This window comes from Microchirus variegatus (genome assembly GCF_963457635.1).
Source record: "Microchirus variegatus genome assembly, chromosome: 4".
Lineage (NCBI taxonomy): Eukaryota > Metazoa > Chordata > Actinopteri > Pleuronectiformes > Soleidae > Microchirus > Microchirus variegatus.
Window position 1 is genome coordinate 6,152,281 of NC_139805.1, and position 237,595 is coordinate 6,389,875.

At 41.1% G+C, this 237,595-nt stretch overlaps 4 protein-coding genes across 4 annotated transcripts; 2 read left to right on the forward strand and 2 right to left on the reverse strand.

The window, feature by feature from the left end:
* Positions 1-898: 898 nt before the first annotated feature.
* On the reverse strand, positions 899-52,842 carry syde2 (synapse defective 1, Rho GTPase, homolog 2 (C. elegans)). Its single transcript, XM_083888723.1, has 8 exons — positions 50,643-52,842; positions 41,596-41,903; positions 40,360-40,735; positions 28,730-29,844; positions 23,448-23,574; positions 10,858-11,039; positions 9,446-9,677; positions 899-2,182 (listed from the first exon to the last, which is right to left on the reverse strand). The coding sequence occupies exons 1-8, from the start codon at positions 52,702-52,704 to the stop codon at positions 1,458-1,460; spliced, it is 5,127 nt and encodes a 1,708-aa protein (XP_083744849.1). The 5' UTR covers positions 52,705-52,842; the 3' UTR covers positions 899-1,457.
* Positions 52,843-66,376: 13,534 nt separating this feature from the next.
* On the reverse strand, positions 66,377-70,647 carry cUnh1orf52 (chromosome Un C1orf52 homolog). Its single transcript, XM_083888674.1, has 3 exons — positions 70,240-70,647; positions 69,587-69,797; positions 66,377-67,807 (listed from the first exon to the last, which is right to left on the reverse strand). Exons 1-3 carry the CDS (start codon positions 70,531-70,533, stop codon positions 67,653-67,655), a joined length of 660 nt encoding a protein of 219 aa, XP_083744800.1. The 5' UTR covers positions 70,534-70,647; the 3' UTR covers positions 66,377-67,652.
* Positions 70,648-102,233: 31,586 nt separating this feature from the next.
* col24a1 (collagen type XXIV alpha 1 chain) lies at positions 102,234-197,640 on the forward strand. The gene is made up of 60 exons (XM_083888137.1): positions 102,234-102,743; positions 112,759-112,829; positions 116,720-118,071; positions 124,398-124,451; positions 131,373-131,426; positions 133,730-133,783; positions 134,166-134,219; positions 135,266-135,310; positions 135,569-135,622; positions 136,178-136,222; positions 137,301-137,354; positions 137,931-137,975; positions 138,895-138,948; positions 140,068-140,112; positions 146,879-146,932; positions 147,340-147,384; positions 147,711-147,764; positions 148,153-148,206; positions 148,796-148,849; positions 151,924-151,977; positions 152,053-152,106; positions 154,263-154,307; positions 154,597-154,650; positions 156,047-156,091; positions 158,781-158,834; positions 160,920-160,973; positions 163,522-163,575; positions 163,964-164,017; positions 167,025-167,078; positions 167,316-167,360; positions 170,774-170,818; positions 174,056-174,109; positions 174,716-174,769; positions 174,894-174,947; positions 175,730-175,783; positions 177,972-178,025; positions 178,283-178,390; positions 179,106-179,159; positions 180,183-180,290; positions 180,705-180,758; positions 181,456-181,509; positions 181,639-181,695; positions 182,774-182,827; positions 184,028-184,081; positions 184,361-184,414; positions 185,898-185,951; positions 186,195-186,302; positions 189,274-189,381; positions 189,483-189,590; positions 191,581-191,634; positions 191,763-191,825; positions 192,051-192,104; positions 192,209-192,244; positions 193,062-193,097; positions 193,489-193,515; positions 194,524-194,589; positions 194,690-194,858; positions 195,013-195,122; positions 195,391-195,627; positions 196,277-197,640. Exons 1-60 carry the CDS (start codon positions 102,691-102,693, stop codon positions 196,421-196,423), a joined length of 5,151 nt encoding a protein of 1,716 aa, XP_083744263.1. The 5' UTR covers positions 102,234-102,690; the 3' UTR covers positions 196,424-197,640.
* A 2,066-nt stretch (positions 197,641-199,706) lies between these two features.
* Positions 199,707-228,346, forward strand: znhit6 (zinc finger HIT-type containing 6; the record flags this gene model as incomplete). The annotated part of the gene is made up of 10 exons (XM_083887751.1): positions 199,707-199,803; positions 201,671-201,736; positions 203,692-203,798; positions 203,966-204,051; positions 205,643-205,746; positions 214,342-214,410; positions 214,683-214,763; positions 219,075-219,155; positions 225,366-225,490; positions 227,853-228,346. The coding sequence occupies exons 1-10, from the start codon at positions 199,727-199,729 to the stop codon at positions 228,344-228,346; spliced, it is 1,290 nt and encodes a 429-aa protein (XP_083743877.1). The 5' UTR covers positions 199,707-199,726.
* Positions 228,347-237,595: the final 9,249 nt, after the last annotated feature.

The following is a 237,595-nucleotide window of genomic DNA, read 5'->3' on the forward strand; positions in this document are numbered from 1 at the left end:
GAGCTAAGCAAAATCCGCCATAGGTGTTGCACTATCCTTAGCTTAAAATGAATATGTTTCACTGATATAATGAATAAACATTGACTGTACATTGATATATCATATCCAGCTCTGACAGGTGAGTGTAGTTATGGAGTCTTAACATTGACCAATATGCACAAAGTAGATACCCAGATTAGATCATTTCAGCTGTTTGAAATTCAGTCCACAGCCACATTTTTTTTTTTTTTTTAAATGTCAATAACGACAGCTCGTACTACCACACATACCTCATAAGTGCATTATTGTTGTACAACATTTAGTGTTTCATACCTCAACAGAAAAGGCAGCTCTCTGCTGCCTTAACAAATAATAATAATAAAAAAAAGAAATGAAATCCACCCTGAAACAGGAGGAACACGAGTTCCTCCTCAGACCTTTTGTTTGCAGTGAGAGAACAACACTGATGTTACCACATGACTTTACTCACCAGAGGGCATTACTTTAGAGAACAGTTATAGGAGGGAGGTTAAAAGAAAGATAAAATAAAAAACCTCAAACATGCTTTTGAAAAAAGCAAAAAAAAAAAAAAAAAAACATTTCTGGGAAAAGCGAAATGAAATTCCTCCAGTATTTTTATTTAATAAATGGTACGAGCACAAGCCAAAGAGCGGATGAAACCAGAAGCTTGAAACAAATCCATTGTGTCCAAAAAACATCAGAGCAGTTCTCCTCTCTTTCCAATCATCACGCTGCCTTGACCAAAAGGATAGTTGGGGGTTTTCTTTGCACATTTCTTTTTTTATTAATTCAATTATTTAATCACATATTTTAGCTGGAAACCAATTCTTAATCAAGACACCTAATGGTTCCCAGACTTTTCTGTGTCTGCTTTGTCAGATTCTGCCAAGAACGTGGAAAAACTATTGAAATAGGATGTTTTGGTTTACAATTTAATACAATTTGTCTTCAATTTTCTGCAAGTGCTGCCATCAGCATCACTTATTACTCACTCAAGTCGTACCGTGCTAAAAGAATAATCTACTTTTTTTTTAAAAAGTCTTCACTCATTTTAGAGGTTATTCTGTAATTAGAGGAGGGGGATGCGTTTATATCCAGGGTGGATTTTCATCTCCGGCGTACCACCTTCGCACAATTAAGGCACCGTTTAAACCCCTGAGGGGTCAATGGGTTCTTCTAATAAGAAGAGAAGCAACAATAACAACAACAACACGGAACACGGAACTGCGGACTGTGACAGACCTGTAACGACATGAAGTCAAGAGAGTTGACAAAATAAAAAAAGGAAAACAAAACATTAGGAATGTCTATGGGTAAAGTACAAACAGACCAGAAGTGCCCTGTTTACATTTCCTCTCATCTCATCCTTTAAGGTTCTTAGAGCAGCGACGGCAGGTCACGCAGCCACGGTGACCTCACAGGATTCTCCGTGGAAACACTGCGACTGTGTATAGTAGTCAATATCCGATGTTGAGCTTGTTTTTGTTGAGCTCCCTCTCCAGGTTTCCTATCAGAGTGTCGATGCTCTCCTGCAGGTCTCTCAGGTTCACCCTGTTGCTCAACACTGGGCTGATGTCCTGGATCTTCATGTACGCCTGGTAAGCGTGCTCCTTGGGCAGCCGAGGCAGCAGGATGTGGCCGCACACCCTCTCCTCCTGCTCCTCGTCTTCTAATAATCCCCGCCTGCCGCTGCCCGAACTATCGCTTTCTCCTTGCTTGTCCTCTTCTTCTTCTTCTTCTTCCTTCCCTTCCTCTTCCTCCACGTTCACCGCGTCCTCTCTCGGAGGTTGCTCGTGCTCCGAGGGATCGCACGGAGCGGGAGGAGAAGACGCCACCTGCTCCTGCTCTGCTTTATCGTCCTCATCTTCAGACTTCTGCTGCTGCTGCTGCTGCTCCTCAGCTGCCTCCGTGTCCTCCGAGGCAACGTCATCATAGTCCGCCTCCTCTTTGCTGGGAGGCAGCAGCATCATCAACTCAGAGGGGAAGTAGCTCTCGCCGCAGCCGCTCCAGTCACCGGCGTAGCGGTTGCTGGGGCTGTCCAGGCGTCCGGGTCTGGGTCGCAGGACACCCGCAATCTCGGCTTCACTGAGGTTCAGCACCTGGGGGCGCTCTTTTCTCCGACGTAGAGGAGGAGCCGAGAGCTGACCCGAGGCTGCAGGAGGCTGCCTGTTTGGGTCCACGACTGCAGGCGCAGAGAGACGGAGACAAAAAGACAGACAGAGTTAATAACACTTACAATATACTGGGTATTTCAACAAAGTAGCCTTACAGGAATACTTCAACAATTTGGGAAATGTGAGACTTTTTATATCAAGAGTTGAACGAGAAAAATGTAAACCTCTCTCATGTCACTAAAATAAATTATGAATTTACTTGGCTTATCTTGGATATTAGCCCCAGACATGGCATGAGGGGGGGGGGGGGGGGGGGGTGTTGCCACGAAATAAGTATAACGTGAAGTAATTGACATTTATTACTAATAAACATTTTAAAAACAAATTTTTACCACAGAGTGGTGTAGTATCATGTACAGTACCACTGTGTCATTTACAGAATTATAGTGAAGTTATTGACATTTATTCCTACACAAAAATTATTTAAACGCATATTTTTTCACACTGAGCAGTGTATACAATCCTACGGAGCCCCAGACATGACATGGTCAAAAGAAATTTAATTGTGTCCACAAAATATTATTTCGTGGCCACGAAGTAGGTATAATGTTCGCACTAACTAATAATAATATGATTCCTGGACAGCTGGGTAAGCAAATTGAACGCACCACTCTTGATGCTCACAGCTGTGTGGACAGTGATCAAAATGCAGACATTTTTTGGTTTTGGCCAGATTGACAGTGAGTGATGCGTTGTCACTTTTCAGCACCTGTGTGGTGACCAGCGGCATTTGCGTCTTTACGCAGTTGGTTGCAGTTGGTCAACAATGAAATCTATCCCGGCGTCCAAGTCGTACCTCGGCTGGTAAATCAACCTGGCTCTGTTTAAATATCCCTCTTAAAAATTCTTCCTTGCAATGCCAGGCTGTTCAGAATATCTCTGAAGCTCATTCCCAGCCTAAAATAAAATTCAGTCATATTAACGTTTTCCCTTTCCATCGCGTAGATGTCGCCCCTCTGCCTCTACCTGAGACCTTCGAGAAGGTGCGCTCAATTTGCTTACCCAGCTCTCCAGGATTTATTATTACATTATACCTACTTCGTGGCCATGAAATATTATTAAGTGCGCACGTTGTACTTATTTCGTGGCCACAACGAAATTTCTTTTTGACCATGTCATGTCCGGGGCTCAGTACAATCCAAAGGAATATTGGATTCTTTTTTGAATTGATCAATTTATTGAATTTTTTTTTAAATATAATTTTTTAGGTGTTGCACTTTGTAGACGGTCCCTGCGCACGACTGCACAGTGAGATAAATGTAGTTCCTCTCTGTCTACATCAATATGATTCAAAACAATGTGTCAAGTTTCATGAAATAGTATTTTGTGGCAACAATTTAGTATTTTGTGGCCAAAAATTTATATTTTATGAACATTTATTTTGTGGCTTTTATCCTTCATGTCATGTCTGGGGCGCAGTAGAAGAGAAACTGCTTGCCTAACTAATTATTATTATTATTATTATTATTATTATTATTATTATTATTATTATTATTATCATTAGTATTTGGAGTGAATGTTTCCCATAATGACAAAATATTCCGATACTTTACCCAACAAATGAATCACAATTTCTCACTACAGTAACGTCTAGTCATGCAGATATTTTTAGGTATTACACGGCCACATTTGTAGACGTCTGTCAGTTTGAAGTCGGTAAACTGTGGAGGAGTGAGGATTGTCTGAATTAAATTTCTTTTCATGGACAAGTCAACAAGTTTTCCAGCAAGTGAGCACAAACGAAGCACTTTCTAAGTCCTTTCTTGACAACATAATACTGCGTATCATTTACAAAAGAATAAACATTTCATCTAACATTCCTCTCTAAGTACGCAGCAAACTCACTAACCCTGATTTACCGTTGTCACACACACACACACACACACTCTCTGTGAAAAACAATCCAAACGGGAACATGCCATGCCATGCCTCGCTGCGAGTCAAACACGTGCTGAAGTCACACCAACCAAACAACAACCTGTGACTGTGGTGCCGGCTGCTTTGACTGCTTTTAACTGCTGACTACATTCTAAATGAATGGAAACACAACTTTCTACTCCATCCTACTCCACTACAGACAGAAAACTCTCTTCAGAAACAGCACTCCAACACAACCAGCACAGTCTGGTTACCTTGTCTGTCTTTATCTCTGTGTACCTACTCTTGTTGACACCGCTAGCCCTGCCTCCCTCACTCCCTCGCTGGATTGGGAAGGAACAAAAAAAACAGGAAGTGTTAAAGGTTAGGGCTTTGAGTCACAGAGAGGAGAAACAAGATTAAACATAAATGAAAGAAACTGCACAATATCCACGTGTGCAGATATGACATATTTTTTACTCTTTATGTGATTTAAGGTTTTATACCACAGTCCAAAAACATGCAGAGGTTAATTGCACATCACCTAACACTCAGAATGCTTAATTTAACCATAAAACCAGAATATTTGTTCTGGTTTATTTGCTCCATGTCACAAAGAAATCATTCAATCATTTGTGGACAAAAACAAAACAATTGAGAACTTCATAATTTCCAGGTTTGACAAACACTGATCAAAAGGATTACTCGATCAATCGAGAGAAATAATCGACAGATAAACGGATTATGCAAATAATTGCTAGTTGCAGCCCCAGTAGCTACGGTAATGCAGAGTGCACTCAGTGTTAAAGGGTTAAATTGAAAGTAGGTGTGACGGTTGTTTGTCTTTGTATGTTGGCCCTGCATACAAACCCTGACTGCCTGTGCTCACGTGGAGGACAACGCGGTAGACAAAGAATTTCATTTATACACACTGTACTTTAAACTCATCACTTCCCTGAGTTGTCCTCAGATGTTTTCAAACTCGTCTACAAAAAACACGAGGGAATGTATTTTGTCTCCAGATTTCAAAGAGGACCTTGATACTTTTTTTTTTTTTTCCCCTTGAGGTGTTTTTTTTTTTAAACTAACAGCTATCACGTGTGATGTATATAATGTTGGATTATCAGACGTGTCGGCTACAGCTCACTCATCAGCAGTTGCGGTCGCTGATACGGTATTTACATGCAGCAGTAGCTCAGTATTTCTCCTGAGGGGCTAAAGACTCCAGCTATTACCAACTAGAACAAACACAAATTATCCTCCTTAAAGAGACACCATGTTATTTAAAAATTCAGACATGATTCACCGAGGACGGGATTAAACGATTAGCCGTCAGTCGAGAAAAGTCGAGGCTGAGAGAAAAGTACAAATACTGCACATTTTTGTTACGGTACAAAAACATGTACTTTATGTGCACACCTTCACCTCTGTCATTTCTACATTTTTGAAACACTCTGCCAAAATAGACTGAGGATTAATTCATGCTGAAGATTGTGCACATGGGGCAAGACGCTAAACATTAGACAAACACTAAAGCCTGACACTGAGAAAATGAACTAAAAATAGGTGACAATACAGTTCAGGTGAAGTGTAAATAGGTGATTAATCCTTGGCTCAGACACAATTACATTAACTAGACTTTCTAGCCAGTCTTGTATAAAGTACTTTACTTGAGGGATACTTGAGTAAAAGTAAGTGTAAGTGACTTTGGGAGAAGTTGAAGTCACCTTTTACAATATTATTTGAGTAAAAGTCTTAGAGTAGACATATTATACTCTATTTCTCCAAGTTAACCTAGTTCCCTGGTGTTCTAAAGAGCATGTCTGTGACATGTTTTGATCAAAATATCACAAGGATGAAGCACCACAGCAGTTCAATCACCCTGCCAAAACAGCGCTGTCCAGAACGCTCAGTTTAGTAGTTTCTCTTTAGGTTCCACCTTAAAGGTCCACAAAAAATAAAAACACTTAAGGAACAGGAAATGACATCAGCCACAGAGGCTACTGGGAGCTAACAGCAGTTAGCATTTGGAAAAGTGATCATTTGCATCACATCGGGCCGTCATATATAACAAGTATCCACTGGACAGATAAATCCTCTGAGGCTGGAAGTTTGTGTAGGACTCTGTGCTGCACTGTGGAGCCAAGAATAGAACGTTTCACGGATTTCCGGTTTTTCGGATACTATTGCCCTTGCGTTTTACGGACAAAGCAGAGAAACAATTCCAGGAATTCGGTGCATTGTGACGTCCCAATAAGTGAGACATCACGTCTTTTATCTCCTGTACTTAGACAGAGGAGGACCACAAAAACATGACTGATAGGACCTCCAGAGTCCCAAATATAAGGATTTAAAGCAGACCTAGATAGGAAGTTCCAATTAACGCTGTTTTTTAGTGTGTATCTGCGTCATTACCTCGTTTACGAAGGCCTGAAGGTTCAAAACAAACAGTTCAGCCACTGCTGAGAAAGCTGTGTTTTATTGTAATCTCGGGCTCAGCGAGATCTCCCTTCTGGTTACGTAAACAGCATTTCTCCTGAACAGCAGATCCTCCTGCTCCGGGCACTAGTCCGGGCACATCCGTTTACAGCAACTAGGAGGTTCTTGACCATAAAAACAATATCATGTATGCAAGTAGACCTCCATAGCTAACATATATGTGCAACAGGACCACTCTATGTGAGCTTTAAATGATTAAAAAATGGATTTTGCATAATTTTAAAGTATATGACATTTACTGTACCTAAGTATCAAAAACATTTTTTACTTCTATAAGATGTACTTACGTTGTGCTAGAAATATAAATAACAAAGTAAAGTACAAATATGTGAATGTTGTACAGGTGACAGACCTGACATAATTCACACTTAAAAACCCCTCAACACACATGGTCTCTCCCACTTCCTGTAAGTAGGGTTAGGTTTTGTTGTACCTACACTTCCCCAAAGGTATGCACACTTGAAGCATGAGTAACAACGCCTCGGAGGGTTAAGAGTGTGTGAGCGTACGTGCGTGTGTGTGTGAGGTGTGAAGAGGCGGCTGAAAATATCCCATAATGATTGTGAAATGTTAGGGTGAAGCTTCAGGGGCCGAGGGCTAAGGTTAAGCCTGGAATGTCTTTAATTATAGTCCAGGCGTCTCACGCTGAGGACAGAATGTAGATGTCACGCAGGCAGTAAACAAAGGCTTGAAGTTGAACCTGGACAGAGAGTTTTTTTTCTCCAAGGCTATTACAGGTCATTCAGGCTCGAGCTGGGTACATCAGGTGTGGACAGGACAGGTGGGAATCAAGTCTTTGCATAAAAGAAAACACCACACATTTCTCCACACATCTGCACACACATTTAACAGTTGACTGTTAAATGTAAAAATATCTTTTCTTCCCCAGTTACTCCCTGACAGTCAGAATGTCAACATGCCATTTGAATAAACAATTACTGTGTTAGTCCAACTAACAACTTAAAGACTTTTAAGATACATGAAAACGTGACTGAAATTGTGCTAAATTAAAACTTCTCATAGACGGTTTAAAGCACACAGATGATAATATTGAGAGCGTGGTCGCTTTATGCTTCAGATCAGATTTAGAAATTGTGCATTTTTAAGTTCATTGATGGCAGCAAACTGCCTTATAAAAACAAGCTGACAACAGGGTGTGATAGTAGATGTGGAACAGTTGATAGATTAATCGATCTAAACATTTTTTCACAAAAACACAACAGTTTTTCCCTGCGCCAAACTGCAGAGGTAATTTAGTCTCTTCTGCAGTGAAATTAACATAATATTTCACAAATAAGCGTATCACAGCAGATGTAGATATAAGTTTGTTTTTAAAGAGGAACATAATCATTAAAAAAAAGCATATAATTCAAGGTGATAAGTAGCCTATTTAGCCTAATGTTGTAGTCATTTGTCAGATCTTGGTGTGTTTGCCGATATCCGATAATACATTTTAAAGCCAGTGTGCCGATACCGATATAGTGTTGATATTATATAGTGTATCCCTACCGGAGGGATTCAACATGGCTTAATATGAAACTTAAGAGACTAGCGTCCCTGATGCTAAAACTAGATTTTTGCACTGCAGCCTCTGCTAAATTCTATGTTCTGCAGACATCTCTATGGCAGCAAGTGACCATGCACGTAGTATATTGAACAGCACGGCTCGACTACAGTACAGCTGTAGCCTCAACTTGACTGTGCAAGGCAACACGCCGACACTGTCACTTCCTGCTCAGCCATTAAAATAAACAGATCTGGTTAAATGTGCGGGTCACACACACCTTAATGATGTAAAGGAGGATTTTTTTAAAATCAAAATACAGCATGTGTGTGCAGTTTAAAACGTGTGAGTCTGAAACTATCATGATTCTAAAACATGTAAAACTGTCGTAACCCAACTCTTTGCCTTTACAGCAAGAAGAGCCTCAGTTTTCTGCAACGACTTTACATGTTCTCCCTGTGTGTGTGTGTGTGTGTGTGTGTGTGTGTGTGTGTGTGTGTGTGTGTGTGTGTGTGTGTGTGTGTGTGTGTGTGTGTGTGTGTGTGTGTATTTTCCTCCCACAGTCCAAAAACATGCAATATGGGGATTATGTTAGTTGTTTGTCTCTATGTGTGGCTCTGTGATAGACTGTCCAGGGTGTGACCCCCCTATCGCCCTATCAGCTGATATAGGCACAGCATCCCCTTCAACCCTCCTGCGGAGGATAAAGCAGTAGAAAATTGCTGGATGGATGTATTAACCCACCCACCAAAAGGCAAAAGTAAGAACTGCAGTGAGGTTTTTTTTCCAAATGGTAAGGGTGCAATTTGCTAAAAAATAAATTAGACTGAAGTGCACTAAGGCAGCTGCTTACACGCAGATTTTTAACCGACAAGTTCCAAACATTTCAAATTAGTCACTGTGACCAACAGTTATTCTACACCGCCCGCAGCTCGTTTCATCACTCTCAGCTCTCTCGCTCTTGAATAATCCTTGGATTCCTTCATGCCTCACGCTGAGCAGACAGCTGCAGCTGGTGCAGAGAGCGGCTGTGCAGGCAAACAGACAAGCTGTGCAGGGAGAAGCTGGTACTAGCCAACTGTCCTCGGTCTGTTGATTTATCTCGAGATGGGAGGCACACACCTCCAAAGTTTGGTTTACATTACTGGCTTGGTCGCGATTGGCTCGGCGCTCCACGATGAAGCACTCTAACAGAAGGTGGCCAATGGCTATCAGCTGCACTTGAGCCAGGAGTGAATAACCTCAACCATCAAAGCAGCTCAGTCCTTTGTAGAGCCTGAACCACAGAGCTGGTGCTCATCAGTAGAAGACGGTCAGGATAAAAGGCTGGTATATACAGTACAGACATGACACCTGATAGATGAGAGATACGTTCATTCATTTAAAAGACATCACACAAAGAGCTTATTACCTGGCCATAGCTGCAGGAGGTAATGCAGGACTTCAATATGCTTCTTGAAGTGCAGGGCACTGGCCAGCTCCTCGGAGTCGATGAAGACTCTGTTTGTGTGACTCGACGCCTCCTGGCGCTGGCTGAGCAGCACCGGGCCGAAACACACAGCCAGGTTCTGACACGTCATCTTGTTCACGTCCTGGTAGGAAGCCACCAGCTTCAGATGGTCCAGGAGCTTCCGCAGCGTCATCTGATTTGTGTACGCACACACAGAGACAAACACAAATATGATTGTGAGCTGGAGTAAAACATATAATGTGGTAGTGTACGATTCTAAACTAATGCGTCACTATTTCTAGTTGGCTCCATTATAGTAAGAACTGTGATATAGTAGTAGGGCTGGGCGATGAATCGGTTTTAAATCGAAATCGGAATTATTCGTTTGGACGATAAAACTGGGTTGTATGCCACTGTATGTGGTGTATGTGACTGTATCAGACTGAGTCTGTGCTCCAGAGTCGTCTGACACAAGGATCAACCCGTACAGTGCCAAACTGTGAATCAGCTCAAGACTTAACAATCCTAAAAATGTGGGTTAATCTCCGACAATTACCAGGGAAATGTCTAAAATGTTCAACATTTAACAGTTATCTGATTTACAAGTCACAAGACACTTGTGTGTGTGTGTGTAAAACGTCATTCATTGGCACATAGTACCCCATATGAATAGTTATTTTTTATTTAGTAGTTAAACATTTTTTTATAAATAATTTAAAAAAAATTGATTAAAATTGAAAATCGGATCGGATAAAAAAAATCGGGGATTTTATTTTTAGGCTATATTACCAGCCCCTACATAGTAGTATATCAAGATAATAGTGTTGATTAACCCATAGAACCCAGAGCATTTCGGCTGATTTTTTTTTTCATTACCATGTTCAAACGTTTTTGTATAGAGACCATCACACTATAAACACACCTGAGCAAAAATTACTCAAAACGTTTCAAATCGGATTAAACTTGTGTAAACAAATGTAAATTTGGAAATACGACACAGTTCAAAGTTCCCTCGGCCCAGGATGTCCATATAAGGAGTTGTGTATGATTTCCACGGCAAATGTACCATGGGTTCACCTGAGGCACTGATTTGTGCCACATGAGCACTTGGGTTAATATATCGGAAAGACGTGCAGACACACGGTGGTGCAGTGATGCAGGCGAGTGCACAACCACTAATATCCCCTGATGTAACAGCCTACGTAACAGAAATGTAACAGTAGTAATCTTTGTATCACCACCATTATTATCTACACCACAATTATCCCTTTCACCACCACTTCTGTTTTGTGACACTATTTAGGCTCGATAATAACTTAGATCCAATGGAGGGGGGGTGTGGGGTGGGGGTGTCGTCAGTTTATCTTCCTCACCCTCTCCACCTCCGGCAGGTTCTCCAGCAGGCTGACGGTGTGCTCCGAGTCGGCCTGATCGTTCTCGCAGCCCGCCGGTCCGATACGCAGAGGCCGCGTGGCCATGGACTCCAGCACGGCTTCATAGAGATGCTTTGTGATCAGAGGGTAGGGCAGCTCTCGTAGATAGTCCTTCAATACTCCTGCGGATAGGAAGACAGAGGGAGAGGGAGAAAACGTACAACATGAGAGAAGGAAGGCGTGGATGTTTCATTTTAGGACATCTGTTATTCAAAATCAAAAATAGAACCTTTTTTTTTCTTTCTTTCCTTGAACCGACACATAATCTTGATTTATACTCGCCACAGCATGCCTGGTGCGAGAGAGAGTGTGCGCCAGAAATGACATCATCTCTGCTGGCGTGCTGGGTGAGAGGACTCCAAAAAGATGTCATGATGCTACATGTACGTTGCGCACTGCTGAGTTTTTGCAACCGCACGCAACAAAAAAGTCACACGGAAGAGACGTGACCTGTGAGCTAGAAAAACAAAGACTTACTAAGGTGTGGACGCTGTGAATATGAAACTCAAACGAGGGCAACAATTTGCGACGGTTGCACTTGCTTTTAGACATTTTTTATTCAACATGTGGCTGTTTGGAATTGTTTAATATTGTTTGTTGTAGATGTTTTCTCTTCTCGTTGATGATGCGTTCCAACGCGCCGTGCCTTAACACGTTAACCGCTGTTAACGCGCCCATCACTAATATAAACATAGAGCTGTGCAATGAATCCAAACTTGTGTTTCAATTACAATAATGGCCCCAAAACTATTACAAAAAAAAATAATTGAAACACTACTATTTCTAGGGCTCCAGCGTAGGGGAGGAGGGCGTCCCATCCCTGTGCGTTGAGCCAATCATATGAGCCAGTTTTTTCCATAGCTGACGGCCTTGTGCCAGCTGGTCTGCATCCTCCACAGCAACTCCACATTGTTGGAGGTCATCTGTAATGATATCGAGCCATCAGGAGCGAGGTCTGCCTCATGGTCGTCTCCAGCCTACGGCCCTGTGTTCAAACTGGAGAATGGCTCTGGTTGGATGGTCGTGAGGAAGGCGGAGGACATGGCCAAAGCAGCGGGTGTGGCGTTCTTCAGCCAGGCAGGATGCTCGGGGCTAGTACTCGTAGCACTTGGTTGTCCTCTTCTCCCTCTCCTGCGCTGTTCGTCGCTCTGCGATTCTGCAAATCCAAACTGTCTCTTCATATCTAAAGCAGACTGGATAATTTCTGTACGTGTTTTATCCCCACATAAAAATAATTATCTTTTTGACGAGGATGGAGTACAGTTGCGATGAAGTGCAGGGGATCCGAGGAGATCTTAGTAAAACGTGGTGACAGACTATGAAGAGCAGAGCACACTTTTCATTTTTTTCACTCAGTGGTCTCAAATCTTTGTAGAATATGCTTTAGCGCTGTAATTAAGGGAATAACAGATGCATCACATGAGCTGATCTCTTTAGTTAGCTGCTCAAAGAGAGAGAGAATGTTCTCTGCTGTGAAGTGAATGTCGCGGAGAGTTTATAATATGCGCCGTATGCAGCCAAGTTTCCCTTTTGCGCAAAGAGACTTTCCAGCGTTTAATAGGTGCTGTTCCACGGTGTACTCACTGTGTTAACGGCCGCCGAATTATCGGTGCATCCCAAAATATAACATCTTTTTTGACAAAAACAATGTTACCGTAATAATGGTTGATAGTGTGACTTGGGTTCCAATCGGTACCTGGAGAAGCGTGCGTTGCGCCGAATACATGGGGGCGTATGTGCCCTTGATTATGTGGTGTATAAAAAAATCTGTTTAAAATAAATAAACAAGCAACACTAAGCCTGGCGCGGGGGCAAGTAAAGCCTGGCGGCCCGCCCTGTCATCCATATGATTTTCTATGATTTCCCACACATAAACGCCTCTGTGGCTGCTCGTCGGAAGTGAGCCGCCTTTGTGCTGCAGTGCCTCGCACGAGTGTAAACAGGAATTTATTACCACGCTGGTGGCTACTCCTGACAAATCACTGACAACACCTTTTTTTGAGGAGGAAACAAAAATCTTTAACTTGTGCCTCTCTGTCTTGAACCTGGTGCAGCACTGTCTCGCCTGCCAGCGGAGGTGCTCTTGTTTCCCTGCAGGCGACCCTGTGGCGTCTGCCGGGATGCCGGATCGGAGCCAGAAATGTTTGCGGGGCGTTGCGTCAGTGACGGCACATTCACACCTGTGACCCGTCACGCCCACAGGTCAGACAAAAGCGACGGGAAAACATGAAACCCACGCTGTCTGTCTCTGCTAAGCCCCTCAAATATCGCAGGCATGTCTTTTCATCAAAGGCAAAGAGGGTTAAAAAAAAAAAAAAAAAAAAAGATAAATAGGGGGAATAAAAAAGGCTCTTGGCAGTGTGACAGCTCTTTGTGGTGAGTGTCTGCTCTCTTTTCCTTCTGCGTGAAGACAGATCAGTTTTCAGTCAAGGCTGCAGGCAGTGTTATCAACAAAATTGGTTCTGCTCCAGCGTAACACACACTGCGCCTATGAGGAGTCACAAAGCCGGTGAGTTTGTCTCTTTGGAATTACTATTATCAAATGACCCTGAAATGAAAGATGTGGATTGTCTAAACCATTTAGAAAGTGCAAACATCACACTGTGGGATAATAAATAAAAATGTCTGCAATAAAGTATATTTCAAATTAGACTACTGTTATAGATTTTGCTGGGAAGTGTAATCACTCTTTAAATCCATTTCCTTTTCAGGAGGAAAAGAACATTCCAATTTGCGCAATCCACTTTACCAGTCTCCACTAGAATGAGTGAGGAAGGAAATATTCCGCACTACTTTTGCGTAAACACACAGTGGAACCAAACAACGCAACTCCCATGACCCTCTGCTGCTTACAAATCATCATTTGGTCATTTTCTTTGACTTATAACTATCCCCTAGTGGCAGAAATGACATACTGTGTATAAACCTGTTGCACTTTTATCATCCCAAATACATACACTTTAGGGTCAGTTTTATCAAACGGTAAGGTTTAACAGAAGAGTTATATGTACAGTATAATATACTTTTTACCATTATGCAAACATTAGAGCTGCAATATACGATTAATTTAACCATTGTCGATTATTTTCCAGTACAAGGTCAAAAAAAGTGGAAAAATGTTGATCAGTGTTTACCAAATCTGGAAATTGCTATGTTCTCCACCAAAATGATCCCTTTTTAATGATTTCTTTGTTACCTCGAGAAAAGAAACCAGAAAATAGTCACATTTAAAGGTCCCATATTATACCCTATTAACCCAAGTTAAACTAGGTCCTGGTGCCCTAATGAACATGTCTGTGTCATGCTTTAGTCAAAATATCATAAGGATGAAGCACAATAGCAGTTCAATAACTCTGCCAAAACAGCCTTTTTTAAGAACGCTCGGTTTTGTGCCTGGTCATTTACATGTGAATGGGACCCAGGTAAACACACATCCACTGCTTCCAGGGGGAGTGTCTCCACTTATCACCTATTGTCATGCACCGTCGTCACAACCCCCGCTCCATATACCCCATAGTAATGTCCGTTTACCCGTTGTTACCGAGTCTCACCGTATCGCATAGTGAGTGACCACGATTTTTGCTTCTCGCGATCATAAAAACATTCAAATCGAAGAAAAACGATTAATGCACCGCACGGCCTGTATGTAAATTCCCATGCTAGAAAAAGACCCTGAACGCACCAGTGTTACTGCGGCTGAAAGTGACGTGTGTGGATCAACAAAACGAGGAGAGAACGTGGAAACACGACAGAAAGGCAGCCTTTGGTTGAGAAGAAATGTAGGACAACATCTACATCTTTCTGCAGTGCTTTCAAATGCGTGCTCCTCATATCACCGATCCACACACGCCACTCGCTAACCGCAGGCACGTAACTGGTGCGTTCAAGGTGTCCCTCCAGCATAGGAATTTACACACACGATCAACAACAAAGGGCTTGTGAAGCTTGTGAACATTTTTTTCATAAATAAAAGATATCCACTGGACACACAAGTCCTCTGAGGCTAGAAGTTTGTGTAAAACACTGTGCTCCGCTGTGCAGCCACTCTTCCTCCTTGCCTGCACTCCGTATTTCACAGGGACAAGGGGGAGCTACGGTGGAGCTGTGAAGTACTCTGCCTGGCTGGGTGCCAACATTCACGGTGAAATGTACGCACTGTCGTCACTTGGTCGGGAGGTGTAAACATCACATGTTTTATCGCCTATACTTACACAAATTGGAACCACTAAAACATGACTGAGTCTTGTTTTTTCACATTTTGGGGACTGGTGTGGCCCCCTGAGTCCCAAATATAAGTACTAAAAGATTAAAAAGTTGATTTTGCACAATAGGGGACCTTTAAGAAGCCAAAAAGTCAGAGCCTGTCCTAATATTTGAAAAAAAAAAAAAAAAAACAGAACTGGATGAGACACTGGATCCCACACACGCACGCACGCACGCAATTTTCTCAATGAATCGATTGTGAAAGTAATCTTTAGTTGCAGCCCTAGTCTTTTGTTTTCCGTTTTATTCTACCCATACGATCTCCCTCTGTATGGTTATAAAATGTGAAACTAATAAAAAGATAATTGAAAAAACAAAACAAACCAATGTAATCGATTATCAAAATAGTTAATGTAATAATGGTATACATTGAGTTGACAGATTTGACCTATGCCAGTCTATGCCCATGAAAATTAGCTCCAGAGTGACACCTACGAGCCACTTCTGACAGATTATGTTGTTATTCAACGTATGTTGTGTCACTGAAATCAGATGCAACACAACACTCTAATGTCAGCGTACAGTCCAGTTACAGTAAAGCATGTGTTGTGCACTGCAGTGCAGCTGCTCCCCTGCTCAGTTTCAAATGCTTACAAACTGCTGATGCTTGAACAGCGGTCAAATCTCTCTGCCTCAGGACCGTCTTTGTTTGAGGAGTAATTGCGCGGCTACAGCTGCCGATGTTCCCCAACTTCATGTTTCACTGGCTTATCTTATCTGCGCTTATGTTCAAACAAACACCTGAAGCCAGAAAAAAAAAGAGATTTTCTTTCCACTGCCGACTCTGGGACGTGACGACCGCAGCTGAGATTTCGTGTTTCTTTTTTTCTTTCTTTTTTTTACATACGGTGGCTTGTGCGAGCACGCTTATCATGACATGACACACCACCCTGTTTCCCTGGAATTCCCAAAGTAGTCATAAAATCCCTAAAGCTTGTGTAGAAGATGCTGATTAGGATGCTGTAAATAAAGGCACCCACATCACCGCTCCTGCATTGCCAGATACTTGGTGGTGTGATTTTTTTTCCCTCTCTCCCTTTGCCTCTTGCCTGCTATTTACAGAAACGTACGGTAAAGAGTCGCCGTAAATCCACTTTGGCCCAGGGAGGAGAACAGAAAGCACAATTTAACACGCTAACATTATAATCCCTGTAAGTCCCCACTCTGCCCCTAAGTGAGACTGAGGCTTAACACTTTTTACACGAGTGGTGTCAATCCATCAATCATTGGCGTGTTTGAAAATTCAAGTGAAAAATCTCAGAAAGAAACTTTCACTTACTTCTTCTTTTCTTTTCCTTTTCTTCAACAACACAAGAGTAAAAAAAAAAAAAAGACTCTTTGAATGTGTGATTAGGATCTAAATTTAGTTCAGTGTGACACTACAAAGTCTTAGATGAGCATTAGGTTCAGTGTCTTCGCAGCGACAGTCGTCTCAAACAGGATGTCAGCGCTCATCAGGAGAAGGACGGGTTGTTCACATGATATTTTTAGGTGCAATAACTTGCAGATGTAGACAGCAGATTATTGTGCAGAATAATAGATGGGTTTTTTAACAACAATCTGCCGATGGTAAATCCTTATTATCTATCTATAAAGCAAGTTGTGTGTGTGTGTGTGTGTCTGCGACAGGCATATCTCGCTGACCGTTTGTCAGATCGCCCTAAAATGTTGGATCTGGGTTGAGCATGGCCCAATGGCGTGCCATCCTTGATTTTCAAGTTTTTTGGAGGAATTTAAATTTTTTGCCGATTTATCACGCTACACCAGACAGACAGCGGGCAATGCCCGGTAGTCCGAAGCATGTTTTTTGGGGCCCGTCCGGGGCTGTTCCATTCCATTAAAAAGTATATTATTCGTGCAGGGCACGTTAACGGCGTTATAACTCGTGACGAGTTTCCGTGACGACTGACCAGAAAAAGACGCGTGTAACGTCATGTTTATGTGCCCCCCCCGCTGTTAAAATGAGTTTTCCGTACCGCGGCACCGGAGTCCATTTTCAGCATTATCATTAGCATAGCTAGCCGATTGGCCGACAGTCACAACAGCCTTTTACGTTTCTTATCGTGCAGGTGTTCCAACCACGTCGCAATCCTGGGTCATCTTTCTGCAAAGGCAAGAGTGCTAACCACTACACCAACTGTGTGGCACCTAACGATGTCTTTTGACTTGATTGATCGTGTTGTTGTTTTGATTATTTTTCACACAACTGTGCAGCTTTAGCACAGCTAAAGAGAGGCACCTACTTTTGGCTCTGGAGAAAAACAACAGCATACCCAAAGGGACATTGCCATATAATGTCAGCCCACTCACCTCAGACAGACCAACGTAATGACAGCTCCGTGTGAGTGGGATCGGACTTTTAACACAGTTTCAGGCAAACATGCTCTTAAAAACACTGATAAAAATTTTCTCTGCAGTTACACACTTCCCCTTGTGCCGGTGCCATGTCAGCCAGCGAAGCTTCGTGGCAGCAGATCTCCTGTGTGTTCTGCTCAGATTCTCATTATCAAATGCTTCTGTTATCTTTTATCTCCACCAAGGTTTGGTATGAATTGTGCTCCCGTATTTGTGATTAAAAAACACACAAAGATACAGTCATTCTACACGAAGCCTTTCCTAGACGCTGATTCCCAAAACAGATTACGCAGGAATGCTTTGTGAACATCCTCCTGCTTCCTGTTGTCAATCTTTCCCCGAGATAATAGTAATCTGCTTGTTTCATCGCAGGAGAACAAACACAAATGAGCCACGAGTTTTGTTTTTTTTATCACAATCTTTTACAAAGTTGAGCCTTTTGTATAATAAAATGTACAGAGATAGCATTTATTTTTTTTCTCAAAATGGAAACTTATACACGGTGAACCCTCTGACCTCCTCTGTGCTGTGACGCGCGTCACCTAGACAAAACAACGCCACATCTGTTTCACGTAAGCATCGCCTCCTGAAACACACCCACCTGAATTTTTTTAACTCACACCCCAGTTTAGGAAAACACCACATCATCACATGTTAAGACTTTTTCTGTTGTGATTATTTATTTATATTTTTTTAAAACAACTCCCCACTCAGTCCCAGCTCACATACGCGCCTGTGCACATGTGCTCGTGTTTGTCTGTAGTGAGGATAATACAGCCATTCAGGTAAATCATTAGCCTGCTATGAGTCAGTGTTAGTGTTTACTTTTGTGTTTTAGGCCCTGATCAGCACGCACACATACACACAGGCTCACACAGCTATCCTTTTAAGGACTCTCATTGACCTCCATTCATTTGGAAAGTCTAAACCAGGCGTGTTAGACTCATTTTAGTTCAGTGGGCCAGAGCAGTAAAATAATAGCATAATAACCTATAAATAACAAGATCTCTTTTCTCGTTGTTTTACAGTTAATGAAGCATCTTTTTACAAAACACATGATGAACAACAAAAATAAGTTGCGTAAAACATTTAGTCACAGGTATCTGAAACTGAAAAGTAAAATTTATCACATTATGATTGGACTCCCAAATTCATCCTGCGGGCCGGATCGAAACCCTCCGGTGGGCTGGTTCTGTCCAACGGGCCGTACGTTTGACACCCCTGGTCTAAACAAAGCCTCATCCTTGGCGCAATTCAAATTTTAGAACCTAAACTTAACCAGTTTCTTTAGAAATGTGGCGCTGCCTCATTTGGACCAGGCTTTGGTTTCTATGAGGACAGCGTTTATGTCAGAAAATGTGACAAGAACACACACACACACACACACACACACACACACACACACACACACACACACACACACACACACACACACACACATGCACCAAGGTCATGGGAGGAGGGATGAACAGGTGTGCTTCCTCTTCAGGTGCCAAGCTGACAACAAGCTCCCGCTGAGCATCTGTCCTCTCACATTTAAAGTGCTGGGGAGTCTGGAGAACGACACACGTGTGTGACCACCGTGGTGCTGAAATCACAAGCAGCTTCAAGGACAAACAAACAAACAAACACTACAGCTACGGACAACAGGCGCTCTGTTTTCCTTAATCGATTCAGACTATTTGAACGTCTCAAATGTGCCACCAAAGACTACATGGCACACAATGCACCGGGGCACGGTTCTACCTTTGACCTGTTGTTCAAACAAAGCGGAAGGTCATTCCTCCTGTCAGTGCCGCGGTCGACGCTTCACCCCGGAGAACAAACGGGGGGTTTGTTCTCCGTCCTGCCCCCCTCCCTGCTGTCTTGCACGCCCCCACAGCACTGGGGGGGGGGGCCAGAGGAGAAGTGTGTGTACTGCTGCCTTGTCCGACCGGCACCATAAAGCTCTGCACTGTGTTAGCTTTTCACTTTGCACAGCCCTCGCTCACCCCCCAAAAAAAAATGTAAAATAAGAAAACTCAGTTTTAACTCAGACGCACGGACGCCCACGTGTGAACTCGGAAAATACATCCGCAAAACCTGTGAATCCTATTAAAGAAATATCCGGACACCCACACAGTTCCTGGAGGTCATTGTAAAGTGGTTCGCCGCTTCTCTGGACGGCCCAGGGTTCAGCTAATCCCCCATGCATGAGCCAAATACCATCTGTGTTTGTTCGGCAACAAAGGGGGCACTTGTTAATGACTTTCCTTGTCTTCACTCAAGTACTCCTGAGGGCCGGGGTTTGGGGGGGAGCAGGGAAGTAGTCTATGGAAAAGCCAAATTAAAATAACCACAAACTAGGATCAATAACTGCTCAGGGCTCTCCACCAGCAGAGCTCGGGACACATGGCTTTTCTTTTTCCATAACACATAACTGAACCAGTTTCCCATCACTGCTTCACTGTAGAAGCTTTGATTCCACACTAAGGCCAAACAGGATGAGCTTGAGGGCTTAATCATTATTCAGTTACTAAACTGTCCCCCTACAAACAAACCCTTCCCAAAGTGATTACATGTTTATTTGTCTTATCAACTCGTGGGTTATTTGCAATAAATTGCATTTTACAGCAACAAAGAATGCTCTCATTGCTGTGGTTGAAGAAAATGCCGACGAGACAAAGCCTCAAAACATAAACACGGTATTATGGGATTTTTAAATGACATGTCAGTTAAAAATCTCTCTCAGTGTCCAAGGCAAAGCTACAAGCTGGACAACATCCCGCCAAAGCCATGTCCAAAAATAACCACCACCTCTCCCAGCACCTTTAGAGCTAACTAATATTTAACACATTGAGTCTTGTTTATTTCACTCTGTGTAAAGATGTCAAGCTGTGGTTCAATGGGGTGTTTGTTACGTGACTCACGACCATGACTTAAAGACTGTTGTATTTCATCCACTCTGACAGACGTCCTTTTCAAATCCAAATACTTAACGTTTTTTGCCGTAATTTCCTTTACTTCAGATTCCGATTCCGATTCAGAAAACTTCATTTAGAGGAGGAGCAATTCATGGGCAAGGCCACTGACCCATGAAGAAGTCACAGTGTTCAGTTTTGGGTACATTTAGTGCCAAGTGCAGTTGTTGAAACAATAAACATAGTTTCAAATGAGTCTATACCAATACCTATGGCAATAAGTGAGGAAAATTCTATTGCAATGTATATTTATATTATATTATATATATTATTATATTTATTATACTATGATATTATATATATTTTACTTTTGCCTTAGTTTTACAACAATTTCCAGTGACTCTGTAGATTCTATAAAGAATACCTTATGTCTACATCATGCAAAACATTGCAGATGATCACTGCCGTCTATCACAAAATGTCGAAAGTTAACATGAAAAAAAAAAAAAGGAAGAAAAAAAAAAAGAAGTAATAAAATTGTATGGGTAATGGGGGCGGAACTAGATAAGCTTTGCTTCTCCCGCTGTCCCTTTCGGTCATGTGTATGAATATAAATGATGATGTATGCAGATGTTGATTACTTGTCATGCCCGAAATAAACGATTCATTCATTCATTCATTCATTCATTCATTCATTCATTCATTAAGTGTCCACAGAGTGTGATACACAGATCAACTCAGGAGGAGAACGCCGAGCACTGCCAAGCGCAAACTGCCGAAGATAATGTTGTTTGCCTTGATTTTTCACAGCTTGTTGCTCGTGTTGATGACACATTTTCTGGTTCCTTTGACTGGATTGTGATTTGAAACAATGGAAGGCTGCACACTGGGCATGTTTTGCAAGCTTTGGATTGAACTCTGACCTCCGGATAATCCCTTTCACTACCTCTGCTTTTAAATTAGCCACGTGACACACCCACTCTTCATTGCTCATCCTTTTTTGCTTTTCGCTTATTAGTGACTCAAAAATGCAGAGGTTCCTCTTTAATTAGATTTTTTTCATTATTTGATACAACAAAAAATAATATACAAACTATGGATTTAAAACAAAAGTAATTTCTTGAAACACACGGAATACATGCCAATGCAATGTTTCAATCACTTTGAATGTTTCAGCTTTTAATCATCTTACATTTATCATGATAATTATTGATATCGACTGATTTGAAAATGTTTCTCATGATTAACGTTTTTTTTTTTTGTCCATGTCATCCAGCAGCCCCACCCCCAACTTCACTACCGTCCTCTTCCCTCGCTCGGTGGACAATCTGCGACAGCAACTCGCTTGGCAGAGCAAATTTAGGCAACGAGCAAAAACCAACAATCCACGCTGGTGCTGGCCCTTTTTTCCTAACCCACTCATCTGTTAACTGTGTTCTTTGCCCTGCCATGCAAATGCAAGTGGATCAAAGCAGGCATGATAGGACAACGCCTATACGGGGCCTCTTCCCAAAACCAACAGCAGTTCCTACAATGTGTAGGGGTTTCCACCGCCGTCCTCTTTTTTTGTGAGAGAAAAAAAAAAAATCATGACTACATCATTTTCTACAACCTCTCCCACACACCCTAAAATCTGCTGTTCGTTACTTGATCAAATCATGTGGCTAATTTAGGTGACCCAGAGACTGCAACTCAAACGTTTCCATTTTTTAATTTCACAAAATTCGATCGAAAACAACGTGAAATTTGATAGTTGAGTGGCACTGAAACAAATGACTAAACGGGAAACAAGATGTGAAACAATCAAACAGGTGTGACACTGTGTGTTTTCTGTGACCGGATATCGATCAGACACATCAGAGAAGTGAAACTTCATGCTGAATGTGGTCACAACGAGTCTTGGACCACCTCCTGAAGTGGTTTGGCGGATCAGATAACAATCCGTCCTCAATGCGTCTTGGGTGCATTTACACCTGTACTTACAAGAGGTCAAGTGCTCTCCAATCACAAAAACACATTTTAATGCCAGGGGTAAAGGGGGCCTTTGTCCATGATATATTCCTTTGTGAAGATCAAATACATGGACACTAATAACCTTGTCCTTTGTGCATCAACAAGGAGAAGAAATCAAACGGTGCACTGCACGCTATTCCTGTGTGTGTTCCAGGCAAACAAAATCAACCAAATGTTTGACACTGCCATACATAATACTGTATATTTCAAAAGAGGTTTTTGACATTTTTTGGACAAAGCCGTACGCGTAATTAATTTGCACGGCTTGTTTGCATGTACAACTTCTATAGCACAGAGGTCGTCTGTAAGAGCCTGTGTCTTCAGCTTGGCCCAGGACAAGTTTCACGGACACGCTGCTCAACCCGTCATTGCATCCTGTGTGTGGGTGTGTGGGTACATATTAGTCATGTCCACTTCATCACATCGGCCAAGATGCATCTAAATAGCCTTTGTGATCATAAAGCAAAACATGAGCTAACCTGTTTGGTTCAAGAATGACCAAAACTGTGCATGCGCACGTGCGTGCGCGCGTGCGCGCGTGCGCGCGTGCGCGCGTGCGTGCGTTGGCCCTTCCCTCAGACATCAGTCCACAACAGCTATGTTGACGACTGGAATGCTTCACAGATTCTGAGACATGCATATATGCCTATATATAAACAGCCAAGACACCCGTTCAGACACAAGACTGGATCAATACTAAGCCCAGACTCCAAATTAATATCCATGTTATGCCTCAAGCTCTCAATTTTTTTATTGTACTGCAGGCTGCATATCCAGAGTGTAGATCATGGTATTCCCCCGTTTTTACCCAGTCCTTACTATTACTATAGTTTTAAGCATTTTAAGATTTATTGTAAAACAAGTGTTATTCCTAAGAATAGGTTTTATATAATTGTTCAGTTGTATTGATTTATGGAAAAACAATGATAATGGTATTTTGGAAACATATCTATCCCCTTTGTGCGAGTGCGTGTGGCGATCTTGTGCGTGTTTTTTTACCTGTGATCACGTTGATGTCGGGATATGTATTTTCACACAGCTCCACGCCGTGGCTGTCCCTCTCGAATGCCTCACGTAGCTCCTTCTTCACAGCCGCGGATCCGCACAGACGGTAGAGACCGACCACCTGGCAAACGCACGCAAACACACAAGTAGGTCAAATAAATATGCATGGCTTTAGGAGGCAAAGAGTCGACAGAGAAGCAAGTAATGAACAGAAGCAAGAGGGGATTTCACAGAAAAATAAAAACTCGCCTCAGAACGCTAGTCTGTTTTCTCTCTACAAAATGTATTCTTCAAAAACAATAGCCAGTGAGACACAGAACTGGGCTTCTACAAGTAGCCGACTGAAAAACGAAAAGATTCAGACTCGATGTTGTACTTTTTGTCCTGCAGTAAACCATCCATGTTTCTTTGCCTAAGCCTCCAGCATGTGACCTGAAGGAACTCCTAACTATTTCCTCAGGACATTTGACATTTGATAGTTGAAACTTGGCACCAGTAGACTCTTTGTTATGTTAGGATTAAGCCCAGTTACAGACATACCATAATTTCTCCTACATGTGTCTGTCTGGTATGTGGCATAGCAGACCAACTGGTGTGGTTGCCCCAGTAACGTGTTAAATCAGTGGGCTGTGAATGGCGGGTCGGGTCCAGAACACACACACACACACACACACACACACACACATACACACACACACACTAGTGGCCTTTCCGGGCTCCAGTGTAGGAGCACTATAATGTCTCCCCATCCCACCAGGGCCGAGTATTCGCGAGCTCTGCTCTGCTCTTCCAGTTGAGCAGTGCTTTCTAAACCTCACATGAGAGGGAGAGAGCAGGACAGATTAGGCAGGGATTTGGCTTTGTGTGAGAGTAAACACAAGTCATTGGGTACAATGAACAACAAGTCCATTCAGAAAAAAAAAAAAAAAAAAAGAGTCTCTCTCTCTTTAGGGGGAGAGCCCAAGTGCAGGCGGGGAACAGCTGTTAGCGGAAAGAGGGCTCGCACTTATGCACTTTGGCTGCCGGGCAACACAACAAGCAGCACCAGCTAAGAGCCAAATGTAGAACGAGAGCGGACACAATGACCAAAGCACCAAATGAGACCCATCGACCGCAGAGCGGCTGCATGCCGACTGAAGGACCAATTATTTACTTTGACAATATCTTATCTTTAACTTCCAAATTAAACTAAACAAAACACGTACAGGCATAATGTAAAGATTCTCCATAAGGGCTGAACAATTGATCAAAATGTTATCAAAAGTGTAAAAGCCTACTGCAATTTTGAAATTAAAAAATTTGGATCTCAAAATTAAAGCCAAAAAGTATATCAAAATATCCATCCATCCATCATCTACCGTTTTTATACTCCACCGGAGGGTCGCGGGGGTGTCAAAATATCATTTTAGATTCATTATTTTCTTGATCTTTACACATCTTATTCTACCGATGGAAGAGAACGTCTTTGTTTCTCACAGAACTGCACAAAATATCACACAGTAATGAATTCAAACGAAAATGAGGATAGTGAGGTAAAAATGACCATTCCCTGTGATATCGTGATTGACATCGCAACCGCAATTCCTGTCAAAATAATTGCAATTAGATATTAATTCAAAACCATTCAGCCCTATTCCCCGTATATACATTTCACAGGAGAACAGACATTTATGAATGCAATCAGAAAGGCATGATTTTAAATACTTAAAAGATATATGCAAACAAAACAAAGATTCTTCTCTAGATGAATCTGTTAGTTTTTTGTTCAGTAAACTGTTGGAAAATGCCAAACACAATCTTCATATTCATGTTTTGTATAATAATCCCCACAAGATAAAGACAACACCACAGTCTGCAGCTAAATATTAGTCAACCTGTGACAATATTGTCATAATTTAACAAAGACTTTTGACCTTTACACAACTTAAAAGCCCAACGGTTATTTCTGAAGCCGACGAACTAAACTAAACTAATTCCATATAAGAAAACAAAACGATGTCGCCTATTTGACCATATTATCAATTTCCAACTCATTTCTTATGGGGATTTTTTCTGTTTTACTCTGTTTTATATCGCAGAGTACTGAATATCTAGTTTAGATATTCTGATTGATTATGGCAGGTCAGACAATAATCACATTTGCTATAGCTGCAGTTCCTCGACAACATAACACATTTGCGACAACATGTCACAACATGTGTTCCCTCTTTCTCTGTCATGTTTGACAGAATGTATGAAGGTAACTGGGACAGCTCCCTTTATAAAATATATCTTTTTAATGGGCTCACTAACGTAACTCCCGCATCTGACACAGACATTATCTGCAGTCTTTTCAAAACACCCACAATCATCCAGCGTCATAAAAGCTCAGAGAAGCCCCCGAGGACACGCAATTCCTTCTGAAAAAGAGACTCCATCAGAGATCCACATAATCATTTGTAAAGGCGCACAGCTACACGTCTGACTGAGCGTGCTTCAGTGACACAACCTGAACAAAATTCCTCCGGGATCTGGTGTCAACCCCCGTCCTAACCTCTGTCTGCCTCCAACCTGGAGGAGCACTTACACTTGATCTCTGACTGATACCCTGATACCCTCCCTGTAATTAAAGAAGGGGGAGAGTGATTAAGAGAAAAAACACTGTGAGGGACAGGAGTCAAGACTGAGTGGAAAAACAGGGGGAGACAGAGGGAGAAACAGACATAACACAGGCGAGACAGAAACAGATGGGACTCACGGTGTGGCGGGATGAAGCAGAGTGAGCAAGACAAACAGAGGGAACCTGAGTGAACCGACTAAAATGGATAACTTGTGAAAAGCTACAGCCCATGAAGAGGTCAAATAGGTGAACTTGTGCCACAGTGCATCTTGGACAGCTTCCCTGAGGCGACAGTTCCAGCCCCCCAAATTATGGAAAGTGCACAATCAAGGTCATGTAATTGCCTAATGTGTTGAAGCACTAATATGACAAGCATCAGAGAGATCAATCAACTATGTTAACTTAAGTAAGCAAAAAGTTGAACTGTTAAAATTGGTTTTGGAAAACTGTGATGAATGATACACTAAGATAAACTAAACAATTCTTTTTAGATTTGTAATGGCTTCAACACTATGATGCCTTTTTAGGGTTAGGGTTTTCTTGGTAGATCTTTAAAATTGGGGAACCTAAGCAAAACCCCAACAATCCCGGGTATACCCACTAATTTCAGTGTGAAAGAGACTTCTGTGAGCAGACTGCACATGAGGGCGGGCTCTAATTTGACAGACAGGCTTGCTTGGAGAGGTCTAATGTTTGAATGTTGGCTCCAATTGGTTGTTGTGAGGACATCATTGACAGATTTATGATAATCTAAGTGATTTTGGGTTCTTGTTCACGAGTGAGGGAACAATGGAGCATGAGATTGTCCTGGAGAATCGGAGCAGTTCACTCTTCTGCACTGTTCTTGATCTTCGTTCCTACCCTCACCACCTTCGTATGGTCATGAGCGATGGGTCATGACAGAAAGGACAAGATCGCATGTACAAGAGGCCTAAATTATTTTTCTCAAAAGTGTGGCAGGGGTAGAGATAGGGTGAAAAGCTCAGCTCACCCCAGGAGGGTTGCTTGGAAAGTAGACAGTTCAGGTGGTTCAGGCACCTTGTAAGGATGCCACTGGGGCGCCTCCCGAGGGAGGTGTTCCTGGCACGTCTAAGTGAGAGGAGACCTCAGGGCAGACCAGGAACTAGTCGGAGAGATTATATCTCCTCACTGATCTGAGAGCACCAGGGGATTCCCCAGTCAGAGTTGGATGATTTGGCCAGGGAAAAGGGAAGTCTGGGGACCCCTACTAGAGCTGCTACCCCCATGACCCCATCTCGATCGAACAGATGGATGGATGTTCATTCCAATGAATGATGAAGCAGCAAAGTGGAAAACCTTTTTGTTCCCACTTCAAGTGCCAAGCGTTGTACCACATTCCCACTGGTCAAAAAACATTTTAATCCTTGGTTTAAATGGGTTTAATGATAATTCACTCTCTGGTGAAATGCATGCAATCCACTTTTTAGATTTGTAATGGCTTCAACACTATGATGCCTTTTTAGGGTTAGGGTTTTCTTGGTAGATCTTTAAAATTGGGGAACCTAAGCAAAACCCCAACAATCCCGGGGTATACCCACTAATTTCAGTGTGAAAGAGACTTCTGTGAGCAGGCTGCACATGAGGGCGGGCTCTAATTTGACAGACAGGCTTGCTTGGAGAGGTCTAATGTTTGAATGTTGGCTCCAGGCATCCACTGCCCCTGGCATGCACCCCCTGCCCAGAGTGATCAGTCAGGAACAGTGGCCAGACACTTTTACTGCCCCTGTCTCAGCTCTAATTAGGAGGAACACCACCACCTCTTTCTGGGCTTCAAAGGACACAAAATATATGGATGGGGGGGAGAGGACAATCACATGATCTACTCCAACATCGTCACCACCACACCAGTCTCTTAAAAGTCGGTCTTTCTTCTCTCTGCATAAAAGAGCCAGTCGCCTCAGGAAAGCTCAATGCCATCATGAAGTGTAGCACATAGCGCACGTCCCTTGTATCTTTTCTGCTCATGCCAGTCGTGCGGCATTATTACTGGCTGCAGGGTGAACACATGGAACACAAAGCTAAAAGGATGCTCTGAATGTAAGATTACGTCTCCCCATGTTCTTTCAATCCACACGAAACATGCATTGTATAATTGTATCTCGCTCCTTTTCAAATGAATTCCCTTCTATTTTTAATTTACAGAACAGGCTGAAAGTAGTTCTAACACTTGCCTTTAGAAATGCATAGAATATATCATTTCAATATATTAAAGTTATTGGCTGACTGATTCACAAACACTATAAATAATTATTGTTACAAACAAACTATCAAAAATGTATTACTTCTGGTTTGGCAAAAGTGTGGATTTGCTCTCGACTTTCTCAAGTTTCACTCCATGAAACTTCATGTCCTTGAGACTTCAAGGGAGCTCACTTTGATCTCTGGGAAATTACTATAAATGAATATTGTGATGAAAATAAAGTATTTGCAGTGATCACTCATTTAAGTCTAAATAGTTCAAAAAATGTTCAAATGTGTTGCTGTTCCATTTAAGGTATTTGTTAACTGACCACAAATGGACAAACCAAGATATGTCAAAATTGTAATGGACATGGACACAAGAGGATAGATGGTTATGCTTTAAGACAAACCAGGGCCAGGACCTTTGACCTGGTCCGTCTCCTTGTCAAACACACTGAATCATACGCAGACTCACCTGACAGCCTCTCTTCTCTATCTCATTGATGCACTTGCTTATGAGCAGTGGCACCATCAGTCCCGTGTTCTCCTTCTCCACCACCCGCCACGCCTCCACACCAAACACCTGGGGTTCCCTGTTTCCACCTGGCCCGCCATCCAGTGAGTTCTGCCACTGCTCCATCAGGCTCAGCTTGACGTAGATCAGCCCCCGCGGCTCCAGCTTCACCGCCAGCTGGTGTGAGCGCGTCACCCGGAAGAGTGCAGGCAGGACCACCGTGCCGTGGCAGCAGACGCGGTTGCGTCTCGGCGTGGGCTCCCAACTGAACACCACCAGCTTTAGATGCTGGGCATTCTCCAGTTCAATGTTAAATGTGTGGTCCATGTCTAGGAAGGCGGTACGACATGTGAGGAGTGCAGTTCGTGCTTTGTTCACAGAGTCCACTTGAATGGCGCAGTATACATCTCGAGAGTCAACGCGTGGAGGTTTGAGGTCCTCGGCACCATAAAAATGCAGGCTCATCAGTCCAGAGATGTACTGGCTGCACTTGGGCTGCTCTGTGAAGCTGTAATGGCGGAAAGCATCAATGTCCAGATCTGTGCCGTTAACTTTGGAGCATCCACCTCCTTCCAACTCCTTGCCTTTCCCTCCTTTCCCTTCTGAAGAGCCGTGCTTCCCAGATTTGGCCACCAGCTCTGGAGAGTCACCATCACTGAGGTAGCCACCTTTACTGGCGGACTTTGAGGTGCCATTACTTTTCTTCTTGCTGAAGCTGTGCTGTGTGGACACACTGCTGTCCAGATGGTATCGTGAGATTACGTTGCGGCTTGCCTGCCCACTCCCGGGTGCTGCCAATCTAGTAGGGCCTGAAGTTTGGGGGACAAACTCTGATCCACTAGCATTATTTCGAGGGGAGTGGGCCCTTGGCTCCAGCTCGTTACTACTGGGGGTCCCCTTGATGCTGAGTTTACGGCTAAGCTCTGGGAGCTTCTTCATCTTCATGGAGATCTTTCTGACGGTACGTGGTGACTTGATCTTGTCTGGGAATGACCAGTTGATGGAGCTGCTCTTCTTGGCTGGGTTGGGGCTGGAAGGAGGGGAGAAGCCAACAGCGTTGGGCAGGTCAGCAACATCTACAGAGGAAATAACAGAGCAGGAACTGTTAGTTAAGCTGGTGTGACACATTGTGAATACCAATTTTTCTTTGAATGCTGGAAGAGTTGAAACATTTTGTAGAAATATTCTTTATTCCAAAGCAGTTTTTTGTTGGATTACTTCCAGGAATAAATGGCTACTGCCAGCCACAAGTTCTTTAAGTCACTTCAATCACTGGCTTCACTAGAAAATCCATGTTATTGTTGTGATTACAAGTAACTGTTCAGATGTCCATTGAAGACACACAGGAAAGAAAAGACAGAAAACCCACAGGCAAAGTGTGCATGAGCCATAATTTACAGTCTCCAGGAAAGAACTACACCTCCGCAGCCCATCATCAAGACATTAGGTTTACATGCAACCCAGTAATCCACTGACAGAGATACATTGAACAGGCAACACTTCATATAAACATTTCAGCACTATATAATAGATGTACAGTCTATAGATGTAAACCTAGACAGTAATTAGGCTAATTGACGGTTTTTAAATAAACAGATAAATTGTTCACCAAGAAGTTTCCATGAGGCGTTTTAAAAGTGAGTTTCATTCGTTCAAACATTAGGGAAACTGAAGTGGAATGTCATTAGTTGCTCCAGGAAAAACAGCAGCCTATAAGCAGGGAAATGTCTGAACAGAGACACCAACTAGAGCTAGAGTTACTCTGTGATTATTCACGTTGAAAAATAACCATTTGGACCGGACCTTGAGGGGCAGCTCTTGCCTAACTAGATGTCTACTCCATGAAATTTCAGGGTCTAGATGTCTATGCCGGAGTGTCAGCCGTTGTTTAGTCTACAGTGGAGAACTGGCAGTCACACTGACATGACATGTAATCACTTTTGAAGATGTTAAGGTAAATCTGTTAGCAAGTATTTGGAGACACAACCATGGAGCACCACCGACATTGCACTTGAATTTGTGTTGATGGACACTTATAGCTCACTTTTGGTCTCCATCATGGACTGGTCTGATAATGGCTAAAACCTCCACTGATATGTTCACCATCTACTCACAAAAGCCATGTTCCCACTAAGGGATACATTTCAGTTAAATTGTTGCATGTTGACAATTTATATTTGCATTTCCACTGTCAAAAGAAGTCAGGGGTACCAAGTTGTCGGATTACTACCATCCCACTTTTTGGCACCTTTGTTTTGGAATGCCTAAAGGGTGGAGAGAGACACTGCAGTCCAAATATATATGGTGCATTTGGACAAAGTGGGGATTCAAAGTTGTTGCGATTTGGTTTTAACGAATAATTTGTATTCAATGAATTCAGAGGGTTTGACTGATATGACGTCACACTATTTACAAAAGACAGCGAGTGCCATCTGGCCCACAAATCACATGGTGGAAACCATCAGGGTTGTCCAGATGGTGGCGTGCACAGACGCAGTGGCTCCAGATCTCTAGCATGAGATATGTCTCATAATTATGGTATGTCTTATGTTTGACTCCTTTTTATTGTAGTAGTTGGACTTGGGAATTTGAGGCCAAGCCCAACACCAGGCCATCAAAGCCCTCTCAAATGCAGCTGAACAGGAAAGCTGATGGCTCTGGAAGAAGGAGAGATGTCAACTGGGCTCCAAAATAGCCTCCGTGGCACAGAACGGCTAAGAGCTGATGGGGCACACATTTGGGATGCCAGGTGTTGCCGATGAGTCCTCTAGAGGTGTCGTGGGCCTGTCATCGAAATATCAGAGAAGGACGGTGCACACCCGATGACTACAATGGGGACCTGAAACCTTCTGTCCCATAAACAGTACCATGACTCCTACCCGGAAACCCCTCGGATGCCTGCTCCAACCCACCTCACACCTCAGGAGTGCAAAACACTAAGGGATTGTACAACCTCGTCCTAATACAGACCTATTAACAGCACTAGTGATGGTAGATAGTATACAGAGGGTGTTTAAAGTTCAATCCACTAACAAATTTAAAGTGTAACTATCATAATAGATAATAAAGTAACAATGCATTTTGATTTGCTTGTAGCCAAGTAAATACACAGAATACCTGATTGAATCACATTTGTGTCTAGAGTCTAGACAACTAACACGTTCCTATTCTACACAGTTAAAACACGTCTAAAGATTCCCATCACTGACCTGAATTCAATGCTTTCACTCTTATTCTCGGATGAAAAAAATCTGCCAGCCTCGATGTGAATGATCAAAGTGGAATTCTTTAAATAAGAGGCATCTCTGCTATTTTCCCACAAGGAGGTGTGGGCCTTTTCTCAAACTGGAAAACAGCCTTTTCTGCATTCAGCGCTCCTTTTATAAGATTTCCTCTGTGGCTAACCTGTGTCTTAGACTCCTGAATGGTAATACCTCACTGAATGAGTTAATGGTAGATTAAGGCTGGACTACATGACTCAATAGGAAGAATTCACTTTTTGAAGATGTTTTGTATAGCGTTTTAAGACCAAGATTTTACATAAGACACAATGTCCAGAGGTTGATGAGCCATTTAGACATCAAATAATTTAATGATGGGAGCTTTAACCTTGTAGGGAAAATTTGTCTGTGAAACTTGAAACTATGAAAATGCACTTGTTGTTTTGACGGGCTAATTACTTTGAATACATCTCTGAAACAAAAGAGGGATTTTGTAAAAGGGGAGAAAAACACACGGAGAGATACAAAGTGGAAAGAAGAGTGAGGGAGAGCTTGACCCTGCCAACATCACCAGCTCTATTTTCAGAAGGGACCTGCTGTGCTATTCTGGGAGCAGGGTCCGCAAGTGAAAAGGGAGGGAGGTAGAGGATGGAGAGAAGGGAAGGATGGGGGGCAGGAGAAGGGCAGGGTGTAGCCTGTAGATGGGGGACAAAGGCACCCCTTGTCCAGGCTCTCAGAGGTCTGGATGGGCGACTGGAAGGCTGGCAAGCTGGCTGGTGAATGTACAAATGAACACGGCTGTTCTCTCACATTCCTAACCAAGCCATGTTTAGCCTCCCTTTCCCTCTTAGCTGAATAACTTTCCCTGTGACAGCTTCCTGCCAATAATACACACAGAGGTACTCTGAGAAAATGGGTGGAGGGCACTAGAGGTGCAAATTCACCAAACAACATCTGGACAGGGTACACAGAGAGCGCCAGTCAAGGTCTGAAACAAGGTTTCCATGAGCAAAACACTGACTGCAGGGCTTGGAAATACTGTAGTTACTCTTGCTCTAGAATTGCATCATATTGACATGGTTTTATATTAGTTTTCATCTAAATGAAAGTATTTAATTAAAGTTAATTTAAGTCCAACTGTGATTATAGGAGTTTGGGAAGTTAAGCACATTGAATATTGCACAGTGAAGCGTTAATTTGAGAAAATAATTGACAGAAGACAGAAAATGACTTGACTGGAGCCCACTACAGAAGCTGCCTGCAATTACGTTACCACACAAAACAGTAACCGTCTCGTTTGAATCTATATTAATAGCAAAGGGAATGGATGACACTTCGTCAGAGATAATTAGAATAACCTAATTCAGTCAATATGTTTCCATGCACAGTAATGGCAAGCTATGGTTGTAGTTTTTAATTGGACTACTGTCCTTGTCCCAAAATATGAACACTAGTAGGGAATCAATTGATGAAATGAAGTGTGTCTTTCTCTGCTACAGTGGGTGGCAACATGCCCCCTTTCAGATGGTCAGTATTAGGTGGTTTCTGGTTGACCTACTGCATAACACCAAGACAACCTCAGCTCGCCCTGTAGGCTTTGGGACCATGTAGAGCACCATTCCAAGTTGAAAATGTTCAATTCTTAAAGATGACAGAGCATCAGTTTAAAGCTGTAATGGCCTGGATTTCTCCATGACTTTCTTGCCGCTGTGTTCTGATTATCAGCTTCTGAGATTCAGCATGCATCGTGGGTGACGTCCACCAGTTTCTGACAAAGTTAACGACTGTTGCATTGTTAATGACTGTGGTTTTACACACACACAGCTGTGTCTTCTGTAGCCTTTGGCCTTGTGGCAGCAGCCAAATAGAGTAACGCGACACCTCACTAGCTGAGGTTCAGGGGCGATGGTTTGACACCCAACCCTCCAGGGCCATGTTCCAGGGTCAAAGGGGAAAAGGGTCCGCATTCCTCTGGGTGACACCTGAGCCAGGACAACAGTGTCCACCCCCCAACACTTAAACATGCACTTGCACTCACCATATTACTGTAACACAAAGAGAGAGTGCATGTAAATATGCATTCATAAAGAAAAACACACACAGACTTGCCCTCCATGACCCTGTGGCCCTCCCATGACACCTCTTAACAAAGCCTAGGAATTCATGACAAGGGCTTTTCACAACACTGGCACCAGTCAGGTGCAGGGCAAGGGTGTGTGTGTGTGTGTGTGTGTGTGTGTGTGTGTGTGTGTGTGTGTGTGTGTGTGTGTGTGTGTGTGTGTGTGTGTGTGTGTGTGTGTGTGTGTGTGTGTGTGTGTGTGTGTGTGTGTGTGTGTGTGTGTGTGTGTGTGTGTGTGTGTGTGTCTGTCTAATACAAACTCCTTATCAGATATGCCGGACATATTTCGCACCCACCAAATTGTCACTCTCTCAAATGTCAAAACACTAATAACAGTCAGATAATGTTAGATGTTTTCTGAATGTTACACACCTGACTGAGAAGAATGTAAACGTGTGTGTGTGTGTGTGTGTTTGAGGGAGAGAGAGAGAGAGAGAGAACCTTTACTCTGATAAGCCTGGACGGTAGACAATAATCTGCTGTTCCTGATTACCCATGTAAAACCACTTGTATTCACTTGAGTATGTGTGTGAATCTGGGTGCATGTGTGTGTAAAAGCATGTGCGTGTGTGTTACATGTAAAAACAGAAAGGACCGGGGGTGTGCTGACAAACAAGAGGAGTGTAAATAAATGACTGAATGGCATTCTTGTCCAGTAGTTTCTTCACTCTGCAACCGAGGCCCCACACTGCACTGCACTGCACTGCTGCTTCCTCTCCTTACAGCTGTATTTCAGAAGTGTTGGAAAGCCCTTTCAGGGGCCACGGGAGCCTGGCCACTGCATTACAATGGTTACAAAACCCCTGCTAATATATCCAAGCATGCAGGCCTTCTCACTAGCACAACATGGCCCCCTGCCAAAGAAGCCCTCGTGTCGTCTTAACTCGCCTACTGCTAGAGGCATTCCTGCTCTGCTCTAACTCAACCGACAGAGTGGCTGCTATTTCTAGGCAGCAGCCACGGCCTCACTGCGCCGCCAGAGTCAAAGTGACATAACACTGATAGGGAAGTAATAATGTGTTGACAAATGACTTGCTTCTATCTGAAGACCAAGAAAAATCATTGGAAGAAGGTAATGATTAATGGAAATATGATGCTAATTTATTGAGTTTACATCAGTCGGTAGCGGTGCCAACCGTGAATTGATTGACCAGAAAAAATGTGATAACATTAAAGGTGAAGTAAGTAGTTTATAGTGCCATCTAGAGGAGAGGCTGAAATTTACAACAAAGAACTGCTCCTCTGCTCACCCCCTCCCTTCCCTGAGCGCTACGGTATCCGCAGCCGGTCAAATGTCGTCCTCGTCGTCTTTCTCCGTGTCAGCAGATGAGGTTCGTGAGGCGAGGGAGAGGGCGAGCTACCGCGGCCGTAGCAGACGAAGCGGAGAGAGAGGAGGCGGGACTTCCGCTACAAGTAAAGAGACGCTTGATTTGTTCTCTCGCGTTTGTCCTTACAGGCTCCGGTAGAAACATGGCGTCTCGCTGCTAACAGTGGCTATGCAACCGCGGCCCGCGACCATGTTATTTTACATGACTTTTTGAAACACTACGAAAATGAAACAAAAACTATTATACAGCGACTAGACAATGCAGTAGCACATAATATGTATAAAAAAGTGGATTTTGGGTTATATAAACCCATAAATACTACACAGTGTCCCTTTAAGTCAACACTTACTGTTACAGATTTCACCAATATAGAACTACTACAGACTTTATATTTATGACTGTTTTTATAATTATCATGAAATTATTTCATGAGCAGTAGTTAGGTAATGTTCTCAGCAAATTCACAATACATAGCCAATAATGTTCAAAATGTAAAACACCAGTTTTTCAAGTTTCCAATGGCTGACTGCAGCAATGTTGCATTATAAGTCTGAACTGTCAAAAACTGACCGCAGCTAATCGGAAGAATCAGGATGTGCTTGATCATATTTAGTATTATCAATTACATGACTGATCAGTCACAGTTTGTATGGTTTTACGGCTCGATAATGACCACTTGGACAAAATCAAACCGAGTTTGCTTCAAGTTGAAGTTTCCAACATCACACATGATCAAATGCCAGGATCAAATGCACTACCCAATAAACCACTAATGACTGGGAGTCATGACCTCCTGTTTATGATTTTTGTGTTTATTGTGTCATAGTAAGACCCTGCATTAGAGAAAATAGACAAAATTACCCTTAGATTTAAGACCCAGAGAAGTTTTTTATCATTTCTGGAGCTGCTCTATTGATGACACGAGGAACAGACCAGTGTGAAAGAGCTGTGAGAAAACTGTGTGACCTGAGAATGAAGTGCTATGTTCTCACAATGTTGCTGTCCGCAGTTGTTGACTCCGTCCAGACCTAACCGTGCAATCTTCACTCAAGATTAAATTCCAGGTTTGAACTCGGAGGCTTGAACTCGCATGTAACTTTAGCAACCCCGGGCCAACTCTCAAATGCAGCAGCCAGCATGACCAAAACAACCCCCCAGAAATAGCTCTGATCCCATTCTGAGTGCCGGCCAAGTCAGATTCCCCACACAGGCGCTAAAGGGAACAAGAGATTGGGAAGACATCATGCTCACTACCCCCAAAGTCCATCAATCATTATTCTCCATACAAATGGAGCATTCAGATGGACAAAAAGTCAGTCAATAGGCAGCGCATGAGGAGTCTGGAGTGTATCCGGTGAGGGCAAAAGAACCAGCCAGTCGAACAGAGGGATACTAAAGCCACAGAGAGTCATCTACATCTGCACTGCTTCATTAATTCAGCAGACGCTCTAAACTCAATGCTCAATCAACGAAAGGCCTGTCAAATTTCTAGCCCCGCAGATAAAGTGGAGCCTGTATGAGCTCGCATTCACGGAGCATCAGACAGAAATCAGAGACGATGGGATGAAAATAATGGGAGTTCAGCACTGTGGCTGCACATTAAAGACTTTGTCAAGGCTGAGATCAAAGTCCATTATTTGCCTCAGAGGCGTGGCACCTTTACAAAAATAGCAAAATGTTATATCCTGACATATGCGCGGTGGATGTATACGGTCTCTGGAGAAGTTTCATGTCGTGCAAAATTCAGACTATTCTGCTGTTTCTGTGTTAAACACGAAGACAACTCACTTTAACTGATTTAATTTACATTAAAGGTGAAGTAAGTAGTTTATAGTGCCATCTAGAGGAGAGGCTGAAATTTACAACAAAGAACTGCTGCTCTGCTCACCCCCTCCCTTCCCTGAGCGATACGGTATCCGCAGCCGGTCAAATGTCGTCCTCGTTGTCTTTCTCCGTGTCAGCAGATGAGGTTCGTGAGGCGAGGGAGAGGGCGAGCTACCGCGGCCGTAGCAGACGAAGCGGAGACAGTGGAGTCGGGACTTCCGCTACAAGTAAAGAGACGCTTGTTTTGTTCTCTCGCGTTTGTCCTTACAGGCTCCGGTAGAAACATGGCGTCTCGCTGCTAACAGTGGCTATGCAACCGCAGCCAGCGACCATGTTATTTTACATGACTTTTTGAAACACTACGAAAATATAAAAAACAACTATTATACAGCGACTAGACAATGCAGGAGCACATAATATGTATAAAAAAGTGAATTTTGGGTTATATAAACCCATAAATACTACACATTGTCCCTTTAAACAAAATCAACAGAATGATGATGAGTCTGTATTGGTTTATCAAGTTATATTATAAAGTAAACCTGTGAATTTATTATGTATTTATTTATTTTATGAATTTATGAATTTTAAACTAAAAATAAACTGCGATGGACAATCTGCTAAACAATTTCAAATCTGGAGGGAAGTTGGACTAACCTAAATTATTCGATTCAAAGTCCGATTGCTCCCAACAGAAAGGAGAGAGTCGGAAGTAGTAGGAGACGACGTATAAACTCCAGTACTGAAAATAACAAACAACACCATGGCATCAATCAGCTAGAGCAAAAGCTGTGGAGAACACACACTTTTGGACTGACAAATAGACAACCTTCATGCTTGGGCAGCTAAAGTAGCCAAATATTCCATCTCACCGTTCGCGGTTTGTCTGTGGCGTAAAAAGGTCAACAGGAAACTGATTAAACTGCACCAGTTTATATACAGCGCCACCTACGGAGGTGGAGCCGGACACGGTGAATACATCTAATTGTCCGATTTGCCTGACTCAGTCGAGCTACGGCCGCAGCTCAACTAAAGCTGTGCGTGTAAACGTAGTGATTGACTGCAGAGCGAAGTGACAGCAGTCTGTTGTCCTTTTCACTCATGTCCACCATCCCCCAACACTCCCAACCAGTTAAGAGAGGAGGAAGGAGTTTGGTGTCATTATGCAGCCAATACAAACAAGCAGCAATAGTTTGAGCAGGTTTCTGACTAAAGACAAAGAAAAAAAAAAAGCAGTCATGGTTGTTTTGTTTTTTTTCTCCTTGCCTATCATTTCCTTTTGATTTAAAACCAAAGTGCCCACAGCTTCCACAACACAGACATACACAAACACACAGCCAATAATGATTGTTTCCTCTTTGATGACACGTAGCTGGACCATTTTTTTGGTCGTTGCTGTTGATGTGTAGTGTGTGGGATGGCGCAGCCGAACCCACAGGAATCAATTGCAAAGTCAACAGACAGGAGAGAGAGAGAGAGAGAGAGAGAGGGAGGTAGTTCCGGACCAAGAGGGAAAGAAAAAACATCACTGCTACTCCTACTTTCACAGCTTCCAGTCAGAGCAGCAAAGCAAACGATCACAATCACAGAGCAGAAGCTAAACATTCCTGTTCGAAAAAGAACTGTAGTACAAGATGTAAATGAGGCACATGTCTGTGATGGACGCCTCCGATTTTGTCCACTCATCTTCTTACCAAGCACAAAAAAGCTTTAACTGCACAACAGAACAGAAATAGGCTCAATTGAATTAGCTCTGCGTCTTGATTGGGCAAGTGCATTTGGGACTAGTTTAATCCTAATCCTACAAGAAAAGTTCCCCAGGATGGAGAGTCTTGATGATGAGCCACACGTGATGTCAGCAAAAGCCAGGAGTTCCAAGCCGGTCAATGAGGATCTGGGAGTTTATTGGCCCGTCAACCAAATCCTTGTCAAGGGCAGATTAGTTCAGTGAGATAATGCAACACCTCCCGCTGTTAAGACATTCCTGAAACTTTTTGTTCTTTCGGCGTAGTGACTACTGTTTCAAAACATGGACTGCTTCATGCTCTTTTACACCCCTGCAGTGATTTAAGTGTGGAACTTATTTCTGAGGCTTCATCCCTGCAGTAAATCTGTAGCTGCCGTGAACAGTGAACAGCGAACATATTAGATTTCACAAAGCAAACCCCAAACCATTCAGCCCTTGCTTTGTGCTCCTAAAACTACAAATGGCTGTTGCGTGCCACAGAAGTGTTGTCAAAAGTCGTAATTATAGGCTCAGCTCAAAGATGTGCCACTTGATTCAAACTACCGTGTTGCCACATCAGAGAGAACAAAAAGTCGGAAGTTAGGAAAGACAGGCCGAGCTTATTAAGAGACAGGGAGCCGTGTGCTGGCTGTCATCATTATGTCGTCGCTGTAGACCAGAGTTGTCAACCATTTGCATGCACACAACTATTTTAAACTCCAAATCTGTTTTTTTCAAGGTGAGAGGATTTATGTTCGACTGAGAACTAACAATCTCGAACCAGCGGTTTACAGGGTTTGCGGCATGCAACCGTGCGGTCACATGTAAACGGATATTCCTTCAGCTGAGGAATGCCTGGCCCTGAATTCCTCCTGCCTAATGTCTGTATGAGTTTAACTAATGAGGGACACTGATATGGCGCGATATGATGACAAAACTACTGCTCCTGTTTGCACTAATCAAACATGACAGAATAAGAAAGCCCTCAGCTGGTACAACCTCAGTATATGTTGTGAGGAACATTTTAAACCCAGTGGATTTAAATTGTGCCCCTATATCATCTTAAAACGTCTCTCCTAAATACTTAACCTGCTGTATTTAATGATTTACAGGTAAATAAATTTGTTTATCCTTTAACTGGTAACAATTTCAACACAAGCTGTAATTAGTGCTTAAGGAGTGCACAACCACAAAAATCTGCCCAGAGTGTCGGGCTGAGGGAGAAAACATCAGATAGTAATTGGCCCTCAAGCATCAGCCAGAAAGAGTAAAGGAAAGAAGTGAATGAAGGAGTCGACGCAGAGCAGGAAGGGAGGGGACGTAAGAATGAGAGAAGGTGTGGGTGGCTTTCTTTTTCTTTTTTTTTGCTTCACCTGTGGCTCTGCTGGTGTAAGGGCCCCCCTCCTCTTGAGGTTTGCACGCGAGCATCTGTCTGTGCAGATGTAGTGCCTCTGTGGAATGTACAGCATTCCCCTGACTCCCGTCTCCCGAACCGCCGTCGCCTAGTGCCTCCGGCGTGCCGATGCCCTCCAGGGTCCTGTGAGCCACGTCCCCTCCCCTGCTAGGCCTCCTCTCCAGCTCCGTTCGAGGGGGCACCGGCAACCGCGCGGCGGGTCGGCGCGACGTCTCGAGTTCGTCGTCCTCGGGGATCGGGTTGTACCAGATCTCTCCTTCATCGTCCGCGTCGTTCTCCTCGGCCGGGTCTACGCTCCGAGGGTACGGAGACACCTTAGTTTGACCAACGCTGACCTGAATAAATAAAGGGCCAAAGTTAAACTTTTGAGGGGATTGTAAAGGCCACATTATACTTCTCCGATTGCGTAATGCGTTATCCGTCTGCGTTACCACGTAGACCACTCGAGCCTTTATACTTCTGCGTCGTGGTGACGGATAGGCGCTGCAATTTCCCGCCCGATCAGTAGGGGTCGCTGCGCAAGGTTGTTGTGCTTTTGGCTACAGTGAGCAATGGCGTCCGAGGGAGAAAGACTGTTGTTGTTGAAACAGCGGCCGTTTGTCACTTTTCTGTGTCCCGGAACGCAGTTGTAAGATAATTTGAGGCGAGAAATTGGCCATTTAGAGTCTAAACATGTGCTGTGTGTGTTTAAGATATGCCATATTTATAGTTCGGCAGCGACGAAGTCGGCGGTGTTCAGCTCCGCCCTCTGTGGACGCTCGGTGCTCACTGTGAGCCGGCACAGAGCAGCTTAGCTCGGCCTGTCCTGAGGACCAATCACAGCTCTTGCCGTCTCCGTTGTCCCTTGACAGTGTGACGGACACTTAAAAAATATTTTGTGTAGTCGGAGACGACGTAGAGGCTCTTCGACAGACTCTGCGTTGACGCAGAGGACTCTGCGTAACCTACGCAGAGCACTTTACGCAGAAGTATAAATTGGGCTTAAGACAAAGACCATTGTTAGAGCTTATTTTCCTCAACTGAAAAGCAAGATATTAAGGCCAGTGAATTGAAATTTCATTATAACGATGCTGCGTCACATATTAATGGAACAGTTGCACTGTCTTTCAATGTAGATACTGTTCTTGGTGTGTGGCCCTAAACAAAACAGAACATAAAACTCATTCTTGTAAAAACAGAAAATTCTGACGCTGACCTGCGGCAGCTGAAGGCGAACTGGCCGTAGTGGGGCTGGGGCACCCCCTGAGGGTCTCAGGTGATCTGGGGAGGGACTGGGAGGAGGAGGAGGCTGATGGAAGCATTGGCCGCCCTCCTCGTCGGCTCCCAACATTCCTTGCGGTTCGTCCTTGGGGCCGTGATTCTTCCCAAGGGAACTCTGCTGCAGCCAGTTGCGCTTTTTGGAGACAGTGATGGTGGTGAGCGGCTGCCTCCGCGACAGAGGCTCGGTGGACCTGGCCACCTCACGGCCGTTAGCACACGGGGTTTGGACATTCTCAATGAAAGCTGAGGGAGGGACAGAGATGATAAGCATGTGAGTGCAACTTCATGGTAGGAGAGACAAAAAAAAATCATCTAAATATTAAATTGTTCTCATGATCAAGATTATTTGAACAGTCCAGTGTGTAAGAATTAGCAATCTAATGGTGAGACTGCAGATAAACAAATGATGGACTCCTCTGCTCAGGGAACTACAGTCTTTCTTCCTTATTTGCGTTTTTAAAGTCCCACTTAAAAACACAACTCGCACTCTTTCTGGTTTGTCTGTTTGTAGAGACAAGGTCTTTGTCTAAATTACATATAAAAGGCTTTTTCAAATGCTACAAAAAAACGATTATTATTACACACTGGACCTTTTATTAGTTGCACTAAATAAAACACTGTTCAATCTCAGACTATTTGTGTCATATACCATTGGAGAAAACATCTGTATCAAGAAACCAGGAGGAATGCTCTCAGTTTTCCTCTTTTTCCTCAAAAAGAATCCCATTTCTGCTCAGCCACACGTGTCTGTGGCATGTTTCCGGATGGAAAATTGTAAAACAGTTTTTTAAGGCAAACGTCAAAGTATCCCTCCACCGCACAGCCCCCAGAGCACCTCCCCTATTTTTCTTCTCAGCAAGAGCTGTGATTTCAAGAGAGATCACAAGAAGATGGAAGGGACTGGGGATGCATATCTTCCATCAGAGCAACTTGGAAAAAGATGAGAAACCGCTGGCATTACAGCTGTGAAAATAAAACAGAGGCGGGAGCCGTGTGTGTAGAAAGGACTGACAATAAGTAGAGCTGGTGGCGACATGTACACAGTGACAAAAGGATAAATAATAGAGATGGGGAAGTGGTCCATTAATGTCCCAAATAAACGCCACACAAACCTGCCTGCATAGTTTCAAAGGTGAAAGTAAGAATGTTGTTTTTGTTCTCGAAAATAAAAAAAAATTAAAACTCAGCTGCAAATCACTTGACGTGCTTTTGGAGAAACATGCTTAAAGAAAAACAACCTTGGTGCATGTGTGTGTGTGTGCATGACAGAGAGAGGTGCTGAGGGCAGGGTCTTGCTGTAACATGTACAGCCGACTCGTGTTAAAGACTGTTTTGATCCTCGGCAGCTCCCAGACGAGCCCCTCCGCATGCTATAATGACAACTTCTCCTTTTTTCCTGGAGGAAACGCAGTTTGTGCTTGTCAACCTGCGACTAAATCAACCAAATTAGAGAGCTGGGAATATTTTCACTTTACAGAAGTACAAATGTAGCACAGGGCATCAAGTACACGGGAGATTGTGCCTTGAATAAGTCCGAATAAACAGGCACAACAGTGTTTTTCTTGTATTATTAATTCGTGGCATCGCAAGAGAAGAAAACAGGAGCTCCACTAAAAAAAAAAAAATCACATGGTCTCATATTACATAACGTCTGCTCAATAGATTGAGAATAATGTACTTTTTTGCTTGGCTGCTTTTATTGACAAAAGCCTGAAAGTGGCACGTAGAGAGCAGAGTGCTTCACTTGGGATTTACTTTCCTCTGGAATTCAAACAGCTTTCAGTTTTCCTGCGATCTACAGGGGCAACATTATAACGCAACTGTTGACTCACAATAATTGCCGACACAAAATCCCTCAAATACCAACTCTACAGTTCCTCGACATGGAATCACCACCGCTCGACCTAATCTCCATGAGGGAAATATAACGAGCACGACGTAAAGTAAAGAGGACTCGAAACTGATTCTGTTGTTATTCCTCTGCCTTCCAGCTAATAATATACACTGCCACTGTGTATAGAATGGCTCTCTGAGGCAAGATCAGAGACCACTTTTGAGGCACCAACTAATCCACACGGTGAATGAAACAACAAACAAACTGAATGACGACAACACGACTAATCACAGCTTCTCTGTCCAGTCCGGCACATTGGCTTCCATTAGCCTGGATTAGAGGTCGACGTTATGTTTGCAGAACCTCGAGCTCAGCAGCTTTAGCATGTGCACAATCCTGAGTGAAGTAGAGAAGAGCATGTTTCTGACTCTGTACTCTGTACTCCCATGAGATAATGTGTAGGCCCAAGCTGGCAGGCTATAATAACCGAGCATGGTTTGTTCTCAGCTGTTTTGGCCTAACTGGTCCTTGTAACCCTCTAAAGCCTGAAAACATGAGGAGGTTTTACTTACTGTGTGGGGAGAAACAAACACAAGTCATGGGCGTTTGTGAACTAGCCTTGAAGAGATGTTAAACTGGGATAGGATAAAAGTTTTTGAATACAAAACCTCACCAACAACGGCAGGCTCTTTGGCAAAAAATATTAGATAGTGAAGGGAACTTTCTTTTCAGCAGATGAGCTTGTAATCGCTCGGCTGTATCTGCTGCATTACTTTAAGTGACAGTGCATAATTGGATATCCATAAAATTGATATAACAAAGTCTGAAAAGATGCTACATGTAAAGGCACATGGGCTATAGACCAAAACGTTTGTACATATCCAGTCTATATAATCTAAGTGGAATGAATTTGGCAGAAAATGAAGACAAAATGACTATACTTGATTTTTTTATAAAGTATACAGTCACCTGATAGTATGAATTGAATTAAGTAGTGAAGGATTAGTTTGACATGTAAACAGGCGTGACATCAAGCCAAAGAGAACTTTTAACGCGGTGGGGGGGGGGGGCGTGGGGGGTAGTTTATGCCCCACTGCAAACTGCTGCCACCAACATTCAGCCTGGTACGGCGAGATTAACAGAGGTGAGAGAGAGCTATGCGTGGAGTTGTTGTGAGCATGCCATCTTTTTCAAGGGGTCTTTCATAACTGGAAGAGGAAGCGTGTGCCGACATGAGCAGCATTCCAGGCCACAGCTCCAGATTTACTGCCTCGTCGGTGTCACACTCCTCCCCACGGGAGAAACACCTTCCACCGGGAGCAACAGCACGCGGCTGCTTTGAATTAACCAGTGAGATTTCAGCCATTTTTTTCACTCCTGTTACGAATCAAACCATCGCAAACCCATCTGCTTGCGACCTGTCAATATTTCATCCCTTACATACTTTAGACGTGAAATATGGGTAATGGGAGTCTTTTTGTGTAGCAGAATGTTCAACCTGATGGAAAAAACAAATATTAAAGTAGGCATATCTGCTTTGGTTTTTCCCTAGAGATTATCATTAAAAAGTTTTATTTGAAACGCACAAAGAAGACAAAAAAGTACTAGATTGACATGTGAGGTTAAGTGGTTTTCCAGCCAGTAAAAATAAGAATAGCAGTGTTCTCTTGTGGCGAGACAGACTGATGACCATCAGGTGCCTCTTAGCACAATAAAGAGCACAAGAAGAGCTTGGTCTATTAACATTTCATAACACAAAGCCCATGCTGCCCGCCATGGTATGAAAATGATCTGTTCTGTCAGAGCACGGAAAAAAAATCACACCCCTGACCTGGAGGTAGCAGATGGCCAGAGCTCTTGATAGGGTGCACGTCTGTGGGAGGAATAGAGAAGAGGATATGGTGGAGAGATAGAGGTTCTTGTCAAGAGGTTCTGAGAGGAATGCAAACCTATAAAGACAGATGCTGAGTTCCTGGATGGGCTGCTAGAAACACTGCGCCATGAGTTTGACCGCAAATCCAATTATATTTGTGTGTCTGATCTCCCGAGTGACTGAATCTTTTCCTCCTCTAAGACGGCGACAACACTTTATCCACTTTCCCATCGGCTTTTCATTTATTTCTGAATTCCTTTTTCCTTCGTAGAGGCTCCTCTTTACAAGTGCAAAACACACACACACACACCAGCTAGTTTTCTCCTCAATACAGACAACACTTTGTTGTGTATACAGAGTGTCAAGCTCCCCCCCCCTCACCCAAGGGAGTCTTTTGCAGTGTGCCATACATTCCTGCTGACGCTCATTCATATGGTAATCAGGATTCTCAGAGTGGATTTTTCTTTTTTCACTTCCGACAGAGCGGAGATCGTGCAGGGTTGCATCACATGTCAACACTTGCATCGTGCCGAGGCGTCACGACAGCATGGTCTGATAATGCTAATGCTAATAACACCTAATGGTTTTAAGACCAAATTCTTCAAAATCAAGTCTCTTCTCTGTCCTGCCCTGTTGTACAGCTAAAAAAAAATGCTTTGAGGGCGGGATGAACCCAATAAAAAGGACACAAAAAAAAACAAAATGACCCAAATTATGTCCAAATGCCTGATAAAGTCATTCAACACACCTCTATAATACAATCCAGTTGGTTTCACTGATGATTTAAATTAATGTGAGTCATGCATGTATGCATATAAACCACCCTGGTATGAACCCTGACGCCTAAGGTTTCTGCAACATCACCTGATCCATCTTTAGAGCTGCCATCCTCCATAAATCTGTCCGACTACAGACACCCCAGACAAGACAAATAATTGTACTTCCACCGTGTGTGTTTATGTGAAAAAAAAAATCATAACAAAAACAGCAGCTTGGTAACCAGGGTTTTGGCACAATGCAGAGACCAAACACCATGTCGCCCTGACATGACTCGACGGCAGTTCAGGAGGGTAGTGTTACACTCTCTGCTCGAAGCTATTGTGAATCCAGTGAGCAAGCAGGAATTAATGTAATCATAATGTTGAGCAATACTCTTGTAAACATACACCAGAGCATGCATGTGTTTTCATGACTTTTACAGGAATTGTTGGGACTTTTTCTTTTTGGAAATAAGGTATTTCGTATGTCTGCCTCTGCAAATGTAGGTAGCGTTATAACATTTTTGTTAGGCATTTCTCAGTTGATTTATTACATCATACACAACAAAAACTTTAGCTTGGTGCTAGTTGGTAGCCTTTTGAGTGCTATTCTGTATCCATCTACTTCAAAATACGTAATTTTTTAGGCTGAGAAAACAATCAGGATTTCATCATCCATTCCTCACTACTGTCATCTCCTTCCGTGTATCCAATTCTTCCCCTATTTACAAGTCAAATCCCAGGGGTGGGATCTGTGGAGCACGGGCAGAGTGCATAGGCCTATTTGAGTCCAACTGAACACATGCAATAATCAGTTGACTCCCAAATATATTGTGATAGTCCCACTTTGAGAAATATGAGTCATAATTAGTTTTGGTTTTTTTTCTCTAATATAATGCAAATGACTGGTATTGTTAATTTTAAACAGGAACATAAGAAACTGCTAAGAAACAGCAATTAAATCTACCTATCAACACCTACATTCACCATTTTAAGAGGCATTCGTACAAAAATGCAAGCATGAAAATGAAAAAAAGCAGTTTCTGGTTCAAGACCAGGTGCCAGCCAACAAGCACACACTCCTGGCTGTAGCTTGATATTTACATGCCAGATATGAGACAGGTATCACGTAACTCTGCCAGAAAGCAAATAGATCGAATGGTCTTACCAAAAGTTGAACTGTTCTTTCAGAAGTTCGTTCTCCTGAGATGCATTCAACAATTTCACTGCTGTCTCTTCCTCCCTCAAGTACTGATTATACAGTGGATGGTCGACTGCTCTCTCAGTGAAGACCAAAGGATTTTAATAAAGAAATACAAAAAATGATCTGCCTCCAGGGACTGAGGAGATCTGTTTGTGGTGTATATGACTCAAGTCTCAACTTCAGTTTCAGCTTCAAGTTTGACTGACACGCCACTCCTGAGTTCAGCTCTGGCCAAAAACCTGACTCGTACATACTGCCTGCCTGTTGGCACGCCATTGTTCTGCCGCAACACAACAAAACTATAAATCCTCCAGATGCAACGACAAACATGCATGTACAACATGGAGCCGTGCGTATGCATGCACATGTGCACAACATCCCTCTCCGGTGCATTCACTTATATCTATATCAGAAGTCAGCTGATTAGACACCATTTTTAACAATGAGGAGAGGACAAGTCAGAACAAAAAATAAATAAGCTCCTGTCTAATTAAACCTGTATTTTGTCTTGTGACTTAATAGTGAGGTTTCATTTCCAACAAACACCCCAAGGGAGAACCAGGTCTATTTCAGTACGTTTTTCAAACATTCAAATATTGTGCATCAATTAGTGCCAGACCATGAACCCAATGATGACTAGTAATTCACTGGGATGTTTGAAAGCTTCTGGTATTTCTTTTTTTAAATGGCTTCTTTTTGTGAAGCACTGAGGGGCCCGCAGGGGCGATAATATAAGCCCAGGACTGACCTTAATAAATACTTAATCACTCCTTCATTTTGTTCCTTCACAGCGAGGAGTTAAGTGACACAACGCCAACAAGTTAAACAACAGGAATGGCATCCTAAATATTCAATCCAAATCCTCTTTAAATGCAAGTTACCATGGAGCTGTGCAGAGCAAACGACTGGGGAGGACGGCGACATGACAGCCACCCCCCAACACACACCCACCCACACACACACACACACACACACACACACACACACACACCACTACCACAAAGCATAACTGCAGTGGCTTCTCTCCTGCTTTGGATTCCTCTGGCCACAGCTGTGGAAAAGTTCACTAAGGGACAGAGAGTGGGGGGAAAGCTGAGCAAAATGGGGAAAAAATGCGAATCAAGCGGGCAAGAAACCTTGGAAAGTACTATGAAAAAAGAGCCCTGTCTTTTACTTTAACCAGAGTAGAGGAAAGAGCTGCAGATGTATGCTGAGCCAGCGGCGGCTGGAAGTCAATCAGAGGCCTTCTGCTCAGCAGTCTTACACAGATCGCACTCTTTTTCTAGCAGCAGGGCAAACTGACAGTCAACAACCTGCGCACATGGCAAGTCATTGATTTATTACGACACACACACTCACGGGCGCGCACGCTGCCACTCATAAACATCCAAAAACTATTACAGACGGCAGGGGAAAGAGTGGTAGAGAACAAAAAAAGAGATGATGCTGTTTTTGGTACATACAAAGGCAGCTCATTTCCACATCCACTCGAAAACAAACGTCAATAGAAAGTTTTCCACACAGGCAGGTTTCCGAATCCTATGATTAAACTGGCTAACTGCCTCATTCGCAGTCAGTTCAGGTCACCACGGACTTAAATGAAATTCATTCCATAAAGGAAATGAAATGGTAACCGAACATGCAAAGTGCGGTTCATCATTGCAAGGTTGGTGGCCATACGTTCTAGCTGATCGCAAAAAGAGGACCTTTGTGCTCCTGCAGAGCAAAACAAAGTGGAAACGAAGAGATTATTTGAGGGACAGTGGGGAAAATGGGAGCCAGAGATGGTAAATGGCACATCCTGACTGTGGGGGTTCTGAATGGATCTGATTAGGGCAGTAAATGAGAGACCGGTAGAAATGTTGGCCAAATGGCCAGTGCATGGAAGTAACATGTACCAGTGGCAGCATTATGGTGATGTATTCTTAACAACATAATTACATTGTCAGGAAGAAGAGTTGGCCAGAGCAGCCAAATAGGAGAAAGTCAGAAGACCAAAGATGTTTTTTAAAGGTTCTACAATCAGTTGCTGCAGTAACACAATGACAGAAAACCACTGAGATTCGGTGCGGCGTGTTTGTTTAGGTCGCTCGGTTTCATTCTGACAGGTTCTGACACAATTTCCCAAAGGGACAACAACTTTTGCTTTGTCCATTTAGCTATTGATTTTAATGCTGTTTCCATTATGGTCTGGTTCAACCACGACACAGCAGACAACAATGGAGGACAACGGCGGCTCTTTTTTTTTTTTGTGTGGCTGTTTTTCTCAACAAGACATCAAGCTTTGTATGAGAATAGACTGCAGGCGTTGAAGAACCCTGGTCACAAGTATGTTACGTTTTTTTTGTCTCACAATCAGTCGACTGTTGTACCGTAAAAAGTGAACAGTTGGGGCTGGTTATTTTGGTACCTGGTCCTAATGGAAACGCAAAAAGTGCATACTGTACCAAAACAAACTATTCCACTTGCCGTGTGAGCTCTGGGAAACGTGTCCAGTTTACAGTCCCCGTCTATATTATATTTGTCTGTACATTGTGGCCACAGAGATCAAAAGTTTGCTATCAAAGTGGATTAAACATATGCAGTGTGTGTGTATCTGCATGTGGTGTGATTATGTTAAATATTGAGGTTTGTTTTGCTTCAGCAGTTACTTTGACACTTCATTTTATCATTGTTTTGTTGCTGTGGAACAAAGCGTCCATTTAACTGCAATTTAAAGTCAGCCTGGAGGTACAGGGGAAAAAATGCTAGATAATATGACTGAAATCCCCAGAAAAGCTACAAAAAGAATTCTGCACATTATAACACTTGGTTTCATGACACAGATGTTTCCATAATTTCAAAACCTAATCACAGAATATTAAAACATACAAAGCATATAGAAAAAACATTTTGAACATATTCCAGTCATCATATACACATATAAACTTAAACCCACCACCACCAATATGAAAAACACCACCGCAACAAGTAGAGAGGAGAGTTAGTGGTTACTGATCTAAACTGTGAGTGACTAAAAACCAACAACCTGATGTGCCATTAATTCAGTGTTAAAAATGCACCTAAATTAGTGTGAAGGACAGAACCCGCCACCGGTTAAAAAGGAAAGCAAAGAGATCTGAGGTGTGTCCCGTCCCTTTGCTTTGCATCCACAGAAGGAGAAGGAGAAGGAGTGCAGGGTGGACCACCACCAGACGTGGTTTACTATGAGTGGAGGAGGATGAGAGTAATCAGACGTGAGAAAAGGAGGATGACAGGCCTCTGATTTTAGAGGATCCACGAGAGTTGAGGCCACTCCGTGTAGCCTTCCTACCTGGCTGCTGCTGTTGTTGTTGTTGTTGCTGTGGAGACTTGACCGTGGGTGATTTTGCCTTGCCAGGTTTAAGCCCTCGGCTGGATGACTGGACCCCAGGTTTACACCCACTGAGGTTAACCTGAGAACCGGACCCCGTCTGGTTTTGGCCTCCGCCACGGGCTAGAGAGGAGCCCTCGATACGCTGCTTCATCTCTGAAGACAGCAAGCGGCCCTTGTGCATCCACTCTTGCATCTTGTTGACGGTGACGCCCGGCCCCTTGTTGGCCGAGTTGGCCGCCTGCGCTTGGAATCCAGTCATCAGCTCCTGCTTGTTGTCGTGACCCTGATGTGCCGATGCCTCAGTGTTGCTGTCTGAGGATCCCGTAAGGCTGTTGACCGAGCCGCTGCTCTCATTGAGCTGCCCGCCGTGTTCCTCGTCACCACCAGCATCATCATCATTCAGCAGCTCATCGCTGCTGTTAACGTTGCGGTCAGACAGGTCGCCCACTCCATTGATCTCACCTCCTTCAGCCTCTGTAGCCTCTTTATCATGGCAGATTTCTGGACACTGTATATCAGGAACCTGAATAAAGCCTGAGGGTCCAGCTGCATACCTAATGGCTCCATCGCTAGCAGAGCGTGGTAAAGTGGGTCTCGTCTTGGCTACGGACAGGTTCACCATACTCTTAGTGTTCAACCTGCTTTTAAGTCCCGACTCAGTTTTACCGCCGAGGCAGAGCAGGAGCGAGTCGGTGTCAGATACCTGCTGTGGGCTGTGGTCTCCTCCCGAGGACCAGGAGTCGCTGTCGATGTTTTTGGCAGACAACCTGGAGCACAGACTGTCTCTGGAGTGGCTGCTGCAGGAGGAGGTGGCCTGCTGCTCAGTTAAACCACCGTCCAGGTTGATATCATTCATAGCATTAATGAGAAGATAATAAGCCTCTTTGAGCTGGTTCCTAAGCCTGTCTGTTTCCTGAGCACTGTTGCAGTCATCGAGCTCTCCTCTGTCCTGACCCGACCGTGGCAGCTCTGCAGCCGCTGGTCTATCCCCATCACTTTTTACTCTAATTGTTTCATAAAAGGGCAGAATTTCATTGTCATAATAATCATCATCCTCGCTGTCTAAATATCGGAGTGGGCCCTGTGTGGCGCACAGGGATGCCATGTTGATGTCGCATATTTCTAACTCTGTAGGGAAGAACGTCGGGCTCTGCAGACCGCCTACGCCGCCTTTAATATCCGCTGTATACTCTGGCTCGTAGCTCTCAATGTTTCTGATTAAAATGTGTTCTTCCGTGTTTGCTGGCGGGGAGTCTGGACACACGAGCGTCGCGCAGTTCGTCTCCAAAGTTGGGTTGTTGTCAAAACTCCGGTTGACGCCGCGTTCGCGCAGGGACAGCGAAGCCGCCGCTTCCATGTGCCGGGACTGTCCCCTGTCCTCTGTCCCCTCACTATCAGTACCACTGACCGGGGCTTCTGATGCTTTACTTCCCCCGGTGTGGGTCTCTACTCTTACTCGGTACAAAACGCGGTTCGAATTGTCCCCAAACCCGATTGAATCCCCGACGCTGTACTGCCGCGGCACGGAGACGAAGTGTCTTCTCTGGGCATGCGGTCCTTCGAGCGGGACCTCGACCGGCACCCGGACTTTATCCGCGGACGCGGGCCCTCGGTGGCTCCCTTCTCCCCGCGTGAACACACGTCCACTAAACTGGCCGTGTGTTTGAAGCGAGACCCCCAGGAGCTGCTCATTAACCCGAACCCTGCCCCCGCCGCCGCTGTGCTCCAGCTCCAGCTCCGCTGCGCGACTCTGCCGCACCACCACGACCCCGGCGACTGTGCGCACCGTGGCCGCGTCAACAACACAATTCTCGTACGTGCTCATTCTCTCCGTCGTACACTCCGACTCTACCGGGCGAGCCTCACCGGAGTCTCGCCGCGTCTGCAAAACTTTCTCTTTACCTTCTCGTCCCCCATTCACCGCAGCAGCAGCAGCAGCGCAGCCGTATCCAGTCGCTCCTTTCCTGGCTTTCTTCCCCCGGAGTTTCGCTAGTAAAGTCCTCCGCAGAGGATCAGCCATTCCTTTCCTTTGCCCCCCAGTTAATTCCTCCCGTGATTCTTTCAGCACGCCGCTTCCAGGAGGAAAAGTGGACCGAGTGGGTTCTTCTCCGCGCTCGCCGCCGTCAAAGCTCGCAGGGCGGACGAACTCCTCTCCATTCTCCGCTGTCACCTCCGCTCTGTCGCCTCACTTCACTCGCTCTCTTTTTCTCTCTCTCTCTCTCTCTCTCTCTCTCTCTCTCTCTCTCTCTCTCTCTCTCGCTCTCTCTCTTTCTCTCCACTCACTGCCGGATCACTGCTCTCTCTCTCCCTCTCCCCCCCTCTCTCTCTCTCCCTCTCTCTCTCTCTCTCTCTCTCTCTCTCTCGCGCCTCACCTCCACCTCGTGTTTGCAGCTCAGATGTTTGGAATAGTTTCTTGGCTCAAAGTTCAGGGACTTTGTCCATCATTTATTGGGCATGCACGAATGTTCAGCTTGGATTTTAAACTGAGCCCATTTCACTTGCTCAGCCACTGGAAATAATACAATTATCTTTTTTTTATATATATATTTGGTAATAGTAAAAAACCAAAACAATGGTAATTTATTGGTTCATTCGCTTTTATTATTTATTTACATGGCACTTTTCTTATCAAATATTACAAGGCCACTCAAAGATGTGCAGCCATCTGCCTAGGCTGGTTGGGGTGAAAGAAACCAGCCTAGGCAGGTTATATAATAACATATATATATATATATAAACCTAAACTGGTACAAATGAGAAGCTGTAACTTCATAAGTGTGTGTGTGGGTTGCCAATAGGAGTTCCTCATACTGTTGGATTAAGGGCGTTGGGATCAATAATGTGTTCTAGATTCATCATGAGACTGTGTGTGAGAGAGTGAGGTGGAAAATAATGATTAAGGTAACATTGTAGCCAACATGTTGTTGTTGAAGCCAATAATAAGATATTATTATCTCTTTTAAAGGTGCATTATGTAATAAATCTAAAGCAACTGGCCATAAAATCCTCCTAAGGAATAATGTTCATATAACAAACCAATAACAACAGTACAGACAAAATGTTTGCATTAAAAAAATCTTTTGCAGACTGCAAATCATGTTTACGTTTTGAAATCATGTTTTGGCATGTGGCGCCACCTACGGCCTTCTACCAATCATTGCAGTCAGTAGAGTCTCAGCCGCCGAGCAACCACGGGTTGCCAGTTAAGTCAGAAAACAAAACCTAAACGACCTCTGTGTTTTGAATTTGAATGTAATAACCGTTTTTGGCCACATTCTTACATATGGCTTTATTGCATTATATAAACGTTATATACACAAATATTAAGTCACCTAATATAAGGTCATTATGAATCTAACACTGAAGGAAATTTTGCCATTATTTGCCAACATTATCATGTTTTTTTTTAAAAAAAGGATAAATCGAAAAACATTCTTTTTTTGTTAGTTTGTGATACGATGAAATAAAATGTGTTACAATCAAAGCTCTGAAAGTACAAAATATTTTTTTAAACAAAAGTAAGACAACCATAAGACAGATGCATTGATAGGTAGTTTTATGTGTAATAATACTTTACCATTTAGAGGTTGGACATGTGTTTTTGGATAAAGCATTTTACCTGAAAAAGTAACTTTCATTGGCAACTAAATAGTGGAGACAATGGTATGATGAAACATAGCATGAAAGAAGGAGTAGGATATTTACAAATGTCATGCACATTTGTAAAAATCCTCATATTTGTCCCTGAAATTTGAATTAAAGGGAGTTGGAGAGCAGCGAGAGCCGGGACTTCAAATCCCCACCTTCAATGGTAGATGTGAAGGCATTTCAGCAAACAGTGGAGAAAACAATTCTCATCTCAGGGGAAAAATGTGCTTGACCCTTTAGTCTGAAGGAAAAAATGAGAAATGATGGTCCCAGCAGGAACCAGCGATGGAGACAGTGATAACCTCACTGCACGGAATGGCCTGTTACCACTTTACAAATGAGCAGGACAGTGTGTGTGTGTGTGTGTGTGTGTCATGAGAAATTTGTCTTTTTCCTCAGTTCATCTTCATTATTACACACACGAAGGGCATTTTTTATCCTCCAACATAAAAAAGCACAGCCTCTTCCTCATGATGGATCATTGTCAATTACTGGACTGACACTTTTATCTAAAGTGTATCTTGAGTAATCCTCTCCTCTTTGACCTTGCGTCTAACCCTTGTCCCCACTCGCAGCACAACCCCGTGGCTTTAAGAGCGGCCCGAGACGGCGGAGAAAAGGAATGAAACATACTTCACTTGAACCTTAAGCCATTTGTTTGCTGTTGCCTCTGCAAGGAATGTGGAAGAGGATGAGCCGCTGAAAAGCCGCGGTGGGTTCGCGAGAGCACATGCGCTCTCTTGAAAGCACGCAAAAACGCACACAATCTGACTCCATTATAACACTTCTTGCATAGCTGTGGCTGCGTTTTTCTAAAGCTGTCCATGATTGAGGGCATATATTGTGTCAGAGCCTTTCTATGACAGGGCCCCAACGCGCCACACTCACCACCACCACCACCACCACCACCTCCACTCCAGTAAAACATGATAAGCATCTGTTATTGCTCTGCAGGAGCCGTGTAGGCCCTGACGCCTCAGCCTGCCTACGCGACTGACTGACTAGACCCTGTCTGGGCACTTATTTACAGGTCAAAACCTGCAGGCACAATAGTGTTTGAGAGTGAGAGAGAAATGAAGGAGGAGGAGGAGGAGGAGGAGGAGGAGGGGTGGTGTTAGGGCAAAGATGTATGGTACATCAGGATGGACACGAACCTTTGGGTTGTGAAGAATTTGTTCAGCGCAGTCACTGCCAGACGTGAAAAATAATTAGTAAATGAGTGCAATTTTCATACCGAAAAATGTTCTGCATGCCTGACAATGAGGTCATGTCTGGTATTCTATAGTATCTGCGGTTCACGCGTACGATAGATGTGTGGATGTGTCGAAAACTTGGTCACATAAGCAGCAGTGGAGTGGATTGCATGATAACAACTTAACATAAAATTGAATGCTGCACTTACAATTTATTGATCACTGACTCCTCTTTAGTACTATAATGTCCCATTCCACTCAGGATGGTTGACAGCAGCAGTTACTTATATGCTTCACTTTTATACATAATGATGATGATGATGATGATGATGATGAGCAAATCAGATATGATGGAAACCTTCCCCCAGGCCTGTCCGAGAGACGTGACAGCTTTATGTGCACACATGACCCCACTCATGAATTTTTTTAATCTACTTTCAGTGGCAGAAGCTGGAAGTTTCAAACATTGATCCATCACTTTTATCTACTGGTTTGTATTAAGTAAATATAATATGATTGTCACATAAATCTTTCTTAATATTGCTTGGATCAGTACAGTACAGTATGTTTTATTGTATATTATCTGAGCTACCCCACAGTCTTTCTAAGTTGGTGTTTATTAAAGGTGCCATATGTAAGAATGTGGCCAAAAACGAACTAACTGGCAACCCGTGGTTGTTGGGCAGCTGAGACTCTACTAACCTCAATGATTGGTAGACGGCAGTAGGTGGCGCCACATGCCAAAACATGATTTCAAAACATAAACATGATTTGCAGTCTGCAAAATATTTTTTTTAATAAAAATATTTTGGCTGCACTGTTGTTGTTGGTGAGTTCAGTTTGTTATATGAACATTATTCCTGAGTCTCTGTGACATATTAGGAGGATTTTATGTCCAGTTGCTTTCGATTTATTACATAATGCACCTTTAAATATTCAACAATGTTAAAAATATAAAATAATATATAATGTAATTTAGAATAGTTAATTAATGTACATATCAGGATGTTACATAAGTTACAAGATGCTGTCACTTGGACGTCAAAGTGCACCAAATATGTACGAGTGAAACGAAAACACAAGGATTTAAATGAATACAGAAAAAGCAGTGGTCAGGAGTTGCCCTGCGTGCTGACTCAAGGAAAATAAAAAAAAAAGGAAGCTTGTCTCCCTTTTCTATTTTTTTCTTTCTTTTTCCTCTACCAGTCACTTGCACCCTTTGTGAAGGCAGTGGCAGAACATCTGCTTAGCTGGCCCGCTTTCAGAAGGCCTGACCAGAGAGTCTCTGTGAAAGAAAACTGATTGTGTGCTTGTGTGTGTGTGTGTGTGTGTGTGTGTGTGTGTGTGTGTGTGTGTGTGTGTGTGTGTGTGTGTGTGTGTGTGTGTGTGTGTGTGTGTGTGTGTGTGTGTGTGTGGGTGGGTGTTCTTGTACTTGCGACATACTGAGGACCAGTGAGGGTTATTAACCAACAAAGTGAGGTCATTTTTACAGAGTGAAGACATTTTGGTCGGTCCTCACTTTGTTTTCATTCAAATCACTTTCTTAGGTTGCTATAACATGCTATACTCAATTTGTCAAAAAAAATATTAAATTTTGGACGACATAGTATAGTACGACTTTTTTTAAAATTTTGGACCAAAAACATTTTGTCAAAGATTTTCTCAAATTTTGGACGACATGGTATAGTATGACTTTGTTGTCAAATTTTGGGTCAATTTTTTTTTGTCAAATTTTGGACCAAATTTTTTTTTTCAATTTTTTTTTCAACTTTTGGACAACATAGTATAGTATGACGTTTTTGTCAAATTTTGGACCAAACATTTTGGGTAAAAAAATGTTTTGTCAAATTTTGGACCACATTTTTTTTGTCAGATTTTTTCAAATTTTGGACCAAAAATTAGGGTCAATTTTTTTTTTCTAATTTTGGATGACAGTAAAATATGACGTCTTGTCAAATTTATGGCCAAAAATTATTTGTCAAAGATTTTCTCAAATTTTGGACGACATGGTATAGTATGACGTTTTTGTCAAATTTTGGGTAAAAGAAATGTTCTCAAATTTTGGACCACATTTTTTTTTTCAAAATTTTGGATGACATATGGTATGACGTTTTTGTCAAATTTTGGACCAAAATTTTTTGGGTCAAATTTTTTTGGGTCAAGAATTGGACCACATTTTTTTTGTCAGACTTTTTCAAATTTTGGACCAAAAATTGGGGTCAAATTTTTTTTTTAATTTTGGACGACATAGTATAGTATGACATTTTTGTCAAAATTTGGACCAAAAAAATAAAATAAAATAAATAAATAATCAGAAAAGTTTTCCAGCCCTTTTTGCTCTGGGGCTCCACCTGCAGACATGTTATTGTACTGCAACCAGTAGTTCTTTGTAGATGTCATTCATGAAGTAGATATTTGTAATTGTGGTGATTTATAAAGTGGAAATGCTGGTCCTCAGTATGCAGGAATACAAGAATGTGTGTGTGTGTGTGTGTGTGTGTGTGACTGAGAGAGAAAGTGAAGTAGATGGAGAGCGTATGTGTGTGTGTGTGTGCACGTGTGTGAGTGCATGAGAGTGTGTGTTGTGATATGGGGCTGTGCAGCTGTTGGGGCTCTCCTCCTGATGGCCGCCCATTGTTCCCTCTCTCTGTGTCTCTGACTCTCTCTCTCTCGGTCACAGCCGGTTTATGGGCCTTCCCTCTTTTTTTTTTCAGTGCACACCGCAACTAAATTTATGTCCTTGGACATAAGCCTTTCTCAGGGTATAAATTATACTGGATGATCTCTGTCAGCGTAGCGTTGCCAAGAGCCTGCTGCTTTACGTTCCAGAGTCACATTATTGTCGTAGCCATTCACTCATATTTTACTACTGGAGGAGGAAAAATCCAAGAGAAACTCTTTTTGTGCACCACTGCACTCACATTCATCCGTGTGTTGTAAAATACAAATGTGGGTTTTTGTATGGTATCAAACAATATATAATGTTATTTAACAGCAGTATTTGTACAGGGATTAATAATCTATTATTATTTTTAAAACAAATTTTAATAGTAGTTTTCAACCGCACAAGTTAAGTGTCATTTTTGAGTTGGTGCAACCAAACACAAGTTATTCGTTATTTCCTTTGGACGGAGTTATTTTAAAGCTTATTTCAAATTCTCTGTGCTATGAAGCTCGGCTAGGTAGCTGTACTGGCTTTGGTTTATTAAACAAAGTGCACAATGCCTTTAAATGATTGACATGAAAAAAAAACCAATGTTTTATGCATTTGTGTTTGAGTCGGTGCAAGCAAACAAATTATTAGTTATTTATTTCCTTTGGACGGAGTTGTTTTAGCAGCTATATTGTTTCAAATCTCTGTGCTAAGCTAAGCCAACTAGCTGTGTTGGCCGTAGTATATTAAACAAAGTGAACAATGCAATTCAAAACATAAAACATGATTTGCAGTCTGCAAAATATATTTTTTTAATGCAAATATTTTGGCTGTACTGTTGTTGTTGGTGAGTTCAGTTTGTTATACGAACATTATTCCTGAGTCTCTGTGACATATTAGGAGGATTTTATGGCCAGTTGCTTTAGATTTATTACATAATGCACCTTTAAGTGGTAAATGCACATGATAAAACAAGATCCTGGGTGAAGTTTGCGTAAAAAAAAAAACAGATTTTTGATTCATCAGAAACATTTTGACACACATTTTCTTCTGTGGCAGAGACCCAGATCTTCACTGGAGAAGAGGAGGAGGAGGAGAAATGTGTGCGTACACACTGACTTACACAACTCACTGTAAACACTTGTCTGTGGCTGGGTAACGCACAGAACATAACAAGATCCACAAAGATAACATCTCCTTCATTACTGACCCGCAGCCATGGTTCGGTGACACACACACACACACACACACACACACACACACACACACACACACACACACACACACACACACACACACACACACGCACACACCAGCATTTCCACTTTATAAATCAACACAATTACAAATATCTACTTCATGAATGACATCTATAAAGAACAACTGGGTGCAGTACCATAAAATGTCTGCAGGTGGAGCCCCAGAGCAAAAAGGGCTGGAAAACTTTTTCGATTTTTTTTTATTTTTGGTCCAAAATTTTACAAAAACATCATACTTATACTATGTCGACCAAAATAAAATAAAAATTTGACCAAAAATTTTTGGTCCAAAATTTTACAAAAAAATCATACTTATACCATGTCGACCAAATTTTGAAGAAAAAAAATTTACCCAAAATTTTTGGACCAAAAATTTTACAAAAACGTCATACTATACTGTCGTCCAAAATTTAAAAAAATCTTTTTGGTCCAAGATTTGACAAAAAAGTCACACTACACTTATGTCGTGTCGACAAATTGACTATAGCATGTTATAGCAACCTAAGGAAGTGATTTCAATGAAAACAAAGTGAGGACCGGTCAAAATGTCCTCACTTTGTTGGTTAAAAACCCTCACTGGTCCTCAGTATGCAGCAAGTACAAGAACACACACACACACACAGTGTCTTTTTTTGTGTCTCCTGCATACTCTTATCAACAGACAACCTCTGATGTGTTTATCAAGACAAGAGGTCAGACTGCTTGTCTCATGCTACTGTTCTGTATCATCTCTGAACAGTGTCTCTTCCTCTGAGGGCGTTCATCATGTAGCCAGCCTGAAATGTTCAGTCTGAAGAGTTTATCTTAACGTCTCTGTGATAACTGAACCTCTGAGTCGATGACCATGTTTATGAGTGGTCAAAATTACTTTATTATAATATGTAGGGTTGACTTATTTGACTTCATTACATACTGTATTCAAAGACAATTACTCACATATGCTTAAGTTGTGCGGTCTGTGAAATCCATTAATCTTGTAGAGCTCGTAGTTTGAGAGGGACTATTTTCTCAACCCATTGAGGATTATTAATGTTATGTAAGTTATGTAACACGTCTATGTGAGCTACTTTCCACTCATGTAGGCAGGTCTTCAATCATGGCAATCAGAACTATCTTTTTGCCAAAGGAAATAAATGCTTGTGCACATATTCTGCCAGACTACTTTTTATAAAACAAAACAAATGAATCTGATGTTGAATCCATTCTTCATAGTGCAAGAAATGTAACAATGAACTTAAATCTTAAATTTAAATGCTTTAAAGCTTTGTGTTTTGTAAATTTTCACTCCCGATACTGTCATCATAGACTTGTAATCTTCTTTTCTGAAGAGCTGATGTCACTTTTCAAATGTTCTTGTGTGGTGTGGAGGAATGGAGGAGATGTGTCAGCTTCAAACAAGGGAGAACTTTTTTTTAGAAATATGCACCCGCAATCAGTGGCCTCCACCACATTGTTAGTGTAAATTGTAATATTAGATTTCTGTCTGACCATCATTTGGAAAATTCCTCTCCATGCTCAACATGAAACCAAGAGAGAAGAACCTGTGGTTTATATTATGGCTCGAGCTGTAACTTTGATCCTCTTTCTATTCTCCCCTCAAAAAAAAAGGTATGATTTTGATACAACCACATACTATACGCAGATAAAAAAAAAAATCCCTGTCAACATGCTTCTAATCTGAGGTTACAGTGGTGTGTTTGTCTCCAGCTCCTCTGCTGAACATCTGTTTCACACGACCGGCAGGATCTCTGGTGTGAAAAGCAACTGTTTGCCTCGAGAAAATTTCCAAGCGTGAGTGAAGACTGTAGAGAAGTCAGTGAATGTGTTGACATATGAACTAAACGGATGAAGAGAACCAAGTAAAACCAGATGAATTCATTAAAGGTTCACTATGCAACATTAAGGATTTTTTTTTGTTGCAGAAAATACTTTACCTTAAAGGTACAATATGTAGTATTTATGGGTTTATATAACCCAAAATCCACTTTTTTATACATATTATGTGCTCCTGCATTGTCTAGTCGCTGTATAATAGTTTTTGTTTCATTTTCGTAGTGTTTCAAAAAGTCATGTTAAATAACATGGTCGCGGGCCGCGGTCGCATAGCCACTGTTAGCAGCGAGACGCCATGTTTCTACCGGAGCCTGTAAGGACAAACGCGAGAGAACAAAATTAGCGTCTCTTTACTTGTAGTGGAAGTCCCGCCTCCTCTCTCTCCGCTTCGTCTGCTACGGCCGCGGTAGCTCGCCCTCTCCCTCACCTCACGAACCTCATCTGCTGACACGGAGAAAGACGACGAGGACGACATTTGACCAGCTGCGGATACCGTAGCGCTCAGGGAAGGGAGGGGGTGAGCAGAGCAGCAGGTCTTTGTTGTAAATGTCAGCCTCTCCTCTAGATGGCACTATAAACTACTTATTTCCCCTTTAAGAATGTTGGCGAAAGAGTATAATCAATTTTAAAATGAAAAATTGTTTGGCTTCTGCAGCCTTAGGGTTAGGTTTAAGCCTTGTGTTTCAAGTTCTGAAATGGAAGCTTACTACACAAACAAAGAAGAACAGCATCATTTCTGGTATGTGAAGGCCATCGTAGTTCTCTGACACACTTCCAATCTCGCCTTATTGATATAGCACTTTAAAAAAACAACAGTTTAACAAAGCACACAGAATTAAAGGCACTGAAAAACAAATAATATGAAGAACAGAAATGATTAAAATAAGTTACACTATAAAAAGAATAAAGTAGTAGGAGTATAGAGACCGTCCTAACACATTCTATAATTCAGGAGCGATTACCGAGAAAGCTCCGTCACCCCAGGTTTTCATGTGTGTACTGGGGACGACTATAGAGCTGCTAATCTTTGGACCTCAGCGACCTTGAGGGAACTTCTGGTTTTAAAAGCACAGCAATGCACTGGCGTGCTAACCCATTAAAAGATTTCAAAACAAATTTATTCCAAAAACGTACAGGGAGCCAGTGAAGGAACAGTGCTTTCGTTTATGTGCACCTGTTAAAAGATGAGCAGCAAGTCGAGTCATGAGAAAAGCACGAATAAGACGTAAAAAAAGATAAAAAGATAAAACGGATTTGATCTCAGGTAAAAGTCACCAAGGGTAAAAACTAGATTTGACAACAGAATTTATTTACAGACAGACAGAATCCAGTTTAAATCTAAGGTTTACTAACTGTGCACTTTTTCCACGGCTGCACTGAGGGAGTCTTTGTTTGTTGCAATTATAGTTTTGTTTCTGTTTCTGATAAAGTGCACATCACTTTCATATGAAGGTGACAAAGTGTTTTGACCTTTTCCTAAATAAACTTTTTGTGGCATGAAGAAAGCGTCCTGGCTTTTCCTACTTTTGCACTATTTGCAGTCCCACCATTAAAGCGGAACTAGACCGGAAGTTCCTATTATCGCTGTTTTTTTGGGTTTGTATCTGCGTCATTACCTTGTTTATGAAGCCCTGACGGTTCGAAACAAACAGTTCAGCCATTGCTGAGAACGTTGTGTTTTATTGTAATCTCGGGGCTCAACGAGATCACTGAAAATCCCGTAATAGTTACGTAAGCAGCGGTTCTCCTGAACAACCGATCGTCCTCCTCCGGGCGGTAGTCCGGGCACATCCGGTTACGTACATTGAACCGCAGAAGAAGAATAACGTCCGTTGTGGAGGTGTTTCACGAGCAACAGTGTCTTCTGACTCTGGGTCTGACTCCGGTTTAAAGTCATAAAAGGGACTGCGGCGGGGAGTCGTGACGAAGCTATTTTTAAACACTGTTAAAACAATGTTTTGATAATGAGGAGCAGTGCATCCGCCGTTCCAGAGGGGGGCGCTGCGCTTCTGAGAACGGATGTGCTGGATAGTACTGGCCAATCACAAGACTCTGTCTTCTGGGGGTGAAAGTTCACTCTGAAACATCGCGGCTGAAAAACACTGTCAGAAAAGAGGACTTCTATCGGCTAGTTTACAGCAACTAGGAGGTTTTTGACCATAAAAACAAGTTAATATATGTAAGTAGACCTCCATAACTAACATATATGTGCAACAGGACCACTCTATGTGACCTTTAAACAACACTAAATCTTATACACTGGAAGCACATTTTAGCTTTTTAATATGTATTAATAACAGGCATTTCTGGCCCCCATTGATTTATTAAAGAGTTGTATTGTACCTGTAGGTAAGATATTTATATATATATATATACTGCATATATTAGATATTTGTCTATTAATAATCAACGAGTGAAATAAAATAAAATAAAAACTAATATTATTGATACTTTTTGTGGAAACACCCTTCAAAATGAATGATTTGAACTTCAGCCTATAAGCTGTACATAAACGACTTGGGTTACCTTCTGTAACTCCTCTGCTGTGCAGACTGTGTCTGTGGAACACAAGTCGACTCCTCGAGTCTCACCAGACAACAGCCTGATTAGCATTTACATAAAAGCAGCAACATTTTGTTTTCCGACTGTGTGAAAATGTCATATAAGTCAGATGGAAGCAGCTGTGGTCACCATCATTTATACAGGTCCTGACCTTTTACCAAGTAAAATGTGTCGCAGTGATTAACGGCTGCTGTGACTGACGCATCCTGCGTTAACTCCTTCAATTAGATGAAGTCACCGTTGTTCAGATGAACACACGACAATTTATACCAGAGCTGGTTGTACTGAGGGTCTGCCATGTAGTGTTGTAATGTCACAGAAATTCACATATCTGTACTTTACTTTGATTTTTATATTTCTATCAACTTTTAATTTTACTCCTCTACATTTCCTCTAACTGTCTTTGTTACTCGTTCATACCAAATAAAACCAGAAGAAGAAGATTTGGGATGAGCTTCTTTACACTATAGTTTTCACACATTCACATGCTGCAACAAGGGGTTAAGTGTCTTGCTCAAGGACACACATAGACTAGCAGAGCTAGGAATTGAACCCACAACCTTTGACAGATGACTCACCCTACCACTGATCTACCACAGCTCAACCCTAACTCTTTTCATACTTTTACTTCTAAAGTTGAAGTACATTTTACATCAAGAAAATAACTTGATATACTATAATACTTTTACTTAAGTAATTTTTTTTTTTTTTTTTTTAAAGTGTCTTCAACTTCTACCAAAGTCATTTTCTGCCCTTTTAGGGAAGACTGTCGCAGCTTTCCTCTCATTAACATCATTTCAATAACACAAATAGCCAATGGCAACATAAACGATGGCAATTCTACTATCACAAGATTATATCTATTGTGGTATTTGAGCTTTTACACATGTACAGTTTAGGTTACTGTGCAAAAGGTTAGAATTGACTATAATAGTTTCTATGACACTTTATTGAGAAAATGTGGGAAACGCATTGTACGCAGTTTAAAAATAAACAATTTTTCAGAAAAAAAATGCTTCTGCAGGTATTTAGTGTGACCTACATTTACACTTATATAACAATAGAACGACCCTGGTTCTATGCAAACTGAAAAGAACCTCTAATTAAATAGTAGGGCGAACACAGGTTGTACCAGTATAATATTATACTGGTACAACCTGTGTTCGTCCGACCATTTCGTGTTGACAAATATCTGCTGTGAAAAAGTCTGTTACTGCAGGTTTATTCAAGGTATCGCTTGATTATTACATTCACATGTTGTATGAGTTGAACTCATTGACAGCTGGTTCATATACAGTGTAAGACTCAGTAAGCTGATGGTGTCCTGAGACTTTTGTACTGCACTGTATTTAAAAAAAAAAAAAAAGCACTGAGCAAAACACACATCTTTTGGGAAATGTGCTCCCGCATTGATGGGAGTGACCTCGCTGGTCAGTGATCATGCACTCAGCACAGAAAGGGGAGTCTATTTGTTCATAAACATGGCTGATAAAATCACTCTGCTGCTGCTGCTGTTGTTGTGCAGGACCAGTTACGCATTTCAGACAAGGCCAGACACATACCTGGGGGCTGGAATTTTATCACAGGCATTTTTACCACTATTTCATGTCAACCCGTGATGACAGATAGTCCGGGAGGTCCTCTTATCACTAAACGGCTGCAAAGTACAAACTTTTCACACCTTCCAAGCCTTGGAAAAAAGCATTACATTTGCTCCAGTGAAAGGACAAATATTTTTCAGGAATTTAACGAGATCAAGACGTCAAAAGCTACAGTGCGTTACTTTGGGTACTTTACGAGTCATCTTTTTTTTTTTTTAATTTTGGTCGACATAGTATAGTATGACGTTTTTGTAAAATGTTGGACCAAAAATTTAAAAAATAAAATAAAATCGAAAAAGTTTTCCAGCCCTTTCTGCTCTGGGGCTCCACCTGCAGACATTTTATGGTACTGCAACCAGTGGTTCTTTGTAGATGCCATTCATGAAGTAGATATTTGTAATTGTGTTGATTTATAAAGTGGAAATGCTGGTCCTCAGTATGCAGCAAGTACAAGAATGTGTGTGTGTGTGTGTGTGTGTGGATACAGCAGCAGGTCAGGGGCAAGGGTGATAAGCATTTTCCCAATCCAACTGCTGAATGATTATGTTTTTGGAGAAGCAGAATTCACCTTTGAATCTTTTCCATTTTCACGTTTTTGAGTCACACCAACCAGTTTGGAGTCGTCTCGCACAACCGGCGCAATATTGCCGTTGCCTCTGTTGGGCTTGATATAAAACTAATCACTTCCTGTGTGCAGTCGCCAAGACTAAACGCCGCTATGCTGAGAAACAAAGACTAGAAAAGCTGAAATGAAGAAAATGTGTGAACTCGTTTGAATAATGTAATAAACTTGATTATTTGCAAAACATGGTATATTTGTGAAATGCTTACAGATCTTCCTCCATTAAAATATTTATTCTTGCTTTTATTTGTCTCTTTCTTTTAATACCTCACTGAAAACAAAGCTATAAAATGCTCCATTCAACAAGAAGACTGACGGAAACTCAAAAACTGTATAATGCTTCAATACTCCATTGTAATGACAGAAAACATAGAGGGAAGCCGATTTCACAGATAATACATATTACAAGAAACGGTACAGAATCTCAAGAGAAGTGAGATAAGACACGTGTACAAATCAAAGACCATCTCTTACTCCCTTACTGACTCTACACAGACCCTGAATGTTATTTAGCTGCCCCACAGTGTGCAGCAGAATCCACCATTCATAGCATGCAGGGAGGGAATTCTAGTGTAGTTTAAGGGCACCATCTAGTGCCCATGAGCTGGAAGTACAAGCCTTTTTTTTATTATTAAAGTAATGGCTGAAAAAAAGGGTAAAATAAATAATGAGTTACATTAATAATGGACGAATTCCATTTAGCTGCTTTGGTTTCAGGGTCTTGAGAATGTTATTGGTAACAAATGCAATTTCCTACTGTGACAAGTTTATTTTTTTCCACTTTTAGTTATTTCAACGTATTTCATGTCATTTAAAACATATTCATTGTAAAAACAAAAACGTATTTTTCAAAAGAAAAACTGTCAAAGTTCAGCGTAAATAGAGGTTTAGCAAAATACAAGACAAATTACACAAAACACAAATCAAACCAACACAGCATTTTGTCGTTTTTTTTGATCGTAGAAAGAGACCAAAGCAACAGATCACACCTAATGTTTAATATATCACAGCAGAAAGTTTTGCGTTTTACTTTAGACTTTCCTTTTTTTTTTATTATTATTGGTTATATGCTAATCCACATGGAGGGATAATGGGGCAAGAGAAATCAGACAGAATAATATAACAGGTCTCATTTTACCCAGTTGTCTAAACTACATATTCTAAATGTAAAGCAAATGTGATGCCAATCTAGGCACAATATGAACCTGTAACCCTCATCTCAGTGTCTGTGGAAGAGAGCTGGTGAGTCCACAATAACAAAATTATAAAATGACAACCCAGACTGTAAAACACTATCTTTCTCTTTATCCTTTGGAAAATCATTGTCAAGGAGTTGCCAGAATACAAGATCTTAGGTTGAAATCTCATCAGTAAGACTGAACTTTGCCTGAAAACCTGCTGATGTAAAGCTTTTCATTCACATGTGCCGACAGTCGTTTGAAAACACTAGGATTTTGCAAATTACAGTACATCAACACTAAAGTGTAAGGTGAAATGGTCACTGCCTTCCTAACCACTGCAGATGTTGGTGAATGATCACTGCAAAGCTTAAATGTTTAAATTAGAAGCCGTGCCCTGTTGGCAGACAGTTCGGGTCTCACTCTATCTTTTGCCTGAGGATCCTTTTCTCCTCCTCAACAAAGTTCTTGTCAGAAGTGGCTTGTCCCATTTCTCTCTTCCTCTTCTCCTTCTGCCTGAAGGTCTCCACTCGACGCTTCTTGGAGGTGGGAGAGAGCTGCTCTGATTCCCCATCTAAATCACCAGAGATTAGTGGTTGGAGGATTGGGCGTGAGGGAGAATAGAAAATAATTAGCTCCGAATTACTAGACATCCCAGCATTTAAACACATAAACACAAGAGATAATAGCGACAGAGCCAATGCAAGTCTTGTTTTTTGTATTTCTCTTATTATAATTGTAAGCCCACACATAACAATTTTCATAATCAATCAAGTTTGGTCCATAACATGTCAGAAAATGTTGATCAGTGTTTACCAAACCTGGAAATCGTGATTATTATTATTAATATAAGTGTTCATTACAGTTCTAGAGCGCTTTTCTAGACACCCAAAGCGTGTACAAATGACCCATCATTCATTAACACATTCTCACTGGTGGTGGTAAGCTATGTCTGTAGCCACAGCTGCTCTGGAGCAGACGGACGAAGCGTGGCTGCCAATGTGTGCCAAACGGCCCCTCTGACCACCACCATCATTCTTACACACATACAGTGCTGTGCAAAAACTACATTACTACACTACAAAGTTTCAGGCACCACCAGCTCTGTTGTTTTTTTGTGTCTGTCAAATTCTGTGATCATGTGAATTTGGAATGCAGAGATGCGACTTAAATCTACTCTTATATATTAGCGAGCTGTCAATGAGTTTAACTTGTGCAACATGTGTATGTAATGCTCAGTCATGTCATGAATAAACCTGCCATAATAGAGGTTTTTACAGCAGATATTTCTTGAAATTAAATAGTAGGTCAAACAGGATTTACCAGTAATATTAATTAAGGTTCCACTCCAGTACTAACAGAGCTGTGTTACTGTTCACGTGTAAGGGTAGATCACACTAAATACTTGACACCTGTAGAGGATGAGTTATTTTTACAAACTGCATACATATTTCATGGATGTGTTCCAGTAAAGTGAAATAGAAATAATTATCCTTTATTGTCGTTATAGCATTGCTAAAACAACAAATCTAGGTGGCCTAAGACTACTGCACTGTAATGTACTGTATGTAGAGACAAACAACCATTCATTGCATGTTTATTCAAACGGATGTTCTCAAATGTCTTGATTTGACCAAAAAAATTAGTGGTCAAATCAGTTTTAATAATCAGGGGAGATGGTGGCTCAGTGGGAGAGAGCGACGTCTTTCAACTTGAAGGTGGTGGATTCAATTCCAGGCTGACGTGTCCTTGGGTAAGACACTTAGGGCTAGGGCTGGGCGACATGGCCTCAAATCAATATCACGATATATTGAGCAGCTCACCTCAATAATGATAAATGAAGGAAGTTCGAAGTTGCTAAATGGCGTCATCGCCTAATTTGTATAATTGACCAAGTGTCCGAGTGTCTTAAAGGGACATGATAGCCTGCCTACCTACACACACAGCCAAAAATAACTTTTATTTTGTTTTCTTTTTTTAAATTATTGAATGTATCGATAATGGCAAAATGACGTCGATTATCGTCGTGAATTTCTGTAGCGATAAATATTCGATATATCACCCAACCCCACATTGCTCCTGATGTAGCGTGTGAGTGGGTATGAAAGATGAGTGATAGATGCGCTGCACATGCATGCGCTGTATGAAACTGTAGTGTGTACAGCAGCTTTGAGTGGTCATTGCAATATTATGTGTTCAAGTTATTGCAGATTTGCAATGTTTAATATTGAATTTGCCTGCAATTTTTTCTTTTAAAAGTATTAGTTAACACCTGGTGAAGCCAATGGCAGAGATTAATGATACGAGCATGAGATCGTAAAGCTCCACGCTGTCATTTCCCTGCAGGACTGACCTGAGTCTACGGGTTGCTCCTCTTCAGGTAGGAACATGGCTTTGCCCGTGAAAGGTTGTGGCGCATCTTGTCCGTTGTCCTCATACACGTTGGACCATTTAATAGCCATGTCCATTCCTGGAGGAGGTCCCTTCTTCCTCTCTGGCTCTGCAGCGTAGCTCTCAGGAGGGGGCACTGCATTTGTCTTCCATGGCTTGAACTCTTTGACAGGCTTAATGTAATGGGGGAAAAAAACACAATGGTTAGAGACTATTTCTTACTGACAGAACAACAATCCTGACAGGATCCACTTTCCAATACATAAACGTTGTGCAGTTTGTTCCCCTTGTTGTGAATAAATAGATAACTCTTTTACTTTTAAATACTCACAGATGTTTTGCTGTCTTAAGTTACACAGATATCGAGATCCATTGCTATACGATTGTCTTGCAAAACACTGATTATCACAGAATCAGTGTACCGTGATATTATTGGCATCGTTGGTATCGTGGACCATGTCTCGTGATGTAAACTGTGATTCGCACCCCTAAAACCTAGTAATTCAAACCGCCCTACTGTGTCACACCGGAAACCCTATTGTTGTGTATAGACATGACGAAAGAGTCAACTACGGAGGTGAATTACAGCAATAAATACAGTGTATTTTGATGTACCTCTTCGGGAGCTTTTACAGCCAGACTGTCCCAGTCTATCTGCTTATTCAGCGGGTTGTAGAGGAAAGTGGGCTTGGAAACGGACCTGAAGAGGTCGTCGGGTTTGGGTAACGGAGCCCCGCCGGCCCCTCGTTTGCTCCCGTGTTGAGAAGACTCGCCTTCGCCTCCCGCAGTTGCTGTTCCCGGGTTCTTCTTCCGAGCGTCTCCCTCGTCGTCGTCCGAGTCGCTGCTGTCGCTTAAATCGTCATAGCTGGAGAAAAAACCCATAGAACTCGGCTTCTTTTCTTCGGACATTGTGCCTGCGGTCACTGCGTTAAGACGGAGGCAGCTCCAGTGGAAGTAAAGCCGGTATAGAGATTAAAGGCGAGCTGCTGAATCTGGGTCACTTTAGATGGTGTTGCTACTCGAGACGCTACTCCATTTTGAATGAGCCCCCAAAACAGTCGTAAAGCCGGTAGAAAGTGTCGTTAATTCACTGCGTCGTCTTCTTATTCTTGGGAGTTTGACGGCAGACTACATCCGTGTAGTAGCATCACTGCCATCTTTCGGCGTCAGCTAGTTACTACACTGTCTTGAGAGTTTCTTCCCCTCGGTCTGGTTTCATTGGTGGTTTATCGGCAGAAATTGAATATTCTACTTTTAATTATGTTTGTGTACGTGTATAAAATATTTTTATTTATTTATTATTATTTTTTAAATAAAAGTTGTAGTTTAGAAAAAGCCTTTATTATGTAATTAAGGCAAGCGTTTTTTTGTTGTTTTTTTAAAACCATTTTGTCATGATTCTACACCATCCAAATTGGACAAACCAGCTAGAGCTATGATTTGCAAACTGTTTGTGTACCAATAGTGGTACGCAAGCTTCCTCTGGTGGTACTCAGAAACATTGTTCGACTGTACATACCAGGGTATGACACAAGCCTAGCAAATTAAACAAATAACAAAGAAATTGGCAGATTGTGACTGAGATTTTTTTTTTACTTTGACATCATTATTATGTCAAATAATATGTATGAACTACTGTCGGTCAATGTCGGAGAGGATTTGAATGTAAAATACTTAAAATATACAGCAAGTGCCAAGAATGAGTGTGGTTCACAGTGTGAAAAACATTCATTGACACACACACACACACACACACACACACGCACACACACACACACACACACACACACACACACACACACACACACACACACACACACACACACACACACACACACACACACAACCCCTGCAGTAAAACCAGTCATGTCAGAACTCGCTGCTGATCCTGTGGGCTTCATGTGAGCAAAACAAGCTGTCCACATGAACATGATAATAATAAAAACAAAAATTAAGGAACAAAATAGTGACTGTTACTGGGAACTCTGTCACCACTTTCATTCCTTCTCACGTAAGTGTAGACTGGAATGGCAATAAAACTAATTTGAATCATTTTAACTAGTGAATAAAAAAAAAAGTATCTAAAATAAACAAATCCTGGGGAAACAGGATATGCAAAGTCACATGGTGTGGCTGGCTCCCCCAAACACCTCCATCCTCTGTTTGCCCTTCTCAGTGTCTCAATGCTCAGTGTATGCAGTCAGACTAAAACCATTTTGTGCACATGAAGCACATGTCAACACACATGTCAACCAATACACAATTTCACCTCTAGAGTGCAGTGTAGTCACACTAGTGAAGCAAAGATGCACATGAGCATCTGTGGGGGAGTTGTTGCAGATTAAAGTATTAAAGTAACCAGTATTTCTGAAATCCTGGTCCTGGGGATCCACTGCCCTGCCTGCTCTAACTCACCTGAATGCAAATGGTCAGCTCGTCAGCAAGCACTGCAGAAGTCTGATCTCGAATCAGGTGTGTTGGAGCAGGGCAGTGGGTCTCCAGGACCAGGATTGAGAAACCCTGGTTTAAAGGGGAAATAAGTAGTTTATAGTGCCATCTAGAGGAGAGGCTGAAATTTACAACAAAGACCTGCTGCTCTGCTCACCCCCTCCCTTCCCTGAGCGCTACGGTATCCGCAGCTGGTCAAATGTCGTCCTCTTTGTCTTTCTCCGTGTCAGCAGATGAGGTTCGTGAGGTGAGGGAGAGGGCGAGCTACCGCGGCCGTAGCAGACGAAGCGGAGAGAGAGGAGGCGGGACTTCCGCTACAAGTAAAGAGACGTTTGTTTTGTTCTCTCGCGTTTGTCCTTACAGGCTCCGGTAGAAACATGGCGTCTCGCTGCTAACAGTGGCTATGCAACCACGGTCCGCGGTCATGTTATTTAACATGACTTTTTGAAACACTACGAAAATGAAACAAAAACTATTATACAGCGACTAGACAATGCAGGAGCACATAATATGTATAAAAAAGTGGATTTTGGGTTATATAAACCCATAAATACTACATATTGTACCTTTAATTACACCAGAATAAGGTTCATTCACCCCCTGAAACATGTCATTTCAGACATTTGCTTCCTCTGATGATTAGGAAAACTGTAGCATTAAAGGTCCAGTTTGTACAATTTTAATCTATTGGTGAAGTTGCATGTTGCAGCTGAATGTCCTTCACATCACGCTTCCCTTCCAAGTGTGTTGGAGAACCTATGTCGCTTTCAGTTATCATAAAGATAAAAGATTTGAAGTTTGTCCATTGTGGGCTATTGGAAAAATCAACAAAATGGCAGACTCCACACCAGCTCCAGCTGACCCAGCTCCTGATATAAAAGGCGAATGAAATAAATAACGAGTCGTCGTATGATATTTTATCACCAATATCTACCAAGTGAAAATAATTCCACTAAAATGTACAGTGACCTGAACTGCGTTTGCCCTCACACACCAACTAAATAACACCACATTTACAAGCACACATACATTTATCAAATTTACTACTGGGGATTTTAACCTAACCCCACCCTCCTAACCCTGAGTGGAGATTTACAGGTTGTCCAGTCTGAACACATCCTATAGGTATTCATGTACAGTTGTTTATGTGGCACCAAGAAACACCCTTTTTTTTGTGGTTGTTGTGGTTGATCGTTTAGTTCTAATTTAAAAGTGTTGATATGTTGATATGCACTAACAGCTATATCAATTCAAGCAATACAATACATAGTTCCATTGTAATATTTGCAGTATCAATAGCAGGCAGTAATGTAAACTAGAACAAGCAGGGCAGGGTTAGGTCGCTCTAGATGAGAAAGATTTGATAGATCGCTGACTGGCTGATTATACCTTCCTAGCCACACAAACCATTTAGAAAACATCTGTGAACATAAATTTGTCGAAAATGTAGCCGCTGGCGCATATTTCATGCTATTACAACCCCTATTTATGTCCAAATGGAGTTTTTGCACTGGTCCCCTTGTCAAGCCAAAGACTGGCAGGTGATTTTTAGAAGATATTCTCATTTTGACAGCAGGGAGAACTCCACCTCTTGAGCAAACTGTACAGAGAAGAATGTTGAACTTGTGTCATTTACACAGTAAATATCTTATTGATATACAGCACCCTTACCACTACAGTTTTGGGGACTTGCAGTATACACACATACACGTATATGTACTGTATATGTGGATACATCCCACATAGAGTGGATTTACAGTTGCATATTCAAAAAAAATACAAAGATAGATGCTTTTACTGCTACTACGAGGAATACCCAGTGTTATGTAATGTAACAAAGTTCAAATACTTAGTTACTGTACTTAAGTACAAAATTCACATATCTGTATTTTACGTTGTTATTTGTATTTCTGGCAACTTTTACTTTTACTCGAATACATTTCCTCTAACTATATTTGTTACTTGTTACTACCAAATAAAATTATTATATTATTATATAGTTATGGTCTGTATTTATATAGAGCTTTTCTAGTCTCAATGAGGTGCTTTACACCACGTCTTTCATGTGGCCACATTATACTTAGACAACGGAGACGGCAAGAGCTGCGATTGGTCCTCAGGACAGGCCGAGCTAACGCTGCTCTGTGCCGGCTCACAGTGCGCACCCGAGCGTCCACAGAGGCGGAGCTCATACCCGCGAAACTATAAATACGTCATATCTTAATACGCACAGCACATGTTTAGACTCTAAATGGCCGATTTCTCGCCTCAAATGATCTTAAAACTGCGTAACCTACGCAGAGCACTTTACGCAGAAGTATAGACTAGCAGAGTGAGGAATTGAATCCACAGCCTTCGAGTTGAAAGACAACACGCCCTAGCATTCAATCCTACCACCTCACTTTTTTGACACTTTTACCTCTAAAATTTAAGTACTCTTATATCAGTAAATTATATTTGATACGTATAGTAAATGTTGTATAATTTAAGACTTTTGCTTATATAATATATAAAAATAATAATAATAATAATAATAATAATAATAATAATAATAAAACCCCTCACTTACGTAATACTGTTTGCATGCATGTTCGAAGATGCAGAATTTATGAGATCAATCCTGAATTTATAGTGTGTGAGACTGTGCTGTGACTAGTATTGAGCTATGCATGTTTTACGTAATGAACAAAAACCCCAAGTCAAAAAAGTAAATAAGTCAGCACAATTTCCCTAAACATCTGCTTGAGTGATAAATTAATTATTTCCCCTCTAAACAAGACAGGATATGAGGGAAATGATGTTTGAGTCTTTGAACAGGTGATCTTTTTGTATTTCTTTGCTTGGAGTTAGGGATGTTTTTCCACTTACATGTTTTCCTTTAGGTACATATGTTATAGTGACAGAGAAATATACTGCAAGGATAGCACAATGCACCATTTCCTCGTGGTGAAGGATTTCTGCTGGATGCTTGTTTCTTTCTTTTTTGGACGGAGTTTGGTTTTCAAATCATGTTTGAAGGAACTTCCCAAAACATGTGTTCTCAAAGAAGAAAAAGAAGAAATGGACTCTTCCTTAAGCCCAATTTATACTTCTGCGAAAAGTGCTCTGCGTAGGTTACGCAGAGACTCTGCGTCGACGCAGAGCCTGTCTCAGAGCCTCTGCGTCGTCTCTGACTGCACAAAATATTTTTTAAGTGTCCGTCACTCTGTCAAGGGACAACGGAGACGGCAAGAGCTGCGATTGGTCCTCAGGACAGGCCGAGCTAAGCTGCTCTGTGCCGGCTCACAGTGAGCACCGAGCGTCCACAGGGGCGGAGCTGATCACCGCCGACAACGCCGCTGCCAAACTATAAATACGTCATATCTTAACACACACAGCACATGTTTAGACTCTAAATGACCAATTTCTCGCCTCAAATTATCTTAAAACTGCGTTCCGTCACACAGAAAAGTGAGAAACGGCCACTGTTTCAACAACAACAGTCTTTCTCTCTCTTTCTTTCTCGGACGCCATTGCTCACTGTAGCCAGAAGCAGAACAACCTTGCGCAGCGACCCCTACTGATCGGGCGGGAAATTGCAGCGCGTGTCCGTCACCACGACGCAAAAGTATAAAGGCTCGAGGGGTCTCCGTGGTTACGCAGTCGGATAACGCATACGCAGTCGGAGAAGTATAATGTGGCCTTTAGACTTGTTTCTTCCATCTCCACAGAGGCAAACAGCGACGTGAGAAATTCCCCAGGGTGATGAAAAGCCACACCTCTCTCTCCACGTCTGTGTTTAATCTACTGTAGCTGTTCATGATATCAAGAGTGTCTTTATTTTATCTACTGGATCAGAACACATCTGTGGCTGTAAAAAAGCAGGTGGTTTACTCTGGTTTTAATGATGATGATGATGTACAACGGGTAGGCCAGAAGTCAAGCCTCTGTTTTTGTTCCTATATGTTTACCTAACTCTTGGAAGCAAACTGGGTGATTTTGAGGGTTTTTTGGATTGAGGGTTTTCTAATTGTGCAAATCCTGTTTACAATTAACATCATTAAAGCCGTGGTCACTATGTTGAAGTTGCCAAAGAACACCTGCAGAATGGGAAAAAAAAAGGTTTAAATATGTAATGTTAAACCCAGATGGAAGTGTTTTCTCTCTTTTTTTGACTAATAGATAACAACACGGGCAAGGCATCTTTGTAAAGTTATTGTCTTATGTTCTTCTTTTGATACAATGCTGATAGTCTTAATCTATCGTCTCTGCCTCTGTTTAATGACAGATTATATGTGATGCAGGCGTACTGGTACAATAATATGTTTTATATATGATAGATGCAGTTATGGCCAAGTCAAATTCTGGCTAACTCCTGCACTTAGGTGACCTTTGACCCTCAAAAGAGTTCATTAAATCATTCATAAAAGCATAGTGACAACATGTTTACTTTAAGTAATATATACTATACTGGTTTATTATATCATACTAAAATTAAATGACCTTCTCATCAGCCTGGCTGGTAAGATGGTGAAAAAAAAATGATATCTGTCAGTGTGAGATGCTTAAAGCTGTAGTAGACAACTTTCTGTCTTACTTGTAATTATGAGGCTAAAACTCAGAGCTGGTCATATAGGCGCCATCTACTGGAGGGGCACCGCGCTACCACAAAGGGAAAACAAAATAAAATAAAATTATATATATATATATAATATGAATGAAAATCTACCCGTGGGTGCCAAATGAACATACATAATAATAATATAATAACAGAAAAAAAGAAAAAGAGAGAGTTAAACTATGGAAGTTCAGATGTGATTTTACCCGTCACTATTACCAGTTACTATTATCTATTACTGTGCGGAATATTATCCTTTTTTTTGTGTGGTAAATTTTACATACTTTTACTCATACTTCTATTTAGAGGGTCACTGGATCCCAATCTCGCCTTGGGCACCTTGCAAAATGCATCCCCCTCAAATTATTTGTACAGTGTAATAGCGATGGAAAAAAATAACACCATCCATGTTTACATTGACCTATAAGCCACTTTCACTGTTATTCTTTTGGCTACCAGAACCTTAGATTTGTATATAAAAAATAAACACATTCTCTGGAATCTACAGAAAGAGAAGTCACTGAGAATGAAGCCTGTACTACTCTGTAATGGGACAATGCCTTTCCTGAGGCTTCAATCTCTAGTTTTGACTTGGTAAATTATAGTCCAGCATGTATTCATGTTTCTGAAAAAGGTGCATCGTTGCAGGTAAAGGATGGTCGTGCAGGAGATGTTTCTCCTTCAATGATAGTTCATGCTCTGCTTATCTATCCTTGGTGATGGAAATGGCAGACGGTGGAACACGGAGCAAAAAAAAATAATAATTCTGTAGACGGAGTGATAAAAGCTGGAGAAGAAAGAGGGTGATAGAAAAAGAAATGAAACACAAGTGAACCTTGCATATTGCATAGAACATAATGTTTCCTTTTTTCTCAGCGAGTTAAACAACCAGTCTACTTAAAGGGACAATATGTAGTATTTATGGGTTTATATAACCCAAAATCCACTTTTTTATACATATTATGTGCTCCTGCATTGTCTAGTCGCTGTATAATATTCTTTGTTTCATTTTCGTAGTGTTTCAAAAAGTCATGTAAAATAACATGACCGCGGGCCGCGGTTGCATAGCCACTGTTAGCAGCGAGACGCCATGTTTCTACCGGAGCCTGTAAGGACAAACGCGAGAGAACAAAACAAGCGTCTCTTTACTTGTAGCGGAAGTCCCGCCTCCTCTCTCTCCGCTTCGTCTGCTACGGCCGCGGTAGCTCGCCCTCTCCCTCGCCTCACGAACCTCATCTGCTGACACGGAGAAAGACGACGAGGACGACATTTGACCGGCTGCGGATACCGTAGCGCTCAGGGAAGGGAGGGGGTGAGCAGAGCAACAGGTCTTTGTTGTAAATTTCAGCCTCTCCTCTAGATGGCACTATAAACTACTTACTTCCCCTTTAATTAATAACGTCCTACTGGATCTTTACCGTAAAGATATTTGTTCAACTTGGGTTTTTTTATAGTTGTTTTTCTGCTTCGGGCAGTAACCAGACTAAGAAATCTAAGTAGGAACTGAATGGTGTTGGAAAGATGTTTAAAATATTACAAAAATAGTTTTAGTGGCGTGGTGGAGGAAAAATGTCCTTCTTCCCAACCACTAATGCCTCTTTAAAATGACAAAATAATCCATTTAAATCAGCACCTGTGGACGTCAAATTTTCATGCTCTCCCAGCATTTCTCGTCTCTCTTTGATCTTTTTCCATCCGTCTTTCCATCTAAATTCAGCACCAACATGATTAACAGTGAAAAAAAAAAGCAGAGGTGGAAATAACATGTGGGGTCATGACTGGTGTCTTTTTTCCCCCCTTTTTTCCTAACAGAGAAAAAAAATGAGACACAGCTGTTATAAGTTGGGAGTGCTGAGGCAACATTCGTGTTAAAACATGAATTTTTATATTTATACACGCTGAGTGTACTTGCACAAGTAAAATTTACATTTTTGCTTCCTCTCTGTGCCTCTGCCCTTTCAACCTTTTTTTTTTCTTTTTTGCCCTCCCTTTTCTTCTCCTCCGCCCTGTTTTTAGTGTTTATACCACACAGACACGTGCAGTCTTCTCCACCACTGTGTTTTCTCTGGTCATTTAACACTCTTTTTTAAGCCATTATTTGGCTCATTACATTAACTTGAGGCTCTGCCTGCACCCAGCCTGTCAGGGCACGTGGCCCAGAGAGGGATCTGACTGATGGTTCAGATGGAGAGAACACCAAAGAGAGAAAGAGGGCAAACGGAGAAGAAGATACAAGCTGCGAGAAGTTCAAATGGACACTTAAAGTAACGACCAAGTAGGGTGAAGTGTGGTGTGGAGCAGAGTTGTAAAGTAACAAAGTACAAATACTTGGTTACAGAGGCGATTCTAGAGTCTGTAGGGGCCCTAAGCAAACATTCCCAGGGGGCCCTTCCAACCAGTGTTCATTACCATTATGTTATAAATAATCTGACACCAATGAAAAATGTATGAGTTCAAAAAAACAACATGAAATAACATGGAAAAACCTCGTAATTAAAACGTATGTGAAAATATAAATGCAAAGAACAATAAAATACTGTAAATAGCTTTTAAAAAAACTATATACACTTAGTAAAAAAAATACATTACAGTGCAAATAACCCACCTTATAAAACAATATAAATATATAGAACAATAAAATACTGTAAATAACTGAAAAAAACATATATAAACTGAGTAAAAAAGATATGCATTACACATATGTAATGCAAATAATATGATAGATATGCAAATAATCATCTTAATTTTCCAACTTGCAGAACCCAAGTTAGGTTAGGGAGGTTTCCTACTGAGATGTCATTGCAAATCGCCCATTGTTGTTTAAGGGGGACTGGGATGCGGCTGGTGGTCACTGCACATTTCAGCAAAAACAGCCCTCAGGCTCCAAGTGTTGGGGGCCCCCTATCAGCTCAGGGCCCCAAGAAGTTGCCTGTTCACAAGCTGTGCCTCTGCTTGGTTAAGCCCTTGGTATAATTCTGCGTACAGCCCGTGTGGACCCATCACGCACTGTGCGCATGATGCAAATGATGATGTTACCAACGCGCAGGCTTCCAGATTTTGGAACCGTGCACAAAGAGCGCGTTGGGTGCATGTGTAGCGCGCATGCCCGAACTTAACTTCCGCCCCACCAGTAGGAGGAGTATTAGTATTAGTATTAAAGCGGAACTAGTCCGGAAGTTTCTATTATCGCTGTTTTTTTGGTGTGTATCTGCGTCATTACCTTGTTTATGAAGCCCTGACGGTTCGAAACAAACAGTTCAGCCATTGCTGAGAACGTTGTGTTTTATTGTAATCTCGGGGCTCAACGAGATCACTGAAAATCCCGTAATAGTTACGTAAGCAGCGGTTCTCCTGAACAACCGATCGTCCTGCTCCGGGCGGTAGTCCGGGCACATCCGGTTGCGTACATTGAACCGCAGAAGAAGAATAACGTCCGTTGTGGAGGTGTTTCACGAGCAACAGTGTCTTCTGACTCTGGGTCTGACTCCGGTTTAAAGTCATAAAAGGGACTGCGGCGGGGAGTCGTGACAAAGCTATTTTTAAACACTGTTAAAACAATGTTTTGATAATGAGGAGCAGTGCATCCACCGTTCCAGAGGGGGGCGCTGCGCTTCTGAGAACGGATGTGCTGGATAGTACTGGCCAATCACAAGATTCTGTCTTCTGGGGGTGAAAGTTCACTCTGAAATCTCGCAGCAGAAAAACACTGTCAGAAAAGAGGATTTCTATCGGCTAGTTTGCAGCAACTAGGAGGTTTTTGACCATAAAAACAAGTTAATATATGTAAGTAGACCTCCATAACTAACTTTTATGTGCAACAGGACCACTCTATGTGACCTTTAAGCCCTGCTCACCAAGCAGAAAAAACATTTGGACAACAGAAGAAGTAGTCGCCAAGGATAGTCCCCCCAAGCCTCAACCTGGCGACCCTGGAACCGGCTGACACCCCTGACTCACCTGCCCGACGGGCCTTTAAGCCGTGAGCCACTTGAACCAGATGTAGTATTGCGTCCTATTCCCTACTTCAAGACTTGTACTGTCACCCTTGTGGGGGAGTAATGCAACACACACTGCAGTGCGCTTGGCATGTGCGCAGTAGTATACCAGGACCTTTACTCTACTTAAGTACAAAAGTCTGTATTTACTTACATATATATTGATATTTATAGCAACGTATACTTGTACTCTATCACATTTCCTAAATAAATAGTATACTTTTACTATTTATATCACACTTTTCTCGTCTTGAGCTGCTTGACATGACAGTTTTGCCATTCATTCATTCATTCACATTCTTCAACATAGCCTTAAGTGTCTTGCCGCATATAGACTAGCAGAGGCAGGAATTGAACCCACAGCCCTTCCAGTTGAAAGATAACTCGTCCTACCACTGAACTACTATGGCTCAGTCCTGAACTCCTTTTTACCTCTAAAACTTCATTATATTTCATATCAGAAAAGTGCAGTAAATGTAACACACTTTAAGACTTTTACTTTTAATATTATAAAAAGTAACTTCAGCTTCTACGAAAGTCATTTGTACTTTTACTCAAGTATCCCTTTTTCGGTACTTTATACAAGACTGGTATGGACACAGTTGTAGGTGATCATCCCCATCACATGCTAAGTGTTATCCCTAACCTTAACTAGAACCAGTTAATGTCTAACCCTAACCCTAACCCTTACCCTTACCCTAACCCTAACCCTAACCCTTACCCTTACTACATTGGGTGTTTATTTATGTTATTTTTTGATTCTAGCCCTTTAATTAGTTTAGTTTTGATGCCTAATCCTACCCAGGAACCTACCCTAACCCTACCCTCAGTCTAGTTTTAATACCTAAACCTACCCTGGTGTGGATAGTGCCTGTAACGGCTAACCCTACCCAGCGCATAGTAATTATATAGCCTATCCATGTCACTTAGACACTAACCCTACCCTCAGTGTTTAAAACATCTAAACCTACCCAGGGTGTTGGGAGTTCAGGATTGATGGAGATTTAGAATACAATTATGGTTGGGAGGGTCATTTAGTTATTTATACCTCTGAATATTTTCTCTCTTCCTCCCACCCTCCCCTCCCCTTTTCGGTCTTAGGTCACGATCAGTGGCTTCCTATTGCAGGCTAGGACCCTTTTGTTTCCTCTTTCTGGTTTTGTCCTTCTGTTCTACTCTAGCGCTAAACCGTGCAAGAATTCTGTTTTTCGCCAAGCCGGTGAGCGACCTTCAGTGACATGCGCCGGCCTGTGCCTGCCTGCGTTACTCCATGCCAAACTCTGCTGACGACGGTCGGTGGGGGGAGTAATGTTGTTTAACTCTCAAACCTAACCCTAACCAGTTCCTCAGAAATGAAGTTATATGCCTGAATAGGGCCAGGTTTTGGTTTCCACGAATACTACAGGTCCTGAGAAGGTCACACACAGAGGTTCATTCACTCTGAAGTACGACTTTGATAGGGTTAGTGTGAGTGTGTAAGGCAGGTCCGCTGTGTTTTCACTGCCGCGCTGCTCAGGATGGATGTCAGAATGAGAGATGATTGTTGCATGAGGTAACCGCACTGTCAGCTTTTGATTAAGGGGTTTTAATTGTTTGCATGTTTAACTATATTAAAACATGCACTGAAAAAAAACAGATGCAGGCCAACTCAACCTCCCTGTTGCAGATATTCAATTGGTTTTTTTCCCCCTGCTTTCAAAGCTTTGTAACATAAAAATTTGTCAAATAAATGTCTGCATTTTGTAGAAAAAAAATATCTTTCCGGTTTTCGTCTTTCATGTTTAGTGGTGCCATCCTCGCAGATTTTCAATTGGACAGATGATCTGCTGGGAGGTTGTGGCCTAATTCACATTTGCATCTTACAGCTCTTGGCTATAACCTCCCCCGTTAAAGCACTTAGTGGTTGTCCAGTTGTGTGGTCTCAAAACATGCAACAGTAATGTGTCTTTTACCAGATGTTGATATTTGTTAAAGTACAGTTAAATGTTTTGTTCAGAATTAAACTGAAGGAGGGAGTAGTCTTTAAACCTGGTAGTGCTGCTCTTTAACAAAATGAAAGTCAAACACCGTCATGTCTGTTCTTTCTTTGCATCCAAAACATAGATTTGCAGGAGATCTGAAGGGGCACGAAAACACAAACAGAAACAGGCACGAGCATTTCAAGGCTATCTGCAAAACAGATTGGTCACTGCGGAGAAAAAGGCCTCACTGTCTGTATGTTCTGCACATGTCAAAGAAGAATGCTTTGAGCTGAGGCCAGAAACATCTACTTTTTGATGGCATAATTCAAATGGCCCCCTTCACTTCTTCCTGACAATCATGTCTACAAAGCAGAAGAGGAGGAAGGGGGAATCAAGCTGATTTCGATCACTTTGTTTTTATAGCAGAGATTCCTGAGGACAGATGAAATCCCAAATTCAAACCCTACATTTGCGGCCTCCCCGCTGTCCAGCTTCACTGCATGTGAGGAAAATGTGGGGGTTGGTAATAGGTCAATACCTGCATTAGCCCTATAAGACAATAGCTGAAGTGCTTGTCATCGTGACTGCAGCCAATAATAATCAGAAGGGAAAACTATAAAGAAGGATTTGTGGGATTTATTGCAGAGAACATCAAATATCTGTCCAGTAAATATGAAGCCATGGTGTGTGGGCATGTTTCCCCCCAAAGTGTCAGACTATTCCTTCAGACTTTATCTACAAAATTCTTCTGCTTGTGTGATGGCCAGTGTTACTGGAATTATAATAAAGGGGTGAAGGGTTTGGTCTGTTCTTGGCTTTGTCGTCTGTTCCCGTGCCAGCTCTTCTCCCGCTGTAGGTCTGATGTGTGATGGGCTGTGCATGAAAGGGATTGGGGGCACATTTCACACCTTGGGGGCAACCTCGGTGGGGGGGTTGGCAACAGACTGATGAACAGAGTGCACCTGGCTACACGGAGAGAGGTCCCCCAGCTCTCTGGGTACAGTCATGGTTTACAGATCAAAAGGGTTAATCCCTGCTCCATCTAGTTACACGCTCACTGTCCTCCTCCTCTTACGCCCTTTCCTCCTTGGAGTCCACGGATCTTTGTGTCAAGAGTGTTTGTTCTGCTTCTTTGATAATTTGCAAAGTAAACTCCATCAAACACACCTCATCACCCCCCCCCCCCCCATATGTGTGTGTTTGAAGTACCTATTTCCTCTGATGCTCATGGTGAACCCTGGAGCCCTGGCTGTGGGATTTTCTGACTCATTAGCTTTGCTCAGTCAAGTGAAGCAGCCTGCAGATTCCTTCCAGACAAGTTCATCAACCCAGCCAGCGGCTCTCCGACTGTGAGGTGATAATAAGAGAGAGGGGGTCCGGCCATCAGACCCTGCTGCGACTTTGTTGAGTGTGAAATGAGATGAGGAGGAGGAGGAGGAGGAGGAGGAGGAGGAGGAGGAGGAGGAGGAGGAAGGGGGACAGGGAGGAGCAGGAGGAGGAAAGGATGGGAGCGCTAATCAAGGCCTGCAGATGGGATTTTCATTCAGTCGGATTTGAGCAGCAGGGCAGCGCTGCAACCCTTAACGCAGTGCAGCGTATTTAACACAGCTTAGCAGTGTAGTTACACGAGTGTTAACGCCTGTCAGTTATATGGCTGCTTGTCTTGGTTGCAGGTGCCTGTTTGACCCTGGGTCTAATTTGCAGACCTGTTGACCTGGACTGTTTGTGAGCACAGGGACACAACACAGTGGAGAAGGGGCATTACCTTTTCACACCCACATTCTCCACAGGTTTAGTGTTAACCTGACCTGTTAGAAAGATGTCGGTCGCTCGGTCGTCACGTGCTCTCTGACATTTGACTAATGTGGATTTTTTGTGGCTGTATCTAAATAAAACCAAGTTTCAAAGGCTTAAAAGGTTATAGCAGTTCCTAACAAATATGTGTGAATCATTATAAGCCCTTTCAAATTCCCTTCGAGGCTGGGTCTAAATGAGCACATGTGCTGAAAAGGTGATGTTTTCTTCAATAAAGCCAGCTTTGCGAGACAGTGTTGTGCAAAGCGCAAATCATACAGATTATTTAAACGTTACAGGAGGAAGTGACTGTGCCTTGTGGCCAAAAAAACCCGAACCAACAGTAGTGCCACGTCGTACGAGGAAAATCACTAGCGTAATACTGTCAACATCATGAGTGTCAGGTTAGGTGAGTTATAGTTTTGGAAAGTTTGATCACAGGAAAACATCAGCTGGCAGGAAAATTGGAAATCGAAATCATGTTTTGTGTAACTTACTTACCAGCATTGGCACAGAACTTGCACCTTTTCCAAAGCCAACCGTTGTAAATCACAACAACAGGTCCCTGCCAGCTCAGTCCAAACATGCCTACATTTTTATTGGCATCTCAGCAATCGACCAGTGTTGTTTGTAATTTCCGTGTGGACAGGAGACGGTTTAGAGAAGGAGTGTCAAACGCAAATGACCTGGGGGCCAATCAGTGTCTAGTCTGGTCGAGAGAGTGCAGTTTTACAGAAAAAGAAGTCGGGACAAAAGAACAGTTCAGTAGTGAGTGCAAAATATGAGCTTATAATTAAAAATAACACAATTTCCCATCATGATACCGCAATTACTGTTAGATATTCATGGTGATGTTTGGCTTGCTGGTGTTTTCTTACTAGCTGGCGTTTTGTTATTTGCTGTTTTTTTGTTACTTGCTGGTGTTTTGTTACTTGCTGGTGTTTTGTTAATTGCTGGTGTTTTCTTATTTGCTGGTGTTTTGTTATTTGCTGGCGTTTTCTTATTTGCTGGTGTTTTCTTATTTGCTGGCGTTTTGTTAATTGCTGGTGTTTTCTTATTTGCTGGTGTTTTCTTACTTGCTGGTGTTTTCTTATTTGCTGGCGTTTTGTTAATTGCTGGTGTTTTCTTATTTGCTGGTGTTTTGTTACTTGCTGGTGTTTTCTTATTTGCTGGTGTTTTGTTACTTGCTGGTGTTTTCTTATTTGCTGGCGTTTTGTTAATTGCTGGTGTTTTCTTATTTGCTGGTGTTTTCTTACTTGCTGGTGTTTTCTTACTTGCTGGTGTTTTGTTAATTGCTGGTGTTTTCTTATTTGCTGGTGTTTTCATATTTGCTGGTGTTTTCTTATTTGCTGGCGTTTTGTTACTTGCTGGTGTTTTCTTATTTGCTGGCGTTTTCTTACTTGCTGGTGTTTTTTTATTTGCTGGTGTTTTCTTACTTGCTGGTGTTTTGTTATTTGCTGCTGTTTTGTTATTTGCTGGTGTTTTGTTATTTGCTGGTGTTTTGTTATTTGCTGGTGTTTTGTTACTTGCTGGTGTTTTGTTACTTGCTGGTGTTTTGTTACTTGCTGGTGTTTTGTTAATTGCTGGTGTTTTCTTATTTGCTGGTGTTTTGTTATTTGCTGGCGTTTTCTTATTTGCTGGTGTTTTCTTATTTGCTGGTGTTTTCTTATTTGCTGGTGTTTTCTTATTTGCTGGCGTTTTGTTAATTGCTGGTGTTTTCTTATTTGCTGGCGTTTTCTTACTTGCTGGTGTTTTGTTAATTGCTGGTGTTTTCTTACTTGCTGGTGTTTTCTTATTTGCTGGTGTTTTCTTATTTGCTGGTGTTTTCTTATTTGCTGGTGTTTTCTTATTTGCTGGTGTTTTCTTATTTGCTGGTGTTTTCTTACTTGCTGGTGTTTTCTTATTTGCTGGTGTTTTCTTATTTGCTGGTGTTTTCTTATTTGCTGGTGTTTTCTTATTTGCTGGTGTTTTCTTATTTGCTGGCGTTTTCTTATTTGCTGGTGTTTTCTTATTTGCTGGCGTTTTGTTACTTACTGGTGTTTTCTTATTTGCTGGTGTTTTGTTACTTGCTGGTGTTTTCTTATTTGCTGGCGTTTTGTTACTTGCTGGTGTTTTCTTATTTGCTGGTGTTATGTTAATTGCTGGTGTTTTCTTATTTGCTGGCGTTTTGTTACTTGCTGGTGTTTTGTTAATTGCTGGTGTTTTCTTACTTGCTGGTGTTTTGTTAATTGCTGGTGTTTTCTTATTTGCTGGTGTTTTCTAATTTGCTGGCGTTTTCTTATTTGCTGGCGTTTTGTTACTTGCTGGTGTTTTGTTAATTGCTGGTGTTTTCTTACTTGCTGGTGTTTTCTTACTTGCTGGTGTTTTGTTAATTGCTGGTGTTTTCTTATTTGCTGGTGTTTTCTTATTTGCTGGCGTTTTCTTATTTGCTGGCGTTTTGTTACTTACTGGTGTTTTCTTATTTGCAGGCGTTTTGTTACTTGCTGGTGTTTTCTTATTTGCTGGCGTTTTCTTATTTGCAGGCGTTTTGTTACTTGCTGGTGTTTTCTTATTTGCTGGCGTTTTGTTACTTGCTGGTGTTTTCTTATTTGCAGGCGTTTTGTTACTTGCTGGTGTTTTCTTACTTGCTGGTGTTTTCTTATTAGCTGGTGTTTTGTTATTTGCTGGTGTTTTGTTATTTGCTGGTGTTTTGGGGTTTGCAGTGCGTTTGTCCCTGTCGGCCAACGTATAGAGGAAGTCATGGGCCATGTTTTCATTATAAAATAATATTAACAGTGGTGGGCCGCATATAATCGATTGTGCAGCCAAATGTGGCCCACGGGCCACCAGTTTGACACCTGCTGTTGTTAATCTGAACTAAGTCTTAAGCCCAGATGCAAGAACAGGGAAAATCTTATGAATCTTATCTAATAAACTGAACTCTTTAATGTTTTATTTTCAATTAATAATTGAGTTCTTACGCTGAGACTTTTAAAATGAAGGACAGAGGTCACTCTAAAGATTCACAAGGTCCTTCTGTTGGACAAACCTGTGCCAGACCCCCATGTTACAGCACAGGACAAACCTCACAGGTCGGTGAAGTTACTAAACTGCAGGTTCAACAAACTTATAACAGTAGATATTTATTTTATTTCTCCTGAGTCATTTATTTTCATTAGACCTAAAATCAAAAGTACTAAATATCTCTCCTCACTAATGAGAACATTACCCCTGTATGTCCTGATATTTTAAGTCATTTGTTGGCTCTTTCTTCCAGTGTTTGTTGATCACAAATATGGGCTTTATTTATCTTGGCACTGGAGCCACTTCTGTTTGAGAGGATAAAAGTGGGTGAATAATTGGGCTTATACAAATATACGGTGACTCCTGTGACATGGAAGATCAAGTGTCCTTGTCTCTGTGCTGTAAATAAATGTGGAGGAATTAGAGCGAAGCAGGCAGCTGGAGTCTCTGGAATGACAGTGTCGTTATTTAGCACTGAAACAATCGAATGGTAACTAACAATGCCCACGGAAAAAAAAAAATGAAAAAGGAAAATGAATGTGAGAATGTGGTATTGTTTTTTTCTTTCCAAGCCTTGCAGCTTGCATCACATAACGACCTTTCAGACAGTCATCTTGTTTCATTTAGGTGCATAATTGAGCATTATTTGCTTTGTGTTTCTCCAAGAGAGAATGCAGTCAGTGTGTAAATCCACCAGCAGGCACTTCACAGAACACGAGAGGCACAGATAATGGCTGGATTGTTTAACTCATGCCACAGGCTACTCATTTGGAGGAAATTGCTCACAGATCTTCACTCGATCATTGGCTTGATCAACAAAGAGAATTTATTTTTCCCCTTAATTCACTGCTGGACTTTGGGACACAGATTTCAAGCTGCTTTTCTTTCTTTTAGTGTGGACAACTGTGTGTCTTCAGTCTTCTCTGTGTCGGGAGTTTTTTACCTCAGCTTGTTTTTAATTTACTTAGAAGGAATGTACATGGATTTGTCCTTACTGGTAATTTTGAGTGATTCTTCAGTTGTGGTGACTTTCATGGTTTGAATATTAAATGTTATCAGCACGACCATCTTGGCCACACACCAGACTGTAGCTTCTTATTAGCACAAATGTGGCGTCCATCTTTGTGTAAGAGAGAAAGTAAATACTTTCCAAAAATGTGAAAATACTACTACTACTGCTGCTACTACTACTGCTCATACTACTGATTTCTGAAACCAGCCAGTGAACCTAAACATCATTTAAAGGGACAATATGTAGTATTTATGGGTTTATATTACCCAAAATCCACTTTTGTATACATAGTATGTGCTCCTGCATTGTCTAGTCGCTGTATAATATTATTTGTTTCATTTTCGTAGTGTTTCAAAAAGTCATTTAAAATAACATGGTCGCGGGCCGCGGTTGCATAGCCACTGTTAGCAGCGAGACGCCATGTTTCTGCCGGAGCCTGTAAGGACAAACGCGAGAGAACAAATCAAGCGTCTCTTTACTTGTAGCGGAAGTCCCGCCTCCACTCTCTCCGCTTCGTCTGCTACGGCCGCGGTAGCTCGCCCTCTCCCTCACCTCACGAACCTCATCTGCTGACACGGAGAAAGACGACGAGGACGACATTTGACCAGCTGCGGATACCGTAGCGCTCAGGGAAGGGAGGGGGTGAGCAGAGGAGCAGTTCTTTGTTGTAAATTTCAGCCTCTCCCTTTAACAAGCAAAATTAGCTATTTTTCAATTTTTAAAATTATTATTATAATTGTAAAATTCACATACACAACAATAGTAGATAAGAATAGTCCAATTTCAAAAGTTGTTAATAAAGATTTTACAGTAAAAGCCCTTGGCTTCAGCCTCTTTGTAGCGCCTATTATACTGTATACAGTAAACGCAGACTGTTTGGGTTTCCATTCTGTCCTGTGTCCAGCAGAGCCAGCCATCTCAAAACAGTCTGGAAGTTGTGATTGATGACGATTCCAAGGGTAAAGTCAGTCTAGACTGCCCTGGGTACAGCTATCATGTATTTTTAGGGTGGCAACAGGACTTGGTACCTGATACATATCAACGCTGTTGTGTCCAGCAACTCCAGCAGGATCAAATGATCTCGTCATATTCCTATGAAATGGATAAAGACGTGTACTGAGATGAGGTGTCCCACTGGGGGCCACAAGAGCTGAGCAGTATATCATCTACTGAACATTGGGAGGACGTCAGCTTAGGAGGCACGTCTTGAATCCATCCTGAGGACAGATTGCATTCATGCAGCTCAGGAATGTGGACGCATGTCATCATTCAGATCTAAAGGATTCAGGGTAGACTGGGGGGCATTAAGTCGGAATGTGGTCTTAATATTGGTCGATAATTAATGATCAGGCCTCTTTTTTTTAATTAACTTATTTTAAACAAACAGTATATAATTCTGCTGCTTAGGGTCTCTCCGTTCAAAAAGATAAAAACAGATCTAGTTTGATGATGTCGGGAAGCAGTGTAGGGTCATGGGAATTGTTGTCTTCGCCACAATTGCTGATAAAAATCTTTCAATGTGACCCCAAGGCGGGTTGGTTCCAGAAGTTATAGCCGAGACTGTAAAACAGATGACAGCCTGAAAAGGCGGGCCAACATGAAACCTTATACCAATACCTTGAATACAATTATGTATTTTAAGGCAGAAATCTTACATATTACATCTTTAAGTCTCTTATCTCACAAAAAAAACCGTCCAGGCTCATTCAGCCACAAGGTCTGATTTGAATGTAGTCCTTAAGAAAATTCTTAATCTTGTATTTTTTTTTATTTTATCCAAGCAATGACCCAAGACTTTACACTCCTGGAACATTTGGCAGCACACACACATTATGCCACAATGAAGATGATGATGAAGACTTTTGCTGGCAGCCAGACACAGCAAAACTGGCTGCAGCACCGATAGCATATATATATATATGACGTAGCGTTGACTGTCCATTTGTGTCTGGAGCCTGGCTTTTTAACCTGCGCTCAGGCCGACAGGTGGCCGTCGCTCTTCCCCAGTGGACAGAGAGACTTCCAGGCAGGAAGCCTGGGCTATTTTCTGCCTCGGTGACAGTGGATGGTGACACGGGGGCAGCTGAAGGATGGAGAAGTGTCTGGGCTTAAAGTAGGCATGACATGTAGGGAGTAAAAGGTCCTTGACCTCCATGAGTTGCTTGTCAGAGGCACGAAATGGAAATTCACTGAGAATTCCTGTGAACTCTTGGTTATTTGTTGCTTTGTAGAGATGCTCTTGTAGGAAGTCATTGACTATGATTCACAAGGTTCTGCAGATTCTTCACAGTTGTTTTTGTTTTATGTTTTTCAACCTCAACTCTACTGCTTTAGTTAGTTTCATCACACAGAGGGCAGCTTTTAATTCAGTGACAAAAACAGACATTTAAAGGTACAATATGTAGTATTTATGGGTTTATATAACCCAAAATCCACTTTTTTATACATATTATGTGCTCCTGCATTGTCTAGTCGCTGTATAATAGTTTTTGTTTCATTTTCGTAGTGTTTCAAAAAGTCATGTTAAATAACATGACCGCGGACCGCGGTTGCATAGCCACTGTTAGCAGCGAGACGCCATGTTTCTACCGGAGCCTGTAAGGACAAACGCGAGAGAACAAAACAAGCGTCTCTTCGCCTGCTACGGCCGCGGTAGCTCGCCCTCTCCCTCGCCTCACGAACCTCATCTGCTGACACGGAGAAAGACGACGAGGACGACATTTGACCAGCTGCGGATACCGTAGCGCTCAGGGAAGGGAGGGGGTGAGCAGAGCAGCAGGTCTTTGTTGTAAATTTCAGCCTCTCCTCTAGATGGCACTATAAACTACTTATTTCCCCTTTAATAACTAACAGGAGAGCATTTAGCAGCTAAAGAGACAGAGCACAGACACCATATAAATAGTAAATAGTAAACATATAAGTGGCCAGAAATCAGGGACATTTTCAAAGCGATATCACTTCTTCATTTGTATTCAGGGTTTGAGTCATCTTTCACTGAGATTGAGGCAGATGTTGTCTGCCTCTTGTTTATATCTCCCCAAGAGATCACAACAGGTCCTCTCCCCCTGCAGCAATACATGGATTCTGTCTCCCCAACCCTCCCCAGCTGAAACTGGGAATGGTAAACTTTTCTAATCTTGACGACAGCTCAAAGCTGATTTACATGACAGTTTTGACAATCATCCGTACAGCTCATCTTTTCTTCCTATCACACATCATTCACACGCATTCGCACAGAGCAATTATCTGTGCAGTTGTTTCTAATCTCCCTCAGAACACATTGTTTTCTTGTATGTTTGCTCTCCCCCGAAAATAAATAGTCTGTTTCTCATTGTTTTTGTTTGATGGTTTGAGCGGATGCACTTGGGCTCTAAACTGAGGGTCGGCACATCTGCAGTTTTATGCACAGGTAAGAAATTGCATGAAAGATGTCTTCAGAGAGGAAGAAGAGCTGACTTTCCACCCTAGGTGGCCTTGGAGGGTCCATCCACATGTATAGAAGGAGAGATATTAATTGCCAAGACATGTGCAAAAGCCATAAACTAAAACAATAATAAAAAAAAAAAGGATGTTTCAGTATACTTATATAATCTCTCTCTCTCCCTGTTTTCTCTATAATCCATCTCCGAAAACCTGTGCCAGGCAGAGTTTCAAACATTCAAAGTGTTTGTTGAAATCCAATTGAAGTAGCAGATGTGGACTGCATAGATTTGGTTTAAAAATAGGTTTATATTATCGGAAATCTTTGGCACTCACACTGGACCTCATTGCTAAGCAGCCTGAATCAGAATCAAACGCTTGTAGAGAAAAACAAACGATTGTATTTGAAATACATGTAAATATGTGAGTCCAACTGAAATTGTATTGAAATTGAAATTGAATTTATCAGACAAACACATTGAGATGGTGGTGAATTTCAAAGAGCCACCTTGCTCCAGTCGGTTGTTGCGAAACCTGTGGAAAAAATGATTCCTGTGACAGGTTTCTCTGGCCTTCTCTGCACTGAAAAATATGCTGAGATTTTTACACAAGCTGTGTTTTCATTTATCTCCCCCCCCCCCGGTACAACCCTGAAAAAACTGTCACGAGGTGATGAATGATGATCGACAGATGAGCAGAGAGGTCTGGGTGGAGGTTGACCTGAAAGGTAAAGCAGGCCTGCGGTCAGAGTAGTCATGTGAAATATTTCTGTCCCTCTTAAAGTGCAGGAGCTAAGGCGACAGCAAACTGGTGTGAAGTCTTTCCTCGGATTGGACGCTTCTGCTCGTGAAAAAGGGAGCACGTTCTCCTGAACCCTAATGGCCGCCGGTACCACAAAGGTCGCTGTCTCCGACGTTGTCGCTCCAGCACCTGTGTGATCTCTTTTGACAGCTTCTCTCTGTCTGAAACAGGAGCCAGCTACTTCTCCCCACATATCTGCGAGGAAACTGAGTTGAGTGTAGTGTTTGTAAATTGCACCTCGGAAACTCTTGGTTGGAGGAGATTTCTGAGGTTTCATAAAGTCCATGCTGATTAAGACTTTCCCTTTTGCACGTGATCTTGTCATCAGCCTTGAAGGAGAAGAGCAGCTGTTTAGGGAAATAAGTGTATTTTCTGTCCAAGTGACAACATTCTCAACTCAAACTAAAGTAAATGTATTTTTTTTTTTTTTTTTTTTTAACAGGAAACACTTTGGACTTTTCTAATCTAATGAGGATATGCTGTTAATTTAAGTATTAGGCAAGTTCCCAATACATTGATACTGAACATATGCACATGTTTTCCATCACAACGCTCAATATGGTCGTACATTAGTGACTCCAGTATCATTAAACATTTTTATGGTTACATTTAGAGACTCATAGCATATGGTTACATTTGAAAAAGATTGAGGTCTGGTTTGGTACGTAAAAAAAACAATCACAGTGACTTACAGACAATAAGTGTATCATTAATGACAATTAACATCATATTTAACTAATATTATCAAAAGCACTTATGTTGTTTAAACCTATAACCACAGATGGTTATGCAGATTCTGGTCTGGTGTGAGTCACACATTTGCATGAACCCCATTAACCAAAACAACTGCTGCTATAAATAAAAGTTCAAAAATGCATCTTGAAACTATTCCAGTTAGTGATTGCATTTCCTACAATATTTAAAGTCGAAACATGTTTTTTTTAGGGTTGATTTATGAGATCATGTCAATATCTCATGCTTGTCTTGAAGAAGAAGCTACATAAAGACACTAGGAAGTGACCTCTCCTCCACTGTGACAGACGGTAAACTTCTGTCTATAAAATGGCCAGGTGTCATTTTATACACTTTGACTTCCAAGCAAATTATAAACATAACACATAATTACTTAAAGCGGACCTAGACCGGAAATTCCAATTAACGCTGTTTTTTAGTGTGTATCTGCGTCCTTACCTTGTTTAAGAAGCCCTGAAGGTTCTAAACAAACAGTTCAGCCACTGCTGAGAACGCTGTGTTTTATTGTAATCTCGTGCTCAGCGAGATCTCTGAAAAAACCCGGTCCGGTTACATAAACACCGGGCATGCTCCGGGCACTAGTCCGGGCACATCCGGTTGCGTACATTGAACCGCAGAAGAAGAATAACGTCCATTGTGGAGGTGTTTCACGAGCGACAGTGTCTTCTGACTCTGGGTCTGACTCCGGGTCAAAGTCATAAAAGGGACTGCGGAGTTGTGACAAAACTATTTTTAAACATTGTTAAAACAATGTTTTGATAATGAGTAGCAGTGCATCCCCCGTTCTAGAGGGGGGAGCTGCGCTTCTGAGAGCGGGTGTGCTGAATATGTCACTTCCGGGTACTGGCCAATCACAAGACTCTGTCTTTCTATCGGCTCGTTTACAGCAACTAGGAGGTTTTTGACCATAAAAACAAGTTAATGTACGTTAGTAGACCTCCATAACTAACATTATGTGCAACAGGACCACTCTATGTGAGCTTTAAACCATATGCCAATTGAATTACTTGCTGAATTTTATGCTAAGTTGTGTTAGCCAACTAACATTAGCTTACCTATCAAGCAGAAAGTGGTACTCTCATTTGAGCAAATAAGAATATATTTCAACATACATACAAACAACACTTCTTTTACACCACTATCTAAAATAAAACCACTGAATAGTAGTATTTTAGGTCTTTATTTTAATCATGTGTCCAGTTTTGTTTTTACTTCAAATACAATTTAAATCATTGAATATGATCCAAAGGATTTCCTGAATTAACTTCATAAAGTAGCAAAACACAAATCCCAAATATAGGGAAGAGGATTACAGGGCCACATGTGAATTTCTTTTTTGGAAACACATTTCTCAGAATAAAAAAATCCAGAATCCTGACTTTAATTTCAGAAGTCATACTGATTTATTTACTGTTTCCAACAATTTATTTTGCATGTGGCCCTAATCCTCTTCCACACAAATATGTTAATAAAAAGAATAATAACAATGTCAAATTCAAAAAGGCTTCAGTTTCTCAAACACATCCATCTCACCTACCAAAAATAAAATAACGCATGTCATTATCAACAACTCCTACACAGTTCCAAAATATACGTCATAATAATATCAAAACTATTTTATTTCAATGGCTTCAACACACGGCTAAAATTTGTGAAACCAGAGAGGATTCACCAGACCGATGTATATCCTGATTTTGTTCGTGGATAATTCATCAATCTCTAACACAATTGTTCGACTCTTTTTCCTGGAGGAAAGATTATCATCAGCCGCGCTGGCTTCACTTCACACAGAAAATATAAAGGATTAAAAGCCTAAATGACTTGCAGCCTATAATGGTATCACTGGAGATAACAGAGAACATGCCTTTCAAGCCATTCCCTCCAGCCTCCCGAGAAATGAAATGGGGACATTGTATAAGGAACGTTGTGGTAAGCAAGAATAAAGCCACCCTCTGTTCTACAGCCCAGCTCCTTGGAGAATTCACGCCAGACAGTGGATAGGCTCCAGGGATGAAAGAGAGGTCAAGGTGATTTTTTTCTTTCTCCTCCTCCCAAAATCAAGCATCTCCTTCTCAGCCTCTTCTACCGTAGAGGAAGTGAGCTCGCTGAGTTAGGCCACGTTGGCTGACTCAAGACTCAAAACCACTTTTGGTGTAACAGATGGATTTGATGCAGTAATTATTCTGCATAACAGCTGTTTCACTCTGAGTAATATACTTTATCTAATATTCTGGCTTGCGTTGCGTAACTCGTGTGTTATATCGTACAGTGATGCACTTATGACCCATTTGGCCGTTGATTGAGTGTGCAGACAGACACAAGACATATTTTTCTTTTTATCAAAACAATGGAGACCAAAATGGAACAATACGTTTCAATGCTGGTTTTATTGTAGTTAATTGTTATCGTTGTCATATTGTTGCTTGATTGAGTGCACGACCCCAGAGAAATGGATTGAAACTTTTACGACAGATGAAATAATGAAGTCTATTTAGCTGGCAGTCCCGACTCTGTGAAGAGTTTTCTGGCTGAAAACACCCTGTTATTGATAGATTTGACAGGGCCTTTTCTGCATCCAGTTTGTATGTCCCCCCCTGGTGTGTGTGTGTGCATGTGTGCGTGTGTGTGTGTGTGTGTGTGTGTGTGTGTGTGTGTGTGTGTGTTCCAGGTATTACTCATGTTGTGGGGACCTAAATCTGATCACAGTCACATTATGGGGACTTGTCTTCCATATGGGGACAAAAATCAAAGTACCCATATGGAAAAGTTAATCATTTTAAGGTGAAGATGTATGGTTAGGATGAGGTGAGGGTTGGGGTCATTGCCAATAGTAGTTATGGTCTCAGGAAATAAATCTAAGTCAATGTAATGTCCTCCGCAGTCTCTCTATGTGTGTGTACCTGGTATTCCTTATGATGTGGGGAACTAAATCTCTTTACATAGCCACATATGGGTACAAAAACCAAGTCCCTATAACTTCTATTACTACATTTTAAAGTGGACCTAGAGTGGTCCTGTTGCACATATATGTTAGTTAGAGGTCTACTTACATACATTAACTTGTTTTTATGGTCAAAAACCTCCTAGTTGCTGTAAACGAGTTTCTGGCGCTGTTCCTGAGTCGCGATATAGGCCAATACTATTCAGCACATCCGCTCTCAGAAGCACAGCTCCCCCCTCTGGAACTGCTACTCATTATCAAAACATTGTTTTAAAAATAGCTTCTTCGCGATTCCCCGCCGCAGTCCCTTTTATGACTTTGACCCGGAGTCAGACCCAGAGTCAGAAGACACTGTCGCTCGTGAAACACCTCCACAACGGACGTTATTCTTCTTCTGCGGTTCAATGTACGCAACCGGATGTGCCCGGACTAGTGCCCGGAGCAGGAGGATCTGCTGTTCAGGAGAACCGTTGTTTACGTAACCGGACCAGGTTTTTTCAGAGATCTCGTTGAGCCCCGAGATGACAATAAAACACAGCGTTCTCAGCAGTGGCTGAACTGTTTGTTTTGAACCTTCAGGGCTTCTTAAACAAGGTAATGACGCAGATACACAGTAAAAAACAGCGTTAATTTGAACTTTCCGGTCTTGGTCCGCTTTAAGGTGAAGACATGTTTAAAGGTTAGGCTGAGGCTAGAGTAAGGTTAGGGTCAGGGTCAGGATTAGGCCAGTACTACATATGGTTAAGGTTAGAGTAAGTCTCAAGGAAATGAATAAGTCTGGAAACCAGTGTGTATTTGTTTTCTGCAGGTTCTCCAGCATCCTCAGAGTCCAAAGCCGTGCAGACTGGGGTTAAATTTGAATGAAGATTGATTAAAACTGGTTGTAGGTGTGAACAGGAGCACAAACTCATGATGGTTTGTCTCTGTATGTTGAATCTGTGATAGACTAACACCCTGGACTCACTGTCTGGGTCTGTGTTAGCAACAAACCCAAAATCAGAAAGACATCAACACCATTCAGACTTTCTTTGTTTATCGTCACATTGTCATTGTGACAACAGTCACAACAAAGTTATTGCATGTGGCATGTTTTTTTAATATCGTGCAGCCATGCATGATGCACACCCACTGTAAAATTAACACACGATCAGTTTTAATAGACGCAGCTGTGCTGTACTGGGTGCAGCAGGGATTGTTACCAGCTAATACAAGGAATGTCACAGCTCCAGTCTGTAACTTGTATCACTAAAACATTGTGACATCTCTCTCTCACTCTCTCTCTCTTGCTGTGCTTCCTCACCCTCACACATGCATACACAGCGCTAACCTTCTTAACCATTAGATTTTTCTTTCTATGGTGCTTTGGTAGGTTATGTTTTGTATATCTGTCTTTTAACGTCGCATGACTCATCCACACTTCCTCCAGGAAAAACGTGGAGCTGCACAGTGCAGTGAACAGCAGGAGCTTGTGTTGTGTCTAGCACATGCAGGCAGATGTTTGCCTCCCCGTGCAAGTGACTGTGTGTGCGTTTGTGCGTTCCACCTTTGTGCCCCCCCCCCCCTCCACCACACATGACCCCACCAAAGGGACTTTCACTTTTCTTACACACGGCCAACTTCCTCTTAGCCCAAACACCCCCTTCACCCTGGGCTCCCCTGGCTCCTCTCTTGCTGTTTTCCCATGGTCCCTTAAGCTCTGCAAACTACCTCACTACACACACACACACACACACACACACACACACACACACACACACACACACACACACACACACACGCTCATACATTGTCTCAGCTATCGACTGCTCTGTGTTCCACCATCTGTTAAGCACTCTCCCAGCTGTTGCCCACACTCTCACTGCTCGGCGAAATAACAGCCCTATGAGCCGGTGACACGCACACACAAGGCAGAAATTACACAGCGCGGCGTCTTCTAATTAGAGACAGGTTTGGTTGTCAAGTCAGACTGCAGGTAGAGTCAGCTGTCAACCCATTAGCACAGAAGCACACCAACCCACTCCGTGCTCCCTTATCCCGCGCGTCACGGCACACCCTGACGGACAAGCTGTTTACCTAATGAGGCGCACTTAACCAAGCGTGTCAACAGCATTATGTTACAGCAGCGCTCAGAAAAAAATAAAATGCTATTGAGTCTACTGTCTGCTCGTAGAACAACAGATTGTTTTGTGCATCTACCGACTGCAGAACTTTCCATATTCACCAACATCTTTTTTACCAGCCTGGCTGACTTTGGCCTGAGTCTGGTCCTGTAAGGCTTAAAGTTTCGAGACACCTCATTTACAAGCTGTTACTGCACAATGAAGCATTAACTTAAAAAGACAATAATGCTCTCCATTCAGGGCCTTTCCCGTGTAAAACTCTGGGGATCAAATCACTGAAGGGATAGTGCAATTTAAAATACATGCAAGGTCCTGGGACTTGGCCCAACAACAGTGTCCAAATGAAAGCACAACGGAGTCCAAACGGTAAACGAACAATCACTTTCAAACACAAAAGTTGTTTCACCGGTGCAGCCAAATGCAAACAAGTTCTTACTTCTTGACTTTTTTTTTTCACTCTATTTTAGTACAGCTACAAGCCAGACTACAAGGGACATGTGCATTATGCAATATTTGGTCATATGGAAGGACTTGGACCGTGAACACACGCTGCTCTAATCACAATCCAGTCTGGCCAGTGCGCACTTCAAAAACTCTGCAGTCATTGTCCGCAAACATTGCTCCATTGACTGCCATTGTTATTCTGCCATGAACACATTTATTAGCCTTTTTTTTTTTTTTTTGCGAGATAACTTATGAAACTGCAGGAGGGGAACACCACATGTTTCAGAAAAAGTGAGGGGGAGGGGGGGCAGGGGGGGGGGACAGTGTAGACTCATCTGGATCTGCCCAGTCCTCAAGAGAGAAAAGGGGAGAGGTGATTTTTTTTTTTAGGCCCAACATTCTGGTGTTCAGTGTGCACAATGGACTGATTAGTACACATCTGGACATGTGGGGGGAAAAAAGAAAAAAGAAAATCATCATGAAAACTTTGCTGTAAATCTGTGTGCATACTTGGCTGATGTAATTTTATGTGATAATACAGTACAAAAAAACAGCTTCGTACGACCTCATTCCAGCAAGAGAGTCTCGTATCGGCGATCTCACCGTGGTTTTATCAACGTGACACTTTTCTGGATTCCAAATGTCAGCGGATGGCAAATGTTCCTCTTCTGTCACAGAGACACACACACACACACACACAATTGGACCCTCCTGAGGTCGTGTCGGTGTTTTTTGCTACAAACTGATCATGTCATTCACTTGTTCTCTTGATTCACAGTCTTGTCAGAGAGCCAGCATCTTTCAGGGTTGTTTTTTTTTTTCCTTGGAAGCTGAAGAAAACATATGGTGGAAGCACTGCTTTTTCCTTAAAGCAGGCTGATGGCAAAGCCAGAAACAGAAGAAAGGGAGAGTGAGAGAGAGAGAGAGAGAGAGAGAGAGAGAGAGAGAGAGAGAGAGAGAGAGAGCATCTCGTGCATATGCTTCCTCCACAAAAGGGAACTGTCTTTGATAGAAGCGAGGAGAGGTCGAACCATTACTACAGACACCCACAAACCCTGTGGCGTATACATGTCGTTCACCATGACATGAGTGCTCCTTATTAACCTCAGTGTTTATAGTGGCTGGCAGGCCCACTTGAAGTTTCCATGTCACTTTGATCGCGCTTATAATACTCCATGTTTGGGCATTGTAACTCTTCACTGGAGCTGCCCCTTGTGCTTTTTCTTTTTGAGGTTAAGCTGGGACCTGGGATTAAAAACAGGAACTGCTCCGTCTCCTGCTCGAGCCTCACCAGTTTCCCTAAACTGCAAAACATATGGACTCCGTCCGAAGCTGCTGCGATGGAGCGAGCGGATATCTGGGGGAGGATGCTGGGGTTGCGTGGGGCAGAAAGCCCAGGGAGCTACCGAGCTAAGTTAATGGTTTAACCTGGATGGAAAGTATGTGGGTCAAAGAGATTTAAGAAAAAAGAAAAGTAATTAAGAAAAGTAGTTGGAAGTGATAAGGAGCATTTTTCAAGCGGGAGATAATGGCGGTGCTGCATTTTCTGACATACATGCAGATGATTATTTTCAAAGGCAATTAGTGCCAGAGAAGAGATGTTTCATAAGAGTTCCATAACAACTCAAAGCTCCAGTGCATAACTGCTAGTGATTTTTATTGTTGGTGATATCATTCTGCCTCTGTTTGGTCTTAATGGGCAAAAACAACATGCCATTATTTGTGTCTCTGAGTCCTTCATTTGATAACTGACTATGAAGCAGTTCTGTCAAACTTGACTGAGCGTTTCTTCTAGTAACAATCAAGCATGTTTGCAGCCATTTCACTTCACTAAATACTGAGAAATGGTTATGTGGAGCTGGTTTGAACATTGATTTGAAAGTAACAGACATCCGCTTTGTCCCAAAATCTGTCTTTGTTAATCTCTTCAGATGGAGCTGATGCAAAATCCAAAAGTTCTGACCTGGTACTCAACATGTTAAACCACCACAGATCTGGAGTCTGACTGTCAGTTTTTATAAGAATACAACTTCAGTTAACAAGATGCCCACGCATAAAACTGGATGCACTTGTCTTATATACAGACAGTGCTGTATGATTACAGATATCATGTTCTAACATCTAGAAACATGAGGGATTACAGGTTCACAATTAGCCAATCTCCTAAAGGGTTGAAGGCCAAGTGTGTTACATTTAGAATGGTTTATTGGCAGAAACTGAATATACTTGTTTCATGTTTCTACAACAGTCTGAACAGGCAAACATGTGCGTTTAACCCTTTGAAGCAGTTTACTAAGCAAAACAGAGACAGATCTGGTGTGTGAAGGCCACATTAGTTCAGTGACTTGGGGAAATAAAGGGGTGCGTGGAGGATTCCTTTCTGTTTGTGACAATCTGCACTCTCGCCATTTGCGTTTCCATTACAGTTTTTTCTAACTAAGTAAAAACGGTAGTTCTAAAATTTCGATAAAGTACGATTGCTACTTGCAGGAGTGTTCCCATTAAAGAGCATTTTGCGTATGAGCCGGCATTCTAAACTCGCACGATCACATTTTTCTTGCAAGAGTCCATTTTGAGGAAGCTTTTTGCGTTTCCATGGTTTTGAAACAGTGATCTATGATCGTTTTCTACAGAAGACGAAGGCGGTGGCGGACCCTCATACTGCACCACCTTGTCTGAAGTAAACTTTAGAGATATTGACACATATTTTTTTTAATTTAGGTGTTTTTTCCATTATGTTTTTCATACCATATTTAGTTCTTGTGCATTTCTAAGTGTAATGGAAACACAACCATAACCAGTTGTTATGCACTGGACCTTTAAGTGCGTGTCGCTGTCTGATCACTCAAGCCCATGCTTCTTGGATGGCAAAACTTTCATTATGGGAATGTATTTGCACTGCAAAAAACTGTGTCACTGAGTTTTTGTTCTGTACCTAAAAAAAAAATCTGGTACAGAACAACAGCTGCAGCACCAGGCAGAGTTGCTTGTCAGCAAACAACATGAGGCTGCAGCAGCTGATCTCCTCTTCTCTCTTACATTATAGTATCAGTCAGTGCAAAAGTGAGAACATTGTTGTGTAAATAAAGACATAATGTTGCAACCAAATTCTGACTGATACAGTAGTCAAAGCAGATGGACACGAGCCATAACTCTATCTGTGATGTCACGAGTAAGCTGGTGAAATCCAACACTAGCAGCTGGAGTGGTGTGTGTGTGTGTGTGTGTGTGTGTGTGTGTTGGGGTGAATACGGTTCCCCTTGCATCAGTGCAAGTCAAGGCACATAGCAGAAACCATCGCCTGGAGGTAAAGACGCGCAGAGAAAGAAAGAGAGAGAGAGAGAGCGAGAGAACGAGAGGGGGGGCAGAGTTGGATCTGCTGCTGTGTGAGAGATCAGACTGAGACATCTCTGATTCTGTCTCACTGAACAGTCTCTGCTAACTCTGCTAACAGCTCTGAAAGCCAATTTCGCTCTGTGCAAACTGTTGCGCGCCACTTTGGATAGAGATAAGTGCGATCACTGCGCCTCGCAGAGCGCGAATCTGATCTGATTCTTCTTTCTTTTTTCTTTTTTTTTGGCTCTGGTTTGAACGAGTGAGAGAGATCTCTCCTCCTGGACTGCAGTACGATGAGGAAATTCTGAGGTGGCACTACTCTCCTTTTTACGCGTCCTTTGGCTGCTGATACCGAAAAAGGTTTAGCCCATGAACAGGTATCCCTCTTGAGCGTGATTCTGTTTTCACCCAGATCTCTGCTGCCTGGACAAATGCATACAAATGCATTTAGGAGCTCAACGGACAAGGAGTGGACACGTTTCCGCGGCAGCAACGTAAGTATGCAGATTTTCGAGCAATTGTGTGTGTGTGTGTGTGTGTGTGTGTGTGCGCGCATCTGCGCCGTCGACACTGTCTCTCCAGAACATGTTAACATGGCAGCTGCAGGACTTATTTCTGCTCTGGCTCTTTGGCGTCTTTCCCTGACAGGGGCGCCAGTTGACTAAACATAGTTCCTGCAAATACAAGTTCTTGTCATCAAAACCCTGACTGATACTCCACAGTGTTTAATAATACACTCTTTTCATTCTGCCAATAACAACACATTGACACTTTAATATAGTACTTATTTTCCCCCCAAATGTATTAACTTCTTGTTAATCTTGTTTACTTTTTTAGTCTTTACATGTGCACCATAGTCAGTCCAGCTTGAACATACAATGGATACATGTTATTGAATGTGTTTTGTCATGGTAAATGTAGCCAGTCTTGGCATTGACCTCTCCATGAGAACATGCACTTTGGAATCTTCCACATGATAATGTGAACACCTTATGTCCCACTGCTGAACCCTCCTCCTCCTCCTCCTCCTCCTCTTCTTCTTCCCTTCATTTGTCCTTCACTCACATAGCTATGTTAAGCCGGGATATAAACACTGATGTTTGCAGAAAGAGGATGGATGAATGATGGTTGTCCTGGGAGCAGTTTATTTACAGTGTGTTTTTTTTTTTCTGTTGTGATATATGACGACACAAAGTGAGACCGGTGGTCAGTGGCTCGGGATTTAAACGGATAAATCTGTCAGTGTGTTTGCACTTTTAAACGGAGAATCTACGGAGAGTGCCTTTAAACCTAAACATTCCTCATGGAAGTGTGTAGTGTTGACATCCAGCGTGCAGGTTTTGTTGTCCTGTTACATTCATCTGTGACTGTGGAGCTGCAGATAATCTGCCTCCTTCCATTGACTCAGGGAAACACAGGAAACAGTATATTGAGCGCCATCGCAAGTGTGGCTCACTCCGATATCCTTTGCACATAGTGTGATGTGAGAAGGAGCTGAGCTTACAAAGCTGTCTGTTGTTGTTCTTCGTTTGCTCAGCGCAAAAAACAAAGTGGACCCAAAAATCCAGAGAGGTCCTTTTTATTTTGTCCTTGAGAGTGAGAACGAGAGCCTTATGGTGAGAAACAAGTGTGGCCTCCCTTGAGTTCACTGAGAGAGGGTCAGTGTGTGAATGCATCAGTGGTTAACTTTGCTCCTGAGCTGCAGACAATCACCCACTGTTGCAGACGTCGCCGCTTCACCTCTGCCATCGGCTGCCGACAAAAACTCTCAAACGACTCACACACACTGCACTGACTTGTGGGAGTGTGTGCCGTGTGTTTTTGTGTCCTCAGCTCCGGCCGGCAATCCCAAATGAGTTTTTCAGGAAGTGAATCTGGGAAACACTTGCGCGCTGGAGCAGTGGGTCTATTAGAGGGCGAATGACTCATGAAGCGGCTAATGGGATGAAATGATTCATATCTCAGAAGAGCTGCGAGAATCAAAGCTAAAAAGTTCATGGAGAAGTCGCCGGGGGCTGTCTTACATCTGCTGCACACCAGCGACTGTTTTTTTTTTTTATTATTAACACGTCTGATCCAAGCGATGTGCCGTGTCGTCGTGCAGATCGCTCGCACTCTGCTTCGATACATGTTGTTGTAAATATAATCCTGCTGATGTTGCGGACACATGGTTTGATTGTAACTGTAAATATCAACAGACTGAGAAGCAAACAGCCGATGATTAACGGTCATGAAGTCGAGCTCACTGCAACACGTGCTGCTACCGACGCTGACTGACCTCAATATGATGATACAACATTTAAAACGCACTTGACTGGACCACCACTCTGTGTGTGTCTGAATACACATGGGAACGTCTTCTATGTTACACGTCAGTACTCTCTAACTCTAAGAGACAAACGAAGCACAGATATTGCTATGACAACACAGAACCGCCGCATTTAATCACTATAATAACTCTAATATGGCGTTCAGCTTTTGTTTTCCATTGACTTCTGTGAACCAAAATTTGCAATTCATCACGTTTTTTTAAAAAGTCCTTCTTGACCGCGACAGGTGATTGATTCTATTTGGTCAAAGTGCAAGCAAATAAAATATAACGATTAGATCATATTAAACTTAGTGTCTCGCCGTGCGGTGAGTTATGAGTCTTTGTCGCTGCTGCTTCTCCCATCGCCTCATGGCAAGGAATGTGAATATAATTCACTGTAAGTGAGTAAGACTTTATTTACGAGGCACTCAAAGACACGTACAGAGTTACAAATGCGTAACAAGCAATGTTACTCCACAGAACTGGCCCTTTAAGTCCCAGTGGTGATATTATTGAGAGAAACAGTTTTCTAAAGGTTCACCTTGTTTGCTCAACTCTTTTTTCTCCACAACTGTGGACTGCTGTAGCAGTTTTGGCCTGTCTGTGTGTGTCTGTCTGTCCATCAGTCACAGTGAGCTTATTTAACCCTTCCTAACATCTGCAAGGTCCACCTGCAACAAGGAAAAGGGCAAACTAATAAAGCCCAGTGGAAGTTTACTCACAGCCCTTTGTCTGCTCTCTGTCCCGTGGACTAAGTCAATCTTTACTCTGGTCTCTGTGACCTCTTGACTCCCACTTTGGTGAATCGAGTGAGCTGGAAAAACAGAAACCATGCTCGGCTCTTGATTCAGAGAGAACAAGCATTGGTACATGCTGACTGACACAATGACTTTTAAATTGATATGTTAATTTATAGTTGTTGTGGTCTTGGGGTTGTTTGGAAAATTTTTTTTCCAGGTTTTGATTGATAAGGAACTGGAGCAAATGAGGAGCAAATTAGCAACGATTTTTTCACTGGTGGCCATTTTGGACTCCCGTAATTTAGCGTGATACAGGTGCTAAAGCTGAAACAAAGCGAGTATGAGCAGATACTGGCCATGGATCAGTTACTTGTTAATGCACTGGAATGCTGCGGTTGAGATGGAGAAGTGAATCATACAGGAATAGAACACTTAATTATCCAGCAACTGAGATGTTTTTTCCTGAGAGTAGAGTGTGTGAGATGCTGAGTAGGGATGAGAGATGATAGTTCTAATTTTTTGGATACCGACTTTATCTCTAACTCTTTGATGCTGAATGTTTTTCGATTCCAGCTCCCGACAGCACTGTGTCATCAGCGTACGTACGTGTTGGGAGTCATGGCCTCCCTTCTGTTTTGAATTCCACCCCATTTAAAACTTGGCCTAGGCTGAGCCACGGTTTTGCCAAAGGGGCTTATAACAGTGGTGGTTAGGCTCATTCTCCAAGGTCAAGCTCTATAAACCTCAATTTTCTCAAAAAATAACTCACTGTGTGCAGTACGACTACCTGTAGTTATGTTCTGAAGACTTTTGGGGGACAAGTCGAGTCAAGTTACGCCGATCCAACGTTACCGTCCAGTTTTCTGTGTGATTTTTTAAGCATCATGAATTGTGCATTTATTTTATTTGTATAATCTCCATGGCAGATTAGAAGCTGTTCTTGCTTGTTACCGAGGGATTAGGTGAGTGTCCTGCCAAATTACACTTGCAAAGCAGTATAATGTGAATGTCACTGCTCACAATCGTATACCCTCTGGCAGAAATCATTGATAAATGAAATAAAACGATTGCCCTTTCTTTATGAGGACGGTTAAAGACACAACCTAAGTGAGTTTGCTCCTGTTTGCCAAACCAAATTGAGCACTTTGCCTCTCAGCCTTTTTCCTGACTTGAATGAGCCATTGTTAGGGATCCAAGCTAATTTTGACGGTAGAAATGCAAGATCTGTTACAGCTGGAGTGATTCATTGCAGAGGGGAGTTTTAAATCGTGATTATTTATAGTCCTGACAGGACACCCCCTCCCCACATATTGGTATTTCCCTCCGTCAACAGAGCAGTGTTTGGGGAGCTTTGTCTTTCTTTCAGCAGTCTTTTCCATTAACTGCTTGGCCTGAGAAGCACGTCGTGGTGCGCTGTCACTCCAGAGAGAGATTAACTCTGAGATCGGTATAGAAACGGTTGATCTACAGGTTTTCCATAGAGTTTGCCTCATTTTTTGTTTGTTTGCCAACAAAACAACAGGCTAATGGTTATATTCAAATTGTCTTACACTGTGACAGAAGGATGGCAAATGTCGAGGTTTAGGAGGTGGTGGAAAATCCCCACCACTTGTTCTCCTGACGTCACCGTGGATGTGCTGATGCTGAAACTGAGCCTCAGGAAGCCTGAAATAGCCCTGAACGAGGAGAACGTGTGACAAAGAACCTGTCTGAATCAGCGTCAGATGGCCCCACTTGTCACTCAAGAAGGGAATGTTAAGTGTTATATTTAGTTTTCTTTTCTTTTTTTTCGGGGTCTACTTTTAAACCTTTGCCAGCTTTTAAGAATAACCAGCTATTCACTGGCCTTATAAATGCCAATGTTATCGTCTCTCAACAGATGAATGATAGTATTCACATCCCCCCCCCCCCCCCCCATTCCTTCCTTTCTCCATGTCTTTTTTTCATGCTCTGGGGATATTCCGGCATTCTCTGCCGTGGAATGTCGCACCAGTTTCTCGATGGGGAACAGGTGACAGACACACAGCTCATGATACTTTCTGCTCCCGTGCTCTCTGCTCCTCAGTCTCCATTTCTTTGCTCAAGTCAAGACCATATTTTTTTCAGGGCTAACTGTCTTGTCTAAGCACACAAATTCCAGTAGCGTCTTTGTCGAAGTTGATCTGATTTTCACGAAATCCACAAAACAGAGACGCCCTCGAGGCTATAATGCTTTTCATAGCGATCGTACTCACGTAACGATCCCCTAAGGTTCAGAGTGAGACAGCAGCCTGATTGACGGCACTGTTTTTGGGTGATCTTACGTAACGTACATACTGAGAGAGCGAGAAATCTGTCTCCGTGTGTCTTTGGCACATGTCCCCGCACTCGGCGATGAAAAATCAGCACAACTGAACCCCGTGATTATGTTAGCAGCTGTTATTTGGAAGACGCCTGTCAGCGTGATTGATTTGATCTTAATGTACAGAATATGCTTTGAATCTGTAGATGATATAAATATGTCATATGACTTTATTTATTTTATTTATGCACAATATAAAAACTATGTCAAAATTTTCAAGGAAAAAATATAACTCCAAAGTAAGCCAACTGTAAATCTAAAACGGTTGTTGTTTTGATATATGAGCCTTGTGTTTCTGTGATGGATATTATTCACCAACAACACTGCTACGTTTTCTGTCTTACAGCTAGAGACACTTCTCAATACCAATAAATCCAATTTATGTTGCTTGTAATTGCTATTATATACATGGGATACCACCAACAGAGTGGTGCGACTATAATTAAATATGATGGATGACATAACTACATACATTTGAGAGACACATGACCAGAGACTTAAACATGTGGGATCTGATTTATATTTGGTCCCTTTAAGATGTTTTGGCTCCTTACTTTTACTTTTTTTTTTTTTTTTTTAATACCTCCTATCCATAAAATCTAGAAATTTTGTTTATGTTACCTCCCATAATACTGACAAGGAGAGGACACTATACATAGAGCAGACGTGATTGACATGTGGATACACTTAATAGAAAGTTCACTTTGCCATTTCTCTCTTGGGTTCCTTTAATATTTTGTGACCTTAAAAAATATTGTATGTCTGACACTGTGTTGTTATGCTGTAGTTTTATGGTGAGCAGTGCCATCTAGAGGTGGGGTCAATTAGGGTCAAAGTTCGACACATAGGGATGTTTATCTTATTGCGTGACTTTTGAAATAATACAAAAGAAACCAAAGTATTTTATATTGACATAATCATGTGTGTGTATATTACACAGTGCCATTTGAAACTATAGGTTAAGAAGATCATTATCGCACATTTGTAAATAAGGCTGGTTAATAACTCTTTTGAATAGGCTTTCATAATAATTTACGTTTACACCTTGGAAGAATTCATCTTAAAATGAGGACATGACAGTAAATCCTGCACTCCGCTCCCTCCCAACCCCCTTTTTTAGTCATAGCTTTGAACAGCATAAAAATGTCACTAACTAAAGAAGACTTTGAGACAAAATTCATGGTCTGGAAATAATTAAAATGACACAAAAAATAAATGTTGCCTGCAGGACTTTTTATTGCATTTACTGATATAAAAATGTCAAAGTTGAATGCCCTCATAAACACAGGGATTGGGTTGCTTTTTAAGGGGCTCCAGTGTTTTTCTTTTCTTTGTTTTTCTTTTACTTGATTTGACTACTGGTTTCAACTCACTATGGACAAAGGTCTCAAGTATGTATATTTTGGATGACATTTTCTGGGAATGTTGGTTATGGCCCAATCAAGAAATGACTAGAGTTTGGTGGTAATCCAGATTCAGGAGCAATTGTTACCTTGAGAGATAGAAACGTGTGTTGCCACTGTTGGAAACTGAGTGACATTTTCAAAGATTGAATGTCCCATAATATGCAAAATCAACTCTTTAATCATTTAAATCCTTATATTTGGGACTCTGGAGGCCCTACCAGTCGGCAAAGTGTGAACAAAGATAACTCACTCATGTTTATGTGGTCCTCCTTAGTCTAAGTAAAACGAAAAGTTTTCTTGGCTCCACGGTGCAGCACAGAGTTCTACACAAAATGTCCAGCCTCAGAGGATTTATCTGTCCAGTGGATACATGTTATATATGACGGCAATGTGCCTGCTGGAGCCTGCAAATGATCACTTTTCCAAATGCTAACTGCTGTTAGCACTAGGGGTGTCACGGTATGAAAATTGAACCTCACGGTTATTGTGAACAAAATTATCGCGGTTTTCGGTATTATCGCGGTGTTTTTTAAAAAGTGTGTGAATATGTTCAGAAAGCATTGATAGTCCTAAAAGCTATGCATTTTTAATATGCTGGCGGTGGGCGCTGCAGCTGTACTATCATGTTAACATTATTGACACAGTATTGTGGGTCTTAAAACCATAAACTTTGTGTTTGAATTAAGGTTGTTTTATCGCTGTGAATCGCTCCTAGTTTGGGTGTTGCGATCTCACTGTTAGCATTTTAAGCTAGCGATCTTTATGCTAACGTGTTAGCAGACTTCATCGTCACAAACACAACAAACAGATGGATTATTCAGCGGCTGGAATAGAGCAGGACACACACAGTAGTTGTCTGAGATGATGACGTGACGCCAGCACCGCGATATACTGTTATGGGTGAGTTTTCATATACGTATATGTCCTGAGGGCTGTCGTCTCCTCCTCCGGCCATGATTCCAGCTACGATAAAGTTTGAACATCAGGTTGTAGGCTACAGAGTGCGCCTGCGCGGCAACTTCAGCAGACGGAGACGCTGGAAAGGCTCACGGTGCCAACACCGCGGGCGCGGTTATTCACCAAGATAATAATTTTTTTTGAAATGAAGACGGTAATTATTATCGTCAAAAATTTTATCGCGGTTTACCGTTACACCGTTAACCGTGACATCCCTAGTTAGCACCTAGTAGCCTCTGTGGCTGATGTCATTTCCTTGTTTTGGCAGCGTGATTGAACTGCTGTGGTGCTTCATCCTTATGGTATTTTGACCAATGCATGTCACAGACATGTTCATTAGGACAGGGAACTGGTTTAACTCGGAGAAATAGGGTATAATATGACCCATTCCTAAAACGTGGGTTAATCTCCAATAATTACCAGGGAAATGTCTAAAATCTCATAATTTAACAGAGGAGTCTGGTGTATTTAGTGACAGCACTGACGATGGTGATCGCGGCATCACAAACCCTGCCGCTGTCTTTCAGTCCAAGTGACTGTGTCAGGCGGAGTCTGCGCCATGGCAATTAATTATGAGCTCAGTTGTCTTTGATTGGTTTCCACTTGTGGCAAAGGCTACATGTTTATATAAGGTGTGATTGCTGACATTGGATGTCTGAGCAAGACTGCATATGGTGGTTAATGATCTGTAATTTTTTAAGAGCTTGAGCAACAACCAGGAATTTTCTGTTGAAACAACAAATCTGGGCACTGAACATCATTCCTAACATTGTGCCAGTATGTCCACCATGAGAATTTGTCCATGTCAGCAAATGTTTTGCAAAAAACCACTTAAAGGTCGTTCTGTGAGTCAGTTTCGTAGAAAGAGCATTTGTGACTCACTTAATTGTTTCCAAATAATGAAGGATTTTTTGTCTCAAATGCATTTTTTGGTTTACAGCATTTAATGATGTTTAGAAGTCATGACCACAAAAAAGGAAAATCCCAGCACATGATTAGCAAGAGAAGTGTCACAAGTGCCTCTTAAAATTGAACTTTGCAAGTTGTAAACAGTTCCCAAAGCCTGTTTAGAGAGTTACAGCCTCATTTCATCTGGAGATCATGATTATGATCTATTTTCCATTTTGCTTTTGTAAAAAAAAAAAGGGAAAAAAAGGCACAAATCTCAATTGTGAGACTTCATTCAGTAAAAGGAGAGACAGAGAAACCACAGTCAGTGGTTTTTCTCAATTTATTTCTTTTAAATAAATGCCTGAGATTGTGTTTTGGTTGACTTTGGATTAATTGGAGGGATCTGAAAACTCCACTTTTTCTAATTCTAATTGTTTTTTAAACTGTTCAGTACTCATAGGTGAGCTGTGACATAACAGTGTTAAAAGAGGAAATATCTTTTTTTGGTAAATGAACTTTGAAGTTTAATGGATTATTTCCATGGTTGTGAAGTTTAGCTTTTTATTAAAAATGCTTTAAATACACACCTATTTATACTGCAGGCCACAACTTTCTGACTCGTGCTGGCAATCACAACAATCCAACCACTTATTTTGCCGTTATGACTTCCCACTATTGCTAGCCTGTTGTGTAGCATAACTAACCTTTAACTGTAGAGAACTGTAGAGTCTTCAGTGTGACTCAGCCTTTTTTTTTGATGTTACTGACAATGAGCCCGATAGTTTATAATGTATGGTTTTTGTTTTCTGATAGATGCAAATAAGTCAGCTGTAGGGGCTGATAGGCAGGCGGAGACCATTCTCTTTGGGGACATTTTGACATTATAATATCTCTTTTGCAGCTATTGCGTGATTAAATTAAGCACCTAAGGTGACCATATTCGTCATTAATGTTGTAATGTTGCACACTGCCAAGAGCTAATTTCTCATTGGCCCATGTCTTGAAGTTATATCGTAATTGGCTTTTACTTCTACAATCGCAATTAACTGCCAATGAATCATCACCTCCAGTCTAATTTTCTATAGATCTGTGGTTTCCGCTCTAACCTGCTTATTCTTCCCTGAGACTCCTGCTAATGTCACCAGTGAAAGGCTGAAAGAGCCAAGTTGTTGTCAGCGTTTTCTTTCCTCGACTTACCACAACTTGTAACTGGTAGAAAAAAACCCTCAACAAGAGACCAGTGTTTTTTTTTTTTTTATGTAGAACTGTCAGTGTTTGACTTGAGTGTTGGCTCGCCCATGTGCGGTGACTTCATACACTCCCTGTGCAATCAGTATGCTCTCCTTTAACATACCGTCTCCTTGAACAGTTGTTTCATACACTACAGTGAAAACCACATGGAAAGTGTTGACATGATGAAGAACAGTTTCTTGTAGTTCCCTCAATGCAAGAAGGACCAGAGCTGGATTTCAACCTCAGTTCCTCTCTGTGGTCACTTATCGCGTCTCTTTGATTTTTGCATTTGGGAGTTCTGCTTTTCATCCCATACTGTGACATACAGGGTGACTTTTTTTTTTAAAGTCATACAATGTAAATGTTTATATTTTCAGTTGCCCTGTCAATGGACTGGTAGCCTATCACTAAAATGGAATTACTAACATATGCTAGCAGGTCAGCAGGTCTTCGTGACCATTTCTACATGCCTAAATGAGTTGTTGCTATGTGATTAGATATTTGTGTTAACAAGCTCAACTGCGCCGCAAAATTTTGGAACAGAATTGTTACTAATGGCTACAGCGTGGTTAGTGATTTGATCATCTACCGTGCCAACTTTCTTAAATGTGTGTTTGTCTGCTCCTCTAGGTGGAACCTTCTCCTGCTCCTGTCAGTATGCTCAGCAGTGCTCTCTGGAGAAGAAGACTACCGAGCTCAAGGTAATTGACAGGACCCCAAATGCATCAATTCACATTACTATAGAGATTACTGTAGAGATTTTGGGCCCACGGTTGGTGTAGTGGTTAGCACTCTCGCCTTTGCAGCAAGAAGGCCCGAGTTCCTCGGTTTAAACCCAGGAACCTTTGTTCGAGCCCCAGTTGGAACAAGAGCCTTTCCGCAAGGAGTTTGCATGTTCTCCCTGTGTATGAGTGGGTTTTCTCCGGGTTCTCCGGCTTCCTCCCACAGTTTGAAAAAACATGCGATGAATGTATGTATCTATGAATGATGGTGGTGGTCGGAGGGGCCGTTTGGCGCACATTTGCAGCCGCGCTTCCATCAGTCTGCTCCAGAGCAGCTGTTGCTACACGTAGTGAGACCAGTGAGAATGTGTTAGTCAATAATGGCTCATTTCTAAAGCGCTTTGGGTGTCTAGAAAAGCGCTTTAGAAATGTAATTATTATTATGATTATGATTATGATTATTAATAATCATAATCATAATCATAATAATAATAATAATTACTCCTAGTACTCTACATGGAAGCATTTCCCTGTTGAAGACATATCTTTCTTTGTTATTGTGTATAATAACACATATCTAATTGTAGTTCACCTACCAAAGTCAGTACACCAACTTATCAATGGTGATATCAACCAGGTGTAAAATTATCCACATTAAATGCAGTTTCTTTTCTTGGTATTTGTCTCATTTATTTTCTTGGCAGCATATTTTTTTGTCTCATCATCTCCAAGTTGATGATTTCTGAAAAAAAGATCCTTAGAGGTGACCAGATATTGAACTTTGGAAGAAGAGCATTGGTGTCAGACTTATTTTTTTATTTATTTATTATTATATATAGTTTACATGGTGCATTGGCCTGTAATGCAATGATTTATCTTTTTGCAGTACAAGATCCAAACAGCACACAGCGCCAGGTTTTTATTGCTTTAAAATTTACACAGGAGCAAGTAAAGGTACAACTGGCTACAAAGGGACACTTATTTTGATTTAAACCCCTCTACCTCGACGTGTCTGCTCTTGCTCTTGAGGCCTCAGTACGTATAAGCTGCAAAAATAGCCTCTCAACCATTGCTGTCATTACCCACCTTTTTTTTTTTCCCTCTGACTGCTCTCACCTCTGGCTCATCAGAGAACACTCCAGCTGTACCACATGCAAACGTGATGTGAAGTACATGCTAAGAGTGTCACCCCAGGGAAAGAACACCAATCAGTCAGAAAAAGAAGTAAATATCAGACAAATTCTCAGCCTCCTGTGGGCAGACGTTGTGACTAAGGTGATACTCAATTTGCAAAGGTGAGGAGTTATTTTTCTCCCAGTCTCTGTAGCCTTTAGGGTGTGGTGGAAAGACTGATGTACCAGGTTTTGAGGAGGAGCAGAGAAATAAAGTGCCAAGATGTATGTAACGTAGGAAACACTGTGCCACATGTTTTGGAGATCGTGCCAATCTGCTACCGGCAGAGCAAAGAGAATACAGATAAGTACACGAGAACCCCAGGGGGCATGACAAGTCAGTGCAATGTAGTTTCATCATTGTCTTTTGATGGTTGAAGGGTAACCACATAGTGCTCCGGATGTGACTTCCTTGAAAGAACTTGCCTGCATTTGGTAGGAAAGAATGCTGTCAAAGCAATTTAAAGAGAACTTAATTATTAAGTGTTGAATCAACACGGTGAACCGTCTGAAACTCCAGAGACGGTGCTTTTTGAGTGACATATAGATAGACCACTGTCAGAAAAAAACCAGCCTGGCTAATGCCAGACTGCATCTCAATCACGCACTAGATGATCAATGAACGTGTCGACAAAATCCCTCTTTTTAGGGTGTTCTGTCCAAAATGGCAGCCTTGCCAGACAAGAAATACCACATAGTGTGTTAGGTTGATATCGTAATGAACCGTTACATACAGGAATTACACCAATTGCCTAGTTCCTCTCCTTATTCCCTGTTGCATTGTCTTTCCCCCCGTGTATGTGCAGTTGATCATTCCACTCTGAGCAGGATCAATCCATTGCAACCAGGGGAGGAGGAATGCATCCAGAGTGCAGCTTGTCCTCACATAAGAGACAGGTTAATTGGAATTTGTGCTGATGTTACCTGGGGCAAAAAGATGTCAAGGACGAACAAGTGCCTGCTTACCTTAGCTGCAGCTCAATATATTCTACTATGTCTGCTGAACGGCTATAAACCATTTTTTATGCTGCTTCATAAAACTCTGAATCTGTTTCTTTTTAACAGTCAGATGAACAGATAATTAGTTGATTTTCGCAGAAAAACAGTATTAACAGCACTGAGTATGTGTTGCCGATTTGACGTAAAGACGTACAGTTGTAATATATGTTTTATGCACATTATCTTTATTACTAATTTATTACAGTTCTTATATACAGTAGTCACCATATGGTAACCTCCTGCTGTTGTCAGTTTGATTTGATCCCTAACCAAGGTGAAAATTCCGGTTACACTCATGTGTAGGTGCAACTCATGATGATGAATGATGTAGTGTGTCGGTGCGTTCCAGAGCCCGTCCAAACCAGTTGGACGTGGGACTTATCCTACCTCCAACTACAAAAAGTGCACTGGAATGCCTGTCGATGTGGGACCTCCTACTCCCACTGGGACCCCCACTTCACCAAAATGAAGTCGGAGAATAATGGCGACGCCCATGGAGTCACATGAATAGGCTATAAACTTTACTTTTCTGCGTGTAGAGTTGTTTTATACACAGCAATATTATCACAACTTGTTTTTCATGTTATGGCGTGAAATTATGTCGTCGTTATCTGTTAGCATGAAGATATGTAGGGCTACGGTAAGTATGATGACGTTACATATCGATATGTACCGCTTTTACATATACGGCTTACTTGTGTATGTAAGTAGACTGAATTGCTGACAGTCAAAACATAAAAAACACCTTGAAAGCACCGCGATCGTCACTTCGATTGCCTGGAACGTCTGACACCTGGAAGTAGGAGCTAGTACAATTCAGGTAGAATAAGTCCCACATCCCATTTGTTTGGATGGGCTCTGGAACGCACCATTAGTTTCTAAAGGCAAACAGCAAACAAAATGTAATGAAAAGAAAACAAATTAGAAAAGGTCCTTTTGACACAAATGTGAGAACCATTGACCTTGTCAACACAGTCACCCATTAGTGCACACACACCACAATATACCTTACCTGTAGAAATGTAAAAAAAGAAAGACAGGACCTGTTGGAGGAAAGCTGCTCCCATGAATCTTTGGTGGCAGCTTAGCAAAAAGAGTATGTTGACTGGTTTCCGGCATTTTACTTTGGCCTCATTCTTCTCGAGCCTTCTCTGCCCATCTGGGCCACAGCTGCCTTTTGTGTTACCTATTTCCAGAGAAAAACACGGTGGGTTCATGAGCACTGGAAGGTTGTTGTACCAGTAAAAGGATGATGAATAAGTTCTTAGTAGACCTATCAGTGGGATTCCAGAAAAGAAGTTAATTGTTTGCAGGCATGGAGACACACTCAAACTTCTGTCAAGTACTACCTAAACAGTTAGTGATGCTGGTTTTAATACTACAATGACAATGACATTCACATTCCTCATTCTAACAGAACACCATGCTGACACAGATTCACGCCTGACTACAAACCTATTAAAGTTATACACAGGGATAGATGTCTGTCATCCAGATTCTTAAGCTCCCTCACGAAATTACAATGTGAAATCAAAACAAACTGAATCAAATGTGTGCAATTTGTGAAATCTTAAAGCATGTTTGGAATTTATGGTGCAACCTTTCAGGCCTAGTTTTACATTTATAATTTCATTACCTGCCTGCTTTGTGATCCATTCTCTACATGTAATCCTGATCAGTGTCTCCTTTGTTTTTCAGGGGTGGACATCCTGTATCGATTAGGGCTTACGGCTCGAAACACAGACAGTCCCCACGAGAGGACGGGTTCCGCTTCAACTACTCAGACCACTGTTCCCTCATATTTAAATCCTCCTGTATCTGGTTATGGGATATTACTCGACTCAAACTCCCTCTATGAGGTTCCAGCAGGAAATCTGTTCCCGCCAGAGATTGGTGAGGAGTTTTCCGTTGTCGTTAGTTTAAGCTCCTGGCGAGCAAACAATGCATTTCTTTTTAGTGTTAAAGATAACAGGGGCAGGCTGCGTTTTGGGATACAGCTACTGCCACGCAGAGTGGTGGTTTACACCGCAGAGAAAGCCTCCATCTACTTTAACTACAACTGGCAGGATGGGCGCCAGCATCATTTTGCTATCGGTGTCCGTGCACGATCAGTGTCCTTCTATGCTGATTGTGGGGCAGTGCAGCAGCAGGAGCACACCCTAGGGAAATCTCAGACACTTGGGGATTCTGGGGGCCTTTTTACTCTTGGTAGGATGAACTCCAAAGCAGCAGCATTCAACGGTCAAGTCTGCCAACTAGATATTTATCCCTCAGCCTTTGCTGCGGCACACTACTGCAGCTACCTTAAAAAACAGTGCAGACTGGCTGACACTTACCGATCACCTTTGCCAAATCCTGGTTTGAATCTTGAGGCAAATGACCCCCCTTCTAACCCCTTGACAACATCCCCTGTTGGAGTAGCTGCTTCCCATCAAACAAAAATCACGGCAGCTGTCAAACTGTCTCCAGATAGTTTGGTTACACAGAATTCAGCTTTTGGCCCATCAGAACAACCTAATCTGGAGGACCAGAGCCACATCGATGCATTGGATCTCCTTACCGGCTCCACCACATCCTCACTTCAGCCTGAAAGCTCCACCATACCTACCCTGAGTGTACAAACAGTTTTGGATCTTGCCCTTCGCACACCTATCTCAAGTACCAAAAATGTTTTCATAGAAGAAAGTTGGCCACAGGCGGACACTGAAAACAATACAGAGGATGAGAGCACCTCTAGGAGCCTGCAGACTCCAGATACCACACCTGGACCGGTTTCTCCAGTGAGGCAAAGTCGAGTGAAGGAAGGACTCAGGAACAACTCCATTGTTAACTCCAGGGACTCACAGTTTGAGTACCAGCAGACTCATCTGAGAGTCAACGGTACGACTTTGTACAGGGACAATCAGGTGGACAACTCAGAAGAGCGTGACCTGGACGGCAACTACGATGATGTAGACATGGGAGGTTATGATTATGGATACGAGGGTTCAGACGTCTACTACGACTATGAGGATGGTTTCCGCGGCCCCAAAGGAGAACCAGGTCCTCCGGTAAGTAATTGAATTCATGAATGACTAACAGTTATAATTGTTTATGAAACCCTTTTTCAGGAGCAATCAAAGCTAATTTATGGCCTTTGAAAAATGTTTTCTGACATCAGCCCAGGTACACTATATAAGTGCTCTTTTTTTTTTCATGCATCTACAAGTTGCTGAAATAAAACATCATTGCCTTGCAGAAATAACGACAGCCACTTTTGCTTAAAAAAAGAAAATGAAAAAAAAGATCTACCCATCCAGCCTCTAGATGTTAATTGGCTGTCAGAATAACTTTCCCCCCCGAACACATTTTTATTGTGTAGATTGTCAGATATTCTATTTGTAAGATGTGTCAGGGCATTGTTTCTGATTTGTTTTAAGTTCGGTGTGCATTTGTTTTGATTTATCGTCCTACCGTTTGCACAGTAGTTACTGAGCTATAAAAAAGGGCCCCCAGGCCTTTAGGTGGGATAAAGCTTAGATAGCAATGAGTTCTTAGAATTTATCTTTACATCTCTCAGCCTGAATACACTGTACTGCAGATGATTATGATACTGTGTAAGAGATAGGCCCTATTTCAGTTGTTATAATATAGCAAAAGATAGTGAACAAATAATGTGTTCCTTTGGACCTGGTGTTTAACATCAAATTAAGCAGTTTCACATTAAAAGGAAACATGTTTCTCTGACAATCTTGGTGAGTATAGTTAATCGGGAGGTGCTGTGGTCTGTTTGTGAGGCAGTGTTTATTGTTCAGTGGGTGTTTTCCAGCAGCCGATTTGTCCTGAAAAGGCTAACCCAGGGTTTCTCAATCAGTCCTGTGGAACCACTGCTCTGCATGTTGTAGAAGTCTTCTTGCTCCAACACACCTGATTCAAATAAATCATCGTTATCAAGCTTGTGCAGTGCTTGCTGATGGGCTGACCACACAGTGAGGTGTGTTGGAGCTAAGAAACATCTGAAACATGTCGGGCTGTGGGTCCCCGAGTCCAGGATTAAGGAACTGACCAGGTGATTAAAAACAATCTCATATTAAGCGATGCAAGGCTTTTGGGTAGCTGGAGGAAGATGTGATTGTTCTGTTAGTTTCTTTGTTAGGTAACTGAAGACGATTTTTTAAAGTTCTTAATCTGGTTAAAGATTATAGTTATAAAGTATTTAAAAGTGATGATGATGTGACTTGAAATAACACGGGATGTGGCTGATGTAGCATGTATGCACGTATGTAAAACTTTTGGTATGAAAACACAACTTTTTACATGGCTCTTATGTGTTGTGGAGGTCTGTTTTGATAGAACATACATGCAATGTCAAGCTGACTGCAGTACAAGCAGGGAGAATTGCCTTAACTTTACAATTGCCATCTAAATTTAGTGCACTTCGATAAGCATATTTCCTGTTTAGATTACCTAGTGGGACCAGTTTCTACTCTATCAGGTGTTGGGTAATGTGTTGTTTGCAAACCAAAAACAACAAAAAACAAAAGACTGCACCATGAAAAACACTACTATCAAATACAAATACTGTATTTGATGTTCACTGTCAGGTGTGGTGACAAGCAAGCAACCTGAGCAAACATAATAATGGGATTGATTCATTACAGACATAATGGCAACTCACAGTTGGAAAACTACAGGTTTAAATAATAACTTTTCATGATTGTTATGTTCAATTTAGCTGCTTTAGTTTCAGGTTGCATGCTGACTCAGGCAGACTCACATGTATGCAGTAGAGGCATCAAGTGTTGCCAAATTGCATTGTGGGTCCTTTGTTTTGGTGGAGTTTTGCGTGTCACAAGTTGAGAAATGCTCAACTCGTGTCATTGCAAGTGGTGGATAATCTAGACACCTTATGTCTATACCAACAGGCGCAAGCCAGTGAGATCATATTTATGCATTATCTCAAACAACACACATCCCAAAACGGAGCACAAGGACAAAGGTTTCTTCCTTGTTGTTGATGTTGTTTTTGTTGGACAAAGTGCACGGAACAAAGGCTAAAAATGGTAAACATCACATCACCATCATATCATTAATATCTTATAGCCGGCCACTGTCAAAGACGCAAGGGTCTGAGACGGCGTTCACAAAATATGTTTACATGTGCAAAAAATCTCTTTACACCAAAAAGATTTGTTCCAATTGTAATTTACATGGAGGCAAAACTGAATGTGGTGTCAGGTGTGTCTACACATGCATTAAGCATTCAGTCAGAATGGACTACTTTGACGTGCACAGTCTTGTCTAATTCCCTGGAAGTACAAGCAGAAGAAGTTTCACTTCCGCTTCCATATTAAACATATGTCTTCTTGTCTGCTAAGTGTGCTTTCCACTGTCTGTGACTTTTGTGTTTTTCCCTAATTCCTTTTTCAGCAGTAACAAAACCGCAATATTTCATGTTTTACGTGGATCAGACACGCGGTAGCACGAAAAAAACAGGGAATTGGATCGACTGTTTATATGCACATCGATCGCCATATAGCAGCCCACTTGTTCGGAACGAAATTTGTTTTCAAATGGGCTGTATTGGATCAGATTTTTCAGATTGGCATGTTTACATGACATATTTTTCTTCGGATTATTTGTGACTAGGGATGTCACGGTTAACGGTGTAACCGTAAACCGCGATAACATTTTTGACGATAATAATTACCGTCTTCATTTCAAAAAAAATTATTATCTCGGTGAATAACCGCGCCCGCGGTGTAGGCACCGTGAGCCTTTCCAGCGTCTCCGTCTGCTGAAGTTGCCGCGCAGGCGCACTCTGTAGCCTACAACCTGATGTTCAAACTTTATCGAAGCTGGAATCATGGCCGAAGGAGGAGACGACAGCCCTCAGGACATAATACGTATATGAAAACTCACCCATAACATTATAGCACGGTGCTGGCGTCACGTCATCATCTCAAACAACTACCGTGGGTGTCCTGCTCTCTTTCAGCCGCTGAATAATCCATTTGTTTGTTGTTTTTGTGACGATGAAGTCTGCTAACACGTTAGCATAAAGACCGCTAGCTTAAAATGCTAACAGTCCACACACCAGCAGTCTCTGTGCTTTCGCTGTCATTGTGAAGATGTTCAGCCACAGACAATTAGTGTCATGTTCTCCTTGTCTTCCTTTGTCAAACAAAGCTTTTGTTGATGACTGCTTTGATGATAATCACGCTTTAATTTCGCACACACACACTGCACACATAAGCACAGGAAAGTTCTATGCACTATCTCTCCACTTTCTCTCGCTCTATCTGCGTGCATATTAATTAGCCATGTGTATTCTCCGTGATCGTCAGCTGATTGGCTGAAAAAGCAACAAAAGCTCTGGAATGTGAGATCGTCACACCCAAACTAGGATTGACACACAGCGATAAAACAACCTTAATTCAAACACAAAGTTTATGGTTTTAAGACCCACAATACTGTGTCAATAATGTTAACATGATAGTACAGCTGCAGCGCCCATCGCCAGCATATTAAAAATGCATGGCTTTTAGGACTATCAATGATTTCTGAACATATTCACACACTTTTTAAAAAATACCGCGATAATACCGAAACCGCGATAATTTTGGTCACAATAACCGCGAGGTTCAATTTTCATACCGTGCCACCCCTATTTGTGACCATATAAACATAGCTATTGTCACACTGTCCTGAACATGAACTGAACTGAGCCAGTGTTAATCTCATCAGTAACACCTGTTCTTTTCCGGTCATCAGCTGAGAAATATAAAGTCTCTCAGATAAAATTGTGAGTGATTAAGACTGCATGTTGGGAATCACTGCAGGGGCGTCAGTCCAAGTTCATGTCACAGATTGCATATAGATCATGAATTTATAAATTTTACTTTTCAATTTTCCAAAGAACTTGTTTCTTAAATCCTATCCGATGTCTCAGATTTGACTCTTGTCATGGTAGCACAATGGAAGCATGTGAATATTATCATTTTTACGGCTTAAATGCCTTGGTTTCTTCAGCCCCCCCCTTGTTGTGGCGAAGGCGGTGTTTTGCTCACAGTTTCCATGTGTCTGTGTGTGGGAGTCCAGAGGAACAAACAGCTGTTTCTTTATTCATGTCTCCCTCTGTGCCCATCTATTACTCTTGACAGGGGATGAGGATGCTCCAGCACCCCACGATAACCCCTTCTATAACAACAGTGAATAGAATATTTAAATGTCTGTTAAAAAATGTTCTGGTTGCTGTGGTGGTTTGTTTTCAGAGGACATGACATTTTGGAGTAAAGTCAGAAGAATCAAAAGCTTTCTTTGACTAGAATGATGTTTTCTGTCATGCGGTTTATTCAAAAGACATGTTGTGCAGCTCTTTGTTTAAAGACACTGCCTGATAGTTTCTCTGAATTGTTTTTAATTAAAGCTAATCAGTAATTAATGTCTGTTTCACTGCAGATAAGACAGCAATTAATCAGCAGAATGAGATTATACGAACCTGTTTAACCCTATGTTACAGTGAAGGTTGATATCCCATGGACTGTAACAACTTAGTCTTTTACACTTTAACATTGTGAAAAAACACATTAAATGTAATTATGTCCTCAAACTCAAATTGGAATGGGCATAAATATTTTATTATTTAAGTATTTATTTACTTAAAACGTTGATCAGGGTAAACAAAGGTAGACAAAATGATATACATAATATAAAACTGATTGCATTGACTGGAGAACTGCCAGTAATGTTTCTGCGGGCCGCACTTTGACAAACGATGCTTTAAAGCATCTTGAAGTTACTCATATAAGCTCAACACACTGTAGATCCTGCAGAAATAATCCTATTTTACCTGGGTCTTTCAAATTATCTTGTCAGATGCTCCTCTTAGCTCAACGTGCTTTAAACCCTGCATTACTTTGACTGGCTCACATGCACTGGAGTTTAGAGTTGTTGACAAATACTCCCATCAGGTATTCAAATAACATCCATCCATCCATCCATTATCTACCGCTTTTTCCTCCACCAGAGGGTCGCGGGGGGTGCTGTGCCTATCTCAGCAGACATTGGGCGATAGGCGGGGTACGCCCTGGACAGTTCGCCAGTCCATCGCAGGGCCACATATAGAGACAAACAACCATTCACTCACACACTCACACCTAGGGTCAATTTTAGAGTGACCAATTCACCTAATCCCCATATCGCATGTTTTTGGACTGTGGGAGGAAGCCGGAGAACCCGGAGGAAACCCACGCACACACGGGGAGAACATGCAAACTCCTTGCAGAAAGGCCCTTGTTCCGAAGTTGTTCCAAACGGGGCTCGAACCCAGGAACCCGGGTCTTCTTGCTGAAAATGCAAGAGTGCTAGCCACTACACCAACCGTGGGCCCCTCAAATAACATCAATGGAAAATATTTTCACACCTAAAATGTGAAAATGCACATGCCCCCCCGCTGGCCATGTGCATTTGTTTTCAAAGGAACCGGTGAACAGTCAGTGTTGATACCGGTCGGCATCCATTTTGCCGGTTCAATGTTTACCCTTGCTCAGTCAGACAGTCACTTTCTCTCCATCATAGCCTCCAATAAGTTTTCTTGGCTTCTTTTTTGCTGGTCATGATGAACATCTAAAATAACGCTATCGCTGCCTTGATTTTATAGCCGGTACCTGGCTAAGGTGTGTGTGTGTGTGTGTGTGTGTAGTGCCGTAAAGCAATATGGGTTTCTTGTGAGAACCAAGACTGCATAAGACCTCCTGATTCTGAGGACTCTGATCTTGCAAGGCTGCTTTTCCGCTAACAGACAGCTGTACAATTACAGTGATATAGCTCCACTTTAATATTTGATTTTGATCTTTTATCGTTTGGAACACGACGTGGCATTTGCTCCACATGTGTATCATTATTTTTCCCACCATGAAGGATTATCTCAGCAACTTAAACATTTGACTTGTTTGTTTTAGGCAGAGCTTTCTAAAAAGAGCATGTAATTAAAAACTGCAGTGTTAAATAAAGTTGTAACACATGAGTGCTTGTGCACATAAAGACTGTGGATAGCATATCTATGCTGGGGCTGTGTGACGGGACAGCTGATAGTATGTGACAGCTCACAACATATATTCATCATAATCATTTATAACATTAAACCACCAGCTGAAGTTTTGTAATTATTACATGAATTTGAAATGACCAGTAATTGAGGAAAGAGATTTTGGTCTCATCACACATGTGCATGGGATTGGTTTTATCTGAGAGTATCAGATTAGATAAGTATAGCCCATAGTCATCAATGAGAAGGGCTGGATGGTTATTGTGTGTTATTGACTTATTCTGTCCTTTTTCTCCCGTTCACTCTCTCTCTGTCTGTTCTTCTCCTCTCTCACTATCTGTGCTTTAGGGTCCTCCTGGTCCTCCTGGTTTACCTGGGCCTCCAGGAAAAAGAGGTTCTCGGGTGAGTAAAGGCCAATTATACTTCTCCGACTGCGTATTGCGTTATCCGTCTGCGTCACCACGTAGACCACTCGAGCCTGTATACTTCGGCGTCGTGGTGACGGATAGGCGCTGCAATTTCCCGCCCGATCAGTAGGGGTCGCTGCGCAAGGTTGTTCTGCATTTGGCTACAGTGAGCAATGGCGTCCGAGGGAGAAAGACTGTTGTTGTTGAAACAGTGGCCGTTTGTCACTTTTCTGTGTCCCGGAACGCAGTTTTAAGATAATTTGAGGGGAGAAATTGGCCATTTAGAGTCTAAACATGTGCTGTGTGTGTTAAGATATGACGTATATATAGTTCGGCAGCGACGAAGTCGGCGGTGTTTAGCTCCGCCTTCTGTGGACGCTCGGTGCTCACTGTGAGCCGGCACAGAGCAGCTTCGCTCGGCCTGTTCTGAGGACCAATCGCAGCTCTTGCCGTCTCCGTTGTCCCTTGACGGAGTGACGGACACTTAAAAAATATTCCGTGCACCCGGAGACGACGCAGAGGCTCTTCGACAGGTTCTGCGTCGACGCAGAGGACTCTGCGTAGCCTACGCAGAGCACTTTACGCAGGAGTATAAATTGGGCTTAATGCATTCACAGGCAACAGTACATAAGCAGCATGCTGCAAAGTGAGGTGTAGACCAGGGGTGTCAAACTAATTTTCCACTGAGGGCCACATCAGCATAATGGTTACCCTCAAAGGGCCAGATGCAACTGTCATACAGGTAACTACTCCGTAACTTATTGCTAAATAACTTTCCGTATTTATTACAAGTTACAAATGTGATGCATTGTAAATGTAACCCGGTCTGCGATGGTGTTTCTTGACAAAATAACAGTTTTAAAAGTCTGTATCTGGTCGGGCAGACCTGCTATACAATGATACACTGCGATCTAGTGGCGGGAAATGTAGTTTATGGTCAACGCACGCCTTTAAGCAGCATCGACCTATTTTCACACCAATTTTTAAGACCAATTCATCACTCGTGGGCCAGCTAAAATGACATGGCGGGCCACATCTGGCCCCCGGGCCTTGAGTTTGACACGTGTGGTGTAGACTGACAGAGGGAGGGAAAATAATAAGAAAGGGAGAGACAAAGGAAAAGAGAGAGAGAGAGGACAACAAGCCCCAGTTTACAACTGCAGGCAATAATAGTAAACAACCATTACAACAATTACAATGACAGCAACAGAGATTTGAATTTGAATTTGATGTAAATAAAACATCTACTACAGTACGCACCTTCTATAACCACAATGTACTTTCATGTATAGCTGATTGTGTGTAAGAGTGTGTGTGTGTGTGTGTGTGTGTGTTGCGATTGTCTCTGAGGCTGGAATAAGAGTAGGTGGGTGTGTTGGTGTCTGGTCGACTCCTGGTACCAGGCCCATCAGGAACCAAATGCATGGGACCCCACTGGGCAGGAAAGACCAAATGCACCAAAACCAGGGACAGTCACAAGTCTGACCCATTTTGAGATCTGGCAAACAACAAGGTGGACAAGAGTCAACTGGGGCAGAGGCCGAACCATATGTCCAGACAACTGTGCACTGGCGACAAGCCCCTACTCCAGGCACAGGGCCCACCACCCACTGGAGATAGCAAGGCCCGTGCCAATCCACCCACGAGGTGCATCCCGGGGATAATAAGGAGGCACAGTTAGATGGGGACAGAGAGCCCCCCACCACGGGACACAGTAGGACCCCAAGCTGGGGTTCCAAGGCTAGATGCAACCCGGTCTGCAGCAACCCCAGCACAAAGCCCCCCCACCCAGGAGCATAATAAGCCACCACAGTATCCCCATGACGGTGGGTGCACCACAGTGAGCCACAGTCGAGCGAGGTAGAACCAGACCACTGCCGCAACAAGCAATGCCAGTTGCTGGCCCCTGCTTGGACAAGAAGGGAAGAAGCAAGGGCCAAGGACAAGAGAGGACGAAGCAATTATTTTCTGAACTGGGAGAATTTTGAACAGGGTTTGGACAAACTTCAAGCAATACAATAAACATGATTAGTTACATGTCTAGATGACCTATGATAGAGACAAATGGTATGATTCAGCCAATCAACAAAAACATCTTGTATCCATTATGTCAGTTTGTGAATCAAGTTTTTATTTGGAAAAAAAAAACAGTGCAAATTCTAAAATGTTTCTAAAGAAATGCAGTCCAAAGATTGTAAATCCCTGCTTCAAGAAAAAAAAAGGAGGAGAAAAGATCTTTGAGTTCAAAGTGCTATGTTATCTTTTGAGATGTAGACTGGCCACTTTTAGTCTGGCAGTGCACAGGTAACGTGTGTTCTCCTAGTGTTCTGCTAGTGTTTATTGTTGGAAGCCAGCTGCAACTGTCTGGTTAAAAAAAAGGAAGTGTTGACACCTGTGATTAAACTCAGGAAGAAACCTTGTCATGTAAAAGTAGACGACAATGAGATAATCTCTTCCGAGGATGCAGGGAACATTGTTTACATGTCGGCACCTATTGAGCATCGAGCCCAAGTTACCAAACAGTTCCCAGGTGCGTCCAGCTGCAACCAGCTGCAGTGTTGTCGGCACAGGCTGCTTCTCCACTCTGATCTTGAGAATGTAGTGTATGCAACTGCCAAGGCTGTCGTGATGCAATGCTGAGATCAAGCTACAGGCCCAGAAGGCACATTTAAACAGAACAAGACACTTTTTTACTAAATGAATGTGGTTTGTGTGTGTTTGAGGGAAAGTTTATAAATTGTCCATTTTTGGTCTCTTCGTAAAAGCCTGACCCTGTACAGCAACATCACTGTTTATAGGGGGTAGCATGCAATCACATCAGCTTGAAACATCATTACCTATAAGCTATGTATTGTATTAATTTAATAGATGTGGAGGTTGACAATCATTTGCCTATTATTGTTGGAATACTTGCTTTGTTTGTGTGAATGTACACGTTTGTGTTACATAAGTCCGCACATGATCTTGAAAGTGTCTGGAGGGGCTTTACATGTACGTGAGAATGAAAACATCTGCAGAAGTTGCTCTGGACACTTTACGGAACTTCTCCTATCAGCTACCTCGTAATTAGGGGTTCAATCCCAGCTGACATAGGGTGAAAGGTGGGGTACACTCTAGACATATTACCATTGAGCCAACATACAGAAATGAACATCCATTCACTCTCACACTCACTCCTATGGTCCATTTACATTTTTAGGCTGTGGGAGGAAGCCATAGTACACGGCCTTTAGAAAGGCCCTTGGTCTGAACTAATGACCTTCTTGCTGTGAGGCAACAATGCTAGCCACGGCACCATTGCAAACATACAGACTAAGAATGGACAAAATTCACAGGAACTAATAACTCACAGAGCAACTGTAACCAAAACCAAATACTCAATACAAAAAAGCATAGTAAACATTAGTTAAAGCTCACATAGAGTGGTCCCGTTGCACATATATGTTAGTTATGTTAGGTCTACTTACATACATTAACTTGTTTTTATGTTCAAAAACCTCCTAGTTGCTGTAAACGAGCCGATAGAAATGTGTTTTTTCTGACGCTCTCCTGAGCCGCGATATTTCAGACATAAATCTCACACCCAGAAGACAGACTGTGTTGTGATTGGCCAGTACCCGGAAGTGACATATTCAGCACATCCGCTCTCAGAAGCGCAGCTCCCCCCTCTGGAACAGTAGATGCACTGCTACTCATTATCAAAACATTGTTTTAACAATGTTTAAAAATAGTTTAGTCACGACTCCCCGTCGCAGTCCCTTTTATGACTTTGACCCAGAGTCAGAAGACACTGTCACTCGTGAAACACCTCCACAACGGACGTTATTCTTCTTCTGCGGTTCAATGTACGCAACCGGATGTGCCCGGACTAGTGCCCAGAGCAGGACGATCTGCTGTTCAGGAGAACCGCTGTTTACGTAACCAGAAGGGAGATCTCACTGAGCCTGAGATTACAATAAAACACAGCGTTCTCAGCAGTGGCTAGGGGTGTCACGGTATGAAAATTGAACCTCACGGTTATTGTGACCAAAATTATCGCGGTTTTCGGTATTATCGCGGTATTTTTTTAAAAGTGTGTGAATATGTTCAGAAAGCATTGATAGTCCTAAAAGCTAAAATGCATTTTTAATATGCTGGCGATGGGCGCTGCAGCTGCACTATCATGTTAACATTATTGACATAGTATTGTGGGTCTTAAAACCATAAACTTTGTGTTTGAATTAAGGTTGTTTTATCGCTGTGTGTCAATCCTAGTTTGGGTGTGGCATCTCACATTCCAGAGCTTTTGTTGCTTTTTCAGCCAATCAGCTGACGATCAGGAGAATACACATGGCTAATTAATATGCACGCAGATAGAGCGAGAGAAAGTGGAGAGATAGTGCATAGAACTTTCCTGTGCTTATGTGTGTGTGCGAAATTAAAGCGTGATTATCATCAAAGCAGTCATCAACAAAAGCTTTGTTTGACAAAGGAAGACAAGAAGAACATGACACTAATTGTCTGTGGCTGAACATCTTCACAATGACAGCGAAAGCACAGAGACTGTTGGTGTGTGGACAGTTAGCATTTTAAGCTAGCGGTCTTTATGCTAACGTGTTAGCAGACTTCATCGTCACAAAAACAACAAACAAATGGATTATTCAGCAGCTGAAAGAGAGCAGGACACACACGGTAGTTGTCTGAGATGATGACGTGACGCCAGTACCGCGCTATACTGTTATGGGTGAGTTTTCATATACGTATTATGTCCTGAGGGCTGTCGTCTCCTCCTTCGGCCATGATTCCAGCTTCGATAAAGTTTGAACATCAGGTTGTAGGCTACAGAGTGCGCCTGCGCGGCAACTTCAGCAGACGGAGACGCTGGAAAGGCTCACGGTGCCTACACCGCGGGCGCGGTTATTCACCGAGATAATAATTTTTTTTTGAAATGAACACGGTAATTATTATCGTCAAAAATGTTATCGCGGTTTACGGTTACACCATTAACCGTGACATCCCTAGCAGTGGCTGAACTGTTTGTTTTCGAAACTTCAGGGCTTCGTAAACAAGGTAATGACGCAGATACACACTCAAAAACAGCGTTAATTGGAACTTCCGGTCTAGGTCCACTTTAATCATTTAGAAGAAATCATAATATTGCACATACGTGGCACTTTAGCAACGTGACATTCATGTAATGTATAACCCAAAAATATACCCTAAAACCATTCAGGCTCTTGATTGGAAAATCCACTTGCCACACGTCGTGCATTACACAGATATAACCTAGACTGAGGAATCATTAGGTGTTTGCTTTGCACCAGCCAACACACATTTAGTGTTGAGTTCGTCACCAGGGAAGTGTTTTACTTCGTTTCTCATTGCTGTTACGTGTAATTGGAATTAGGAGTAGTTAGTTCCCAAACAGTCGCACCATGGCTGTATCCACACTGTCCTCCGCCCGAGTCGCAGCTGTAGTTGGCGCTCTGCCTCGCCGACGGTGCAGCTGAGATTTTGCTTCATCTTTCCTCACACTTGTTTCCCTGCACTTTCACTTCTTCTTCCTTTTCTTCTTCTTCTTCTTCTGCTTTTCTTCTGTTAAGTATGGCAGTACTTTGGTTGATGTACGCCCTCTGTTGGTGCAAAAATGACTTGCATGGAATGTGAGTTCAAGAGATGTGACACACCTATGTCATGAAGCTGATATTAATTCATTGATATGAATGAATTCATGAATTAATTAATTAATTTTCAACGTTTTTATTCTTAATGGCAATTTCCTTACTCCACAACAAAATGACTATTGTGATGGTGACACATGGCAGCAATATTTTTTTTACAGTGAGGATGATTTTGAGGTAAACAGTTAAAATATTATTGTATTGCAAATGAATGGAACATTAACATAATGCGTGTATTTATTTGCTGACAGCAGAACGTTGACACACCACCCTTGACTGACAAGCTTGCATTGTTTTAGCGTGTTCACATGTTTCCAGTGTTGACAGACTGACTCAGATCAAAGGAGTTTGACTGTGACATCTTTTCAATGTCAAATGTGAACGTGGAGATGTTGTCCTGCTGTTTGTCGACAGAAAACACAGGTAGACTGAAACGCTGATAGATGATATGACGAAGGCTGGTAAACAGAGAAGAAAGTAAACTCATAGTAAAAGGCTTGGAAAAGCACATGGCTGATAAGGAACTCAAGCACTTTGAAGCCCACAGGCTAAGTCATTAAGTAGAGACAGAGGGAGGCTTGGACTCATTATGTGGCGGGAAGCTGAGGGAGGTGCGTGATACTGTGGTTATACCTCTGCTGCCTCAGCACAAAGCAGACATCTTAATATGCTTTGTCAGACTGTAAAGCTGATCATCGTGACTTTTGGGGATTTGTGTCTTGTCGATGAAGGAGGAATTGAGGAAGAATTATACATTATTAACGAATTAGGAATGTAAACAGAAGGAGACTTCACCTCTGAAATGTTTGAACTTGTGTGCAGTATGGGTGTTGAATGTTCCAGTTTTCGTTACTGAAGCCAATTTGGAAGTAGCAATATACTGAATAGCCACCAGGGGGCAATTCCACTTGTAGCAAAAAAGAAGTCAGTTTGTAGGGGAAAAAAAATATCCTTCTTCTCAATTGATTTACAACATCAATAAACATTTACCTGATTTGTTTATGGTATTTCTTCAAAATCAAATTTGAGTTCAGATTGTAATGGTTTATGTCATGATTGGATCTAAACACTGAGAATCACAGAGAGTCACATGGAGCAGAAAATGTGGTCTGTTAAAACCACTGAAGTTCCCTGATGCACACTGGGAAATGAATGGGTGCACTGACATGTAGCTGTCCTATGTTTCTTTGTGTGAAAAATGTGTTTAACTACATCATTTTAATGTTGTGTTTCGTCTCTTGTGTGCTTCTGTTCAGGGTACCAGCGGTCCACACGGTAATCCAGGACAAGCAGGACTTCCTGGGCCTAAGGTGAATGATCTTCACTCTGCTTATTGTAGCTGATGATGCAGATGAGTTTGTCCAACACAAGGAAACAGCAGAACCCCAGGAATAGTCAGGTCAAATTCAAATCACAAAGGTTTTCTAAATCTTTGAAACTGCTGTGCTGTGCCAATGTCAGCAACCCAGAAAAAAACCCCAATATTTAAAATTCTGAGTCAGTCAGCGTTCAGCAGTTTAATAGCTGAGGAAAGTTTCTCCCAGACTGAATTTAAGTCATTCAAGTGCATAGGCGTTAAGTTGTTGAACCGGCAAATGAATGAAAATGTCAGAAGGCTCTCAATATGTGACTAGTGCTCATGATATAGCTATCTAGCCATAACACTCACAAACTTATATTAAGCTGAAAATAAATCTTTGTAAAGGATATATTGTGTGAAGCTCCATGCAGATGTTTGTGGTGACTGTGGTCTTTACTGGTTACCACAGAGTAGCTGCAAACACAGGGCTGTCGGTGAGGGAAGAGGGAGAGTCATGCTGTAGGAACAGAACAAAGAACAAATGGTGGATCCTTCTTGTCTTCCTTTGTCTTTTGATGTGAAACTACTTGTAGCCTGGGAGTGGAAACCTCCTTGCTTGGGATTTAAATCAGTACAAAGGTGTATGTCATGAGTTATGACCACTTCACCTACCTTATTACCGCACACACATGAAGTGAGGAATGTTCTGTTTCCTCCCTCGAGTAGTCAGATGGCAACGGGGAGAGGAATTGGTTCGTTTTGTCACCTATGACCTTGCTGCGCTGTGGACATTTACGAGGTTAAATGAGCGATCATGAGGTTATGTGGAGATACAGTCACTTGCTCGTCTTGCTCTTCCTTCAACTTGTACACCCACGTTCAAGTATACAAAACCAAATTCAGTGTATCTAATACCTTGGTGTACTGAGTGAGTCATTCTTACACCCACAAACCCCTTTGCGGAGGTGGACTCGGGATTGAGAGAGTCTCTGTCTCAGTTTGGAAAACATCTACTCCTAAAATGTAATCTGTTACCAGGACAAATAGAGGAATATATTGTCGTCTGAGGCGCTAAGTTGACATTATATTCAACCACAGTCTGTAATGTTATGACAATGTGTGTGTGTGTAGGATTTGAAAGAGCCTTTTCAAAATACTTCATGCACTATTGACTTTTTTTTTCACACTTGTTTTATGCTTCAGTAGAATATCTGCTTTCCCACTCCCCAGGCTTTATGGCTCACTGACTCTCAGTTAGTCATAATACTTGTTTGGAACACATACTGACAACCATTGTGTGTCAGAAGCTGCAGTAGTCACGAAGAAAGCACCATAAATTAGTGAACGATATGAACTAAAGAAGATGAATGTGAAAAAGATGTTTCTCTGGATCTTTTTTAGATTTTTTTCTTGGAAATGTGCCTTTATTCTAAAAATCTGATCCTGATTGTCCAAGCTGCTTATTGCTTAACACGGTGTGATGTCCTCTGTCCCTTAAACAACTAGAGTTTGAGAAAAAACAACAACCAAAAATGTTATTTCAACAGAAACAAAATCAACCAGGTACCAATACCATTGCTGCGAAATCGCGAAATAATGGCCATTCGACCCAACATGGCGGCCTTCCTGTAGGACCTACGGCAAATTTGTCATTGACTTTTTGGGCAGTCCTGACATGATAAATGTGTTTACCATCTTTCGTTCATGTACGTGAAACATTTCAAAATATCATCAAATAAATGCAGAGCCAGAATCCCAGGGAGAGGCACCAGTGCAGGATCCTCCCTCTATAAGAATAGTAGTGCCCATATATGCCTTGAATGACAATAAACAAATAGAAAAATAAGAAGAGATGAATCACAATGTGCAGATGTATGACGGTGTTTAAAGCATAAGTGTCTGAACGAGATGAAAGAAGGGTGGGGAACATGCAGAGCAGAGATGGTAGGTCACACATTCACTGTTTTACTAATGATGACAAAATTGAAAATACATTTGTGTAGGGATAAAAGTATGCTCTAACAGTGCTTCGTGACTTCATAAGTTTGGAGGAGTTTGGACACATTTGGACATGTTTCTATGCTTGAATCAGAAATGTTACCAATCATTTAATATCATCTGTGTACAGTGATCTAGCCCTTACAGTCATGTGGTTAGTCAATAAAGCTTTAACCAATGCTGATTTACATTCACGTTTGGCTTGGTAAAACGTGAGGAACCTTTGTGACGATTACAATGAACGTTTTCCTTGTTAAATCACCATCGTTTGTGAAACTGGTTCATTAAACGTGAGTTGTTGTGTTCTATTTTTAGGGCTCAAAGGGAGACCCTGGACTTTCTCCAGGTCAGGCTCCACCAGGAGAAAAGGTAAGACGAGTTCGCAGCTCTGCATTTTCTGACTCACGCTCAACTGTTTTTTTATTTTATTTTGAATTTACATAAAAATAAAATGTTATCAGTAAAATTCTGAGGGACAAATGATAGTTGTTAGAACTTTTTTTCTCTCTTTTGTCCAAACAACATTCAAATTATAATTTAATACTTAATTAAGCTTTTTATTTTTGGGAGAGCAAGTAATTAAATGTATTCAGTTGAAATAATCAGTCAAAGTCTTTCTTGTCTGTATTACTAAAAGACACCAAAATCAAAGAGAGCCATTTCGTACTACTCAAATGACAATTGCATGATTAAATATGTTCGTTTGGGAAGTATCACATTGATTTTTTTCCCTTTTTCCCTATTTATCTAGGGAGACAGGGGTCCACCAGGTTTGCCAGGGCCACAGGGATTTCTAGGTCTACCGGTAAGTGTTAGCTTAATGTTTATCATATCATATTTATTTTCATAAAGTAGTGAAGACCATTAGATAGTATTCCCATTGACGTCCACAAAGAGATAAATAAACTGCCTTTGTGTAAATTAGCAGCTGAACATAGAAGAACATGAGGCCTTGGAAATAGGTCAGAAGCTATTTTTGTTTGATGTGAAGGGATTCTGTCAGCTGTTGTGTATTTTAAAGAGAGTGTGTTGCCTTCCCCTCTCAGCATGAGCTTTTAGAGCTGACAGTTCGGATGTGTTTTACTCTCTCGCTTAAAAACCTGATAGGTTTGGAGGCCAAAAGACATCGGAAAGAGGAAAAGGCCCTCTGCACAGGGTCAGAGTGTCAATGACATGGATAATATAGAATGCCTCTGAAGGTCAGCAGAAAGACAGACAGTGTCTGACCTGAACTTGGGGTGTTTTGATGCAGAACAGACTTCAACAAAGGTCATCTTGTTGTCCCTGTAGCTATGTCTACATAGCTGTCGAAGTCTCGTCTCTACATATGGCGAGGTACAAAAATCTTTCGGAATCCACTATAACTTGCCACCACCTTGTGTCCCAGGAGGCCGTCCTGGTGTTTTCAGTAGCTAAACCTAATATACTTAGGACGTAACCTATGCCCTGTTAGGTATTTTCAGAGGAAATGACTGACTTGGGGCCTATGCTCTTTACCCCCAAGTAAAGTATAAAGTGAAGTGTGAGGGTTCACGTGTCTCAGCCTCAGATGTACACAACAATCAGTCGTACTGTTTAAGGTCTCTGGGCGGGATGCTGACCTGACCCTGACCCTTGTGTTTTAAAGCTTTAAACATTTGCTGTTGACAATCATGTGGAAGGAAAAAAAATAAGAGGCAAAATAAAGGGTAGAAAAGCTCTAGTGTGACTATGGGGAACATACTGTACCTTATACACATCAAAGATCAGACTTGTAGAACCCCTAGAATAGCAGGATACGTAGTTTTGTTCAATTTTTAATTTTATATGTAACGCTAAACTAACAATAACTTGTTTTATTCCATATTCAAGGGTCCTAAAGGTTATCCAGGGCCAATTGGTTTGCAAGGAGATCAAGTAAGTCGTAATTCATATATATTTATGAGTTGCCTTCAAAATTATATTAGTTTCAAAACATTTTGTCTTTACGAGAAGAACAGTAAAGGAATGTCCAGGTAGTGGACAAGGATGTCCTCATTTGGTTTGTTCAGAATGAACAGTGCTTGTTTTATTCCTCAGTTGGCAATGTTGGTAGCGGTCTGTGCTTCTCCTCTTTCACTTTATCCATCCATCTAATCTCTCTTTCACCATTCACTCACTCTTTCTTCTCTGCAGGGCATACCAGGATCTCACGGGGAAACTGGGGCTGCAGGTTACCCTGGCAGGCAGGTGCAGTGAAAAATACAATGCAAAAAAAAAATGATAGCTGCATGAATCACTCTGATTTCTGATTTCCTTACATTTTTTTTCATATTGGGAATTCAAATTTCCTTATCATGCTTCTCAAATTTTGAGTTTGTGAGTGTTGAGTACCTGTGACTGTCTCCCACAGAACAGACTCAAAGAGGCCTGACATGTTATGCATTCCTATGTATTTTGTCATAAAGAGCAACTGTGACTAAGTAGGTCACAGTGAGTAATGTATACATTCAACTTTAACTTGTGTTAAAATACTATTATTACCGCGGTGTTTCCCATTATTTAACTAGACGTGCAGCCTTTCATGGTCCCACCACAGTTTGATAATATACATCTCCACTTAAATATCTCAATAAGTCAATGATTTACCATTAAACCGATCATGTTTGTAGACTATGGACCACACAGGGAATTTTCTCAGTGAAAGTTGTCAGTTAGAGCTGTTGTCAAGTCTTGTGTATAAAAGTTTGTCTCACTGTGTAAAATTACTGAGCTTGCGTCTTTGATTTTTTTCTTTTTTTGCAGGGCCCAGCTGGCCCACAAGGTAACCCAGGGCCAAAAGGTGTCCGTGTAAGTACAAGTAGCTCCCTGCTTTAATTCCGTCCTTTTTTTTTTCCCAGCAGTGGTGGATTAAACACTTTTTAATTTCCTGACCGAATTAGGACAGTGTCAAGACTTTTCACCATGATCCTATAAGAGATTCACAGAATCTGAGTAGAATCTCTGTCACGCTGTGTGACAGAAACATGCAGCCTGGTGGGTGAATGATTTTGGGGGGACTTGTCCTGGTTCTGAGTTGTCTCTGCAACTGTTTCTTCTTAGTATGTTCATTCCTCAGCAAGTAGTAATACCCTCAACACAGGAGAACAAGAAAAAAAAAGAAAAGAAGTGGATGGAAGAACAAACAGATGGGACTATGAAAACAGAGAGAAAGAGGTCAAATGAGCTAGTGAGAGACGGGACTTAGGTGGAGTGGTGCAGTGCAGGGAAAGACGATAGGTGGGATTAATGTCAGACTGAGGTGGTCATTGTTAAAAAAATAAAAAAAGAGCCACACAAACACAGTGCACAGGTAATTTAGAGAGAGAAGGAGAAAAAAAAACAAGGGACAACGACTTGTGTATTCTTGTTCCTGTTGATTTATGGGATTGTGTGGGGTTGATTGAGATGATTGTGATCCTGAAAATGGCTTATTTTGTTATTTTATGTTTGTGTGTATAGTATGTCTGTGTATGACCGTGTGTCTGTAACCTTGTTCTACTTTGTTTGTAACTTGGCCAGGACACACTTGAAAAAAGAGATTGATTCATAGACTCAAACTGGGATAACCTTTATGTCAGAAGAACCACTCTAGATTTTGACCATATCCACATGTAGACTGTGTAATTGCCCCAAATATTTATCCACTCAGGTTAATCAGGGTCTGCAATATGTCAGAAACAGGGAATTCATGTTGAAAGGATAAGAAAATATGACAGTATGATCTCTTTTTTTTACTAATTAGCAGACGTACACTTCTAGCCGAACTACAGATAGTAGTAGGCATACAAGTAATCATAACATCCAAAGTATATGATAGACCAGTCTGAGAAAATGAATCACTACTAATAATGTGTGTTTTTTACTAATGTTGTGATTTGATTTCCAGGGTTTCATTGGACTTCCCGGTGCTGTTGGGCCACTTGGGCCAGAGGGGATGAAAGTGAGTGATGACTGTTTATATTAAAGGTCCAGTGTGTTAGAATGAGTCACTTCTAATGGTGCTTTCTGTAGAGCAGAGTCCCAAGAACATCAGGGAACAAGAGTGGCCTTTGCATACCAGACAGGATATAAAGACTCTCTCATAGCAACGCAGTCCATTCTGCATCAGGTGCATCAGGTTTATGTGGTCGAAACCAGTTCATTTGTGGCCTGCTGTAGAAACAAGATTGAAGATCCTTGCACTGTGGACATAAGAGTTGTATTCTATGCAGCGATGGGTAATGATTGGCCATCCATAATTCTCAGGCTACGAAAACCAAATGATATTTAGGTTTAGCGATGATACACTAATACAAATATATGTATATATGTAAAACCTCCTGAATGTCACACACTGGACCTTTAAGCACCTATTTAATCATAATTTCAGTGTTGTTAATGCCATTGTCATAACCAGTAAAAACCTATTAATTTTTTGCCTTCCCTCTTAAACTTCCATATGATTTTATGTTTGTGGCTAAAACGTGTCGTTACATCACCACCCTTAAGGTATTCATCATCTGTTTTTCATTTTCAGGGCATACCTGGTCCTGTTGGAAAACCTGGCCCTAAAGGAAGACACGTAATAATAATGACTCAATTGTGATTCCTGCAGTAGTTCATAGTTGCATCGTAAAATAAAAAATGTTCTTGTTTTTCCTCTGTTTATAACGACAGTGAATCATCTGCAAGTAGCATCGTCTGCATTATCTCATATGTATAATCGTGGATATTGTAAAAACAGAGATGTTATCATTCCTACATCAACATGTCCTTTCAAAAAAATACTCTGGCTGTACTTGACTGCCACTAAAGATGCAAAGGATATCAATTTGTGTGTTGCATCTGTTTTGAATGTGTTATTAAAACTACACCGAGGCCAGTGATTACAGTGCTAGGAGAGGAAATACAAGAGGAATTACTCTTTAGATGTTTTAACACAATTCACACTGTGGCGGAACACATTGGACAAGCATGTATCCTGGCTTAGTCCCTGCACAAGTGACAGTAAACTAAAATTACAGCTAGATTAAGATAGACAGATGGAATGTCTGAAGTTGGGCTCTCAAACTGTGAAAAGTTAACAATGTAAAAAAAAAAGAAAACAACAATAAACTTTAGCTTCTCTGTGTTAAAGTTGCCAAGTGGGCAGGCGGCCCAGTGTCTGTTTTATCTGAAGGTTTTTTTTTTTTCTTTTCTTGACCACCAAGCAATGTCTGGCTAACAGAAGTCTGTGGCCCAAGGAAGTGTTGTCAGCCAGTTCACAAGCTCATCGTTACTAACCCTGCTTCATGAAATAAGCATTGTTTTCGCAGTGTGTCAGTGCCGATTATACGCCACGGCATCAGTCTGGATACAGAACACACAGATTACGAAACAAGAGAGTCAGAAAATTAGATATAAATCTCCCCGAAACTGACTATTGCATGGAGTTGTTATGTACTCATGTAGACGTGGTTGTGCTGCCTTTCAACTGAATGGTTGATGTTTTTCACATGCAGGGTGTGGTGGGTGATGTAGGAGAGAGGGGGCCTCCTGGTCCTGATGGCAAAGAGGTGAGAACTCATTGTCCTCATTGTCCTCATTGTCTTTTCTTGTCTAATACTTCTCATATAATCACACATCTGCCTGTTCAAATCAAATGCCTCTTTTCCAATGATCTCTCGCTCTCTCCGTACATACAGTCAAAGGGTGAATTCCAATTCCTTGCTTAACCCTCAATCTCAAAAATGTGCGCTCCCTCTAGTGCAAGTGCTGTCCCGATTCTCAGAAAAATTAAGTTGAGGGGCAAGTTTAAGGGCTGTATCGCCCTCAATATTGAGATTTTCCGAAACCACCCTTGAGAGCAAGGGCTACCCAGAATGCTTTGCGTGTTTTGATATAACAAAGATGGCGCCGAAAGCAGCGAAGCTAGTACGCTACAAATTAAGTATTTTCTTTGTTAATAGAGATATTAAAATAATAAAAACCATTGTATTATCTTAGTTTAGGCCCATATTATGGATTACTGACGTCATTGTTGCGTAACATTTATTTCTATTTTACGATCTTTTGTCAATAGCCGGCCGGTGTGGACAATCATTTGCGATCGTTTACTTTTCAATAAGCCGTGGTGTGTGGTAACTGTCAGCTGAATATGTCCGTGGTTGTGGTATTTGTATGAGTATCATCTTATAACTAACTGACAACCTTATAACTTGACTGACAAATGGATCGTAATAAATAATCGTGACATAAATGTGTTCTTCTTCTTCTTTTTTGGAGTTGACAGACTGGACGCAGCTTTTCGCATTATTCTGCCCCCCACAGTCTGAAGACGTATCTGCATTTAAGGGGTGTCCCATTTCTAAGTGACAAAACAACCCTCAACACTTGGTTTTGAGGGCCAGTTAAGATTAAGGGTTGAGCTTGAGGGTTAAGATAGGAATTGGAATTGGCCCTAACTCTATAGCAGGTGGAATAAGTCAATGTCCATGAAACATATTTTGTTCAGTGGGCATGCATTTACATCATTGAGTTACCTTAATTAATTGTTGTTTGTGTTTGAGATGCTATCCATAAGGCTAAGCCATGAAAATGCGCAGTCACACTTCCAGTATTTTCCAAAGTAGGAATGTAAAATACTGTAAATGTCCTGTCCTGTGTACTTAGGATGTTGCTGTGATGTTTCACAGGGGCCTGTTGGTGGGACTGGCATTGGCGGCTTCCCTGGTCTAAGGGTAAGTATCAGGTTGTTTTTTATTGTTGCTGTTATCGTCCCATTAATGTGTTGGACTTCCTTTGCCTATAGGCACTGGTTTTGTTTCTTTCTGCTATTTGGCTCACTGTTCTTCCTCGGTCTCACCTTTTACTTTGTTTTCAAGAGTATTCGTCTGTTTTCACCTTTCATTCAGTCCACTTGTCTGTCTCTCTATTCATTAGATTGTGGTTTGGTTGTTTAACAGAAGGATGCGCCGTGTTGCTACATGAATGATTAATGGCGGTTTTTATGCCAGCTATTTTTCCTAAGATGTAAGCCAGGATTTTGTCTTTTTGAACTTCACTTATGTGTATTCCAAGTGTTTATAACAAATATAACATGTATTTTGAGTCTGGCTGTTGATAAGGCCTTTGTAATCCACAGGGACTCATATGAATCGGGTTATGGAAATAACTTTTTTGGCTGCATGCAAAAACAGGTCAATAGTTGAGCTAAACAGCTGAAAATGGAGGAGATATTCAGGTAGATATTCAGAGAGTAGAGACTGTAGGTTACATTGTTATAGCAGTATCACTTTGGCTATGACATCTAATATCACTTAAACACATTGTTGCAATGTGATGAAGTACAAATACTTTGTTGCTGTACTTAAGTACAACATTCACATATAAAAAAGTTAAATAAAAAAGTACTTTACTTTATTTGTATTTCTAGCGAATCTTGTTACTACCAAATAAAATCAGAATAAGAAACGTTGGTCATGGTCTGTATTTATATAGAGCTTTTCTAGTCTTGTTGAGCTGCTTTACACTAACATTTTTGTCGTTCACTCATTCAAACACCCATTCACACTTTGCAACATTGGGGTTAAGTGTCTTGCTCAAGGACACATATAGACGACCAGAGCCAGGAATTGAACCCAAAACCTTCCAGTTGAAAGACAACTCACCCTACCACTGAGCTACCATGGCTCTATCCTAACTCCTCACTTTTTTAAAATTTTCCTTCTAAAATTTAAGTACATTTTATATCAGAAAATTACTTTTGATACAGTACAATACATGTCATATACTTTAAGACTTTTACTTCCGTTATATTATTAAAAAGTGACTTCAGCTTCTCCCAAAGTCATTTTCTGGTGAGATATTTTTACTTTTTACCCAAGTATCCCTTTTAGGTACTTTATACAAGACTGCTTATACATGAGTTTTCATGCAGTCATGGACATTTAGACATGTATTTGTCAACAAAACACATTCTGTGTAGAAACAGATGCACAAAGATTCCGGTTAATCTGCAACAGTCGCTTCATTCCTGCGTCGCAGTCTGTGACCGGAGATTAAAGATGTATTGCAACAAGCAGGGGTATGTTCAGATTATCAGTCGTATTGTTCATATCAACTGCCCTCGCAAAGGGCACAAATAACATTTTGCGTGCGTCATCACCGACAACAGAAAACCTCATATTTGTAAGATAAGATGAGACGCATCTTTATTGAGTTGAAATTCAGAAAGGGGAGCTATTTTCAGTGATTTATTTATCTCCAGAGGACGTCAGTGCAGGTGTATGTAGACAAAAAGCTCCATGCGTTCTGATATATGGTGCATTCCATTTTCATCATGAGTTGCCTGTATTCTGGTTGAGATGACAAAACATGCACACAAACATAACTGGTTAGCAGTTAATAACAATGCAATGAGTGTTTTTACCTGGGAGCGGTAACCATCTTGGAATCTTATGTCAGGGTTTGTGAGGTTGTGCCGATTTTAATGTCTTACAAGGAAAAACCTACGACTTCCAACTGCTACTCTGCACCTGTCTGATCTAGGACCAGATAATCTGGTGTCACACATTTATTTATTTGAAAAATCACACAACCCTGACAAAAAAATCTGATCTGAGGCACATCAACTGAATGTGGGAAAGGCAACCATAGACATGGGAATTCAGCATGCATTGAGGAGCACTTCAAAGATCAATCCAACTAATTAATATACTAAGCTGCCAACGTCTCAACTGTCAGAGACTTAATGGAAAGCATTATGGATTGTAGCTGTGTAAATTCGCCACTGTTGAAATGTCCAAGTTCAAAGAGGCCTCTAAAACATTTCCGTGTTCATTTTTGAGAAGTATGCGGGGCAGCATTTCTTGACTCAGTGCTAGGATTTATTGGGGTGTTTTTCGGGTCACCTGTGGCACCAGAGACATCTGGCAAGGGCAGGCTTTCCTTTCCTTTCACCACAAACACTGGCTGTAAGTCATTATTTACTACTGACACGGTCAGACTTGAGAAATCCACACATTGTATTTAACAGTTGTTTTATTTAAACAGCACTTTTCCTTCAACAACAAAATATAGACAGTATCCCCACAGCTATGAATAACACTGGATTAATTTACTCCATCTAAATATTTAAGCTGCAGAAGATTCTGTTGATTATTCTAAAAATAATCATTGTTATTCAAGGTTTTCTCAAAACAACCAGAGGCACAACAATTAATTACTAAATGAATAACTTAATATTGCAGAGAACGTTGAGTAATCATCCAAGAAAACCAAAATAGTTACTCCAGTATTTGATGTAATTAACATTGAGTTAGTTTTCCATTTGATTGACTTAAACAGGACAGAAGATTTTTACTGTGTGTGTGTGTGTGTGTGTTACTACTATTAAACCTTTCCTGTTTGCAGTAATTGTAAATCATAGCTGTTAAAAGTAACAGTTGCATAAAAGTCCTCTTTACTGGCATTACATTACATAGGGGTGGAAGGTTGGGGGGGGGGGGGGGGTGGGCAGGGTACGATCCCTGGCTCCGCGAGTCTACATGCTTGATGTGTCCCTGGGCAAGACACTTAACACCACGTTCCTTCAGGTGTCTGCGCCTGCAGTGTGTGAATAGTTATGACAGACTTTAGACAGATGTGTAATCAAAATATAGACTATATATACTATATATAGGGTAGATGGTCCGTTTGAAGGCAGCGTTGAGGGCATTGAGTGGTCTGTGTTAAAGACAAGAAAAGCACAAGTTTACATTGAGACTGTTGACATTGTTAAATGAAAGTATGTGATATAATGTCGCAGGCATTAGGTGTACATAATTCACCGAGGCTTGTAAAGTCATGTTTGTACAGTATGTACAGCTGTCATGTCATGTGCCCCTTTACCGTGGTTGTGGTTGTGGTAACTATGGTAATGACAGTGTTTTGGGTTGGATGTTATGCTGACGCCATGTATGAGCTGAAGGTGTGTGAAGCTCTGCCGTCTTGTGAATCTCCAAAAAACGCCTACAGTGGTGATGCTCGTTCATTCCTGTTACTCCTATGATATGCATACATCACATAGTTTGGGGTGATGATCATTTGAGGAATTTTTCTTTTATTTTTAATCTCCACCACTATTTCCACACGTCCTTGGCTTGTTCATCATACCTGTTACGGCTTTGTTTGGTTCAGGACACTGATAAAAGCAAAACACTGACGGCAGAAGAAGGTTCTGGTTAAAGTTTATTGAAGTGTTGTTAAAAAAGATGGTAGGCACTGGTGGATCTAGTCAAATGGGGGGAAAAGTATTAGTATTATGTTCGCTAGAAGAATTTGATTGAAAATTTAACTCAAAGAGAAGAGTGGCCAACTGAGATAGACGTGTGGAGTGCAGGTGTGGAGATCCACCACATGCCATGATTGAGAAAAGGACACAGCAAAACCATGACGATACTTATACATTATGCTAATAGCTGTGTCACTTTTTTGTGGTGATACAGAGCACTTGCATTTCATGAAATCAGAGGCCAATTCCAATTCCTATCTTAACCCTCAATCTTAACCCTCAAGCTCAACCCTTAATCTTAACTGGTCCTCAAAACCAAGTGTTGAGGGTTATTTTGTCACTTAGAAATGGGACACCCCTTAAATGCAGATACGCCTTCAGACTGTGGGGGGCAGAATAACACGAAAGCTGCGTCCAGTCTGTCAACTCCAAAAAAGAAGAAGAAGAACACATTTACGTCACGATTATTTATTACGATCCGTTTGTCAGTCAAGTTATTAGTTTGTTAGTTAGTTATAAGATGATACTCATACAAATATTCAGCTGACAGTTACCACACACCACGGCTTATTGAAAAGTAAACGATAGCAAACGATCGCTTGTCCGCACCGGCCGGCTATTGACAAAAGATCGTAAAATAAAAATAAATGTTATGCAACAATGACGTCAGTAATACATAATATGGGCCTAAACTTAGATAATACAATGGTTTTCATCATTTTTATATCTGTATTAACAAAGAGAATACTTCATTTGTAGCGCACTCGTTTCGCTGCTTTCGACGCCATCTTTGTTATATCAAAACACGCATTGCATAAACTTGTCCTTCAACTTAATTTTTCTGATAATCGGGACAGCACTTGCACTAGAGGGAGCGCACATTTTTGAGATTGAGGGTTAAGCAAGGAATTGGAATTCACCCCAATTTAAACAAACAAATTAACACCATCACTTCATGCATTCAGTAAGGTTAGGGTTAAAGTGGGTGAGGGTGTGAGTGATGTCACTTTTGCCATCAGATTGTCTGCATGCAGTTGTGTGTGTGTCTGTTTTTCTTGTGGTGCATCTGCAAAGACACACAAACTCCCCCCCGTTCATGCATCTATTCAGTCACTGCCTGGTGCCACACTGAATAAATCTATTGCAGCAATAAAATCAGTACTAGTTGATTAATGTGTCCGTACTGCTGCAGTACTACAGAGGAACTGCAACATCAAACACCGGCCTTACAACTTCCAGATGGACTCGCTAGCTGAAACCACATGTCCTTAGTGACGTAACATGAAGGATGTTTTCTCACTTGCCTCTTACTTACACTTGTGTGCATATTGGAAAAACTGACAGTTTAATTTTTTTTGAGAGAGACAAAAAAAGTGCTTAGATAGAGACATTTTTAGTTTTTGGCCAGTCTTCAGAGAAGTCAGATAAGATGTTCCAGCTTTTTAATTTTTGTTGCATTCATTTTCACTATAGCATGTTGCGTGAGCAAGACACTGTCTTTGCTGTTGCCTGGTCTTAAAGAAACAGTATGGAATAAATCCCATGTACCTTATAGGCACAAATGCTACATTTTGTTAGCTAGGTTATCTTGTGTGAGCCAATAGGAGAATACTTTTGGACACCACTGTGTTTGGTCTTCATAGTTAGTTATCAGTAGTTTAAATGGTGCAGTTATCCTCACTTGTAGACTTTGGCAGAAGAAGATTTATAGGTGCCATATGTAAGAATGTGGCCAAAAACAGTTACTTCATTCAAATTCAAAATACCGAGGTCTTTTAGGTTTTGTTTTCTGACATAACTGGCAACCGGTGGTTGCTCGGCTGCTGAGACTCTACTGGTTGCAATGATTGGTAGACGTCGGTAGGTGGCGCCACATGCCAAAACATGATTTCAAAACATAAACATGATTTGCAGTCTGCAAAATATTTTTTTTAATGCAAAGATTTAGGCTGTACTGTTGTTGTTGGTGGGTTCAGTTTGTTATATGAACATTATTCCTGAGTCTCTGTGACATATTAGGAGGATTTTATGGCCAGTTGCTTTAGATTTATTACATAATTCACCTTTAACTTTTTTTTCAATCGAATGCCGATTGGTGATTGGAACGTGGTTGGAACACCCATATGGTGCGTGTCTGTTCTGCGCCTAGACTATCGTAAATATAGAATCGTGTTCCCGGTACAGATCCGGCACCGACAACCGTCTTTTCCCGCAATTTTGGAAATCAGCCAATCAGAGGTAACTAGGACAGCTGCTTGGCTGAATTCCTAGAAATGCGTGAGGAATGGGAGGTGAGAGTTGGCAGCCCTGATGGGTGTTTTCATCCACTACTGTTAAGTGAATTGTGGAAGTTAGTTCGATCACCACTCCAGAATAATAATAGCTTTAAGTATTAGCCACTGAGCAAGAAAAGGCTCACTGAATGAAATCTACATTATTAGATGGTCTTTGCTGAATGGAAACTCAAGTTTGTAAACTAGTAACTCTCCCACATCAAACTCCATAGAGAAAATAAGCATTTTTAGCCCCACAGAGACACAGGAGCTGCTGCTTTACTCAACAGCTCCTGTGGGATGTGATTTAGAATTGACAGTTTTTTCTATGGGATTTGCTGCAGGGTAAATAAAGACCAGCAAGCGAGATGAGGACGAGTTTGCTGGAAAAGTGTTTTTTTTGCCGCTTCCCATCTATTATTGTAGTTGTATTAGCTTCTAGCTCTAACAAATTGTAAATTTGTGTCATATGCAGGACCCATAAGTATGAATAAATAACAGCAATCTGGTACTTTGGGTGTGTTGTCATCAAGTAGCTTCGATCAGGTTTCCACTGGCAGTTCCCTCAGTGGTTAACGCATTGTACTTTGGCATGATTAATATGGGTTTGACTCCCATATTAGAATTTTACACACAATACCACGCTACACACAATTTTTTATTATTTTTTATTATAACCCTTTTTTTATTGTTTTAGCCCTAACACTAACCTCACGATCACTTGTGCCTAGTTAAGTTGAAAAATACTAGTGTGCTAAAAACACTCAGTGGTTGGCCAAAACGAACCATAGTTATGTTTCAGTTATGTTTTAACTGTCTACGATGTAAAAAATGTGGAATGCTGTTTTAATCACATAATTGTTGATTGCACTTATTCACATGGTTATAAAAAAAAAAAATGTAAGTAAGTATTAGTACTGCGATGGATAAATCCCATTGTGCACTTCCTTCTCTGTGCAGGGGGACCTGGGGCCTGAGGGACTGCGAGGGCTGCCTGGTCTGGTGGGACCTCAGGTAGGCTAAGGATTGGCTGTCAGTGCTTTGTATTCTACTGTACTGTTGGTTGTTAAATTAATCCAGTGGAATAAATTGAGGAGAACTATAAGGAATTACAGCATATTGTAACATTTGTAATGTAACATTTTCAGTGTTAAAATGTTTTTAACTTTACTGAAGGGATAGCAAGCATTTTTCCAAAGGAATTCCCTTATTTGGTGATAACACATGACCACAAAATCTCCCATGTCCTGCTAAGGACTCCTTATTTTCTCCCCATGGAATATCAAGCTGGTCCTATAGCTGAAGAGGGGTTATACTGTAGATCACATGGTCATAATCCTATAAAATATCGAGGGATTGTTCTTCATTTGCGGATTAACTCACTTCTACGTTTCCTCCCTTCTCTCTACTGTCTGTGGCAGGGCCCTGCAGGACGAGCCGGCCTGCCTGGATTGAAAGGTGATAAGGTGATCTAAATATTTATATTATTGTAGTGTATTTCTGTGTAATGTGTGACAAGCCCAACACATATAAGTGGACATGGTTTGCTAGTTAGATATTTAAGCAAACTTTCAACATACAAACACGACAAATTTGTGATGTTATATGATTATATTCAAACCCAAGCTACATTTTGAAAGCTGTTTATGTGAATACCTCATACAGTATGTGTTCTAACTATAACTGTTATAACGACATATACTACCACATAGCACTTTGTGTGCAGTTTTTTTGTGATGACTGTGGCAGGGTAGTGTTGTGTTATATTTCTTTGTAATACTGTAAAATTCAGGGTGAAGTGGGACCAAGGGGCGAACCAGGAGAGATGGGGTACCAAGGTGATAAGGTGAGTCTCCTGATCAACACCACAGAAGTGTGTGAACTTCTATGTTTTTTTTACACCAATCAGAAGTTCCACAATCCTTTTTTTTGTTTGTATTTCTTAATTGTTTAAACATGTATAATGTTTTCCTTCTGCGATGACTAAAAACTGGGCCATAGCAGAATGCATAAAGTCATATTGCTGCTAAATCGGGAAAACATTAATCAAAACTATACATGTGTTTGAAATACACGCAGATGTCAATGCATTTATCATTTGAGTTCACCACATAATTCTTGTCCCATGTGTGTATGAGTATATGCACACGCAGACATATCTGGTGATGGATATCCATCATATGGCTAATAAAACGCACAAAAGCAGAGGGTGAATGTTATATTTGTGTTTTCAGGGTGTTGCTGGTTTACCTGGTCCAGCTGGGCCAAAAGGGAAACCGGGACCACCGGTATGTAAGTGTGATTGTGTACTGTATGTGCCTGTGCAGCTTTTATCTGGATTCTATTCGTGTCGGCTTATAAACTGAAGACACTTATGTCACATTTGCAACACATCAGTTGCTGGCTCTTGAGCTCCGATAGCAGAAAGAATAATAATAAATGTTTCCTGAATAGTTATTTTTTAAAAAAACAAATGTGAAACACTGAAACACTGTATTCTGAATGTGTTATAAACAATCCAGCGGACCACAGTCCCCAAGTAATCAATAAGTTTATGATTTATGGGCTTTAACAATGTAAAAGATTTACCACTGTGCTTGAAATAATAACTTGCAAAGTCTTTTGCAAGGGCGAATTATTATATTTCAAAGTGACAACACGGGGAGTTATGGAGAGAGAAGCGGGGTAGTATAATGGTCAAATCGTCAAATTTATTTCTATAGCTCATTTAAAAAACAATATTGCATAAACACAACATACTGTGTTATCTAAATGATGAAAGACAGTTAGAGGAAATGTGTAAGAAAATTAGCTGAGCTGTAAAAAGATATTGGATTTATTTCTTCATTACTGCATGTGTTCTTCTTTTCAAAACAGGGTAGAACGGGTGAGGTGGGAGCACAGGGACCACCTGGGCCTCCAGGACCAGAGGTAGGAGTGCACACATATACAGTACATACAGATGCGTTTTCATAGTCAACACGTCCTTTGTTTATTACTAATGGCACTTTTTCCATACACAGTTCCAGCACGGCTCGACTCGGCATGTTTTTCCATTAGTGATAGTTCCTGATACCTTGTACTTTTTAGTACCTGCTCTGGCGAGGTTCCAAGCAAACTGAGCCGACACAATATGTGCCCCGTCGACAGACTGCCGGCCACTCTCATGAGTGTGACGTCTGACACAGGAATCAAACCCAACAATGCAAAGATAATCTCTAAAATCTGGTGTATTTAGCGACAGCACTGCAGACATCTGCGATCGTGAGCCACATCACAACCCCCTCCGCCGTATTTCAGTTCAGTGACAGTGTCAGACGTCCTGAACAAATATCTTTTAATTAACTGAGTCTAATGATTCAGTACACTGAAAACAACTGCTTTACAAGTCACTCGTTTGTGTGTGTTGTGACGACTCCGCCCACGTTGAGTAGGTACTATAGTAATGGAAAACCCTACCGAACCGTGTAGAGTCGAGCTGTGCTGTGGAACTGTGTCATGGAAAAGCACCATAGGTTTTCTTGAGACGACACGACAGTACTGCATCATGTCAACAGTGTCTGACCCTTCCATGCAGATGTCCTTTTAGGTTGAAACAGAGAGTCGTTCATTGAGTTCTTGACCAGAAGGAAGTTATGTTTTTCATATTCCCGTTATCTATAATAATAAGTCAATGTAACCCCGCAGGACAGGTTTGTTTATTTCCTAGCTACTATTCTCAATCGGGGCCCACGGTTGGTGTAGTGGTTGGCACTCTTGCCTTTGCAGCAAGAAGACCCGGGTTCCTGGGTTCGAGCCCCAATTGGAACATCTTCGGAACAAGGGCCTTTCTGCAAGGAGTTTGAATGTTCTCCCCGTGTGTGCGTGGGTTTCCTCCGGGTTCTCCGGCTTCCTCCCACAGTCCAAAAACATGCGATATGGGGATTAGGTGAATTGGTCACTCTAAATTGACCATAGGTGTGAGTGTGTGAGTGAATGGTTGTTTGTCTCTATATGTGGCCCTGTGATGGACTGGCGAACTGTCCCGCCTATCGCCCAATGTCTGCTGAGATAGCCACAGCACCCCCCGCGACCCTCTGGTGGAGGATAAAGCGGTAGATAATGGATGGATGGATGGATATTCTCAATCGTTATGTTTTTCTTAACATTTTTACTGCAATTGATTGTGGCAAACAGAAGACAAACATTTACAAAAAAAAGAAATGATGGCTTCATTGTTTGTAAAGCACTAGGCCCAGTGGCCTAAAAGGCTGTGCTCAGCATAGGTGGATGGCGAGTCAGCTCAAACACATAAACACGTGCAGCTGTAAAATAGTCACCCTGCACTATCGTTACTTTCCCCGTTAGAGTTGTTGTGTCGTGCAGTTGGGACTGAGCCAAGTACTGGGCCTCTTTTATAGACACTCCCACTCAAGGTTGTGATCACACAAAGACATTAGAGAGATATGGCATTTGTTGTGAGAGTTGAAGTAGCAGAAAAGAGCAGACCCTATTATACTGCACATACGTCAGGTTTATCCCCCAGGCAGTGACTGAAGGTGAACATGCAAGCGCTGTATATTCTTCAACATAGGATTTGTATTATGGCTGTCACTTTTATCACGTTTTTGAATGGATACTGGGTGACAGATTACTCCTTTGAAGATACTAGGATATCTGATATTGTTATATTCTTATGGGTACATGTCTCCCTTGTTTGTTACAATGACACCTACTGTTTCATGTCCTGCATTGCTTGATGTACGTAGACTAGTGCCTACACAGAACAAATCGGGTCAGAATTACTAGCGGTGTTGTGGACACTGTCCACTGTCTCTGTCCACCGTTGACATGAGATTGCATGCAGAACAATGAGTGAGTAATGAGCAAGAAAGAGCAAATGATGTGATGCCTGGGAAATGCAAATTCCAAGATATCTGGTTCACCAAAGAAAATTATATTGATTGACTTTGTCCAAGATCCCAAGGAAAATCACTTGTCCAGATGCAGAGAGTGTTGCAAATCAATAAAAGTGGACGAAATGGACGAAAGCAGTTCTTACAAGTTGAGCCTCCCGTCTTACCATTCTGTCCTTTAATTTGAGGGAATTTGTCGTGGAAAGTCCTTGAATTTGATGTCAACCAAGGTGTGGGAACCCTGAATTATACGAATGTAAAATAAACATCAACATTGTTTTGTGTTGTAGCATTTGTTGACTCCATGACCTCTCTTCTTTTGATGCAGAACTTCTTATCTAATGGGCACATTGCAGTGACATACACTGGTCAGGATCATGTCATCTACCTCAGCAATGTCCTTTCTCTCTGGTCATGGGATGGCGCTTGGTCATCCTTCGCTTGTGTAGAAAAACGACAGATTTCAGTATGAGTCAGTATTTGCTCCAGGCAACATTGCATCGGTGTATGGTGGTGTGTAAAAATGATTGCAGCTGATGAGGACTTCCAGTGGGACCTAAGTTTTAGTCCTGTTTAAAAAAAAAAAATTGGGGTCCTTTAGAAGTGTTATGTGTGACATAAAGGAAGTGAATGGAATTTACTGAACTTTCTTACGTTCTTGTTCTGGCATCTCCCTTCAGCATGTCCGTGCTTTTGGATGTAGAATAAATCACGTTTGGTCAGAAGGGTCAATGTGGATGACGTGTCAAAAGACATATTGCTCGCAGGAGTGCAACATGGCTACAGGTCACACAGGCTACACCTAGCAGGCAACTTCTTATAAATGAGTGATTGTTTCATGGCAGGTATGCCTGAGAACACTCAGCATCTCTTAGCTCACCGGCAATACATCACAAGCTTTTCATCGGGTTTCTTCAAGTCTTTCTGATACAGATTTAGTCAAACAGCCTCAAGGAGAACTGCTGTTGTACATCACACCTACAGTATAGCAGTGTCCTACCCCTCCTATAAAGTACACAACCATACAATGACTTAAGATTAAAGTAAATAGAAGAAATAATAACATCACATACAGTAATATTAATGTGTTTTTCCCCCCGTGTTTGTTAGGGGTTTCCTGGCGACATTGGAGTACCGGGCCTGAATGGTCCACCTGGACCAAAGGTAAAACTTTATCTCCTTTTTTTATATCATCCGTAAGTTAATCCATTGGAACTCAAGCATTCATCTGTGTTTCAGGGTTTGCAAGGAGCCAGGGGGCCTCCAGGTCCGCCAGGGCCAAAAGGAATAGAGGTGAGATGATTTCCAAACTCAATTCTACACATCTGCTCGGTCGTTGCCGCCCTACATATAGAAAGTGGAAAATATAGCTCATCCCGCTGAATCGTTCATTATTCTCTGGAAAGATAAACTAACATATCTCATTTAGCATCGAGTCATATCTCAAGACGGTTGCAGCTCACTCCTCCCACTGGAGTCTGGGAATTCTTTTCTCTGCCATATCTCTCGGGGCATGTTCCACTGGGTGAAGTCATGATTCAACACCGGGTGCTAACACAAACACGGTTGAACGTTTTCCATTCCCTAGAGAAAGAGAAGGGATAACACCCTTGGAATATTGTGCTTGTTGGTCAATAAATGTTTAAAATGATGATAACTCCAATTTATGAAAGGGACTGCTGAAGAAGTTATATACCATTTTGATTGGATTATGGCTGTTGTCGGTATTGTAGGTTTGGTTTGAGAAGTTAGGGGAGCACAGTAATACGTAGTATTCTTATGACCTAAGCAGTATCTATCTTTAAAACAAGTTGTGTCTGTCTGTCTGGGACAGGAATATTTTGCTGACCGTTAGTCAGATCGCCCTAAGACTTTGGATATGGGTTGAGCATGGCACGATGGTGTGCATCCTTGATTTTCAAATTTTTTGGAGTAATTTTAATTTTTCGCTGATTTATCACGCTACACCAGACAGACAGCGGCTCATCAGCAGTAGCTGTGCTGTCTGGTGAGGGGAGATGGGAGTGAAGAGGCTGTCCTCACAGTGGGTGAGACATTTTCGCACGGTTCACCGCAGAACATGGTTTTATACTGAACCAATATGCGAGCACATATTTATTTAGCATTAGCATGCTACTATTTTATGGCTAACTTGGCGAACCTGTTTCTAAAGATAAGCTAGCGAGGCTATGATTAGCTTTAGTGTAGCTAGCTGTTTTGTGACTGTCAGCCACGCTGGAATCTTGATGATTTGCAGTGTGCACATACTTCCTACGGGCAGTGCACTAGTTCACTAAAATTACATGTAAGCATTACAGTTAAAGCTCAGCGAGGTAATTTGGCAAGTGAATTACACTGTAAAACTGATTTATTCTGTTTGCAAATGTAATTATGGACCTTTTGTCTGGGTGGAACTTTACCGCACATCACTGGAGCATTACAAAAAAATAAACCATTCTTTAACTCTGCTTTTACTCACAGCACTTGAGCACAGGAAATATTAGTTTGTTTATCCGTCACATTTTGTGATGTTTATCACCAAATGACAATGCAGAGAAGAATCAAGCCATGTTGTAGTAAGATTTACACATGTTATAACTATATTAACATATGCAAATGTTCTTTACTTCGAGTTAAAACAAGTCACTCTGTGTGTATACATGCATGTCAGAGTTGTTAGACTGTCCCGAAATAGTAGTAAAATAAGATTGTTCTCTTCCATCTGCTCTGAGCCTTTGGACCAATGAGACGTTTTACAATCTGGAGTTCTTTCAAAGTCTCTAATCAGGAAACTGTGTTTTTGTTATTTTTGTCATTATCAGAAGTGGAAATGCATTACTTTTCCATAGGGCAGACACTTGATAATCCAGTTCAGGAAGTCACGAGTAGATTTGTGTTCACTTATGGGAGCACAGAGCAGACATTTCTTTACAAATGTGCTGTATCAGACCAGACTATTCAGATTGGTGTGTTTATATAAAGGTTTATATAAAGTTTATATACAACTTTACCCCAATTATTTATGTTCATGTAAACAAAGGTACTGTGTGAGGTAAAATATATAAATTTAAAGGTTGACTCTGTTTAGCAGAATACCTGAATACCTACACACAACAGTCCAAGGAGGGACAAAGTATGAAATAGTAAAACAGGTTGTTGGACACCCAAGAGTCCCCATGTTCATCCCTGTCCACTTTTAGAAACAATTATCAAACATTATCTTGTGGTTTGAAGAGTCCTGAAGTCTTGGAGGTCCCAGTAACAGTGAACTGCTAATGTTTTGGTGTCCAGTGCTACTATTCTTCACAGGTCTTGGTGGTTTAGAGCTGTTATTTAAGAACATTTTTGAGCATGGAATAACTTGACAGATGTTTAATCTGCGACACTTCTATGTGATGATACATTATGTTGAAAAACGTTATGGAGGTGAACTGTGCCGTGTTCCGCAGGGCGATGAAGGACCACTTGGCCCACCTGGCAGCACAGGCCCCACCGTAAGTACTCCCAGATTGACGGACTGTATCAACAGACACATGCACATACTGTACACTTAACGTGTTGCATGTGTTTTGAATCACACAGTTTACCTACGTAGATTATCCACCAGGAAGCAGCTAGATGTGAAAACCCATTGTGTTCTGTACCGTGTGTTTGTTTTGTATACGTGTGTGTGTGTGTGTGTGTGTGTGTGTGTGTGTGTGTGTGTGTGTGTGTGTGTGTGTGTGTGTGCGTGTGCGTGCGCGTGTGTCTTTCACACTTCATCTTTCATCTTCATCTTTGAAGGGGCGACCTGGAAGGAAAGGCTTCATCGGTGAACCTGGTCCTGACGGTTTAGAGGTATGTCTATGCAATTTTCTATATTTTATGGATTATCTTTTTTTGCATGTACCTTGCGCTTAATTTTACAGTTAGACCTTCCTTTGTTGGTGTCTCTCCAATTGAAGATAAGCTACAGATAAAGGCAATAAAAAATATCTCTTCTACATGGACGTAAAGTAAATTGCATAGACTGCACATGCACTGTCCTGTTTCCTCTTCATGTTAATGTCTTGCCGTTCATGTTTAAGACATTGTCTCCCGTTTCTACTTCACGGACACAAACCCGTCGTGTGTCGCTTGTTCTGTCAGTTCATATTATTTAAGTGTATGCTGCTCTTTTCTTTTTGTCTTATTCCAGTCATTCACAACCTGCCTTTTCACTCTGTTTTCCTGTCTCTGTTGCCTTTCCTGCCATATTTGTAAGCACCACAAATGCAGTGTCACGATCATGTTGTCATGTGTAATTAGTGTAAATTATGGTCTTGTTCGCACCAATTAGTGCAGCTGTCTCCATGTTTACCAGTATAGGAAGTTTAGACTTGCTATGTTGTAAACATCCTCTTAATTAGGGGAGAAAAACAGTCTTTGCAGGGCTATCATCATCATACGTATCGGCAAACCACAATGAGGAATGGCACAAAACAATTCAGTTTGCAGTATTTACTATGTGTGTGTGTGTGTGTGTGGGCCAATTTACCAATTTACCCTGTGCACTGGGGTGCAAACACACACAAAAATTGTTTTTATATCTTATATTTTATATCTATGTACACATAGCCCTTTCACATGGGCAGGGCTATGTGCCGATTCCAGTTCCAGAACTCAATTTTGAACCAGTTCGGAACCTAAAAAGTGGGTTCTCAGCTCGTGAACTGTGACATCATCAGTGGGCTTGTCTTATTTCGGGATTTGAAGACAAGTGGAAAGTATAGACGAAAAGCGCCAGTGTTTTGTTTAATTCCGCCTGCGTAGCGAGAAGTAACACGTTAAGTTCTTCTTAAATTTGTGTGAACGTGGGCCGGTTCATCAGAAAGCATCAAGGTTCTGAACCAGAGACTGCGTAGGACATTGAACTCTCCACTGATGCAGGCTGTTGCTGCAGGTGACAAAAAAAATGACATAGAGCAGCGCTCACAGCTGTAAAATTAAGCTCTAGCTCTAACTAAAACATTTGTTTCATTGTGAACGTTTAGATAAGACAAGCATTATTACAATAAACACCAAGAAGTCACCATTGCCTGATTTAGGGTGTATACAACATGGTGGCAGGGAAGCATCACCCGATGCTGATGCTGCTTCCAATTAAATTGGAAATATCCTGAGAGTCTTGCATGAAATGTCGGCTAGGATGCTAATAGATGTGTTTAATTACATGAAACTAACCAGCACACTGTTTGATGTTTTCTTCTTGCAGGGAGAGAAAGGAGACATGGGAAATGTTGGGAAAATTGGACCACAAGTAAGTTTTTTTTCTCTCTTTTTTTGGATAATGACGTGACTAATCTACAACAGGGAGTCTGTTGATTAGATGCTTTTAATTAAATCCCTATGTTGTGGTCTAAACATGGTGCCTCTCCTGAAACCTTTATTAGCCTTGGTGTAATGCACACATTAGTTTCAGATAATGTTGAAGCGTTTCTAAAATTACGCGAATGAACTTCCGAAGTTCCAAAAAAAGCAGCGTCTGACCCAATGTTTATGTCATGAAAAAGTCGGACACTGTCCAATCACCAGACAGTGTTTTCACCATGGAACTGTAAAACTCCACAGTAGAATAGAATGAGCAACAACAACAGATCCCCTGTTTAAGTAACCTTGTTTGATTTGCATATTTGTTCATGGCTTTAAGGCTGCCAAACCTTATTTTGTTATGTCAATTGTTGACATCTGTTGTCCAAGAATCAAACTTTGCATGTCATCGGAGTAGAGTGACTAAAGTAGTAGATGTTAATCCAAGAAAACATTGTGTGTTTGTTCATTAAATGTATCCCATAGTTTGTGTTTAGATTGTTAAATGATTCGATGAAATAATTTCCTGCCAAATCACAGTTTAATATGTCTGTGTCTTTGTACCCAACACGAATGCTGTGGAGAAATGTCAGGAAATGTAAAATTCTTAATTGCACAAAACTGCTTTGTGTATCCAGAGCATGTCCATGATTCCTGGAGGCCCTGTTATGTTAATATTTGCATTCTGTGCATCGTGGAAACAAACAATTGGGCCATGTTGGATTGTGTTTGCTGCAGTGCACATATGAGACGGATAAAGCAGTTACTGGTCCTTTGAAGCCATGTGGCTATGCAGAGGAAACTACTCTCTCTACATATGGAGGCTCTAATGAATGTCATTACATCACTTTGCAGATAAATCCAATGTGCAAGAGCCTGAGAAAGTCTGTTGTTGACTGGTAAAGGTTAAGGTTGATGTGAGGAGGCCTACATTTGCTTGTCACCAGAGGCCTCTCATAAACGCTATGAAGTGAGATTTTACTGGAGGGATTTTTTTTTTTTATTGTGTAATGTATTTCAGCCAATTAAGAGAAGCTGCTGGGTTCTATTTTTATGTCACTACCCAGCTCACAGCCAATAAAACATGCATCAGTCCTCCAATTTTCCAAAGGTAGCCACAGATGTTCACATGACAGAGAGATTATATGAAGGAGATCCTTAATGCTCTGGACAATGTGCACGTCGTTCCTGCGTCTTACGTTAATAGTTATGTCCGTACATGTACTTCCAGATCAACTTCACCGTAGTACTCTTAAGAACTCCCCATGTTGGGACCCTGTCACATGGAAACCCTTTTTAAACCCATTTCCCTCTGTTAAATGATAATAGTGCACCACAATGTCCCACTCCATCTCCTAATTAAGGGATTTGAGGTCATTTAAGAGCTCTTGTTCCCATGCCCACAGGCTGCATCCCCTCACGGTCACTCACATACTATTAATCCGGTGTTCAACTGCTTAGCTTGCCATTGTCCAACCGTATCATGTCTATGAGGTGATGATGTATGACATGACACTTACACAATAATATCAGCCTTTTTTTCTTACACTCAACATTAAACATGAAATATGATAATATTATGAAGGAAAGTTTAGCTCTCAGGAAGACACTCATAATCTGTTAACTACTTAAATATATCAATGTGTAAGTTGGAAATCCAGCAGTGGAATTGGTTCTATAGATGCAACCACAGTGTGACCAAACTGCCCAGAAGTAGAACTGTAATTGGATAATACTGCAATGCAGTTAGGTTTGGATGCTCTGTAACTAACAGTGCCTTGCTTGTAATTTCGATTTCTATTGTCCTCGCTGTGTCATTAATCAAACTAAAGCAAAATCAAGAGTTTGAAAATGCACAGTTACTCTCTTTGGGTGAATGTCTACCCGGCGATGTCACTGCGCTGCTGGTCTAGACTCCAGTAGAGAGACTGGCAAAGGCCCAAACCACAGCTCCGATTCCAGACAACTGATCTGGAAGTGGTTAACTCATTTGGGAAATCTCCTTAGCTTACACAAAGACTCCTTCACTAAATACTGTGTATCTTTCTGGTGCCATTGGTATTTAGTTACCGTGAGCCAAGAAATAAATATACACTAGTCATTTTCAATCATTGCTATTGTGTCCAAGAAATAGGTTTCACAAATTCAATAACCCTCAAAAGTTTGTTGTAGTTTCTTTTTCAGTGAATGATCACTGAATGTTGACTCCAAATGGATTAGGGAAACAGATTTGTAATCAGTAATAGCATCTCAAGAATACTGGCAAACAATGTCATGTGTTTTTTATTTATTTATTTATCTCTCGTTGTTACTTGAGCAGACACTGGTTTTACACTGAACCCAGGAAACATGGAAACAAATATGCTTTTTTTTATGAAAGGTACGGTGAATCTTTTGTTTTATACAAATGGAAACAAAGAAAGAAACACTTTCATGAACTCAGAGTTTTAAAAAAATGGAATTCAGAAGTCAACATACAGGTTTCTCTTAAACCCTTTCTTTTCCTTACGTAAGCATTGCACGACCTCCAGAATTCCAAGTGTCAAAACAGGCTGGAAAATAATCCCGAGATGACTGAAGATCATACTTTGTTTGTCATGTGTTTTTATGCTGAATACTGTTTCTCTCCTCTTCTCCAGGGTCCAGTAGGCCTGATTGGAATAGATGGTGTAATAGGAATTCCCGGTGAAAAGGTAAAGAGTGTGTGTTATCTATCATTACGCTGTCAGTCAGCATCAGCTGCTTGCTTGTTGCAGGCAGACCCCCTGTAATTATGGCTGTGTTAAGCAGCACTGGCTTGAGGCCCAAGTGGGACCAAAAACACATGCTTAGGTAAACATTCAACACTCTCACAGCCACATCAATTACAATATTGTAAAAGCCACATCCCCATCACTTTTCCATACTCCAGGCTCCCATTACCTCCCAGTCTGACAGAAAGTAACAAGCAACATTGCAGCCAACCTGCTTAGGTGAAATGGTTTTTCTAGCAGTCTGGGTTTTGATTATCCAAACTTGATGATGACGATATTCTGTTCAATACAACTGACTGTCAGCCATTAACGGTCCAATGTGGGAGGGTAAGTGGTTTGCGTAGCTTTTATTTGCACTTCAGACCAGGCCCTTGCTTTACGAAGGCTGCTATGTTTCTACAGCAGCCCAAATGGACAAACCAGCCAGAGTGCGTGTGTTTTCCGTTTTGAACCTGAAGCTTATTATGCAAAGGAAGAAGAATATTAAATATTCTTCTTCCTTAGGGTACCAGACAATTTGTGTCTGGTATGTGAAGGTCACCGTAGTTCCCTGACATGCTTGGTACAGGGAGGCATGAGCAGAGAGGAGTCCTCTGTTTGTTGTTATCTCCAGCCTCACCACTAGATGTCACTCATTCTTACACACTTGACCTTTAAAGGTGAAGTAAGTAGTTTATAGTGCCATCTAGAGGAGAGGCTGACATTTACAACAAAGAACTGCTCCTCTGCTCACCCCCTCCCTTCCCTAAACGCTACGGTATCCTCAGCCGGTCAAATGTCGTCCTCGTCGTCTTTCTCCGTGTCATCAGATGAGGTTCGTGAAGCGAGGGAGAGGGTGAGCTCTCCACTTCGTAGCAGACGAAGCGGAGAGAGTGGAGGCGGGACTTCCGCTACAAGTAAAGCGACGCTTTATTTGTTCTCTCGCGTTTGTCCTTACAGGCTCCCGTAGAAACATGGCGTCGTGGCAATGCAGTAGCGGCCCGCGACCATGTTATTTTACATGACTTTTTGAAACACTACAAAAATGAAACAAAAACTATTATACAGCGACTAGACAATGCAGGAGCACATAATATGTATAAAAAAGTGGATTTTGGGTCATATAAACCCATAAATACTACACAGTGTCCCTTTAATGAAGTAAAAAGGTTGAAACAATATATGTATGTCTTGCAGACACCATAGATAAAATATGTCATTTTTATCGTTTGAAATAAATGTATCATCCATCCATCCATCTTCTACCACTTTATCCCCCACATGAAGGTAGCAGGGGGCGCTGGTGCCAAACTACACCCAACCTCTCTGTATGTGGTGGTGTGTTTCTTCCTTAGCTGATATGCACTTTAAACTGCATTAATTAAATTTCAGACATCTAAAAACACCTCCCATTGCCCCTATCACTATCATTCCCTCCCTATAGCTTAAACTCTTTTCCTTTCCATCTAATCCATAATCCCCCTGTTTGTCAGAACATGTTCTTGTAATGGGGAAGCCTTCTGCCTGCCAGACTCTGATTTGCTCTCCACCTTCTCACACAAAACCCTCCTCCTGAATCCGTCTGTCAGCACCAGCCATACCCTGACAGCTCACAAATTCCTTTCACATTGTATTTGTATTTAATTCTGCTGCAGCCACAGCCACTGAATCAGACTTGTGTTTCAATACATTGCCTTAAAACTATCGCACTCACCATTTTGACAGGAGTGCGAGAAGACTTGGAGCGGTACTTGTACAGTCATGAAAGTTACACAATGCAATGGAGGATTAAAGCATCACTGACACGAGGGGGTTAGAGTGGAGACCCAGACAGGTTTACTGCCACCAAGTGGGCTCCTAAAGCATCTGCTTGCTTTAAAATCCACTTAACCAGCTGTTACACTAACCTTCTGCATTTAAGAAGCTCCAGTTTCATGGTTCTTTATTAGAGAACATGTATGTGGAGCTGTGTTAAAGTTTCAGGTCATAGTTTAATGATCCGTTCTCTCATTTTCTTTCCCCCCCTTTATTGTTTTTTTTCTGCAGGGTGACCGTGGACCAGCTGGTCCAACAGGCCCAGTTGGGGAGAGGGGGCCGAGGGTAAGCACAGTCGTTCAGGATGTAAAGCAGAGCTCTGCTTCTTGTCTGAGAGTCAGTCAATCCCAGAGCCAGAGTGTATATATTGACAAAGCGGCAAAGCTATAATAGGCCTACAGGAACTTGGATATGTTGTTCAGTAAACTAACGTCTAAGGATGATGAATATAAAACAGAAACACAAAGTAAGTTTGGCTGTAATTTTATGGCAGATGTTACATATCAACAAAGCTTCATTTCACTCGAGACCTAAAGGGTTCCAGGTGCTTCATTGGTTTAGCTTTTGCAGATGACTTTTTCTTTGTGTGTAAAAATTCTGCCATATAAACTTGTTATTCTCCCCACAATGTTGAAGATGGCAATGAAAAAGAACTTTCACTGACTCAATTAAAGCAATGGGAATGTTGTTGTTTGTTAAACTTACAGTGTGCCATACCACTTATATATATTATATATATATATATATATATATATATATATATATATATATATATATATATAAGTGGTATGACTTCTCTGAGGTTCTCAGTCATTTCTCATGATTTGACATCAAAGCGCTTGAACAGAGAGACTGGCCAGCATCACTCACTCCCACTGTATGGCTCAACATGAAATGCTTCAGAGGCAGAAGATAAAGCTTCATCTTTACAGATTAAACATTTGCATGGAAGTGACTCACTGTGTTTTGCAATAATATTCTCTGACTCCGTGCAGGTAGTTGAAGTTGGGTTTGATTAATGTTTTTTTATTGCATTACAAGAGAAGTTTGTGTTACTTTTTTCAAACTCTCAGACAAACAAAGACATGTTAACTGTATTTCCAGCGTCTGCGGTAGAGCGAGAACGTCCTGAGTTCTCTTTTGTCCTGGGGGCCTTGGATTAACTTCATATCTGTGGCTTTTGGGTTGAGATCTAGTTGACTGGCAGACAGGCTAGAGGGCAAACTGACTGCAAGAGAGGATGACTAATATGGAGGCTGGCTGGTTGAATAGTTTGAATAGTAACTCATTGCTAGTGTGTCTGTGTCTCTCTCACTCTCTGTGTTCTGGTATTCCTTGTGTTGTGGGGACCTAAATCTGGTCCCCATAACACAAATTACTACATTTTAAGGTAAAGACGTGTTTTAAAGTTAGACTGAGGTTAGGGTTAAGTTAAGCTTTGAGTAAGTCTCTAGGGAATTAATATTAGTCAATGCAATGTCTTCTGAAACGATGGCAACCAGTGTGTGTGTGTATGTGTGTGTGTTTTAGGGTTTCGTGTTAGGGTTAGGCACTTAATTGTGATGGTTAGTGTTAAGCCCAATTTATACTTCTGCGTAAAGTGCTCTGCGTCGACGCAGAGCCTGTCTCAGAGCCTCTGCGTCGTCTCCGACTGCACAAAATATTTTTTAAGTGTCCGTCACTCCGTCAAGGGACAACGGAGACGGCAAGAGCTGCGATTGGTCCTCAGGACAGGCCGAGCTAAGCTGCTCTGTGCCGGCTCACAGTGAGCACCGAGCGTCCACACATGCGGAGCTGATCCCCGCCGATAACGCCGCTGCCAAACTATAAATACGTCATAATTTAACACACACAGCACATGTTTAGACTCTAAATGGCCAATTTCTCGCCTCAAATTATCTAAAAACTGCGTTCCGTGACACAGAAAAGTGAGAAACGGCTACTGTTTCAACAACAACAGTCTTTCTCTCTCTTTCTTTCTCGGACGCCATTGCTCACTGTAGCCTGAAGCACAACAATCTTGCGCAGCGACCCCTACTGATCGTGCGGGAAATTGCAGCGCGTGTCCGTCACCACGACGCAGAAGTATGAAGGCTCGAGGCGTCTCCGTGGTGACGCAGACGGATAATGCATTACGCAGTCGGAGAAGTATAATGTGGCCTTTAGGGTTAGAGAATGCATTATGTCTGTGATTAGGTTTGAATTAGTGTCCTCACTAATATAACACATTTGTATGTGTGTGTGTTTCTGACAGAAAGACATAAATAGATTTACTGTTTGTAAGGAGCTATGGTGAAATGAACAACGCACCAGCTCTTGCTATGTGTGAGGAGGAGCAGTTCATACAAAGTTGTGCGTTGCGCTCCTTCGCTCCGCATCACAATGACAGTTTCTGTTTCCATTTAAAAGACGATTTGCAGGAATTAGCGCTTTTCTGGCAACTCTCTTTTTTTTTGCCTTCAAGTATCGTCTTTTGTTTTTGTGGTAATAGTCTTTATTAGAAGTTATAGACAGAAAATGGGTGGTTGACGGTGCTGTAATGAGAACTGTAAGGCCTCATCTGTTCTTTCTTTCACAGAGTCTGGAGAATATTTTAATACAACTTAATATGAAACAGTCTTAATTTACTGCCTTATTTAGTGCACATTCTTGCAGGGCTGCTGTGCTGCTGTCCTTGCTAGCTTTTTTTTAAAATCCCAAAGCAACAGTACACAACAAATTGAATAATTTATTCAGTAGTAACATCTACTCTTAATATGAAAGATTTATTTTTTTGTGGTTTCCGGCCCAAATTTTTATGTTGTTTTTTTTTTTTTTTCTGTTTTGAAAAAAGGGTTATCCAGGAGTGCCAGGAAGTCCGGGAGACATCGGTGTGCAAGGTGCACTTGTAAGTGTCATATCATCTTGATCCCTACGTGGTGTCAATTAGATATTCGGTGCACTGTGATGTCTGAATTTTTTCATCCTGTTCTGTGTTCAGTTTGCTATCTTTTAGTTTTAGGATGAGTCACACACACACACAAACACACAGATTAGTGGTTCTCAGTGGACTGAGAAGCATCTGTGCACTGACTCTTTCTCTTGGAAGATTAACTTGGAAACTCCTTAAACTTGTTAAACACATGCTTGTTTTTTTTGTGAACGTAAAACTTAAGAGACTGATTTTTTTTAATATCAGTTATTCTGTTTGTGCAGACATGTGTAAACAGAATGTCTTCACTTGGGTAGTGATCACACTCTAACTAACCTGGAGTGTGTCTTGTCCTCTGTCTCAGGGTCCACAGGGGCAGAGGGGTACTGCAGGCATTGCCGGGCCAAAGGGCAGGAGGGTAAGAACTCTATTATTATCTATTCTGGCTTCTTTTTGTTATGTGAGACTAGTTTCAACTTCCATGAAAACTTGAACGAGACACGTGGCTGTCTGTTTCACATCACTGCTCCAGTCCCATAAACAAAGAGGCCAGTCGCAGCAAACAAAAAGCATGTGTTTTTCCTAACACTTGGCCCAAATTTATTTATAGGTGCAATTTACAATTGTTTCAAAAAAGCCCCATAAATATTAAGACATACTTGTTATGTTAAAATGGATGAGGTGCAGTGATGCTGGTGAGACACCGTGTGGCTGCGAGGTGAATGACACCTGAAGGTGAAGAGGTGAAGGCAAAGCGGCAGCTTTATATGTAAAACACATTGCATACACATGAGCGACTGTGAGTGTGCTTTACACAAGAACACAATGTGATTCTGAAAACTGTCTTGATTAGACTCATGTCACAAAACTTACAGAAACTATGTCTGAGTGCAAAAAAATGAGAATCTCAGATAAATGACACACAACATGATCACCATCTTCAGTCAGACTTTACCTTTGTTTTCTTACTGAAGATGATCCACGGAAAACACATCAACAGTCAGTGCCCAAGCTGATCATATCCAATCGACATTCATTCATTCATTTATTCATTCATTCATTCATTCATTACTACTTACCCTTTTGAGGGCTGTGGAGGGAGCTCAGAGCCAATCCCAGATATAATTGTGCTAAAGGTGGGGGATGGAGTGTGTCTATTTATTTATATGATTGAATCTAATACATTCAATCAATAACTATTTTACTGATTTTAAGATAGAGACTTGTGGCTCTTCCTAGTGGTTATGCTGCTAGAGAGTGAGTTGATAGGGTGACACACACACACCATCACAGTTAAGGGCCTGATTTACTAAGATCCAGAGTAGAGAGTGCTAAATTGCTTGCGCCTGCTGCTGGTTTGCATTTTGTAGGTGACTTATTTAGATTGCTGCCGCAATTGACTACAGGCGCAGAAGTAGTTAAGACCGCCCTATTTAAATGAGGATTTTCGCTAGTCAAGGGTTGTCAACATGGAGAAAGAGAAAGAGCAAACTCGACTGAAGTGCAAAAATGAAATATTAAGCCACTGAACAGCAAAGGACCTTCTTTTTTATGCCCCTGCAATATGATAGACCAGCTGATGAACTGAGAGTTGCCAGGGAGTGCTCTGCTGTTTCTGTGTAAGATCACACATAGGTCTACTTTCAATAGATGTGTGACATGTCCTCAATACTTATTGTCAATAAGTAAATAAATAAATAAAGCTGATCATCATGTGGCGTGGCTGCTTTTCAGTCCCAGTCCGTTCCTGGTTTCATCTGTGTTCATTGAGTCAGGCTGTTTCCATTACGCGTGCAAACCGCCTTTGATCTATGCAACGGGACAATCGATGTAGATATAAATCTATGTGCTGATTCAGATAGTTACATTAAATAGTGATTGTTGTGATTATTTATTGCATTTAAATGTGCCTGGAACTGTGGAAACCTGCCTGTGAGGTTTTGGTGACGTGTGCGCCGCACTGTCCACCGATCAGCCAAACTGCCACTGCTGCCTGCGCTTCACCGTGTACCGAGAGTAGACCAGGTTGGAGCTGGACCCGTTAAGGAAAAACGGGGAACATATGACCCTTAAAAAACAAAACAAAAAAAAAACAGATAGGTACAACCCCTCCTTGAACCACAAACTGCAGACCAAGGTAAGCCCATACCAGTACAAACACGCATTTCTCCTCTGGATATCTCTATTGAATTTATTCAGATATACCAAATAAGAAATGAATGAACGTAGTTGAACTGGAAAAGCGTAATTTCCTAATGTACAAAAAGTAATTTTGTTTATGGATGTCTCAGAGGATTATGCTTCAGCGGATGTGCAGAAGTATGTGCGTAACCGCAGCCATGTGTGCGCACCGCTGTGCCAGTTAAGACCGGCCTTTCAAACGTGCTAATTATAGACGCAAAAATAAGCACGGCAATCAGTTTCAGGTTTGATAAATCATTTTGCGCGTGCGAATATAAGATATTTACATTTTCTCTTCCCAGCACACGCAAAATTGCCTGTAAACGCCCCACATTGCATATGCATTAAGGCAAGACCGCTAAATGGATTGCGATAGCTAATTTGCCCGTCTGTGAGGATTGCGCCCTGTTAGTAGATCAGCATCGATGCAAATTTGCGTGTGCAATCCAGTTTGCTCGCGTTTTTGCACGCGCAAAAGTGCCTTACCCTTACCCTAAACCAAATTCTAACCCTAAAACCAGTTCTTAACCTTGAAAAAGCCCTTTAAAGTTGTTGGGCCCAGACAAAAAATGTCCTCACAAAGATAGGTTTGTACACACAAACAGTGTGTGTGGACACTGTCTGGTTTCCATGGCTTCAGAGGACATGACCTTTTTGTCCCCATAATGTGAGTATGTAAACAGGTCCCTGCAACATGAGTAATACCTGGATCATCAAGTACACACCTCAGCAGTTTTGCTAAAATAGCCTTTAAATCTTTAAACGGAGTTCAGAGATGGTGAGAAATGAACAAAGAAGAAAAATCTGTCTGCCTGGAAACGTAAAGAGTGACTTCTGAGTCTGAGTAAAGGCCAGAGGTTTATGGAGACGAGGAGCCGATTTGGTTATCAAAGGTGGAGATATGAATGACAAGCAAAAAGAAAAAAATGGAAGAGTCTGAGGTTGTATTTACAGATCTTTATCAATCACCCTCCACATGGAGTGGTGCTACATTGCTGGGAAACTGCTGGAATGCCTTTTGGGAGTGGTAGGCTGTGGCTGTGACTGCATCAGGTTGGAAACCCCCTGAAGCAGGCAGAGGATCCTGAGTTATTACTGCGTTGTTTATCTTATATTCCAGTGTTTACTATATACGTGGTACGTCACATTGTGTATGTTTTTCAGCCCATAAACGTATAAGTGTAGTGGTGGTTTGTTGTGAGGTGACGTTCAAATGTGTGTCTCGATGTGTTTTTCACACACAGGGGCCCCTGGGTCCAGATGGCCCACTCGGAGAACCAGGCCCAGAGGGCAGCAAGGTAAACGTGGAGGTCACCATGTGGGAAACCATGTGTCTGCTTGTGGTGGATTCACAAATTTTCAAACAAATGTCTTGTCCTTTTTTTATTAGTCATGGTATTTGTGCTGGAACTGTCTCCTAGACTTAGGAATACTGCTTTTATTTATTTTCACAGTTAATGACTTGTTTGTTTCCTTGCTTCCTGTGACCAAGGGAAAGAATCAAAATGCCTTTCCTTTTGTTTTCTTCTTCACAGGGTGAAGGAGGTGACATTGGACTAAAAGGAGAACCAGCATTTATTGTAAGTTCTTTGAGAAAATCGTCTTTCAACTTTTTACTGGCTTTTGTAAAACACAGTGGAGCCTTATTTACTCCAACAAACATTCAAGTCCATTGTAGATGTTTTTGACCATTGCATTGTCATGATGCTGTGAATGTTTTTATGTCTAACACATTTCTGGGTGAATGCTTCAGGCTCTGAACACATGAGAAGGATTTTTTTATACTATGTACCCTTATTCATGCAATGATGGTCATAAAACATCATCCTGCAGCATCTTGATTTACAAGCGCATCCTTTTCGTGCTCAAACACCTCATGGAAAATACATTACCACATGTAATTTTGAACATTAGCACTGCATCCAGTATACAACATAAACCCCTGTTAAAAAGTGAGAGGCCTTTCATCAGCTTTTTATTTGAGTGAGCCTTTGTCTTCTCGCCTCTGTATCAGGTTATGCCCACATTTAATGACTGTACGTCTGCCAGCTTATTGTGAGGAACCTGAGCTTTATCTACTGAGGAGAAACAAGATGAAAGTGAATGAATGAATGAATCGTTTATTTTGGGCATGACAAGTAACAAACATCTGCACACATCAGCATTTAAATTCATACACATGACCGAAAGGGACAGCGGGAGAAGCAAAGCTTATCTAGTCCCGCCCCCATTACACAGAAAATGTAATTTTGAATACAAAATAAAGTAAACTTTGTATTCAACTAATCAAACTGAATGAAACTGGACAGCTTGTTTTTAAAGTTTCACATTATTACAAGCATGGCCATTAGGGTGCATCAAATTTGAATGGGAATTTTAATTCCAAAATATCAATTTGGCTGGAATTTCATTTTGTTCCAATGGACATTAAAATGACTTTTGCACAGTTTTGAGGAATTTAATTGAGATTTAGGGGTGCCACCTACAACACATGAACTTTTGTGAATTTTTCGAAAAAAAGAGCAATTTTTAGTTGAATTGCCAAGAGGTTGACCTGGAAATGTTGAGTACAGTGAACTATACAGTAACATGTCCTATAGGGTTATCAAAGTAAAAGTTGTTTGTTTGCCCTTTGGGCAACTTGGGCATTTCTCAGAATTACTTTTTCAAGATTCTCCATTCATTTGTCAATGTCAATGGGACACGTTCACGTGGCCTTACCCTGAGTGTTGTGCAGCAGTGATGGATGTCGGACACTCATATAAAGTTTAATTGACTTTATTGTTAAACACAAGGGGCTGATACTGACACACTTAAAAGAACAAACCCTCTCTAGTGGCTAACTCATTGGCAACTAACAGGGCCTAATGGTAAGAGCTGACACTAACTGAACTTCAAACTTAAACGCTCAGTCTGTGCCTTCCTGGCCACCGCGCCGGTGATGATTCTATCCTGACCGCTAGTCTGGCAGGGACCAGTTGGTGAGGGCAGCATCTTAGGAGAGCTGGATGCTGGGGTGGGTTGTGTTGTGAAGTGCCTGAGAATGAAAAGGATACAAGCTCAAGGATAGTGTTTAACATCATATCTTCCATCCATCCATTATCTACCGCTTTTTCCTCCACCGGAGGGTCACGGGGGGTGCTGTGCCTATCTCAGCAGACATTGGGCGATAGGCGGGGTACACCCTGGACAGTTCGCCAGTCCATCACAGGGCCACATATAGAGACAAACAACCATTCACTCACACACTCACACCTACGGTCAATTTAGAGTGACCAATTCACCTAATCCCCATATCGCATGTTTTTGGACTGTGGGAGGAAGTTGTTCCGAAGTTGTTCCAAACGGGGCTCGAACCAAGGAACCCGGGTCTTCTTGCTGCAAAGGCAAGAGTGCTAACCACTACACCAACCGTGGGCCCACATCATATCTTAGCATACTTAATATCACTCAATTACGATAAACCATGCTTGTATAAGCCGCAAATTTTAGTCTAACTTCATCATAACTTACCCTACAATCACTACCAGACTAGGCCACACTGTGCTCGCAAATATATTTATATTTAAAATGTTAATTTACTGTTACGACTACAATACTACTCTCAATAAACATGAGACATCAATACTCTGAATATGACATTGTCCACTCTAGAATACTGTTATTCAGCTTATGTAATAATACATACCCAACACAAAAACAGAAAGATCACCTCAGTTTTCTTGAGCTGCAGTCTTGTTTACCTCAGATCTCCATGGCAACCATTGAGCACTGTTTACCACTTCATCCAACAAAAACAGCTGTGTGGTAGCAGCCCTAAATCATCATGTATTGGATATTTTGCATGTGTTGATTCTACATATATTGGAACACTTTTAGCACCCGGCCATATCAAAATTCAAGAATTGTGTTTTTCGATGCACCCTAACGGCCATGTGTGGTAGTGTTTGTGTTTCATTTGTTTGTGTCTAATTTGAGTGCCACATTTGGCAATAAACTACATCTGATGTGCATCATAATTGATGTACCCTGTTGACCCATGACACTAATATAACACAAAATAAAGTGTAAAAATATAATAAAAGCAACAAAAACGACAAGACAATATCACACAAAAGCACAGAGAAGATAGAAATATATAAGAATGAGAATAAGTCCATACAAAATGGTTTTGAGACTTGATTTCAAGGATTCCACTGAATCTACGAGTCTCATCTCCTCAAGTCGGTCATTCCAAAGTAAAAGTAAAAGTCTCCTCAAGATTCGATTCTAAAATTACTCCATTCGAGGATCTAAGGACTCCATACAAGGTTTAAAGCAGGGGTCTCAAATGACCTGGGTGCCACTTAGAGTCTACTGTGGTCAGGAGAAAGGGAACTTGGCCACTTCAAGTCCCCGTCAAGGGACCCTGTCTCTGTTGTTCATTGTTAATTGGACACTCTAAATTGACTAAAGCCAGAGAGGGGGCACACATCCTGTGTAGCAGCTCCTTGTTCTGGTCACAAGCACTGGATAAATGGGAGGGTTGTGTTAAAAAGAGCATCCGGATCCTGGATTTTAAGGTGATATTAGGTGGTGGGCCATTGAGATAGATTGGGGGGGGGGGGCACATGTGGCCCGTGGGCTGCAAGTTTGACAGGATTGGGGTGATAACAATCCATAGAATAGGCAGCATGTTAATTATAAGAATGGCAAACACATGTTGACATTAGAGCTTTAACAAATGTGTTGTATTGAATCATTGAAGGCTTCCTGACCACATTTACTGTATATCATCAGTTGCATTACATACTAATCTGTGGTAAATTCTCAGAAACTTTGAGCAGGAGTCAATTGATTTGAATTAATTTGTATCGTGAAGTTGTTGCTTCATCTTAAAATAACTCCAGACTCTCTTAATTATTGTAAAACCCAGAATAAACACTGACATGCAATCAGTGTGCTTGATTGAAGCTACATATCGGGACTCATCATTTGAATTCTGTTTTTGAAGGGAAAGACAGGCAGTCCAGGAGAAAGAGGTCCACCTGGAAAGCCTGTAAGTAATGTCTCACTTGTTGTTGTTTTTTTTTTTTTTTCTTTATTCACTCGACTCACTTTAACAAGAAACATCTTTAAGGCTACAGACAGCACAGGCTTGTAAAACGTCCCCACATCCTCTTATTACCTGTAATAATATATAATTATCACTTAAGAGTTTGTTTTCCCACAAAGGCACACAAGAGGAAGTTGTCATATATATAAAAGATAAACACTGACTTTATCCCTACACGTGTATCCCCTTGATGCATCTGCTGCTTATTTGGAGGCTTTACTTTAGCAAGCGGCATCAAAATCACTGTTATGATTTACGGGGTTAGGGTTATTAATAGGGTTATTATTTTCATAATCGATTAATCTGTCAATTACATGTTCTATTAATCGAGTACTTGTCTGTTCTGTAAAATGTCAAAACATGTGGATCAGTGCTTCACACACTTGGACATTATGATGTTCACCAATGTCATGTTTTCAGTGATTTCTTTGTTATATGGAGCGAAGAAACCAGAAAATATTCACATTTAAGAAGTTGAAAGATCAGAAAGCTTGTTTTAATTATTGGAAAAAAAACTCAAAACCAATTAATCTATTATCAAAGTAGTTGATAATGGATTAAAACTAAAAAAAAAAACACACCAACATCACTGACACTAGACTCAATTTCCTACTTCTGTACTTTAGGTATTATTCTTTTGCTATAGTGCTTTAAATTGAGCAAAAATGATTGGTGAAGTTGCAGCTGAATATCTTAACTTTAAGTGGAGAACGTATGCAAATAGGTAATGTAAATAAAGATTATTAGTTCATTATGGCCTACTATAGCATAATTGTGGTTAGATCCTGATACAAGTATAAAAGACTTATTCTGAGTTATGAAAAATGAAAATTGATTTACATGCTGGACCTTTTTTGTGTTTTTTAAAAACACTTTTCAAACTCTGATGTCTGAGCCAGACACCTGTTAAATAAAGAAAGAAAGAAATAGTCTTACAATATAATAATAACACGTCATAGTAATGTCCACAGCAGCAGCACATTGCTTTTTTTTTGAGTGCTCTCTGGTGGACATATGATGTAAAGGCAAAATCATTCCAATCATGATCTCAAACATATCTGAGGCATTTCTTTACTGTATTGTCTTGGTCTTGTCTAATCCTCGCCAATATCAGTAAACGTATCACGCCAATAAAAGGCTGGCTGGGCTATTTTTTGTCAGATTCCAACTTGGATTTGACTTCTACAACCCCTGAGGATGAATTATGTTGTATTTTTTTCAAAGGTAACTAACAGTGACACAGTGTCTTGTTTAAGTACCATGGAATACACACACACACACACGTACAGTATATGTGCTGCCAAAATGGCCCTCCGATCGCCAACTCCTTGTATTTTTTTCCAGTTTCTTCAGACGTAAGGTTTGACGTCCTGTTAAAGGATGTACTAACTGATGTTCCACAGATGTTGAAAACATGCAAACAGCAAATCAAGAACAGATTCTAAAAGGCTGCTTCATGTGGGCTGTCTAATCGTCAAAGTGATGATTGTTACTGTATATTCACAGTTGGTCTAAAACAGTGGAGTCCGTTTGATCCGTTTATGGCCGAACTTGGCACGGATGAGCCTAAGTGGAAGAAAAGCTCCAACACCTGCGTGTTGAAGTGGTGTTAGACTCTCCCTCAGTTGTTTGGCCTGTTTCTTTTTCTCTCTTTTTCTCCGACAAATGAGCTGCTTTCTACTTTCTGTCATCGCGCACATGTGGCAGTTCAAGGTTGTTTGTAATTACTCTTTGCAGACACAGAAATACACACATGCAGGCATGTGCCCTCGCCCCTGATGAGTATAGCCATCTGCATTTGCATTCACACATGCACTAGTTTTGACCTCCTGTCTTTCTGCACACACACTTAAGTCTATTGCAGGAACTTTTCAAATGTCATTCAGTGTGTTTGTGTGTGTTTTGTGAGCCATTATATATTAACTGTATCTTTGATCTGCCGTCACTGCTTAATGTTAAAAGAAAAATCAACTCCCCTTTCCTCAGAGTCTCCCTCACTATCATCTATCACCATCAAATACAGTATATTAAACCTGTGGCTGCTGAGTGCAGCAGCAGCAGCAGCATGTTTGCCGTCCTCCTCTGGAATCATAGTGCCATCTTGTGTTTCATAAAAATCTCCATCCAAATCTTGTATTTCAGGAAAGCTTTGAACACTCATTTTGATTAATATTTCAACCAACATTTTTTAAGTTTCATTGCATTCAACTAATTTTCAAATGGGAATTTTAAAAGAATGCAAGTAGCCAGTTGCAAAAGCTGCAGATTCATTCTTATTCTATATAAATGTAACATAACATGTCGGAAACAATGAGGGCTGCAAGTATTATTCAGTTATTAACAGATTACTGAATTATAATAATTAATCCGTTTGAGTTTTTTTCAGGAATTAAAACAGGCCTTCTGATTTTCCAGCTTCTACTTTTTTACTTATTAATTGGTTTTGAGTGTTTTTTCCAATAATTAAAACAAGATTTCTGATCTTTCAACTTCTTAAATGGGAATATTTTCTGGTTTCTTTGCTCCATATAACACAGAAATCATTGTAAATCATCTTTTTCAGGTTTAAGAAGCACCAATCAACATTTTTTTTTTACATTAACAGTTAATTTATCGATAAAATACTCATCAAACATATCATTAGTTAGCCTGGGAGGCAAGTTTTCATCCTGGTATTAAAATATAGAGTAGTCAGTGTTTTAATGGTGTCCTGTGGTAATGTTCTACCATTAGTTTTAGATCTAGTACATTTTGAAAAGGTATATTTTCCACTAAATTGTTTAGCCCTTGTACACAGACGTTAGATTCTTTAATTGGCAACAGTTTTACTTGTTTGTTTTTGAGTCAAACACACTCATATTCATCGTAGCGTGGCATCATATTGCACTAGGTATCACTTACACTGCTGTTTAAAAGCGGGGGTGTCTCGTATAAACTTGGCAACAGAACCCGAACGACAACAAAAAGATCCGATATCACAGCCAATCACTTTTTTTTTATTGCATCAAAGAGCTGTGTTATACTTGTACACAACAGGCAACACTGATAGGCCAGTCACTCGTCATGTTTGTGGTTATGTTGATAAGAAAATTACAGATTTTTTCTCAACCTTGTTTATTGTGATCATAACAACAAATGACTGGAGCGGCGCCGAGCTTCATGCTTGTGTTTGTTTTCTAGGGAAAGCCAGGTATTCCAGGCAGCGGTGGGGAGATTGGACCACAGGGTGAACCAGTAAGTTTGATGTCATCCTGACATGGTTATTACAGACCACACGCTGTGGAATCCACAACACCAGCGGTCAGAATCTTATCTTTCAAAGGTTTCACGAGGAGGGAATGAAGTTGTTTATCATCACCATGTAGTTGCGTTGTTTTTTTTTTTTGTTTTTTTTGGGGGGGGGGGGGATAAAAGTCACTCTGCTTTCCTCACACCTCAAAACTCCACACATTCTTGGATAAGTCGGCAAGTTCCTGATTTTCCTGGAAATCCACCAAACCTTCAGGGACATCAAGAATGTCAAACAATCAGATACAAATATTTATTAGGCTGAGATATTCCAATGACGCCAGAGGCATGCCTTATGTTATGGGTCTCATCTTGCTTTTGGCCGATCTTCAGATTTCCTCCAGGCGTTCTCCACTCTCGTATTTCCTTTTCAACAGATTTACACCTTGAACTGTGTGTGTGTGTTTGTTTTGCCATTATTTGAAAAGCTTGTGTATTATGTCTCTTCTAGGCCTTTGTTCCCTGATTTAGTGTACACACAAAATGAGATTACTGTATCAATAAACCACTTTTTTTTCCTCAAGGTATCTTGTCATTTCTTTTTTTTTCCAGGGACCTAAAGGACCTCCTGGGGAAGCTGGACCAGATGGAGAGCAAGGGCACGAGGTACTTATTACCTAGTTATAAATAGTTTATATATATTTACATATATAAATAGGTTTATAACTATATTGATTCAGTGTTATTATAACGGCACAAATCACACATATATTATGTCTCTTTTTTGTAGGGTGTGCCTGGTACAGAGGGGGAACCAGGTCCCATTGGAGAGCCAGGTTTAAAGGTCAGTAAAGTGAAAACATGGTCATATACGGCATAGTAAATATTTATTTCTAGTCAAATTTAAAGTTTATCATAACAACTATAATAGTGAGATAAATAAGTGATTCATGCTTTTATCAATGCACTTTACTCAGGACCAGAAGCATTTTTGTAAAAATATTTTCAAAAGTGCTATCACATAAAAATGATGGTTATTATCTGATAACATTACAGTTTAAAAAATATCCAGGTAATAGTATCACACATTCACATTAAATATTTGTGAGTCAGGAAATGGCTTAAGTCAGACATCCCATCTATAAAGGACCGGTGTGATATAATCTACAAAACACTGTATTTATAGTTTTGTTCTTCGGTTTTACAATCTCCCTCAAGGATTGAACACTCCAATGTTCTTAATTTGTTTGTGAAAATATGATTTTAGTAACTAGCATTGGTGATTGGACATTAGAAGAAAAATAAAGGATTTTTGTCCCACACACATTTTTCCATTGATTTTCCATTGAAGTTCTTGTAATCCCCAGGTCACTACTATGGAAATAAGACATATCGTTAATTTCCTTTCACAAATGATATGTGTTACCCCCTAAGTGCAACCATGTCATATTTTCCGCAATCACCTCTCGCAACCCTGCATCGAATTTCTCCTCAACATAACTGTGACCTTGAGTGAATCAACAGCTCAAGTCTAACACTGTCTCCACAAGTATCAGTGGTTAGTGTAAGTAGTGTAATTGTGTTTGACCTCCTGACAACCCTGGTTTGTGCTTTGTGTTTCTGCAGGGTGATGCTGGGCCTCCAGGATCTGAAGGAGAGCAGGGGCACGAGGGGATACGAGTGAGTGACTGCAAACAACCCGCTAATCTCTTCCTTCCTTGTGTTTGGGTAAATCTGACCCAATTGTATATTTACTCCGTCACACTCTGAAGAAGACGTCTGATGTGCTCGTTGCGTGAAGAGAGCAGGATGATGGAACTGGTTCTGTCAGGTGGATTATGCAGGACATGGACTGCTCCAGTCTCACCGTCCATTCTGCTCTGTCCTGCTGAGTTTGATAATTAAACTTTTTGGTAACGCTTTCTTTTACAGTCCCCTAACTACCAGGTATTTACCTGGTAAATTCATGGTAACACAAACATGTTACTAGGTAGTTACCAATGGTAATAAGAAAGTAAATACAATGAAACTATGGCCAGCATACTGGACATTTACCTGGTAACTCAATCTTGATTTACCATACATATAACGGGGAAATAATTACCTGCTTATTACCAGTGGTAATTTTCCAATAACACAATTTAATTTACCAGGTAATTACCCTGTATTTTGGCCATGGTTTCATTTTTCTTACCTTCTTATTACAGGCTAATACCTAGTAAAAAAATGTTGTTACCATATATTTACTGGGTGAATAGCTAGTTATTAGGGGACTGTAGCTACCTGCTTATTACCAGCTTATAACCTAATAACACACTATAATTTACTATATAGTTACCAGGTAAATACCCAACATTTTGGCCATAGTTTAATTGTACTTACCTCGTTATTACCCACAGTATTTACCCAATAACACACTATAATTTACTATATAGTTACCAGGTAAATGCCCAGTATGTTGGCCATAGTTTCATTGTATTTACTTTCTTATTACCATTGGTAATTACCGAGTAAAGGCCACATTATACTTCTCCGACTGCGTATGCGTTATCCGTCTGCGTCACCACGGAGACGCCTCGAGCATTTATACTTCTGCGTCGTGGTGACGGACACTCGCTGCAATTTCCCGCCCGATCAGTAGGGGTCGCTGCGCAAGGTTGTTGTGCTTCTGGCTACAGTGAGCAATGGCGTCCGAGAAAGAAAGAGAGAGAAAGACTGCTGTTGTTGAAAAAGTGGCCGTTTCTCACTTTTCTGTGTCACGGAACGCAGTTTTAAGATAATTTGAGGCGAGAAATTGGCCATTTAGAGTCTAAACATGTGCTGTGTGTGTTAAGATATGACGTATTTATAGTTCGGCAGCGGCGTTATCGGCGGGGATCAGCTCCGCCTCTGTCAGGACGCCCGGAGCGCACTGAGAGCCGGCACAGAGCAGCTTAGCTCGGCCTGTCCTGAGGACCAATCGCAGCTCTTGCCGTCTCCGTAGTCCCTTGACGGAGTGACGGACACTTAAAAAATATTCCGTGCACCCGGAGACGACGCAGAGGCTCTTCGACAGGTTCTGCGTCGACGCAGAGGACTCTGCGTAGCTACGCAGAGCACTTTACGCAGAAGTATAAATTGGGCTTAAGACTTTTAGGTTACCATGAATTTACCAGGTAAATACCTGGTAATTAGGGGACTGTAAAAGAAAGTGTTACCAACGTTTTTAATGGAGCTTGATCACACAGCAGAGCCTCAGCCACACACAGACATGTGATTTTCTCCCTGATTGTTAATACCGTCTGATTAAAAAGATATCCAGGTAAACTTTCACTCTTATCCCAATAGTTTTTAAGCAGTGATGATCTAAGAAATAATTCTAGTGTTTAGATCTTGTGCTGGCTGGCTCATCTTACTGTATGCTGAGACAGACAGAGGAACCAGCAACATTGGGCTAGTGAAGCAAGACAGCTGCAAATAGGCTGCTGGAATTTAACTGATGACACAAAGAAGTGCCCATGAAAAGTCTCACAAGTGAATTCTACTGCTCAAAAATAGCAGTTTGATGACAGTTAAACACCCCGCCCCTGCACAGCCACTGTACACAGACAACTGCTCCCTCAGTCGGGTCTGATAGTGCTGCTTGACAGAGCCCTGCAATCTTACATAACATCATCAATGGCGTCAAAATGTACACACTGCTGCTTTGATTTATGAAGAAATGTTTTCTAATATATATTTAGCAATAATGTCCCTTTTGAGGCATTCAAGAAGGTGATCATTTAAAATGCCAGTAGACATTCTTACTGTCTAACTGTAACATAACTGGCCTGAACAACAATTTCTTTTTCCCTCTGTCACTGTTGACAATTTTTTAAAATATTTGTAGGGTCAACCTGGTCCCCCTGGTGAAGACGGCTCTCAAGGGAAAGACGGATTCAAGGTAATTAGAAGTTGTTTTTTTTCACACCCCTTTTTAATTAAATCAACCATGTAGCCTAAAAAGATTTAGAGATTTGTTTTTAGTGGGTTTAGTGGTAATAGTGAAAAAGTAACACGCCCAGTTTCAAACTAAGTTGGATTGGAAAATGAAGCCAAAATAAAAATAAACACAAGTTAAATTCATATTGACCGCTCCATGAAAAGATACAATGACCCTGTTTTAACAACTTTCAATCTCTCTCTCTCTCTCTCTCTCAGGGTGAGCCTGGTGACCATGGGCCAGTCGGAGAACCAGGTGATAAAGGGACAGAAGGAGACCCTGGACCCCCAGGACCACCCGGAGAGCATGGGAAACAAGGCTTTCGTGTAAGTGTTCCACAACTTTCAAGAGGTTGAACAAGAAACTGCTCCTTGTATTGACATTTGGACTAAAATGAAACTTTCACACAGTAAAATAAAAATTAAAATAACATCATAATTAGAGCTGATTTATAATTTGTTTCAGAACTTTGGAATTTTAAATACGTGCAATTGCAGCAGAAGATAGAAATACTCTTAACCAGTGAATGCCCTTCTATCCCAGTAGGTGTCAGTCTTCTCTTCTGCCAAAGTTACTGTCACAGATTGTGAATGTTGAGCACTATCTTATCATTGACAGTCTCTTCCAAGTGATTGTTTGTTTTGCGATAAAGATCTAGATCTACTTGTGGCTGATGAGGAGTAGGAAGGTTCACGGTGTCAGAAAGAGTGAACGTTTTAAGATTGTGCATACAGTACAAAATAAATATTACTCAGTTGTAGTAAATGTTTTAAACAATATTGTCTTTCCAGCTGTTAACTTCTGCACTAAAGATTCCCCACTGAAAATGTGGTTTTGGAAATCTGCAAGTTGGTGTTTATCAGATCAGATGAACTCACCCAAACCCTGCTCTGAACCACAGGCTCAAATAGATTACGCCAAGTCAAAGTCGCAAAGCTGATGATCTCAATAAATGGTGTTTTCATATGCATGTATCAATGCCCCCAGATTTAGGATAGATTTCTGATGATTGGTAATCACTCAATGAGTCTTCTGTTTCAGGGGCCAGAAGGAAAACTGGGGCCACCAGGGAACAGAGGACGGCACGGAAAGAAGGTGAGGACTAATAAGTCACTGTGGTTTACTGTAGACATGCACTGATCTCCAGAGATTGTCTGGGGGGCAATATGTGTGTACATGAATGTCTGCCAAAGTGGCTTCAGAGAGTTTCGAAAACACCAGAGAAACAGAGAAATTCACACCAAGTGAAAGGCGAGTGTCCTGTTTCCTGCATGATCAAGCCAAGTGCCACCTCATTGTCTGGTTCCTCTGGAGATTCTCCTGCCGTTTTGTTATACGTCTCACCCAGAAAATGTCCTGTGTTCCTCATATGTGAACAACAAAAGTCCAGAGAATGTTCAGATCCAAATCTCCAAAATGAAAATGGCTCTGATTTCAGTTTCTTGAATTATCCCTGTGGTCAAATTTCAAGGAGTTGACTCAAGTGAAAGACAAAAACCAGCGACTTCTATATGTTTTATTTCTGAAGAACAATTCCAAAAGGTTTTGAGTGTTGACTGTCCCTTGGACAGCTTGTCTCGATATTTGGATTTAGTCAAATCAAATCAAATGTATTTATATTGCCCACAAATACAGAACACGTTTGTCTCATTGGGCTTTCACAAGGTTGGTAACATCCTCTGTCCTTAGACCCTCGACCAGGGTAAGGAACTACCAGAGAAAAAAACCCTCATAACAGGGAAAAAGAAAGAAGTAGAAACCTTAGGGTGAACCACAAGTGAGGGATCTACTCCGTGGACGGACAGACGTGCAGTAGATGTTACCCAAAAGTACACAATTACAAAAAATAGAGGATGCAGGATCCATCTGGATCACTGGGTTTGTCACAGCCTGTAACGAAGGCTGTTGTGGTCAGAGACTTGGGGATGACGGGTCCTCGTTTCCGTCCTGGCCTCATCCCGTTCGCTGGTGGCTGCAGAAAGTAGTAGTAGCCTCGAAACTGTATCTGGATCCTGCAACCGATTTATCCTCCACCGGAGGGTGGAGATAGGCAGGGTACACCCTGGACAGTTTGATCATCTTTGTAGTCCATGTTGCTGACATGCTGTATCCTTCCAGGGAGAGAAAGGTCCTGCAGGTCTTGCTGGTGAGATTGGTGCGCGGGGAGATGTTGGCCAGCCAGGAGAGCTGGGCCTGAAAGGTGCCAGGGGAACTCGAGGTCCATCAGTGAGTTCCCATTCTTTCTTTAGCCCAGCCATTCAAAATATGAAACTCTAATCCAGAACCAAGGGATTTTATTTATTGTTGTGCTTCAGCAGTGAAGGAGATGTAATGAATGTAACATACGTGAGATGTGAACTTAGTACTAACCATATGTATATTCACCAATTTCAAAAAGCAGAGACCTTTAGAGCAATGTATAAAATGTGATGTGTTTACTTTGTCTTTATTTAAAGTCTGAGAGAGCAAGAGAGAAAGAAAGAGAGCTAGAAAAGACTTGAACATTTTAAGAAGGTGGCTTCCATTATTTTCTTCTTTATAGAGAGAGAAATCTCTCCTCTCAAGACTTCAATGTATTGTGAAAACTATGACTAATTCGACGTCTCATTCTGTGTTAACTTGTTGTTGCATTGCTTCAAGGGTCAACCTGGAGTCATGGGGATAGAGGGACAAGTTGGGCTGCCAGGATACACAGTGAGTTTTACCTGGTGGTGGTGGTGGTGGTGGTTATTCTAACTGTCAGCAAAGGTAAACATTATGGCGACATGGTTTATCCGTCAAAATGAATCATGCCTCGAGGCATTGAATAATGTCTACAGGCGGTAAAGACTTAATCAATGCAGATCTCATCCGTGCAGGTCGCCTTGTGCCATGAGCCGAGCATGTGCAGAAGACATCCTTGTCTAGTTTGAGTCCTGGTGGAAGGCATTACATTTGATCCTTGTCATTCTCATATTTCTCATTCATCCATTTAATTACCCAAGGAAAAGAAGAAGAAAAAACAGGGGAAAACCCTTTAAAATGCCACAAAAATAATTAGGCACTGAATTATACACAGTGAAGTCAACAGGCTTATTTTTCCAGGCAACTTTACAGCCCTGCTCATTGCCAACAATACTTGGTTGAGGTTGCATAACACCTCCAGTTTATTTAGTCAGTTTTTTTTGTGATTCTTCAAACTCCACTCTGGTGGCTGAGTGATTTCTGAGTCTCTGCCAAAATCCTAAATCCTAAAGTGACAGAATGTGAGAGCTGCTCTACAAGGAATTCTGTTCAGATTAATATGCTGACAGCCTTCACAGTGGAAGTCATGTTTTTATGACAATCGTGCTGTAGCCAGTAGACGTATTATGACTTCTTTATGTACAGTAATAAGCCTTCTTTCCTTTAGGGTTCCCCTGGCAAACTCGGGCCCATAGGAACACTAGGGCCTAAAGGTGAAAAGGTAAAACGATCGTTGAACTATTGTTTGCTTTGGCATATTTCGGCTAAGCGCTTCTATGTGATTTGTGGTTGCAAAATTCTGTTCCGCATGAATAAATGTGTCATAGTGTGTTTGTTATTTACATTCCAGGGTTACCCAGGCGAGGACAATAAGATCCCAGGACTGCCAGGGCCCTTAGGTGAACCAGTAGGTCTTGCTTTCCTTTAAACTCTCCTTTCTGGTCCCTGACACTATTCACTCGCTTTAAGTCCAAGTCAGTTCTGTACCAGATAGACACTGGAGGTAAAAGTCCATACTAAACAACCCCTGATTTTAGGACTCAGGGCAGCCTCATTTTGGTATACAGTACATTTAGCCTTTGGCAAAAAAAAAAAGTGTATTTTCTTTGAGCTTTTTTCAGGAAAGTAATTCATTAAGGTCGTTCACATGCAGCATCTCAAAACACTTGAAAAATGCATGGAAGAAGCCAGAGGTTGTTTTTTTTTACCGCTGGCCCCTCTGTCACGTCAGTTGTTACTAAGCAATTCAAAACCTGGGAGCTGCTGAGATGACTGAAGTTGCTGCAGTTTCACTGAATTAATGAATGCATTCAACTCAGAAAAAACAACTAAAAACATTGTATTACCAGTGCTGCTTTTGAAAGGGATCTCTGTATCCCAAAAAGTAGAAATGTTTTCATCTCAGCGCTATGCAGAGGCGCCCAGGCGCTTCACAACAGACGGGCGTCGCGACGCCATAACTCGCGTGTCTGATGTGTATCTCCATTGAAAAGATGGTAATTTAGATACATGAACAGCCCCTTAGAGTGATACCAAGAGAGAACCACCCATTTCAAAGAGTCTTAATAGGTTTAGGAAGCTGCCAATTACACAATATCATGACTTTGAATGTATGTTGAGACACATTTCCCTGCCAAAGCACATGACTAATGACAAAGGTGTACATAGCATGAAGAGCCAGGGTCAGTGGATGTGTATAGCAGCCTTTCATATGAATAGTATTGAATTATCAAGTTGGCACAGTGTTGTACTACACATCATGAGCAACACAATGGCAGCCTGTGTTTTGCTGCAACCTGTACCAACATTGGCAGAAAGTGAGGTTCAATGTGAAATTAGACCTTTCTATTTGATCCCAGTGAAGATCCAGACTCAGAGGGTCTATAGAATATGATCTATAGTAGTTACTCAGCTCAACTGGGGCTTTGTGGGCATAAATGACGGCGTGCATTTACAGTAACGTGTGTTCCTTTGTGTGTACACAGGGGCCCATAGGAGAACGAGGAGAGCGTGGAGAGCCAGGCGATGAAGGGTATCAGGTACCATTAAAATCAACATCAGACACATACCACACACGGTCACCACAGTGAGTCCTCGTCTGTGTGATTGTTCTTTTGGTGCGTCATTGAAACGAACGCCGCTGTGTTCAGTTCACGGCAGACCACACGCACGTAGGAGAGGATCACGGAATTCCCAGCAACAATGACGGTGAAATCTGTGGTCACCTGGCGTGCTTGCGTTCACAAATCATGCACACGAGCATGCACACACAGTTCCATGATTTTTTCGATTACATTCCACTGACTTCACAGTGAATTCTTTGTATCTGCATCGTCGCTAACACTAAACGTTAAGGAAATTCCTGTCAAGACTTGATGCTTCAAAGGAAAAATACAAGCTTTGGGTGTATTAGGAACTTGAGGGGAGCAATGAATGTGTCCTAAAAGGAAAAGGAATTCTATTTATTAGTGATATCATTGTCATGTTTTTTTTGCCCTTGATCCCTGTCTATTTTCTGATTCAAATGTTTGAATATTGAATGTAGCTGAGTACTCTCACACGTACTGCACTTCTTGATCCAAATACTGAGGTTCAAAGATGTCTTTATACATGCAAATCACTGATCCCATATTTTGGAGTAGACGACGTCTCACTCTGTTAGATTTGTTGGAACTGAAAACAATCGGTGAACGTATAGTTTTGTTACCGAGCCTCGCTTCTTTTCCTCACAAACTATCTTTGACAAGTACTGACACCGGCGTGAAGAGAACACAGCTACGTTAAATCAGTGACAGCTGACACGATTGCACCGCCCGCAACGTTTGTTATTTTAAGTGACGACAGCGATGAGAAGCGTCAGCTGAAGGTTTTTTCCAGTCTGATTTGCTAAAGATTATTATCACTGGAGTTTGGCAAACCTGCATCCATTTCAAAATGCAGTGTTTCACTGCTGAAGCCAAATAATATTATTGCACTTTCACAGGCGCTAATTTCCGCTGGCTTACGCAGTAAAACTTCTGAATGTTGAGAGTATAAAGAGCATAAACAACGTGATCATCTTTATTCCGAAGACCAACTCCGTCCATTTGGAAACAGGATGTCACTGGTCTTGCGTGTGGTTGACAATGGGCTCAACCAGCAAAACGTGATTTTTGACAGACAACACTGGTACAATATTTTAATCACATTTTATTGTAAGCTCACTGTCACGTTCTGATTATATTAACATTGTTTTTCAGGGCCACATTGGTGCCACCGGCCCACGTGGGGCTGTTGGACCACAAGGTCCACCGGTAAGTCAGTAAATGTAGTGAAGTACCATAAAACTATATACTGTACAATAATGTTTTTGCACTTAAAGTCCCTGGGGTTTTATTAACACTGATATAAAAGCATTGCATGTGTTGGAAAGGACAAAGTAACATACTGATAACTGCACAGTTGTGAGACTTAATATGTAAATACTCTGATAGTTCTGATACCTGAATATAGAATAGAGTCTTAGAATCAAATATTCATTCATCTTAATAGTATTGTTTGTTGACAGTGTTTGTGGTTTGTCTTGTTTTCAGGGATCACCAGGCCATCCTGGAGAACCAGGCCCAAAAGGAGAGATGGGAGCTTCGGTGAGTCAGTGAATGTTTCTACAAGCAGGCTGCTCTATTTTGGCTTTAATAAGACTCGGTAAATCTATTAAAACAGGCCTTAACCCTTTAAGGTACTACTCAACCATTTGCCACACTGTAAGTCACTATATCTCATTGAAAAATGCTTCAAGCTGAACTCACTAACACTTAATGTGACATTCTGAAAATTGTATTTTATGAATTATGCAAACCCGGTTTATTATACAGACGTCTCAACCGTTTGGTAGAGGCCTGTATCTGAAATACTGTAGGGTCTAATTTCACGTTATTGTTATCATAAGTAAATAAAATAAAATCATAAAAAATGCTTTGGCTTTTTTTCTTGGTGCGTACCTTAAAGGGTTAATCATCCACTGCCAGCAAGGGTGTTTTTGGTTGTGTGCTAAGTTTATACCTGACACTGTGGAATAAAGACAAATCCCTCTGCTTGCTGCCAGAGTGAGGCCAACCACAGAGTTTTGGACAACACGCCACTTTCCATTTTCCACCTGATATTAGACGACCCTGCTCGTACAAACTCGAGGATGTCAGTTGCATCAGAGAGTGTTGGCTATGAGTTGCAGTCTTCACAAGCAGAAACACAAGAGTGCAACGTTTTTTTCGTTACACTCATAACTGCGGGCATAGTTTTCTCAAATAACACAATGTTCTCATCTGTTAAAGAACATGCTTAAGCCTTTTTAACGTCCTCTTCCCACAGTTTTTCACCATAGGAGCTCTCTTAAGGGCTTAGGGATGCCTTGTAATTAAACTTTTGTCTTTTCTTAAAATGTAATTACTGTGAGTACCTCCATGTTAGCTTTATTCTACTCCATTTCTCCCATATTTATGAAAGGAACTTTGACTTTTTGATAGCTTGGACGATCACATTTGAGCATTAGGTGCAAAGGCAGACAGCTTTTTTATGAAAAGACCTTCCTTAACGCAAGTTGTTTAAATTCATCAGCCTTGTCAGAGGATTTCTGATTACATAACTGTAAAATCCCCACGTGAAATAATGCTGAGCCTCCTTCAGTTGAATTAAAAAGCGAAGCGTTCCCAGGTTTCCTGACATCACAGATGTTCTTCCACATGTGAAACAACTTGTATGCAACAGTGTTTATACAACCAGTTCAGATTCTATAGAAATATTTCTGTCTCCATGGGAGTATTTCTGTTAATGTATTCGTCTTGGCTCGAGCTTAAACTGAGTTTGAGAAAAACCTTCGCTTGCAACATATGGAGACATATAGATGGCATGCTTTCAAATATCAGGCACTGAACAGTCTGGCCTGGATACATTTACATTTTGAATTACATGTAATGGCATAAAGTATTGTTAAAACAAAACTGTTTCTGTCTTAGTCGTATGGCACATATTTCACCTGGACTGTATGAACCCATATATAACACAGTCTTAAAAGTTTCTGCTCCTCAATGAAAAGGGAATGAGATGGACATGTTTGTGCGTGTGTTTACCCAGGGGTCAGCAGGACAAAAAGGAGCAAGGGGGCTGAGTGGAACTCCTGGCATTGAAGTGAGTATCAAATCATCTCCACTGTGTACATGGTTAAAAGACAACCAGCAGCAGAAAGAAATAAAACAATCATTCAGGATGGGAATTAGTCTAAATTCCAGGCATTGGCTTTCCTTGCTGTCAAACTTTAATAATCTGTTAATTGGGTGCAGAAATCACATATTTTTGTTGGTAAAGGTCTGCAGGAATAATATGTTTTTTTTCATCCAGAGAGGAGATTGAGTGACTTTATAATCGTTTCAGGGGCCAAGTGGTTTACCTGGACTCGTGGGAATGATTGGATACCCAGGATCAGATGGTCCCCCCGGACTGACCGGTTTAACAGGACTACCTGGGAAAATGGGACGTCAGGTAATAAGTGACAGTGATTATCATACAGATAGGGACTATAGTCACATTGATTTGAGTGACGTATGGTCTAAAGAAAGTCATGTGCACATAAATGCAATACCTCTTACATATGGTGTCTGTTTCCTGGTATTAAACAGACTATGTGTACATTCACATTCGTATTTCCACTTTAATAACTTACTGTATTCTGTCTGAATTTGCCACATATATGTTACAATGTTAATGTCACACATGATATAGATGCCATTTTACCTCCCTGATCATTTGTAATGACGTAATAAGTCACTGAAATGTTTCCTAAAGGACAGACATGACAGGAGTTGTTGAGGTACGTGAATAATGAGAAGTCTGACTTCTCTCAAACATCGTAGAGGCAAGTGAGTTGAGAGAGATGACAGAGTGTGTCATTTTGTTGAAGGGAATCACAGTTGAACATTTCTAACCTGACTATGGAGCTGACATTGACGCGCACAGGAACAATGTGTCACAAGATCCTGACTTCACAGCTTTGTCCATTTTGTGCCGCCATACATTCAGTCATTCATGCATTCGTTACACAGCAAAAGTCTGAAGAAAGTGCTGAAGAAATCTAGGCCACAAATGAATAAACATGTGCCTCCTAATATAATATACTATGGTGGATTTAGTGCAGAATAAGCTGCTGTGCAGAACTGTGTTTACCTCATTACCCTCGTTGCCTTTATTTGACTGTATAATATAGTATGTGGCTAATGTTTTTCTTGAGTTATTTAAATTATACATACAGTAGGGCTCACCGGTGGCTCACCTAGTTATACTGATGCTCGGTACTAACCCCTTTTTCTCCTCTGCCTTGTGGTCATGCTCCACTGGCACCACCAAAACACATAAAGTCCAAAGGACATTAACAAGAAAAGCGGATTCATGTGACTGAGAGAGTGTGACTAAGTGTCATATAAATGTGGAGCCTGATTGGATTAAGATTTCATGCGTTACTCATGCATTACTTGTAATAATTATTTTAGCTACTTCATTTATTCACTTATACTAAAATGAACTCTTTTCCGGGTAGCATGTTTCTGTTGAGCCAACAGCCTGCTTCTTTGCTTTTTTATGGTGCTATTTGTCTATAAAGCATGCCGGGCTGTCAACAAGCTGAGGTCAGCAGGAAATGTGTGTCCTTATTAGTCATTATTCCCATAATTGTCATAACCGTCTAATTTATTGTTTCCTTATTATCTGCTGCATATTCATTCCTGTTCACCTTGCCAGCTGGATGCTATCTGCACATCGAAAGGGGGAAATTCGTTTGGAGCATTTCTGTTTCACAGTTGTGAGCAACAGGAAAGAAATGCAAGCTGAAAGTCGCTCTTGACGCTTTTGTCCGTATTGAAATTCAAACACCAGGCAGGTGCTGTAGCAGCAGTTCCTGCCATTCAAAACAAGACCCAACACACTTATAATGCACGATAATGATAATGCAATAAGAGTGAGTGTTGTATGGATTAGTGATGTCATTTAGATTGTAGATGGTCTAGATCAGGGGTGTCAAACTCAAATACACAGTTGGCCCACAACGTAAAAACTTGTTGGCCCACATTGATATTTATTGAATAATCTTCTTCCAGATAACAACAATTAACATTTTCAATACTATCCAGTATATAACTAAATATTGCAGACTTGCAAAATAGAATTTCAAATAAAAAACACATCATTGCATTCATTTCTTAAATAAAATTCAAATAAAGATCATATGCTTCTTTTTTTTATTTGCACCTTTCTGATTTAATTGTAAACAGTAACCTTTTTCCACAGGCTAATCATAATTTTAAAAATAACAATAATAAACCAAATATCTAATAATAGTATCTTTGAACGTGCAACCATTCAAACCCATTCCTTGAAGTAGCATAAAAAAGTGCATGAAAAAAATGTATTTAGTTAATTATAGCTCAGTTTGCTACACACTGGCATCTCCTTTTGGATGCTAGTTCATCAATGTTTGGGCTCAGGCTCTGAGCTGAGGATATACATCCGTAACGTAACCAGTACGTTATGGAACGCACACGGATGTATACAGCGTCCACGCAGACTACGAGTGATGCTGTATACCAGCGGGCCAGCCCTGGTAATCATTGGGTATTGCTTCACGGGGCCAAATATAATTACACTGCGGGCCAAATTTGGGCCAGCGTTCGACACCCTTGGTCGAGATGGGTAATGTGCAGCAGTGCAACTCCAAACTGCTCGCTGATTTATCTGCTCTCTTCCTGGTGATCGAGGGAACAGGAGCCATAATGTGAGGCAGCGACCAGTCAATCTGTTATTCTAATATCAGTCGCTCCCCTCCTGCTTCAACACACTGCTGATGGAGCAGGAAACCGCTGCGGTCTGTGGCGTCAGAAAGCCACTCTGTGACAGGCAGTCAGTTTTATGGCTAAACTCTCCGAGCAACGCTGTCAAGAAATATTGCAACCAGTAGAGGCCAGCAGATGAGAGCACAGTGTTTTCCAGCCATGACTTTACAGCAAAGTTAGAATTATGTTCAGAGTTATTGAACTGAATGTCTGACATAGCAGAGTCCATCATCAATCAGTCACCTTCTTCTGGGTGAGGTTTCCAAAAGACATTAACAATAATGGTAAGTTTTCTTTTGGTCAGTTATGGTGAAACTTTTAAACCATATTGACTCCACATTTATGACAAAGCCTGCCACTGAATGATGTGGCAGGCTTTGTCCTGATCTTTGATGGTGCATCTGTGGATTATCCAATAAGTGCTGAGTCAGCTTGTTCGATGCTGACCTTTCTTAACTCAAACAAAGAAGTTTGACCTCTGAGTCCTAAGATCTTAATGACATCTTCTGGATGAAGTATCTTCAAGTATCTTCACTCAAGTCCAGCTCCCCTGGATGTTTGCAGCTGTGTAACCAAACACCTGATTTGACATTTTACAAAATGTCGTTGACACAACTCTGCTTTCCTCGCAGGGTCAAAGAGGCTTGGTGGGACTTGAGGGACTTGCTGGACTTCCGGGTCGCAGGGGAGAGGCTGGACTTCCTGGACACATTGGAGAAATGGGACCGCCTGGACAGAAGGTAAAAAAACAAAACAAAAACAAAAAAAAGTTTTGTATTCTAAGTTGTTGTTGCAAAGTTCCTGCCTCGGCAAAAAAGTGACCTGACCTGTGTTGGCTCAGGGGGAGCCTGGTCTGCCAGGAGACAGAGGAGCCTCGGGATTCAAAGGCATGGAGGGAACTTCTGGTGACCAGGGCAAGAAAGGCGATCTAGGACCCAAAGGACAACCAGTATGTGTATCTATGATCTACAGCATCTTTATCTCCATCGCATATTAAATATCCATCAACTGGAAGAATAACAACAGCGGTGTTGTGCATATCATTGCAGGTTAATTTTATAGGGAATTTGCTCATGTACAAACATGGACTAAATAATCTATTTCATGAAAATGTTACCGGAAAATCCCAAAAATGCTGCCATTATTATGAATATTTTAACAGCTCTTGGTTTATTTCTAATATTTGAACCTCTGAATTATCGTTTTTATACCTTCTTTTAATGTTAATGTTAATTTTAAAGTGTTTTTCTCTCAAGAAATGTGTTCCTTTGCATGGCATACCCCCCAATAATTAAACCAAAATATGGCATAATGGAGTATATTCCAGCAGTTTAATTATTGTATATTTACTCTTTCTCTGGGGCTGATTCTCGCTGGTTAATCCCTGAAACATTAGTAAGTCTGACAAATTAATGTTGCAGTACAGTACAAGATCACACATTCAGGACACAAACTGTTCCACGCTCCCTAATAAAAGTAAATGTGTCGTCAAAAATAGTTTTGAAGCTGTAATTTTAACGTAAACTTGTTGTGTAATCTTGTTTTAAATTAATACCGTCGCTAAAATTTTGCTGGTTTTCTAAAAAATGCATTATGTTTTTCTGATACCTTTCTAAATATATATATTGGGGGGTTCAGGTAGCCAGTCTGCAGTGGGGTTGAAAATCTGTGTCTGACACTTTTCCCTCCCGGAATGGAATAAGAAATTATGTGGGCGAGACCGGGAATGGAAACACTGTGCCTGGTAAAGACGAGTTATATAAGATCCTCGCACACCAGAGACCTGGAAAAAGAGGTGCTCCGCTCTACTTATGTAACTGCTCAAAATGAAGAATAACGGAACAACACTGAGTCCCCGGCTCTCCCCTCTTTCCACCAGTTATCTCCATTGAAGTTTGTGAAACAGAGCGCAGACTCAGGCCCTTGGGTCAGATCCCTTTACACTATTCACTGAATAGAGCTTCTCGGCCAAAGTCGCAGGGTGGAAAGTGGAGCTGTGCAGAGGATGTGATTGACTGGCTGTACAAACATTGTGTCTGCCACCCTGACAGGCAGCACTCAGGCACAGAGCAGGGAGCAGACACCTAATCCTACTGTGTGTGTGTGTGTGTGTGTGTGTGTGTGTGTGTGTGTGTGTGTGTGTGTGTGTGTGTGTGTGTGTGTGCGTGCGTGCGTGTGTGTCTGTGTGTGTGTGTGTGTGTGTGTGTGTGTGTGTGTGTTCTTGTACTTGCGGCATACTGAGGACCAGTGAGGGTTTTTAACCAACAAAGTGAGGTCAATTTTACGGAGTGAGGACATTTTGGCCGGTCCTCACTTTGTATTCATTGAAATCACTTCCTTACGTTGTAAACATGCTATACTCAATTTGTCAAAAAAAAATTTTGAGACATAGTATAGTATAACGTTTTTGTCAAATTTTGGACCAAAAATGTTGGGTCAAATTTTTTTTTAATTTTGGGTCAATTTTTGTTTTTAATTTTGGGTAAAAAAAATTTTTTTAACTTTGGGTCAATTTTTTTTAAAATTTTGGGTGACACAGTATAGTATGATGGTTTTGTCAAATTTTGGACCAAAAATTCTGGGTCAATTTTTTTTTTTTAATTTTCACATTTTTACATTCATGAAGTAGATATTTGTAATTGTGTTGATTTATAAAGTGGAAATGCTGGTCCTCACTTTGTCAGCAACCCAGTCCTCACTATGCAGCAAGTACAAGAATGTGTGTGTGTGTGGGGGGGGGGGGGGGGTGTGTGTGTGTGTGCGTGTGTGTGTGTTTGGGGTTACTTTAAAGCCAGACATAAAGTGTGTGTGCCCCATTTTAATCCATTTCCCAGGATTAAAAATGACAAAAAAAAGTGAAATCTGTATGTGGATATGAAATGTGTAAAAAAGACATGGTCCTTTCGATGATATGATGCCACCATCTTTTCTGTTTGTAGGGAGAATACGGAAATGTGGGCATGGTGGGTTTGCAAGGCTTTCCAGGTCCAAAGGTAAGTCTCTGGGCACCTAAACTTACAGTTAAACAGCCATTAAACAATTTAACTGAAACAAAAATTATAAAACATATTGGAATTATATTGTTATATCAACTTACACAAGCTCATTTTCTTTCAAACAGGGACCAAATGGTGATTTTGGATTTAGAGGCTTCCCTGGCCCCAAAGGACCGATGGGTACTGCGGTAAGTTTAGCAGCGGTAGAGCAAGTAACCACACCACAACACTGCTGGTTATCAAACCCTAAACGATGACTAGGGTGCAAAGAAATGTTAAGGTCCCCCGTTCACTTCAGTGTAGTTGCAGAGCCAAAGACCTTATTACACTATAATAAATGGAACGTGTACAATTTTTCTTGTAATCGCCTTCCATTTTGTTGTGTTGACCCTCAATTATAATGTTTGTTTCAGGGATTATCTGGACCTGTAGGCCCTGAAGGAACGATGGGTCCACTGGGCAAACCTGTAAGGAGTTTTGTAATGATGACCAATATTTGGATCAGTGTGTTAATTAATGAAATTCAAGTGGAGGTATAACATTTCATGTGGTTATTTTTTCTTTTCTACAGGGACCAAGGGGTCCAAAAGGAGGTTACGGTGAAATGGTGAGGATTGCTTCAAAAACACCCCAAGTTTATATGACTTAGAGAGCATGTGATTACATGCTGCTATATCAATGTCAGGACAACACACCTATGAATTCTTCAGCGGGAAGTGTTCCGAAGTATACCGTGGTGTAAATACAAAGACCGCAATGATGGAAGCTCTGTTTAAAGATGCATGAATGCAGTGGGAGGTTTTTCGTTTGTCTGACTGTCTTAAAGCGTCAGCAGATCACAGTGAGTGAATCATAGCTGTAACCCGGTGTCTCCCAGAGGTCGCCGTGGGAACTTACAGTACGCACAGACCTCCTTGTGTAAACACTGCAAAGGAAATGCCTTGTCAAAATGTTAGCATGGTAAACCACAGTGCAGTCCACACACATTCACTTCTGTTTCCATTCTCCCAGTCAGTGATGTAAACTTTAGTATGATTCTCAGCCTTGGCCTAAACCCCCCCCCCCCCCCCCCCTTGCAATTTACGCTACCACACACATAAACACACTGTATACACACTGAGCCCACATTCATGCTGTTTCCTCAAGCCGATGATGTCAAATATGTGCATACATTCACATGAACGACACACAAAACCACTCGAAACGAAAAATGTAATCAAGTTCAGCTGTTTCCAGTGTCATAGGTACTACAGAGCATTGTTGGAGTCCTCAGCAACCACAGATGGTGACCACTAACAATGAGACACATCATAGACAATGATGAGGAGAGAAAGTTAACCTGTTTTAGCCCATGTACACTCACAAAATTATTTTTTTATTTTTTGTTTAATCATGTTAATAAACAGTCTGTGTCATGCTTTCAGGGGCCCCAAGGACCACAGGGAGGTTCAGGACCCAGAGTAAGTCTCAACTTATCTGTTTGTCTGTCTGTCTGTTTTTCTATCTATCTATCTATCTATCTATCTATCTATCTATCTATCTATCTATCTATCTATCTATCTATCTATCTATCTATCTATCTATCTATCTATCTATCTATCTATCTATCTATCTATCTATCTATCTATCTATCTATCTATCTATCCATCTATCTATCTATCTATCTATCTATCTATCTTTCTATCTATCTATCTATCCACCCATCCATCCATCCATCCTTCCATCATAGATAGATAAATCTGATCTTGTCTCGCTTGCTTTCTCGTGCTCTTATTTGCTTCGTTGCTAAAACCACATGACCACTGTGGGGGATAATTTTTCACCGTGACTTGTTCTCTCTTCCCACCTCAGGGACCCCCTGGTGCTCCAGGTCCAACGGTAAGTGCTTCATGTCATAAACAGACAGCCAGGATGATAAAAGTCAAGAATCCTGCTTTGAGATTGATTTAAAAAACACAGGTTTTGGTTTTGGGGGCCATAAAGTTAGAGGAAAATGTGTCCAGTGGACAATATTTCAGCAACACCTGGAAGGAATTTTATGACCTGTCACACAAACATCCACATGGACGAACCTGGTCACCCAAAGGTAAAGGTCACGTTGACCTAATAGAGCTTGCATTTTCTCTTAATTAAAGAGTTAATTATGAAAGTTCAGCTACAGTTGAATGTCAACAGTTACCTCTGTGTGTGACATAACATGGTGTTATGTAAAAGGAAAAAAAACAAAACTTTTTCTGGCAATTATTTGGCATCCTCGCTAAGAGACAGCAAGAGTTCCTTCATGTCGTTCTGGCTGGAGAGCAACGCTGTTACGTCTCTCCTGTAATCCAAGATTCTCTCCTGTCAAGATCTATTTCTCTGAAAGCAGAGCAAAGCCAGGACGCACTGCAGCCAGGGCTAGAATCTTTTGTCACTGATTTGCTAACATATAGAAGAGCCAACTAATCACGTCGACTCATCGTTGAACATCTCCACTTTATCATAACGTCTGGATAAAGTTTAGGCTGCTCCCGTTTGAACATTTCTAAGAACACTAAAAGCCTGAGACCCAAGGGCGCACACTGGTCTTAGACTTAAAGACTCCGCTTTACATCAAATGCATTCTGTTTTGTTTCCACACATTGTGGGATGACTGCAGTGTTTATGCTGAGTGGAATGTCTTCCCCTGGAATGTGACGGTTTATTGATGGAAGACTTCTTTTTCACTGTTTTTCTGTTATTGAAGCGTGCAACGGTTCTATGAAAAGTTTTCTCTGTAAACTGGACGTGTGTTGATTTCTGAAACCTCATCAACACGCCCATGTATTCTAAGATCTTTCAGTTTAATCACGAACGTGAAGCTGAACCTGTTATATCACATTTATCTCACTGATTTACATTCCACAGAGGCAGATATATGATTACTCAGCGGTCTACAGTCTATCAGACTCCAACGCCGCCCTCAGGACAGAGGTACAGTTAGACACCGGCTGAGCAGATTAAATATCAAGGCATTTTCATACTGTATGTCATTTCTGATTTTGACTCGATCGTCCTTATCTGTCTGAACCAGAGTTTCCAGAACACGGAGATGAGCCTGCTGGATCAGAATACAGAGATACTGAAGACTCTGCGTTACCTGAGCAGTGTGGTTGATAGCATCAAAGAACCTCTGGGCACCAGAGAGAACCCAGCTCGCATCTGCAAAGATCTGCTTGACTGTCAACACACACTTAAAGATGGTGAGAGACTTACCGTGGACTTTCAAATGAGTTTTTGTTTATGTGTGTGACGACCTTAATTCCATGTAGATGTCGTGTGCGTATATATATAAAACCTTGTCTTGTTTTCTCTGTTATTTCTTTCCTGTCTTCTGTTTGAATGGGGACTTTTTAGGTTGGTTCTGGATTGATCCCAATCTGGGCTGCATATCTGATGCCTTCAAGGTCTTCTGCAACTTCACTGCAGGGGGGAAGACATGTTTACACCCACTGGCCTCTAATAAGGTAACTACAGTATACAATTTGAATATTTTTAAATATATGAATATTCCCCCTTTTGCCCACGTCAAAGTCTTTGAACAAATTCTGAACATCAGCATGACAATAAATGCACAATAGATTGACTGATTGACTTAAAATCAAAATTTCAGTGAGTATTTAAGATGTTTCAACATTTTTAATTTAGAAACATTTGATAGAAAACAACTTAATTATAATGCATCTATGTTGACAGATTGATCACACTACATATCTTGCTGTCTCTCGCCCATAGATGGAGTTCGGTGTAGGCCAAGTCCAAATGAAGTTTCTTCATTTGTTAAGCACTGAGGCCAGCCACAGCATCACACTCCACTGCCTGAACAATCCACCCGACGACCCATCGGACAGCCCCACCTCCACTGGAAACGCTCATACGCAAAACCCCACATTTCGGTTTCGGGGCTGGAACAAGCAGATGTTTGTGAAAGACACACTACTTGAACCACATGTGCTACAAGACGAGTGCAAGGTAACTGGCCAGCGACTGGGAAGTGGATCGATAGATAACCAGAGTATGGGTCAAAAAGGACATAAAAAAAGTGACCCTAGTTAACGTGAGGTGGGTTTTCAGTTGCAGCGTACTACATTAAAAGGATAAACAGCCATCAAATTCTTATTGCACAGTATGAAATAGCAGGTCTATAGCAGGGTTTAAATATAAAAAGTGCATTTCTATGAGACGTGACCCATAGCAGGGTATAAAAAATAATAAATAAGACTATTTCCACAGTATGAAATGTATTTTTTTATTTTTTTTACAGTATATGAAATATAGAAATATAAATATCACAGTGTGAGATGTGATTTTAGCAGCATATAGAATATAAATATCACAGAATGAAATGTAATTTTGCAGTATATAAAAATAGAAATAGAAATATTTACACAGTATGAAAGTGATTTTAGCAGGGTACCAGTAAAAATATAGATATTGCACAGTTTGGAATGTAATTTAAGCAGGATAAAAATCTGTATATACAATATAAGTGCTCAGTGGGATGTATTTGGTGGGCTGAGAACTTAGTCCGACATTCATTGTGTTATATAAGTATTTAAATATTATTGAATTACTGTCAACATGAAATATTAAAAGCTTCCCTCATTTTTTTATCTGTCAGATCCAAGACGGGAATTGGCACCAGTCACATTTCCTCTTCCATACTCAGGACAGTCGTCAGCTACCTATTGTTGACATACAGGAATTTCCCACATCACAGCCCACCAGACAGCAGCATATAGAAGTTGGTCCAGTCTGCTTCCTCTGACACCAACACCACTATCCTGTAACCAACTTACATAAACGACTTAAATGCAAGGCTGTTTCAAAATGGCTGCCTACCAAAGAGAAGCTTGAACACCAAGCCTGAGCGAGTGTCCATGGGAGTTAATCATGTGCCATGGAGAGTTTTGAAAGGACTTTCAAAGGTCCATTTGAAGGCAGACCTGTAGGAAACTTGATCTCTGTGGGACATCCGGGAAAAAGGAAAGGCAAAGGAGAACAGCGTATACTAATATTTATCAAATAAATGTATAAAATGTGTTTGTTTGTTTAATTTTCCAGTCGAATGGTGCTTAGGTTGGCTGTCTATGGACCCATGTTAATCCCTGATCATAGGATAGGGCCTCACCGAGCAGCAGCCTAACCCAAACCCTCAAACTCACATATCCCTCTCACCCCAGAACACAATCAGACCATCCTAGACTGGGGACAAACCCGAAGGAGCGTGCCAGGCCTTTACATAGGAGCACTGTCTAGACAAAGGTGTATATGAGTGCAATAGCATGTGGATAATGTGCGTCTGCTTTAAATGTTTAATTTTCCCCAGCATACACCTATATTTAACCTTGTTTTCACCTGCAGTTCTGTTCATCTTTACAGATGGCGCTCTACCTCTCCCTGCTCATTGCTTTTCTAGAATAGTTGCTCATGTCAAGTTAGTCGTTTTGCCATTTGTGTTGTATGTACCGGTTACATCAAGATTTGCAATGTTGTATAAGTACTTATGTTGATTTGGTCATTTCTAATTTATGAACCATTTTTTAATAGATACACTACATATATTTGTAGCTTTTCCTTCTATGTGGTAGGTTCTTCAGGGGGAACCTGTCATTGGTGCTGCAACAAACAAGAGTCATCCGTTTTTACATTTCTTGTGTATATATTGACAGCATACTGTTTGTTTATTTATATACTTTTTTTTTTGCTCACATCACTGTATCACAGTAAATTATACTCAGAGAACTATTTGGTCAACCACAACTCAGTCTGAAGAAGTATTTATATTCTAAAGGTGTGTGTGTGCGTTAACACCTGTGACTTTTATGTTTGTCATACTGTTGTTTCAACCCATCCAGTGGCGACTATGTGAAACTGGCAGCTACAGTGAGGCCAGAGTCAGAAAACACAAATACAGTCATTTCATATTAAGTTATATTACCTTGAACAGAGTGTAATTATATAAAGTCTGTGGCAGATAATGTTGGATGCTTATGTGTAAATAATAAATAAGTTGTCAATTAAATGCAACAATTGCATTCTTTTAATCAATTTACGAGTCTGTACAAAAAGGTTAAACTTCCTCACGACAAATTATTCCACATTTGTGTCAGTTCAAGACGTTCGTAAGTCCCGGGACACACTGCGGTGCCTTTGAGCAAATTGCCTTAACCAAATGTGTGCTGCTATTTAAAAAAATACTTTAAACCAGGATTAAATGGTTAGATTCCTCTAGAAGTAACAGTTGTAATTGCTACTAAAAAGGCACTTCATGCATTTCCTGTATTTAGCCAAACAAGTGTATTCCCACCATCCATTCATACTCTAAACCAAGAAAAAGAGGCTGTGCTTAATGTTGTAATGAAAGTGTGGTGTCTGTTACGACTCATCCCACAGCCACAACAAACGTATACTGGATAATCTTCTTTGAAAAGTGGTGAGAATGTTTCACAGATTTTCACCAGTTTACTTATTCCACTCTGAAATCAACTCTCAAAGAGGACAAAAACATTCAGATCCTTACATAAAATCCAAAGGTGCCCCAAGTAGAAGGATGCAGACTGCTAAAACAATGTCTCCGGAGAAATAAATAAAATGATGCTATCAGTTTGTAAATAATGTGCCTGCAGATAGATTAGCTATGTAAGATACAGAGAAGAACTTACATGCACAAATATGTTTTGGGGTTTTTGGATAGCTACTTTTTTGGGTGAACTCATTGACAGTATTTCCTCTACACACAACACATTTCATAGTTGGAATTATGTATTTAAATTTTAAAGGTCCTGTGTGTAACATTTCATACATTCATTTGCAGAAATTGGCAAAAGTGTTTGATTACATGTTAGACTCAGAATAAGCCTTTTATAGATAATATAGGCAAAGGCCTTGGTTTACCGAGGCGACCGTTTGTGGCGCCGTGTTTATACAGAAGCCCGTAATGGACAAACCAGCAGGGGCATACGTTTGTCTCTTTGAAGCAGAAACTTACTACTCAAATTCATTTTGGTATGCAAAGGGCACCTTAGTTCCATGACATGCTGAGGAAAGGGAGGGGTAAACAGAGTCCTATGGTTGTTCTGCAGTCTCACCAGTAAATATCACACACTGGACCTTTAATATTTATAGAGTAAGTACTACCTGTACCAAAGGATGGATTATTTCTTTCATGGGCCCAAGCCTCTGTGCTACTCTCCCCATATCTTCACTACAGTGTTATTCATCCTAGTATATTGATGGGGCCAGTGTGAGAAATATCCATTAACAATCGGGGGGGGTCCCCATCTCCCATTTGTTGCGCAATACTGTTTCACCACCCCAGGTGCTACCCTGCAGTATTGGCTTCCCTGTAAGATGTGGGCTTGTGTGGGCCTTTTCCACAGCGCCATTTGGAAAGCAATTATTAAATATTAAAACATTAAAAATACACAATTAGAAATAAAATAATTTACATTATGTCTGGTTAAAAAAGATAAGAAAGAATGCAAAGTGTATTATGTATGTAGATCATATATGTGTAAAACTGAAATTACAAAAATCTTTAGGAAAACAACACGCTTTCCAATCACACTGTAACATGGTTAGACCCCCCTCAAATTTTGCATTTGAGGCTTTCAGGGGGTCTTGAGTGCTAATCGGGGGGGTCTAACCCCCCCAGACCCCCCTGTATTTCGCACAGTGGATGGGGCCCTCAGTCATGCAGGGAGTCATGCTTTTCCAGTGGCTCATACTCCTTCCTCATAATTACATGTACTGTACTAAAAAGTGTATTGTGCATCATCAGTGATGGGCGACATACTATCAAGTTTTTTTTTCTTGATAGTCTGCGACTGTTTGGCTATGCTGTGAGGGACAAAATGAATACTTATGAGCTCGTCTGTCGTTGTAGGGTTGACGCTCCGACACCAGGGGTCTCTACTGAGCAGGTTTCCAACCGGAACTCGTCTCCCACGTGCATGCTTGTGCATGGCTACAGGCGGAAGAAGGTTTGTTTTGATCTCGTCGTTGGTTTATAACGTGCGGCGACGGCTCTGCTGACATGTGCACTTTAGTTTTACCATCAACAGATATAATGTCAGCGGCGGAGAACGGAGAGAAGGAGGAGGAGGAAGAGCCGAGAGTGACGAAAAGAAAGATTTCTCTGTCTCAGTGAGTGTTTTATAACAACATCATGAGCTAACCGCTAACTCTGCTAAGTACCAAATCCGGTTCATGTGCTGAGTGCTGCTTTGGTCGAGGCTGGTCTGAATCACGATTGCTTTTTTATTTTTTATTCACAATATCGCATTTAGATGTGACTGTGTGTATTAACGTCAATCAGTTGATAGTTCACACTTGCAGCGACATGTATCATGGCTCACTGCTTTATACGTAACATGAAAACGTGTAACATTAAACATATGAAATGTGCTGTGGTCGAAAACTAAAAAAAAAAAAAGACACGTACTCGATGTAAAAGAACGGTTGAAAGGACATTTCAATAGCACGTAAGTATAGTTTACGTTAAGCATAATTCTACAGCACCCCGACCACACCAACAATATTTTCTGTCAGATCTTTTTATGAGCTCAATTAGTCATGGTATAGTTGAGGACTAGGCTACCCCTGAATTGATGGAGGGTTGTGTTTAACTTAATTTTACTTCAAGGAAGTCTGCTTAATATACAACTTGTATATCAACTAAGAAATATTAGGATAGGCCCATTCCATCCATCCATTATCTACTGCTTTATCGTCCACAGGAGGGTCGCAGGGGGTGCTGTGCCTATCTAAGCTGACTAGAGCTGCAACTAACGATTATTTTCGTAATCGATTAATCTGTCGATTATTTTCTCGATTAATCGATGAATCGTTTGGTCCATAAAATGTCAGAAAATGTTAAAAAACGTTGATCAGTGTTTGTCAAAGCTGGAAATGACGATGTTCTCGAATGTCTTGTTTTGTCCACAAACCAAAATGATTCAGTTTTAATGATTTATTTATTCTGTGGAGCAAAGAAACCAAGAAAATATTCACATTTAAGAAGCTAAAAGTATCATAAATCTTGTATTAATCAAGAAAAAAGCTTCAAACCGATTACCAATTTCAAAATAGTTGGCGATTAATTTAGTAATCGATTAATAATCGATTCATCGATGAATCGTTTCAGCTCTAAAGCTGACATAGGGTGATAGGCAAGGTACACCCTGCACAGTTCGCCAGTCCATCGCAGGGACACATATAGAGACAATAAGCCTATTCCATGGTAAATGTTCTGACAGGTACAAGTGGGTCAAGCCCAGGTGTGAGCAATTTAATAATGATGGCGTAGTTCCATTTAGCTTCCTCAGGCTTGGGCTGGATGCTGGCTTACTGTCATTGTACAGAGCAGAGCGTTCATATAAGTAACACCTGTGCTTTTTTACTAGAACATGTCAAAATGTCTGCTGTGTTTTTGTCTTTTTAACAGTTGTTGCTGTATTAATGCTAAAATTATCTAATTTGCTTTCTTCTATGCTAAAGGAGAAGCAATGCGACACCTTGTCTTTTGACAAGCTGCAACTTAAATATTAGATTTCATTGACTTTGGTTGTGGCATGATTGTTGAGGGTTGGAGACCTAACTGTAAACAAAGTTGCCACAAAGGCCTTGTATATTAGTGAGATTAGGTAACCATGAACTGACGGAAAGTTTAAAGCATCTCAGAATTCACAAAGTATGTTGAACCTAGTCAGGAGGATATTCAATTGTGGGTAATGCTGATTGAAGTTGGGATGACCAAACCATGCCAACTTCCCTTTACTTAATAACCATCAACTTTCTTTAAAATATACAGTAGTTATCATATGTAGATAAATACAGTAATGTAATGTAATACCAATTTAAATTGTGGTGTGTAAATTCATGCTTCGCACAAGTGAACACAGGCAATTATACCATCTTTCCTAACATGATATTTATTTCACAGTTTCTCTGTCAATTATTTGTTGCATTGCCTCGGTGTTGTTCACAGTCTGAGTTTTTCTCTTTTTAACAGTTGTGTTGTGTGTCAATCAGTGGAGGCAAAGTACAGGTGTCCAGCCTGTCTTACACAGTCGTGCAGGTGAGGTTATTTCTCTTAATACAAGTACTAGGTATTTTACAGCAAAATGTTATTATGTGCTTTTCAAATGGTGCATAAGCCTTCCGATCATACAGTTTAATTTGTTATGTATTTGAAGTCGTGTTTTGTGATTTACTTTTTTTTTTTTTTTTTTTTACAAAGAACAAACTTTGTTGCAAAAGAAAGGGAGAGTGTCATTGTTGTGAAGTTACATGTAAGGTTTGTGAACTCAGCCTTAATATAAAGACTGATGTGGCACTGCACTGATATCACTGACATCGGTAGCCTTGTTCTTTCTGTAGTTCACTTGAAACCCTGAAGCTAAACATACCAGATGCGAGTATGAAACTTTGCACTGTTGCTTTTGAAGCCTTCTGTTAACAGAGAGCTCAATGTAGTGTATCACAGCTTTGACAGAACTAAACCCAACTGCATGGAAACCCCCAAGAAAACTATTTGCCCATAGTTTTTTTCAAACCCTGATTTGACCCGAGGTGCTCTCTAAAGATTTTCCTGTGAGCCTCGAGTTATGTAACATGAACCAAAGGTGGAATGGATACCGGATGAAGATGTGGCCCATGGAGTCTTTCAAATAATTTATTCGTCTGTTTGCACTGGACAGTTTTTTTTATTAAAGCAAGCAGACGATGTGTGGTCCATCTTAACCTGGCTGCAGTGTTTGTTGTTTTTTTATTGACTAAAAGGGACCACAGGAATCTCAAATATCGTTTTCACTTCAAATTTACTTGCAGTAGTTCCTCTGTTCTCTTTTCTTTGATAATTAAGCAGCTGTGAGCATAAGTGTAGAAATATGTTTTTCATCTAAAATAAAGACCTCTTTTATTTCATCACAGATGGATGCTTGTTTATGTTGTTACGTTTTGCATTGAGATCCTATGTATAGGATGAGTTCTCTTAGTGAGTAGATCTTCTCCCAGATCCACTGTCTCATCCCTGCAGTTAGATAATCTTAGTCCGTTGAACATAATAGCTGTCTTCCATGCATGTCTATTAGAAATAATCAAAACTAGCTCTGTTTTTCCCCCCATCAAAAATGTTATATAATAATATATTTTTTTTTTAAATCACTTCTACCATTCCATGCCGAAATGTAATATTTACAGCTGACTTTCTGCTTGAATGATTTGTTGGTTTATGGCCAGCAACAACATGCCACTCAAAATACCAGTAATTCATGGGGCTGCTCCTCATGCTGTGGATGCCGAAGCCTTTACAATAAAACCTTGTAATAGTAAATGGCATGTTAAAGGTCATACCTGAAAATTTCATTAACATTTAGCAAAGGGCGCCTGGGAGACGTCCTTCCCCTTCTCCCATTGTTGCCTGTTGTTTTGGGCATCATTCAGCATTCCTGGATACAGCCCTTGTCGAATCCTGGCCAAATACCTGTCTATCCCCAAGTGTCTGAAAAGTGTCAGTCTTTCCACGCTTGCATTAATTCCAGTTTTACTTTTCTTAATAAGGTTTGATTGTGTTTTTCCGAACATCAGTTACAGCCTCTTCGGGGTAACCATATCTGCTAAAGCGATCTTTTAATTTAAAACATCTCTCAAAAAATGTAAATGAGGATGTTTTGGAAGAAGTATTTAGGTCCTCACTTAAACTTTTTATTAAAAGTAGTAATAAAGCTAAATCTATCTAGACATAATACAGATACATTATGTTGGTATCTGTAGTAAAAGTTCTCAGCATGCAGCATAATGGCCCCCTTTTTAAATATTATTTATGGCTGAAACTGTTGAATAGGAAATTGCTTTATAGCTACTGGCTTCAGCTTTAGCAGTATTTTAACCTTATTGCTCTTTTGAATGAATCTGAAATTTGTCTGGTTTTCTGACAGTTTGTCCCGACTCCAAAACCTCCAAAACAAACTAATTTAAAATAAACAAAAACATAATTTACCACATTGTGTATGTGTTTTCGTTTTTTTCCAGCTTGCTTTGTGTGAAGAAACACAAAGACGACTCGGGATGCAGCGGAGTCAGAGACAAAACTGCATATGTGTCTCTCTCACAGTTTGATGAAATGGCACTTCTCAATGGTCAGCATCTTTTCTCTCTTTTTTTTTTACTCTTTCCAATGACTAGAAAAGTAAAAACACCATGGAAAAATGTCAGCATATTTATTTAATCTTTTGCCAGTAGTTTTAAAAGAAATGCTAATCTTTTATGTTGATGTGTATTTCTTGTTTGTTTTCCTGCTCTGTAGACTACAGATTTCTGGAGGATACAGGGCGATTTGCTGACGGAGCCACCAGAGACAATCTCATCCGCACTCCACACAGCACCTTTAAAGTACGTCTATGGTAAATTAATGTTGGGTGAAATATGGTAGAGTAGACTTCAATACTTGAACACGTTCTCTTGAGCATAATAGAAGAAAAAGTAACTCCATTTTCAAAGCGGAAATTCAACAAAATACAAAAGTCTCACCGTACCCTTCAAACAAATTGGTGAGCTTCAATTTTATTCCAGCATAATTAGGATATGGAATTGTTTTGATATTTATCAACTAAAAACAGATGGTCCTCTCTACATTGCTGTCACTGTTGGTCATGTGTATGCTTCATAATAGGCTAAATTTCACAACTGCTCCAGCAGATCGTCCAAAACCTTTCTCCTGAGTGCTGAAATATCCAAGCAGCAAGATGAAAAGTTAGTGCTGTGCCAAGTTTAATGTCTTTTAAGTGAGCAACACACTTGTGTTCACCTTTTGAGTTATATGAGCAACTCATGTTTCCAGAGGCTGAAGTGTAAGGGTCAAACACCTGAATGTCTCTTATATCAGCTTTGTATCAGTATCGCTGCTTTCAACTTAATACATGCAATTAGCTGCAGGCTAATGTTTTAAATAATATACGGTATACAGGTATTAAACATATATAGAATATTCAGATAGTTTTTTTTTTTAAATCTTTCAAAAAAAATGGAAATTGAAGCGTTCTCCTGGACATGAAGATGAAGATCTTTTTTTGCCATAACTGTAATTCATACCGTTGTCATGTTAAAAAAAAAATATCGCTTTATACCTGTTTATCAAATTCCCTTAAAATCTTTATCACATGTATTATATGACCCTGGACAGATACATGCACTGAAACTTGACTGGTTAACAGAGTCTAGTATAACTCTTGACGCAGTAATTCCGGTCAGAGGCAGTGACTGCGTCAGTGGTCACAAATCAATCAAAGCAATGAGGCATATTCTCTATGAGAGATAAAGGCTTGGCACAGTATGACTTTTGGGATTTGGGTATCCTCCAGATTATTACTAGCACAGCAATCTGTTATTGTTCTTTGTATAGTCCCGGCTTTAAATAAATCTCTTTCATCGTCTCTTTCTTCCTGCCAATCTGAAGTCATGGAGGAGCTACATGAGTGCCAGAAAAGAAATGGCTTGTCCTTTCAAATTTAGATGAGCGCAGTAAGCAGAGGCTCAGGTCATCTTTAGTTTGTTTCTTAATCAGACAGCACAGCTGGATTAATTGAAATAGAACAGATGTTTGGTCTGTAGATCAATTTGTTCTTTTATGAGATTTCTCTCCCACTGACTTTTCCATTGCACCAACATATCACACAGTCTGTGATCCCAACAATCTGTCCATCAAGGCTAACAATAGGAGCTTTTTGTCACGTACTGTTTCACCAGAAGTTTGCTTTCTCTGAAGTCTGCTGCTAAGAGTTTTTTTTTAAAGGTCTTATGACTGTTTTCTGTGATCTGTTGTTTTCTCCATATTCAAAGATGTTTACTTTACCATCACATAATTCCTCCTGAAGCTGAATTCAGGGCGTCAATCCAACTGAAAGAGTTGGTCAGTGAACCAACTCAAGTCAGCTCTACTACTGCACTATACTAAACTATACTGTCTTTAATTTCTGTGGTTCAGATGAAGAAGCTGGCAGCAGGTGCCAGAAAGATGAGCATCACCCTAAGGTTCCTCCCCGTCACCTTCAGCAAGAGCAGGGAAAACTCCACTTTCTACCTTTCAAAGTAAGACTACAACTTCTTAGACTCATTCTTTGACATTCAGCGAGAAGACCTGTGTTCACAACCTGGTCGGACCAAGGGCTTTTCTACGTGGGTTTTCTTTGGGTTCTCCGGTTAGTCGAATTGGACATTCTAAATTGTCTGTAGGTGCGAGTGAGAGAGAAAATGGTTGTTTGTCTCAACGTGGCCTTCTGATGGACTGGTAACCTGTCCAGGGTGTACCCCACCTTTCTCCCTATGTCAGCTGGGATTGGCACCAGCACCCCGAGATCCTTTTTCTCATTCCTACGTGTAGGTTGTTAGAGCAACAAATCTTCGGCAGAATCAAATAATCATCATAGATGATTTTATTCAGATGAAACTACTTTACTTTGTCATTTCCATCTCAAGAAAGTCACGACCTTAATAAAATATGTAAATAATCATCCGTTTTAACATATCCTGCTCTGTTCCTACCACATCATAGACAAAACATTAAAATTCTCCAGAACAGTGACTGTAATACAGTGTCTAGAGTGTTTGAATTACAATCAGGGCAGCATAGCTGTAAGTCTACCTACTGTTACCAATTATGAAACACAGTCACCAAGACAACATTCCCAGTTTTCTGGTAAGGCTCATTTCTGCTTAGTCATCTGCAAAATGAGCTTCATTAGTGATGTTTTACTTAACCACAGGATGGCACTCTTGTGAAGCTCTCACAGCAGTTGTTTTTAGTGTTGGCTCGCTCCATAGTTTATCTACAGCCACTGCCATTCATGGGGTAAAACCTGAACATTTTGTACACTATGACTACTATGAAATCTAAAGTTACCCGAGACACCAGCATCTACGCTGGTGTGTAACAAGCCGATTTGAGGCTGAATGGAACCTCTCCTGTGGGGAGTTTGTCAGATTTCATTAGTGTTTATATATTTGCTGCTTCCGACCAGCACAACACACCTACAGTATACACACACTTGCTGATGAAGAACAGTTACGCTGTATTTCATTCTGCAGACGAAGCCAAACTGGTCACTCACACATGCCTTCCAGTCTGATAGCAGTCCAGTAAGGTTAGACCTGTTGAATGACATTAGTCAAACCTTTGTTCTGTGTTTTGTCATTCTATAATTCTATAATTGATGTTTTTGAATAGGCAAACATATTTGAATAATGGCAATGTAGAAATTAATGTTTGGCATTACTGTACTATTTTCAGACTACTTTTGGAAAAATCACTTGCAGTCCACACACAGGGCTGTTCTAGGGGTGGGGTGATGTGGGAAAATGGTTATCTTCAAACTAAATTCGAATTATTGAACTAAATGTCAGAACATTAAAGTGTGTCTAAAGTGATACAGAAATATCTCCTCTAACTACCTCACGTTAAAAGTTACGTTTCAAAACGTGTAAAATTCAGAAACATTTTCTGCTCAGAAACTCTTCTTTTTCTTGGTCAGTGGTACCTGCAGCTTCACAACAGGAATCTGCTCTTCTGTGTTCATTTCATCATCTCAAAGAATTTTAAATGAAGTGACACTGCGTCCCTGCATGTTTTTACACCCGGGGAAGATGCATTTGTAGGACAAAGACATCTAAGCAAGTAGTAGTAGCATTGTAAATCAGATGTATGCAATATATCTGTGTTTGTGCAATGCATGCACATGTTTATGTATTTTATAATTGAATGAATTTTAATCAATAATTATGGATATTAAGAATTGTCTGTAAATGGTAAATGTTCTGTATTTATATAGAGCTTTTCTAGTCTTGATGACCACTCCAAGCTGTTTTACACTACAGTTTTGCCCATTCACACCCATTCACTCACACTTTCGTACAGCACATCTATGTGCAGCGCATTTTTTTCTCTCTTCTTTCATAGCCTTTCACATGATGCCACCACTGCTGTTGCAGCAACGTGGAGTTAAGTGACTTGAAAACATGGTGGAACACAAGATTTTGGTTCCAGTGAAGAACCTATATTAATATTTTAATACATTTTCACCTATCATTTAGAATAAATATGTGTGATGCAAAAATTGTCACACGATAAATCATTTGGCTTGCAGTTGATACTGCTCTTATTTTGCCTGTACCCATTGGTGGTTTAACCATTAATGCCATCATTCTACCCTTGTGGTAATGTAGAGAGCAAGCCTCATTTCTACTTTGAGCCCCAGAAGTAGTGAGTGATTCATTTGTATGGACATTTTTCCAATTTTGCTCAGTTTCACTGGTGGTCTTGTCATGTCTGGCACACTTTCTCCCTCATTGGTCAAACTTCTGCCACCCATTTTTCCATTCTTTTGAGTCCTGAGCCTGAAGAAGTGGAGGGGATGGTTATTGAGCAGCATATTAAAGTTTTATGAGTCTAAAATGCCCAGGGACAACAGAAGATGCCAATCAGGATTGCTACTAAAAGAATCCTTTGTCATTCTCTCCAACTAGTTTTACGTTGTTTCTTTCCCTTTCACCACCCTGTTTTCCATCTTTAAAGACTACCTCTCTGTCATGTCTGTCTCTGTGCACGTCACATCTCAGGATGAGGCAACATGATGTCAGGTTATAGCTGCAGACTCTGCCCAGCCTCCAAACCCACACACCCCCATTTCCAACTTAACACTTGTCAGATGGTAACAGAAGGTTTTTGTAGGAAGAGACCAGAGTGTCTGTGTGCAAAGTTTTCGTCATTTAAAAAAGGTTCAGCCTCTGGGGAAATGAGCTAAAATCCCTCATCTGCTCCAGCAAAAGACACAAGAAGAGTCTTTATGCTTTCTTGCTGTGACAGCATCTACAGAGTAATCAAGAGCCAGCTGCATAGTTGTATTTCTTTGTTTATGTGGCAAGTCTCACCAGGTCTCTCTGTGACGATTACTCCACTAACTGTTATAATGTACCATTCACTCATCAGTAAATGGATGTAAGGGAAGGGATGGTATACAGTAAATTGTGAGAAATCCAAAGACTATGTGCCTCAGAATTTACCAAGTACATGATATAAAAAGCAGATGTGTGCGCAGTGTGACTGCAGCTGGTTAGTGACATATTCATGCTACGCACTTGCACTGCCAGAAAAGGATCATTACTGGCAGACGGTTAACTCGAACACATGCCTCGCGGTGGTGGTGTATGTGTGCGTGCATGTTAAGTGTGAATGTATGTGCATGGGGTGTGAGGGTTTGAGCGTGGGTCTCTTTGATTAAATGTTTGTATGCAAAATAATGACTGTGTGGCTGCTTTCTTTCCACCTCTTGCCGGTGACTAATTTCAAAATAAGGCATGAACTGTGAAGAGTTTGATGAAAAATTACAGGCTGCCTCTCACGCCAACCCTTGGAGGGTGAGTATACAACAGCTGGCATTTGGCAGAACATTGGGCAGCCGCTGTGTTAGAGTGGAATTATGTTTTCTACAGTCTCTGCCTGGCATAGCAGGCCTGGCCTGGCATTTTCCTCTGAACAGCATATTGCAGAGCTCATCAATGTGGACGATAACTTAACATACGTCTGTATAACTTCACATAATTTGTAACTAAAGCTGTTGTGGATTTGTGCCATATATGTCAGTATGTCACAAATATTCAGCCTCAATTATACACGAGACCAAATTTTTGTTTCCAGATGTTAACGGCCATTAACTCTAAAATTGAGTGCTAAAATTAATAATAATTTAGGTGGAATTAAGTTATAAATGGTAGAAATTTACATGGCATGCCCTGGTAGCTCACTTGATAGAATGTGTATGTTATATTAAGAAGGCTGTGTTTTTCTGTAATGACAAAGGATCCAGTCCAGCCGTTGCACTCTTACATTTACTTTCACACTCTGTTGTCTCAGTCATATAAAGCAGAAAAAACCCCAGATGTACTTGCACAACCTGCCACAGCTCAAGTTTATAACACTGGATTAGTGGAAAGGGGGCATTATTTTAGCACCTTCGGAATGTAATGGTACAATGATGTTCATGACGGCTTTATAAAAACCTTTGAAGGAGTTTTGAATGTTTTGAAGCATTGTACCCTAATGAAACAGATGGTGCTTTATTTTACAGTGGGGCATGACTATTCACTGTGCATGCTTATGTGCGCTACAACGTTGTCTGTTCAAAACTTAAGTTCAAATAAAACAGTTGGTAGCAACTTCAGCCGAACATAGTTTTAGACTCCAACAGGCAACCTTCTGGTTGTCATTGGCTTGATTAAGCACTGCTGATACAGAACAGAGTTCTATGTCGGCTGCCATCGGAGGCAAACCTCGCATCAGAATGTTAAGTAGCAGTTTCATCAGCATTGCAAACACTGTCATCACAGTTGGCCACATAACTGTGGGCCACACGCTGCTGTCTGGCTCTGAGTGAAATTCCTAACTGTAAATTAACCAGACATGTGAATGTGCTGCCTGAGCTACAGAGAACATAAACTTGCCATGTGTCTTGTTCGGTTGAGTGGATTTTAATAATTGGGTTTCCATGTGTGATGTTAAGCTCAAATATAATTACATAGTTTTGTACTTGGAGAAAAGAATTTAAGTATTGATGAGATTTATTGTTAATGACAGTTTTTAAATCCACACGCTGAAACTTCAGCTCAAGATGCCGCTACATTGGCAGACTATATTGGCAGCTTTTGGATAAATTACCTCAATTCTTTTTATAACTGGGACAATAAACCAGTCAACCCATATTCCGATATTTCAACACTGATTGTCGGCACTAATTATATCTCAAATGATGCACATCAAACTTCAGTTGCATGGTTGTAGACTAGTGACAAAGGACCCAACATTTCTTTTTGTTCAGCAGATTCTAGTCAATGGCAGAACAGTTAAGCAAAATGGCAGCATTTGTCTTGCAGCTGTCTGCTATCTCTGCCGCCCCCATCAATCATGTTCTCTGCGCCACCTGCTAAGGTGTTGGATCTACCGGTTAATTCAGCGTTTTTGGACACTGAATGTATCACAATAAAGTGGCCCCCATTCTGTTCTGCCATCTCAGTCCACCAACACCCACTTGCAACCCCAATCCTGGCATCTGCCTCTTATGGGTACATACTGAGGACACATGGTTTTATATGATGGGCCACTTTTTTTGGATCTGTCCTTTCCATAATCCAGCCAGATGGATTTGTGCTCTCACTGCCAAACAACCAGTAAAGAATCTGCCATCTCTTGTTTTCATGGAATAAGTAACTCAAATCACATAACAAACATAGTGTGTTCTTGTTAATAAACCCAGCCATCTTCCTCAGAGTCGGCATCTCCCACATGTATCATTGCATCTATGGGTGCTTTCACACCTACAGCATTTGGTGCGCACCAAATGCTGTGGTTCGGTTCGTTTGTGTAGGTGTGAATGTAATCTCAGTCCTTTGGTGCGCACCAAATCAACCGGTCCGAGACCTGCCTGACCTGACCTGCTTTATCTGCCCTACTTTGGTACGGTTCCTAGTTTAATGCATTATGGGTAAGAGATATGGGATAACCCAGGGTTTCCACCGGGCGCCAGTGCCTCGGAACCTCAGCGGCGCCGTTCTCTGCCACTTCAATCCCCACCGGGCGCGTTGCGAGCCAGCTGTATTCACACAAGAAACCGTGGCGTTTCCCGGTGGAAATGCTCACATTGATCAGAGTGGCAGCGATCAGCTCCGGTGGAAATCGGGGGTTAGTCCGGTTCCGGTGCCAATGGGCTTTGCAGTCTATTTTGGTTCATTTAGAACTATGCATATGTGAAAGCAAACCGTACCCACGTCTCTTTGCTACATTGTAACATTTTTCTGACTGGTGCGGACCAAAGCAATCGAACTACAGGTGTGAAAGCACCCTAAATTTGCATTCTAAAAATGTTAAAGAGTCCAATTTTCCAAAACAACCTGGGCTGTACAACATGCCATTTCAACCATGTAATCAAAAGTAAAAAAAATATTCCTGTGTTAAAGTTTGTTTTTAAACTTGTTTTCATTGACAGGAAACACATATTTGTTGACTCATTACAAAACGTTTTCATTAATTGCTAATCATTCTATGAATGGAAACCTGTTCTTGTTTATCAGATTTACTCTAAATACAGTAAAAGCCGTCTATAACCTTACACAGCCTTTGTTGACTGGGAAGTTTATCACTTGCTTTATATGTAATTCAGCAAATTCCTTTTGGCATCAAATTGTTCCAGTTGTAAACCCTTCAAACCTATCTTTCTGTCATGTTTGTGCTTAATCTATTTTTAAATGGAAATATTTCCAGGACTGACCTTCTTATTACTGTCTAAATACCTCTCTTAAGGCCTTTCAGCTATAACTGTTGAGGGACGAGAGACAGACAGTTAGTTTTAAAGAGTTTCTGGTATTCATTGCAGTTGTATACTCTAGGTGCTTCTGTTTTGACTTTTTTATGCTGCTCCCTCCTCGTTTTCCTCAACAATGAATGATGGCACTTATCCCAGGTATGTGCTGAAGCCTTGCCTGAAATGATTGCCTACATCTTTGGCCCAGCCCCTTTTCCACCGAAAGACATAGTTTCCATTTGCTGTAATGACAGAATAATGGCATCACACCTGGTGCTTCACCCTCTTTTACTTGTACGTACACACATAACAAGTGCACATACACTGTCTCAGTAAAGACGAAACTGAGAAAGTAAACGCATAAATTCCTCTGACTAAGGTGTTTGGTGCCTCCTACAATGACGTAGGGAATCCCCTCCTTAAACTAATAACCACCTTTCAATGAGGGCAATGCCGGTTCTGCACACATATCCCCTCTTTCTAACATCCATGTATCCTGTGTCTGTTTTCAAAAAAGACACACATGCCCCCTGTGGTATATTGGGATCCACAGAACAGCAACTCTATCCCCAAAACTCAGCCTTGTGTCAACAAAGTTGTGCCCCCTGGGCAAGTGATTAAGAATATGCAGCTCATATTTTTTCTTTGTTTTATTTCTTCACCATGCTAACACAAAAATGTTCTGTTCCTCCAAAAGTGACCCAAACAAAAGTCGAATGTTGAATTTGCATTTTTTTTTAAAGAAATAATGAATCATGTATTGTTGAACACTCATGAACACTCAATGTGTATCTGTGCCAAATGGGGGTCAGTTGTCAATTGTTCCCAACTTTGAGCAAAATACTTTTTCTGCACGATTCCGAGTGTCCATTTAAATCTATTACATCATGGTCTGTCTGCCAGATTGGAAGGACATTTGGTCCTCTCATTTCTGTTCCTCTGAGAATCCTCATGACTCAGTTGATTTATTGGCTTATTATGAAGGTACACGGTCCACCACCACAACACTTTCACATGCACCGGCTTGTTAAAATAATGAGTCCAAGATTGATTTCAATATTAATTGCGGTTCAGTCTGTGTACTGCCAAAAACTACTGAATATGTCCATTAGATAAAACAAAAGAATGCAGCCTTTCTTTTAAATTATCAAAAGTCTTGTGTTGGCATTAAAAAGTACTCTAAAACAATTACATAACAAACAGAATTTCACTGTAGTTGAGATGAAACCTCTAATGTAACTGCAGGTAGCTGTGCAGTCTTGTTTTTGAATTCAATTAAAAGGACACAAAAGTTTTATATTACAGATATCAAAAGAAACTTCTAAGTTGTTCTCTGATTCGTTTTTGGTACATATGAAAGCCTTAATAACAAGGTTTCCTGAGCGTACCTTACAATTAGTTACTTTCTGAGGGTGTGTTTCATCATAATTCCTCTGACCCATCAAGGCCTCCATCCTTGTACTTTGATGGAGATGAGGTTGTTGAATCAGCTCCATCCTATATATGGCAAATTCTGTGGTCTTGGTCAGCACAAGTCCTTGAAGTTATCCTCAGCACTCGGTGTGTGTGGTAGATGATTCTGGACAAGCATTAACTTAGAGATGTTACCTTGCCAGTCGCCCATTTTCTGTTTTACGGCGACACTGATTGAACAGAATTGTATAATTCTCCCTCTGATGATTCATCCTTTTCTATAAAGTCAGCTTTAATCAAATATGTACAATGTGTGCATGGCCTCGTAATATAATTAATTGAATTGACTATTCATTTAACTATTACTTAAAATTGTGCAATTTCATCTTTTTACTCTTGTCTTCTAAGTGTTTTTGATCGATGACGTTTTCTCTGGCTTTTCCTGAAACATGGCGGCAGTAGTAGATATGAGAACAGCAGCTGTTTGGGGATTAAATGTTTCGGTGTAGAGCACGCCCAGCAACCCAGCAAACCCAACCACGTTTAACAGTTACTGCCCCCAAAGCATTACCCCATAGAGGTGATTATTATGTGATATCCAGCAGCTGGTGTCCTCGTATTGAGTGTATATGTCATGGTCTCCATGGTAACTCTGATTTATTCATTCACTCACACACATACACATAAACAGATGGACAAGTTCTTGGAAGCAGCCATGAGTATTGTCTTGTACAGATTAGGACTGAATCCATTTCATGCTTCAAATTTAAACAATGGCATTTGTGTTTGACTGTGAAGGGGATATTGTGAGAGCACTGATGACCTCATATGTCTTTGTAAAAAAACAACAACAAAAAACTACAAGACTACAACCACTGTTATTTTTTTTAAAAGCTGAAACTTGTTTGCCTTGTGTCTCATGTAGGGAAAACCACTTCCTGTGGCACCTGAAGCTCATCTTTCCCCAGAGCAGCACAGAGTTCACTCAGAAGAGGTGAGTTACACAATAAAACATTTAGTTTCTTGAATAATATGCTTATCAAATGTGTCTGTTAAAGCACAAGTGTCAGGAATAGAAAATGTTTTAATATTCAAAAGAATAAATTGTTCTAGACAAATCTAGTTTAATCTTGCACTTGGCAACGGTCAACACTGTTGCGCTTCCCAGAAATGTCATCAAAGTTACAAACAAGTTGTGACTTCATTTCAGATGTTCTCTTGTTATTTTTCACATTTCCTCCATATATTTGTTTTATTTAATTTTAGGGTATCTGATGGACAAATCTTGAAGCAGATCTTGATGACTTACATCCACCCTACAGAGTCGGACCATGTTACACGCCAAAAGTGAGCTCTATCCTGTTTTACCCGATACCTAAATTACAAAGTTTTTGTGTGCTGGCTTTTGGCTATATACCTCTCCAATATATATGTATACCACAAATGTTAGATCACAGGATGCGGTCAATGACTCCAGTCTCTTATTGAGGCCAGGCCTCTTTTGTTAAAGAGACTTTAAACTCCATGAGACTTTTATCTAATTGGAGATGGTATGATATGCCTACATGCTTTATAAGTTTGTAAAGGCGACAGCCTTTCTGATAGGATGACTGATAGATAAAACACATTCAAATATATTGAAAAGTTACCAGATTCGTTTTGGTTAGATTCTGTGCTACTGTTTGTTCAAACTCCAGAGAGCTCTTGGAATTCCGTATTGGTGCTCGCCTAAAGCCCAATTTATACTCCTGCGTAAAGTGTTCTACGTAGCTTACGAATACCCCTCTATGTCGCAGGATAGCCTCTGCGTCGTCTCCGGCGTCCGTCACTCCCTCAAGGCACAACGGAGACGGCAAGGGCTGCAATTTGTCGTCGGGACAAGCCGAGATAACGCTGCTCTGTGCCGGCTACTGTGCGCACCGTGCGTCCACTAAGTAGAGTAAATCACCGCAGTTACAATCCCTATGTGAGTTATCTTGGTATCAAAATAAAGATAACACTTGATTCCACCAGAGGTCTCACTGTAGATGCTACTGTGTCTGAGTAAATGCTCATGGAACACAGCATAAATTAAGGATTGTTTTCTCTCGCCTAAAAAAATATTGCATTTTAAAGCAAATATCACCTTTAAAATATGAAGTAGCTTAAAAACGCATGGAGGTCATGTAACAACATGTGGACATGAGCTGTGCAAAGTCTGATGCTGTTGATGTAAAGCAGAGTAAAGTTAAGGAGGTTTTAGTTAGGGATGCACCAATCCACTTTTTTCACTTCCGATCTGATATTCTGAATTTGGATATCTTAACGGATCGGATCGGACATTTCCGATCTGTCAATTACGTCTGTTTCGGAACCCAATACCGATACTGGACCGGATCGGCCACATCCCTAGTGGTTACGCAGTCGGATAACGCATTACGCAGTCGGTGAAGTATAATGTGGCCTTAATGGTTAGTTTGTACTCACCAGTTTTAAAAACTGCCCCCATGTCCAGTTGTGATTGACAACCTGTGCTGAAGTTGTCGCTTAAGGCCATTTTGGCCTCCTAAACTAAAGTGGAAACTGTGTCTGTATTCTTGGCATTAAATAAGAGGCACCATTCTAAGTATATTTAGCTTTGTCACTGTGTTTCTAGTTTGATTTATTGCCACTGACCACTGTTCCTGTACAGTCGTGGAGCAAAGCCAGAAACCATAGATCAGTGAGTCGCATTCAGTGGTAGAAATTCAACAACCCAATTGTTTTTGCTTCAGTCACTGGACTCATGAAACAGAAAACTTAACAATGTAATAACAGACCCAGAAATCAACACTAGTTTAAAATGTGGTTTGGAGGGCATTAAACTTTAAGGATAATGACAGCTTGTTGTTTTCTCTTGAAAAGTTCAAAAGAGCAGTTTTACTGCTGGCAACCACTGTGGAGCTGTGTTTAGTTAGTGGATTCTCTTATTCATAACAACTGGGAAAACAAGTGGGGCAAACAAAGCTAATTGAATTTCTCATAATAATTGCTGTTGAAATGTAGCTATAGGGAAACCTGCACTTTTAACAGTGTGGTATAATGTCAAGCACATGCAGTTAGACCACGTGTCAAACTCAAGGCCCGGGGGCCAGATGTGGCCCGCTACCTCATTTTATGTGGCCCGTGTGTTATTAATTGGTCTTAGAAATCTGTGTTAAAATAGGTCTATGCTGCTTTAAGGCGTGCACTGACCATAAACTACATTTCCCACAATGTATGGTGATTGTGTTACACCCACAAAGTGACGGCACTGCCACTCGATCGCAGTGTATCATTGTATATGCATCATGCGACGAGTGAAATTGAATGAGTAATAAATACGGAAAGTTATTTAGCAATATGTTACGGAGTAGTTACCTTTATTTTACATTATATTTGGTTACATTTATTCTGTATAACAGGTACATTTGGCCCTTTGAGGGTAACAATTATGCTGATGTGGCCCTCAGTGAAAATGAGTTTGACACCCCTGAGTTAAGGCCACATTATACTTCTCCGACTGCGTATGCGTTATCTGTCTGCGTCACCACGGAGACGCCTCGAGCATTTATACTTCTGCGTCGTGGTGACGGACACTCGCTGCAATTTCCCGCCCGATCAGTAGGGGTCGCTGCGCAAGGTTGTTGTGCTTCTGGCTACAGTGAGCAATGGCGTCCGAGAAAGAAAGAGATAGAAAGACTGTTGTTGTTGAAACAGTGGCCGTTTCTCACTTTTCTGTGTGACGGAACGCAGTTTTAAGATAATTTGAGGCGAGAAATTGGCCATTTAGGGTCTAAACATGTGCTGTGTGTGTATAGATATGACGTATTTATAGTTCGGCAGCGGCGTTATCGGCGGGGATCAGCTCCGCCTCTGTCAGGACGCCCGGAGCGCACTGAGAGCCGGCACAGAGCAGCTTCGTTCGGCCTGTCCTGAGGACCAATCGCAGCTCTTGCCGTCTCCGTTGTCCCTTGACGGAGTGACGGACACTTAAAAAATAATTGTGCACCCGGAGACGACGCAGAGACTGTCGAAGAGCCTCTGCGTCGTCTCCGGGACGCAGAGTCTCTACGTAGCCTACGCAGAGCACTTTACGCAGAAGTATAAATTGGGCTTTAGACTCATCTATTATATCTATTCATATGGGTCTTGTTGCATAACTTTTATGAATTGTTTGTTCGTCTCTGAATCAGTGCTTTAGCCCAAATGACTTTTCATTTGACAGAAAATTAAGAAACATTTTAATACTACATTTGCTCATGACTGTTAAAATTACTACTATTTAGCTACAGCTTCCTAACTGAAATAATTTAACAGTTATTTAACAATTAGTAGAGTATCTTGAGATGTAAGGCTTTTGAAACTAGCCTTTTAGAAAGTGAATGTGTGATTAAACAATTAATTAAGAGCAGTTATCATTCAAACACAGACCTGCAATGACCATTTCAGATTTACTTACTAGCCAAACCCTTTCTCCATCTAAAAATACCACCCATTTGGTTGCAGCTTGGGTTTTGATGACCTGTGTCATGTCACTGTGCCTGCTTGCCAAACCAGAGCCCCTGTAATTGAGTATGGCAGCAGCATGGTCAGGCATTATGCCTCAGTTACAGGACAAAATGTGTGTGTATATGAAGAGACAAATAAAGATACAAAAATAGCTGAGCAGATGAATGTTCACTAAGTGTTCACTAAGGATTTCTTCCTCTCCTTAATGTAACATTCAGCACATATTAATGAGTATCATTAGTAAATTCAATATATAACTATGTGTGTTATTGTAATAAGAATGCTAATGTACTGTGTTTGTGGTCCCAGATATATATGTTTTAATTAAAATAATCCTAAAATGTAATTTTTCTCATATCTTCACTGCCTCACTTGTCACTTGGTTGATAAATATGCAGTGTGGTTGCATTTAATTGGTTTCATTTATCTCAGAGCAACACTGGAGAATATTAAGATGGTGAATGGACTGTTCTGAGATTTTCTATCCTGAGCTTTCATATCAATCTCTTCATTCACACAGGGTTCAGTTGAGGTTTCTTCATTCTTCATTTCCCAGGCTCCTGTTTTTTCAAAGTTGAACTTCAGTCTGCGAACAAGGCAGGCTCTTTGATTTCAAAACACTGAGCATTTCTAATCTGAAGCTCTAACAGTGCAGTGATCTGACTCCTCTGACCTAAGCTTTGTGCTGATAACAGTCAGCAGTAAGCGGTCTACTGTAGAACCCACAGCAGAGGCATAGTGCACACTGGTGTACCTCTTTGAATGGCCACCTGACTTGGCCCAGAGCCGGTGATTTAGACACAGCCTCTGCTTAGTCCAGATTCATGTGAGTGGGCGCCAACTCTCCATGGCCCTTTGGCTGGCTTTTTACTGCAGGCTCAGGTGCCGTGGCTGTCATTAAGCATTACACAAGATACTTCAGTCGGACTCAAAACCCATACATACTTTGGATCCGTCAGCATGACATACAAGTGTACATTTGGGTCTCTGTTGTGCGTCACTCAATGGGCTGTTTGTGTTTTGACATTTACTGTTGCTACCATAAAAACTGCACAGTCGATCTACACTTAACTTTTGTTTTTGTCTGCTTCGGAGGAGGTTGGTTTTGAGTCTCTAACCCCCCTTGTTCATGTAAATATCTCTTTTCAGGTTGAAGATGTATGTGCAGGCCCCCTTCGATCACGTGAAAGTCTTCATGAAAGTGGAAGGCAGAAAAGCAAACTCTGTAAGGTGAGACAAGTCCGTCACCCATCTTATTTTACATGGTGAACAATGTGATCTTTTCCTGGTTGACCTGGTTATTTTTTTGGATTTTTCTAAAAGAGTTTTTGAAATAAACATGGTTTAACTGACCACGAGGCCCCTTCCGGCTTATTATGTGTAAAAATCAATTTATTTGACTTGCTTGGTAGTTGAGTTACTTTTGTTTTCATAAAGTTAAAACGGGATGAGAGGCTGGTACAACGCATGACATAATATGTATCCAAAGCCTTGTCAGAGTTTCATTATATTGGCTTTCATGTGCTTATACACTCCTTACACACTTTAAACACAAAGCAAAACACGCACATGGTTGATTTTCAAAATTGTACATTAAAAATTCTGAATAATTTAACAGTGCAGCTGCTTCATTTAAAAAAACAACAAAAAACAATTTATCACAGAAAATAAAATGAAGCTTCTTTTTTTTTTTAAAACATATTTTGATAATTTGCATTGAGTATGACATCGCTGACAATGAGCATGACATCGCTGACTAAATTCCTGTGAAGCCTCTCTAAATGGCCACCTGACTTTGAGGAACAAGGCCTTCAGGGTTCAAAGAAAGCCACCGATCTAGAAAATTCTCTACAACTTTTACGGGACGTATGTCTTCCATCCTTGCTTTCCTTCTTTTTCTTTCTCACTTTCTGTTTTCATGCCTCTGTAATGTCTGCGCTTTTTTTTTTCATGAGGGTCTCATTAGGAATTTATAGGGATGGTGATGGCACCCATTTGCCTCAATTTCAAATACTTTGGCTGTCTTCCATTTCCACTTAGTCAGGGAGTGAACAATGAGCCGTGGTGGTGATAATCATTGCCCCCCCCAGCCAATATGACACATCATGAAACCTCCCACCCCATCCTACATATTCTCTCTATAATACTGCAAGGTTTCTGCCTTAAGGCCACATTATACTTCTCCGACTGCGTAATGCGTTATCCGACTGCGTAACCACGGAGACCCCTCGAGCCTTCATACTTCTCCGTCGTGGTGACGGATACGTGCTGCAATTTCCCGCCCAATCAGTAGGGGTCGCTGCGCAAGGTTGTTGTGCTTTTGGCTACAGTGAGCAATGGCGTCTGAGAGAGAAATACTGTTGTTGTTGAAGCAGTGGACGTTTCTCACTTTTCTGAACGCAGTTTTAAGATAATTTGAGGCGAGAAATTGGCCGTTTAGAGTCTAAACATGTGCTGTGTGTATTAAGATATGACGTATTTATAGTTTGGCAGCGACGTAGTCGGTGGTGATCAGCGCCGCCTCTGTGGACGCTCGGTGCGCACTGTGAGCCGGCACAGAGCAGCTTAGCTCGGCCTGTCCTGAGGACCAATCGCAGCCCTTGCCGTCTCCGTTGTCCCTTGACAGAGTGACGGACACTTAAAAAATATTCCGTGCAGTAGGAGTCGACGCAGAGGCTCTGTAACTCTCCAGTATAAATTGGGCTTTACTGTGTAAGATACTGAGGTAATCATAATAGTGAAAGAGTGATTTGATGTATACAAGTATACAAATACTCATTTAAACAACAAACTACCACAAAGTACTGTAGTACAGTACTTCACTGTCTTCGTTTTATTTCCAGCACTACTTGGTGACCAGTCTGGGTTCACAAAATGCACCATCATTAATATCAGGAACTCCCTTGTCACCCACATTTAAACCCATTGTGGGGAAAAAAAAAAGATTGTATGACTCCTGACAGTTGCTTCCCTGAAACTGAAACAGTCATAAAGCAAACATGTCAGGGAAAGAATGTTTGACTGTGTCTTTTCATGTCTACAGCGATGAGTAATACTGGTTATATAAATCTCACCTTCTCTGTAATCTTTTCCTGTAATATACTAGCTCTGACTGGGTTTGCATAAAAGGGATATTTGATTGTTTTTGTTTGTTTGTTTTGAGTGAGTTTAGTGTCAACTGAGTGCATCTACATAAAAAGAAAATAGCCCAAGTGAAGTATTTTCTGAACATTTTTGTAGAATTACAACAGCTGTAAACAAAATCCAAATATGAACAAATACACTACCAAAATGCACAAAGAACTTAATCATTTACAATTAGTCATTTGGCAGACATTTTTATCCAAAACCAGACAAGTGATCAACATTTTAAGGCTATAATGCGATAAGAATGTTAATTGAAATAAATTGAGATATCATTCATAACACATGCCATAATCACAGTATTTTCTCCAGTGTTGCTATTCATCTGTTCTAGAAGATGGTAGGTGTCGTTTTTGGTCATTATCTGAGGTGAAGGGACGTGAAGGTTGCCCTACTGTTAAAACCCTGTGTTTTTGACATAATTGTCACTACTACGTAAATCAGAAACGGAATCACCTCCACTCTAAGGTCACATATGATTTAAAGGTCCCAAATAATAACACTAAATGGGCATCCTCTGCTTGGAGAATAATTGTATACTCTCATACTCATTACTGTTCATTTTTGCTAAACCGTATGATTGCATCGCTTGTCGTTGAATGTCTACAGGAATATTAACCCAGTCAACTAAAAAAAAGCTCTTGTGCTCAAATAAGTAAAGATGTGTGACCAGTTAACATCCTCTTACTGGAAAAAAGACAGACTGCGCATCAATAGAACCATTCATTCCCTTGTGGGTTTTTGTTTGTATTATTTTATTTTGTTTATTTTTATGAGTTCCAGCCCTAAGATTCAGAGTATGCCATCCCCTCCTCAACACTCCTTAGCTTCCCACAATGATGTGTCAGAATTAGAGATGCTGGGTTTTGCCGTTGCACCCAAAAGTGGAAACCTCTCAGTGTGTGTGTTGTTCTGTTTTTATAACCACTGCTTGCACTCATTAGACACTGGTGTTTCTGTTCTGCTCAAGCTTTGCTTTCTTTCCATATTTGTGGCAAACCCTCTCCTTAGCCCTCCCAAGCCTGTCGACTCAACTTTGCCTGGAGCTATGTTTGAGTTTGTTCTGTGCAGCAGATGCTTCTCCAGGTCCCAAACAATGCTGGACTGCAATTGGCAATTGACACTAAAATAGCAGGAATGGCATGAATAGAAGCAGTTATTATTATCCACAGTAGATTTTGGTAATATTTCTGCAATTAATATTTCTGCCTTTTGAAGTTTGTGGTTTTAATTTTTTTATCAGTTCCAGTCGTTCTCAGATGTTGTGTGGAAATTATGGTCCGGGTTATTTGCAAAACAAATCGGCTCATACGACCGCATTTTTACGACGAGTGTTATGTTGCAAATTTGCCTAAAAACATGGTGTCCCCGAGGAGACGGTATGTGCTCATCTGTCAAATATGGAAGATAATGCCATGTTTCAAATTGCCAAAGTGGAGAAAAAGCTAGGACATTCTGACATTTTAAGGACGGACTTATGTACTTTGAGAATTTGTAACATAATAGCACGACAAAGACGAGCATTGACAGGATTCTTTGTTTGAATTTCAATGTGAAGTACAATGGTTTAGCAAAAATATGCGTACTTTGTGGATCTGCAGATTCTCACACTGGGTTTGGATTTCATTAGGGCTGCAACTAACACTTTATTTCATAATTTATTAGTTGTTTTGTCCATACAGTGTTGATTAGTTATTCCCAATCCTTTGAAACGATGTTCTGAATGAAGTCCTCAAATGTCTTATTTTAGTTTTAATGTTTCCTTTGTTTTATGGAGCAAAGAAACCAGAAGATGCTGGAAAATAAGCAAGCTTGTTTTTATTATAATAGTACTTGATATCAGTACTGAGTGGATAGCTATAGACGCATCCAATTTGTTTTTGCACTAGATTATCCCAAGAGTACAACAATATAATTTGTTATAAAAATCATGTCTATTAAATATCAAAATATTTGCGTGATTCCTTAACACTGCCGTCTCCCGATTCAACAATGGAGGAAACGACGCAATCAGAACCTTCATGAAGAGGACATCCTTCTCTGATCTGTTCATTCACTAGAACACTATATAGAGACCAGATGTTGGCCTGTTCCTGACTGAGCCATCGTGCCGCGCTTCTAGAAAAGGCCAGAGTTTAAATAATCCCATCAACACCACACACAGCCCCAGTATGCTCTGCCAGTACTCATCCTTCTCTGTTGTGTAGAAACACTTGTGTTTTAGTTTAGCCTGTATATTCACAGAAATGAAAAACATCCTTTAACATCCATTCATCACAAGTTGGACGTAAAAACAAACAAAATGGAAACCGCATTGGTTGGCTTTGCACAATGCAAATGGGTGTAGTTCTTGTTATTCTGCGCTCGCTTGCCTCAACATCAGCTTCACAAACTGGTTTATGTTTTTGACAAAACATTTTTTGTCACCTTTTTCATTCAACCCCTCATTTCATGACCCCAATATAGTGTTCATGCATATTTGTTGATGTGGAGAACTGTCAAGAAAAACTTGTAGTTATTGTTATGTGACAAAACAGAGTATCTATCCAAAAATAACAGTAGAACTTTATCAATAAAGTGGCTTTAATTTGTGAGCATAGGATCAATTTCAAAACAAAAATCCTGGAGTAATGGCAGGAAGAAGACAATGGGGGTCGATGATCCAAGTTCACAAACTTCAATAACGTGTGTCCACCATTAGCCTCACGCAGAGTGGTACACCGGCAACCAATGGACATCACCAGGTTGTCGGTCGTGGCCTGGGGCATGTTGTCCCATTCCTCCTGCAAATACCAATTGAAGTTGGCGGCCATTCTGGGGAAATGGAATTGGAACTCGCTGGCGGACACGCCTATCCAGAACATCCTAGAGGTGTTCAGGAGGTGACATTGTCTGATGAATACGGCGTCATTCAGTTGTGTTGCCACAACTGTAACGCTCAACCCAGCATTCAGCACGCCAATGGCACACTCCCTCATGATTTGTGGCATATTGACAAGTGGCAAAAGTCCACATTTTGGTGTGCCCTTTTATTGACCAGACCATAAGGAGTGTCTGTGTACTGGTCACGCATATTGACCACCACTCTGCCATGCTCCATGACTCTCGTGAGTTGAAATACTCAATCTGAGATTGTAGTCAATAGGAGTGGCCAAGTGACACTGGACCACTGGGTTTGAGCAAAACAAATCATTCCATAAACGAATGCATCAAGAATCTGAGCAAATGTCATGAAATTCTATTTTTGTTCACCATTTCAAGTTTGTGCATTTATAATTTTGTTGAGTATGCTACAAATACTACTGCTACTACTGCTGCTGAGCTGCAGGAAGTGCCAATACATTTCCAGTTACAGTATTTGTAGAGTCATATTAAATGAAGCCCACCTAAGAAAATTAGTATCAGGAGGGGTGTTTTGGAAACTGTCCATCCTGTGAAGACTTGTAAATGTCACATTATAGCAGAGTGCTTTGATTGCTTTGGGGAGTGGGTGTCTCCTCGGGTGGTTCTGTCTGCTGGTGCTTTTAGAAAAAGAAACAATCATCAGTCTGGCAGAGGCTTGACATCTCTTAGGGATGGTGCCAGTTACTGTATAGACCCAAAAGATATGATGCCTTCCTTTTTAGTGATGACAGCCTGGATAGCTCTGAGTCACATGAGTGTTGAGGCGATCCATGTCTCCCAAACTCTCTAGTTAACTATTTTAGTGATTTATAACCATCCCTAATTCATGACAGGAGTCGACGCAAGACTGATGTCATCTCATAAGAGCTAAACGAGGGGAATGCAAGACAGCGCCTTCATGTGCATGTGAGTGATTCTTGGTTTAGTCTGTTTCCATCTGTTGAGTGGGACACCAAGCAGGATCTTCACTTTGCTAAGAGACATGGAAAAAAAAGTTGCCAGTAACAGAGCAACAGCAGCAGTGCCTATGTCTTCATTGATATCTACCAAAAATTACCTACATGTCACATAATTGACCTCTGCCAAGGAGGTATATGTTTTCGCTGGAGTTTGTTTGTTCATCTGTCTGTCTGTCACGGAAAATGTCAGGAAATGTCCACAATGGGATCACGAACAAGTGATTAAGTTTTGTGCGTGATCCGTATACGATATCACTGGTTACAACACTCGCTGTCTGACCTAGGCGTGCCGACGGGGTGTATTTTGTAGGCACTGAGCTGCCTTGGCGGAGGTCTGCGCTCTCCGAGTGCTTTTCTAGTTTACCCATGCTGTAATCGAGTTGCCTTGCAATAATTTCTTTCTGTTCTGTATGCTTTAATTTCTCTGAAATAGGTATCACGTACTGGACGTCCAGAAGAGCCTAAGGGACAACCTAAGCTACAAAACGCTGGTTGAATATCCTGTGCTGCATGTTGTGCTCAAAGAACACTGGAAAAACTATCCACAGAGAGGACCAGGTAAAAAATAAAAATGGTTTCAAATGCCTAATATGTCCTCTGTCCTGTCTGAATGCCAATTACTGCAGCATCACTAACCCACTGCTTCTTTATGAGCTTTATCACTGTATTCACTAAACCTAATTCTTGTGCGGTTGCTGGTCTGTAATTTAACAAAGTAGGGATATGTAACACGAGTCCAAATTCTATGTTGCTCCAAAACAGCAGCCCCTCTTCACTGTCCTGATTCCAACAACATTGTATCATGTCCTGGGTTTTTCAGCAGAGACTTAAAGACTCTCTGTTCCTGTATTTTTCACTATGGCAACATCCTACCCCAACGGAAATGAGTGTGTCCTGCACAGCATCATGCGCACCATGTAAACCTCAGCAGTGACCATGGCCAAAAAGAGGATTAAACATGGCTTACTGTTAAACAGTGACCTCATGAATTGTGACATGAGGGATGAGGAAACAGGAGGTTTGCATACTTTCACCTGTTTATCTGTCTCCTCCCTGTGTTGGATGTTTATATCATTAACGACATGGATGTAGAGTTGGGTTATCGTGGTCTTTTGTAACCACACTAACCGAGTACCATTAGACTGTCGGCCCCAGACGGACTGAATGACGAATTAGGTAATTTTAGACTGTGTGTGTGTGTGTGTGTGTTTTCAGTGATAAGGCCTTTGTGCCACACTGTTTTGCTGAAATGTTAACCATAGAAACATACTGATAGTCGCACATGCCATTGCCTGGGAAGCTGTGCAGGAAGTGATAACCATGCAATCGCTAAGTGTGGCTGTAGCGTATTCAGTGAGGATAAAGTGATGTTGATGGCCTCTCATGCTCTCATACGAGCAGCATCCAGCAGGTCAGTATTTTGGGTTGGAGCACATTCATCCAGTCATAATTACCTCGATATTTAAGCCTTTTAAATTGCTATTATGTGAACTGGATTGTTAAGTTGACTTCCTTATTTTGACTTCTCACCATCACCATGGGATTCATACTCGGCTCAAAGAATGTGCATTGTAGCGACGGTACTATTAGATTGTTAGGTGTTTTCTGTACCAACATACAATTTATCCTCCGCATGAGGGTCGTGGCGGCGCTAGTGCTGACATTGGGCAAGTCCATCACAGGGACACATATAGAGACAAACCATCCACACTCGCCTCCAGTCAATTTAGTGTCCTAATCCCAAAAATCTGGGAATCTATGTTTTTGGACTGTGGGGGGAAAACCCACACACAAGGACAACATTCAAACTCCATGCAGGAGGCCCTTGTTTTGACCAGGTTTATGACCTGTCTAACCACTACACTAATGATGAAAGAAGTACAACTTCTTCAACTAAGTGTCAAATAACATGTGATTCGGTTTTGATCATTCTTAAGCCATATTCCATATAAAGACATCTCACTCATTCCACTCACCACTGTTCAGATCTCGTAGAAACATCCCACAATAAAATGTGTCTCCATAGGTGTGTCCAGTGTCCACTTGATGAGATTTTGTTTCCCCTTCTATATGAAATAATTACGGTTTCTGTTGGGCCACACAATGTTTGTCTGAATCAAACTGGACCAACACCAAAACTTAAAAAGTATTTATCACCAGCTCTTTTAGAAGAGAACAAATGAATGAGTTTGCAATCGGTTCCACTGATGTGAAATGTTAATTTACATCAGTAATATTTGTCAACAGTTGACTAAAATAGATCTATATGTTTTATTTCTGGTTAGTTGAAATTGCCCTTTCTCCATCACCGACTCATCACACAGTATGTTACGTTGTATGCAAATTAATGTGGTTAAAGTGACATGAGGCCTTTTTTATTATAGGTAGCTTTTTATTTGCGTTACAGCACATAGACAAAAAGCTCTGAGGCATGAATCCTTTATATTCTAACGTCACTTGAATAACTCTTTTTTTTAGGATGCGCTCCGTCTTGAGGTTTAAAGTACATTTGAACACACATGGGAACATGCAACTCATTGCGTATGTTTTATGATTTATCAGACTGCGGGGACATTGTGTTTTGGAATAATTGCTCATAATTCACAATTATTGTTTTACAGTCAATTACTCCACAGTCTTGCTTTCACACACGTCCACCCTACTTTATGGCAGAACTAATTGCTTGGCATGCTGCCTCATCTTGGAAAACAAGCATGGAGCCAAGAACGTAGCGTCGTCAGTCCCAAACTGTCTGTACTGACCCTCTCATTTTCCCCCCCAGTTCTGTTCTGTGTCTAAACATTTCTATGCAAATGATCGCTCTGATAACATTGTGTACAACGTTAAGCATGCAGGAATTTCACTGTTGCAATAGCCGTGTTTAATCATGTCATACACAAATGGGCTCGTATTGTTTCAGCTGAGTCTACGTCATTAACAAAGGGTGAAGGAGTGGACCAAAATAAAGCGGACGTGACCCAAGTTTCACCGTTCCTGCAACAGTCTCCCACAACACAAGGAACCAACATCTGGACAGAAACCCGAGAGACCAGGCCTGAATCTGAACCCCCACAGGAGAAAAGGGCCAAGACCGAGTCAGGGGAGGCAGAGGTGGAGGAGGGAGAGATCCTAGACAGTAGTGAAGGAGAGGAAGAGGGCGGTAATGATGAGGAACACGTCCATATCACTGTTGATACCAAAAGCCCTGCCAGTGACATGCACGTGATTAAAAATGAACCAGGAGACATCAAGGACATTAATGTTGACCCTGACAGCATGAATGCAGACATTACTGCTCCAACTGAGTGTAATTCAGCTGCCACCGTGTGCACTGAGGGCAACGTGTCTAAGGTGGATGATGTGAAATCATCAGGGCCTGTTGACACAGGTGAAGCTGCTGACGATTGCAGATAAGAATAATAATGACCACATGTTCAGGATGAAATGAGGGAGGAGGAGGCAGACTTACAAACCGACATTAAATCATCTGTGGTTTCTGACTTTTTGAAGGAGATGCTTAGGTTTACCAGGTGTATTGTTGTGTGTACAGAAAATAATTTCTTTGTTATTGTTTAAAATGCACGTTCATCCTTTACGTCTGGAAATACACTTTATATTCTAAATAAAGACCTTTTCTATGGAAATGTCTCTGTAAATTACATTGTACAAATGTAGGATATTGGTAGTAATATATCAACCAAAACAAAAAAATACATTTTTAGGTCACCTTGTCTGTTAATCAGTTTATTTTCAGCTTTATTCTTTACCTTTTCAGTGGTTGTTGATGATCTTCATCACAATAGTTTATGCAGCTAAAGGTCCATTTATTAGCTGTTCTGGAGCTTTTACAAGAAATCCTTAAAAGCTTTGCAAAGTAAAGGACGAGTTGGTCATTGCAGATGCAAACTGCCACTTTGAACACCACCACTAACGAACTGACCAACTGGAAAAACTAATTCTGCTCATAAAAATCACATGATATGAGCAAAAAGATCCAGAACTAATAAAGATCCAATTAATGATCAGTGACAAACTCATTTTCGAGACGAGGCTCAACACATTGGACTCTCGGCACATTACATATATCTTTGTGTAACATGCATGAGGTCATGTTGACTGTTGTTTTAATTGAAATGTAAGTGAAACCAGCTCAGAGCTGGTCACTCAGAACATTAGTCTCACTTTTCCATCAGCTAATAAAATTTAATGTTGACGTTCTGGTTTTCCTGACACCTCTGGGTGTCTCCCTGTGTGAATGTTTTTACGCATGTGGAGCCTTCGACACGCCGTCCTCTTACCTCATGTCGGTTTATTGCGACAACAAGGTGCCAGTAATAACTGATGGTATGGCGCGTTGGTCTGGCCAGTGTTTGTAGATGTGTTTTTATAACCTCTGCTAACCTCTCTTGGATGTTAACCCCTATGGACGGCCTTGTCTTTGATGTCCGCGCTGTGATGACTGTGATGACGCATTTTCCACCCCTCTACAGTCGGGGGCAATGATCTCACATCTGACTGCGCATCCCTCTGTGAGAGAGGACACACAGACCCCAACTCATTAACTACTCCTTTGAGTAGTGTTGATGGTAATGTACATGTTCAAATTCAGTGCAACATTTTTAACCCTGTTCTGGAGAAAACAGTATTGGTCTTGATTTTTGCTACAGATCTGTTGTTTCTTGTGTGGGGTTCATGAAGTTTGAACTCCACAAAAGTATAAATTAATAGATTGATATTTAGGGAAATCTAATTTTGAATGGCTCTACCAAGAATATGCTATGCTATATGGTGGTATGCAAAAGTTTTGGCACCCCTGTAAATTTTCATGGTTTTCCTTTATAAATCATTGGTTGTTTGAATGAGAAATTTCAGTTAAATATATCATATATAAGACAAACTATTTGATTTACAGAAAGTGTGCAAGAATTATTTAAACAAAATTAGGTATGTGCATAAATTTAGGTCATTTGGGTCAATTTGTCATTTTATTGATTTCAATACCTTTAGCACTGATTATTGGCTCTCAAAATTGGTTTGGTAACCTCAGTGACCCTTGACCTCCACACACAGGTGAATCCAATCATGAGAAACAGTATTTAAGTGTTGTGTTTCTCCTCTTTGCATCTTCTCTGAAGAGTGGCAGCATGGGAGCCTCAAAACAACTCTCAAATGACCTGAAAACAATGATTGTTCAACATCATGGTTTAGGGGAAGGATACAGAAAGCTATCTCAGAGATTTAAGCTCTCACTTTCAACTGTGAGGAACATTGTGAGGAATTGGAAGACCACAGGCACAGTTCTAGTTAAGGCCTGAAGTGGCAGACCAAGAAAAGTCTCAGATAAGCAGAGGGTAAGGATGGTGAGAACAGTCACAGTCAACCCACAGACCAGCTCCAAAGACCAGCTCCAAAGACCTACAACATCATCTTGCTGCAGATGGTGTCACTGTGCATCGTTCAACTATTCAGCGCACTTTACACATGCAGATGCTGTATGGAAGAGTAATGCAGAAACAGCTTTTTCTCTGCACCCGCCACAAACAGAGTCGCTTGAGGTATTATAAAGCACATTTGGACAAGCCAGCTTTATTTTGGAATAAGGTGCTGTGGACTGATGGAACTAAAATAGAGTTAGTTGGGCAAAAGAAGGGGCGTTATGCATGGTGGAAAAAGAACACAGCATTCCAAGAAAAACACCTTTTGGTGGTGGTTCCATCATGCTGTGGGGCTGTGTGATCAGTGCAGGGACTGGGAAGCTTGTTAAAGTTGGGGGTCACATGGATTCCACTCAATATCAGCAGATTCTGGAGAACAATGTCCAGCAATCAGTGATAAAGTTGAAATTGTGCCGGGGCTGGATCTTTCAACAAGACAACGACCCTAAACATTGCTCAAAATCTACTAATGCGTTCATGCAGAGAAACAAATACAATGTTCTGGAATGACCATCTCAGTCCCCAGACCTGAATATTATTGAACATTTGTGGTGTGATTTAAAGTGGACTGTCCATGCTCAGAAACCATCAAACCTGACTGAACTGGAGATGTATTTTAAAGAAGAATGGTCCAAAATACCTTCCACCAGAATCCAGTCTCAAATTGGAAGATATAGGAAGCATTTAGAGGCTGTTATTTCTGCAAGGAGGATGCACAAAATGTTTCTTATACACATGCCTAATTTTGTTTAAATAATTCTTGCACATTTTCTGTAAATCATATAAACTTTATTTCACTTCTCTAATATCACTGTTTGACTCCTATACGATATATTTAACTGAAATGTCTTATTCAAACAACCAATGATTTATAAAGGAAAATCATGAACATTTACAGAGGTGCCCAAAGTCTGTCATACCACTATAATATCATTTTAAAATGAAATCATGGCCCTCCAACTTTCTTTGAACACAGCATGTGAGGAACAGCTGCCAGCAAGGTGATAGCACATAGACGACAGAATATAATATATAATTATATTATGTCTACAAAGAAAAGGCCTGTTCTGGCTCTCTTCAAAAACGTCTATGCAAAAGAGTGAGTAAATCCAGTATAATCCGATACAAAAGCCAAATTATTCATGTCCTCCTGCTGGGCCGTCTCCTATCATCCACACTGTTGTTTACTTCTCGTATTGACTTCTCTTAGAATCTTATATAAGCTTCAATATCTTTGTTCAATTTGAAGAAACAGAAGTATTATTGACATCTAATGGTGGGACTGCAAAACAGAATACACTAAAAACTACGGTGGCTGTCATGAACCGGCAAAGCTTTCCTCATGTTAGCACAAGACAGCGACCTTCTTCAAGTATTTTATTGCTATGAAAACCAGATTGTTTTTTTAACATAACATCGGTAGTATATTCAATTTCTACCAATAAGTCCTCAGTGTTATACTCTGAACTTAAAACACGCATTTTGTTTTCGAGGCTGACATAACGCAAAAAGTGGATGAAAGTGTAAAGTAATAACCTGTGGTGCCTTCACATCTGTTCCTTCTTTACTATGGTGTCCCCGAGGTTAAATTGCCACCCATTTTATTTTAGCGGTTCTCTTAATTTTCTATCTCAATAAAGCTACTCCATGCGGCCACAGAAAAGCTGAGCCTTTCTTACTGTTTGCTCTTAAAAGTTAATCTGAGCTGTTTTTAGTTCGCCGAGAACACAGCCATTGGAAATAATGCCTCCCAATTTAACTAAATTGCCCTTTGAAAAGTCTAAAGTTGGTCGCACTTAATTAGTCTTGATTTGGGCTCAATTGTACTGCGTGCAGAGCTGAGGGTTTTATGAGGCCAACTTCAGGATACAGCTCTGCTGTGGTGGTCTTATGTAGAAACGGGCTGAAGTTTGCAGACGTGTTCATCGGGAAAGACAGGTATACTGAAGCACTAAAGCAACTATGATGTCACTGATCTCCTCATAAATGGCTGTCAAATCAAACACTTTTCATCTACAGTTGTGCATGCATATTTTTATATATTCCAATTGACATTCAGGTGATACTTCGCATGGAGGAGCGCTGTTAAATGACACCATCTGTTTTTCCGAAAAAAGATGCAGTGATGAAGACTCCACTAATGTGGTTTCTCCATGGTTTGTTTTTTTAATTGTTTGAGCTCGTTATAAAATCTCATGACAATTATTTTGTAATACTATGCGTTGTTTACACAGACTCAGCCTCTGAGACTTTCCCTCAACTGTTTTCTTCATCAGGGCTTCACGAAGGGCCACCAGCCCAAGCACGTTTTTTTTTTGTATATTGTGTTGTTAGAGGAGAAAATGCTTTGAGACTGAGTCTATGTATTATGAAAGGATTATGTATTTGTTTGACCAAAGACGACCTGGTTAAGACTTTTTCCCCTCCCTCGCGTACCTTGGAAGTCGGAGAGGGTCGTGCCACGGTCTGTTCACTAAATCACCGTGTAGGAAGTGCTCCAGAGGCTTTGGTAGATTAAACTCATCATCCATTTAGCATAAACAAAAGTCACTGCCCCACTTCAACACAAACAGATGTTTTCACCTTGGAGACTGATTCCTATTAAGATGCTCTTAGGAAGTGATTCACTTGTTCCCTTTTAACTGTGTTGTCTCAAGTTGACAGTCCAAAACGAACGGAGCCTGCTGATGTCTCTGTTGTGCTTTTATCTTCAGCCTCGAGTTATCATGGTGAAACAGCAGCTGCGCCGTTTTCTATTTACTACATTATGTGGCTATTTTATCCCCAATGACCTGATCTCAGATAATATTCCCAAAATACACACATGTTGTCTCTTAGTAAGACGAAAAGGTTAGTATCTCAAGATCTCCGTGGCCTGCAGCTACTGTGCAATTTTTGGAATTGCAACTTGTTTAGGGTAAATGTAAGAGCATGTAGTGTTATTATATTCCATCCATTTTCTACCACTTGATCCTCCATAAGAGGGTTGCGGGGGGGTGCTGCGCAATCTCAGCTGACATAGGGCGATAGGCGGGGGTACACCCAGGACAGTTTGCCAGTCCTTCTCCACATAGAGACAAACGACCATTCAACCATTTACTCACACAATTGTCCAAGAGTGTCCAACGCGTGGCTCGAACCTGGGTCTTCTTTTTTGCAAAGGCAAAAGTGCTAAAACCTGGGAAGTTTATGGTCAGTGCACTGAATGCCTGGACCACAAGGCTCCCAAACATTGAGTTACTATAAAACTTAAAGTCCTGATCAGCTGCGAGGTTGTTTTCCTTTCCCTAACCCAGTGGTCTGCAACCTTTCGGCTCTAGAGCCTCATGTGGCTCTTCAGCCCCTCTGTAGTGGCTCCTTCTCGCTTTGAAGTAAACACTTTTCATGTTTTTCACACTTTTTTTGTCAAGTTAAAGGCATAAATAAGTGTTTTTGATATTTTGTCCGTCACATCCAATTGAAAAACCTCCCCCAAAAGCCATTAAAGTAATGTGTACATGGAGATGTCCTGTCCATCTTGAGATCCATGTACTTAGGCCAGGCGGATTTTCTCAGTCATAAACTACATAAAATTGTACATAATATTTAATTTCAAAGTCGTTTCGATATACACTTTAGAGGTTGGGTATCAACTTGCAACAAACTGTAGTGCTTTAAATATAGTATATATGTGTTAAAAAATATGATTTTTTATCTTCAAATAGGTTCTGCGGCTCTAGATTAATTTTATTTGGGTGGAGATGGGACAAAAACGGCTCTGCCCTAACCCAACCCTCGCCCTAACCAAACCCTAACCCTAACCTGTGATAAAGTTTTTTGTAGGTACTGTACATGCAGTAAATGTGTTGGTGTCACCCTTGGAGATACTGTAGATATTCCAGAAGTAAACATCTCAGTGTTTGCATTGAAAGGGGCTGAACTGGAGGTATTTTAAGCCTCTCACTAGGTGAGATGCTTATGTATGTCTTCTTTGACATATTATAATTGGCTCAGTATGGCTGAGTAAAGTGGAAGAAAAATACTAAATATCACGCAGGGCCTGAAACAACTCCTACAAATGTAAATAGGCCACGGCATTATGTCATCGCACGTCTCCTCACGCTGTTAAAAGTATGTCAGTTTTAATGCCGGCATCACAGCGACAAATCGAAAGGCCACAAGTGCACGTGCAAGTGCTTCTTCCCCATATTTAAACATCTTTGTCTTTGTGTGTTTATTTAATTGCAGTTTGTGACAAGGTGAGGCCAGAGGGCCACTTTCTCAGAGCACGAACCCTAGCCTAGAGTCATAGTTGCCACTCATTAGTAACAACATTTCCATGGCACGAGCAGCATTGGCTGCAGAGATCAAACGACGCAGAAGAAATCAGAAGTTGTGTTACAGGGAAAAGTGGTGACAGTATAATGAGTAAGGCCTTAATCGCCCTCATCCCTTCTCGAAAGTCAAAACCAGACTGCAATTACCCTCAGTATGAACGAGACAAAAGAGTCGTAAAAATACATTATTCTTGTCACTTAATGTTCCGTATAGAATATCAGCTCTGTTCTGATCCAACGGCCGATAACTGCTTATGTTGTGGAAGCAACAGTGTCAAATGCGAGAAAATGTCTTTTTGACATTTATTATTGTGGTGCAGCTTCAGTGATCTGTGAAAATAAATGAATGCATCTCCTCTGCACTTTAATTGGCTCTTATTTTTGTAAACTAATATCTCCTAGACTTCCACTCCTTCAGTTTTTGTGGCTGTTAATCAAATTCAGATTGTGAAGTTTTATTTGCTATTCTTTAGACATTATAGCAGTGGAGAGATTCTATGTCTGTATTCATCCCTGAATATCAAGGATCCACTTGAATAAGAACAAATCAATAGCTTTTTTTATTTTTTTTTCCCAGAGGAGCAGCTGTCTGTAAAGTCTTTGGCATTTAAATTGGAAGCGAAGGCAGCAAAGCAGCTGATTATGGTGACCTTATTGTCTCCCATTGTCGAGCGAAAACAAGAGCCTCGAATTCCAGCAGCAGCCTCAGACGTGGATGGTGTGTGTGCCCTCTTTGAGTTTATTCAGTCCAACATTTCCTCCGTTTGGCCGCGATTCAAGTCACCTAATGACTGAGTGCTGCCTCTCCCATCAATGCTCAGCTTGTTTGCGCAAAATACTCACTTCAGTAGCCAGCGGCCCTCTGGAGACGCGCCGCGCAATCCAGCAGCCTGGGTGGGAATTAACTCTGATTTCTCACGCAGCCTACTCATCACTAATGCTTATGTAATTTCAGATGGGGATCTGTTGGGTGTGTCAGAAGGCTTGAATTGCTGTCATTGTAGGGCCCCACACCCTCTCAGGATTTGGCAAATGTATGTATTTTACGTCACTGTATCAGCTCCACACGACTCTGTGTGTCTGTGCTTTCGGAGCAAAGCAGTGTTAAGATTTTTATGTTGCCTGGTGATATTCCCACGCGTCACGTTTAGAAGGCGGCAACGGCAGCGTCGTGCTAGTAAAGCGTGACGGCTGCAAACAGGGTGGAATATGACTGAGATATGAAATATGAAAACACAACGGAGGGTCCAAGAAAAGTTTCTCAAGGAACTCAAAAAAAAAAAAGTGGTTGTTCAGCTGTTTGACTGGATAAATGCTTCTTGCCCATGCTTACCCTTTGCGCCCCTGGTGTATACATACAAACTCTCCCTCACTCTGGTCTGATAGTATTGCTTGTCAAGTCTGTTTTCAGATGATATAATTATTTCAGTTCATGAAGACCAAACAGTGGTAAAATAATGGCATCCACAACCACAAAAAACATAGCATCAATCTCGTTTTATTTAAACCTTTATTCCAGAGCCTGAGGCACAGCTAATTTTATAGAGTAAACAATATTTTTCTTCTTATTATTATTATTATTATATTATTATTATTATTATATTATTATATATAATAATAATAATAATAATGATAGATTAGGTTTTCAATTGTAAATGTATGACATTTCATGTATAATTTTGAACATGAGCTTGTTTGGTGGTTGAATTACAGTTGTCAATATGTTATAGTTGGTTAATTTTTGATTCTATTTCATTTTGCGTCATAAATTTAGTTAAATATAAGGTTTTTAGATGGATCGATAGAGAGATCATGAATTTCACATCTGAACAGTTGTTTTTTTCACAAAAATAACCTTTAAAACTGACAAAAGACAACAAATACTCAATACTGTGTCCATATTAGTAATAGCTATGTTATTAATGCACTTTAGACTTTATGTACAGTATGTGCAGGTATTAACAGGTGAGAGACTGCATTAAAAAAAAAAAAAAAAAAAACCTTACACATGCTTTGTACTCCTTTGACCAGCAGATGGTGCTTCCTCAAACAAATGGAAGCCTCTCCATTTGCAGTTGGTGGACCTCCTTTGCTTCTTGCTCCTGAGTTCCTAATTTACAGTGAATATTAACCTGCAGTTATAGACAGGGGGGTTGTAAAATAACGCTGACATCAGTGCGCCACAGCTTCCAGGATGTTGTAAAAGCCAGCTTCTGGTTGCAAAAGCATGACGTCGTGTTTGATGAAGCTTTAACGTTAACGTCTTTGTCATATAAACATATTTCAGGTTTGTGGGGGGGGGGGGGGGTGATGTAGTCGCTGAGTGATTTAATTGCAGGGGCGTCGGTGTGTGATCGTCTTGTTTGCTGGAGTGTCTGAGATGTAATAGATTTTTTACAGGTTTGCTCTGTGTTGGCAGGGCCTCCGCGCTTTATTTCTCACAATAAACATAATCTTCGGGCTCCAGTTGCGATGGAGAGAAACCTCACTGCAGGTCTTTGTCCGCGTTACAAAAGAACGCTACGGATGAGCGAAAGGACTGCTCACGTAACATACAGATGACATTACATAATCACATTAGCTGCGTTGTTTTAACGAGACAAATGACGATGTGATTGCATAGCACTTTCCAAAACTATGGAGGACTGGTGGATGCTTCTTTTTTTCTTTTTTTTCTTTTCTAGGAAGTTACAGAAAGGGAAAGAGCAAAAACAGGTCTCCCTGAAAGTGTTTTGACTGTATATCAAGGCTCTAAAGGGCGGCCACACATCTTTGTGATTAGGTAAACCTCAGAAGCCCTTTTATGTGAGGAATCTGAGAAACCTCAGTGGGCACATCCTGTGTGGTATGCAGTTCAGTCAAAGGCAACGTGTCCTGCTCAACCTCTTATTAAATACTCCTGATTAAGATGC

What these genes read in the sequence shown, in the direction of transcription:
- cUnh1orf52 (XM_083888674.1), bottom strand. Translation starts at nt 70,533, where the DNA reads ATGTCCGAAGAAAAGAAGCCGAGTTCTATGGGTTTTTTCTCCAGCTAT. An exon ending in CTGTAAAAGCTCCCGAAGAG is followed by an intron (nt 69,798 to 70,239) that starts GTACATCAAAAT and finishes CATTACATTAAG; the next exon opens with CCTGTCAAAGAGTTCAAGCC. An exon ending in GGAGCAACCCGTAGACTCAG is followed by an intron (nt 67,808 to 69,586) that starts GTCAGTCCTGCA and finishes CTGGTGATTTAG; the next exon opens with ATGGGGAATCAGAGCAGCTC.
- col24a1 (XM_083888137.1), top strand. Translation starts at nt 102,691, where the DNA reads ATGCATTTAGGAGCTCAACGGACAAGGAGTGGACACGTTTCCGCGGCA. An exon ending in CTGGGCCTCCAGGACCAGAG is followed by an intron (nt 148,850 to 151,923) that starts GTAGGAGTGCAC and finishes CGTGTTTGTTAG; the next exon opens with GGGTTTCCTGGCGACATTGG. An exon ending in GAGGACGGCACGGAAAGAAG is followed by an intron (nt 179,160 to 180,182) that starts GTGAGGACTAAT and finishes GTATCCTTCCAG; the next exon opens with GGAGAGAAAGGTCCTGCAGG.
- syde2 (XM_083888723.1), bottom strand. Translation starts at nt 52,704, where the DNA reads ATGGCTGATCCTCTGCGGAGGACTTTACTAGCGAAACTCCGGGGGAAG. An exon ending in CGACATCAACGTGATCACAG is followed by an intron (nt 11,040 to 23,447) that starts GTAAAAAAACAC and finishes TCCTATCCGCAG; the next exon opens with GAGTATTGAAGGACTATCTA. An exon ending in ACCTGCCGGAGGTGGAGAGG is followed by an intron (nt 9,678 to 10,857) that starts GTGAGGAAGATA and finishes TACACAAATCAG; the next exon opens with ATGACGCTGCGGAAGCTCCT.